The sequence below is a fragment of the Acanthochromis polyacanthus genome, chromosome 23 (assembly GCF_021347895.1).
Source record: "Acanthochromis polyacanthus isolate Apoly-LR-REF ecotype Palm Island chromosome 23, KAUST_Apoly_ChrSc, whole genome shotgun sequence".
Classification (NCBI taxonomy): Eukaryota; Metazoa; Chordata; class Actinopteri; family Pomacentridae; genus Acanthochromis; species Acanthochromis polyacanthus.
Genome location: NC_067135.1, coordinates 245,930 through 467,442, shown reverse-complemented (window position 1 = coordinate 467,442; position 221,513 = coordinate 245,930). Strand labels below are relative to the sequence as shown.

Below are 221,513 nucleotides of genomic sequence, written 5' to 3'. Positions count from 1 at the left end.
AAATCCAATTCATATGCTAAGTAGAGCTACAATTATAGGCTAAAAACAGTCATTACTTACCTCATGTACTTACCTGGACCACGGGAACCTGTAAAAAAGAGAAAAGCATTTTAATTACTTACGCCAGATTTAAAGGGTAGACCCAAGAAGCGTGTCCCCTATTGATAGGTAGACCCAAGAGGCGTGTCACCTGAAAGAGAATAAGCCAAGTCGGTTATTTGTGATGCCAAGTTGAGCACAACTACTAAGCAAGTCGGTTATTAATGAAGCTAAATTGAGCACAATAATTATATGCTTTTCTAAAATAAGCCAGGACCAGTGGGTCTTGTGAGCCCATTTGGTGGCGGCCTGGGTCCCTGGTGGTGGATCTCAAGCTGAGGATGGACAGTGCACCAAGGTTCCCCTCTTAGGAGGGGGCCTAATATCTAAACCTAACCCTAACCCTAACCCTAACCCTTCCCTCTACCTAACCCTAACCCTAACCCTTACCCATTCCTATTCCCTAACCTTAACCAGAGCCCCTTACCCTAACACCTAAGCCCTAATCTTAACCCCAATTACTGACCCTAACCCCAACCCACTACTTAGGCCCTAACCTTAAGGACCCTCCCCTGCAACCCAAATAATTGGAGATAAAAACATTTAAAATTAAAGGAAAAAACACCTAAAAACAAGAGGTCAAAGGTCAAGTATGATTGCAATTCATGGGTAATATAAAGGTCAAAGGTTAAAAATAATGGGAATTCATTGATATCAGGTTTTAAAATTCATATACTTAAAAAATAGTCACATTGGTGAAAGATGTTAAAAGATAATTTTATTTGGAGCCTAAATCGAGGGATGAATATTAACCACAACATGAGGAAAAATCTGACAGAAGGAAAAAGTTTGGAGTTGAGGCAAAAGCATTGGCCGGTCTTAAGCTAAATTAAGTTTAATAATACCCCTAAGATCGAATCTGAATCTAAATAAAGGGAAGTATGCCAAATCGGCGTAAGCTCAAGCAGAGCTAATTCAAGCCAATTGCCAATTGCTAACATGAAAAATAATTTCAAGAAGTTGGCTGATTCTTCTATGGGCAGGGAAGATGTCAAGCCTAAGATGGAAGCACAAAGAACAATTATGTTTAAACACAATTCACCAAAAGTTTGACAAAATTGGACACAAGAAAAGTGAAACCTGAAACCAATACTTACCTGAACACTTACCTTAATCCGGACCGGGGAAACCTGAAAAAAAGAAAAAAACAATGAGGAACAACAAACCAAATTAGGAACAATTAACTCAAAAGGGAAAAGTGTTTAGATTGTTTAATTAATAGTAGGTTGAAAGGGTAGACCCAAGGCGGGTCCCCTTTGGAACCAAAACTATGTAAAGGGTAGACCCAAGTACCGGATCCCCTGAAAGGGTCGAACCGGGAAGCGGGTCCCCTAAGGTGTCTAAAATATGTAAAGGGGAGACCCAAGTAGCGGATCCCCAAGGGTTGAACCGTGAAGCGCGTCCCCTAATTGGCTAAACTAAATTAAGTTAATTAAAACAATTTTTTCTAAACACTTACCTTAATCTGGACCGGGAAAACCTGCAAAAAGAAAAAACAATTAGTATAACCAAATTGGGAACAACCACAAAATACTTACCTTAATCTGGACCTGTACAAACCTGTAAAAAGAAGAAAAAACAATTAGTAAGAAAGCAAAATAGTAAAAAACCAAATTGGGAATACTCTTAAAACCTAAAACAAATTAGAAACTAAATTCAAAGGGGGCGGAGACAACAAGGCTATATAAAGCAGGACAGCACAGGGAGCTCATTTGGGGATAGAACTTTGAAGGGGAAACATCTCTCAGAGTAGCGGGTGACCCACGCCTGATGAAGGCCAAAATAGGGCCGAAACGTAGCGCTAAGGGCACCCAGCAAAGGCCTATTATGGGATGGCTACATGAATAGGGTAAATAATAGGGTTTTTGATTTTAATAAATATAAAGACAAATAGTAAATAGTAAATATAAAAAACATTATTAAATTATGAATACAAAGCCTAAGTGGGCAGTTGATGAGGGCAAGTAGAGCCAGGGTGGGGTGCCCTTCGGAGGGATGGACCGTGCATTCCGGCCCCTCAGGGAGCTTATGGCTTCCTGGGGGGCCAGGGCCCTCTGTAATGGAGGGCTTTCCCCTAACTCCTAACCTTAACCTCTCCCTAACCCCAAGCCCTAACCTTAACCTCTCCCTAACCCCAAGCCCTAACCTTAACCTCTCCCTAACCCCAAGCCCTAACCTTAAGTCAGATTTTGTAAGAGATTTGGCTTTAGCCCTAACCCTGTCCCTTACTTTAAATTCAACCCCAATGGGGGCCCTAACCCTAACCCCAACCCTTTCTCTAAAACTAATCCCAACCCTCATTCGGAACCTAACCCTAATTTCACTCTGGTAAAAACATTGGAAATTTATAAATTGGAGTTCATGTTAGATTTTATTAAAATGATTTAAAAAATTATATATTACATATGGGTTGGATAAAAATTACAGAATTATTTCATTGGCTAACAAAGGGTTAAAAATTATAAATTGAGTTAAAACTACACTAAAAATAATTTCATTGGGTGAGAAGAGGGTTAAAAATGGATGTACTTCTATTAATATGCTTAAAATTACAATAAATATTTCATTTGGCAGGACAAGGGTTAAAAAATTGGGTAGTAATATTTTAATTCATGTTAAAAGGTGATGGGAATTTTCTAGAGGTTAAAATGGGTTAAAAAGGCAATTCATAACAATAGGGATGAGTTTAAATGGTTAAATCTCTAAAAAACTAAAAAAGACGATTGAAAATATAAAAGACGATCGAAAATTAAAAAGACGATCGAAAATATAAAAAAGACGATTGAAAATATTAAAACGAAAAGCAGCCGTTGAAAGCTCATTCTGGAGCTGACCTCTGATGAGAGAGCATCTCTTCCACCACAGAGAGCCAACCTTCAGTTTTTAGTGTGCTATTACCTGAGGAAGACCCTGTGTAGGGTCGAAACGTCGTTTACAGCACACACTTCCTTTGTTTATTGTTTGTTTTATTCTAAATTAATTTTTCTTTTACAAAAAAACAAGTTTTTATTTTTTATGGTGTTTTATCCTTTCATATTTGAAAAGCGCCTTTAGTTGTTTGTTTTGTTTCATTTTTTATTTACAAAGACAAGTTTTGTTTCTCATTTTATCTGGGTTATCCTTATCATATTGATAAGCGCCCTTGGTTGTTTGGTTTTTCTTTTCTAAAAGATTTTTTACTTTGAAAAATCAAAACAAAAATAATATAAAAAAAACAATATGGATGATGGCTGGACGCTAGTGCGCCGTGGCAGAGGGCGCCGGCGCATCCGCCAGCCACAGTGGGGTCGAGGTGATGGGGATTACCGTGGTTGGGAGGACCGCGCACCATCCTTCTCCCCTGGAAGGGGGAGGGGGGCGTCCCTACATCCTAACCCTAACCCTATGCCCTATGCCCTATGCCCTATGCCCTATGCCCTAACCTTAACCAGGAGACCCCTAACCCAAATTTGGAAGTGATTTGGCCACCCAACCTTTATTAAGGACCCCCCAAAGCCTATGCCTAATCCTAATTTGAGACCCCCCAGCCCAGACCCCAAATCCTAACCCTAACCAGGGATCCCCTAGCCCATTTTGCCCCTCTAAAAGCTAAATTTGAAGCACTTAAATAACCCAAATAAGGAAATTTTCCCACCCCCTAAAAGCTAAAACTAAATTAGAAGCTATAAAACCTAATATAAAGGAGAAAAAGTGTTTTAATCATCTACTTAAGAAAAAGTTTGAAGGGCAAACCCAAGTAGCGGGACCCCTCTTAAACTAAAGAGTTTGGAGGGTAGACCCAAGTAGTAGGAGCCCTATATATGTAAAGGGTAGACCCAAGCGTGTCCCCTATTTAACCTAAACTATGTAAAGGGAAGACCCAAGTAGCGGATCCCCTGCAGGGTAGAACCGAGAAGCGTGTCCCCTATTCGGCTAAACTAAATTAAGGTAATTAATTAAAACACTTTTTTCATAAACTAAACTAGTATAAATAGAAGCCAAGTCAGGCACAGTTCATTTTATGATTTTCTTTTGACCGGGGTGGATGGGAAGCCCTCTCCTTCGGGAGAGCGCCACATGGGGCAAGCCACCTCCATAGGGAGGTCGCAGTATGGGGAGCCGTCAGTCAGACAGTGTGCTAGGCCTGAGGAAGACCCGAACAGAGGTCGAAACGTCGCCGGGTGCACACTTAGAAACAAAGGAAAAGGGTAGACCCAAAATGCGAGTCCCCAGTAGAATAATACAAATAGACAGAAGACAAAGACGGCACACAGGGACGGGTTGGTTTTTACATTTTATTTTTTATTACATATATAGCAAAGGCGAAACCAGCATAAAAACCCAAGTAAGGGATTAAAAATAGCTCATGTTAAAAAATCCGTATACGGGTAACATATTCGAAGGCTAAAAACAGTCATAGAAATCTCAAAACAGGTTTTAAAACAGATTAAAAAGCTAAAAAGAGTAAAAAGCTAATTACAGTTTAAAAACAATTTAAAGACAAGGTTAAAACTTACCTGTACTTACCTGGATCTAAAAAGCTAAAAACAGTTTAAAAAGCTAATTACAGTTACAAGGTTAAAACTTACCTGTACTTACCTGGATCCGGACGCAGCTGTAGAAAAACCTGTGGAGAAAAAGGAAAACACAATTAAGAATTGGAGAAGCAAAGTAATGCACATTTAGAACAAATACTTACCCGTGGATTCTTCGAGGCTGTGGTCCCTGGCGTTTGACCTTAAAGGCAGGATGGACAGTGCACCACGGTTCCCCTCTAACTTGAGGGGGCCTTATTCCTTCACCTAACCCTAACCCTAACCCTAACCCTAACCCTTAAGGTCCCCAACCCCAATTTGGACAACCCTCCCAGTATTTTATCCCTAACCTTAAGGCCCAGCCCTAAGGCCCATCCCTGATCCTAAGACCCCCTTTCTAAACCTAAGTAAGCCCCCTTAAAAAACTTAAACTAAATCAGAAGTTAAATAAACCCAAGAGATCCCCCCCTAAAAGCTAAAACTAAATCAGAAGCTTTAAACTACAACAAACGGAAACAGGAGCCCGAAACCTAAATTAAGTAAAACTATAACTAAAGGAATACCAATAGAAGCCAATTCTGGCATGGCTCATTTTATGTTTTTCTTTCGACCGGGGTGGATGGGAAGCCCTCTCCTTAGGGAGAGCGCCACATGGGGCAAGCCACCTTCATAGGGAGGTCGCAGTATGGGGAGCCGCAAGTCAGACAGTGTGCTAGGCCTGAGGAAGACCCAAATCGAGGTCGAAACGTCGCCGGTTGCACACTTTAAACTCAGTGGAGAAGGGTAGACCCAAATAGGAGTCCCCAATAGAAGAAGGGTAGACCAAATAGGAGTCCCCAGTAGAAGAGAGGGTAGACCAAATAGGAGTCCCCAGTAGAAGAGAGGGTAGACCCAAATAGGAGTCCCCAGTAGATTAAAGGGTAGACCCAAATAGGTGTCCCCAGAACAATAGAAATAATTCAAAGACAAAGCGGCACACAGGGATGGGTTGGTTTATATTTATGATTTTTTATTACATATATAACAAAGGCGAAACCAGCATAAAAACCCAAATAAGGGATAATAAATAGCTAAAATTGGGCCTAAAAACAGGTTGAAACACATTAAAAGAACTACAAACAGGTTAAAAGGTTTGAAACAATAAGATAAAGCTAAATACAGTTTAAAAACATAGTTAAAAAGGCTAAATACAGTCTAAAAACAGTTTAAAAAGCTAAATACAGTTTAAAAAGCTAAATACAGTTTAAAAACAAGTTCATACCTACCTGTACTTACCTGGATCCGGAACCTGTGGGAAAACCTGTGGAGAGAAAAAACAAAATCAACAATTGGAAAAGCAAAGTCATGCATCCACAAAATAAATACTTACCTGTAAAAGTCCCTGGCGGTGGTCCTCAACAGAGGATGGACAGTGCATTCCCGGTCCCCTTCTCAGAAGGGGGCTGACCTTTTCCCCTCACCCAACCCCAATTTGATAATTCTAACCCTAATCAAACAACCCAGCTAACAATAATATATTAAACACAAATTTATTAAGTGACAATTCACAAACATATATTTTAAAATTAAAACTACATCAACAATTCATAAACACTTATACAATTAAAATTCATAAGTACATTTATTTCATGACTAATAACAAGTTAAAATTCATAAATACATTTACATCATAATCAAATTTCATAAACACAAGTATAGTACAATTAATTATCTTTAAATTTATATTAGAAACACATATAACTATTAAAACATATTTAAAAAATTTACTTACATTCAAAATTCTATATTCATTACTTTCATTCATACTGGGCTTGTTAAATAAATTCTTTTTCCTTTTTCTTTTTCTTTTAATGGGTGTGGCTTGCTCCTGTATATAAGGAGCAACACAGAGTAGAGCTCATTCTTGCTCTGGCCTTCGACGAGTACTTATCTCTCCAGCCAGCCACAAGCAACAACATTTTTTCAGTGCCCTTTACCTGAAGAAGACCCTGACAGGGTCGAAACGTTGTAGCAGGGCACTTTTTCATTTGGTTTAAATTATTTTATAGGGAGTTTTTTCATTTTTGATTTTTACAACTGTCTTTTTAAAGACAATTTATTTTAATTCAAGACATTTCAGTTGTTTATTATTTTAATTCATTTTCATTTACTTTAAGTTAAAAAAAATTTAGATTCTGTCCACTCCCACTCCATGATGGAGGGAGAGTGGACTACTGTACGCCATGGAAGGGGACGACGACCCCAACCACGGCCCTATCAAGAACCCCAACCCCACTGGGGTCACTTTAATGGGGATGGGAATGGGAGAGGGACTGGAGGAATGGCCCGTGCATTCCCTGTACCCTACTTTGGAGGGAACAGGGCCAATCCCTTTGTCCCTTACAGTAGAATGATCTTATAGTATAAATGATGTGGATGTGATGGTGTTACAGCAGAATGATCTTGAAGTTTAAATGATGTGGATGTGATGGTGTTACAGCAGAATGATCTTAAAGTTTAAATGATGTGGATGTGTTTTTCTCTCCTGTAGATCGTCTGGAGCTGCCATGTGGACATCTGACTCCTGCTCAGTTCCTGCTCTGCTTCTTGCTGCTGGATATGGTGTCTTCAGCACCAGTAAGAAACAAAAAGTCTTGTGCCACAGCAGGGATCCAAAATAACTAAAAACTGTCTAAATTGACATGAAACCAATCAAAGGACAAAAAACTTCAAACTCCAAAATTTCTCTAAATAATCAGAAATGATTTACAAATGACCAAAGCTTCTCCAAATTGATTTAAAAATGTGTCTTGAAATGTTTCCTACTTCAGAAAAACATGTTTCAGTGACTCAACATTGTCCAGAAAGAATCCAACGTGTCCAAACCGGAATAAACATTGAAAATGGAAAGGGAATGTCCACAGTTGTCCTAAATTATAAGTACTTGTCTGATATGACTGAAAATGTGTCTAAAATGACATAGAAACTGTTAAAATGATTACAACTGGTCCAGGATGGTTTGAGAACTCTACAGCTGGATGAGCAGGTATCAGTAGGTTGGCTTTGACTCTAGTTCATAGAAATCTACTGCATGTTGGCCTCTCTATCTTCTGTCCAAAATGACTTGAAATTGCCACAAACTGTTAAAGATTTTAAGAAGATGGAACTGTGTAGGGTGACAGCTGATGTAAATAATCAAACACAGAGAGAAGATATTAACAAATAGCTTCCAGAGAGGATGAATAACTGAAGTAGTAAAGCATGAGGAACAGCAGCGTCAGCTCTGTGGGGAGTTCCAAGAACACATCGGGGTATTTTAAAGCTCTGTGGTTTCTAACAGGCACAAACATGGTTTCACTGATTTAGAAACAGTAAGCACAGAGCAGGGAGATGTTTTTAGAAACACTGATGACCACAAACAGTCTCTGCTACACATTTACTGTCCTCATGTTTCTTTGCTGTAAACTCTGGATGTAGTTAAACCTGAAGCTCTAAAACACTAAATACTCTGCAGAGCTGTCAGATGAGCTGCTCTAAAGCCAACAAACCAGCAGAGGAGATGAATTAGTGCCCTCAGACATTCTAAACTGAACACCCAAAGCAGCAGTGAAAGTGTCAGACGTATGAACTGTTTGGAAGTCACAGTGAAGGTGCTTCAGAATGAGATGTTTCTCTGTACATTTGCCTCAGTGAAGGCTTTGATCTCTCATATTTTTAAAGAAAAATGACAGCATGTGTTAAAAACTAAAACTGTATTTAGAAGCATGGAGTAGCATGATCTGGGATATCTGTCTGTATTTGAGCTCAGAGCAGTTCCAGTAAAACTCTTCACTGATGGAACAACTGCAGACCAGATGAGGCTCCTCAGAGTTAAATCTGTTTCTTCCTGAAGCTCCAGAAAGTAGGATCATGAAACCATTTTCAGTAACTTCACTCGCACCTCATTGTCCTTAGAGATCAGTGAAATGAACCAAAACCTTCAGAGTATCAGGTCAAGGGAAGTTGTTCTGAATTCAGTCTCACAGGAAGTGACAAGTTCCAGCTCAGAAGAAAGTGATGCAGGCAGCAAGAACAAGGTTTTCTACAGCAGAAGTAGAATTAGTGAAGATTTCAGGTGGGGATCCAGACTTCAGGAGGTGTTTCAGTCCATCCAGGAAGCTGTACATCTGCTTTCAGGCAGCCAGGGAGTGAATGGTGACCAACATGAGGTTCAGGATTCAGTAGTTTTGACTTCAGGGACAGACCTGATGAGCTCTGATGACACCGAGGAGAGTTCAGAAGCAATTCATCCTGATCCCAGAAAACAAACAGATGTTGGTTTAGATCCTGACAGTGATGAGAGTCTGGAGTCCACCATCACCAAAGTCCAGCGATGAGCCAGTAGAAATTCCACACAGAAGATTATTGATCCTACAACAAGACCCATTTAGACTTAATTAGTCCTGATCCAAACAGCAACAAGGTTAAAGACACTTCCAATAAGTGCACTCAAAAAGACATCAGTACAACCATCGACCCAGCTGTAACCATGGTGAAGGACACGGTGTCCATAAAGGGAGGCATGTCCTTCTCCCAGGTGGGTGTTAGTTTATGCTAAGCTCAGAGGAGATTCAGTGCTTTGTTGTTTCTCAGAATGTTGTGGGTTCAGAGATGACGTCTTCACCAGTTCCTGTCTCCAGAGACGGACATCCAGAATTCAGCTCCAGCAGTGAGGAGATCCTCATGGTTCATGTCTCCCCATCCTCCCCTCCTACCATTTCCTTCTATATCCCATCACCTCAAACTCCAGCTGAGTCTGGAAGCTCAGACACAGATTCTGGTTCTGATCTGGACTCTCAGACAACAGAACCTTTCCCTAGTCCTGTCCCGATGTTTGCTTCTTATTTTAGTCCAGAGGCGAGTTTTAATTCCAGTCACAGTCCTGAGGTCGGTCAGAAGGTCTCTGTGGATGATAGCTCTGAAGCTAGCAGAGAAGCTAACCCCACTCCAGACTATAGGACCAACACTGTTAGCATAGCTGTTAGCCCTGAAGTTAGCACTGATCCTCAACCTAAAAGTGGAGTGAAGGAGGCAGATTTAAAACTCATGATGTTAGCATTGAAGCAGACCCCACCCCTGCTACTGTGCCTAGCATTAGCCTTCCTAGCTTGCACATTAGCTCTGGCGCTAGCACAGAGGCTAGCAAAGAGTTGGGTTAAGAGAGTTGAAATCTCTGAGTCCAGCCCAAAGCCAGACTCCAGAGCTAGCACCAATGCTATCACTATCGCAGAAACACAGCAAACAGGTCCAGAAGGAAACACCGAACATAGCCCAGATGTTAACAGCCCAGGAGCAAAGCAAATTGATAGCAGTGAAGATAACATGGCGTCTCCTCTTCTTCTTCCTTGTCCACCTCCACCTCAGAGTAAGAAACCTTATTGCTTCGGCTCCCTGGGTCCCATCAGTCATTCCTTTAGCAACCAACCCAATGCTAAGAAAACAACATCTGAGGAATGATCTGCTTCAGATTACACCAGCATCAGGGAAGCATTAGCAGTACATTGACAGCTTCAAACACCACTAAATCAGAACCACCAAAACAGTTTCTTCAGCCGCCAGCTGGTGTTCAGTCGTCAAGCTAACAGGAAGCAAACTAGGGTTAGCGTAGCAGCAGTGAGGGAATCCGCAAGTCAAGAACCTGACGTGTCCTGAAGCCATCTGGTCTAACAGTGTTCTCAGTTATCAGACTTGTCTTTTATCCCTCCAGTTACCACTAAATATCTGAATGAAGTTCAGCTGAAAGCTTCATAGAGCTGTAGAAAAAAACTACCCTAACTTGAAGAAACTACAGAAATCAGTTTTTCAGCCAAACTACTGAGAAAGACTGTGACCCCTGACATACAGGGCTTTAACTTGGTTTTGTTTGGATTTAAACCTCTTTAATATTTAACTTTTTTTTTAAAATTTGAATTTAAAGATTGTCTAATGTCTGATTTAAAGGTGGTATAATGTCTGAATTAGAGATGATCTAATGTCTGCTTTAAAGGTGGTCTAATGTCTGATTTCAGGTGGTCTAATGTCTGATTTAAGGTGGTATAATGTCTGACTTAAGGAGGTATAATAACTGAATGTTGAGATCAGGGGGTTTTCACGCAGTCTGTTTGATGATTTGCTGATACTGAACATGATCAGACTTTTTTTGTTGTTGTTGTTTAAAGTGGTATTTACTGTAATTTTTCAGTAAGTCCTGCTGCTGACAGACTGTTCTGTGTCAATCCTTTGGTTATTAAAGTTTATTATTTCTCACCAAGAAGCTTCAGCAGAAAGTCATTGGACTGGTGTTTTAGGTTCTTGAAGATGTTTCTCCTTCATCCATGATTCTCTTTCAGTTCTAACTGGTGTTTCTAGTATCTCCAGCTTACACGGTTAAAGGCCCACTAATGACCAGAACTCACCTATCTCCAGGTAGAAATGACTGTGAAACCAGTAATGATGGTGGTGGAGAACAAATTAGTCTGTCGTGTCATGGTCGTGAAACGTTCTCAGGAGACCTGACTGCTGCTTTAGAGGTTAATGATAGGTGGCGCTGTAGATACTCCTCTGTTAGGAGAGGACGTTCCAGTTTCAAATGAATGGCTCTGTCCAGAGCCTGAACTTTACAGTCCTCAGAGCAGGGGAGCCACCAGGGAGTTTGGGCCCCATGAAAAGAAATTTTACTGGGCCCCTGTAGCGCCGGACATAAGGCCGGCGAAAATATTTTGTGCTGTTTACATAAAACTGTGCATTTTAATGATATTTTTGAATATTATTTCCCATATTTGTGAAAAGGACAATGTGACAGTTACTTGGTAGGGGAAGCATTGAACACTCCGAATACAATGTTTCATTTATTTACTGCAAGACTGATTCTCATTCTTCTGCATAAATTTCCCCCAAATTAAATTACATGCCTGAATAATACAAAACTTGAACATAAAATAACCTCTTCCATTAAATAAATTGCAATTATGATCTGTGAAGAAACAGAAAAATAAAATAAATAAATAAAATACAAAAAGCCAACTGCCTTTTGTGATTTCTCATCACCATCTATAGAATCATACAACAAGCACAATAATAAAATCAGCTGGAGATGTTAAACTAAGTAAACAAAGTAGGTCCATTCATAAAGAAAAACATAACAGGCCAGATAAAACCTGCTCAGCCAAGCTTCCTCTTGCACGCATATTCAATTCAATTCAATTTTATTTATATAGCGTCAATTACAGTCAAATCGTCTCAAGACGCTTTACAGAACCCATATGCCTGACCCCCAGAGCAAGCCCAAAGGCGACAGTGGCATATTTACAATACATATTTACAACTGGCCCTTGCTCAACCTTTCTAACAAAGAGCCCAACGCCGAGCCTTCTCAGTAGCAAAATCATTGATCAGGTCTTTGAAGTCTAGCTTTCTAGCCAACTGACTTTCGGTGGACAGCATGGCAAGACTGCAGAGCCTTTCCTGTGAAATTTTGGACCTAAAGTAGTTTTTTTTTTAAACATTTTTTGCTTGCTGAAAGCTCTCTCACCACCTGCAACACTAACTGTGCAAAATATACGCAAAGCAATACACACTTCTCCAAAGATGCTTTGCAGCTGCAGCTTACAAACAGCATTCAGGAGTTCAAGAGGGGACAAGTTAGGGAGGAAATTGGAAGCAAAGCATATACACTGTTAAGGTGTCTTACTTCATTTTCAAAATCAGGTGTAAGATCACCAGAATACTTTGTGATCAATGGTTGGCACAGAGAAGAGATTTTGTCCTCACTAATCTGCCCAACTAGCCTAGCTATGCTAGACCCATGTTTCTGAAGGCACAAGGGTCTAGGGAAGCTCGACAGAGAGGGAGGCGGGCTAAAAGGTTGTCTATCAAATCTCTCTGCAGCAATTGGGTAGGTATACAACCAATCAGCGCACCGGCGGATTGTGGCTAAGTCCCATTAGCTTCCCAACCAGCGAAGCCGCGGAGCCAACTGGTATATTAAGGATTTGCCATATCCCATCGGCGTAAGTCCAAATACGTCTTTCTTCTCAATGAAACACTTCAGTGCCGTCCTTTGTTTATCTTTCAAGTTGAATTTTAGCTTCAAATCTTTAAGGGCTGTGGCCAAAGCCGAGTCCAAAGATAACTGTTTATTGTGCGCCGGTTGTTTCTGTCAGAATCGTCACGCCTCTGTCGTCACTTCGTTACGCCCGCCTTCTGACTCTACACTTCATGGTGATTGGTCCGGCCAGTTTTAGGAGAATCCAGCCTCGAGCCTTATGGAGGGTAACTAGACCCACCCTGGCAGAGAATTAAATTCGTTGCCGTGGGTTGTCTAGTGCGGCTAGGCTACTGCCCAACTTTCAGAACAGCAGAAAATTCATTTACAATATTTGCTGTAGTTCCCAAGTCACTTATGATCCTGTCCATAGCAGTAAAAAACAGTGTTGCAAAACACAGTTTCTGCACTCTCCTGAGATCTCTCCTCTTCAGAGGTCTCATCATGGAATCTTCGCCTTTTCTTCTGGCGGCTGCAGTTGCTCACCTCCTTCCTCAGTTGTGGGTACTGGGGCTTGTTCAGGGGTGGGGGGCTCACAGGCCTCATAGACAGCAGCTGCTGCTGCTGCACTTGACGTGTCTGTTCAAACATGCATCATTTTGACAGGGGAGGCTGATTAAATATGGGCAGCTTGCTAAATGTGAACAGTGAAATATAAAATTCCAGAGTTTTTTTCTAAAATATGAGCTAATATGGGGAGAAAAGTGAGCTAGCTTAAAAATCACAAAGTTAAGATAGAGTAGAAACAACAACAGGCTAATGTTCCAGAACTTTCCACCACATGAACCAAACCCACCTTGTTTTTTGAAAACTGGGTAACATATTGCCGGCCCTTGGCCTCTCTCTCCTGCCTCATCTTTTTTTCTTTTCGTTTCTGACTACCTGACTTCTGAGGCATACTGTCGTCACCCTACTCAGTCTGACTGAAACACCGCGGCGCAGCAGTTCAGTGGATTCTGTAGGACTGAACCATTGTACGTAAAAAAAGGAGGGGGGCCCTTGAGAAATGTTTCCAAAACAAATAAACTTAGTGTTACCAGCACATTGTAAATAATATTTATTTGTGATTATAAATTAACAAGATAGTGCCATATTCATTTTGTCAGTATTATAATTTTGTCAGGGGCCTTTCTGGGCCCCTGTTAATGATGGGCCCCTAGAATCCTTCCCCTTTTTCCCCCCTTTTCGGTGCCCCTGCCTCAGAGTTTCTGATTCTGTTACAGTGGGAGGTTGGAGAACCCAGGAACAGACACAACAGACAGGCAAACTGGTGTTAAAGGAAAGGGGTTTTATTTAAGCAGAGTCTAACTACAATCTCACTGAAAACAGGACTGAGGTGGCAGAGCAAAAACCAAACAGCAGAAAACAACAGAGCTAAGGAGACATACTCACACAGCGGGGAAACTAACAACTGAGGGAGCAAACAGACCGAGGTCAAATCCAAAACAACAGTCCAAGAAGGGGAATCCACAAAAGAGGGGGAAGCAGAAGGGTCCATAAAACTGATGCAGTCCAGTGGTGGTTGGTTTTGGTGGGGAAACTGAATCAGTGACTACTTGTGAGTCTGGCAATGATCCAGCTGAGACTGAGGGAAAGAACAGAGCTTATCTAGCTGAGGAGGGGAACAGGTGAGTGGAGTTGAGCTGATTGACTGCAGCTGACACCCACAGCAGCAATCAGCTGGTAGAGTGCAGGCTGAGCTAGAGGGCGAGCGACCGGGAGAGAGAGACAGGAGGGAAAGACAACAGACAGAGGGAGCCAGAGGACCAAGACAAGTAGAGAGGTGACATGGATGAGAGATAATGGAAAAAAGGAGGAACAAGGGCAGGAACTGGAGCAGGCTCATAACAGATTCTTCAGATGTAGCTAGAACCTGGTCCTGATCAGCTGTTCTCCTATTTTATAGGAGAACTTTATACACAGGTCTGTGTTCTCCTGTAGTTTATTCTTCTATATAAAGGTTCTCCTGTAGTCTTGTACATAAAGTTCTTCAGATGGACTCCATAATAAATCCTGCTGGTTGTGAAATGTGTTTACTGTCAGATGGGTGTGTTTGTGTGTTGTTGTGTTGTGTTGGTGTGTTGTTGGTTTACCACAGCTCCATTAATCTGACTGAGGAACGCGTCTCAAACATCATGTGGTCTCCAGTATGTGGACACACCAGCATTGGCAATATCAGCCAGAGAACATAACTCAGTACTTTTACTGCTGAACTGAGAACATAAGAACATAAGAACCAGAGAACATAACAATGTACTTTTATGGCTGAACTAAGAACATAAGAACCAGAGAACATAACACAGTACTTTTACTGCTGAGCTGTACTTCAGTAAAATGAGGAGCTTGAGTATTTGTGTTCTGTGCTCATCTAAACTGTACTTTACTCTTAGTTTCCCATCATGACAGGCCTGTCTGATACCGTACAGTTCTCCAGGAGAAGGTCTGCTCCTCCAGATTTCTCTGAACAAATGAGCAGTGTTCTCCTCATGATGCTGATCATCCTGAGGTTTGGCTCTGCTTTACTCCTGTTTTTCAGTCTCATACTGTTGAAATAAGGTTCTGATAGACTCCAGATGTGACCAGATGTTCAGCAGCAAGTCCAGCGTTGCTCTACACGATGATGCACACCTGAGTGACCACAACCAGTGACTTTGAGAATGGCTCTCATTAACTGTGGCATCGTTTCCATAAGCTTCTGTAATGTCCCAGCATTTATTTCTGTCCACGGTTTTCTTCATGTTCCAAGATGACGATGTCAGGATTCATGGAGCTCACATTGAGAATGAGTGGATCAGGGAGCAGGAGATGGATTGTCCTCCACAGAGTCCAGACCTCACTGAGAACCTCTGGTATGTTCTGGAGAAGACTTTTGTCCAACGCTCCCATCATCAATAGAAGCTCTTGGTAGAAAATGAATGTATCCACTGATGTAAAGACCTGGTCATTCAGTATCTTCAGGTCGTTAGCTGACCTAATTCTTTGGGAACATAACGTTGGTGAACCTGACCAACCCCAGATCATAACGCTAACCCCCACTAGCAATGATGAGTTCATCACTTCATCCGCCTCTATTCTTACCCTGATCCCCCCATCACTCTGGAACAGGGTAGATCTAGACTCATCAGACCACATTTGTTCCTGAAGATGATGGTTCTCCACTATCCTTCAGGTTCTAATGATGTGTTGGACGGTTCTTAACCTGATTTTAGTTGTTTCATTTCCATAGTTGTTTTCTTTGCTTGATGCAGGCCAATAATTTGACCCTTCTGAGACAGAATAGCATCCTTTCCATGACCACAGGAGATGTCTATGGTTGTTTAGAAATGAGAAGCTCCAAGTGTTAGAGCCAGAATCCAGCAGCACCTTCACTTTCTCAGACGACTCAGGCTTTTTCCTGATCTTTTATTGAGGAACCATCAAGTCCAGACTTAGATAATCAAGTCCTGTTGGTTTGGGGTTCTGATAGTGTGCAGCTTGTTACTTTTTTAAATACAGATTTCTCCCAGGGTAGACACTAAAGTGAAGCTGAACAGCAGCAGCTCTGAATGTTTGCTGTCAGCTTGTTTTTCTTTTTGTTGTTGTTGTGCGGACAGTCAGTAGGAGGAGGGCGTAACCGAGGGCAACATGATGACACACACTTCCTGACAAACACACTATAAAAGACCAATCAGAGCAGGACGCAGTCAGAACCTGCAGGACCCCTGATACCCGGACCGACCCGCACAGACGAGGCCTTCAGGACCCTCAGAACTGACCTGGACATACGAGGCCTTCAGGACCCTCAGAACTGACCCACTGCACCCCGTTCAGCGTGTTTGTCCAGGATGTGGCTGTTTCTGATGACTGTTGTTCTGCTGGATCTCAGCCAGGCCACTCCGGTAAGAACGGGCCATATTGATCAGCTAATACATCAGTTTAAAGAGAACCACTCTGAGGCCAGACATAGGAGGACCACTGACATGCTTTGGTATGTTGAAGATAATTAAAGTAGAAAGACACATTAAACAAATAAAACATCTATTCATGAAGTTGTCCCAGCTTTACATCCAGTCCTCTCTTTGAGCATCTGCCCATTGGTTGATGATTCCACAGGTGTATCCCATTGAAATCACTCCTCCATTTGTTGGAAAGGTTCCAAGCATCAGTTTAGTATTTGCTTTATCTTTGAGTGGTGATTTCAGATCTGCTTTGGTATTTCTAGCAAGACGGCTGTTTAGCAAACATCTGGTTTACACTTTAACGGATAATTCCTCTGTAAAAGGACTCCTTGATTTGTATTTTTCCTTTGCTCTGATGAAACTTGACTTTACTCTTCCATATTTAACTGGAGCTGCATGTCTCTTTACAGTTCGTGGCTTTCTGAAGCCTCTGTTTCCTATCCACATCTCCACGCTGCTACTGGTGTCTGGTTGGAAATGACAACTTAAATTATTCTATTTCAAAACACACATATCGTCACAACAAAGAGACATGAGCTCTTCTCTTCATTCAATCTGTTGTTTACTCCAGCTTCAACTCTCCTGTCAGTGACATTCTGTGTCAGCTAACCGGCTAACCAGCTAACCGGCTAACTGCTAACCGACTAACTGGCTAACTTACAGTGAAGGCACATTGCTGTTTAATTAAGATGGGTAATTATATACAGTATTTACACTACATGCAGAACTTACAGTATACACAGGAGGTCCAATACAGGGTCCAACAGGAGGTACAGGGTCCAGTAGGAGGCCCAGTAGGGGTCCAGTTGTGATTAATAAGATATGTGAGTGATCAGTCATGTGATTGATTAATAACTGTGTCTGTGTTGTTGATACAGCTACCAGGAGAACGGAGCGACCTGCAGTTCCTCCTTCAGGATCAGGTCTACCTCACGGTGAGTCCATCAGGTATAGAGCATGAAGCTACAGTAGAAACACTACAAGTATCTGAGTATTCTCAGCTCCATGTATCAGAAATATTTCCTTGTAAAATACAGCCAAGTTGTTCTCTAAAATAACCCCTACCCCCACAACTGGTAGAACACCCCCATGGTCTCCTCACTCTGAACTAGACCACAGTCCAGCCTCAGTTCATGGACTGGAACACGAAACGCATCTAAACCCGTTCAGTCCATGGACTGGAACACAAAACGCATCTAAACCTGTTCCCTGCATCAGAACATCATCACCAGCATCAGTGAACTGAGAGAACAGCAGCTGAGAACCCACAATCAATGAAGGACGAGCTACAGAGAGACAGCTGTCTTCACCTGTACCTGACTCCACCTGTACCTAATCGCCTGTACCTGAACCACCTGTACCTGATCCACCTGTACCTGATCCACCTGTACCTGAACCACCTGTACCTGATCCACCTGTACCTGATCCACCTGTACCTGAACCACCTGTACCTGAACCACCTGTACCTCCACACAGACCTGTCTGTTCTATTCCAACCTGCTGAGTTCTATAATCACCTTGATGTGTTAATAATCATCTTTCAGAGTGGTTGCTTCCTAAGCTGTCTTCACCTTATGTTCACTAATATAGACGGCCATGTGAGAAGGAACTGAGTCGTTGAACTGCTCCAGGATCAGTAAATCACACAGAGGATCAAATGTATGAACATTTAGTGAAGAACTCCACCGACCGAAATGAGTCAGCAGCTCTCTGGTAAACTCCATCTGAGTCTGATGACCAGACTTCTTCCAGGATCTAAACCTATGTCTGTAGGCCTCAGGAACAAACTCATTTGTTTTTAGAACAGCAGCTTTGTCCGAAGCATAGACCTTACCGTCCTCCACACTGAGAGAACAATACACCTCCTGGTAATTACATGTTAGACTGCAGGAGGAACGTCCTCTCAGCATCTGACCGTCTGGTCTCAGACACTCATTCAGAGAGAAAAAAAACACATCAGGATCACGTTGACTAAACTGAGGAACCAAACACAGTCTAGTGGACACATCAAACGCCTGTGAAGGACCAAGATAACCCCCAGAGATCTGACCCACAACACCAGACGAACTCACATTTAATCTAACTCCTCCAGCTCAAGTCTTTTAATCTCAGCCTGTAACAGATGCAGTCTTTCAGCTGCTCAGAGGTTAAAACCAAACAGCTCAGAGCAGCTCCACTGTCAGCAGCACATTCACAGGAGTCTAAATAAATAACAATCAAATTAAAGGAGTCTAAACCGGCCTCAGCAGTCTGTACTTTAGGCTGGAGAACTCCTGTGTCTTTTTATTTAACCTTTATTTATCCAGGTAATCTCATTGAGACACTGGGTCTCATTCTCAAGAGAGACCTGTCCTCAAATAACAACAAAACAGCACTCAGGGACCTGAACCAGACAAGAGAACACCATAATATAACACTAAGGTACAGACAGGTTCGTGACTAAACACAACATAGACTTCAACATGGATGTGCAAAGCTCCAAGCTATAAAGTTATAAAGTCAAAACACTAAGAACAACTCCTAAAAGATGATGTTTCCGTGGTATTTAAGAGGCGTTTGAAGTCCTCCAGGGGACTCTAGTTGGACATCTTCAGACTCTGGTGTAGTGAGGTCCAGGTTGAAGAAACTGTTTAGCTTAGCTCTGTGAGAAGGCGGTGAAGGAATGAAGTCCTGGAACGTAGACTACGGCTGAACTCATCAATCATCAGGCATCTACCAGGTTGTCTTTCAGGATGTTCTTCATGTTGTTTTTAACCTTTGATCTTTGACATCCATCTAGTAATACTGCTTCAAGAACAGTTGTAGCTCCAGTAGCTGTTCTGATGGAGCTCTCAGAAACTCAGACCTGTCTGAATAAACAACCTGGTAAACCTGATGAACATTAGAATCACAGCTGCTGTCCAACAGACAGAACTCTGCAGCTCAAACAGCTCATCCATCTCCACGGCTCCATCCCTCTGACTGCCTCTCCAGAACCTGCCTGGACTTCAGGTGGTCCTGGTGGTGGGTATTTAATACTGAGATCCTGCAGGCCCGGCAAGCAGCTGAGGATCAGCGACCACTAGAAACTGCTCCAACCACTTCCTCACCACACTAGCAAACCCCCCAACGGACTCCAGGGTCTGGTCTGGAGCCTGACAGGGACAGAACCACAGGAACTCACTACCAGAACTCAGAGACACAACCACCACAGCAACAAACTTCCTGCTGAATACTCACCATAACAACCAGAGAACAAGTCTTCTCTAAACGCTGATTAAACATCAAGAACCAGGACCTCCAACGGCCATGATCCAGCAGAGCTACAGAAGTCTGGCTCTACTAAGGTGAGGAATCAAATCAAACTTTATTTATATAGCACTTTTCATCCATTTAAAATGCAACACAAAATAAAAGAATAAAACAGAGAGAATAATAATAAAAAAAAAAACATAGTATAACCAACAATATCCTGCTTCCAGATATATATACACATGCGCTCACACACACACACTCACAAAACACACACACACACACAACACGGTGCTGAGACACGGCAGGGCACTGAGGAACCATGTGGGGAAACACCTATGGGAGCCCTCCACACCGAGATGCTCCACAGCCCACAGAGAGCGCCGCCACAGATGTCACCCGCCGAGTGGTTTTTTTTTCTTCTGGATTTAAAAGGGAAAACGACCAGATTAATAATATTGCACGAGTTTTGTTCTAGGTTCTTTACGATCGGGTGGAGCACCTTGTCAGCAACGGTAATACACAGAGGGCGAGAAAACCAGATGCCGGTGGCAAAAAATCATTTAATCACCAGATGAATTCTTCTCAACACTACAGTTCAAGTTCCTACGTTACGCTCCTCGGGCCTGCAGCCAGCAGGGGAAACAGTCCAACACGACCTCAGGGTCTCGTTAAAAACTGCTAAAAGCTAAAATCCCTTGTTAAAATCCACCCTTTAAGGTCGTTCCAGGGGTGGTAGGGTACGGAGCACACGGTTCAGCAGTCCCGGGGTTCAGCCCTCGTCTTCCTCAGCCTGGCTCGTGTCCGGGGGAAACCACCTGCAAGACACAGACCCACTGCCAGTATGGAAGCCTCTTGCCATCAACCCGCTCCAGGGGATATAGCCACACCAGAACGTTACTGGAAAGCCCCAAAGGGATACTCACACCCGAGGCAGAGCTAACCGCCCTGCCGTTGTGAGTATGTTGCGTCGTAACGTTCTGGTTTCCTCTCGACTTTGTCTCGGCGTTACCCACTGCCTCCATCTTCAAACTCGTGCTCCGTCCACTTGTCCACATCTTCCAAGCTCACATTGTTAACTCACACCATTCCAGGTCTCCTTCAGGACACCTCTCTCGTTCCAGGCGTGCTGTCCTTCCCAACCCCTGCTATTGTTGTCCTCCGCAGCTCATATATAGTTCTCTCCACCACCTTGAAGCCTCTATCCTTGCCGCCCATTGGCTCCTGTAGGGAGGAAGGGAGAACCTGGCAGGTGCAATCTATTGCCTCGTCAGAGGCGTTCACGGGCAGTGGGACACTCAAAAATCAAAAAAACTCAAAACACAAATAATCAAGACATGCAATACAACTGAAAACACCCACACTTCAAATTACAAAAACATGCAACACATGCAAAAATAAATATCTAAACAAACAATAAAACCTGTCCCCACTGCCGTGTAACAGAGACCACCCAGACGCCGATGGGCAGGGGCAGACCCCACACTAAATGCAGAGCCGCCCCAGCCCCTCGGGCCCAGGAGGCCTCCAGGTCAACGCCCCCCGCGGGCAGACCGGGCATACATCCCAGTGTGGAGGCCTCCCATGAGGAAACACTGAAGCTAAGAACTAAAAGACTAATGAGAAAAAAAAAGCAGGTATAATGCATAAAAATTAAAAGCTTTAAGAAAGTTAAAAATGTAGAGATAAAATAGACAAATAAATAAGTAATAAATAGTAAATAATAAATAATAGTAATAAGGTTTTAAGATATAATACTGATAAAATGCAGAAGTAAGGACAAGTCATAAAAAATATAGGAAGTAAAAATAACATAATAGAAGAAGTAAAAGTTTAAAAGAAATCAGTTAAAAGCCAAACCAAAAAGATGAGTCTTGAGCCTCCTTTTAAAAACATCAACAGTCTCTGCAGTCCTGATGCTCTCCGGCAGGCTATTCCATAGTCGAGGGCCATAATGGCTGAAAGCAGCCTCCCCGTGGGTTTTTGTATTAACTCTAGGAATAATTAAAAGTCCAGTGCCGGAGGACCTCAGGACCCGCGAGGGTTGATATGATAAAAGCAGGTCAGATAAATAAGAGGGCCCAAGACCATTAAGACATTTAAAAACTACTAAAAGAACCTTAAAATCGATCCTGAAGCACACGGGGAGCCAATGCAGCGATTTTAAAATCGGTGTAATGTGAGCCCGCCCTCTGGTCTTCGTCAGCACGCGTGCGGCTGAGTTCTGTAGTAACTGCAGATTAGAGATGGTCTTTTTGGGGAGACCAGAGAGCAGGGCATTACAATAGTCTAAACGACAGGAGATAAAAGCATGCATCAGCACCTCCGTGTTAGCTTGAGAGAGAAATGGGCAGACTCTGGCTATGTTCTTAAGATGATAAAAACTTATTTTTGTTACATTTTTAATATGTGGAATAAAATTCAGCTCAGAGTCAAAAATGACGCCCAGGTTCTTTACACATTGTGTTGGTTTAAAATCTTGTAGTTTTGGTAAAAGTTTCTCTCTCTTGCCTTCAGGACCAGTGACTAAGACCTCTGTTTTGTCCTGGTTGAGCTGTAGGAAATTCTCTGCCATCCATGAATTAATATCTAAAACAGTTACAGTTAAAAAGAGCATCAATTGGCCCAGTGTCTTCAGGAGACACGGCAATATACAGCTGTGTATCATCTGCATAACTATGGAAGCTGATGCCGTGTCTCCTGATGACGTCTCCAAGGGGAAGCATATATAGATTAAAAAGAATTGGACCTAAAATTGACCCTTGGGGCACCCCACAATTTATTTTATGTGTTCTGGAGGAACATGTGTCCAAACTTACACGGAAATATCGGTCTGTGAGATAGGAGCTGAACCAGTTAAAAACAGTACCAGAGAGGCCGACAAGGTTTCTCAGTCTGTTTAATAAAATGTGGTGATCTACTGTATCAAAGGCAGCACTTAGATCCAGTAGTACCAAGACTGTAAGTTTTTGTGAATCTGTGTTATACCTAATGTCATTTAAGATCTTTAAAAGGGCTGTCTCTGTACTGTGGTTCATCCTAAAACCAGATTGGTATTTCTCTAAAATATTGATACTATTTAAAAAATCATTTACTTGATTAAAAACCAGCTTTTCTAAAATTTTACTTAAAAATGGTAAGTTGGACACAGGTCTGTAGTTATTAAAAATGTTGGGGTCTAAGTTACTCTTCTTCACCACTGATGTTTTAAAGGCGGCGGGCAAGACACCCGTCTGAAGAGAGTAATTTACAATATTTAAAATCTGTTCCTCAAAGAAGCCATAAAATGTTTTTAAAAGTGATGTGGGAATTGGGTCTAAAAGGCAGGTTGTTGGGTGTACTTGGGAGAAAACTGGACCAAGTGTCCTAGCGTCCACCAGGGCAAAACTCTCCAGTGTTTCCTCAGGTAAAAGTGGTGGTACAGGCATGTTAAAAAATGAATTCTGTTGGGGTAAAAGACTGGATCTGATATTATCGATTTTACTTCTGAAGTGGTCTGCAAAGTCCTCACAGAGGGCAGAGAACAGGAATTTGGTGTTATTTTTATGGTCTGTGATGAGTCTTGAGAAATGAGAGATTCGTGCCAATTTGACTGAGTTATTGTAGATTTTCAGTTGTTCATGTAATATTTCATCGTGAATTGTCAGTTTGTTTTTTCTCCACCTCCTCTCTGCACTCCTGCAATTTTTGAGTTTTTTGATTTCGTCATTATTTCTCCACGGTGGTGTAGGTTTTGTTTTTATGGTTTTGGTTAAAAGTGGGGCAACTGAGTCCAGTGTTGTTTTCAGTTTGCTGTTAAAATTGTCAACAATAAAATCACAAGATGCAGGTAAAATTTCGGCAGGAGTGCTCTTTAAAGTCTCCATAAAATTTGCAGCCACTTCAGAAGTAACATAGTGTTTCCTCACCGTTCCCACCGGGGCCACCTGGTGGTTAAAACTGGTGATGTTAAAATACACACAGTAGTGGTCAGACACAGCCAGGTCCACGACAGAGGACACACCAGTGGACAAGCCATAGGTTATGACCAGGTCCAGGGTGTGTCCTCTATTGTGAGTCGGCTGTGTGACGTGCTGTTTAAAATCCATGCAACTTAAAAGATTTAAAAATTCATTGGACATTGAGTCAGAGCTATTATCAACATGTAGATTAAAATCACCAGATATTAAAATTCTGTTATAGTTGGTGTGTATGATTAACAATAGTTCAGAAAATTCACTGATAAAAGAGGTAAAATGATGGTGGGGTGGTCTGTAAACTGTGATGCAAAGAATAGGAGGACTGCTAAAAACAAAGGCATGATGCTCAAACGATATGTAACTGTTAAAGGAGACTTCATTTGAGTTCAGTGTGTTTCTCGTGATAGAGGCAGTTCCACCCCCTCTTTTACCACCCCTGGTCGAAAATAAAAAATTAAAATTTGGTGGGCAAGCCTCGGTGAGAACAACTGATGCGTCAGTGCCAAGCCATGTCTCTGTTAAAAAGATGCTGTCTAACTTGTTATCTAAAATCAGGTCATTTATGATAAAAGTTTTATTTAAAAGGGAGCGCACGTTCAGCACGGCCAGCTGGATGTTCGTGGTGAACGTGCGCTCTTCATCACGGTGTGAGGAGGTTGAAGCAGGTGTGACAGGAACTAAGTTATTTCGCTTTTTTGATCTGTGATGGGTGGTGGGAAGGTGAGATTGTCCTTGTTTATAGTTCTGATGCTGCGACAACTGGGTCTGATACTATTTCTGTTTGTGATGATGACGGGAATTGATGAGTAGAGAATGTCACCGGCGAGACTGCAGGTGGAGCCATTTGTGTTGTGAGTGGTGGTGACAGTACCTGGATCGTGTGGCGTCAGGAGTCAGGAACGTGAAGAAGAAGGTGGTAATGACGTGAGTGATAATGATCCAAGCTGAACAGGTGGATGGTGATTGACCATGTGGTTATTGAGGGAGAAGTGAATGTTGGAGGAGAGCATCCAGGCGCCACGGGGATTCAAGTGGAGGCCATCCTGTCTAAAAGCGTCCCTGCGCTCCCATAAAAGATTAAAATTGTCAATAAAAAACACACCGTGCTGCCGACAGGCGGTGGAGAGCCAGGTGTGGAGGCTCAGGAGCCTGGAGAAGCGGCCGATCCCGCGGCCGACAGTCGGCACAGGACCAGAGATGAAAGTGAGTACATCAAATTGTTTTAGGGCCTGAAAGAGCTGGGTGAAATCATTTTTAAGGATTTCTGATTGTCGCTTCTTTGTATCGTTTGCACCCACGTGAACGACCACGGCTTTGACAGAAGGGTGTGCCTCCAGTACTTCGCGGACCTTGGTGGCGATGTCATTCACTGTGGCAGCAGGGTAGCACAGCGTGGTGGAGAGGCGAGACCTCACATATCTAACGGTGAAGTCTCCGATGATCACCCGACGATGTGGACTCCTGATGGCATCCGGTGGCCTTTCGGCGGTGGCCTTTACCGGAGCGGGCTGAGTGGCCGTCCAAAGGTCTGGTAAAGTTTCTCCTGGGCTCCTGCTCCTGGGAACCCGAGGGCAGGATGGACCAGATGCAGTCGGGTTTGGCCGCGGGGTGAACACAAAAGCTGCCGGTTTTCGGAGAGTAGAGTGAGCCACTGCCGAAACTGTGCTCCGGTGCAGCGCCAAGGGGGGAGCAGACCGTCTTCGCCCGGGTGGGCGCAGCGAGTCACGAGACAATGGTGGGAATTCCTCTTCATCCAGGACCGCAAACCTGTTTGACTGGCAGATATCCTGGGCTGGTGGAGGAGGACAGGGTGGTGAGAGCCTCAGTGATCTGCCGCGGCGGGAACTGGGCGCCATGGGGCCGGCTGCCCCAGAGTAGAGCACCGGAGAGATTTGGGCTTGGCTCCTAGAGGTGCCCACTGGTCCTCAGTGGGCGAGCCGGTCCATGGCACGGTGTCATCCAGGGGTCCCCCGGCGGCTCCAGCAGCGCTGGATCCCTGCACTAGCATGGAGTCAATGAGGCGCTCATCTTCTCCGATCTGATAGAGAAGGGAGACCCTGGTTTCCAGTTCGGCAACTTTTTGACTGAGCTGAAAACAGCCATCGCAGGGGCCTGGTGGAGAGGTGAGTGGTGGCATGCTCCGTTGTAAGTAGGAAGCTTGTTTTGCTTTTGCTAGCGAAAAGTAAGCTCCACGGCTAGTGCTAGCTGGGGCCAACGACGGCTAACGCTAGCCAAGTTGACAGGGCCAAATTGTTTACTTCACTCTCATACAAAGATGTTTGCAAGTCCTTCGTGTCTCGGCAATCCCTTTCCAGCAGGAAAGATGCAGATGGGATCCCAAGCTTGCTCTTGTTGTGCACATTCACTTGAATCAGACTCTCAATAGAGCAGCAGCAGATCAGCTACAACTGCCTCGACATCTGTTGTCACATGACATGGAATTATCTTCAATCATGGTGCGGAAGAACTCCAACTGTTCCAGCCTAGCACAGATCTAACAGACGGTGGTGACTACAACATTAGTTATTTCACAAAAATCAACTAAATGTGGGTTAAAAAACAGAATAAACAGAAACCCTGCTGCTGTCAGAGGGAGGTTAAGGCCCCTCATCTAACACCTGGTGGATCATCTCCTATGAAGGGACATTCTCCTGGAGCTCATTCTTCAACCTGAACCCTCTGATCTTCATGGAGACGCCATCAACCCAATAGATCTGTGGTGTAATGAAGTCATCTTAGAAAACCTGTGGCAGAGTTTATCACAATTAGAATCCAGAAGCAAGAGCTGACTTAATTTCTCTGCACCATCTGAACGTCAACATGAAGCTGAATAAATTAAATATTACATTTTAATTGTCAAATTTAGCTCAGCAGGTTTTGCACTTTGCTCTCCAGTCAGTCATGGAGTGTTTGTCTTTATAATAACCAGTTTCATCCTCACACTGAATGCAGATCAACACTTCCTGATTGCTGTCCTTGAATCTGTGTGTTGTGTGTCTGTAGATCTCCACCACTCCCGCTCCTCCTCCACAGAAACGATCATCCTTCTCTTCATCCTCCTCATCGTCAGCCTCCTCTGAGTCCAGCCAGAGTTCAGAGGTCAGAGTTAAACACAGATTCCTGAATTTGATCAAACTATGAAGTCCAGTCTTCAGATGAACATGAACCAGGTTCCTACATCACCCAAAAGCCTTAGATCTTCACTATATAGATCATACCTCAACACAGCCACCATAGCTTCTATGTGAGGTTTACAGGACTCTAACTTTACCATTACTGACAACTACCTGCCCACATCAGCACCTAGTGGACAGTAGAGGAACTGTAGACTAAACCAGACACTGCTGATTGGAGCTGTAGTTATTAAAGAACCCTGAGTGATAAACTGACTCTGACTGGTTCAATTCTACAGGGTCCTCAACAACTGAGAGAACGACAGAACCTGGAGAACACGGTAACAACACAACATTCATGTGAGAAGTTCCACTGATAGAGTATGGGGGTATTACTGTAGCAAAACTATTTGTCAATGTGAATCGAGAGTTGTCTGTCTGTATTTCAATCCATGTGTCTGAAGTGAGATTTGTCAATGTGTAAAAGAATTTGTCTATGTGAACTGAAATTTGTCAATGCGAACTGGAATCTTCAAAAGCCGTCTGAAAATTTAAAATTTCTACATGTAATAAGATTTGTCCATGCGTACAAAGACATTCGTAGTTGAAAAAATTACGTATCCCACTACACATCAGCAGAAAATACGAATCACCAGTTACGAGTCTTTCGGTTTCACAATTGGCTGTTTTATTTTCACGTGGCTTTTGCTACACTTCTGCCGTGAGTGAGATTTGTATCTGAAAAACGTCTGGGTTTTAGCTCCCTGAGTCCTAGGCTCACAGGCACGTCCACCATCTGCAAGCTTCAGGCGGTGCTATGCCTCAGGTGGCCGCCATCCGGGGGATAACCTCGAGCCGATCAAAAGAACCATAACTGATTTAATGAGCCATTCGCAGTTTCACTGTACCGGCCGTGTGTACTTAGACTTGCATGGCTTAATCTTTGAGAAGAGCATATGCTACTGGCAGGATCAACCAGGTAGCCCGAGCGTAGAGCTGAGTGGCGGCGCCTGGTCGGGACCGGGGCCATGAAGCGTGGCTGTGCTGGGGTGAACTGACAGAGGGTGTTTGGCTTGGACAAATGACCGTGTCGTCCGGAGAGTTCACCATCGCCTGAGCGGGACGTGGCCGCCGCCGCCACCCTGGGGTGGCGGGGGCCGGTGAACCCGGTGACGGGCTCTGGGTCGGGCAACTGGGGCAAGTGGGGCAGATGGGGCGTCTCGGCCTCGCGCTGAGAGCCACAGGGGCAGGGCAGGTATAGAGCAGCAGAGCGGAAGGCAGCCAGCATGGACGACCCCAAGAGCCTGAGATCAGGGAGCTAAAACCCAGACGTTTTTCAGATACGAATCTCACTCAAGGCAGAAGTGTAGCAAATGTCACGTGAAAATAAAACAGCCAAATGTGAAACCGAAGGACTCATAACTGGTGATTCGTCTGTATTTTCTGCTGATGTGTAGTGGGATACGTAAATTTTTCTACTACAAATGTCTTTGTTTGCATTGACAACTCCTTTTACACGTGGACAACTCTTTGTACGCATGGACAAATCTTTTTACATGTACAAATTTTAAATTTTCAGGTGATTTTTGAAGATTAGACAAATTATTTTACACATTGACAAATCTCAGTTCAGACAAAAGGATTGAAATGCGGACAGACAACTCTTGATTCGCATTGACAAATAGTTTTGCTACAATAATACTCCCATATAGAGCATTCACAGAATCCTGACGTGAACCAAGCATCCTCTAGTGTAGAAACATAAGCACAGTGTAGAAATGTCCCCACAGTGCAGAAATGTCCTCACAGTGTAGGAACGTCCCCACAGTGTAGGAACGTCCCCACAGTGTAGGAACGTCCCCACAGTGTAGAAGAGTGACGCGTGATGTTATGGTAAGCATGTGATGTCATCCTGCAGGCTGTGGAGCAGGTGGATTCCTCTCAGGAGGCGAGTCCTCTTTTCAAATTAAAGTTTATTTAAATTAATTAACGCTGAACATGACCTGACATGAAACAGTCTGTGTGTGTGTAGAGCACAGAGCGCCTCCAGCCTCCCAGTAACACCAGCAGTCTGTGGCTCAATGAACTGGTCCTACTGGGAGAGAGAGTTTCTAATAGAGATGGAGACGGCAGAAACGAAGATGGAGGAGACGACAGCGTGGAGAGCAGACACAGGGTGACATCATCATAATATCACATGACATGTCATTTCAAACACGTTAGCGTTCACAGGAAAGATGCGAACAGATGACCTCCTCTGACCACGCCCACAGGCTCTGATGCTGACCTATCACCACCTCCTGAGTCGACTTCGTCACAGAGACCCTGGTCTGATTACTGGAGTGGGCGGAGCAGCGGGAGATGTGGGCGGAGCCAGAGAAGAACACCTGGATGGGGAGTTTCCACACCTGTCAGACGACAGCATGGAGGGAGGAAACCGGCTGACCTTTGACCTGCCAGGTCTCAGTTCCCATGGCGACGAGGCGGCGCTGGAGCTGGGGCTGTAACGAGGCCATGCCCAATATACTGTGTGATTTCTAAGTAATGATCTTTTGATTAAATAGAATCCTGCAGCTGGAGTTTAACACCAAGTGTTCCAACATTTCACAGCTAGAAACTAGAAAAGTCAACAACCCTGCATGGAAACTGATTTACAAGCCCAACAGCACCCCCTACTGAAGAGGATGATCAATAAAGTGACTGACATACAGTTTAACAGTTCATACCACCTTAAATATTACCTACAGTTTAAAGGCTAATTCCACCTTAAATACTATGTACAGTTTAAAGGTTAATTCCACCTTAAATATGTGCAGTTTAAAGGTTAATTCCACCTTAAATACTATATAGTGTTGAAAAATTGATTTCACCTTAAATACTACTTACAGATTAAAGGTTAATTCCACCTTAAATACTACGTACAGTTTGAAAGTTGATTCCACCTTGAATACTACGTTTGGTTTAAAGGTTAATTCCACCTTAAATACGTGCAGTTTAAAGGCTAATTCCACCTTAACTACTACGTAGTGTTTAAAAATTGATTCCACCTTAAATACTACATACAGTTTAAAAGTTGATTCCACCTTAAATATGTGCAGTTTAAAGGATAATTCTACCTTAAATACCACATAGTGTTTAAAAATTGATTCCTCCTTAAATACTACATACAGTTTTAAAGTTGATTCCACCTTAAATATGTGCAGTTTAAAGGTTAATTCCACCTTAAATACTACGTACAGTTTGAAAGTTGATTCCACCTTGAATACTACGTTTGGTTTAAAGGTTAATTCCACCTTAAATACGTGCAGTTTAAAGGCTAATTCCACCTTAAATACTACGTAGTGTTTAAAATTCATTCCACCTTAAATACTATGTACAGTTTAAAGGTTAATTCCACCTTAAATATGTGCAGTTTAAAGGCCAATTCTACCTTAAATACCACATAGTGTTTAAAAATTGATTCCACCTTAAATACTACTTACAGATTAAAGGTTAATTCCCCCTTAAATACTTACAGTTTAAAGATTATTCAGTCTCAGGTTGGTTCCTGGATAAACTTCTTGAGACCAGCTGCAGCAGAACGGCGCCTCCATGTGGTCAAACACTGATTACAGCATCTGAAGTCTTCTGTGGGAATAAAAAGTCTGGAGTTCACGAAGAAGTCCGACCCCTAAAACATCTGGTTCATGTGTGGAGGATTTATCAAAGTTCTGATTTTAGATCCCGATAGAAAGAACCTGTCTGTCTGGAAGCGCCTTCTATCCACTGATTCACTGGACAACTTTCATTATTATCTAAAGTCTTCAAACAGCTGCTGGTCATTTTAATATGAATTTATCCACTTCTGAATATTTAACCACACTTCCAGCACTGAAATCTTCCTTGTTGTGTGAATTTCCAGCTGCAGTTTGAAAATGTAACTGAGTGTTGATGTGTATAAATATGAAAATCTCCTCTGTTCTCTTTAAAACTGACCACATTCACTAAACAAAGCTGTAAAACAAAACTAACGGCTGGACGGGTTCACTCATCCTGATGGTAAATAATCTGAACACAGCTTTAATGGAAGGAAAACAGAAATACATCAATAACTCACTTTGGTTATCTGTCACTGCCTGGTCTTTGAATAAACTTTATTTAGATTTCATTCACTCTACTTCTTGTCGTTTGGTTTTATTTCAGGTGTTCAGACTCTTTAGTGGAGTTTTCAGCTTCTTCTCATTGATTACTGATTTTCATCCTCTAAGTAAACTGGGGCCTCATTTATAAAACATTGCGTAGGATCCATACTAAAAGTTCGCGTACGCCGAAAATCTAAAATGGGCGTATGCCCTTCACCCCTGATTTATAAAACTGTGCGTAAGCACAGCTGCACGCAATTTCTTTATAAATCATACACCAGCTGGAAGATTGCACAGGTGGATCCACCTCACATCCCCCCCACAACACACCCACATTTTACCATGAATGGTCAATGCAAAGTAACTCATGAATGTATCTGTATATAAATAAGCTGCTGATCCACGGCATTTCACGCAGCGCCCCCTGCAGTCTGTTCACTGCTGTGCGTCAGGATGAATGAATCATGTGTTGATCCAGGCCACCCTGCCACTAAATTTGTTATGATCATGTCCGATGTACAAATAATTTGTACACTGATTGAATGTACATTTTTTCGGTTCACAGACAAATTCATTTTCACTCGGAGCCCTTACAGCAACATGAGTGCAGTCAGTTACGCCGATTACATTTGGGAAACCGGACATCGCTGCAAATTGCCGTTTAATGTTGGGCTGTTCACCCACAGTGTAAGGAAACCTGATGTATTGACTGGTCATGTTTATAATGTCATCCAAACAGCTGGCATTATTGCGCTGAGGGATGGTTGTGATATCCGGACCTAAAGGACATCATTTAACTGTATATCAGACCCAGATAGGATTTAGACAACAAATGTAACCTCATATATTCTTCATATAAAGCACAGACCTGTCGGCCACTTAACGCTGGAAGGAGTCGGTGTCAACAGAAACCCCCGAGTCATCAGCTCCTGTGTCTGTACCGGGATGGTTTGGGCGGGGGGGGTCTGTCTAAGACGGCCCAGTTCAGCACATAGATCCAAGAGTACTGCTCTAGGGAATCTGAATCGGCTTATTAGCCAGTCATCATCATGGACAAATCCCCGTTATCCCTAAAATCTCTCTCCAAATGCCAGCGCATCCATTGTGCCACATTACGCACGGCTGTCACCCGCTATTTATCCGCTTCATCAGTGATTGGACTGATTGTCGCATGACTTTTCCAAATCAGTAATCAATCAGTGCCACTCACCGCTCTATATCATTTGAAGATGGAAGTTTGATATATGAACATAGTTCTGCAAATACAGTCGTAGGCCGAATGACGCACTATATGAACATCTACAACAATGAGGGTTTATGATTATCCGGCTCTACAAGTCTAATATGTGATAACAATAAAGGTTTGAGATCAGTCTGGTTTCAATTCACCACTTCACCCTCCGGCACTGCCGTTCCCTCTGTCTCCAAAATGTGCTTAAGCAAGAATCAAAGTTGGTGCACCGGTGTGCACATTCTCACGCCAAGTTTGTTTTAGAAATCACAACGTACACAGCGTACGCCACTTTCTACGCAAAGGTTGTGATTTACGCCACTTTCTAGCTGTTTTGTGCATACGCAAGCATCAAGAATCAAGGTTGATGCACCAGTGCGCACATTCTCATGCCAAATTTGTTTTTATAAATCACAACCTTTGCGTACCCGTTGTGTGCGTACGCAAGCTTTATAAATGAGGCCCCTGGTCTGTAAATGTAAAAGATGCTAATGTCCATCAGACTGTTTGTCTCCAGGTTGAACATCTCCTTAATCTGAGCTTCTGGTTCAAGTGTGAACACATCTTCTTCTTCTGTGGTGTTTCTAAACCATCATTACCTTCAGATAATCAGCTCTGAGAATCATTCATGTTCATCCATGAATATTTTCATTTATCAGCTCAGAGCTTCAAACATTTCTGCTGTTTCCTTTAGAAAAGAGAAAAAACAAAACCTGACAAACCAACTGGTGAAGCACACACAAATTCTCTTTATTCTGAAAAACAAACAAACAGAAAGAATGAAACAATATCTAGAAAAGACAACAGACGCCCAGCCAGCAGCCAATCAGAGCGCAGTCACATGGTGTCTCTGGCCATCAATGATTGGCTTAATGACTGACAGGTCCTAACGAGGGTATCCTGCTTCTGCTTGATGTCCATCAGTCATGTGACCCATCGGCCAATAGAAACGCTGCTGGAGACACACTGATGCTCGGTTCAGTCTGATCAATTGATTACATCACCCACTGGGACTGCATTTCATTGGCCACAAGCAGCGGGAATACAAACACCCACAATCCTTTGCTTTGGCGTTACGGAGCTGTGTCAGCCAATCAGGTCCACAGGAGGAGCCCTGCTGTCCAATCAGATCCAGTCTGTCATCCTCTGGAGTGACATCATCAAAGAGTCTGTTCATCCACCAATCAGCTCCCTCCTCACCGTCACCTGGGCAATATGACTCTGCTGCCTGACAGGGCGGCGTGTCCACTGTAATCCTGTAGTGACCTCACTTCCTCTGGGTGGGGCCTTTGTGGAACAGGTAGATCGGCCGCTGGTTACCTGAAACAGTTCAGGGACAAAAACACATAAATTCAGCTTGGTGGTCTTATAGTCGAGGTGGTCTTACATTAGCAGTGTGCGCCAATGACGTCGGACCATCGGTCAAATCCGATTTGTGTACCAAAAGTCCGGTAAAACTTACTACATTACCGGTCTCATGTCTGGTGTATTTTTTTTCCTGTAAATCACCCTAAAGTTGCCGAGAATCACCAAGGGATAATGCAACATCGGGGGACAGCAATTTTGTATGATGACGTTATGTCACATGATCACGTCATGATTCCCGGCGCGCACAGAGTGATTTCCAGTTACAAGTACACAGGGATGGGATCAGCAAGTTCTGATTCCAGCGGAAAGTCGTTGACGGGGGTGGGTGGGTGATGTGATGTGTGCGGCGGCGGCGCAGCGACTTCTGGGCCGTTTACAATCGAACGACAGCTTGTTAACGTCGTTAGCAAGCTATAGTTAACGTCGTTACCATCTCGCGGGAGTATCAGCGACAATAAAGTGTTCAAACTTGAAAGGAAATCCGCGGATCCGCGGAAAATTCCCATCCCTGAGTACAAATTCAAGTTTCTGCAGGAGCGTGTGAAAGTAGCGCCAAAACAAAGCTGAGAGCTGTTTTTCTGGTCAAATTGGACGTGTATGGTGAGTAATTCAATGGTAAAAGTGGATGGTGGTATGGTAGCATGGTGTGGGAGGGTGTAGTGACGGTGACAGTGCATGTAGATGGTAATTTACCAGGTGTACAATGAGAGAGGGTGGATTCTGAGCAAGATTTGGCTGTTGCTATGAGAGTATGGTAGGTTATTTCATGGATTATGGTATGTAATACCATAATCCATGGTATGGTATGCATAAAATATTCGGTCCAGTAAAAACTGTTTCAGTCGAGTAAAAAATTACTGTTTACTGGTCCACGATCCAGTAATAAATTGTGCCCATTCGCGCAGACTGCATTAGAGGTGGTCTTCTATCCAGGCTGGTTCTATTTCAGGTTTAACACACTATGAAGTCCAGACAGTAAACATGGGGTAGTCTACGTCCTGTCTACCTGTACATGGGGCGGTCCACGTCCTGTCTACCTGTACATGGGGTGGTTTACTTCCTGTCTACCTGTACATGGGATGGCCTACGTCCTGTCTCCTTTTACATGGGGTGGTCTACTTCCTGTCTACCTGTACATGGGGTAGTCTACGTCCTGTCGACCTGTACATGGGGTGGTCTACTTCCTGTCTACCTGTACATGGGGTAGTCTACGTCCTGTCTACCTGTACATGGGGTGGTCTACTTCCTGTCTACCTGTACATGGGGTAGCCTACGTCCTGTCTACCTGTACATGGGGTGGTCTACTTCCTGTCTACCTGTACATGGGGTGGTCTACTTCCTGTCTACCTGTACACGGGGTAGTCTACTTCCTGTCTACCTGTACACGGGGTGGTCTACTTCCTGTCTACCTGTACACGGGGTGGTCTACTTCCTGTCTACCTGTGTGTTTGAGCATTCTGTAGGAGCTGAAGCCCACGCTGTCGGTCAGGAAGGAGGTGAACTGTTCAGGTCTGAGCCTCAAACTCCTGAAGTGACGAAACGTTGTGTCCTAAAAAGAACGTAACACACATTTAGAACGGACACAGAAATATACTGACAACCTAAGTATACATAAAATCAGGGTTTTCCTGTAGTTTATCCACCGATATAAAAGTTCTCCTGTAGTTTATTCTTCTATGTAAAGGTTCTCCTGTAGTTTATTCTCCTATGTAAAGGTTCTCCTGTAGTTTATTCTCCTATATAAAGGTTCTCCTGTAGTTTATTCTCCTATATAAAAGGTTGTCCTGTAGTTTATTCTCCTATATACTGTAAATGTTCTCCTGTAGTTTATTCTCCTATATAAAGGTTCTCCTGTAGTTTATTCTTCTATATAAAGGTTCTCCTGTAGTTTATTCTCCTATATAAAGGTTCTCCTGTAGTTTATTCTCCTATATAAAGGTTCTCCTGTAGTTTATTCTCCTGCATAATAATATAATAATATCTGAACGTTACCGAGGCCCTCTTGCTGCGGTAGTAGCTGCTCCATGCCTGCGGCTCCAGGATGAATAATCCGCCCGACGACAAGCTCTGATAGGCCCGTCTAAACAGTCTGACCACGCCCCCGTCACCTGATTGCAGCTGCACCCACTTGGTCACACTCAGACACATAATGACATCATAGCGACCCCGCCCAGGCCACGGCTCCAGCTCAGACACGTAGTCGCCCTGTGGGAGGAGCCACAGCGGGGATGAGGGGATACAGAGCAGGGGCTTACCATGGAGACGGCTGGATGACTCACCTGGATGAAGGTGACGTTGTCTGGAAACCTGGAGGAGGAGGAGCGTGGAGGCAGGAGAGGAGGAGCACAGAGAGGACCCCGACTCACCCTGAATGACAGGGGGAGGGACAGGAAGGCCTCCCGCATCACTTCCTGTTCCCTCCCTCCCTGCAGATCAGGAGGCAGCGCTACCTTTGCCCTCTTCCTCTCCTCCACCACCATGTCATGTGACATGAAGTGCCGGATGTTCTGCTTGGCGGCTTTAACCAGCCGCTGGTCGAGCTCCACCCCCAGGATGTGGGCGGGGTTGAACATCCGAGCTATGGTCAGGGTCATGTGACCCGCCCCGCAGCCCACGTCCAACACCGTCTTGTCTCTGAACCAATCAGCTTCCAGGAGTCCTATCCGAGGGTCCTTCTCCTCCCCAACTCGCCCCTCCAACCTGTCGCCATAGAAGCCGTGGTAACCATAGTAACGGCTATGGCTGCCATGCTGGTAGCGCTGTTTGTCTTTGATCCTTTCTGGTGGCCGAGCAGAGCGGGGCTGTGGTCCACACCTGCAGGGAAACAGAGCTCATGTGACCGGGCCGTCCAACCAGATCACAGCATTCTAACACAGTCAGGTACAGCGCTCACCTGCCAGCTTTAGCCCCTCCTACCAGCGGTGTCTGGAATTTGGTTGGCTGAGCCGTGGCTGCCATGGTGACAGCGCCTGCAGTGCCATCTGATGACCTCACTGAGGTGGTGCGCCGCCGTCTCCGATGACGACTGTCACCCTGGTTCCCAGGCTTGTGGGCGAGGCAAGGTGGAGGATGGGTGTGCCTTCTGGGTAGGATAGGGGGTGTGGCTACATCATCTCTGCAAGTGATGGCCGTGTTGAGTTCACAGGGGAGAGGAGACGCAGGAACACTGCCATCTCTGGCCAACAGGGGAACTACAGGACATTAGACACCATGTTAGTGTTTATTTAGATGTTACTGATGCTTCATAACTGGTTTATAGAACTACAGGACATTAGACATCATGTTAGTGGATCCAGGTGTTCCAGCCTCACCTGTGAGTCCAGCTGTGGGGGGGAACAGTCGGGCCGGTACCACGTCCCGGTCTGCTGGGACTCGATGGTGTCGGTTCCGGTGCCTCTTCCTGGACTTCAGGGGGGACAGCAGAACTCCCCCCGCTCCCTCCCTTTCCTCCCCACCTCCCTTCAGGTTCAGGGGATCGGTGATGTCACAGGGAACCAGGATCTCTACAGGGTCTCCGCCCCGCAAAGGCAGGGGCGAGCACTTTGGAGTCTCCTGATTGGTCGCTCTGAGAAGTGGGAGGAGCCAGAATGTGAGTTTATTCTGAGTTCAGTTAGTTTTAGTTCAACATGTCCAGTTTATTAAGAACCCCCATCCTGTTCTGTTTTTAACACGTTTAACCCTCTGAAACCAGAAGATGCAGAGAAGAACTGACACCATACATCAGAATAGTCAGTGCCTGCAGGCATCCTCCTTTTTTTATGATTGCCCTAGTGACCAATTGTTTTCCTGCCGTGTGTGTGTGTGCGCGTGCGTAAGGAGTGTGAATGTTTATGTTTATTTGTGGTTTCGTGTGCAGTCATTTGTTCTGTCTTGTGTTTTTGTCTGTTGCTTGTTTGTTTGTCAGTCCATTTGTTTGTCTGTCTGTGGCCCTTTCACTTTGATCATACACTTTCCACCCAGTGTCATGTTTCTGAGACAAAGTTATGCACAATTATGACAGTGACAATTCATCCTCATCTGAGGATTTGGACATGGATTTAGATGTTCCTGAGTATTCTGATTATAAAGCTCATAGGATGAACAATATTGATCCAGACTGTAATACTTTTCAAAATATGAAAAATAATTGTGCATACTATACAAATACATCATTTAATACTACGTTTGTATTTGATAATAAGATTTCACTTTTGCATTTTAATAGCAGAAGTTTATATCGTAATTTTGAAAATATTAAAGATTATTTGTCTCAATTTAAATTACCCTTTAATATAATAGCAGTCTCAGAGACATGGGTAAATGAAAAGAGAGGCTTTGACTTTAAAATGAATGGCTATGAAACGTTTTATAAAAACAGACAAGAGAAGACAGGAGGGGGTGTGGCTTTATATATTGATAAAAATATTAGTTGTAAAATCCTAGAAGATATGACGCTAGCGGTGGAAGATTTGTTCGAATGCATAACTGTGGAAATTGTGTTGCAAGCAAGGAAGACTATACTAGTAAGTTGTAAATACAGAACTCCAGGATCAGACATTAATATATTCAGAGAGTGGGTGGAGAGATTATTTGTTGGAAAAACAAAAAAAGACATTATACTGTGTGGCGACTATAATATAGATTTACTGAATACAAAGAAACATAAAGCTACCGAGGATTTTACTGATGCAGTGTACAGTATTAATTTGTATCCATTAATCACAAGACCAACTAGAATAACAAATCATAGTGCAACTTTAATCGACAACATATTTACTAATATTTTAGATGGTAATATGGTTAGTGGTATACTAATAAATGATACTAGTGATCATCTCCCTGTCTTTATGGTGTACAATGTGAACTGTAAAATAGTCAAACAAAATCCTACCTTTACTTGCTGCAGGCTGAAATCTGAGCGGGCACTAAAAGATTTAAAAAGGGATTTACTTTCTCATGACTGGGAGGCTATATGTGAAGAATTAGATGTTGATGTAGTCTATAATTCGTTTATGAATATATTCATTTCGCTTTATGACAAGCATTGTCCAGTGAGAAAACGTTGGGGGAAAAATGACCTCACTACACCATGGATTACAAAAGGATTAGCAAGCACTTGTAAAAAGAAAAATTATTTATATAAACAATTTCTTAAGTATAAGACCACAGAAACTGAACAAAAATATAAAAAATACAAGAATAAATTAACTAATATTCTAAGAGATAGTAAAAAAGACTATTTTACTAAATTACTCAACAGCAAGAAAAATAATATTCAGGGTATGTGGAAGGTGTTGAATACTGTTATGGGAGGCAGTTCTAACAGCTCAGGTTATCCAGAGTATTTCATTGATAACAGTAAGGTAATCAGTGACAAGAAAGAAATTGTGGATAGACTTAACCAATTTTTTGTGAATATTGGCCCAGAATTAGCCGAGAAAATTGAAATGGTAAATGAGCCACTTGAGAATTTTATAGAGACTAATCCCAAACCCATGTTTCTTACTCCCACGGATGAGAATGAGTTGTTGAAGATTATCAAAGCTTGTAGTAACAAAACATCACAAGATTATAATGGCATAGATATGAGGACCGTCAAATATGTAGGAGAGGCAATTACAAAACCACTTACATATATTTGCAACTTGTCTTTTCAGAGGGGTAAATTCTCATCTGAAATGAAAATAGCTAAAGTGATTCCTTTATTTAAATCTGGAGAAAAACATTCCTTTACAAACTACCGTCCAGTTTCCCTCCTACCACAATTTTCTAAAATCTTAGAAAAATTATTTAATTTACGACTACTCAATTTCATTGAAAAAATAACTTACTATCTAATAATCAATATGGTTTCAGGCAAAATCGATCAACATCGCTGGCTCTTATTGACTTGGTAGAAGAAATAACAAATTGTATTGAGAAAAAGAAATTTATTATAGGAATTTTTATTGATTTGCAAAAGGCCTTCGATACTATCGATCATGGAATTCTACTGAAGAAACTGCATAGCTATGGTATCAGAGGAACGCCACAATATTGGTTACAGAGTTATCTGTCGAATAGAAAGCAGTTTGTTCAGGTTGATCATCATAAATCTACTTGCAGAAATATTATGTGCGGTGTTCCGCAAGGATCAATTTTAGGGCCTTCTTTGTTTTTGCTTTATATTAATGACATCTGTAAAATCTCTAAAATCATAAAATTTATACTTTTTGCTGATTACACAAATTTGTTATTTTCAGGGATAGATTTGGGAAAACTTTTGAATGAAATAACTATAGAGCTGCATAACCTGAAAAAATGGTTTAATATGAACAAATTGTCACTAAACCTAAAAAAGACAAAACTTATGGCATTTGGAACTCGTAAAAACGATTTACCAATTCAAATAACCGTTGATGATACTATTATTGAAAGAGTACAACAAAATGTGTTTTTGGGCATAGTCATTGATGAAAAATTATGTTGGAAGCCTCACATAAGTTATGTACGTATGAAGGTTGCTAAGTGTATTGGTGTGATGAAAAGATGTAGCTTAGTACTAAATCCAAATGCATTATCCATCCTGTATGATTCTTTTATAATGGCCTATTTGAATTACGGTTTAGAAGTTTGGGGGAATTGTTATAAAACAAATTTATTACCTTTAGTCACTCTGCAAAAACGAGCTATTAGGGTTGTTCATAATGTCAGATACGATCATCACACCAATCCACTCTTTCTCAACTCATCTAATCTCAAATTATATGACTTGGTCGATTTGAAAATTGCACAGATTATGTTCAAGGCATCACAAAAATCCCTTCCTGGTAATATCCAGGCTCTATTTCAAGATAGAGATGCTCATCATAAATATAAACTGAGGGGAACGGATCAATTATATCAGCCGAAAGTAAGGACAACCCTAAAATCCTTGTGCATTTCAGTGAAAGGGGTGTTGTTATGGAACAGTCTTCCAGAAGAAATAAAAATGTGCAAAAATATTGTCCAGTTCAAAAAACTATTTAAAAGACAAGTGTTGAGTAATTACCAGGAGGGGATGGAAGACTGATGCCTCCATTGCTAGGCACAGGTACTTAAGAATGCATGGCTATGGCCGATACACCTACACTTGACATACACATATTACATTCATAAGAGGCACACTCACAATTAGGCCTGGGTTTGGGTGATCCATGATTACCACAGCTAGAAAATGCTTTGGTAACTAGAATATATTTATTCCTTTTTCTGTTCTCTCTCTTTTTTTTCCCAAAATGTGTTTGTATAACATTGTATGTTGTTGGTATGTATTAGCATAAGTAGATGCTCAAGGATCTGTGTGGATGTATTGTGTATCTACCTAATTGTGATGTTTAGTGTTCAAAGGGGGGAGTGGTGTGGGTTTGAAGTGTAATGGGTCTGTCTTTTGTCTCGTCTATATGTTGTGTGTGGCGGGAGAGTGTGGTCCTGTATGGGGGTCTGGTGGTGAGTGGGGGGTTGGAATTTATAAGCTTTGCTTCATCCATCCCCTTTTCAAATCACTTATGTAAATAGTCTGATTTTGGTGATGTCAGAAGCTGGTTTGAAATAAATGATTAATCAATCAATCAATCAATCAATCAGTATCTGTCCAGACAGAATCCATCGTCACATTTTTAACTTCAGACGGTCCCTGAAGGCATCATGTACCGTCCTGTCAGAAAAAAATGATCTAATTTAAGCTTCAAATCACTTTTCAGTCAAAGTCCCTTTATTCTTCACACCTCATTTAAGTTAAAACCACCAAAACAAAGCATCGTCAGCAGGTTCTAAAAACCAGAATCTTCTTCCTCCTGGTTCTGGTTCAGCAGGACCGGCTCACCTGAGACCAGCAGGGAAACATTCAGACGTGGTCAGGAACTGAAGGACGGTGCAGAGGAGCTACAGATGTCCTCAGACATCTCCAACATCTCCTGGAGTCAGGCTATTGTCTCCAGATGCTTCAAACCTCCACCATCATAGTTGTGGAGAAGAACCGTTCCCCTGAGTACCATCACTCTGACCTCCACCATCATAGCTGTGGAGAAGAACCGGTCCCCTGAGTACCGCCCCATCGCTCTGACCTCCACCATCATAGCTGTGGAGAAGAACCGGTCCCCTGAGTACCATCACTCTGACCTCCACCATCATAGCTGTGGAGAAGAACCGTTCCCCTGAGTACCATCACTCTGACCTCCACCATCATAGCTGTGGAGAAGAACCGTTCCCCTGAGTACCGCCCCATCGCTCTGACCTCCACCATCATAGCTGTGGAGAAGAACCGTTCCCCTGAGCACCGCTCTCCTGGATGAACTTCTCCAACAACAACAGCTTCACTGGCCAGGAAAGACCAGCAGAGCCTCTACTTCCTCCAGAAGCTGAGGAGAACTTTAGAATTTCTATTTAGCAGCTCTGGTAGCAAAGCAGATGGCAGAGCAGTAGTTTAAAGCCACAGACACATTTCCTTGTTACAGTGAACACATCTGCTGGCTCTACTGCACCCCCTATGGATGAAAGCTATCACACTGGACTGATTGATCGCTGCATACTGTGCACTGGTTTTACATTGTAAACATACAGTAGGGTCACCTGTAAACACCCACATACAGGCAGTACTATTCTATACTACTGCAGTGCTTTGCTTGTTTCTCTGTGTTCTAGTTTTCTTTCTGACATGTTAGTTGCAGAGGTGTAACAGAACCATCATTCAGTCCAGTCTGTGTCCGCTACGTACAGAACTGATCATAAAGTAGCCTTAGACTCACTGACATCACTGCACAGCCCTCTGATGTGAGTCTTCTGGTTTCAGGTTTTAATTTTTGTGTCTAAATGAATAATAATCATTTGTCTTGTCAGGAGGTCAGAGATTTTCTTTTTACAGCATTTTGATGCAAATACTTTATTTCTGGATAATTTAAATATAGAATAAAATGATTTAAATCAAATATCACATTTTAAGCTCATATTCTGTTAATTTTGTTGACAGTTCACTGACTGGAGGCTGAGAAGTTTAGGTGATTCCTTTATTTAGATTTAATATTTATTACTTTCTAACTCTGTTACCTTGTTGTCTGATGTTTATAGCGAGTACTTTAGCTACCTTATGAGTTCTGGTTCTGATCTTCAGACAGATACCTGCAGCTCAGGATGAGTCTCACCTGTTCACGTCTTCATCCAGCAGAGAGTTCAGGTTCAGGGGGTCGAAGATATTTCCTCCCAACAGGAAGTGACTTGGCAGAACGGGCTCTGATTGGCTGTCACTGTTGGCACGGCGACGGCGCTTTGCCGGGCCCTTGAAGCCGACGCCCGTCGAGTAACGCCTCTTCCCGATTCGCTGAGAGGGGAGGGGGGGCTGGCCACCTGCAGGCTGCTGGAGGCCGTTTTTAGGGCGGATGAAGGGGTGGGTCTTAGTCAGTGGCGGCTGCTCTGATAGGCTGACAGTGGAGGAGAAGGCGGGGCTGACTGTGATGGCCGCCTCGAGAGGAAGGAGGGTCTCTTTGTCCAGTGACATCCTGATCATCTTCCACCTGGGGATCAACCAGCCAATCACTGTAGAGGGAGAGGGAGGGGTCAGCCTGACTGACAGGAGGCAGAGCCAATCAGATTCATCAACAGAGAAATAAATGTATTAACATGTATTAACATCAATGACTCAACTGACTGGAAAATTAATTATCAACTTCTTTTAGCAGTCAATTACCTGAAAACAGATCCCTTAATGTGAAAAATAAAAATAATAAAGTCTGGTTTCAGTCTCAGGTTTTATAGAAATGATACAGATAATAAATTTACTTAAAGCACAGAGATAAAACATGTTTTATATCCTGTTAAAAAAAACATTTCTGCAGGAAATGCAGTCAGCATTTATTCACGTTTATGATAATCTGTGAATGATCTTTTTATCAAACCTCAAAAAATAGTAACTAAATGCAACGTTTTATTTATTGAAAATAATAATAATTTCTGAATACTGTGACAGGAATCAGATAAATATATACTGAGAAATCACAAACTTAATAACTTCCTCAAAATGAGACATTAGTTACCACAGCATGAAAACTGAACACGAGTTAAAGTGCTTTATTAATAAATGTATTCTGGTGTGTTTTAGTCTAGTATCTGCTATAAATACAGACCACACCTGAACAACATCTGGTTCTGAATAATCATCTGGTTTGTCTAAAACATCAGAAAACATTTAACCATCTGGATCCGATCATTTCTCAAACTTTAGAGCAGAACAAACTTCAGTAACACTAATTTCCAGCGTCATCTGCCAATCATCAATCACTGTTTAGGGTGCGTGTTTTTGTGTTTACCTTAAAAACGATCTAAGCCCCGCCCCTGCCTCGGTCCCCACCAATCTCGGCGCTTCGTCATGAATAAATCAAGCTGACAGGTAAACAGTTAGCTTCACTGCTAGCTCCGTCCAGCTAACACGCAGGAAGTAGCTAGCACTTAGCTAACACGCATCCCTCCACAAACACAGCCAAGAAAAAACCGCTCTGTGCAACGAGACCGCGCTGAGCTCTGCGTGCATGTGCCTGTACGTATCAGCGTGTGCGTATAACTTCGACAGTCGTAACTTCAGCTGCTAGCTGCTAGCTGCAACCCCGTAACCGTGATCTGCAACGGAGCCCGCGCTTTTATACAGCAGCCTGGGCCAACGTGACTGACAGCAGAACGGGCCAATCATATGCAGAGCTGAGCCCCCGCCTCTCTCGAGGTTTGACTAATGACAACACTGCAATGGATCTAGCAGTTTTGTGATTGGTCAGTGATGGGTGAGGGCGGGAGAATGGCCCGGGGAGAGAGGCGTCCTGAGCGGTGCCTGACTGGAAACACGAGCAGAGCTGAAAACAAGCGGTTTACTGGTAAAAAAAAAATTAACGGTTTACCGACAAATGTGCAGCAGCAGCAGGTCCTGAAACACATCGTTCGTGAGTTAAGTAAAGTTCTAGCGAAGCGAAGTTTAAGTTTAGAATCTTCTAGCGTCTCAGGGAGCAGGAGTTCGTCTTATGGTGGAGCGGGTTTTTTCGCCCTAAATTCAGGTTGGCAGGAAAAACTCGCCGCCTCCTAGTGGTTTCGTCCAACAAACTCTGTCAGTCACATAATGCAGAGTGGAGGTGGTTAAATGAACAAATAAGAAGACATTTGAATTCATTGTACAGACCTGATAGGAGTTCAAGCAAAAGTCACCTGACAGGAAAACTTAGGGATTATCCGAAATTTAAGTCCATAAACATAAGTGATGAGTTTTTATTTGAATGTTTGTGTTCACGGGTTTAACCCTTGTGTCATTCTGCAGGTCAAATTGACCCATTTTAAAGTTTGAAAATCCATCCATCCATTCTCTATACACCGCTTTATGCTCACTAAGGTCATGGGGGGTGCTGGAGTCTATCCCAGCTGACTCGGTTGAAGGCAGGGGACACCCTGGACAGGTCACCAGTCTGTCACAGGGCTACATATACAGACACACACTCACATGCACACCTACGGACAATTTAGAGTAACCAATTAACCTCAGCATGTTTTTGGACTGTGGGAGGAAGCCGGAGTACCCGGAGAAAACCCACGCATGCACAGGGAGAACATGCAAACTCCATGCAGAAAGATCCCAGGACCAGGCCGGGATTTGAACCGGGGATCTTCTTGCTGCAAGGCAAAAGTGCTAACCACTACACACTGTGCAGCCCCGCTCTGAAACAGGCGTAAACTAACCGTGACGTCACCCGTTGGTTTCAACGCCGAGAAAATGAAGCCCAGATTTTGCTACTTCCTGGTCGCCGTTTTGGATTTTTTGGAGCCAGTGACGTAAAAAGCGTCAAACAGACTGGACCAGAGAGCAACTAGGGGCAGGACCAGTCAGTGGGACTGTCAATCAAGTATAGCCACGCCCCCTGGCTCCACCAACTTTAACAATTTATTTAAAATTCAGTATTGATTTATTTTAAGATCGGCCACCTGATCTCTCATTTTGACCATGAAAACTAACGGGAAAAAAATCCTGAGCTGTAGAACATCAGTCTATCAAATTTTACTTTTTCCAAAAATGAATTGGGGTCTATGGAGAAAAAGCTTTTTGGAGCCAACCCTAGCGGACGGCGTGATATTGCAAGTTTTTGACACTTCCGGGTGGGCTTCATTTTTGGAGCCAGATGCTACGTCCATCTTTATATACAGTCTATGGTCTGAAATGGGTATTGAAAAACAAAAAAGGAGTGGTTATTTGACTTCCGTTTTAAAATACAAAAATTAAAATAGAAATACAAGGCGTTTTTCCTTTTCATGATCAAAAAGGGATATACGAAATTTTAAAAATGCTTTGATTTTCATTTATATTTACAATCGGTAAGAGACAGAAACGAAAAAAGACCCATTTTTCATTTTCTGAGACCGGATGTGGTCATCGGCAAGGGTGGAGCCAAACAGAGTACGATGCATAGACTGCATATAAATGTTTTTTTTTTCATTAATTTTCATGGTCAAAATGAGAGTTCAAGTGGCCGATCTTAAAATAAATCAATTTTGATCTTTTATTTATTAAGTTTTGCGACGCAAGGGGGCGTGGTTACTTGATTGACAGTTCGTCTGGAATGACTGACAGTCTGGAGGATGCAGCCCAGACTCTGCTCTCCTGGATTGGATTCATTCTGACCAGGGGCCTGTTTCATGAAGCAGGTTTTACAAACTCTGAGTTTCTTCCACAACTCTGAGTTGATCTACTCTGAGATAGAAACTCTGAGTTTTCGGTTTCACAACGGCTGATTTGAGTTGGTTTAATTAACTCGGAGTAGTTTGACCCGGAGTTACGCGCGTGCACCGCAACTCTGAAAAGACAGCATCGATGGAACCCCGATTCGACGAGTCACCATGGAAACGGGGAAGCGAAAGGCTGCGTTTTTGAACTGGAAGTTTTTAACGCGCTCATATGGCGAGTTTGAACACGTTTTTAGAAAGAAGTGCAACACCGCTGCAGCTGCAAAAGAGAGAGAGACGGCGTGGAGAACAGCCCGGATCAATGCGTAAGTTTAAATGTAGTCCTTTGTAATTGTAATAATATTACAGGAAATAACTGTCTGAATGGTAGAATATTAAGTTATTTCATTTAGGGGAAATCCTGCAGGGCAGCAGCTTAAGATGAAATATAAAAACATTGTTCAAACAGGTCAGACCTCGGCATTATCTCATGGAGGTACTTCATGTTGATCATGTTTTACATTGTAAAGTAGCCTAAATATTAAGTGGCTGTTTGACTGCAGTTGTTTTATCCACACACAGCCTAAATGTCTGCATCCATATCATGTCCTGTTAAATAATTAAGCCTATTTAAACTAACATAGACTTCTGCTCAGCCAACAGAAAGAAAGCAGATGCCTGTAAAACGGTGGAATAAAAGATGCATATATATATATATATATATATATATATATATATATATATATATATATATATATATACATATGATTATATAGTTCTCTATTGTGTCTTTTTTTGTCTTTTGTCCCCTTCACACCACAACAGACCTTGTAATTTTAAGCAGGCAACACTCCAAAGATTTATCCAAATGGTAGTTTAAGTTTTATACAAAGGTATGTTACTGATAGTTTTCTTCTCATTCACATTCTGGGTGGAATATAGAGAGTGACATTTAGCCTACACTGAAGTATTGCACATTCTCATCCTTTTAACAGAGCATGGCTGGACAGCAGCAGGATGGTTCCTCAGCTTCCACTGCACAGACTGACACAGTGAGATGGATGTTCAGGAAACACCAGAGCTTCATTCTGTGGAATTCATGTGCAACTGTATCATTGAATGTCCTCTATGTATTCCCAGTTATCAGTAAAACAGATTTACAAACTGCATTTGCTGAGAAAAATCCAAAAACAGATTAGGAGGACAGATCTGGAAATTGAAATACTGGAGCACAAGTTAGAGGTGGTGATGGTCACAGGTGAATTATGTTAACTACTGGAACATGAACTGAACCATCTTTTATTTACTGCGGTCAATCCAGCCGCTCCTACATTTTCAGTGCGCTCTTACCGTCAGCTTACGGTAAATGCACGACCGCGCATCAACTATTTCCGGTTTAAAAAATAAAGCGCTGCATTCGCAGATGTATTATACAGCGATGTTTTAAGTAACTGACTCAGCTTAACTGTTAACTATTGAATTGTACGGCTAATATTTACACTAAATAAATAGCTTGAAGTATAAGAAGCTGAAAACTTGTTTATCTGTCTGTCTGTCTGTCTTAAAAATGGTGAATTCAAATAAAAAGTGATGTGTGTCATCCCGGTGATCTATTAGTGTGATAATAAAATAAACCTCAGTCAAAGTCACATGATCTGGACCGTAATGAGAAGACATGCTGATATTTACATTAAAAAATGTTCAATTTTTAGCTTTAAAATCTTTTAAGCCAAACTATTTCTTCTTCTTTGGCGTATGCTGACCAGGTAAGGTAGGATTGTGATTCTGGATTAGTTTGGGGTCAATAGGTCACATGACCTGAGAGCTATTGAGCTAAAATGCTAATATTTACTGTAAAAAAACTGTTAAAAATCAATAATGACCTAAAATCAAATATAAATTGCCGTATGTTGACCATCCTTAGTAGCACTATCATTCTGCATTAGTTTGGGGGTCAATAGGTCACATGACCTGAGAGCTATTTAAAACATCGCTGTATAATACATCTGCGAATGCAGCACTTTATTTTTTAAACCGGAAATAGTTGATGCGCGGTCGTGCATTTACCGTAAGCTGACGATAAGAGCGCACTGAAAATGTAGGAGCGGCTGGCTTGACTACGGAGAAACGAGAGGCGGCTGGCTTGACCGCAGTTTTTAATTGTAGGAAATAAAGAAGAGCAAATGAAATGTGTATCATGTCTTTATTTGCTGTGGTGGTGATGATGGAGACTTAAACTCTAAAGTGATTCTTGCATACGGTGTCTCTGACTGCTCTGCTGTCCTGGATAGCTGCAGGTGGATGGGCTCATCATCTGGGTCTTCAGTTTGTAGGGCAGGGTGTTGCTCTCCTCTAATAGTGGTAATATTATGAAGAACAACACATGCCACAGTAATATCACAGGCCCTCTCAGGGGTCACCCTGAGGAGACGTAGGCTCTGGAAACGGGCTTTCAGCAGGCCTATGGTCATCTCCACCCGGGCTCTGGTCCTGCAGTGAGTCCGGTTGAAGTTCTGTTGGGGGCCTGGTTCAGGGTCAGGGTATGAGGTCATCAGCCTGGGTTGTCATGGTAACCCCTGTCACCCAGCAGAAGGCCATCAAACTCTCCTGTAATGTATAGTGGATACATCAGAGCATATTAAAGGAGGGAGACAAGAGAATTCTATTGTGAAAATCTTTATGCTGCTGACCACGCTGCAGTCTGTTGCTCAGGTTAGACTCTCCATAAATCCTGGAGTCATGAACAGACCCAGACCACGTGGCCTCCACATTAGAAATGATGTATGCAGCATCACATATGATCTGGACAGTGCAGAGAATGACAGATGTTGAACTATGATGCAGTCTTTAACATTTAGAAACAGTAGTCAGTCTACCTGTAGCCTACCTGCACATTTATGCTGTGAATGGACTTCCTGTTCATGATGTGAGGGAGCTGTGATGGGGATGTGTGTGCATCTATGCAGCCAATCACACTGGGAAATCCTAAAAGAAATTAAAATGACTAATCCCAGTCTGAGGCTGCAGCACAATGTCATTAACAGAATAAGATTTAAAATGAATTTAACAGATCTCTACATCATTCACCTGCAATCCTGTGGATCCTCCTTGATGTTCTGACAGGTTTATGTCCACAATGATGGTAAAAGTCGTTTCAGAGACAGGAAAACTTTTCTGACTGTCCTCCATACAGTTGTCTTACTCTGCATCTCTGACATCATATAAAAACTTCCATTTGCAAAGAACCGCAGCGCAACACACAATATCTGCTGGATGTGAGAGCATGACTGGTTGGTAATGTAAATGTAAGGACGGATTAGGTTGTTTATGTAGATGATGGACTTGAAACGATTACGAAACGGTACCGCTCAAACCGATAATTGTCCGGAAATGCGAGAACATTTATGCTCGGTCTGATAACAATCTACCGACGAATATTTAATGATCTGTGCAGTAATGCTGCTCCTTTATCCACTGGATCATTAATAAAAGCTGTTCTACGCCAAAACTCGCTCGCTTACTGACTGAATGAATGAGGAAATGAAACAGCGTGTGGCTGAAAGAGGGCGGAGACGGAGAGAAACTGGAGGTTTTCTCAGATAAACCTGCTGGTGACCAGGTTAGAGTCATAGAGTCTGTTACTGCGGTAACTGACCGAGAGTTGAAGTTACCCCTCTTTGTGAAACAGGCTAGAGTTACCCCTCTGTCTCAGGGTTAAGTTACCTCGCTTCGTGAAACGGAAAACTCTGAGTTTCCCTCATTTCAGGGTTAAGAAACTCAGAGTTTTCAGTGAACCTGCTTCGTGAAACAGACCCCTGGTCACTGGTGGTTTATTTATTGGTGAAGAAGCAGAATCTTTTCCACAGTTTTCCTGCCCGTTGTCTTATTACCACCCAGCAAAACATCGTTTTCCGCGAGGTATTGTTTTCAGCTGCATGGTCTTGCTTGCTTGTCTGTAACACTTTGGTTTCCACGCGATAACTCCACAAAATATTGATGTAGCCTCACCATATTTGGCACACAGGTGTACCATAATAAGATACAGGTCAAGTTTGAATTTGGTGACCGTGACCTAATTTTCAAGGTCACAGGGGTCATCTTTGTAAATGTGGTTGCCGTGACCTCGCCAGGCGGTCCAAGTTTGGCAAAACTTCTTGTTTTAACTAGTTTTCTTCCTTCAGCTGATTCTACCAGCAGACACTGAAAGTTCGGTAAGTAAATGTTTATTTTATTTTCTGAAATGTGTTGTGTTACTGTAATGTGGTACATTTAGTTAATAAAACCGTCAGTGGAGACGCTGGTTCACATTAATGTAATGTTTAGAAAACATTGAAAAATCCAATGAATTTCACTGCATTTTGGTTGATTTCTTGTGAATGTTCTTAAAGAAAATATTAGAAGTTCTACTGATATATATGGAATCACTATAGATTTTTTAAAGATTTTTTTGAAGGATTTTTACTAATTTTTACAAAATATTTACAAATGTATTTTTTTGCCAAATTTGGTGGATTTTTTTCAAAGATAAAACTTTTAAGGGAAACTTTTAAGAAATTATTGTAATTTTCTTCCTGAAGGTTTTGTGAATTTTCTGAAATTTGGGGATTTTTTTTGCTGAATTTTTGGACTTTTTCAGACAAGGAAACAATATTTTTGGTGCCTGTAAATGAGGACAACAGGAGGGTTAACATCACTTTCTCTTCTAACCCAACTGTTTTCACTCTTCTGACACACATGGTCTTAAAATCTAGATTATTTAGGCTGTTTTGATCTAGAATCCATGTGTTTTGACACTTTTTCACATCTCCTTAACTCAGATTTCAGCTGTTAAACTGAACACATGGAGGCTTTAAACTCCTCTCAGAGTTAATCCAGTTTCACAGGAAGTTCAGTTTCATCTCAAGCTTTTTGTCCTTCATGTCTGAGATTAACTCACGGCTGTTGTCCCTCTGGTCCACCAGAGGACGCTGTTCACCCTCAACTCTTTACTGCGCGTCTACACAACAGTTGGATTGGACAACATGACTTCACATTTAGAAACTTTGTTCTGGACAGCGCCACCTGCTGCAGTGGAGGATCACTACATTGAACACGTTTCAGTTCTAAAGGAGGATTTCGCTCAGAATGTACTTTAAAAGCTTTATTCAAGCAGTATTCCACACAAAGTACTACTTCCAGTCCAAGTACCTCTAGTTTAAAGGTTTATTCTATCCAAATCATACTTCTTCCAGCACTAATGATAACCTGTTTACCAAGAGCTGCATTTGGACCATCAGGTCAGATGTTAATGGAACCATCTGTGGCTCTTCTGTGGTCTCTGGATCTCCATCAGGATGGTTTGAAGACACCAGGACAACTCTGGAGGCAGAAATGAATTGACTGGATCCATTAATAGTGAATAAAAGCTGCAGAACAAAGCTGAGCAGCAGAGTGGACAGTGGAAGTCCTGCAGCAATATGAGGAAGGATCTACCTGTAGAAGTGTTCTGGACAACTTCAGAAACAGAGAGAGATCATTGTTCCAACAAAGATCAACCTAAAGTAGGTCTAATCCTGGAACTGGACCGAGGACATTCTGAAAGTGTCAGCATCACTGAACAAAGTCCTCATGAAAAGAGCAGCTATGAGGAACATCTAGTGTCACAGCAGACATCTGGACACTCACAGATGGAAGAACTGATGACTGAAGTCCATAAAGGTTCTTCTAAACTATGACAGAGAACCAGCAGAACAACAGCAGCAGCTCTAAGAAGAACCCAGCATGAAGACACCTCTGGTTTAGACTGGGACCAGTTCAGATATCTGCAGCTTTATTAGCATCCTTACAGCTGTAAAACTATGAGAGGCTCTGCTGCTAAACGTAGCAACAGACAGAGACCATCTGTCTGTCTTCTATCATCTGATGAAGCTGGAGGTAATTATCATCATCTGGAGCCAAATGAAACTAATCCAGCAGCTCAGAGTTGGTTTTACAGCAGCTTTCATCAGAAAACAACGGCTGTTTGCAGCTGGAATGATGACTTCAGTTCAGCAGCTGATGGAGACGTCAGGAATGTTTCAAACGTTAAACTAGATGTCTATCTGATCCAGAAATGCTGCTACTTCCTGCTACAGATGCAAATCACTTTTTACAAATTAATCCACATCCTACCTCCTACCTCCATCCATCGTCCTACCTCCTACCGGCGACGTCTGACGTTACGGTGAGCGTATTGCGTCATTTCCTGTTTCAGCACTGTGTCGTGTTGTTAGCATGGCTTCTGCTTCTGCCTCTTCCTCTCCCTCTCTCTCCCTCTCCTGCTCAGTGTGCCACATGTTTAGTTATTCCTCTGCCTCCTTTAGTGATAACGATATGTGTAATAAGTGCAGCCTTTTTGTAGTTCTGGAGGCGAGGCTCTCCGAATTGGAATCGCGGCTCTGCACCATGGAAAATAACCCGCTAGCAGCTAGCCAGGCCCCCTTAGCCGGTGCGGACCGCAATAGCTTAGCTAGTGTAGCATCTGTTAGCCGTCCCTTAGCAGCGCCCGAACAGCCGGGTGGATGGGTGACAGTTCGTAGGAAAAACAGTCCTAAACTCAAGCCTGCTGTCCCGGCTCACCACAAACCGCTTCATGTTTCTAATCGTTTTTCCCCGCTCAGCGACACACCCGCTGAGAAACCAACTCTGATCATTGGCAGCTCCATAGTCAGAAACGTGAAGCTAGCGACACCAGCGACCATAGTTAAATGCCTCCCAGGGGCCAGAGCGGGCGACATAGAAGCAAATTTGAAACTGCTGGCTAAAGATAATCGTAAATATAGTAAGATTGTTATTCACGTCGGCGGTAACGACACCCGGTTACGCCAATCGGAGGTCACCAAAATTAGCGTGGCATCGGTGTGTACTTTCGCCAAAACCATGTCGGACTCCGTAGTTTTCTCTGGACCCTTGCCTGATCTGACCAGCGATGACATGTTTAGCCGCATGTCGTCGTTTCGCCGCTGGTTGTCTATGTGGTGTCCATCAAACGACGTGGGCTTTATTGATAATTGGAGCTCTTTTTGGGGAAAACCTGGTCTGATTAGGAGAGACGGCATCCATCCCACTTTGGCTGGTGCAGCTCTCATTTCTAGGAATATGGCTGATTTTATTAGTACTCCTAAAGCATGACAACCCAGAGTTAAGACCAGGATGCAGAGTTGTAGTCTTACACACCTCTCTGCAGTTTCCTCACAGCTGTCACCCTCCAGTAATTCAGTTAACTTTATTGAGACTGTGTCTGTCCCCCGACCACCAAAATTCAATAAATTAAACAAATCAAAAATATACAAAAGAAATAGTAACCACAAAAATTTAATAAAAATTAATACCACTATTTCAACAGAACACAGAAACAGGAAAATTAAATGTGGTCTGTTAAATATTAGATCTCTCTGGTCTAAATCTCTGCTAGTAAATGAGTTGATAACTGATCACCAGATTGATTTGTTCTGTTTGACTGAAACCTGGTTGCAGCAGGAAGAATTTGTTAGCCTAAACGAATCAACTCCCCCTAGTCATATTAACTGTCATATTCCTCGAATCACAGGCCGAGGAGGAGGAGTAGCAGCAATCTACCATTCTAGTTTAAAATTGAACCAGAGGCCTAAACCTGATTACAGCTCATTTGAAAATCTCACTCTTAGTCTCTCTCATCCAAATTTGAAAGCTCAGAAACCAGTTTTATTTGTTGTTATATATCGTCCTCCTGCTCCTTATTCTGAGTTTTTATCTCAATTCTCAGACTTTTTATCTGAATTAGTGCTCAGTTCAGACAAAGTTATTATTGTGGGTGACTTTAACATTCATGTTGACGTAGACAGCGACAGCCTTACAACAGCTTTTAATTCATTATTAGACTCAATTGGGTTTTCTCAACATGTAAATAAACCAACTCATAGTTTTAATCACACTCTTGACCTTGTCCTGACTTATGGCATAGAAATTGAAGAGTTAACAGTATTTCCCCAGAACCCTCTTCTTTCTGACCATTTTATGATAACATTTCAATTTAAAGTAAAGGATTGTTTAGCAGCTGAGAACAAATATCATTACAGTAGGTGTTTGTCTGACAATTCAGTATCTAAATTTAAGGAAATAATACCCTCACTGTTTACTTCAGCAACATTTACTGATAAATCAGAAGGCAAATATTATTATTTTACCCCCACAGAAGTGGATTATTATGTTAATAATGCTTCAGCCTCACTGCGTACAACTCTTGATAGTGTTGCACCTGTAAAAAAGAAAGTTCTATCTCAGAGAAGACTTGCTCCTTGGTATAATTCCCAGCTGTGGACTTTAAAGCAGACATCCCGAAAGCTGGAAAGAAAGTGGTATTCCACTAATTCAGAGGAAGTGTATGTGGCTTGGAAAAATAGTCTAGTAATCTATAAAAAAGCTCTTCGTAATGCCAGGACAACTTATTATTCATCTTTAATAGAGGAGAACAAGAACAACCCGAGGTTTGTCTTTAGCACTGTAGCCAGGCTGACAAAGAGTCAGAGCTCTGTTGAACCTTGTATTCCTTTAGCTTTAACCAGTAACGACTTCATGAGCTTCTTTACACATAAAATAGTTCTGATTAGAGATAAAATTAATCTGGCCCTTCCTACAAATGTCACAGATGCTTTTGAATTGGCTGTTAGACCTGATGAATCTTTAGAATTCTTCACTCCTATATGTCTCTCTGAACTCATTTCAACAGTTTCTACATCCAAACCATCAACATGTCTTTTAGATCCTATCCCAACTAGACTCTTCAAGGAGATTTTACCTTTAATTAATTCTTCAATGTTAGATCTGATTAATCTCTCTCTAGTAACAGGCTATGTACCACAGGCTTTTAAGGTTGCTGTCATCAAACCTTTGCTTAAAAAGCCCACTTTAGATCCAGATGTGTTAGCTAACTATAGACCGATATCCAACCTACCATTTCTCTCTAAAATTCTGGAAAGAACAGTTGCAAATCAATTATGTGAACACTTACAAAGGAATAATTTGTTTGAAATGTTTCAGTCAGGCTTCAGAGTGCATCATAGCACAGAAACAGCTCTAGTGAAAGTTACTAATGACCTTCTCATAGCATCAGATAATGGACTAGTCTCTATACTTGTTTTGTTAGATCTTAGTGCAGCGTTTGACACAATCGACCACAACATTTTATTACAGCGTCTAGAACATTCAATTGGCATTAAAGGGACAGCACTGGACTGGTTTAAATCCTACTTATCAGATAGGTTCCAGTTTGTGCATGTCAACAATAACTCTTCTGAGCATACTAAAGTTAATCATGGAGTTCCTCAGGGTTCTGTCTTAGGACCGATACTTTTCACATTATACATGCTTCCTTCAGGCAATATTATTAGGAAGCATTGTATTAACTTCCATTGTTATGCAGATGACACACAATTGTATTTATCTATGAAGCCAGATGAAACTGATCAGTTAGCTAGACTGCAAGATTGTCTTAAGGACATTAAAACCTGGATGACTTTTAACTTCCTACTGCTAAATTCAGACAAAACTGAAGTCATTGTATTTGGCCCCAAACATCTTAGAAACTCGCTTTCAAAGCAAATAGTTACTCTGGATGGCATCACATTGGCCTCCAGTACTACTGTGAGGAATCTTGGAGTTATTTTTGACCAGGACATGTCCTTTAACTCACACATAAAGCAAGTCTGTAGGACTTCCTTTTTTCACCTGCGTAATATTGTAAAAATCAGGAACATTCTGTCTCAGAGTGATGCAGAAAAATTAGTTCATGCTTTTGTTACTTCCAGGCTTGACTATTGCAATTCCTTATTATCGGGTTGTCCAAATAGTTCTCTCAAACATCTACAGTTGATCCAAAACGCTGCTGCGAGAGTACTGACAGGAGTTAGCAAAAGAGATCATATTTCCCCTATACTTGCTTCTCTTCACTGGCTTCCTGTTAAATCCAGAATAGAATTTAAAATCCTTCTTCTGACATATAAAGCTCTTAATAACCAATCTCCATCATATCTTAAAGATCTGATAGTACCTTATTATCCTAGTAGAACTCTTCGCTCTCAAGCTGCAGGCTTACTTGTTGTTCCTAGAATTTCTAAAAGTAGAATGGGAGGCAGAGCCTTCAGTTATCAGCTCCTCTCCTGTGGAACCTGCTCCCAGTTTGGGTTCTGGAGGCAGACACCCTCTCTATTTTTAAGACCAGGCTTAAAACGTTCCTTTTTGACAAATCTTATAGTTGGGGCTGACTGGGTGACCCACAGGGGTTCGGCTTGTGTCTTCATTTGCACAGCTGACTCCTTCTTGGACGTCCCTTCGTTCTGCCTCTAGTCATGCTGCTATAGGCCTAGGCTGCTGGGGGACTTTTCTTGACGCACTGAGCCCTTCTCTATCTACCTTTACATTTAATATGTATACCGTTATTGCAGTACATTCACTCTGTTTCCCCCTGTGCTATTTCTCTGAGTGTCCCTGGTCCCAGAGCTGGATGCTTCAGATCTGTGGTTGATGTTCCACCAGCTGGTCCAGTCTCCACCATGTCCACTGTGGGATGCTGCTGCTGACCTTCCTCCAGCCCTCTGCTTCCAACTCCCTTTTTCCACCAGTCAACTCTGCATTGCCTTCACTGTACTGTTATGCTAACTTACATACTGTTTGAATTTTACAGCTACCTATATATGGAGTATGTTTAATGTCAGAGCCGTACATCATCAGAGTAAACTATGAGTCAGTTTTCAATGTTAGCTTATACTTTGTCTGTGTCACATATCCTGTCATGCATGTATCCAAATGTGTGTTGTGTTTTCCTTGCTTTCCCACCCCTCCCTCTCCTCCCATCCCTCCCCCTTGCCCTCCTCTGTCCTTCTCAACCCGCCCGGCCAGCAGGCAGATGGGTCCCCCCTATATAGAGCCGGGTTCTGCTCGAGGTTTCTTCCCTGTTAAAAGGGTGTTTTCCTGCCACTGTCTCCTTTGGGCTTGCTCTGGGGGTCAGGCATTTGGGTTCTGTAAAGCGCCTTGAGACGAGTTGACTGTAATTGACGCTATATAAATAAAATTGAATTGAATTGAATTGAATTGAATTGAATCCACTAAACAAATGCATCCATTAAAAAAGATGAATCAACAAAACACAAAAATCAATAAAACATGATTAAAGCAAAGACATGCATCAATAAACATCTGAACTGATCTGAAAATAGAAACATAAAATTATACAATTAAAATAACATAGTAAAGATATACATTTATAAAAATTCTAATCCTATGTAGAAATAAAATCAATAATAATATAGATCTGCAAAAATATAAATTCATGAACAGTGAGTGTCATAAAATCTAAACCACTTAAAGCTGATCTTTTGCAGGAATAACTGAAGGTGACATCGTCCAATCCTGAAGCCTGAACCCTGCAGGTGGGCGGGGCTTCTGTGCAGACTGACAGCAGTAGGACTCCATTACCCAGCATGCACTGCAGTCTTTGTAAAATCTCTAAAGAGGATTTGTGTGGATCAGAGACGACATGCCACTGAAGAGAGAAGGTGAGGTTCTGTCATCAGCCTGACACTTTGTTTGTTTGTTGTTGTTGTTGTTGTGTACCCATGTGTGTGTTTGATGTTGTGTGTTTGTCCTGTGCTCTCTTCTTCTTCACTTTCATTTCCTGCTGTTTGACTGTTTAAATCTGTCTGTGACCTCTGACCTCCAACTGTCATCGCTGTCATACGGAGATTTAACATGTTCATCCTGGTTTCTGATGGTATCTACTGGTCTCTACTAGTTTCTGAGGGGCTCTAATAGTTTCTACTAGTTTCTGATGGGCTCTACTGGTTTCTCCTGGTCTCTACTGGTTTCTGATGGTCTCTACTGGTTTCACCTGGTCTCTACTGGTTTCTCCTGGTCTCTACTGGTTTCTGATGGTCTCTACTGGTTTCTGATGGTCTCTACTGGTTTCTCCTGGTCTCTACTGGTTTCTGATGGTCTCTACTGGTTTCTCCTGGTCTCTACTGGTTTCTCCTGGTCTCTACTAGTTTCTGATGGTCTCTACTGGTTTCTCCTGGTCTCTACTGGTTTCTCCTGGTCTCTACTGGTTTCTGATGGTCTCTACTGGTTTCACCTGGTCTCTACTGGTTTCTCCTGGTCTCTACTAGTTTCTGATGGTCTCTACTGGTTTCTGATGGTCTCTACTGGTTTCTCCTGGTCTCCACTTGTTGCTCATGATCTATTCTGGTTTCTAATGGTCTCTACTGGTGTGTTTCTACCTGAGAGTGTTGACAGGACTTTAACTTCCTGTTTCATTGTGTATCTTTATTGTTAGCATGTTTTTCAACATTTGATGAGAACTGTGTGTTTTTCAGGTTCAGGGTAGAAATATTTTTCCCTCTTTAAATACTTTAATCCTTTGGGGATATTTTTTGTCGGTTTACTAAAATGTTTCCAATATTTTACTGACATTTGTTGAATGTTTTTACATACTTTTGGGACATTTTAAGGAGAATTTTATGGCATCTTCTTTTTCATTTGAACTTTAGAGATAGTTTATTCATTTGTCTTGGCATTTATTTCTGTATTCCATTTTTATCTCAGACTTTTAATCAACATAATGTAAATATTTTTCTTACATGTTATACTATTATTTTTCAGATATATTTAGGACATTCTAATGAGACTGTACTGAAAATTTATTGCATTTTCAGATTTTATAGGACTAGTAGAGATTAATGGGGTCACTGAAAAAAACAGGCCAGTGGAAACCAGTGGAGTTCAATAAAAAACAAATATAAAGTAACAGAAACCAACAGAAACCAGTGGAGTTAAAAAAAAACAAATATAAAGTAACAGAAACCAGTGGAGTTCAATAAAACACAAATACAAACTAACAGAAACCAACAGAAACAAGTGGAGTTCAATAAAAAACATACAAACTAACAGAAACCAACAGAAACCAGTGGAGTTCAATAAAAAACAAATATAAACTAAAAGAAACCAACAGAAACTAGTGGAGTTCAATAAAAAACATACAAACTAACAGAAACCAACAGAAACCAGTGGAGTTCAATAAAAAACATATAAACTAACAGAAACCAACAGAAACAAGTGGAGTTCAATAAAAAACATACAAACTAACAGAAACCAACAGAAACCAGTGGAGTTCAATAAAAAACATACAAACTAACAGAAACCAACAGAAACCAGTGGAGTTCAATAAAAAACAAATATAAACTAAAAGAAACCAACAGAAACCAGTGGAGTTCAATAAAAAAACAAATATAAACTAAAAGAAACCAACAGAAACCAGTGGAGTTCAATAAAAAACAAATACAAACTAACAGAAACCAACAGAAACTAGTGAAGTTTTGGAGGAAATATCAGAAGCCAGTTTAAACCAGTCGAATCCAGTAAAAACTGATTTAAAAAACTATAGCCACAAGCAGAGACCAGTGGAGTCCATCTGAAACTAGCAGAAACCACTGGATTCTAGGAGACACCAATAGAAACTAACAGAATGCAGTAAAAACTGATAGAAACCAGTAGACACTTGTTCAGTCCAGTCAGAACCAAGATGAACCAGTAGACACCGGTGGAAATCAGCAGAGTCCAGTCAAAACTAATAGAAATCAGTAGACTCTACTAAAAACTAGTAGAAACCAGTAGAAAACAGTAGATACTTATGCAGTCCAGTAAAAACTAGTAGAAACCAGTAGGGTCCAGTAAAAACTGATAGAACCCAGTATAAATCAGTAACACTACTCTGTTTGTCTCAGACACTGAACGCGCCCTGCAGGTGATGGAGGCCTGTCAGGCCGGAGGAGCTGAAGGAGTCAAAGGAAGAGCTGAGAAACTGCTCAACATCTTCCAGAGCGACTTATTTCAGGCTCTGCTGGGTAACACAATACAACAACACAATCCAACAGCACAACAACACAATACAACAACACAATACAACAATACAACATCGGGTTTGACAGGGGTCAGTGGGAGCTAACAGGAGCCAAGAGGGGTCAGCAAGCGTCAACAGGAGCCACCAACGGTCAATGGAAGCCAACGGGGGCCACCAATGGTCAACGGAAGCCAACATTAGCCAAAAGGGGTCCATAGGAGCCAACAGAAATCAACAGGACCCAACAACAGTTGTCACAAGCCAACAGGAGCCAAGAGGGGTCAACAGGACCTAACAACAGCCAACAGAAGCCAACAGGAGCTCAACAATTGTCAACAGGGAGCCAATAGGGGTGACAGGAGCCAACAATGGTCAATAGGAGTCAACAGCAGTCATCAGAAACCAACATGGGTCAACAGGACCTAATAATGATCAATGGAAGACAGCAGGAGTCAAGAGGGGTCAACAGGACCTAACAAAATGGTAATGATAAATGGTCTTTATTTATATAGCGCTTTACTATACCTGCAAGGTACCCAAAGCGCTTTACATGATACGTCACATTCACCCATTCACTCACTGATGGAGGAAGCTGCCATGCAAGGCACTACCCACGACCCATCAGGAGCAATTAGGGGTTCGGTGTCTTGCTCAGGGACACCTCGACATGAGCACGACGGAGGCTGTCCTCCTTGAAAAAACGACCACATAGGTCGTCTGTACACGCCCTTATTACGACCGAGTGTTACATTTTGAAGTTAAGCGACTTCTAGCGGTTGAGTAAATATCGACACTCCGGTGTCTCAGCTGAAACATCACCATGAACACGTAACACGTAACTTTGACCTAACACTAACACTAACCCTAACCCTAAACTCGTCTTGCGAAAGTGAGGGAAAAGCTGTTTCGCGAATTAAATCCCGTAATGCCTTCCTGTCACCCGTAGGGGCGCTAACCTAAATACACTCATGGGTCGTATTCAGGGGCACGTACATACGACCTGTGTGGTCGTATGAATTGGAGGGCTTGTTGGCACGACAGGCCGAGGATCGAACCGGCAACCCTTCGGTTGCAAGACGGCCACTCTACCCACTGAGCCATGCCATCCCATGGACAGTCAATGGAAGTCAACAGAAGCCAGCAATGGTCAACAGGAGCCAACAATGGCCTACAGGAACCAACAGGAGCCAACAACAGTCATCTGAAGCCAACAGGGGTCAACAAGGGTCAATGGAAGGCAACAGGAGCCAGAAGGGGTTCACAGGAGCCAGCAGGGATCAACAGGACCCAACAACAGTTGTCACAAGCCAACAGGAGCCAACAGGGATCAACAGGACCTAACAGCAGTCAACGGAAGCCAACAGGAGCCAACAATAGTCAACAGGACCCAACAATGTTCAACACAAGCCAACAATGGTCAACAGGAGCCAACAATGGTCAACAGGGGCCGACAGGAGGCATCAATGGTCAATAGGAGTCAACAATGGTCTACAGGACCCAACAGGAGCCAACAACAGTCATCTGAAGCCAACAGGGGTCAACAAGGGTCAATGGAAGGCAACAGGAGCCAGAAGGGGTTCACAGGAGCCAGCAGGGATCAACAGGACCCAACAACAGTTGTCACAAGCCAACAGGAGCCAACAGGGATCAACAGGACCTAACAGCAGTCAACGGAAGCCAACAGGAGCCAACAATAGTCAACAGGACCCAACAATGTTCAACACAAGCCAACAATGGTCAACAGGAGCCAACAATGGTCAACAGGGGCCGACAGGAGGCATCAATGGTCAATAGGAGTCAACAATGGTCTACAGGACCCAACAGGAGCCAACAACAATCATCAGAAGCCAACAGGGGTCAACAAGGGTCAATGGAAGGCAACAGGAGCCAGAAGGGGTTCACAGGAGCCAGCAGGGATCAACAGGACCCAACAACAGTTGTCACAAGCCAACAGGAGCCAACAGGGATCAACAGGACCTAACAGCAGTCAACGGAAGCCAACAGGAGCCAACAATAGTCAACAGGACCCAACAATGTTCAACACAAGCCAACAATGGTCAACAGGAGCCAACAATGGTCAACAGGGGCCGACAGGAGGCATCAATGGTCAATAGGAGTCAACAATGGTCTACAGGACCCAACAGGAGCCAACAACAGTCATCAGAAGCCAACAGGGGTCAACAAGGGTCAATGGAAGGCAACAGGAGCCAAAAGGGGTTCACAGGAGCCAACAGGGGTCAACAACAGGGAGGATAAGGGGCCTAACAACAATCAGTGAAAGCCAACAGGGGTCAACAGGAGCACAAGAAAAGTGACAGGATTGGACAAACACACATACACATACATGCACACACCACCAGACTGACTAATGTCTGTGTGTGTGTATGTGTGTGTGTGTGTGCGTGCAGACATACAGGAATTCTACGAGCTGACAGTGTGTGAGAACCAGCCGCCGAGCCGACCACACACACCTGGACAGGTACGTGCCCACACACACACACACACACACACACACACACACACACACACACACACACACACACACACACACAGTCTGTAGTCCACATGGCAACACCCATCGCTGTTACCTAGCAACAGCTGCAGCAGAGGCAGCTTTACCGGGGCAACAGCTGCATAACACCATGGCAACAGGAGCCCAACCCCCACCCCTCTCTCTCTCCGTCTGTCACTCGACCTTTTTCTGTGTTTTATCGAATGACTCAAGGAGGTGTACCCCCCATACACACACACGCACACACACACACACACACACACACACACACACAGTAACACACACGGTAACACACTCTCAGTCTCCTCCCCCCTCACTCGCTGCTGACAGACGGAGGATAGAAGAAGAGAGCGGGCGAGCGAGGGATAGACAGACAGACGAACAGAGAGGGGGGGAGGGCGACCGAGCATGAGTGTGTGTGTGTGTGTGGAAATGTGTGTGTGTGTGTGGAAATGTGTGTAAGTGTGTGTGTGTGTGTGTGGATATGGACTGCCTCTGCATTGTCACCACCAAGGTAAGAGCAGACCGCCGCATGCATCCACCACACACAGACACACGCACACGCACACACACACGCACACACACACACACACACACACACACACACACACACACACACACACACACACACACACACACACACGTGTCCACACAGTCATGTGTGTCCTCATAGAGCATCATAATGTGTGTTCATGTGTGTGTTGCTGCTTCCATCATGTTTTCATTCACTGCTCTCTCTGTCTTCACGTGTGTGTGTTATTGTGTGTGTGTGTGTTTGTGTGTGTTTGTGTGTGTTTGCATAGCCACATTAGCATCATGTTAGCTGCATCCTGTAGCTAGCTGTTAGCAGGGCCGTATCCTGGATGTTCCGGTGTGCAGCAGCGTGTTGACATGTTGCTGCAACAGGTCGCATGTTAAAATGCACCGTCACCATGATGTCGCCTTCAGCTGCTCTTCATTAAACTCTGACTGCAGCTTCCACCTCAACATCTCCTCTTCCTGTCGTCTGTCACAGCAAACTGAACATCTGTGGACCAAACCAGACATTCGAGGAAACTCCGATCCACGGTTTTAATATTCTGACATTTCTGACACCAAACAGCTGATTAATTCATGCAACCAATCATCATCTGTGGAGATCATGCACACGTGTGTTGTCATACTGCCCTAGACTGTGCTGTCATGTGTTTTGTGTGTCACTGCATTAGCACATATGTTAGCATAGCTCTTCATTAAAACCAGGAATCTCCATGTCTCCTCAGATGTTAAACTCTGAACCAGTGTTGTCTCCTCAGACTTCTGTGGAGGTTCTCAGTCATCAGGTCCTGGTGATGGTAGGAGCTTCAGGAGAAACCAGCTGGAGGTTCTGGAAGACATTTCTAGAGACGTCTTCCAGAACCTCCAGTTGGTTTCTAGAAACGTCTTTGAGAACCTCCAATTGGTTTCGAGAGACGTCTTCCAGAACCTCCCGTTGGTTTCTAGAAATGCCTTCCAGAACCTCCAGTTGGTTTCTACTAACGTGTTCCAGAACCTCCAGTTGGTTTCTAGAGACATCTTCCAGAACTTCCAGTTGGTTTCCAGTAACGTCTTCCAGAACCTCCAGTTGGTTTCTGGAGACATCTTCCAGAACCTCCAGTTGGTTTCTAGAGACGTCTTCCAGAACCTTCCATTGGTTTCTAGAAATGTCTTCAAGAACCTCCAGTTGGTTTCTACTAACGTCTTCCAGAACCTCCAGTTGGTTTCTAGAGACATCTTCCAGAACCTCCAGTTGGTTTCTAGAAACGTTTTTCAGAACCTCCAGTTGGTTGCTAGAAATGCCTTCCAGAACCTCCAGTTGGTTTCTGGAGACATCTTCCAGAACCTCCAGTTGGTTTCTAGTAATGTCTTTGAGAACCTCCAGTTGGTTTCTAGAAATGTCTTCCAGAACCTTCCATTGGTTTCTAGAAATGTCTTCCAGAACCTCCAGTTGGTTTCTAGAGACGTCTTCCAGAACCTCCAGTTGGTTTCTAGACGTCTTCCAGAACCTCCAATTGGTTTCTGGAGACCTCTTCCAGAACCTTCCGTTGGGTTTTAGTAACATCTTCGAGAACCTCCAGTTGGTTTCTAGAGACATCTTCCAGAACCTCCAGTTGGTTTCTAGAAACGTTTTTCAGAACCTCCAGTTGGTTGCTAGAAATGCCTTCCAGAACCTCCAGTTGGTTTCTGGAGACATCTTCCAGAACCTTCCATTGGTTTCTAGAAATGTCTTCGAGAACCTCCAGTTGCTTTCTACTAACGTCTTCCAGAACCTCCAGTTGGTTTCTAGTAATGTCTTTGAGAACCTCCAGTTGGTTTCTAGAAATGTCTTCCAGAACCTCCAGTTGGTTTCTAGTAATGTCTTTGAGAACCTCCAGTTGGTTTCTAGAAATGTCTTCCAGAACCTCCAGTTGGTTTCTAGTAACATCTTCAAGAACCGCCAGTTAGTTTCTAGAGACGTCTTCCAGAACCTCCAGTTGGTTTCTAGTAACATCTTCGAGAACCTCCAGTTGGTTTCTAGAAACATCTTCCAGAACCTCCAGTTGGTTTCTAGAAACGTCTTCCAGAACCTCCAGTTGGTTTCTAGAGACGTCTTCTGGAACCTCCAGTTGGTTTCTACTAACGTCTTCCAGAACCTCCAGTTGGTTTCTAGAGACATCTTCCAGAACCTCCAGTTGGTTTCTAGAAATGTTTTTCAGAACCTCAAGTTGGTTGCTAGAAATGCCTTCCAGAACCTCCAGTTGGTTTCTAGAGACATCTTCCAGAACCTCCAGTTGGTTTCTAGAGACGTCTTCCAGAACCTCCAATTGGTTTCTGGAGACTTCTTCCAGAACCTTCCGTTGGTTTCTAGTAACATCTTCAAGAACCTCCAGTTGGTTTCTAGAGACATCTTCCAGAACCTCCAGTTGGTTTCTAGAAACGTTTTTCAGAACCTCCAGTTGGTTGCTAGAAATGCCTTCCAGAACCTCCAGTTGGTTTCTGGAGACATCTTCCAGAACCTTCCATTGGTTTCTAGAAATGTCTTCCAGAACCTCCAGTTGGTTTCTAGAGACATCTTCCAGAACCTCCAGTTGGTTTCTAGAAACGTTTTTCAGAACCTCCAGTTGGTTGCTAGAAATGCCTTCCAGAACCTCCAGTTGGTTTCTGGAGACATCTTCCAGAACCTCCAGTTGGTTTCTAGTAATGTCTTTGAGAACCTCCAGTTGGTTTCTAGAAATGTCTTCCAGAACCTTCCATTGGTTTCTAGAAATGTCTTCCAGAACCTCCAGTTGGTTTCTAGTAACATCTTCGAGAACCTCCAGTTGGTTTCTAGAAACATCTTCCAGAACCTCCAGTTGGTTTCTAGAAACGTCTTCCAGAACCTCCAGTTCGTTTCTAGAAACGTCTTCCAGAACCTCAAGTTGGTTTCTAGAAACGTCTTCCAGAACCTCCAGTTGGTTTCTAGAGACATCTTCCAGAACCTCCAGTTGGTTTCTAGAAATGTTTTTCAGAACCTCAAGTTGGTTGCTAGAAATGCCTTCCAGAACCTCCAGTTGGTTTCTAGAGACATCTTCCAGAACCTCCAGTTGGTTTCTAGAGACGTCTTCCAGAACCTCCAATTGGTTTCTGGAGACTTCTTCCAGAACCTTCCGTTGGTTTCTAGTAACATCTTCAAGAACCTCCAGTTGGTTTCTAGAGACATCTTCCAGAACCTCCAGTTGGTTTCTAGAAACGTTTTTCAGAACCTCCAGTTGGTTGCTAGAAATGCCTTCCAGAACCTCCAGTTGGTTTCTGGAGACATCTTCCAGAACCTTCCATTGGTTTCTAGAAATGTCTTCCAGAACCTCCAGTTGGTTTCTGGAGACATCTTCCAGAACCTCCAGTTGGTTTCTAGTAATGTCTTTGAGAACCTCCAGTTGGTTTCTAGAAATGTCTTCCAGAACCTTCCATTGGTTTCTAGAAATGTCTTCCAGAACCTCCAGTTGGTTTCTAGTAACATCTTCGAGAACCTCCAGTTGGTTTCTAGAAACATCTTCCAGAACCTCCAGTTGGTTTCTAGAAACGTCTTCCAGAACCTCCAGTTCGTTTCTAGAAACGTCTTCCAGAACCTCAAGTTGGTTTCTAGAAACGTCTTCCAGAACCTCCAGTTGGTTTCTAGAGACATCTTCCAGAACCTCCAGTTGGTTTCTAGAAATGTTTTTCAGAACCTCAAGTTGGTTGCTAGAAATGCCTTCCAGAACCTCCAGTTGGTTTCTAGAGACATCTTCCAGAACCTCCAGTTGGTTTCTAGAGACGTCTTCCAGAACCTCCAATTGGTTTCTGGAGACTTCTTCCAGAACCTTCCGTTGGTTTCTAGTAACATCTTCAAGAACCTCCAGTTGGTTTCTAGAGACATCTTCCAGAACCTCCAGTTGGTTTCTAGAAACGTTTTTCAGAACCTCCAGTTGGTTGCTAGAAATGCCTTCCAGAACCTCCAGTTGGTTTCTGGAGACATCTTCCAGAACCTTCCATTGGTTTCTAGAAATGTCTTCCAGAACCTCCAGTTGGTTTCTAGAGACATCTTCCAGAACCTCCAGTTGGTTTCTAGAAACGTTTTTCAGAACCTCCAGTTGGTTTCTAGAGACATCTTCCAGAACCTCCAGTTGGTTTCTAGAAACGTTTTTCAGAACCTCCAGTTGGTTGCTAGAAATGCCTTCCAGAACCTCCAGTTGGTTTCTGGAGACATCTTCCAGAACCTCCAGTTGGTTTCTAGTAATGTCTTTGAGAACCTCCAGTTGGTTTCTAGAAATGTCTTCCAGAACCTTCCATTGGTTTCTAGAAATGTCTTCCAGAACCTCCAGTTGGTTTCTAGTAACATCTTCGAGAACCTCCAGTTGGTTTCTAGAAACATCTTCCAGAACCTCCAGTTGGTTTCTAGAAACGTCTTCCAGAACCTCCAGTTCGTTTCTAGAAACGTCTTCCAGAACCTCAAGTTGGTTTCTAGAAACGTCTTCCAGAACCTCCAATTGGTTTCTAGTAACATCTTCCAGAACCTTCCATTGGTTTCTCCTGAAGCTCCTATTTTATTTTATTTTATTTTATTTAACCTTTATTTAACCAGGTAAAAGACCCATTGAGATCGAGACCTCTTTCACAAGGGTGACCTGGCCAAGAGAGGCAGCAGCAAACGTCAAAGTAAACAAAACAGAGATATAACAATAGTAACAAGCATTAAAATACTAAATACAGGTAATTAGATACATAAAATACAGAAGTCATATTTACAATAACAATTTAAGGACACAGGCACTGTTCAAAGGATTTACATTGTTGATACCTTAAAATACAGTGGAAAGCCTCCAATGATACAAATTTTGAAAATTTCAGTTCGGATTGGAGGGCATTCCAAGCAGAGGGGGCAGAGTAACTGCAAGCTTTTTTACCCATTTCAGTTCGAACACGATGAACAGAGAGATGTAAAATGTCATAAGATCTCAGGGCATAACAGCTTCTAGTTCTCTGAAGAAGAGTGCATAAATAAGTGGGACCCACTCCAAGAAGTGCTTTGTAAACCAGAGTCATCCAGTGTGTATATCGTCTTACATCCAAGGAAGGCATGCCAGCTTTAGCGTACAATTCACAGTGATGGGTGAGGTGGCTACAGCCAGTGACAAACCTCAGAGCACAGTGGCAGACCGAAGTCAAGGACTGTCAGCAGCTGGTTGAAGCACACATATACATAACATCACCATAATCAAGTATCGGCAGAAAGGTAGCTGACATCAGAAGCTTCCGAGCTCCGAAGAAAAAACAAGAGTTGTTTATATAGTAGTAACCAAGCTTCACCTTTAATTTAGAGATCAAGTTTTTGATATGGACTTTAAGTTAAAGGTCCTCATCAATAGTTAATCCCAGGTACTTGTAGCTGGTGACCAACTCTAAAATTTTACCATGGGCAGTTCTAATTGAGGGGATATCCTCAGAGCTGAACAGAAGAATTTGAAAAAAAAAAGCATCAGTTTGGATTTTTCTGCACTTAAAACCGTTTTCAATTTCTCCAGATGAATCTGCATGATATCAAAGGCAGACTGCAAGAATTCAAATGCCTGTGCAATCGAATGTGAACAGCAGTAAATTACAGAATCATCCGCATATAAGTGATATGAGACATTTGGCAAATTTGCACACATCATTAAAGTAGACTGTAAACAGAATGGGTCCTAAGACTGAGCCTTGAGGTACACCTTTTTGTGACCTCAAGAAAGGTAGAACTAACTCCAGCCATTTGAACACACTGTGTCCTTCTTGCCAAATAATCATCAAACCAAGATGCGGCTTGTTTGGAGATGCCAATCTTGAGGAGAATTTCTAGTAGAAGACTGTGATCCACAGTATCAGATGCCTTAGATAGGTCAAGGAACAGAGCAACACAAAACCTTTTAGAGTCCAGTGCCTCAGACACATCTCAAAACTTTAAGAGCAGCAGTTGCAATGCTGTGCTGCTTCCTAAAACTCAGCTGAAGGGGGTCTAAAATGTTGTTGGATTCTAACAATTCCTTCAGTTGATCACAAACCAATTTTTTAAATACTTTGGCCAGAATGCATAATTTTGAAATAGGCCTATGATCTCCTCATCCTGGAGATGTTTTTCTATCTCCATGTTTCCTCTCCAGACTTTTCCTCTCTACTCTGCTCGTCAGTTTTTAGCGTTTTCTGGCTGATAGATTGTTGTTGTTTATAACGTTTTCTGGCTGATGGATTGTTGTTGTTTTAAACATTTTCTGACTGATAGATTGTTGTTTATAATGTTTTGTGACTGATGGATTGTTGTTGTTTATAACATTTTCTGGCTGAGGGATTGTTGTTGTGGCTGCACAGTGGGGTAGGTGGTTAGCACTTTCGCCTTGCAGCAAGAAGATCCCCGGTTCAAATCCCGGCCTGGGATCTTTCTGCATGGAGTTTGCATGTTCTCCCTGTGCATGCGTGGGTTTTCTCCAGGTACTCCGGCTTCCTCCCACAGTCCAGAAACATGCTGAGGTTAATTGGTTACTCTAAATTGTCTGTAGATATGAGTGTGATTGTGTGTCTGTATATGTAGCCCTGTGACAGACTGGTGACCTGTCCAGGGTGTCCCCTGCCTTCACCCGAGTCAGCTGGGATAGACTCCAGCACCCCCCATGACCCTAGTGAGGATAAAGCGGTGTATAGAGGATGGATGGATGGGATTGTTGTTGTTTATAATGTTTTCTGGCTGATGGATTGTTGTTGTTGTTTTTAACGTTTTCTGACTGATGGATTGTTGTTGTTTTTAACTTTTTCTGACTGATGGATTGTTGTTGTTTAGAATGTTTTCTGGCTGATGGATTATTGTTTTCAATGTACAGACTCAGTCTTCTGTCATTTCTGTTCAACATTTATTGGCTCCACTATGTTCCATTTCAGCCTCCATTGGCGAAAGAACATGAAGAACCTCAACAGTGTCACAGAACTAGCATGGAGCAGATTAAAACAGAGACACCGTCCTGGCACAGAAACATTTGACTTCAGGACTCTGATGTTTATCCTGGTTTAGTCCAGAGGGCTGAACTACCAAACAGGATTAGTGGGTTAGTGAGGTATGTTCAACCTGAAGTCAGAATTTTCAGTATCACAAAGGTGTCTGTCTTTATCACTGATAGATCTCCATGGTAACTGAGACTGGGGAGCTCCATCTCCATGGTAACTGATGCTGAGTCATTACAGCATCACACACTGGATGCATCCTGTTGCCATGGAGACCTACATGTATTCAGCTGCTGATGCAGACATCCCTTAAATCGGTTTTAATGTTTGGTCTGTTTAGTCTGCTGGTCCTGTAGCTGATCGATCTGGTCTGGTGTTTATCCTGGTTAGATCTGTTGTTTATCCTGGTTAGGTCTGGTGTTTATCCTGGTTAGATCTGTTGTTTATCCTGGTTAGGTCTGGTGTTTATCCTGGTTAGGTCTGGTGTTTATCCCGATTAGGTCTATTGTTTATCCCGGTTAGGTCTGGTGTTTATCCCGGTTAGGTCTGGTGTTTATCCCGGTTAGGTCTGGTGTTTATCCCGGTTAGGTCTGGTGTTTATCCCGGTTAGGTCTGGTGATTATCCCGGTTAGGTCTGGTGTTTATCCCGGTTAGGTCTGGTGATTATCCCGGTTAGGTCTGGTGTTTATCCTGGTTAGGTCTGGTGTCTATTCTGGCTCACTCTGGTGTTTATCCTGGTTCAGTCTGGTGTTTATCCTGGTTCAGTCTGGTGTTTAGCCTGGTTCAGTCTGGTGTTTATCCCGGTTAGGTCTGGTGTTTATCCCGGTTAGGTCTGGTGTTTATCCCAGTTAGGTCTGGTGTTTATCCTGGTTAGGTCTGGTGTTTATCCCGGTTAGGTCTGGTGTTTATCCCGGTTAGGTCTGGTGTTTATCCCGGTTAGGTCTGGTGATTACCCTGGTTAGGTCTGGTGATTATCCTGGTTAGGTCTGGTGATTATCCTGGTTAGGTCTGGTGATTACCCTGGTTAGGTCTGGTGATTATCCCGGTTAGGTCTGGTGATTTTCCTGGTTAGGTCTGGTGTTTATCCTGGTTAGGTCTGGTGTTTATCCCGGTTAGGTCTGGTGTTTATCCCGGTTAGGTCTGGTGTTTATCCTGGTTAGGTCTGGTGATTACCCTGGTTAGGTCTGGTGATTATCCTGGTTAGGTCTGGTGATTATCCTGGTTAGGTCTGGTGATTATCCTGGTTAGGTGTGGTGTTTATCCTGGTTCAGTCTGGTGTTTATCCTGGTTAGGTGTGGTGTTTATCCTGGTTCAGTCTGGTGTTTATCCTGGTTAGGTGTGGTGTTTATCCTGGTTCAGTCTGGTGATTATCCCGGTTAGGTCTGGTGATTATCCTGGTTAGGTCTGGTGTTTATCCTGGTTAGGTCTGATGTTTATCCTGGTTAGGTCTGGTGTTTATCCTGGTTAGGTCTGGTGTTTATCCTGGTTAGGTCTGGTGATTATCCTGGTTAGGTGTGGTGTTTATCCTGGTTCAGTCTGGTGTTTATCCTGGTTAGGTGTGGTGTTTATCCTGGTTCAGTCTGGTGTTTATCCTGGTTAGGTGTGGTGTTTATCCTGGTTCAGTCTGGTGTTTATCCTGGTTAGGTCTGGTGTCTATCCTGGTTAGGTCTGGTGTTTATCCCGATTAGGTCTATTGTTTATCCTGGTTAGGTCTGATGTTTATCCTGGATAGGTCTGGTGATTATCCCGGTTAGGTCTGGTGTTTATCCAGGTTAGGTTTGGTGATTATCCTGGTTAGATCTGTTGTTTATCCCGGTTAGGTCTGGTGTTTATCCTGGTTAGGTCTGGTGTTTATCCCGATTAGGTCTATTGTTTATCCCGGTTAGGTCTGGTGTTTATCCCGGTTAGGTCTGGTGTTTATCCCGGTTAGGTCTGGTGTTTATCCCGGTTAGGTCTGGTGTTTATCCCGGTTAGGTCTGGTGATTATCCCGGTTAGGTCTGGTGTTTATCCCGGTTAGGTCTGGTGTCTATTCTGGCTCACTCTGGTGTTTATCCTGGTTCAGTCTGGTGTTTATCCTGGTTCAGTCTGGTGTTTATCCTGGTTCAGTCTGGTGTTTAGCCTGGTTCAGTCTGGTGTTTATCCCGGTTAGGTCTGGTGTTTATCCCGGTTAGGTCTGGTGTTTATCCCAGTTAGGTCTGGTGTTTATCCTGGTTAGGTCTGGTGTTTATCCCGGTTAGGTCTGGTGTTTATCCTGGTTAGGTCTGGTGTTTATCCCGGTTAGGTCTGGTGTTTATCCCGGTTAGGTCTGGTGTTTATCCCGGTTAGGTCTGGTGATTACCCTGGTTAGGTGTGGTGTTTATCCTGGTTAGGTCTGGTGATTATCCCGGTTAGGTCTGGTGATTATCCCGGTTAGGTCTGGTGATTATCCTGGTTAGGTCTGGTGATTATCCTGGTTAGGTCTGGTGTTTATCCTGGTTAGGTCTGGTGATTATCCTGGTTAGGTCTGGTGATTATCCCGGTTAGGTCTGGTGATTACCCTGGTTAGGTCTGGTGATTATCCTGGTTAGGTCTGGTGATTATCCCGGTTAGGTCTGGTGATTATCCCGGTTAGGTCTGGTGATTATCCTGGTTAGGTCTGGTGATTATCCTGGTTAGGTCTGGTGATTATCCTGGTTAGGTCTGGTGATTACCCTGGTTAGGTCTGGTGATTATCCCGGTTAGGTCTGGTGATTTTCCTGGTTAGGTCTGGTGTTTATCCTGGTTAGGTCTGGTGTTTATCCCGGTTAGGTCTGGTGTTTATCCCGGTTAGGTCTGGTGTTTATCCTGGTTAGGTCTGGTGATTATCCTGGTTAGGTCTGGTGATTATCCTGGTTAGGTCTGGTGATTACCCTGGTTAGGTCTGGTGATTATCCTGGTTAGGTCTGGTGATTATCCTGGTTAGGTCTGGTGATTATCCCGGTTAGGTCTGGTGATTATCCTGGTTAGGTCTGATGTTTATCCTGGTTAGGTCTGGTGTCTATCCTGGTTAGGTCTGGTGTTTATCCCGATTAGGTCTATTGTTTATCCTGGTTAGGTCTGATGTTTATCCTGGATAGGTCTGGTGATTATCCCGGTTAGGTCTGGTGATTATCCTGGTTAGGTCTGATGTTTATCCTGGTTAGGTCTGGTGTTTATCCTGGTTAGGTCTGGTGATTATCCTGGTTAGGTGTGGTGTTTATCCTGGTTCAGTCTGGTGTTTATCCTGGTTAGGTGTGGTGTTTATCCTGGTTCAGTCTGGTGTTTATCCTGGTTAGGTGTGGTGTTTATCCTGGTTCAGTCTGGTGTTTATCCTGGTTAGGTCTGGTGTCTATCCTGGTTAGGTCTGGTGTTTATCCCGATTAGGTCTATTGTTTATCCTGGTTAGGTCTGATGTTTATCCTGGATAGGTCTGGTGATTATCCCGGTTAGGTCTGGTGTTTATCCTGGTTAGGTTTGGTGATTATCCTGGTTAGATCTGTTGTTTATCCCGGTTAGGTCTGGTGTTGATCCTGGTTAGGTCTGGTGTTTATCCCGATTAGGTCTATTGTTTATCCCGGTTAGGTCTGGTGTTTATCCCGGTTAGGTCTGGTGTTTATCCCGGTTAGGTCTGGTGTTTATCCCGGTTAGGTCTGGTGTTTATCCCGGTTAGGTCTGGTGATTATCCCGGTTAGGTCTGGTGTTTATCCCGGTTAGGTCTGGTGTCTATTCTGGCTCACTCTGGTGTTTATCCTGGTTCAGTCTGGTGTTTATCCTGGTTCAGTCTGGTGTTTAGCCTGGTTCAGTCTGGTGTTTATCCCGGTTAGGTCTGGTGTTTATCCCGGTTAGGTCTGGTGTTTATCCCAGTTAGGTCTGGTGTTTATCCTGGTTAGGTCTGGTGTTTATCCCGGTTAGGTCTGGTGTTTATCCCGGTTAGGTCTGGTGTTTATCCTGGTTAGGTCTGGTGTTTATCCCGGTTAGGTCTGGTGTTTATCCCGGTTAGGTCTGGTGTTTATCCCGGTTAGGTCTGGTGATTACCCTGGTTAGGTCTGGTGTTTATCCTGGTTAGGTCTGGTGATTATCCCGGTTAGGTCTGGTGATTATCCCGGTTAGGTCTGGTGATTATCCTGGTTAGGTCTGGTGTTTATCCTGGTTAGGTCTGGTGATTATCCCGGTTAGGTCTGGTGATTATCCCGGTTAGGTCTGGTGTTTATCCTGGTTAGGTCTGGTGATTATCCCGGTTAGGTCTGGTGATTATCCTGGTTAGGTCTGGTGTTTATCCCGGTTAGGTCTGGTGATTATCCTGGTTAGGTCTGGTGATTATCCCGGTTAGGTCTGGTGATTACCCTGGTTAGGTCTGGTGATTATCCTGGTTAGGTCTGGTGATTATCCTGGTTAGGTCTGGTGATTATCCCGGTTAGGTCTGGTGATTATCCTGGTTAGGTCTGGTGATTATCCTGGTTAGGTCTGGTGATTATCCTGGTTAGGTCTGGTGATTACCCTGGTTAGGTCTGGTGATTATCCCGGTTAGGTCTGGTGATTTTCCTGGTTAGGTCTGGTGTTTATCCTGGTTAGGTCTGGTGTTTATCCCGGTTAGGTCTGGTGTTTATCCCGGTTAGGTCTGGTGTTTATCCCGGTTAGGTCTGGTGATTACCCTGGTTAGGTCTGGTGTTTATCCTGGTTAGGTCTGGTGATTATCCTGGTTAGGTCTGGTGATTATCCTGGTTAGGTCTGGTGATTACCCTGGTTAGGTCTGGTGATTATCCTGGTTAGGTCTGGTGATTATCCTGGTTAGGTCTGGTGATTATCCCGGTTAGGTCTGGTGATTATCCTGGTTAGGTCTGATGTTTATCCTGGTTAGGTCTGGTGTCTATCCTGGTTAGGTCTGGTGTTTATCCCGATTAGGTCTATTGTTTATCCTGGTTAGGTCTGATGTTTATCCTGGATAGGTCTGGTGATTATCCCGGTTAGGTCTGGTGATTATCCTGGTTAGGTCTGATGTTTATCCTGGTTAGGTGTGGTGTTTATCCTGGTTCAGTCTGGTGTTTATCCTGGTTAGGTCTGGTGTCTGTCCTGGTTAGGTCTGGTGTTTATCCCGATTAGGTCTATTGTTTATCCTGGTTAGGTCTGATGTTTATCCTGGATAGGTCTGGTGATTATCCCGGTTAGGTCTGGTGTTTATCCTGGTTAGGTTTGGTGATTATCCTGGTTAGGTCTGGTGACATACAGTAACACACACTACTGTTATAGAACACACACACAGTAACACACACTACTGTTATAGAACACACACACAGTAACACACACTACTGTTAGGGTTAGGGTCAGTTTTTAGTTAGTTAGCTTTCTTCCCCTCACTGTGGATCTTAGTCGCAGGCTGGATGTTATGAGGTTGTTTTGGCGGCATCTCAAGTTAAATCGTAACTGGTTTCTGTAGTCTGCAATTTTCCTCGCTGTCCTTTCATACTCCTGCACTACGCTGAGGGTGTTCCTCCCACAGTGTTTAGCAAGATGTCTGTGTAGGTTCTCATTCATCCAAGTCATCATTATTTTTTTAGAGTGTGAAACCTCACAAAGGTTTAATAGCTGAGGCAACACCAACCACCACCAGAACTGAAGAAGCCTCTTGGATGAGAGGTGAAACGTCTACAAGGAACTTTCTTAACGTCCAGTGGATTGATTTAAACTACTTTGGATAACCATGACCTGGATGAATGAGAACCTACACAGACATCTTGCTAAACACTTTGATCCCATATGTGTCTGGTGCGTCTGAAAAACTGAGGAGGATTTTTAACAAACACCAGATCCCTGTCTTTTTTAAGCCAAATAAAACATCATCTTTCACCAATTTACAATCAGGTCCTTTCAAAACTCCCCAAAAGAACGACTCAACAGACTCATGCTAATGACCACCATTAGCACACGAGGGCTCAGTGACATCTGTGCATTTCAACGACTCCCACCGATACTCACAATGACCATCGTTGAGTAGTCAGACGAGTCTTGGTATCGGTCGTTGGAATAATAGCCCTGAACACACCTCACAGAGGTTTAAAAGCTGAGGCAACACCAACCACCACCAGAACTGAAGAAGCCTCTTGGATGAGAGGTGAAGCGTCTTCAAGGAACTTTCTTAAGTCCAGTGGATTGATTTAACAACTTTGGTTAACAGCTAATGCTACCAGCTAATGCTAACAGCGTGTCAATCTGTGTCTCTGCAGAAGTATCGTTACCAAGACGATGAGACTCCGCCTGTCGACCCCAGCCCCGGTCACATGACCCACGGACGCAGCACCGAGCTGAGCCACGCACACCTGGACGGATACACACATCCCGCCGCGCTCACCGTACGTACAAACACACACACTGCTCAGGGAACTGCACCTCCAAGAATGAACCTGTTTCCTAGGGAATGCCTTTAACAGACACTGGGAAGGTCTGAGGAGGTCTAAAGGGTCCTTATAAAGGTCTGAAGAGGTTTAAATGGTCCTGATAAAGGTCTGAGGAGATCTAAAGGGTCCTCATAAAGGTCTGTGGAGGTTTATGGAGGTTGTAAGGGTCCTTGAGAGCATCTAATTGGTCACTGTGGAGTTTGTAAACGTCCTTGAGAGCATCTGATTGGTCATGAGGGAGGTTCTAAGGGTCCTAGAGAAGGTTTTTAGGACTGGATGTGCTTCAGTTTGTTTTTCTGGTCTTAAAGTTGTGTTGAGCGGAAATATTTTAACTTCTATGAAACTGAATCTCAGTAACGGAGACATTTCTAAAGATTAAAAGAACCAGAATCCAGACACACTTCTTTATCTGACCAGCAGGAGGCAGCAGAACACAGTCTGAGATCATATATGTGTGTTTATATATTATATGTGTGTATTTTATATATGTATGTGTGCGTTTGTATTATATATATGTGCATGTTTATGTAATATATACATATGTGTGTGTTTACAGTGCCTAGCATAAGCATTCACCCCCTTTGATGGTTTACCCTTTTATTGCTTTCATAAATCAATCATGGTCAATAACATTTAGCTTTTTTAACAAAAAAATTATTGGAAAAAACTCTTTAATGTCAAAGTGAAAACAGATTTCTATAAAGTAATGTTAATGAAAGAAAATTATATAAATAAAAATAATTGTTTGCATAATTATTCACCCCCTTTTTAATTTAATGGTCTAATTCAATAGAGGTCCATCAAATTGTTGCCAATAGTCTCACAATCAGTGAAATGAAGATCACCTGAGTGGTGTGGGTGTGTTTCAAGTGATTGAGTTGTAAAACAGCTGTCTGAAGGGTCCAGAGAGTGGTTGATCAGTATTCCTGGCTACCATTACACCATGAAGACAGAAGAACACTCTAAGCAACTCAGGGAAAGGGTTACTGAGAAGTACAATTCAGGGGATGGTTACAAAAACATTTCCAAGGCACTGAACATCCCCCGGAGTTCAGTGAAATCAGTTATCAAGAAATGGAAGGAATATGGCACTTGTGTGAATCTGCCTAGATCAGGCCGCCCTCGTAAACTGAGTGACCTACAAGTAGGAGACTAGTGAGAGAAGCCACCGAGACCCTACAACTACTCTGAAGGAGTTACAAGCTTCAGCTGCTGAGATGGGAGAGACTGTGCATGTAGCAACTGCTGCCCGGGTTCTTCACCGGTCAAAGCTTTATGGTAGAGTGGCAATGAGAAAGCCACTGTTGAAGAAAAGTCATATTAGATCTGGACTAGAGTTTGACAAAAAGCATGTGGAAGACTCCACGGTCAAGTGGAAGAAGATTCTTTGGTCTGATGAGACCAAAATTGAGCTTTTTGGCCATCAGACAAGACGTCATGTTTGGCGGAAACCAAACACTGCACATCACCAAAAACACACCATCCCCACTGTGAAGCATGGTGGTGGCAGCATCATGCTGTGGGGATGTTTCTCAGCAACTGGACCTGGAAGGCTTGTAAAGATAGAGGGCAGAATGAATGCTGCAAAATACACTGAAATCCTGGGGGACAATCTTTTTCAGTCTGCAAGAGAACTACGTCTTGGGAGAAGATTTATTTTCCAGCAAGACAATGATCCAAAACATACTGCAAAAGCTACACAGGAATGGTTAAAAAAGAACCAGGTAAATGTTCTGGAGTGGCCGAGTCAAAGCCCAGACCTCAATCCTACAGAGAATTTGTGGCTGGACTTGAAAAGGGCTGTTCATGCCCGATACCCGCACAACCTGACAGAACTTGAGCAGTTTTACAAAGAAGAATGGAGCAAAATTGCAGTGGGCAGATGTTCAGACTGACTGAGACCTATCCACACAGACTCACTGCTGTGATTGCAGCCAAAGGTGCATCTACTAAATACTGACTTGAAGGGGGGCAATAATTATGCAAACAATTATTTATATAATTCTCTTTCATTAACATTACTTTATAGAAATCTGGTTTCACTTTGACATTAAAGAGTTTTTCCAATTTTTTTTTTATTAAAAAAGCTAAATTTTATTGACCATGATTGATTTATGAAAGCAATAAAAAGGTAAAACATCAAAGGGGGTGAATACTTATGATAGGCTCTGTATATATTATGTGTGTGTTTATTATATGTTACAGTAGAGATGGCAATTCAGTAGAATTGGCAATTCTCCTAGTAGAGATTGCGATTGGCATCTCTACTAGGAGAATTGCCAGTTCTACTGAATTGCTATCTCTACTGTGACATATATATTATATACATGTGTTCATATATTATATCTGTGTCTGTATGTTATATATGTGTGTTTTTATGTGAGTGTGTTTTTCTAGTTCTTGTGATCTCCAGCCTGTCTCTGTTTGCTGTCAGTTCTTCAGGGAGTGTTTGACGTCCATGAGAAAGTTCTAAGTTGAACATGTGAAGGTTCTGGTGGTCTGTCAGGTTGGATCTCTGGTCTGGTTCCAGCTCTGAGAGGTCTTCAGGGAGGTTCTGTAGGTTTAGAGGTACATGTTTGTAAAGAGGTCTGAGAAGATCCTAAAGAAGTTCTTTGTGTTCTTTAAGAAAAATGGAAAGGTTCATGAAGCATACATAGTTCTCAAGAAGATCTCAGAGCCCTTGATGTGGATCCAGCTTAGTTCTGTGAAGAGAAGAACTTTCTGATGCACTCTAATAAATAAAACACTGGGTCAACATAAAAACTTATGTTAACCGTTTCCACTCAAATTTTTAAGTTGAGCCAATAGCTGGCAGAATTACATTAAGTCAAAGCAATGTTTTGAGTATGTTGAATTACCTTTTAGTCCGAACAAAAATGCATTTCTGAGTAACAAGAACTTAATAATTGTCAACATGAATGCAAGTTTTTAAGTTGATCCAACATCATTTTTAAGTAAGGTGAAGAAGCTTTTTTAGCCACAATTAAACAAATTTCTTAGTAACAAGAACTTAATTAAGCTGATCTCTGCAAGAGTGAAGTTAAGTCCTGTCCTATATTAAGGTTATGTTCAGCAGCTAAGAAACTCTCTCCTGGTGTTCAAAATGAACAAAAATTCAGACAGAAATATTCAAATTAATAAGAACCATTTATTAAAATTATGAATAACACTAAATCCTGAACAGCAGCACTAAATCATTTAAAGTGCAAACAGCAGAAGTTGTAGGCTGCGTTCTCCTCACAAAGATCACTCTCATCAGCAAGGCACAGGATGTGGCAACATCAATCCCCTGCAGGATCTCGTTTCCCTCAACAATGATGGTTGCACACCCATCACCGATGAAGGCAATCTTCATCACTGCATGGCAGGGTCTGCATCGAGCCCCTCCACATCCTTGAAGAAGAAATTAAAAGGTGTTAGGATCAGGGTTTTACAGACAACTGTTTACAGCCTTGTCAGCCCCTGTGTGTGATCATGGAGGAATAAATGAAATCATGAGTCTCCCATTTTATACTGACAGGAGAAAACTGTGGTATTAGAACTCATCAAGTGTTACAGCCATCAATACAAACAAAGTAGTGGGCTTATAGCAATTTAAATGACTAGTGTTTGATTCTTTTCTTCCATAAAACTTAAGGGAAACACTTATCTGTGTAGTCATGGACAGTCAGACCTGTCCACACAGACCTGAAGGTGTGTGTGCGTTAGGACGCATGGCTGTGCCGTTACGGAGCGCCCCGCGGTGTCTGCTGGTTCGTTTATGAATCATAATGAACTCCTTTAGCTCCCCCATCCCTCTCTGTCGGTTTTATCATAGCCCTGTTTAACTGTTCTCATATTTTGGGAGCCCAGAGGGCCGTCATAATGTGCTCTTCCTCCGTAGGCGCGTAATATGTGTGCCTGTCGTCCTGGTCAGACGACAGCCTGATGAGCGGTTACATCGTGTTATCAATACATTTGTAAATGTAAGTGTAGCTGTCCATTTCATAAAATTGTATCGATATTATCCATTGATACATTTAATTTAATCCACAGGAAAAAACATATTACCACTGAATCCCAAGCAGGTGAGCTTCTCACAGGCTGTCACCTCCTTATGGATTCAATACCGACTGCGTATTTTAGTTTCAAATGCGGGACAATTCGGTATTTTAAGGGACGGCTGGTAACCCAGAATTAGACTGTGATTCAGATAAGACGAAATAATAAATACAACTCGCCAACACACAACCTATTTGTGCGCCGGTTTATTAGTCACATGCCGAAATTAACCCATTACTCCCGCATTGAAGCCAGTACAGGCATCACCTAGCTAACTTTACCTCAGCACAGACTGCCCTACCAACACTGCACGCATTTAAAAGTAAGGACTTCCAGATTTCGATATTCAGTTACAGTAGGCTATCATCAACAGAATCCTGAGCGAATGCAAATAAGCATAAAATTACTTACTGTTCACCAAAATGCTTCAATGAGCTTCGGCTGCTCACCATGTGCTCACTCTGGCCTTAAACATGGCCGCTCACGCATGCGGGAAAGAGAGACTGTGGGCCGTTTACACGTCATCAAATATTTTTTTACATTAGCAGAACTTAAAATCCAATTGTTTCATGATGAACTGAAATTTTTAAGCTCTGACAAGGTGATGGTAGTGTATTGAATCAAAAGGCATTATTTCTATGTCATCCAAGCTCAAAAAAATAACATTTACAAGTAAAAAGTCTAACTGGATCACAGAACTTGATTTTTTATTTCACAACAATATATTTATTTAAGTTATGACAAAAGGTCCACAGAATTACTTTTTAGAGTGTGGAAGGGGTTTGAATGTTCTGCAGAATTATGACTTCCTCTGGTTAATGGAATACTATAGAACATGAAGAAGTTTCTGTTGTTGTTGTGAAGAAGAGCTTCAGCAAGGTTCTAAACTGAATGTCGTTAATTAAAGCTCCATAGCTGGAACCTGTACGAGTTAGTGACTGAAATGAAGCAACACCATGGAGCAAAAAAAAAGATTTTTATCTAAATTTATTAAACTATTAAGCTAGTAACAGCAACTACTAACTAACAATAACACACTATGGCACACTGTAAGACACTATTACACACTATAACACACTATTACACACAATAACACACTGTTACACACTATAACACACTATGACACACTATTACACACTATGGCACACTGTAAGACACTATTACACACTATAACACACTATTGCACACAATAACACACTATTACACACTATAACACAGTGTGGGCTGAGCTCTATCTGAATGTGATGGATCCTCATTGCTGTTTTGGCTGGCTGTTGCCATAGCAACGGTGAGGAGGGTGATGAGATGGGGAGGGAGTGTAACCATAGCAACACTCTCTCCCTCTCTCTCTCTGTCTCCCTCCCTCTCTCTCTACCTCTCTCTTTCTACCTCTCTCCCCCTCCCCCCTCAGCAGTGACATCACAGGGGGGAGGGGATTCCTTCCTCGAGGAGTGGTTGAGCGACATAGACATGTATTGGAGAGAGAGAGCAGTGGAGCGTGTAGAGAGAGAGAGGGGTGTTTGGACGATCGAGCGGAGGAGGAAGGAGGGATGACGGACGTCCACATCTTTTCACATTTCTCTCCTTCATCAGGTCGTCCGTGTCGGTCCGTGTGTCTTCCAGCCATCCGTCATGCGTGTGCTGGTCGTTAGGTTGTTGTGGCAGCTAACGAGCTTAACGAGCAGCGTGTGTTGATGAATTATTCATGGTCGGGGCCTTTATGTAACGCTGCAGAGCTCCAGGGATGTTTGTGTCGGTGTGGTACGCCAAGAAGATGGGCCGCAGATTCATCAACAACGTGAGGAGAGCCAAGAGGCAGCGGCAGAGGATGATGGTAAGAGCTGCTTTACAGGGCTCATTAGGCTGGGATTGGTCCATGAGGAGGGGGCGGAGCCTGGGCTGTTGCTTTATAGGGCTCATTAGGCTGGGATTGGTCCATGAGGAGGGGGCGGAGCTTGGACTGCTGGTTTATAGGGCTCATTAGGCTGGGATTGGTCCATGAGGAGGGGGCGGAGCCTGGGCTGCTGGTTTATAGGGCTCATTAGGCTGGGATTGGTCCATGAGGAGGGGGCGGAGCTTGGACTGCTGGTTTATAGGGCTCATTAGGCTGGGATTGGTCCATGAGGAGGGGGCGGAGCTTGGACTGCTGGTTTATAGGACTCGTTAGGCTGCGATTGGTCCATGAGGAGGGGGTGGAGCCTGGGCTGCTGCTGCTGGGAAACCTGGGATGTTTCTGGGTTGTTTGTGGTCCGAGTGTTTCACATCTTCGTGTTGGAGGGTTTCTGTCTCTGGGTCTCTGTGTGACTCCGGCTTCCTCTCTGTCCTGCTGTTGCTATTTCTTGCTTCTGTCTTATTTTTCTTGTTTTTTTTCTTGTATTTCTTGTTTTCATTCCCTCTGCTGTTGTCTTTTGACTCCTTTTTCTTGTCTTCTGTGTTGTCTGTCCACGGGTCCAGGGGGATGGTAGAGACACTCTCATTGGCCTCGTCTTACTGCTCGTTAGCCTGTGATTGGCTCCTTGGAGGAGGGGGCGGAGCCTGAAGCAGGCTAAGGGTGGTGACCTCCCTGAGAAACCAGAACTTGGTTGTTAGTGATGTTTGAAAGGTGGAAACATCTGGTTCAGCTCCAGATGTTCCACAGAGATCAGAGACTGAGTAAAGCCTTCAATGAACTCCATCTCCCATCAGATCGGATCACTATAACACACTGTGGATCACTTTAACCCACTGTGGATCACTATAACCCACTGTGGATCACTATAGCCCACTGTGGATCAGTATAACCCACTGTGGATCACTATAACCCACTGTGGATCACTATAGCCCACTGTGGATCAGTATAACCCACCGTGGATCAGTATAACCCACCGTGGATCAGTATAACCCACCGTGGATCACTATAACCCACTGTGGATCATTATAACCCACTGTGGATCACTATAACCCACTGTGGATCATTATAACCCACTGTGGATCACTATAGCCCACTGTGGATCAGTATAACCCACTGTGGATCACTATAACCCACTGTGGATCAGTATAACCCACCGTGGATCAGTATAGCCCACCGTGGATCAGTATAACCCACTGTGGATCATTATAACCCACCGTGGATCACTATAGCCCACCGTGGATCATTATAACCCACTGTGGATCACTATAACCCACTGTGGATCAGTATAACCCACCGTGGATCACTATAACCCACCGTGGATCACTATAACCCACCGTGGATCACTATAACCCACCGTGGATCAGTATAACCCACTGTGGATCATTATAACCCACTGTGAATCACTATAACCCACTGTGGATCACTATAACCCACTGTGAATCACTATAACCCACCGTGGATCACTATAACCCACCGTGGATCACTATAACCCACCGTGGATCAGTATAACCCACCGTGGATCACTATAACCCACTGTGGATCACTATAACCCACCGTGGATCAGTATAACCCACCGTGGATCACTATAACCCACCGTGGATCACTATAACCCACCGTGGATCAGTATAACCCACCGTGGATCACTATAGCCCACCGTGGATCACTATAACCCACTGTGTATCACTATAACCCACTGTGGATCACTATAACCCACCGTGGATCAGTATAACCCACCGTGGATCACTATAACCCACCGTGGATCACTATAACCCACCGTGGATCAGTATAACCCACCGTGGATCACTATAGCCCACCGTGGATCACTATAACCCACTGTGTATCACTATAACCCACTGTGGATCACTATAACCCACCGTGGATCAGTATAACCCACCGTGGATCACTATAACCCACCGTGGATCAGTATAACCCACTGTGAATCACTATAACCCACTGTGGATCACTATAGCCCACCGTGGATCACTATAACCCACTGTGGATCACTATAACCCACCGTGGATCACTATAACCCACCGTGGATCACTATAACCCACTGTGGATCAGTATAGCCCACCGTGGATCAGTATAACCCACCGTGGATCACTATAACCCACTGTGGATCAGTATAACCCACTGTGGATCAGTATAACCCACCGTGGATCACTATAACCCACCGTGGATCAGTATAGCCCACTGTGAATCACTATAACCCACTGTGGATCACTATAACCCACTGTGGATCATTATAGCCCACTGTGGATCACTATAACCCACTGTGGATCAATATAGCCCACCGTGGATCATTATAGCCCACCGTGGATCAGTATAACCCACTGTGGATCAGTATAACCCACCGTGGATCACTATAGCCCACCGTGGATCATTATAGCCCACCGTGGATCACTATAACCCACTGTGGATCAGTATAACCCACCGTGGATCACTATAGCCCACTGTGGATCAGTATAACCCACCGTGGATCATTATAGCCCACCGTGGATCACTATAACCCACTGTGGATCACTGTAACCCACCGTGGATCATTATAGCCCACCGTGGATCACTATAACCCACTGTGGATCACTATAACCCACTGTGGATCAGTATAACCCACCGTGGATCACTATAACCCACCGTGGATCATTATAGCCCACCGTGGATCACTATAACCCACTGTGGATCAGTATAGCCCACCGTGGATCAGTATAACCCACTGTGGATCAGTATAACCCACTGTGGATCAGTATAGCCCACTGTGGATCAGTATAGCCCACTGTGTATCACTATAACCCACTGTGGATCATTATAACCCACCGTGGATCACTATAGCCCACCGTGGATCATTATAGCCGACCGTGGATCACTATAACCCACTGTGGATCACTATAACCCACTGTGGATCAGTATAACCCACCGTGGATCACTATAACCCACCGTGGATCATTATAGCCCACCGTGGATCACTATAACCCACTGTGGATCAGTATAGCCCACCGTGGATCAGTATAACCCACTGTGGATCAGTATAACCCACTGTGGATCAGTATAGCCCACTGTGGATCAGTATAGCCCACCGTGGATCAGTATCACCCACTGTGGATCAGTATAACCCACTGTGGATCAGTATAACCCACCGTGGATCACTATAACCCACCGTGGATCAGTATAGCCCACCGTGGATCACTATAACCCACTGTGGATCACTATAACCCACTGTGGATCAGTATAGCCCACCGTGGATCAGTATCACCCACTGTGGATCAGTATAACCCACCGTGGATCAGTATAACCCACTGTGGATCAGTATAACCCACCGTGGATCACTATAACCCACTGTGGATCACTATAACCCACTGTGGATCAGTATAGCCCACTGTGGATCAGTATAACCCACTGTGGATCAGTATAACCCACTGTGGATCAGTATAGCCCACTGTGGATCACTATAACCCACCGTGGATCAGTATAACCCACCGTGGATCAGTATAGCCCACCGTGGATCACTATAACCCACTGTGGATCACTATAACCCACCGTGGATCAGTGTAACCCACCGTGGATCACTATAACCCACTGTGGATCACTATAACCCACCGTGGATCAGTATAACCCACTGTGGATCAGTATAACCCACCGTGGATCACTATAACCCACCGTGGATCATTATAACCCACTGTGGATCACTATAACCCACCGTGGATCACTATAACCCACTGTGGATCACTATAACCCACTGTGGATCACTATAACCCACCGTGGATCAGTATAGCCCACCGTGGATCAGTATAGCCCACCGTGGATCACTATAACCCACTGTGGATCACTATAACCCACTGTGGATCACTATAACCCACCGTGGATCAGTATAGCCCACCGTGGATCAGTATAACCCACTGTGGATCACTATAACCCACCGTGGATCATTATAACCCACTGTGGATCAGTATAGCCCACCGTGGATCAGTATAGCCCACCGTGGATCACTATAACCCACTGTGTATCACTATAGCCCACTGTGGATCACTATAACCCACTGTGGATCACTATAACCCACCGTGGATCAGTATAGCCCACCGTGGATCAGTATAGCCCACCGTGGATCACTATAACCCACTGTGGATCACTATAACCCACTGTGGATCACTATAACCCACCGTGGATCAGTATAGCCCACCGTGGATCAGTATAACCCACTGTGGATCACTATAACCCACCGTGGATCATTATAACCCACTGTGGATCAGTATAGCCCACCGTGGATCAGTATAGCCCACCGTGGATCACTATAACCCACTGTGTATCACTATAGCCCACCGTGGATCAGTATAACCCACCGTGGATCACTATAACCCACCGTGGATCATTATAACCCACTGTGGATCAGTATAGCCCACCGTGGATCAGTATAGCCCACCGTGGATCACTATAACCCACTGTGGATCACTATAACCCACCGTGGATCACTATAACCCACCGTGGATCATTATAACCCACTGTGGATCACTATAACCCACCGTGGATCACTATAACCCACTGTGGATCACTATAACCCACCGTGGATCAGTATAGCCCACCGTGGATCACTATAACCCACTGTGTATCACTATAGCCCACCGTGGATCACTATAACCCACTGTGTATCACTATAGCCCACCGTGGATCAGTATAACCCACCGTGGATCACTATAGCCCACTGTGGATCAGTATAGCCCACCGTGGATCAGTATAACCCACTGTGGATCACTATAACCCACTGTGGATCAGTATAACCCACTGTGGATCACTATAACCCACTGTGGATCACTATAACCCACCGTGGATCAGTATAACACACTGTGAATCAGATTAACCCACTGTGGATCACTATAACCCACTGTGGATCAGATTAACCCACTGTGGATCATGGAGTCCTCCATTTCTGTGGAACCAGAACATCTTGAGGTGTTTCACTGGTTTCCCTCTCAGTCTTTCTGAGGAAACACTTCCTGCAGTTCAACCTGAAACTCTCTGAATTTGAGTCGGTCCTGGAGAACCAGAACCAGGAGGAAAGTTTTGGATTTTATAGAATCTCCAAACTTCTAACTCAGATTTGGTTCATTTTCTTGAGGGAACGTCATAAATGGTGTGTTCAAGGACTGTCAAAAAGTTGATAATTTTGTGTTCTTTTACAGTTTCTGATTATTTCTCATTTTTTGAAGATGACGTGTTTTAAACCTGGTTTTGGGTCAGACGGTTGATAATGACTTATGTTCATGTGGCGAAGCAGGAGAACATCTGCAGCTACAGGAACATGATGTAGAGGAGAACGTAGACCTCAGAGCAGCCTCCTGAACCTGTGGTGGGACTGAGGTGATCAGAGATTCCAGGTGTTGGTTCCTTTGTCTTCTTCCAGTCAGAGCTGGTGATGTATCTGGAGGTTCTGACTGTTGATGGAACCTTTATCATGGACATAAAGTCCAAAATAAACACAACTTATCCATAGATACTGACTTCACTGTGACCTGCTCAGGTGTAGAACATCCTTTACTTCAGCTGTAGAACATCCTTTACTTCAGCTGTAGAACATCTTTTAGTTCGGCTGTAGAACGTCCTTTAGTTCAGCTGTAGAACATCCTGTTGGACCTGTACCTCCAGCCTTTAACCCCCTACCATATGTCGTGTCTTCACAGACTAATGTCTAACTGATTATTTTTATGAAGAGGAAGATGTTCCTCAGAGACGTTCTTGTGGAGGAGATCTTAGAAGCTGCTGTCATTGAACCAAACATTCATCTTTTTCTGAACTTGAAACAGATTGTTTGTAGAGTAAACTGAAGAGAGAAGCAACTTATAGACAAGATGGTTTAAAAAGAGTTCAAAAATAAAACCAGAGTGAAGGTTCTGTGATTCCTATTTTAGAAGATTGTTCAATGTTCGTGTTATTTTACAGCCTTTAACCCTCTGAACTCAGTCAGAAGATAGATAGAATGATCAACTTTTCAACCTTCTGACTGTCCTTGAACACACCATCTGTGATGTTCCCTCAAGAAAAGAAACCAAACCTGAGTTTAAATGATAAAAATTCATGAAAAGCTTTTTATTCTATGTGTTTGGAGTTCAGGTTGACCTTCAGGCAGTGGTTCCTCAGAGAGACTGAGAAGAAAACCAATAAAAAAATGCAACAGAAATGGAGAACAGAGGAGCAGGGTGTTGGAGATCAGCATGGAAGAACATCTTCTAGTAGTTGGAGATCCATCCAGCATGGTGGAACATCTTCTAGTAGTTGGAGATCCATCCAGCATGGTGGAACATCTTCTAGTAGATGGAGATCCATCCAGCATGGTGGAACACCTTCTAGTAGTTGGAGATCCATTGAGCATGGTGGAACATCTTCTAGTAGTTGGAGATCCATCCAGCATGGTGGAACATCTTCCAGTAGATGGAGATCCATCCAGCATGGTGGAACACCTTCTAGTAGTTGGAGATCCATCGAGCATGGAGGAACATCTTCTAGTAGTTGGAGATCCATCCAGCATGGTGGAACATCTTCTAATAGATGGAGATCCATTCAGCATGGAGGAACATCTTCTAGTAGTTGGAGATCCATTCAGCATGGTGGAACATCTTCTAGTAGATAGAGATCCATCCAGCATGGTGGAACATCTTCTAGTAGTTGGAGATCCATCCAGCATGGTGGAACATCTTCTAGTAGTTGGAGATCCATCCAGCATGGTGGAACATCTTCTAGTAGATGGAGATCCATCCAGCATGGTGGAACATCTTCTAGTAATTGGAGATCCATCCAGCATGGTGGAACACCTTCTAGTAGTTGGAGATCCATCCAGCATGGTGGAACACCTTCTAGTAGTTGGAGATCCATCCAGCATGGTGGAACATCTTCTAGTAGTTGGAGATCCATCCAGCATGGTGGAACATCTTCTAGTAGTTGGAGATCCATCCAGCATGGTGGAACATATTCTACAGACGGTGAGCAGAGTAGAGAGGAAACATCTGGAGACAGAAAAACATCTACAGGATGAGGAGATGATAGGAACTTCAGGAGAAACCAACAGGAGATTCTGGAAGACGTTTCTAGAAATGTCATCCAGGTCCATCACCAGGATCTGGATGACTGAACCTCCACAGAAGTCTGAGGAGACACCGAGAGTTCAGGTTTAACATCTAAGGAGAAACATGGTGGTTCCATGTTTTAGTGTTTTAGTAAAATAAATAATCAAATAAATGGTTCTTTCTTCTGGTTTCCATCATTGTGAGTCCTCCTGACAGAAGATGTTCTGAGTTCTCTCTCCATCTTCATGGTGTTCCGATTCCACAGAGCTGCAGGACTTCAAAATGATCTACAGTGAGTTAAATGAGACCTTCTGAGGGTTGAACATTGGTCAGAGGATCCACTTCCTGTCTGGTCTCTGCGTGTATTTCAGTGTGGATATATTTCAATCAAATGTTCTGTTCCTGTCTGCTGCTGTGGAGAACATCACGTAGAACCCGGTGGTCCTGTTCTGTTCTCCAACAGTGCTGGAGACAGACTCAGAGTCCTGGGAGACAAAGAGCTTTAATTATTCTCCAACTCTCAGTAGACCTTCCTGCTATGTAATTACTGGAGCTGCTGCTCACATAGACAGAGAGAGAGAGAGACAGAGAGAGGTAGAGAGACAGACAGACAGACAGACAGACAGACAGACAGGTGATTAAAGAGACTCTCCAGATGTGTGGGATGACGGTGTACTAACGTTCTAAATGAATTCAAATGGACTCAAAGAGCAGAAAATGTCTGAAATGATAAAATACTGAAGATGTTAAAATACACTAAAACTACATGAAGAACAGAATGATTTCAAGAAAAGACTTGATGGATATCACAGATGACTGAATAAATTCTAACCAGAACATCAGAACATGGACTTGAAGAACCCAACGTCCCCTGAAGAACACATGGACCTGAAGAACACATGGACCTGAAGAACCGTGAACCAGAGAAGTGCTGACATGTGATCTCTAAAAGGTTGGTTTTTGTCCAGAAAGTTCTTCTGTCCCGTCAGTAGAACGTTCCTTAGAGAACATCAGCTCTGAGGAACATCAGCTATTAACCATTACAGCTGAGTTCCTGATCCACACCTTGACTTCTTCAGCTGCTCCTCAAAAATAGATGTGGTGTTTGTGACCGACCTCAGACCAGCTGTTGGAACTAAAACTTGGAGAAGATCTGCAGCTGGATTCCCAGACGGAGCCTTGAGGAACTCCATGAGTTAGAAGAGAACTCTCCCTGTTGAAGTTTCAGGATCCACAGCAGCAGAAACCTCTGAACCAGAGCTTCATAAACTACCTGTCAGAAGATCAAGAAGAACTCTTAGAAGAGCAGCTGGACAACTAGACTGAAGGTCTCCATGGAAACCTTGATTTATTTCATCTGTTTGGCGTCCACCTGGTTCAGTTCAGAAGGTGCTGAGCAGAACTTCTACCTTCATGGTTTGATGTTCTGAGCAGCTGCTGGTCCTTCAGACTGTGGGTTATGTTTTAAACTCAGATTTGGTTTATTTCTTGGACCTGCAGGTCAGACGATGTGTTCAAGGCCCGTAGGAGAATCTGAGGAGACTTTGTGTTGGACAGGTTCTGTCTGCTCAGTGGAGTCTGGAGGGTTTCAGAAACCAGAGCTGGTTTTAGGGTTAATGCAGAGTGTGGATGGGTTCAGACCATCTCCAGATGTTTTAGATTATTTATATTTTATTTCAATAAAAGTTGGCCAGATTCAAACTTTATACTCTCAGAGACTTTAACATGTTTTAATTTTATTTAGATTTAGATTCCAGGTTCTCCAGATTATAACTTATAAACTCTCAGACAAGTTAACGTCTCCAGATGTTTTATTTATATTTCTACTTTGAATCAAAGTTGTCCAGATTCCAGCTTTCTTCCCTTCAGTTCTAAAACCATCATCATCATCTTCTCCACAGGAAGTGACGTAATAGCTGTCCTGTAGCCCCGATGAATATGTGGAGGAGATGATGAGAGGTGGTCGCCATGGCTACGGCTGCAGTTGCCACGGCAACTGGCCCCTTGAGGGCTCAACAGCTGTTACCATGGAGTTTCCGTGGTGACGAGCAGAGAGATGCTGGGATGTGAGTTTAACCCTTCGTGTTTTTACAGATGAACGGATCCGAGGGAGAGCTGGAGTACGAAGAGATCACTCTGGAGAGGGTGAGACACACAACATACTCAAAATATACACAACAGACACACAAAATATACAATATATACACAAAACAGACACAAAATACACTCTGGAGAGGGTGAGAAAAATTTATTTAGCATTTATTGAACCAGGTTAGTCCCATTGAGATCAGAGATCTCCTTTACAAGGGAGACCTGGCCAAGAGGGCAGCAGCATGGTCACATTAAAAACAGTAAGCAACAGATAAAATTCATCAGGTGCAGAAAACCTAAATGCTTTCTGGTCCAGCTCAGATCTTACTTTGGGGACAACAAACTGCAGAATATCCATAGATGGGAGATTGTGACTTCTGTTTGTCCTTGTTAAAAGACAAGACAAACAGGAAGGAACAATACCCAGAATGGTTCTGTAAATAAACACATACCAGGGACTGAGACGTCGTGCACTTACAGACATCCAGTTAACTTTAGAATAGAGCTCACAATGTTGAGTAAGGGGACCATATCTGAATATAAATCTCAGCACCCCATGGTACACACTATCCAGCATGCTAAGGCAGCTAGCAGAAGCCTTCAGATACAACACATCTCCATAGTCAATAACAGGCAAAAAGGTTGTTTCTACCAATTTCTGTTTCACACAAAAAGAAAAGCAAGTATTGTTTCTGTAATAAAATCCTAATAAGAGTTTCAGTTTTTTTTTTGTTTTTTTTTTTACCATATACTGAATGTGCTCCTTAAAAGACAAACGGCCGTCAATTAAAAATCCTAGATATTTAAAAGTAGACACCAACTCTATTTGTTGACCATTTCTTGTAAAAATGTTTCCAGACAGTGCTGATCAGGCAGTTTTTGAATTAGTAAAGAACACACGTTTTGTTTTTTCTGCATTTAAAACAAGTTGCAGATGACAAAGTTGTTCCTGTAGACTATCAAACACAAGTTGTAAATCCTGAAAGGCCTCAGCAGGAGTGGGTGCTGCTCAGTATGACATAATATAAGACGGTGTCATCAGCATAGAAATGAAAAGCTGAGTTTGGAATATTCTGACTAGGATTATTTATGTAAATAGTGAATAATAATGGACCCAGCACAGAACCTTGAGGGACACCCTTTTTCACTTGCAATACTTGAGAGGAAGAACCTTCCATCTGAACAGCCTGGGTTCTGCTGGGAAGATAATTTACAATCCACCCAACTGCTTGTTGAGAAAGACCTATAGCTGAGAGACGTTTGATTAAAGGAACATGATCAACAGTGTCAAATGCGTCTGAAAAGTCCATAAAAGGAACAAACAGCAGTGCTTCTTGTCAAGAGCTTCAGCTATATCATTTATGACCTTCATGGCAGCAGTTACAGTACTGTGATTTTTGTGAACCCTGGCTGAACTAGTGACAAAACAGAGTTGGTGGCTAGAAATTCTTTTAGCTGTTCACTGACCAGGGATTCAAGCTCCTTTGCCAGAACAGAGAGTTTAGATATCGGTCTGTAATTGTTTAAAATACTAAGGTCACCTCCTTTTAGGATGAGGATAACAGGAGCAGACCTCCAGTCCAAACGGATTTCATTTGAAGTCAAAGTAAGGTTAAAAATGTGGCACAGTGGTCTAGCTATAATTTCAGCTGCCAGCTTTAGGAAGAGCGGTTCCATGTTATCAGAGCCAGCTGGTTTTCTAGGATTCAGTTCTTTTAGAGCCCTCATGACCTCTGTTGTGGTAAAGGGAGTAAAGTTAAAAACCTGAGTACTGTCATTGGCTATTTCAGGTGTAAGTGATACTTCAGTAGTACTGTCAGTATTATATCGAAAACCGGAGGAAAATAAAATGACTATTTATTCAACATTTCTCCTCTGTCACTCTGAGACCATAAACAGGGATACTAGGTGGAAGATTGACTGATTTACAGCGAGCAGACTAAGATCTAATGGTCTTCCAGAACTTCTTAAAGTTTTTGAGGCTTTCTGTTTTGGAAAAATAAAATTCTGATTTAGCTTTCCTAAGGACAGAAGTAAATTTATTTCTTAATTGTCTAAAATTCAGCCAGTCCACTTCTAGTCCTGTTTTATGTGTCCTGGCCCAAGCAGCTTTATGTTCATGCATTAAATCTGACAGGTCTGTTGTAAACCAAGGATTATCACACCCTTCAACTCTACATTTACGGAAAGAGGCATGTTTATTCACTATACGCAAAAGAAGCTTTTGTGGAAATATTTCCAGGCCAGTTGAACTTCATCAGTAAGAGCAGTTCTATCCTAATCAAAAAGGTAGAAGTCATGCAGAAAAGCAGGCATCTCAAATAGTTTTATATTATGTCTTTCAACAAAACGAGGCTTTCTTCTAGGAATATGGTGATTTCTAGACAATTTGATTTTAAGTGCTAATCGTTCAAGTTCTTTATTTTCTGACTCAGAGAGCACTAATTTAACATCAATGTTCTGCTGAATCAACCCAGTCTCACATCAAATTGTGACATAGTCACGTTTGTCCACAATGCAAAACGTTACAATCTCACAATTTTGGCCTGAAAATTGTGAGATGCTCACGTTTTTCCCCCCAATTCTTTTCTATGGGTCTGACGAAGGGTCACGTGACTGCTTGCTGCAGGCTTCTCAAAATGAAAACATGGCGGCTATTCCTTTTATTTTCCGTGGAAAATGCATTATTTTAAGATAGTTTGGACAGAAAAAAACATTTTGATGACATTTTTAGCGAGAAATATATATAACACTTTCACATTATCCATTCAGTTATTGGAAATGATCTGTGGTTTGGTTTGTTTTTACGCTGAATTTCACTTCACGGCATTAAATTGTGACAGTGTCACATTTTGTACGTTATGCTGACTGCGGTCAAGCCAGCCGCCTCTCGTTTCTCCGTAGTCAATCCAGCCGCTCCTACATTTTCAGTGCGCTCTTACCGTCAGCTTACGGTAAATGCACGACCGCGCATCAACTATTTCCGGTTTAAAAAATAAAGCGCTGCATTCACAGATGTATTATACAGCGATGTTTTAAGTAACTGACTCAGCTTACCTGTTAACTATTGAATTGTACGGCCAATATTTACACTAAATAAATAGCTTGAAGTATAAGAAGCTGAAAACTTGTTTATCTGTCTGTCTGTCTGTCTTAAAAAGGTGAATTCAAATAAAAAGTGATGTGTGTCATCCCGGTGATCTATTAGTGTGATAATAAAATAAACCTCAGTCAAAGTCACATGATCTGGACCGTAATGAGAAGACATGCTGATATTTACATTAAAAAATGTTCAATTTTTAGCTTTAAAATCTTTTAAGCCAAACTATTTCTTCTTCTTTGGCGTATGCTGACCAGGTAAGGTAGGATTGTGATTCTGCATTAGTTTGGGGTCAATAGGTCACATGACCTGAGAGCTATTGAGCTAAAATGCTAATATTTACTGTAAACAATTAATAATAAATTCATTAAGTTTCCAAATGGAATAAAAAGTGGTGTGTCTTGATCAGTCTGTTTCATACTATAATCCCAAATAGATTTGGAGTCTTTGGGTCACATGACTCATGTAAGTTAACCGTTAATTATCAATGAAATAAGTATCCAATGGACTGAGCCCGTAACACACGTGCTGCTCAATATCCAGAACACCGTTTGGAGTCAGAGTTGTGCGACGGGTCGTTTGAAAAAAGGCAGAAAAAGGAAGAGCAAAGACCTGACGTGACGTTATGTTACATTATGTTATGATACGTTACGGATTTGTAGTTCATAGATTCTTTGTCACACTTAGAAACATTGAATGAACATTTGGACACAATTAATATGTTTTGTGAATTTTTCATGTATTTTATACTGTAATTATGAGCATTACAGCTCTATAAGTCCCAGGTCATGTGATCTTTTGGCTAAATAGTGTGTAAAACAATGTCCAACATGCAAACAGCACACCTAGCGCCATGAAGCACAAAATGCAGGTGTAAATCAATGACATCTTACAATTACAATGTCCTGTCTTTTAACTAATAAAGACACATATATAAAGAACTTTACATAAGTTTGTTTGTTTGTTTTATTAAGATCCCCTATCAGCTTTTGCAAAGCAGCAGCTGTTCTTCCTGGAGTCTTCATAATTTCATTTGTGACAACACCAAAAAGCAACATGTACACAAAATGCATACAAATCACATTACAAAATACATAAACAATGCATACAAAAATACACGTATACAATACAAATAACATACATATACAAAACCTGTACTAACCAAAAGCATACAACACATAATACTCCCACCTTGAATTATAAAAATAAACTTTTCTTCTTCAAAGATACCATGACCTAACAGTAATAATTAAAGAATAATCTACCTCAGAAACCAACCATAACATAAATCACATAAACAGTGACATTACAGTCACTACATTTAAGTTTAAGATTTAATTTAATGAATTATTGTATTTTACAAATTTCTATTCCCAAGCAACCCAGTAAACTAATAACTAAAATTTTGTGCTACGTAATGCTCTTTTAGTTTTATTTTAAAGTTTTCAATATTCCCCATTTTTGAGAAAATCCGGATGTTATCGCTCGCTCCCGACAAAAGCATCATTTTTTAAAAATATTTTGGATTTCGATTAATTAGACAATGAACAAATTGACGTAATTTCCTGGTGGGTGTGTTTATGCAGCCTATTAAACACTTTTTTCCCCATGAAATAAAGTACAATCCATACATCATGGTCCGGTGTTCATTGTTTGTTTTGTTCACTGACATAGTGCAATAAAGTTTTGTTTTTTAAACCATCCAGTACCGTAATGAATATTGAACGAATATGGCATCTCGTTTACATCTCTAATTAAGGAGCAAGAAATTTACTGACGTTGATTTATGATTCAAGACAAGCAGAGGACACACTGTGTGCCCCTTTAATGTCCAAAAGGCCAATTAAGGTCAAAATCTCACAGATTCTTTGACCAATTTGGACCAATCTGCACATGTTTGATATTAGGTCCTAAAGCAATACTGGTGTACGTTTTCAGACCACCAGGACCTACAACGGCAAAATAGGAGCAAAAAAGACTGCTGTAAACTTGGACATTTTAACGCAGGGATCCATAGAGATTAACTCGTTTTTGAAGCAGCTTCAAGCAGACGTTTGACAAACTGTAATTTTCTGCATTTCCATGTTGCCTTTATTGTTCATTCAAAGAGTTTGCTGTTTGGTTGCAGCACAATTTCCTTGCAGTCATCTCATCTCAGCATTTAGTCATCATTTTATCATTCATTTTCTTTGGTGCACCTCACTGTGCTGCGCTGACCGACTCTGAAAAGAACACTTTGCCCACACACACAAAACTTATGTCTGTTTGTGTGAAACTTTATTCATTACCTTTTTTTGGCTACTTTATTGTGTCTTTAGCGTGTTTATGGTTCCTCATATATAAAGAGTATGTATATTTCGTAATAATGAGGAGAGCAATAATGATATTTTTCTCTGTAGATGTTGTGGTATTTGTTGTTGCTGTAGTTGTGTTGTTATGCTGCTGTGTCATTAACTCCCTGAAGTAGTTTCTAGTTGCTCCAGTCGTATTTTAAATCCCCCTGGGCTCATTGTTTTTACTGCAATATAAAGTTGTGTGCCTCTATGAAAACAGCACAACCATGGATAGAAGTATAGAGAACTGAAAAAATGCACTTTGTTTTTTTTTGGCCCTCATTCCTTCTTCAGGGCCCCTGGAGGTCTGAAACGTGCATGAGCGTTCACATTAGCCTCTGTATATAGAACCTGTGCAGTTTGGTCCAAATTGATTAAGGAATGTGTGAGATTTGGACCTTTTTAGCCCGTTTTGAAGCATTTGGACATTAAAGGGTTAACCGCAGAGTCAGAAACAGGGCCGTGCTCGGGCCCCTTTTGAGCTAACTCTCTGAAAAAAAATATGCAAGGTCAGGAGGTGGTCTACTAGGAGTGTGTCCGATTTGGTGTCACTAGACCCAAAAATGACCGAGCAGGAATGATTTTTACATGTTTGAAGGCCTCAGGCTTCATCACTACTAGCAGGCCTCACTGCTGAAAAACGCGGGTTCCCGTGGGCCTAGACCCTTGAAAACAGATACAGTGCTTCATGTGACTGCTCTGAATAGTCCCACACAATATCAGACTTGAATTCCACTGGGAATGACTTTTATGATACTTGATATGTTGCACAAAATGTCTCCTTCATTTGAAGTCTTCAGATTTAGTGACCCTTGACCCCTTCAAAGGTGTTTTCACTGCAGACTTGCTCCCAGAGCATTCAGCACACCCTGTTCTATGACTTTATGCACTTTGGTGCACTTTGATTGATGTTCTCACACTGTTTCTCATTCATTTTAACAAAGGCCCCTGTTCCAGTGTCTTCTTTGCTCCTATTTTGCCGTTGTAGGTCCTGGTGGTCTGAAAACGTACACCAGTATTGCTTTAGGACCCAATATCAAACATGTGCAGGTTGGTCCAAATCGGTCAAAGAATTTGTGAGATTTTGACCTTAATTGGCCTTTTGGACATTAAAGGGGCACACAGTGTGTCCTCTGCTTGTCTTGAATCATAAATCAACGTCAGTAAATTTCTTGCTCCTTAATTAGAGATGTAAACGAGATGCCATATTCGTTCAATATTCATTACGGTACTGGATGGTTTAAAAAACAAAACTTTATTGCACTATGTCAGTGAACAAAACAAACAATGTACACTGAACCATGATGTATGGATTGTACTTTATTTCATGGGGAAAAAAGTATTTAATAGGCTGCATAAACACACCCACCAGGAAATTACGTCAATTTGTTCATTGTCTAATTAATCGAAATCCAAAATATTTTTAAAAAATGATGCTTTTGTCGGGAGCGAGCGATAACATCTGGATTTTCTCAAAAACGGGGAATATTGAAAACTTTAAAATAAAACTAAAAGAGCATTATGTAGCACAAAATTTTAGTTATTAGTTTAGTGGGTTGCTTGGGAATAGAAATTTGTAAAATACAATAATTCATTAAATTAAATCTTAAACTTAAATGTAGTGACTGTAATGTCACTGTTTATGTGATTCATGTTATGGTTGGTTTCTGAGGTAGATTATTCTTTAATTATTACTGTTAGGTCATGGTATCTTTGAAGAAGAACATTTTATTTTTATAATTCAAGGTGGGAGTATTATGTGTTGTATGCTTTTGGTTAGTACAGGTTTTGTATATGTATGTTATTTGTATTGTATACGTGTATTTTTGTATGCATTGTTTATGTATTTTGTAATTTGATTTGTATGTATTTTGTGTACATGTTGCTTTTTGGTGTTGTCACAAATGAAATTATGAAGACCCCAGGAAGAACAGCTGCTGCTTTGCAAAAGCTGATAGGGGATCTTAATAAAACAAACAAACAAACTGATGTAAAGTTCTTTATATATGTGTCTTTATTAGTTAAAAGACAGGACATTGTAATTGTAAGATGTCATTGATTTACACCTGCATTTTGTGCTTCATGGCGCTAGGTGTGCTGTTTGCATGTTGGACATTGTTTTACACAGACACCACCGAAGAAGAAAGGTGCAGCAGGTTCTGCACGTCGTTCTCCCCTGTATTTTGCCGACCACGGTCAGAAAGCGGACAGCAGCAAAGCCTCAGGCATTACAGCGACACCAAAAAATATACATTTTAATTTCACAATATTCGTTCAGTTCTTGTGTATGATCTCTGGTTTGTTATGACGATGAATCTTTCACGTCTCGGAGTGGAATTGTTACGTTTCCCACCGTTGCTATGGTGGTTGCTATGGACGCTTCCACGGGCTAAAGAAAGACAGGGGGATCTTGTTGTGGGCAGGAATAAAGTTTTTAGATCGCTGTGCGCTGACTGGTGCATGGATGAGCTCAACAAATGAACAAAAGCACGTTCATGGAAATAAATACGGTTGTTTGCATTGACAACGAGCGACTTGTGGATCATTGAAATGCAACTTGTTAACAAGGGAGCGAAGCGCGTCAACTAATGAACGGCCGGGGAAGACATCTCAGTAACGAGCAGTAATCACCAAGAGTTACATAAATGATTTAACAACTCAAAAAATTACACAATGCAACAATACAAAAATAAACACACCGCTTGTTTTCGTTTTTGGCAGCGTCCTAATCAACCAGCATAACGTACAAAATGTGACACTGTCACAATTTAATGCCGTGAAGTGAAATTCAGCGTAAAAACAAACCAAACCACAGATCATTTCCAATAACTGAATGGATAATGTGAAAGTGTTATATATATTTCTCGCTAAAAATGTCATCAAAATGTTTTTATCTGTCCAAACTATCTTAAAATAATGCATTTTCCACGGAAAATAAAAGGAATAGCCGCCATGTTTTCATTTTGAGAAGCCTGCAGCAAGCAGTCACATGACCCTTTGTCAGACCCATAGAAAAGAATTGGGGGGAAAAACGTGAGCATCTCACAATTTTCAGGGCCAAATTGTGAGATTGTAACGTTTTGCATTGTGGACAAACGTGACTATGTCACAATTTGATGTGAGACTGGGTTGGCTGAATATATATATGGCCACTCCACCACCTTTTCTTTGTCGATCAGTTCGAAAGACATTATATCCTTTAATGTAAATATCTTTATCATGGACAGATTGTTTAAGCCACGTTTCAGAAAAGACTTCAATATCAGCATTTGTTGAGTCTATCCAGGGGTCTGTTTCATGAAGCAGGTTTTACAAACTCTGAGTTTATTCCTCAACTCTGAGTCGATCTACTCTGAGATAGAAAACTCTGAGTTTTCGGTTTCACAACGGCTGATTTGAGTTGGTTTAATTAACTCGGAGTAGTTTGACCCGGAGTTACGCGCGTGCACCGCAAGTCTGAAAAGACAGCATCAATGGAACCCCGATTCGACGAGTCACCATGGAAACGGGGAAGCGAAAGGCTGCGTTTTTGAACGGGAAGTTTTTAACGCGCTCATATGGCGAGTTTGAACACGTTTTTAGAAAGAAGTGCAACACCGCTGCAGCTGTAAAAGAGAGAGAGACGGCGTGGAGAACAGCCCGGATCAATGCGTAAGTTTAAATGTAGTCCTTTGTAATCGTAATAATATTACAGGAAATAACTGTCTGAATGGCAGAATATTAAGTTATTTCATTTTGGTGGAATCTCACGGGGCAGCAGCTTAAGATGAATTACAGGTGAATTATGTTAACTACTGGAACATGAACTGAACTATCTTTTATTTGTAGGAAATAAAGAAGAGCAAATGAAATGTGTATCATGTCTTTATTTGCTGTGGTGGTGATGATGGAGACTTAAACTCTAAAGTGATTATTGCATACGGTGTCTCTGACTGCTCTGCTGTCCTGGATAGCTGCAGGTGGATGGGCTCATCATCTGGGTCTTCAGTTTGTAGGGCAGGGTGTTGCTCTCCTCTAATAGTGGTAATATTATGAAGAACAACACATGCCACAGTAATATCACAGGCCCTCTCAGGGGTCACCCTGAGGAGACGTAGGCTCTGGAAACGGGCTTTCAGCAGGCCTATGGTCATCTCCACCCGGGCTCTGGTCCTGCAGTGAGTCCGGTTGAAGTTCTGTTGGGGGCTTGGTTCAGGGTCAGGGTATGAGGTCATCAGCCTGGGTTGTCATGGTAACCCCTGTCACCCAGCAGAAGGCCATCAAACTCTCCTGTAATGTATAGTGGATACATCAGAGTATATTAAAGGAGGGAGACAAGAGAATTCTATTGTGAAAATCTTTATGCTGCTGACCACGCTGCAGTCTGTTGCTCAGGTTAGACTCTCCATAAATCCTGGAGTCATGAACAGACCCAGACCACGTGGCCTCCACATTAGAAATGATGTATGCAGCATCACATCTGATCTGGACAGTGCAGAGAATGACAGATGTTGAACTATGATGCAGTCTTTAACATTTAGAAACAGTAGTCAGTCTACCTGTAGCCTACCTGCACATTTATGCTGTGAATGGACTTCCTGTTCATGATGTGAGGGAGCTGTGATGGGGATGTGTGTGCATCTATGCAGCCAATCACACTGGGAAATCCTAAAAGAAATTAAAATGACTGATCCCAGTCTGAGGCTGCAGCACAATGTCATTAACAGAATATGATTTAAAATGAATGTAACAGATCTCTGCATCATTCACCTGTAATCCTGTGGATCCTCCTTGATGTTCTGACAGGTTTATGTCCACAATGACGAGTAAAAGTCATTTCAGAGCCAGGAAAACTTTTCTGACTGTCCTCCATACAGTTGTCTTACTCTGCATCTCTGACATCATATAAAAACTTCCATTTGCAAAGAACCGCAGCGCAACACACAATATCTGCTGGATGTGAGAGCATGACTGGTTGGTAATGTAAATGTAAGGACGGATTAGGTTGTTTATGTAGATTATGGACTTGAAACGATTACGAAACGGTACCGCTCAAACCGATAATTGTCCGGAAATGCGAGAACATTTATGCTCGGTCTGATAACAATCTACCGACGAATATTTAATGATCTGTGCAGTAATGCTGCTCCTTTATCCACTGGATCGTTAATAAAAGCTGTTCTACGCCAAAACTCGCTCGCTTACTGACTGAATGAATGAGGAAATGAAACAGCGTGTGGCTGAAAGAGGGCGGAGACGGAGAGAAACTGGAGGTTTTCTCAGATAAACCTGCTGGTGACCAGGTTAGAGTCATAGAGTCTGTTACTGCGGTAACTGACCCAGAGTTGAAGTTACCCCTCTTTGTGAAACAGGCTAGAGTTACCCCTCTGTCTCTGGGTTAAGTTACCTCGCTTCGTGAAACGGAAAACTCTGAGTTTCCCTCATTTCAGGGTTAAGAAACTCAGAGTTTTCACTAAACCTGCTTCATGAAACAGGCCCCTGGTCTTTATCATGTCCAATTTAGAGACTAAACTCTGAACACTGACATGAATAATCCTAAGACCAGATCTAGCTTTAAAATCTGTAGGTACAAATGTACACAAGAGACACACAACACAGACACACAACACACACAAAATACACTCTGGAGAGGGTGAGACACACAACATACACAACACATAAAATACACTCTGGAGAGGGTGAGACACACAAATTACACAATATATACACAACACAGACACACAATATATACACAACACACAAAATATACACAAAATACACTTTGGAGAGGGTGAGAATGCACACAGATGCACTCTGCTACACTCTGCTGCTGTTTTTAGAACGTGTCACTCTGTGTTCTGAAGCTGACGTCTCCTAAAATAAGCTCCACCCGGCTGACATCAGCAGCTTATTTTTAGCTCCTCACTGCTGCTTTTAGAAACCAAACCTGCCCAGCCTAAAGTTTATCACATCTGCTGACACTCTCCACAAAAACACCTGCAGGACTTAGATCTTTATTTACCAAAGACAGACCATGGATGGAGAACGAGTGGACAACCTCCAGATGTTCTCAACACATCCACACAAAACACCAGCAGTCTGATGCAGTCCATCCATCCATCTGAATCAGATGTCCAAACCACCTCCACTGGTTCCTTCAGAGGTGAAGGATCAGCAGCTCTACTCTGAGCTCCCTCCAGATGTCTGATCTTCTCCTCCTATCTCTAAGGCTGAGCCCAGACACCCTACAGAGGAAGCTCATTTCAGACGCTTGTATCCACGATGTCATTCTTTGGGTCACTACCCAGAGCTCATGACCATAGGTGAGGGTTGGAACGTAGATGGATGGTAAACTGAGATCTTCTCCTTGAGGCTCAGCTCCCTCTTCACCACGACGGTTTGATACAACGCCTTCATTACTGCTGACGCTGCAACAATCCACCTGTCCATCTCTAGTTCCATTTTCCATCACTCATGAACAAGATCCTGAGATACTTGAACTCATTTGTTTGGGGAATCAACCCCCCCCCCCCCCACCCCCCCACCCCCAACCCAGAGGGAACAACCCACCAGTTTCCATCAGAGAACCATGACCTCAGACTTAGAGGTTCTGATCCTCATCCCCACCGCTTCACACTCGGCTGCAAACTGCTCCAGTGCTGCTGAAAGTCTGAGGAACCAACGGAACCACATCATCTACAAAAAGCAGAGATGTGATCCTGAGGTCCCCAAACCAGACACCCTCCTCACCCCGGCTGATCTTTGAGATCCATAAAGACCACAAACAGGATCAGAGACCAGGGAAAGCCCTGGAGGAGTCCAACACCCACTGGAAACCAGTCTGACTTTGTCCTGAGTACGTGGACACAGCTCTCAATTTGATTCTACAGGGACCGAATGGTTTGTATCAGAGAGTCTGGTACCCCATACTCCCTCAGTACCCCCACAGAGGTCCTCAGGGGACACAGTCATAGACCTTCTCCAGATCCACAAACCATATGTAGACTGACAGGTTGAATTCACATGACCCCCTCAGCAGGTCCTCAAGAGTAAAGATCTGATCCATTGTTTCACAACCAGGATGGAATCCACATTGCTCCTCCTGAATCCGAGGTTCTACAATCGGTCAGAGCCTCCCTTTCACCATCCTAGAGTAAACTGAGGCTGAGAAGTGTGATACCCCGGTAGTTGGAACTCACTCTCTGGTCCCCCTTTTTGAAAATGGGAACCACCACCCGGTCTGCCACTCCGCAGGTATTGTACCTGATTCCCACGCCACATTGTAGAGATTCAATTCAATTCAATTCAATTCAATTTTATTTATATAGCGTCAATTACAGTCAACTCGTCTCAAGACGCTTTACAGAACCCATATGCCTGACCCCCAGAGCAAGCCCAAAGGCGACAGTGGCAGGAAAACACCCTTTTAACAGGGAAGAAACCTCGAGCAGAACCCGGCTCTATATAGGGGGGACCCATCTGCCTGCTGGCCGGGGGGGTTGAGAGGGACAGAGGAGGGCAAGGGGGAGGGATGGGAGAAGAGGGAGGGGTGGGAAAGCAAGGAAAACACAACACACATTTGGATACATGTATGACAGGATATGTGACACAGACAAAGTATAAGCTAACATTGAAAACTGACTCATAGTTTACTCTGATGATGTACGGCTCTGACATTAAACATACTCCATATATAGCTAGCAGTAAAATTCAAACAGTATGTAAGTTAGCATAACAGTATAGTGAAGGCGATGCAGAGTTGACTGGTGGAAAAAGGGAGTTGGAAGCAGAGGGCTGGAGGAAGGTCAGCAGCAGCATCCCACAGTGGACATGATGGAGACTGGACCAGCTGGTGGAACATCAACCACAGATCTGAAGCATCCAGCTCTGGGACCAGGGACACTCGGAGAAATAGCACAGGGGGAAACAGAGTGAATGTACTGCAATAACGGTATACATATTAAATGTAAAGGTAGATAGAGAAGGGCTCAGTGCGTCAAGAAAAGTCCCCCAGCAGCCTATAGGCCTATAGCAGCATGACTAGAGGCAGAACGAAGGGACGTCCAAGAGGGAGTCAGCTGTGCAATGAAGACACAAGCCGAACCCCTGTGGGTCACCCAGTCAGCCCCAACTATAAGATTTGTCAAAAAGGAACGTTTTAAGCCTGGTCTTAAAAATAGAGAGGGTATCTGCCTCCAGAACCCAAACTGGGAGCAGGTTCCACAGGAGAGGAGCTGATAACTGAAGGCTCTGCCTCCCATTCTACTTTTAGAAATTCTAGGAACAACAAGTAAGCCTGCAGCTTGAGAGCGAAGAGTTCTACTAGGATAATAAGGTACTATCAGATCTTTAAGATATGATGGAGATTGGTTATTAAGAGCTTTATATGTCAGAAGAAGGATTTTAAATTCTATTCTGGATTTAACAGGAAGCCAGTGAAGAGAAGCAAGTATAGGGGAAATATGATCTCTTTTGCTAACTCCTGTCAGTACTCTCGCAGCAGCGTTTTGGATCAACTGTAGATGTTTGAGAGAACTATTTGGACAACCCAATAATAAGGAATTGCAATAGTCAAGCCTGGAAGTAACAAAAGCATGAACTAATTTTTCTGCATCACTCTGAGACAGAATGTTCCTGATTTTTACAATATTACGCAGGTGAAAAAAGGAAGTCCTACAGACTTGCTTTATGTGTGAGTTAAAGGACATGTCCTGGTCAAAAATAACTCCAAGATTCCTCACAGTAGTACTGGAGGCCAACGTGATGCCATCCAGAGTAACTATTTGCTTTGAAAGCGAGTTTCTAAGATGTTTGGGGCCAAATACAATGACTTCAGTTTTGTCTGAATTTAGCAGTAGGAAGTTAAAAGTCATCCAGGTTTTAATGTCCTTAAGACAATCTTGCAGTCTAGCTAACTGATCAGTTTCATCTGGCTTCATAGATAAATACAATTGTGTGTCATCTGCATAACAATGGAAGTTAATACAATGCTTCCTAATAATATTGCCTGAAGGAAGCATGTATAATGTGAAAAGTATCGGTCCTAAGACAGAACCCTGAGGAACTCCATGATTAACTTTAGTATGCTCAGAAGAGTTATTGTTGACATGCACAAACTGGAGCCTATCTGATAAGTAGGATTTAAACCAGTCCAGTGCTGTCCCTTTAATGCCAATTGAATTTTCTAGACGCTGTAATAAAATGTTGTGGTCGATTGTGTCAAACGCTGCACTAAGATCTAACAAAACAAGTATAGAGACTAGTCCATTATCTGATGCTATGAGAAGGTCATTAGTAACTTTCACTAGAGCTGTTTCTGTGCTATGATGCACTCTGAAGCCTGACTGAAACATTTCAAACTAATTATTCCTTTGTAAGTGTTCACATAATTGATTTGCAACTGTTCTTTCCAGAATTTTAGAGAGAAATGGTAGGTTGGATATCGGTCTATAGTTAGCTAACACATCTGGATCTAAAGTGGGCTTTTTAAGCAAAGGTTTGATGACAGCAACCTTAAAAGCCTGTGGTACATAGCCTGTTACTAGAGAGAGATTAATCAGATCTAACATTGAAGAATTAATTAAAGGTAAAATCTCCTTGAAGAGTCTAGTTGGGATAGGATCTAAAAGACATGTTGATGGTTTGGATGTAGAAACTGTTGAAATGAGTTCAGAGAGACATATAGGAGTGAAGAATTCTAAAGATTCATCAGGTCTAACAGCCAATTCAAAAGCATCTGTGACATTTGTAGGAAGGGCCAGATTAATTTTATCTCTAATCATAACTATTTTATGTGTAAAGAAGCTCATGAAGTCGTTACTGGTTAAAGCTAAAGGAATACAAGGTTCAACAGAGCTCTGACTCTTTGTCAGCCTGGCTACAGTGCTAAAGAGAAACCTAGGGTTGTTCTTGTTCTCATCTATTAAAGATGAATAATAAGTTGTCCTGGCATTACGAAGAGCTTTTTTATAGATTACTAGACTATTTTTCCAAGCCACATACACTTCCTCTGAATTAGTGGAATACCACTTTCTTTCCTGCTTTAAAGTCCGCAGCTGGAATTATACCAAGGAGCAAGTCTTCTCTGAGATAGAACTTTCTTTTTTACAGGTGCAACACTATCAAGAGTTGTACGCAGTGAGGCTGAAGCATTATTAACATAATAATCCACTTCTGTGGGGGTAAAATAATAATATCTGCCTTCTGATTTATCAGTAAATGTTGCTGAAGTAAACAGAGAGGGTATTATTTCCTTAAATTTAGATACTGAATTGTCAGACAAACACCTACTGTAATGATATTTGTTCTGAGCTGCTAAACAATCCTTTACTTTAAATTGAAATGTTATCATAAAATGGTCAGAAAGAAGAGGGTTCTGGGGAAATACTGTTAACTCTTCAATTTCTATGCCATAATGTGTCAACCAAGACAGTCCAACAATATCCAGAGCCTTCAGCATCTCAAGAGAGGCTTTGAATATGGACCACTCAGACTCCATGTCCCCAACCTCCCCCAGGATGCAGGAGAAACTCTTCTGGAGGTTGGAATTGAAAATCCCACAGACAGGGTCCTCCACCAGATGTTCCCTGTTCATCCTCACTACAGGTTTGGGTTTACCAGGTCTGTCCAGCAGTCTTCCATCAGAACAAACTCATCACCAGGTGGAGATCAGTTGACAGCTCTATCCTCTCTTCACCCGAGTGTCTGAGACATACGGCTGCAGGTCTGATGATACGACTACGAAGTCCATCATGGACCTTTGACCTAAGGTGCTCTGGTACCAGGTACTCTTATGAGAACCTTCTGCTCCAACATGATGTTTGTTATGGACAATCTATGACTAGAACAGAAGTCTAATAACAAAACACCATTCGGGTTCAGATGAGGCCGTTCCTCCCAATCACCTCCTCCAGGTTTCTCCATCATTGCCCATGTGAGCATTGAAGTTCCCCAGGAGAACTATGGAGTCCCCAGGTGGTGCCCCTTCCAGGAACCACCCAGAGACTCCAAGAAGGTTGAATACTCTGAACTGCTGTTGGTGCATCACAACAGACAACAGTCAGAGTTTTCCCCTCTGCAGCATGAAGTCTCAGAGAAGTGACCCTCTGGTTCTCCAGGGAGAACTCGAACAAAACGGTTCTCGGCTGGGGGTTCTGAGTTTCCCCACACTCACCCTGGGCAACTCCAGAAAAGGAGAGAGTCCAACCCCTCTCCAGGATTCTGGTTCCAGAACCCTTGCTGTGCGTGGAAGTGAGTCCAACTATATCCAGCCGGTACCACTCCACCTCCACCAGCTCAGGTTCCTTCTCTGCCAGTGAGGTGATGTTCCACATCCCCAGGGATAGTCTAGCTCCTGCCTGTTGGACATAGCACATGACCCTGATTTCCGGCCCTGCAGATGGTGGGTCTACTGGGCAGTGGCTCCGTGTTTCTTCTTTGGGCTGTACCTGACAGAGCCCCACAGGATCTCAAGGCTTGGCTACTAGATATACTCTGATGAGCTCCCCCCACTCCACATTCCTGGCTCCAGAGAAGGCCCTGGTATCCCCAACCTGGTTGAGCTAGCAGCTTCTCCCTTTTATGCTTTCATTGGGGTCTTCTGAATCACTGTTAGTCTGGTCCCTCCCTCAGGACCAGGTAGCCTTGGGAAACCCTACCAGGGACTAATGCCCCAGACAACACCAGGATCACAGAGACACTCAAACCCTCCACCGTGATAAGGTGACGATTAGACTGGGGGAGAGATTTATGTGGTCTTTATAAGTACGTCAAGACAATCCACTGACTCCAGTAAATACACCTGTACAGTCCATTAATACACCTGTATGATCCATTAATACACCTGTATGGGCCATCAATACACCTGTATGATCCATTAATACACCTGTATGGTCCATTAATACACCTGTATGGTCCATTAATACACCTGTATGGTCCAGTAATACACCTGTACAGTCCATTAATACACCTGTATGGGCCATCAATACACCTGTATGGGCCATCAATACACCTGTATGGTCCATTAATACACCTGTATGGTTCATTAATACACCTGTATGGTCCATTAATACACCTGTATGGTCCAGTAATACACCTGTACAGTCCATTAATACACCTGTATGATCCATTAATACACCTGCATGGTTCATTAATACACCTGTATGATCCATTAATACACCTGTATGGTCCATTAATACACCTGTATGGTCCATTAATACACCTGTATGGTTCATTAATACACCTGTATGGTCCATTAATACACCTGTATGGTCCAGTAATACACCTGTACAGTCCATTAATACACCTGTATGATCCATTAATACACCTGCATGGTTCATTAATACACCTGTATGATCCATTAATACACCTGTATGGTCCATTAATATACCTGTATGGTTCATTAATACACCTGTATGGTCCATTAATACACCTGTATGGTCCATTAATACACCTGTATGGTCCATTAATATACCTGTATGGTCCATTAATATACCTGTATGGTCCATTAATACACCTGTATGGTCCATTAATATACCTGTATGGTTCATTAATATACCTGTATGGTTCATTAATACACCTGTATGATCCATTAATACACCTGTATGGTCCATTAATATACCTGTATGGTTCATTAATATACCTGTATGGTCCATTAATACACCTGTATGGTCCATTAATATACCTGTATGGTTCATTAATATACCTGTATGGTTCATTAATACACCTGTATGGTCCATTAATACACCTGTATGGTCCATTAATACACCTGTATGGTCCATTAATACACCTGTATGGTCTAGTAATACACCTGTACAGTCCATTAATACACCTGTATGATCCATTAATACACCTGCATGGTTCATTAATACACCTGTATGATCCATTAATACACCTGTATGGTCCATTAATACACCTGTATGGTCCATTAATATACCTGTATGGTTCATTAATATACCTGTATGGTTCATTAATACACCTGTATGGTCCATTAATACACCTGTATGGTCCATTAATACACCTGTATGGTCCATTAATATACCTGTATGGTTCATTAATATACCTGTATGGTCCATTAATACACCTGTATGGTCCATTAATATACCTGTATGGTTCATTAATATACCTGTATGGTTCATTAATACACCTGTATGGTCCATTAATACACCTGTATGGTCCATTAATACACCTGTATGGTCTAGTAATACACCTGTACAGTCCATTAATACACCTGTATGATCCATTAATACACCTGTATGGTCCATTAATACACCTGTATGATCCATTAATACACCTGCATGGTTCATTAATACACCTGTATGATCCATTAATACACCTGTATGGTCCATTATTACACCTGTATGGTTCATTAATACACCTGTATGGTCCATTAATACACCTGTATGGTCCAGTAATACACCTGCATGGTTCATTAATACACCTGTATGGTCCATTAATACACCTGTATGATCCATTAATACACCTGTATGATCCATTAATACACCTGTATGATCCATTAATACACCTGCATGGTTCATTAATACACCTGTATGATCCATTAATACACCTGCATGGTTCATTAATACACCTGTATGATCCATTAATACACCTGTATGGTTCATTAATACACCTGTATGATCCATTAATACACCTGCATGGTTCATTAATACACCTATATGATCCATTAATACACCTGTATGGTCCATTAATACACTTGTACAGTCCACTAATACACCTGTGTGGTCCTTCCACTGACTCCAGTTAATACAACTGTGCGGTGGAGTGTTAGTATGTATTAGTGTGTGTTAGTGTGTATTAATGTGTGTTAATGTGTGTATTAATGTGTTAGTATGTGTTACTGTGTATTAATGTGTATTTATGTGTGTTAATGTGTGTGTTTCAGGGAAACTCTGGTCTGGGCTTCAGCATTGCAGGAGGAACTGATAATCCTCATATTGGAGACGACCCGTCCATCTTCATCACCAAGATCATCCCTGGAGGAGCCGCTGCTCAGGATGGACGCCTCAGGTACATCAGAACCTTCAACTACAAAATCAGAACCCTCAACTTAGCCATTAGAACAGGGGTCGGCAACCTTTAACACTCAAAGAGCCATTTCGACCCGTTTCCCACAGAAAAGAAAACACCGGGAGCCACAAAATCCTTTTGGCATTTAAAATGAAGACAACACTGCATATATCGCTTTTTTACCTCTATGTCCTTGTTAATCAGTCGTGATTAATTAATTACTGTCAGAGCGGATTCTTTGGTACTGTTAATGAGGAAAAAACACTCGGAGACAAGGATGACTCAGAGTCAAAATATTCATTTAAGAATATTTAGTAAAAACGCATTGGATAGCACAGAAATGCATGCATGCAGACTCCATGTTGATCTAGCTGGCATCAGATCTGACTTAAACTAAGACAATATTCCTCTGCATGCAGCTGTTCACAACAAAGAGCGAATTCTAAACTATTACATGAGTTTTTAACTAAGAAGCTGTTGTCTTCTGATTGGTTCACACTGCCGGATGTCTTCAGTCTTCGTCCAACCACAGCCGTCTTCACCCTGTATTGAGAGTACTTTGCATGTGTGTGTATGTGTCTGCCTGAGGTGTGACTTCCTGTGAGCTTTACACAGACTACAACTCAGCTTTCTGCAGACAACAGGTCTGAGCTTCTTGCTCAATTTATGCTGAGCTTTGAGTTTTATTAATTCAGCTTATTAAATTTATATTTAATAACAGTACAACAATATCAATAATTTAATTATTTGTATAAGGCAGATTAATCTGATTTTATCCCTATTTTACTCTAGGATCCTCATAGGTTAATATAAGATTTCTATGCCTGTCCCCAATTTACTGTTAATTTAAGACATTGTTGATTACATTTTCTTTTAAGTGTTTTTCTTATGAACATTATATTTTAATCTTAATTCCCCAATATTGTTTTATGGTTTAATACTTTAACTTTTATTCTTGTTTAAACATCTAGCTGTTGTTTGAACCTTTTGCCCTGTCTCTGTCCTCTGTGAGTACGTGACAAGTTGCACATCTCTGTAACCGCAGACCCCCCTCTTTCTTCCAGGTATTGCATAGTTTTAACGGATGTTCTTTACTTTTATTTTAAAACTGTCACCTGTCCACACTAAACTGCCATCCTAGATGCTATTCTTATTTCAGTTTGTTAGTTTGAAGCGAGGGGGAGAGTTTTCCCCTCAGCTCTTTGAAAGGTCAGTTGTAACCACAAGCCTTTAGTCAAGTGGAGCATCAAGCATTTACCTTAAACACACTTTCCTTTAAGTTAGATGTTGAAACCTGCACAACCTGCTTAGATCAACACTTTTCCAGGTTATGAGCTAGAACTCAAACATGCATTCATAAGCACTTTATTACATTTGATTATAGGGTTAATACAAGTTGCAAGCACACATAATATGATCAACGAAGGTTAATGATGAATGTAAGTAATAAGTAAAAGAGTAATTAAATGATGATTGTAAGTAATGAATAAAAGTAATAACATGATGATCATGAGTAATAAGCAAAAGTAATTAATATGATGATTGTAAGTAAAAGTGATAAAATGATGATCATAAGCAATAAGTAAAAAGTGATAAAATGATGATTATAAGTGATAAGTAAAAAGTAATAAAATGATGACTGTAATTGATAAGCAAAAGAGTAATTAAATGATTATAAGTAATAAGCAGAAAGCAATAAAAACATGATAGTTTAATATATATGTAAAATGAATATTCCCCACATTACAAACCCTCTAATTAGATTCATTTTTTAAATTGTGTCCTTCCACTAATATTTATCTTACTTGGTTAATGTCATTTTTGCTCCTGGACCTCATATGTCACGTAATGTTAGCTAGAAATCAATATTTTGCGAATGTCTATTTAACTTGTAAAATCTATTTATCTTAAGCTAATAACTTTTCTCCGGTAAGTCGCTGCCCTATTTTCCAAGACGACACTCCTCTGACTGTCTGACCTGCTGCCGTGTTCTTGCAGTAACGTGTATTACCCTATCATGAGTACTTTTGACTCAAAGACGTGTCTTTCTTGGAGTGGAGCTTTAATATACAGGCTTGTCATTCTTGAGTACAAAACGATGTGAAACTACAGGCGTTGCTTCTCCATCTCCTCTGCATCAACCTTGCGCTCTCATGTCCCAGCCAGGGGAAAACCCCAGCAGCACATCCGGTGGAGTGACACGTCAAAATAAGAGCGGTAATTTCACAATAAAACTCTATATTAAAATACATTGAAACGCGCCTGAAAGGCAGAACAATTTATTTTCCGAAGTTACAGGGAGCCACAACAGAGGGCTGAAAGAGCCGCATGCGGCTCCGGAGCCGCGGGTTGCCGACCCCTGCATTAGAAGAACCCATAAGCACAGCATCACAACCCTTAACTACACCATCAGAACCCTTCACTACAACACCAGAATCCTTAACTACACTATCAGAACCCTTCACTACACTACTAGAACCCTTCATTACAACACCAGAACCCTTAACTACACTATCAGAACCCTTCACTACAACATCAGAACCCTTAACCTAAACTATCAGAACCCTTAACTCAACCTAAACCATCAGAACCCTTCACTACATCATCTATGACATCACTACAACAGTGTGTCTGGTTCCATCTGCAGGGTGAACGACAGCATCGTTTTCGTTAATGACGTTGATGTCCGTGAGGTCACTCACTCCATCGCCGTGGAGGCGCTGAAGGAGGCGGGGCCTGTGGTCAGGCTTTACGTCCTGAGGCGACGCCCACCGAGTGAACGTATCACACAGATCAAACTAATGAAGGGACCTAAAGGTAAAACAGTTCAGTTATTAACAGAATGTTCCTGGTTTATATGTTTGTTCTGTTTCATTTTAAGTCAAATCTAAAAGAAATAACAAACAACCTGTTTAGGAGATATTATATAAATCATTTAAATATGTTCCAAATTTAAAAGTCTAAGCTTGAGAAACATTTTCTTGAGGTTCTAGATGGTGTAGAACCTTGAGAACGCTCATTAAACACGCCTTTTAGAAGGTAAACAGACACGATACATACAGAACTGTAACTCTGGAGAACCCTATAAATCTGAAGAACAACGGGGAACCTGAGAAAAGTCCGAATCTGTATGTTCCTTTAACGTTCCTTCTGCCTAGTTTTTATTCCTGATGAACTTCTTTGGTGCCTAAAAGGCTAAAACTCCTCCACAGATCTCAGAATATTGATGTCAGTGTCCTTGTAGATCTCCAGGTATCTACAAAGTCTTGGTTTCTGCTGCTCTCCTTAATAGAACCTATGGGGATGTTCTACAGAAGATGTTTGAACCTGTCTATATGTCTTAGAGGTTGTCTAATTACTGTAGATGCTTCTGAACCTTGATGCTGCTGTAAAGAACCCATCAATTGTTCCAGCACACTCTCACTGCTGGATGTTCAGAACCAGTGACGATCAGTATTCCAGTGCTTACCAGTTCTGTCCCGGTTCTGGTCCAGGTCTGGGTTTTAGTATAGCTGGTGGTGTGGGAAACCAACATGTTCCTGGAGACAACAGCATCTACGTCACCAAGATCATCGAGGGTGGAGCGGCGCACCGCGACGGACGACTGCAGATCGGAGATAAAATCCTGGCGGTAGGTGACCTTCTGGTCCGCTGACTGGAACAGAACCTTCAGGATGATGTTCTAACCCCAGCTCTCACCTGCAGGTCAACCACGTCTCTCTGGAGGACGTCCTGCACGAAGACGCCGTGGCAGCCCTGAAGAACACCGGGGAGGTGGTCTACCTGAAGGTGGCCACACCCACCTCGCAGTACATCCACTCTGTGGACCGATACAGCCCCCCCGACCTGACCAGCTGTACGTACACCTGAGATGGTTTGGTTTCTCATTGAGGTTCTGATCACAGGACCAGCAGAACAGCAGGTTCTGATACTAACTGCTCTGACCTCCAAACTTTAAGTCTACTCAATCTGCAGTCCTCATGGGTCTGACTGTACCTCGTTAACATTAATAATGATCTGACTGTACCTTGTTAACATTAATAATGGTCTAATTGTACCTCGTTAACATTAATAATGATCTGACTGTACCTTGTTAACATTAATAATGGTCTGACTGTACCTTGTTAACATTAATAATGGTCTAATTGTACCTCGTTAACATTAATAATGATCTGACTGTACCTCGTTACATGTTAACATTAATAATGGTTTGACTGCACCTCGTTAACATTAATAATGATCTAATTGCACCTCATTAACATTAATAATGGTTTGACTGTACAGATTAATAGCAGTCTAATTGCACCTCGTTAACAGATTAACCTCGTTAACAGGTTAATTACAGTCTAATTGTACCTCTTTCACCAAATAACAGGTGACCCGGTCCTGGTCTGTGGGTCAGAGGTCTAGAACCTTGGTTGTGGTGTTGACCCGTGTTCTGGTCTCTGCAGCCTACATGGAACCGGACTACATGTGTGATTACCCACAAGCCCTGCCTCCTCCGTCTCCACGGCGATACTCTCCCATCCCCCGCGGCATGCTGGGAGAGGACGACTACTCCAGGGAGCCTCGGAGGGTCTGCGTCCAGAGAGGGACCACCGGCCTGGGCTTCAACATCGTAGGAGGAGAGGATGGAGAAGGCATCTTCATCTCCTTCATCCTGGCTGGAGGACCAGCAGACCTGAGCGGGGAGCTCCGCAAGGGGGACCAGATCCTCAGTGTGAGTACCAGAACCTTTAGAACCTTTAGGACCAGAACAGATCCTCAGTGTGAGTACCAGAACCTTTAGAACCTTTAGGACCAGAACAGATCCTCAGTGTGAGTACCAGAACCTTTAGAACCTTTAGAACCTTTAGAACCAGACCAGATCCTCAGTGTGAGTACCAGAACCTTTAGAACCAGACCAGATCCTCAGTGTGAGTACCAGAACCTTTAGAACCAGACCAGATCCTCAGTGTGAGTACCAGAACCTTTAGGACCAGATCCTCAGTGTGAGTACCAGAACCTTTAGAACCTTTAGGACCAGAACAGATCCTCAGTGTGAGTACCAGAACCTTTAGAACCTTTAGAACCAGACCAGATCCTCAGTGTGAGTACCAGAACCTTTAGAACCAGACCAGATCCTCAGTGTGAGTACCAGAGCCTTTAGAACCAGAACAGAACCTTTAGAAGCAGACCAGATGTTTAGTCTGAGTACCAGGTGTAATAACACTATATAGCTGTAGAGCGACACCTGGTGGTCAAACACAGGAACTGAAACCAGGTTCATAAATGTGTGTGTGTGTGTGTGTGTGTGTGTGTGTGTGTGTGTGTGTGTGTGTGTGTGTGTGTGTGTGTGTGTGTGCAGGTGAACGGTGTGGACCTCAGGTATGCTACTCATGAACAGGCAGCAGCAGCTCTGAAAAACGCTGGACAGACGGTGACTATAGTGGCTCAGTACAGACCTGAGGGTGAGAACACAACAAAAACACAATAATATACACAATGACACACAATATTACACAATAATATACAATAATACACACTACCACACAGTAACAGACTGAACCAGATGTCCATTGGATGGATCTGTTTCTGTTTGTACATGAAGTTTAACTGGACTGAGATTCTGAAAAAATATACACATGAAAATGTGTGTGTGTGTGTGTGTGTGTGTGTGTGTGTGTGTGTGTGTGTGTCCAGAGTACAGCCGTTTTGAAGCTAAGATCCATGACCTGAGGGAGCAGATGATGAACAGCTCTTCTGGAAGTCTGAGGACCAACCGTACCTTCTACATCAGGTAAACCAGGACTAGGTAAACCAGGACCAGGTAGACCAGGACCAGGTAAACCAGGACCAGGTAGACCATTAGGTAAACCAGGACCAGGTAGACCAGGACTAGGTAAACCAGGACCAGGTAGACCAGGACCAGGTAAACCAGGACCAGGTAAACCAGGACTAGGTAGACCATTAGGTAAACCAGGACCAGGTAGAACAGGACCAGGTAGACCAGGTTTAGGTTGACCAGTTCCAACTAAACCAGGTCCATGTAAACCAGGTTCAGGTAGACCAGGTCTCATCAGACCAGGTCCAGGTAGACCAGGTCCAATTAGACCAAGTCCAGGTAGACCAGGACCATGTAGACCAGAACCAGGTAGACTAGGTCCAGGTCCACTAATGGTTCTCGTTCCAGGGCTCTGTTCGACTACGATAAGCAGTGGGACTGTGGCGTCCTATCACAGGCTCTGGACTTTAACTTTGGGGAGGTTCTTCACGTGATTGACAGCTCTGATGACGAATGGTGGCAGGCGAGACGAGTCAACCAGCAGGGGGAGCTGGAGGAGCTGGGATACATCCCCTCTAAACACAGGTAGTGTACTCAATGTAACACCCACTGTAACACACTGTAACACACTGTAACTCACTGTAGCACACTGTAACACACTCTAACACACTGTAACTCACTGTATCTCACTGTAACACACTGTCATACAGTGTAACTCACTGTAGTTCACTGTAACACACAGTGTAACTCACTGTAACACACTGTAACTTATTGTAGCACAATGTAACTCACTGTAGCTCACTGAAACTTACTGTAGCACACTGTAGCACACTGTAACTTACTGTAACACACTGTAACACACTGTAACGCACTGTAAGACGCTATAACACAATGTAACACACTGTAACACCACACTGTAACTCACTGTAACACACTGTACATCATTGTAACACACTGTAGCTCACTGTAACACACTAACTCACTGTAACACACTGTAACTCACTGTAGCTCACTGGAACACACTGTAACAACACACTGTAAATCACTGTAACTCACTGGGTCGTTGTGTGGTTGTGTGTGTCCACTAACAGTGTGTTGTTGTGTGTGTTGTGTTATTGTGTTCTTGTTTTGTTGTGTGTGTTATTGTGTGTCCATTAACAGTGTGTTGTTGTGTGGTTGTTGTGTGTCCACTAACAATGTGTTATTGTGTTGTTGTGTGTCCACTAACAGTGTGCTGTTGTGTTATGTGTTGTTCTTATTGTGTTGTTGTGTGTCCACTAACAGTGTGCTATTGTGTTATTGTGTTGTTGTGTGTCCACTAACAGTGCGCTGTTGTGTTATCGTGTTGTTTTGTTATTGTGTTATTGTGTGTCCACTAACTGTGGTTGTGTTTCAGAGTGGAGAGGAAGGAGTGGTCTCGGATGAAGAATAAAGGTAAAACCATTGTTCTAACATGTTGAGTTTTTAGATGTTTTCATATTTTGAGATGAATTTTTAATACATTCTTGTTGTGTGTAGTTTGGTGTTTACTGAACGTTCCTGATCGTCATGTTGGTGATCTCTGGGTTCACCTGATTAGGTTCAGTGAAAGGGTCCATCAGGGATCAACTGATCCCATCAATCAAAGAGTGGAGGTAACAGAGGTCTAAGGGTTGGAGAACCCAGAGAAGATGATTGAGTCTGGATGAGGTCAGGACTTACTCAGAGTGGAAGAAGAACCAAGATGAGGTCCTGACTTTAATGTTTCTGGAACAGATTTCAAACAAACTTTCTGAGTTTTCTCTGTTTTGTCTGTCGTGAACTGGAGATTAGTAAGGTCTGAAGACCACAAGGGGCTGTAGATTCAGAGGAAGGTTAGATCCTGGAGACAGTAGGATGGCTAGCTGACCGTTACTCCACCTGTTGGTCCATGTTGGTCCATGTCAAAATAAACTCTGTGCATCACCAGAACCAAGGAAGGTCAACAGAAACGTGGATTCCAGAAGTTTGGAATGTAGGAACGTGTTGAGGCCTTCAGATAGGAGGACAGGTGTCCGTAATTATGATCATCATGCTGTAGAAGAATGGTAGATGTTTCTAGTCCCAGATGGAGGTGAGTGGTCTGAGAAGGAGCTGGACAATGTAGCTTCACTGACTGATAGAAGGAGGACCAGAATCTATTATGGACAGACTGAAGGGGGTCAGTGATGTCAGAGTAGACAGGAAGTGTTGGACATGGAGGAGGAACCGATTGGAAACTGACCACCATGTGAAGTTCTCCATGAAAGGAATGGCTGCAGGAGAACATCTTCAGCTTGTGTTAATAAAGACGACGAGGATATCAAAGGGAACAAGGACTGATCTCCTCTGAACCATTCATGTCTCAGTGAGAGGATGGAGATGATGGGTAGATGATAAACACTGCTGAAGACGAGAACTCTGGAGGCTTTAATGTGGAGAACATCACTGACCCAGAAATACCTAAAACTTCCTCTGAAAGTTTTCTGAGTACATCTGGCTGGGAGGAGACACCAGGGCAGTCCAGAACTCAGTGGGGGGATTCTACATCTAATCTGGCCTGGGATTTAAACTCCTGTACTTCTTTGGTTGGCAGTCCGTCCACCACTTCAAATCCAAAGAACAAACAAGTCCTAGTGGTAGACTAGTTATGGACAGAAGGACAGGAAGGACAATGACTGAAGTTTGATTCTACTCCTGAATTTCAGATCAACATCTTATCTCCATTTGAGGTTTTTCATTTCCCTTCTGTTCTCTTCCAAAATTATTGAAAAGAGATGAACAGGTGTGTTTTCTTCTGGCAGGTAGAGAAGGATTCGTCCACAGCTACGAGCTCGTCACTCAGATCGAAGGTCAGTGTTTCTCTCAGCTGAATCTCCTTTAGAATTAATTTAGGACTCAGAACGATGGAAACCAGATGAAAGAACCGTTTATTTGACTATTTATTTTACGAAAACATGATTTCTCAAATTTAAACTCTGAACTAATGCTGTCTCCTCATAACTCTGTGGAGGTTCTCAGTCATCTAGGTCCTGGTGATGGTAGGAGCTCCAGGAGAAACCAGCTGGAGCTCTTATGATCTCCTCATCCTGTAGATGTTTTTCTATCTCCATGTTTTGTCTCTCCTCTGCTCACCATCTGTAGAAGATGTTAAATAAAGTTAATTAAATAAAGTCTCCTCTGTCTCCAGTGGACTACGCTCGTCCCGTCATCATCCTGGGTCCGACCAAAGACCGAGTCAACGACGACCTGCTGTCAGAGTTCCCCGATAAGTTCGGCTCCTGTGTTCCTCGTACGTTCCTGCTCACAACAGAAACACGTGGAAACAGAGACAGGAAGTGATGTAACGCTGCCTTCCTTCTTCCTGCAGATACGACCCGCCCCCGCAGGGACTACGAGGTGGACGGGCGGGACTACCACTTTGTGTCGTCACGGGAACAGATGGAGCGGGACATCCAGTCACATCGCTTCATCGAGGCGGGACAGTACAACAACCACCTGTATGGGACGTCAGTGCAGAGCGTTCGGCAGGTGGCTGAGCAGGTGAGCGGTTACCGTGGAGACGGCCTGAAACTATGGTGAAGCAGAGGTGCTGTGGTTACCATGGTGATGGGTGTTCTGATTTTAAGTGCTTTAAGAAAGATTCCATAGAAAGGAGATTAAAAGTGTTTTTGTAAATTAGAACCTGAATGCCTTCATCCAAAAAATGTATTAAAATATTTCGGGTTGTAAAATTAAAAATGATCAGAATTGTGCATTTTATAGGGATGGTCTGAGGATAGGGAGGGGCTGTATGTAAATATAAGGTGAATAGTGGATCATTAGCATAAGGTTGCTGATCAGTAACAGAGGATGAGACAACAAAGAACCAAAGATGGTTGAATCAAGAGATCTGACAGACAACAGAAGGTAAGAGGAAGTCTGACAGACAGTAATAAATACCAACAGATTAAAGACTAGTGGATAACCATGTTAGATGGAATGAAACAGAGACACCAAAAGGTCTCTGTAGCTACAGGATTCCTTCATCATGCTCCTCTGCTGTCCTTCAGGGGAAACACTGCATCCTGGACGTGTCGGCCAACGCTGTCAGGAGGCTGCAGGCGGCGCTGCTGCATCCAGTCGCCATCTTCATCAGACCTCGATCTCTGGAGAACATCCTGTGAGTTACTGCTGCAGAACTCTGGAGAACTTTAGGAATGAATGTGTTTGTGGATGAGGACAGATGTGAATGAGGACAGGTGTGTTAATGAGGTCAGGTGTGTTAATGAGGACAGGTGTGTTAATGAGGACAGGTGAGTGGATGAGGACAGGTGAGTCTTCAGGTTTCAGACTGTCTCGTGTCTTCAGGGACCTGAACAAGCGTCTGTCGGAAGACCAGGCCAGGAAAGCTCTGGATCGAGCCATCAAACTGGAGCAGGACTTCCTGGAGTGTTTCACAGGTGAGCTGGTTACAGGTAGCTCTCTAGGTAGTTTACAGGTAGATGTCCAGGTAGGTTACAGGTACACACGTGGACAAAATTGTTGGTACCCCTCAGTTAAAGAAGGAAAAACCCACAATTCTCACTGAAATCACTTGAAACTCACAAAAGTAACAATAAATAAAAATTTATTGAAAATTAAATAATCAAAATCAGCCATCACTTTTGAATTGTTGATTAACATAATTATTTAAAAAACAAACTAATGAAATAGGGCTGGACAAAAATGATGGTACCCATAACTTAATATTTTGTTGCACAACCTTTTGAGGCAATCACTGCAATTAAACGATTTCTGTATTTGTCAATGAGCGTTCTGCAGCTGTCAACAGGTATTTTGGCCCACTCCTCATGAGCAAACAGCTCCAGTTGTCTCAGGTTTGATGGGTGTCTTCTCCAAATGGCATGTTTCAGCTCCTTCCACATATGTTCAATGGGATTCAGATCTGGGCTCATAGAAGGTCACTTTAGAATAGTCCAACGCTTTTCTCTCAGCCATTCTTGGGTGTTTTTGGCTGTGTGTTTTGGATCGTTGTCCTGTTGGAAGACCCATGACCTGCGACTGAGACCAAGCTTTCTGACACTAGGCAGCACATTTCTCTCCAGAATGCCTTGATAGTCTTCAGATTTCATCGTACCTTGCACACTTTCAAGACACCCTGTGCCAGATGCAGCAAAGCAGCCCCAAAACATTACTGAGCCTCCTCCATGTTTCACCGTAGGGACAGTGTTCTTTTCTTCGTATGCTTGGTTTTTGAGTCTATGAACATAGAGTTGATGTGCCTTACCAAAAAGCTCCAGTTTGGTCTCATCTGTCCAAAGGACATTCTCCCAGAAGCTTTGTGGCTTGTCAACATGCATTTTTGCAAATTCCAGTCTGGCTTTTTTATGAGTTTTTTTTCAGCAGTGGTGTCCTCCTTGGTCGTCTCCCATGAAGTCCACTTTGGCTCAAACAACGACGAATGGTGCGATCTGACACTGATGTACCTTGGCCTTGGAGTTCACCTTTAATTTCTTTGGAGGTTGCTCTGGGCTCTTTGGATACAATTCCAACGATCCGTCTCTTCAATTTGTCATCAATTTTCCTCTTGCGGCCACGTCCAGGGAGGTTGGCTACTGTCCCGTGGGTCTTGAACTTCTGAATAATATGAGCCACTGTTGTCACAGGAACTTCAAGCTGTTTAGAGATGGTCTTATAGCCTTTACCTTTAAGATGTTTGTCTATCATTTTTTTTCGGATGTCCTGGGACAATTCTCTCCTTCGCTTTCTGTTGTCCATGTTCAGTGTGGTACACACCTTTTCACCAAACAGCAGGGTGACTACTTGTCTCCCTTTAAATAGGCAGACTGACTGATTATGAGTTTGGAAACACCTGTGATGTCAATTAAATGACACACCTGAGTTAATCATGTCACTCTGGTCAAATAGTTTTCAATCTTTTATAGAGGTACCATCATTTTTGTCCAGGCCTGTTTCATTAGTTTGTTTTTTTAAATAATTATGTTAATCAACAATTCAAAAGTAATGGCTGTTTTTGATTATTTAATTTTCAATAAATTTTTATTTATTGTTACTTTTGTGAGTTTCAAGTGATTTCAGTGAGAATTGTGGGTTTTTCCTTCTTTAACTGAGGGGTACCAACAATTTTGTCCACAAGTGTAGATGTCCAAGTAGGTTCTAGGTAGATCTCAGGAAGGTTACAGGTAGATCTCCAGGTAGGTTCTAGGTAGATCTCAGGAAGGTTACAGGTAGATCTCCAGGTAGGTTCTAGGTAGATCTCAGGAAGGTTACAGGTAGATCTCAGGTAGGTTACAGGTAGATGTCCAGGTAGGTTACAGGTAGATGTCCAAGTAGGTTCTAGGTAGATCTCAGGAAGGTTACAGGTAGATCTCCAGGTAGGTTCTAGGTAGATCTCAGGAAGGTTACAGGTAGATCTCAGGTAGGTTACAGGTAGATCTCAGGTAGGTTACAGGTAGATGTCCAGGTAGGTTACAGGTAGATGTCCAAGTAGGTTCTAGGTAGATCTCAGGAAGGTTACAGGTAGATCTCCAGGTAGGTTCTAGGTAGATCTCAGGAAGGTTACAGGTAGATCTCAGGTAGGTTCTAGGTAGATCTCAGGTAGGTTCCAGGTAAAACTCAGGTAGGTTCCAGGTAGATCTCAGGTAGGTTCCAGGTAGATCTCAGGTAGGTTACAGGTAGATCTCAGGTAGGTTACAGGTAGATCTCCAGGTAGGTTCTAGGTAGATCTCAGGTAGGTTACAGGTAGATCTCAGGTAGGTTACAGGTAGATCTCCAGGTAGGTTACAGGTAGATCTCAGGTAGGTTCTAGGTAGATCTCAGGTAGGTTACAGGTAGATCTCCAGGTAGGTTCCAGGTAAAACTCAGGTAGGTTACAGGTAGATCTCAGGTAGGTTACAGGTAGATCTCAGGTAGGTTACAGGTAGATCTCAGGTAGGTTACAGGTAGATCTCCAGGTAGGTTACAGGTAGATCTCCAGGTAGGTTACAGGTAGATCTCAGGTAGGTTACAGGTAGATCTCCAGGTAGGTTCCAGGTAAAACTCAGGTAGGTTCCAGGTAGATCTCAGGTAGGTTACAGGTAGATCTCAGGTAGGTTACAGGTAGATCTCCAGGTAGGTTACAGGTAGATCTCCAGGTAGGTTACAGGTAGATCTCAGGTAGGTTCTAGGTAGATCTCAGGTAGGTTACAGGTAGATCTCCAGGTAGGTTCCAGGTGAAACTCAGGTAGGTTACAGGTAGATCTCCAGGTAGGTTCCAGGTAGATCTCAGGTAGGTTACAGGTAGATCTCCAGGTAGGTTACAGGTAGATCTCAGGTAGGTTCTAGGTAGATCTCAGGTAGGTTACAGGTAGATCTCAGGTAGGTTACAGGTAGATGTCCAGGTAGGTTACAGGTAGATCTCAGGTAGGTTCTAGGTAGATCTCAGGTAGGTTACAGGTAGATCTCCAGGTAGGTTCCAGGTAAAACTCAGGTTGGTTCCAGGTAGATCTCAGGTAGGTTCCAGGTAGATCTCAGGTAGGTTACAGGTAGATCTCCAGGTAGGTTACAGGTAGATCTCAGGTAGGTTCTAGGTAGATCTCAGGTAGGTTCTAGGTAGATCTCAGGTAGGTTCTAGGTAGATCTCCAGGTAGGTTACAGGTAGATCTCAGGTAGGTTACAGGTAGATATCCAGGTAGGTTACAGGTAGATCTCCAGGTAGGTTCTAGGTAGATCTCAGGTAGGTTCTAGGTAGATCTCAGGTAGGTTACAGGTAGATCTCAGGTAGGTTCTAGGTAGATCTCAGGTAGGCTACAGGTAGATCTCCAGGTAGGTTCCAGGTAAAACTCAGGTAGGTTCCAGGTAGATCTCAGGTAGGTTCCAGGTAGATCTCAGGTAGGTTACTGGTAGATCTCCAGGTAGGTTACAGGTAGATCTCCAGGTAGGTTACAGGTAGATCTCAGGTAGGTTCTAGGTAGATCTCAGGTAGGTTACAGGTAGATCTCCAGGTAGGTTCCAGGTAAAACTCAGGTAGGTTCCAGGTAGATCTCCAGGTAGGTTCCAGGTAGATCTCAGGTAGGTTACAGGTAGATCTCAGGTAGGTTACAGGTAGATCTCAGGTAGGTTCCAGGTAGATCTCAGGTAGGGTCAGCAGCCACAGCTCCCTGCTGATATTATGGTTTGTCTGTTCCAGCCATCGTCCACGGCGACAGCTTCGAGGAGGTGTACCACCAGGTGAAAGGTGTCATCGAGGAACAGAGCGGTCCCTACATCTGGGTCCCTGCCCGCGACAGACTCTGATTGGCCCCTGCCAGCCCTGGACGCCATCTCCATTAAAACCGCCATCCCTCCAGCGGGGCCTGACAGAGCGGCGTCCATCTTTTTATCCTTTTCTTTCTTTCTACGGGACAATAAAGATTAAGCTCAGCGATTGGATGGGCTCTGTTGCCATGGTGACCAGGAGAAGAGGACAGACCTGTCATCTGATTGGCTGCGTGTTGGTTCAATAATCATGTATTATCAGTAAATAACCAATCAGAGACTGTAGAGTTCAGTTGGTATTCAAGTATTTATATTATCCTATTTATTTATTGATTATCTATTTATTTATTTATTGATTTATTTCTGTGATGTGAAAATGGTGTGTGTGTGTGTGTGTGTGTGTGTGTGTGTGTGTGTGTGTGTGTGTATGTGTAGTGTACATAAAGACTTGTGTGACTGTAAATACAACGATGGGGCTCAAACACACAGTCTATTCAGGGCTTAAAGTATCAACCACTGGACTACAACTCCCACAATCCTCCACTGCTTGAATATCCCAAACCTCCCTCTGTCTGGACTACAACTCCCACAATCCTCCACTGCTTGAATATCCCAAACCTCCCTTTCTCTGGACTACAACTCCCACAATGCTCCTGATTTGAACTACAAAACTCTAATTTGCCATCATCTGTTTTGACTACAGCACCCACAATCCTCCTTGGTCAGGACTACAACAGACTTCATGCTGGACTACATGACCCACAATCCCCCTCTGCACAAAACCACTCACAGCTGGGATGAAAATCTAAATTCCCCTCATGGTGACTAAACTCTCACTGTCTATGGCTCCTCTAGTGGGACTACAACTCCCTGAACCCCTCAGTGCCAGGACGAATATGGACTACAACACCCACAACCCTCCTCTGTTGCAGTTTGGACTGTGTTCAGCGCTGCCATCTTTCTGGTTGCTTAGCAACAACATGGAGGTAAAACAAACTGAAGCACTTCCATTTTGAAGCAAAAAGCTCTGGACTACATTACCCAAAGTTTCTAGCAGCTGACAAGGACGACATAACCCACAAATACCTACAGCACAGAAGGACTATAGTACCCACAATCCCCCTGACCTCCCAGTCCTCATCGGAGTCTGGGTCTGGACTACAGTACCCATGATCCTTGGCTCCTAGCAACAGGTTGGAGATCAACATTACCTGAATAAATAAACCTCTGAGGGCGGAGCTAAAGCTTCAGCTGGTAACACACCTGTACATCGTGGGCGGAGCCTCCTGTGACCCCAGGACTCTGTTACCCAGAGTGCCGTAGGTGCAGCTGCTGGTCCAATGGGCTCCTCAGACTGACATCAGGTTGTGTGAATATGCTAATGATGATGATGATGTAATCCTAAGTGATGATGTGATGTCATCTCACAGGTCACCTGACGTGTTTTGTTTGAGCACCAACACTTTCTGTTGATGATCCTGTGATTCAGACGCTGCTGGTCTGAAGAGCAGCTTGTTGTAAAATGAAATAATTAGTTCTAAATACGGAAATATTGAAATAAATTGCTTATAAAAGCTGAATGTCTGGTTCCTGTGGAGACAAACACTGAAGCTACAGCTGGATGGTGCTGTTCATTAGCCATTTAAATTCATAAAACACTGATTATTGGTGGTGAAATAAATCACTTTTATTAATTAAACCCTTATAGACTTCTATTTTAACACATCTGAAACATGCAGCTTTAAGAAATGTGAAAGTATTTCAGTACATCAGACTTAGAGTTCATTATTGATACAACATGGAGAGAACCACTGCACGGTGAACAACAAATGTTTACTGCCTGGTCAAACTAATTCACAATCCTGTTCAAGCACAAACGACACCAAAACCCACTGAGGCTGGAGCTCCATAGATACAACTCCCGTCAGCGAGGACCCTTTGGCTGAAAAGGGAGAGCAATAAATGATTGCAGATGTGCTCAGTCAGGTGGTGACCCTCAGTCCTGATCAGGCACAGCTGGTGTTGAGATGGAAGGTCATCACAAAAGACACAGACAGACACATCCAGCTTTCACCTATAAAGGACTGATAAACTCATGTGTTTCCATATAGAACCTGTTCTTTCCAGAGGACAAGATAACCACCACGTTCTGTAAAGCTCTGATTCCTGGGGTTCCTCCAGATGTTTTCTAAGGACGATCAAAGCAGAGGTAAAGCAGGTGTTCCTGGGGATAGAACCAGGAAACTAACAACCAGACAGGTTTACCTTTTATTACCTCTATCTCCTAGAACCTGGAGAGACTCGACACCAAAACCAAAAATCACTTTCAGGAGGTCCAAGAAGCCAACAGAGATCTAGAAGGTTTTAAATAACATCAGGCTACAGAAGAAATAGAAACCTGAAGGATTCCTGCTATGCTGGGTTTAACTCAGGATAAGGAATCATCACTGACATTTAACTAATATTTATTAAATATAATTCATTTTAAAGCAGATTTCAGGCTCCAGTAAAGAAGGACATGAAACCGCAAACAGCTGATGTGGTTTATAGTATCAGGTGAAGATGATAGCAGAAGATCTGTGAGGGAAACAAAGAAGCTCCTCATTAAAAGACTGAACAACAGCTGAACCACAGACAGACCAACAGAACCTCTGATGTCTTCACTGCCAGGAACACAGAGGACAGTTTATAATGTTTGGGTAGAAACAGAGAACAGAACGATGCTGGACCTACAGTCTGAACTGGTTTCTATCAGGAAGAAAGGAAAAGTTTAGAAAAAGGAGGAATATTGTCTCCATCTGGTGGTCAGATTAAAGAACTGCAGCTGAAGTCCTGATAGAATCCTGGACCTGGAGGAGGAAACATCCATGATGATAGCAGTACACTACATGTGTGGTTCGCTGATCCGTTTTTCTGTTAAACAGCGTTGGTTGTTTTCCAGTTTTTAAAACCTAAACACAGTGTTGGATTTTTGCTCGAGCATTTTAACCTAAAATACAAAATACGGCTGTTTTATTCTGTTCCAACACCGGAAGTCGCTGATTAAGAAAAGTTTAAAGCTGGTCTGGCTCATGAACACATCTGGAACGGCTGTAATGGAGCGCCTTTCCTATTTCATTCTGTTTGAGAGTGGAAAAACCGACACAGAAATAATGGAGCTCCACATTGTTCTATAACGGATGTCAGGAGGTTCTGCATGGAGAACGATTAAAGACGCAGTCATGTGAAGATGCTGATTTGTAGAGAGCTGTAATTTGTTCTGTTAACCACAGATGTTATTTTCAGTGCCATACTTTATTAACTGTAAAATTTTATGTTTCACTTTGGTGTGTTTTACAGACAGGTCCGACGTATGGACGAAAGTTTATGACGGGATACTCATGTATTGGTGCCACTGTTCCACTTTAACTGGTGATAGTTTCCGTCTCCAGATGTTTGGTCACAGATTTGTCCCGACCAAACCTGGCTGTGTGTGCAATACAGAGGCCAGATAAAGAAAACCTCTGCGAAAAATGTCAGCATCACTCCTGAATAAAGTCTATATCCATGTAAATATCACCTACACAGGGTAAAAAGAAATGTGCTGTTGAAATACAAGCACGTATTTTTAGGAATGGTGAGAGGAAACGATGGAATCCAGAAATAAAATCAGAGACCACAGTCTGACTCATCACTGATCACTCCATAAACGTCCCTCTTCATCCACAGAGATCTTTGACATCCTGTCAGGTGTTTAACATCTGGTGATGGTTCAGGGGGTATTCCACAAAGCTGGCTTAGGTCTAAGCCTGGCTTATTTCGGTCAGCTTCGCTAACTTTAGTGAGAGTTTTGTTCCACCAACAAGGCTTAGGGCTAGCCTGGCTTGGTAACCATGGTAACTCAGCCAGAGCGACAAGCCTGGTCCGGGACAGGCTAACAGTCAAGCTTACTTTAGCTCCATGTCAGAGAAGGTTCTGACGAGCTTCAGAAAGACGCCTGTGAACCGCATGTTACACATTAAATTCATCTTGATCTGTAATCAATGATGTTCTTGTTCGGTGACATACATTGAGACCTTTTTTAAATAACGCCGGAATAACCGTGAATCAAACTCTATCATATTACACATTTTGTCACAGTGTGTAACTGTGGCTCAGTGGTTAGAGCGTAGTTAAGTAGATTAAATGTGGTTTTACTTTTCATTGCGCCGTGGGTTCGAATCCACCAGCGGTAAATACTTGGAAATATCTGATTTTCTTTCTTCTTTCACCCTCAAAGTTCAGTCAACACGTAACAGGAACAGGCACAGATTGTGTTAAAATAAGCAGGACACAACAGCCACAGTTTTCCATAAAGAATACCTTCCTTTGACCAGCGGTCCAATCTGATCATGATGAGAATCCAAAGGTGAGGCCAAATGATGAGAGAACTATTTAGTGTACAGCTCATTTGTGTCTTCTCCCTTATTTAAATGTAGGCCACAGTAGCACTATCATCTCTGATAAACATGACATCTCCTCTGTAGGCCTACATGTTTTTTTCTGCTTTTTCATTCAAAGTTTGAGTGTTTGATGAAACATCTCCACATGAAGTTGCCCCTTTTTTCCAAAGTATTCCTCCTTTGGTTTTAGGTGTTACCTGCTGCTTTATTCATCTATGGTGGATAGATATTTGTCACATCAAGAACATGGATTAGGCCTACCAGAGTAAAAAGTGAAAACCTCCATCACATTACACAAAACCAGGCTGTAGCCTCTTTCTCTCATAAATATAAATATGTTTATACACACATAAAAAATGTCTTCAATGGGTTTTAAAAGCTTTATTTCATCAGATTGATCTCCTCTGGGCCACAGTAGTGTGACAAACTTCAGGGTGAGGAAACAAAAGTCATCAACCACTGCAGAAATTCAATCAGTGTTGATTTGACACAGGTCTATATAAGCACAGTATTCTTGAACCACAACCTTTTCCACAACCATGACATGCCCTTTCATTGATGAGGAACCTGTGGATGTTGTGTTGTGTCAAATAAAGCATAAAACCTTCAGGTATAAGGTTAGAAGTGTCAAAGGCCGCACACACATGAGAAGAGCAGTATGTGTGTACAGAGCAGAATACTGACTGCATTATGTGTGTATTAATAGGCAGTCTGGGCACACGACCAACAGCTGTGGCGGCCACAGGGAAGCCTGGCTTGAATAAGCGTCTCTGAAAAACAGCTGAGCCTCGTTTGTGGAACTACTTGCAGCTGAGATTAAAGTTGCCGCTTATTTAAGCCACGCTTACCGGCGTAAGCCCAGCCTGTTTTAGCCAGCTTCATGGAATACCCCCCAGGTTAGCTGTGGATAATCACAACTAAATACAGGCTGCCTGGTTCATAACGAGCCAGAAAACTAATTAATGTCTCACCAAGAAAACCCACAACATGAAAGCACGTCCACTGCTGTGTTAGTCTGAGTTCAGAGGAAGAGATCCAGAACATCACAACACACAACAGAACATCACAACAACACAACAACACACAGCAGAACATGACAACAACACACAACACAACAACACACAAGAGAACATCAGAACAACACAACAACACACAACAGAACATCAGAACAACACACAACACAACATCACAACAACACACAACACAACAACACAACAACACACAACAGTACATGACAACAACACACAACACAACATCACAACAACACACAACACAACAACACACAACAGTACATGACAACAACACACAACACAACAAAACACAAGAGAACATCACAACATCACAACAACACACAACAGAACATCAGAACAACACAACAACACACAACAGAGCATGACAACAACACACAACACAACAACACAACAACACACAAGAGAACATCAGAACATGACAACAACACACAACAGAACATGACAACACACAACACAACATCACAACAACACACAACACAACATCACAACAACACACAACACAACATCACAACAACACACAACAGAACATCACAACAACACACAACAGAACATCAGAACAACACAACAACACACAACAGAACATCACAACAACACACAACACAACATCACAACAACACACAAGAGAACATCAGAACAACACAACAACACACAACACAACATCACAACAACACACAACACAACATCACAACAACACACAACAGAACATTACAACAACACACAACAGAACATCACAACAACACACAACAAAACATGACAACACACAACACAACATCACAACAACACACAACACAACATCACAACAACACACAACAGAACATGACAACACACAACACAACATCACAACAACACACAACACAACATCACAACAACACACAACACAACATCACAACAACACACAACAGAACATAACAACAACACAACAACACACAAGAGAACATCAGAACAACACACAACAGAACATCACAACAACACACAACAGAACATCACAACAACACACAACAGAACATCACAACAACACACAACAGAACATCAGAACAACACAACAACACACAACAGAACATCACAACAACACACAACAGAACATCACAACAACACACAACAGAACATCACAACAACACACAACAGAACATCACAACAACACACAACAGAACATCAGAACAACACAACAACACACAACAGAACATCACAACAACACACAACACAACATCACAACAACACACAAGAGAACATCAGAACAACACAACAACACACAACACAACATCACAACAACACACAACACAACATCACAACAACACACAACAGAACATCAGAACAACACAACAACACACAACAGAACATCACAACAACACACAACACAACATCACAACAACACACAAGAGAACATCAGAACAACACAACAACACACAACAGAACATCACAACAACACACAACACAACATCACAACAACACACAAGAGAACATCAGAACAACACAACAACACACAACAAAACATCACAACAACACACAACAGAACATCACAACAACACACAACAGAACATAACAACAACACACAACAGAACATCACAACACACAACAGAACATGACAACAACACACAACACATCACAACAACACACAACAAAACATCACAACAACACACAACAGAACATAACAACACACAACAGAACATCACAACAACACACAACACAACATCACAACAACACACAACAGAACATAACAACAACACACAACAGAACATCACAACAACACACAACAGAACATAACAACACACAACAGAACATGACAACAACACACAACACAACATCACAACAACACACAACAAAACATCACAACAACACACAACAGAACATAACAACACACAACAGAACATCACAACAACACACAACACAACATCACAACAACACACAACAGAACATAACAACAACACACAACAGAACATCACAACAACACACAACAGAACATAACAACACACAACAGAACATGACAACAACACACAACACAACATCACAACAACACACAACAAAACATCACAACAACACACAACAGAACATAACAACACACAACAGAACATCACAACAACACACAACAGAACATCAGAACAGCACAACAACACACAACAGAACATGACAACAACACACAACACAACATCACAACAACACACAACACAACAACACAACAACACACAACAGTACATGACAACAACACACAACACAACAACACACAACACAACATCACAACAACACACAACAGAACATCACAACAACACACAACAGAACATCACAACAACACACAACAGAACATCAGAACAACACACAACACAACATCACAACAACACACAACACAACAACACAACAACACACAACAGTACATGACAACAACACACAACACAACATCACAACAACACACAACACAACATCACAACAACACACAACAGAACATCACAACAACACACAACAGAACATCACAACAACACACAACAGAACATCACAACAACACACAACAGAACATCACAACAACACACAACAGAACATCAGAACAACACACAACAGAACATCACAACAACACAACAACACACAACAGAACATAACAACAACACACAACAGAACATCACAACAGCACACAACAGAACATCACAACAACACAACAGAACATGACAACAACACACAACAGAACATCAGAACAACACAACAACACACAACAGAACATGACAACAACACACAACACAACATCACAACAACACACAACACAACAACACAACAACACACAACAGTACATGACAACAACACACAACACAACAACACACAAGAGAACATCAGAACAACACAACAACACACAACAGAACATGACAACAACACACAACACAACATCACAACAACACACAACAGAACATCACAACAACACACAACAGAACATCAGAACAACACACAACAGAACATCACAACAACACAACAACACACAACAGAACATCAGAACAACACACAACAGAACATCACAACAACACAACAACACACAACAGAACATCACAACAACACACAACAGAACATCACAATAATGTAGCAGGATAAGACCTGTCTAAGGGCAGTTTTGTGTCCTCCCAGGCAGTGCTGGGCTGTAAGCCAATCAGAGCACACCCACCAGCTGTAAGAGCTGGGGGTGTCTACCTGTTCTCTCTCTCTCTCTCTCACTGAGGCTGAAGCCACGCCCCTCCCGGTTACTCGCCCCGGTCCCCTGCTGAAAAATCTAGAAGAATACCATTTGGAAAAACCATTAGGAACCATTAGGATTCTACTGGACTAATGGGAATTGGAACACCATTGGAGGAAAACATTAGAAACGTACTGGTCCCATTAGGATGTAAAACCATTAGGAACGTACTGGTCCCATCAGGATGTAAAACCATTAGGAACGTACTGGTCCCATCAGGATGTAAAACCATTAGGAACGTAATGGTCCCATCAGGATGTAAAACCATTAGGAATGTACTGGTCCCATCAGGATGTAAAACCATTAGGAATGTACTGGTCCCATCAGGATGTAAAACCATTAGGAACGTACTGGTCCCATTAGGATGTAAAACCATTAGGAACGTACTGGTCCCATTAGGATGTCAAACCATTAGGAACGTAATGGTTCCATTAGGATGTAAAACCATTAGGAACCTACTGGTCCAATTAGGATGTAAAACCATTAGGAACGTACTGGTCCCATTAGGATGTCAAACCATTAGGAACGTAATGGTGCCATTAGGATGTAAAACCATCAGGAATGTACTGGTCCCATTAGGATGTAAAACCATTAGGAACGTACTGGTGCCATTAGGATGTAAAACCATCAGGAATGTACTGGTCCCATTAGGATGTAAAACCATTAGGAATGTACTGGTGCCTTCAGGATGTAAAACTATTAGGAATGTACTGGTCCCATTAGGATGTAAAACCATTAGGAATGTACTGGTCCCATTAGGATGTAAAACCATTAGGAACGTACTGGTGCCATTAGGATGTAAAACCATCAGGAATATACTGGTCCCATTAGGATGTAAAACCATTAGGAATGTACTGGTGCCTTCAGGATGTAAAACTATTAGGAATGTACTGGTCCCATTAGGATGTAAAACCATTAGGAATGTACTGGTCCCATTAGGATGTAAAACCATTAGGAACGTAATGGTGCCATTAGGATCTAAAACCATTAGGAATGTACTGGTGCCATCAGGATGTAAAACCATTAGGAATGTACTGGTCCCATTAGGATGTAAAACCATTAGGAATTTACTGGTCCCATTAGGATGTAAAACCATTAGGAACGTACTGGTGCCATTAGGATGTAAAACCATTAGGAATGTACTGGTGCCATCAGGATGTAAAACCATTAGGAATGTACTGGTCCCATTAGGATGTAAAACCATTAGGAATGTACTGGTCCCATTAGGATGTAAAACCATTAGGAATGTACTGGTGCCATCAGGATGTAAAACCACTAGGAATGTACTGGTGCCATTAGGATGTAAAACTATTCGGAACGTAGTGGTCCAATTAGGATGTAAACCATTAGGAACCTACTGGTCCAATTAGAATGTAAAACCATTAGGAATGTACTGGTCCCATTAGGATGTAAAACCATTAGGAATGTACTGGTCCCATTAGGATGTAAAACCATTAGGAACGTAATGGTCCCATTAGGATGTCAAACCATTAGGAATGTACTGGTCCCATTAGGATGTAAAACCATGAGGAATGTACTGGTCCAATTAGGATGTAAAACCATTAGGACCCTACTGGTCCTATTGGGATGTAAAACCTACTGGTCCCATTAGGATGTAAAACCATTAGGAACGTAATGGTCCCATTAGGATGTGAAACCATTAGGAACGTAATGGTCCCATTAGGATGTAAAACCATTAGAAAATTGGTCCCATTAGGATGTGAAACCATTAGGAATGTACTGGTCCCATTAGGATGTAAAACCATTAGGAACGTACTGGTCCCATTAGGATGTAAAACAATTAGAAATCTGGTCCCATTAGGATGTAAAACCATTTGGAACGTACTGGTCCCATTAAGATGTAAAACCATTAGGAATGTACTGGTCCCATTAGGATGTAAAACCATTAGGAACGTAATGGTCCCATTAGGATGTAAAACCATTAGGAATATACTGGTCCAATTAGGATGTAAAACCATTAGGAACGTACTGGTCCCATTAGGATGTAAAACCATTAGGAATGTACTGGTCCCATTAGGATGTAAAACCATTAGAAACCTACTGGTCCAATTAGAATGTAAAACCTACTGGTCCCATTACGATGTGAAACCATTAGTAAACTGGTCCCATTAGGATGTGAAACCATTAGGAACGTAATGGTCCCAATAGGATGTCAAAACCATTAGGAATGTACTGGTCCAATTAGGATGTAAAACCATTAGGAACCTACTGGCCCAATTAGGATGTAAAACCAATTGGTCCCATTAGGATATAAAACCATTAGGAACGTAATGGTCCCATTAGGATGTAAAACCATTAGGAATGTACTGGTCCCATTAGGATGTGAAACCATTAGGAATGTAATGGTCCCATTAGGATGTAAAACCATTAGAAAACTGGTCCCATTAGGATTTAAAACCATTAGGAACGTAATAGTCCCATTAGGATGTCAAACCATTAGGAATGTACTGGTCCCATTAGGATGTAAATCCATTAGGAACGTAATGGTCCCATTAGGATGTAAAACAATTAGGAATATACTGGTCCAATTAGGATGTAAAACCATTAGGAACGTACTGGTCCCAGTAGGATGTAAAACCATTAGGAACCTACTGGTCCAATTAGGATGTAAAACTATTAGAAATCTGGTCCCATCAGGATGTAAAACCATTAGGAACGTACTGGTGCCATTAGGATGTAAAACCATTAGGAACCTACTGGCCCAATTAGGATGTAAAACCAATTGGTCCCATTAGGATATAAAACCATTAGGAACGTAATGGTCCCATTAGGATGTAAAACCATTAGGAATGTACTGGTCCCATTAGGATGTAAAACCATGAGGAATGTACTGGTCCAATTAGGATGTAAAACCATTAGGAACCTACTGGTCCTATTGGGATGTAAAACCTACTGGTCCCATTAGGATGTCAAACCATTAGGAACGTAATGGTCCCATTAGGATGTCAAACCATTAGGAACGTAATGGTCCCATTAGGATGTGAAACCATTAGGAATGTAATGGTCCCATTAGGATGTAAAACCATTAGAAAACTGGTCCTATTAGGATGTAAAACCATTAGGAATGTACTGGTCCCATTAGGATGTAAAACCATTCGGAACGTAATGGTCCCATTAGGATGTAAAACCATTAGGAATATACTGGTCCCATTAGGATGTAAAACCATTAGGAACGTACTGGTGCCATTAGGATGTAAAACCATTAGGAATGTACTGGTCCCATTAGGATGTAAAACCATTAGGAACGTACTGGTGCCAATAGGATGTAAAACCATTAGGAATGTACTGGTCCCATTAGGATGTAAAACCATTAGGAACGTAATGGTCCCATTAGGATGTAAAACCATTAGGAATGTACTGGTCCCATTAGGATGTAAAACCATTAGGAACGTACTGGTGCCATTAGGATGTAAAACCATTAGGAACGTACTGGTGCCATTAGGATGTAAAACCATTAGGAACGTAATGGTCCCATTAGGATGTAAAACCATTAGGAACGTACTGGTGCCAATAGGATGTAAAACCATTAGGAATGTACTGGTCCCATTAGGATGTAAAACCATTAGGAACGTACTGGTGCCAATAGGATGTAAAACCATTAGGAATGTACTGGTCCCATTAGGATGTAAAACCATTAGGAACGTACTGGTCCCATTAGGATGTAAAACCATTAGGAACGTACTGGTCCCATTAGGATGTAAAACCATTAGGAACGTACTGGTGCCAATAGGATGTAAAACCATTAGGAATGTACTGGTCCCATTAGGATGTAAAACCATTAGGAACGTAATGGTCCCATTAGGATGTAAAACCATTAGGAATGTACTGGTCCCATCAGGATGTAAAACCATTAGGAATGTACTGGTCCCATTAGGATGTGAAACCATTAGAAAACTGGTCCCATTAGGATGTGAAACCATTAGGAACGTAATGGTCCCAATAGGATGTCAAACCATTAGGAATGTACTGGTCCAATTAGGATGTAAAACCATTAGGAACCTACTGGCCCAATTAGGATGTAAAACCTACTGGTCCCATTAGGATATAAAACCATTAGGAATGTACTGGTCCCATTAGGATGTGAAACCATTAGGAATGTACTGGTCCCATTAGGATGTAAAACCATTAGAAAACTGGTCCCATTAGGATGTAAAACCATTAGGAACGTAATGGTCCCATTAGGATGTAAAACCATTAGGAACGTAATGGTCCCAATAGGATGTCAAACCATTAGGAATGTACTGGTCCCATTAGGATATAAAACCATTAGGAACGTAATGGTCCCATTAGGATGTAAAACCATTAGGAATGTACTGGTCCCATTAGGATGTGAAACCATTAGGAACATAATGGTCCCATTAGGATGTAAAACCATTAGGAATGTACTGGTCCCATTAGGATGTAAAACCATTAGGAATGTACTGGTCCCATTAGGATGTGAAACCATTAGGAACATAATGGTCCCATTAGGATGTAAAACCATTAGAAAACTGGTCCCATTAGGATTTAAAACCATTAGGAATATACTGGTCCCATTAGGATGTAAAACCATTAGGAATGTACTGGTCCCATTAGGATGTAAAACCATTAGGAATGTACTGGTCCCATTAGGATGTGAAACCATTAGGAACATAATGGTCCCATTAGGATGTAAAACCATTAGAAAACTGGTCCCATTAGGATTTAAAACCATTAGGAATATACTGGTCCCATTAGGATGTAAAACCATTAGGAATGTACTGGTCCCATTAGGATATAAAACCATTAGGAACGTAATGGTCCCATTAGGATGTAAAACCATTAGGAATGTACTGGTCCCATTAGGATGTAAAACCATTAGGAATGTACTGGTCCCATTAGGATGTGAAACCATTAGGAACATAATGGTCCCATTAGGATGTAAAACCATTAGAAAACTGGTCCCATTAGGATTTAAAACCATTAGGAATATACTGGTCCCATTAGGATGTAAAACCTACTGGTCCCATTAGGATGTCAAACCATTAGGAATGTACTGCACTTGAAAAATGCACTGTACTTGAATGCTTACATTTATTATGTTTAATATATAATAGTTAATTAGAGGGGACGTCCATTTAGTAAACTATCACAACTTAGTTGACTGTTTCAGACTAACATGGCAAAGATGCAAAATTTGTAAGGCCATAATGAATTTTTAGAATAGAATAGAATAGTCCTTTATTGTCATTGTAGCCAGTACAACGAAATTTAAAAGTGCCAGACAGTCAGCGCATCATTAAAAACAAGAAAACACAAGTTAATAAATAGAAAAAATAAATAAATAAATAAATACTCAATCAGACATGACATTCCTTAAGGCATTGAGGGTAGTTATTGCTGTGGGGTAGAAACTGTTTTTCAGTCTATTTGTTCTTGATTTGAGTGTCCTGTAACGTCTGCCTGATGGTAAAAGTTCAAACAATGAGTGACCAGGATGGAAAATGTCTTTAACAATGCGCTGAGCTTTTTTAGCAGAGCGAGCACTGTGAAGGTCATCCAGCAGACCTGTTTACCCCTCCAGAAACCAATGTGTAGCCTTTAAGTCAAAATGTGTCATCTTGAGAAGGGAATGTGTAATAACATGTGTAATGTATCGCTGACCAATTTCTTCACAAACCACACAATACCTAACATTTTCAAACATAAAAGGAATCAGACATTCAAATCACATAACTTGAATGCAGGTGAAGTAAAGTTTGAAAATGTTTAAAGCTGCATCGGCCCGAATATGAGCTGCTGAAGTTTATCTGCATCAGTATTTTTAGCTGCAAATGTGATGATACAAACACTATACACCCATAGAAAGCTTAGATTCTCATGAATCCGCCGGTATAAACCACTTTCAGATGTGATTACCACAGCGGGTAATATAAACACATTTCTCCAACAAACAACAAAACATTTAAAGGGCAGAACTCACATTTGGACGGTCTATTACTGGTCAAAGATGAAAATAATCCACAAAAACCATCCAGAATCCAAGCTTAAGCATCCAGACAAAACTACCACGTGTAATATTTTTTCAAAACATGTCTTGAAACAAGTAAATAATCCACAAATAGCTTGGCTCCGTGCGCGCGCACGCGGCCCATGGTGGCGCTGCTCGTTTCATATTCACTGTATTTATGTCCATATTTTTATGAAGCATAGAGAAATCCGCTGTTTTGGAGTCAAAATGGCGGCTGAACTGCATCCTCTTGGTTTACGCCGCATTTCAACCAATCAACTGACTCTGGCCTGCCTCCGAGGCCTAAACAGTCAACCGTCGCAGAGACTGACAGATCTGGACCTACCTCAATTTCATCAGTAAATTCTGAGCAAATCACGTCGGAGAAAGCTTTTGACTGACAGGCCTGGTAGCCAATCAGCTGCTGGATAGCAGAATATAAATAGAGCCTCTGTGAGCGCGGTTGTGTGACTTTTCACACGTCGGCTCCGGCTGCAGCTGCAGCCTGTCTCTCCCCCTCCGTGTCTGATCCACACTGGAGCTGCTCTGAAGCGCTTTTTTTGAGTTCTAGTTTTTGGAGTGAAAATAATGTGAAAAAGGGATGAAAAACTAACAGAATTACAAAATTAACTCTTTATGACACCGAGTCCGAAATGCGTACTTTATCTGCTTTAAAAAGCGTAATTAGTTACAGATATGCGTAATTGCGTAATAAGACACTGAATTGCAGAATTTATTACGCCGAATGCGGGAGGTAAACAGGTCTGATCCAGTGAGGGAAGGGGGCAACCGATTATCTTCTGGGCTGTGTTGACGACCTGTTGGAGAGCCTTTTTCTGGGCCACAGTACAGCTGCTAAACCATGCACACATACAGTATGTTAGAATGGCTTCTATGGAGCACCTGTAAAAGGACACCAACAGACTTCGTGTGATGTTAGGGTTAGGGTTTGGGTTAGGGTTAGGGTCTCCCACAGTGTACTCAGGTACACTGAGTTTATAATATGTGTGTGTGTGTGTGTGTGTGTGTGTGTGTGTGTGTGTGTGTGTGTGTGTGTGTGTGTGTGTGTGTGTGTGTGTGTGTGTTCCAGGACAGGAAGTGTGTACTGCAGGTTTCTACCTGTCAGCTCGATAACCGTCGTCTCTCAGGGAGACACCAGGTAATTATGGATCAATAAGTCTCATTGATTATTGATTTCTGATCTATTGACCAGTGTGTTTATTGATGTATTGGTCAGTTTGTTTATGACTTATTGACATATTGATCAGTGTGTTTGTTTCTCTCAGTGTGGCCCCCCCCCTTCTCCTGCTCCCATCATGCATCTGGGTCCGTGGGCTCTGAGCTCAGAGCAGAGGTGCATTGTGGGTCAGGTCAAAGGTCATGTGGTGTGTTTGCTGTTCCTGCAGCTGCAGTGGAGCTGCTCACTGTGTGGCAGTGTGTACACACAGGTACTGCAAAAAGTACTCACTGTACACACAAGTACTGCAAAAAGTACACACTGTACACACAGGTACTGCAAACAGTACTCACTGTACACACAAGTACTGCAAAAAGTACACACTGTATACACAGGTACTGCAAACAATACTCACTGTACACACAAGTACTGCAAACAATACTCACTGTACACACAAGTACTGCAAAAAGTACACACTGTACACACAGATATTACAAAAAGTACACACTGTATACACAGGTACTGCAAACAATACTCACTGTACACATGGTATCTATTGTAGTATTACTCACAGTTGCATTTATTTTTCATTAATTAATTTCCTCGTTTGGTAGGGACAGTGCACACTGAACGCCCGTCTGTTCAGAAATTGGAGTCAATATGCTGAATTATAGCACAATGCTAATTTGCATCTGCAGTCCCGAAAGGAAAAAATGGACATAGCAGTGATAAGGAATATAAAACAGAGTAACATAAGATAAAACATAGAACAATAAGTTGTAATAAAAAGACAATAAGTCACAATAAGACATTACAAAGTGTACACAAAGGTACATGGTATATATTGTAGTATTACTCAGTAGTACTGTTAGGGAATTTCTGCGATGTCAGGTGAGGAAACACCGGAGGTGAACTCAGGAACACTCAGATGACTGATGTAGAGAAAAATGCTTTACTGAATTCAGGAGAATTGACATAACAAGTGCATTGTCAGTATCAACTCTGAGGAGTCTCTCTGTCCTTGCAGGGTTTATACTGTCTGAAAGAGAAAAGAGGCAGGATCTAACCTTGTTGTTGTTGCTATATCAGCAAATAGTTGTCTGTCTGAGCAGTTGGTGTGCTTCTGTGTGTCTCCAATTGGAGTCAAGGGATGATCTTCTGTATGTTGGTTCAAAATGACCTATTACCTACAATTTTTCCTTAACAAATCCCTCCTTTTTGATCGTAAGATCAAACCTAAATGAAAGGAAAAATTTAAGTGTGTGGAAACTATGGCCAGAGAGCTCCACAAAATTAATTGTGTAATATTCAACATGTAAAAAATTCATTTTAAAATCATAGTAATGTACAATGAAATACACAAATACACAATAAAAATGAACTCAATTGCTGTGGTAAATTTAAATCCTGTAGAAAATTAAATACATTGAAATTGAAGTAATTAATCACATCTGCTATAACTGTAATTACACATGGTTCAATTAGATGAAATTTCAATATTCTAAACTAACCCAAAATTTAACTTTATTCATTTATTAATACTAAGTTAATAGTTATACACTCTTGATTTGTTCAACATTAATTCATACATTCAAATAAGAAAACTGCTCTGAAAAAAAACTCTTATACAATCAATTCTTACAAATTCTTTTACCTTCGACTAACCAAGTCTTCTACACTACTGCAATTATGTAATTCACTGAATGTGTGTTATACATAAAATCATTCCACGATAAGTTTTCTATAGAGACATTATTACATGACAGTGATTGTTGTGTTATTCATGATCATCAAAATTACAAACAACACACTATATCGAAAAATACTGCCATTTAATTAAACACACGTGTAAATGTAGTGCAGTGAAGATGCAATTAAGTGAGGTGTATAAGTGAGGTGTGTGTATGTTGTGGCATTTGTGTGTGTAGCTGTTGCATCCCTCTTACTGACCTGGTCTAAATCATCTTTTATTCGTTCAATTCAACCAGTGTGAACGATGTTCCAGACCCTCCCATTTCTCAGATCAACTCAAAAGAGCACAATAATGCAACGTGTGAATCAGTGTGAAATCAGCACTTTTAGGAAACAAACTTAATGAGAAAATTATCTGAAATCAATGAGTATATGATCATATTATGTGATTATAAAACGATTCCCTTGTAATGTTAAATCAGCTCCGGCTGTCTAATACAACACTATCACACTCCGCATTATATGCAACTCAATCAATCTATGATTTATGTTGAACTAATGAAATGTTTTATTTGTGGTTGATTCTAGCTTTTACCTGATTTCAAATCCATCCCGCCCTTTGAAATGAAAGAATAATGATACCAAAAATCTGAATAACTTTTAAAAATGTGAATTATACTCAAAATGCATTTGATCAGAATAACCAAACAAGTGAGAACAAGCAATAGTGAAATTACCAGTACAATGATCATTGTCAGGAGTCTGAGTAGTCCATCACCCCAAGTTCCAAACAGACTAGAAAAGTTCCCAAAATCAAACGTTACATCATGCTGCTCTTTTATTCCCTGCGCTGTGTCGTGCACCATGTCTTGTACCTCAGATGTTGCATCAGATATGTATGAACAGGACTCAGGTCCTATGACCTTAGAAGTACCTCCTTGTGCTGCTTGGAGCAGATCCAGGGCCATTCTATCCTGCAGAGCCACAGTTTTAACCTCCTGTAACTATTTGTGTTCTGCCATCATAGCACGGCTATACTCATTCAGATGACTTTTAGTACTCCAGATAGAGTGTTTGTTTCTTTGTGTGATATGAAAACACCATATGAGGGGAGAATTACACCCCACACCCGCTGGCTCATGGTGATTTTCCTCTTGGTCCTACTTTGGGGATTATGAAATAAGGCCATTTCAGGAGTTTGTACTGCTCTAATTAACGGGACGAGATAAGCTAAGTAACAGACGCCATTTAGCTGCGAGTAAGGCATACAGCTATACGCTTTCTACCACAAACTAAATACTCTGTGGCAGTGGAGCTCGTTTTAACGCAACAGGTATGTCAGTGATGCAGCTGCTTTCACCTAGTAACTCCTTTGGTTGGGGACCCACACCTTTAAAACACAGGGACACATTCTGTAATCCTTGAACCTGAATAGGAGGCATACACTGATCACAATTCCTCAATGGTGTATCAGTATTTGAGATGGCAACAGAACAATTGTGAATATTAACATTTAACACTCAGACATCATGTGTTCTGAACTAGGGTTGTACTATTACCAGGGCATCAACTAATATGGAAACTCTGTAGGGCTGTGGATCATAAGAAGAGATATCAACTTGAGAGCGAGAGCAATTAGTTTGGACTAGTGCACTTCAAGACTAGGGGGCCGTTTATACGAGGACCATCTTAACAGAAAATGCAAAAGTGGTGTCCTGTCATTTCACGTTTAGACGAGCGGTTTTGAAGGAAATCTGCGTATATACGGTGACTCTATAGTGTGTGGAATTCGATTGGATATGCATGCCAGGCAGCTGGGTGGCGCTGTGATAAAACTCTGCCATGTCTACACGCATGCGTACTGTCTCCCTTTTCGGATCTCCGCCGCGGTAAATGTTCATGAATGGAATCTGTACAGATTCTGTACGTTTGTTGGTACGACTCCTGTAGTGTACATAGAGCTGCCAGAGTTGCTTGAAGGTACGAAGGATGGAAATAATCACATCTTTGTTTACGTCCTTGTACCGGCCGGCAAACCAAAGCACGTATGTGACGTAATCGCGTACGCGACGTGGTCAGATCTCGGCAAAGTTTTGCGTTTTGCTGTTTAGACGGAAACGTAACGGAGGAGCGTTTTCTACTTTTCCACTCTGGAGGCCGGTTTCAAATTTTTGCGTTTTCAAGCCCCCAAAACGCCGTCCTCGTATAAACGGTAGGGTGGTTTGTTGAAATATTTTGACGTTTTCACCTGCAAGCGTCCTCGTGTAAACGGCCCCTCAGTCAGTGTACATTTTCACAGATTGGGTTATGATCACATTGCCTCTATTGAATTCAGCAGGTAAGTGTTGTGTGCTGACCTCAGTTACCACCCATTCTGCCATTTCTTGGAACCTAGAAAACTCATTATTTTTAACAGGAAAAGTTGGGATGTAGAAGTTCTCTGAACCGTTCTCCATCCTTAAACCTATATCATTCACAGAATTATGCATGTGTTGACACACCCAGATTAAACCTATATTATGTTCATGAGCATAACCTAGGAGAAGCTTTACTGCAGAATTCTCCTTAGGTTTGCTTGGTAACTGGTCAGGTAATGACACAGAACGCATTACTTTACCGATACGGGCATTTAGAGGAGGTTTTTTTTTTTACCTTTGCTGGCAGACACCTTTGATCATTAAAAGGAAACAACCTGTAGTTTGGTGCAAATTCATAACACATAGGTTTGCTATTGAGAATTTTCGCAGTGAAACACTTTCATCATATTCACCTTGTGAGGTAAAAAAGAGGACATTTTAGATACCTTTACCAGATCCAGGTCTACGATGTTCCAGTTTCATCCTCCTTCCGAATCATAACCTGGATAGACAATAAAACAATCATTTTACTTACACCTTGTTTTGGAACAGAAAAAGGATATTTTTGTCTTTCCAGTCGTTGTAGGCTGATAACCAGAATCCGAGTCCATAGAGTCACTTTCTCCTTTCTCGAGTCTCTGCAAGTTATCAGTGTGTATGTGAGAGGAGCAGTCCAAACAGTCTGTTGTCTCTGTGTTCTGCTCCAGTCTTCATGTATCAGTGTACGTGTACGGTGCTGGGGCTGCACCGGTCAGTGTGTCAGGTACAGGGGGTTTATGGGGACGTCGTTCCACAGGTACAGGGGGTTTATGGGGACGTCGTTCCACAGGTACAGGGGGTTTATGGGGACGTCGTTCCACAGGTACAGGGGGTTTATGGGGACGTCATTCCACAGGTACAGGGGGTTTATGGGGACCTCGTTCCGCAGGCCCAGGGAGTGAGACGCCCTCTCCAGCAGGAGATGCTCCAGGTGCACCTCTCAACTCTCTGCTGTGGGAATAGTGGTGGACCACTAGGAGTAGAATCAGCCTCCACATCACTTTTGCTGGGAACCCTCCTTTTGACCGTGGCTGGTCGTCGTGTCGTGTGGACCTACTCCGATCGGCCCTTGACCTTTACAGCCGTCCGTGTCACCAACAGCACTTGGTAGGGACCTTTCCACCTGGCAGACAAAGATTCTTTTCCAAAAATTTAATTAGTACATAATCACCACGCTGAAAAGGATGAATAAGTTCCTCCGATATTTTAAGGAGCCTGTCAGCCACCTGCAAATGAAAATGTTTTGTGGTATTAGTCAATTAGTATATTAGTTATTATTATATTAGTATATTTCACACACTCAGTCATACATTCTTCAGTCCACAATAGAGTGATCTTGTGTGGGGTCACAGCTCCTGTGGACATCGGCCGTCCCATGAGAACCTCATGAGGGCTCAGTCCTGTGGTCGAATTCGCTGTTGAATTAAATAGAGCACAATAGGAAAAGCATCAGACCATTTTAACTCTGTCATTAGCATTGTTTGAAAACAGAAAATAGTTGTAAAGATGTTCTTAAATCTAAGATTGTAAATAATCTGTCATTCTTATTTGCTGTAATACCAGAAATCACATCAACCAGATGTTTACTTTTTTGGTGCATCATGAAAGTTTCCTTAAAACTGTAGTGGATAATCTATTAAAGGAAAAACTTTTGCTTCTTCCAAAAATTATATTTGTTTCTTTTCCTCCAATTCTCAGTTGTTGTTTTTATTATTATTATTAAAGGAATATAGAACGGAATACTAGAGTTTTTAATTTTCTTCTTTTCTCGTAGGGTAAGCCTCTACCCATTTGGAAAACATGTCGGTTTTGTAACGCCGGCAAATTGGCATGTGCATGAAAATCAATTTTAAAATGTACATTCTGGTTCTTTTTTTTCCTTTTTTTTTGAACAAGTAAAACTGGAGAAACATGAACACCCGTAGTTAGATCACCTTTCTTTTTACAGTAGTTTGCTTCTTCCTGTGTTGTTAAATCATTTATAATCTATGTAGTTTACTGATTTATTGCAGGATCAAAGTGATGTTTTTCTTCCTTACTGTTGAGACGGGAAAAAACTCTTGTCCTGTCAATCATTGATCCCCTCCATCTCCCCGAGTTGGGTGGTGAGGAAGAACAAGTATTCAAAAATTAGTCAGTTGTTTGATTGAGTAAATACACTTTATTGGATACAGAAGTCAGAACATCAGCAAAACATCATTTCTTGCAAGGGTACTCACACAATATAATCTGCTCTATCTGTCAGGAGCCCACAGCCTCCTTCGCGTCTGTCTGTGTCGAAGTACAAAGAAAGAACTACGTAGCCGGGGACTTATACTCCTCTCCTGGGTGTCGTAACCTTTCTATCTGACTCTCTAGTTGTCTTGCATATTGAGAGCACATAGTGTACTAGTAGAAGAGCTGCATGTTCCTGTTCTTGCAACATTGTCTATATATCTTGTACAAAATAACCCTGTTGCTATAACCGTAAATATGCGTCACACTGAATAATAATCATTCTCAGAACACTCTCTGCAACCTTCAAGCCTCGAGTTACCTGAGTTTTACACACACATCTGCTAATTATTAGAACACACTCTGTTAATGGTTCCTAATCTATGTCTAAAATGAGTAGTTCATAATTGAATACCATGTATGTACATTCCGAGCATATTGCTCTCACATTACTCAAACTTTGTCAGTCAAAGTGATCAGTCTCAAATTGAAATGTGGGCTTTTTAAAACGTAACATGCCTCTATTCAGATTTTCTTTAAAACAGGACTTATCTGATGGTTTGTTATTTCTGTGGCTCTAAGTGAGAAATTAACGTCAGCATCCGCTCGCGCGTCTCCCAGAGAAACAGGATCAGAACCAGAAATCAGTGTCTTGCATTTAACAATCGCCACCTGTTCTGGCAGAAAAAAGGCATTAATTAAGTTATTAATCAGCTCATGATGTCTTAATGGCTTTCCACATGAAGTTAAAAATTCTCTCTATTTCTAAAAATGAGCAAAATCCTATGCAATCTAGAGTCTGTGTAGATGGTAGAGACCTTGTCCTTGGAGATAACACAGGCCCTGACTAATGCAAACAACTCTGTTGTTTGTGCTGAGGTGTCTGAGGGGAGAGCTCCACCATCTCCCACAGTTATTGACTACAGCATAACCTGTATGACATGTGACATCAGTGGGTCTGCTGTTTGGCCCCTCTGTGTACAGAATGAGGTCAGAATTAGCTATTGGTGTCTGCATCAAATCTGGACGAGGCGGCGAACCACAGCTGATAACCACTTTACATTCATGATAGTCATCTGAATCTGCAATTGGAAGGAACAACATTTAGAACAGTGACTGGCTTTAGAATGATGTGAGGACTGGACCAAATGATGGACTTGTAGCCTGATTTACGTGCAGCGGTTTATGTGTTGTGTGGCAGCTACATTTAGGATATGTATCACTGAGTGTGGTGCATATAGGAAAAAAAAGTTATGTGTCAAGATTATAGGTGCAGATTTCTCCATCCTTTCTGCAATGGCAGCCACAGATCTTAATCAGGCAGGCATACCACATACCACTGTACAGAGCCCAGAAGAGTAATATGTGACTGGGCGATAACGCGACCCATGCTTTTGCACTATCTCTCCTGAAGCAAATCCCTCTCGTTCAGTGACGTACAGATGAAATGGTTGCGTGTAGTCTTTGCAAACCCAGGGTTAGAGCTGAAATCAGAGCAGTCATTTATTCTCCAAAGGCCTTATGCATGCTTTCAGTCCACTGTACCACAGCAGGAGCATCCTGCAGTGTGGCAGCTTGTCCACAGCAGCGTAATCAGAGATCCAGTGACGACAGCAATTCATCATTCATCTCTTTCTTAGTCTTTGGGGGAGCCATATTGCTCAACAGAGTCAGTCTTTCTGGAGACAGCATGCGTTGGTCTTCATACAACACATGACCCAGCTGCTTGACCTTTTACTGCAAAACTGCAACTTCACCAGCGAGGCGCGGTGACCTCTCTCAGCCAACCTTTGTAACAGGAGCACAGAGTCCTGCTGGCAAGCCTCACGTGATGGGGACGCAACCAACAGAACATCAACGTAGGACAGCAGCGTAGTTCCACCTGGCAGGTGCAAATCAACTAGATCACGTCCCACCACGGCCACACACACTGTAGGACTCTCACCATAGCCTTGTGGCAGCCTGGTCCACGTCAACTGACGCTCTTTGTACGTAAATGTAAACAGATAATAACTACCTAGATGCTATTGGATAGAGAAAAATGCAGAACTCAAATCATTTACTATTGTAAAACTTAGAATCTGGTGGTAAAGATGCCCATGTTGAATTTGTATCTGGAACAATCGGAGCTGTTGGGACCACAATATTATTAATTGCTTGCAGGTCCTGAACAAACCTTCATTCATCTGCACGGTTTGCTTTCAGAATTGGTAATGTAGGTGTATTACAGGGGCTGTATGTTTCCACTAACACCCCTTGGTCTAAGAAGGACTGAATTACACCCTCTATGCCTGTAATTGCTCTTTGTGGTAAATTGTACTGCCTGAAAAAGGCAGAACTGCATTGGATTCCAGTGTAACCACATGAGGTGGAGCAGTGGTCACACGTCCCACATGATTCTTGTGTTTGACCCAGAGGTCACTGGGTACCTCAGATAATTCAGAGGAAGGTCCCTATGACTCAGTGAAAGGCACTTGCTGTAATACAAACAAACTCTCAGGGAGAGTGATAGGCTGTGGTAGCCTAAACAAAAACACATCATCTCCCAAGGATTTTACACCAGCTGTCAGAGGACTGACGACAGTCTGCGTCTGAACGTTGTATCTACTTATCAATGCTGTTAGTTGTTTTTCATCTGCCCCTGTCCACACAGCGACCTTGATGTGGGGCAGAGTGTCTTCACCTTTGTACAGAATTTTCTGAGCTTCTGTCAATTTTAGCTATTTTACAGGCAATGCGCCTAAGCACCGATAATCATACAATTTTCACAAATTACTTGATCAGTCTGTTTTAGAAGACCTGACACTGCATTTACTGCATTTTGATAGTCATCAGGTGGGTTAACAGCAGCAACGCAACAACACTGCAAAACAGGTCTCATACAGCCCGGTCTCACGGGGATTCGTGAAACTGTCACGTCAGTTTTTGTTTCGGTTTCGTGCGCACCAACACGATGTCGTCATGTTTTTCGTGCCGCTCACCACGAGCGAAACCCGCTGTGGTAATCACATCTGAAAGTGGTTTATACCGGCGGATTCATGACGATCTAAGCTGACCATCGGCGTTTGCGGCCGCCGCTGCGGCCGCCGCTGCGGCCGCCGCTGCGGCCGCCGCTGCGGCCGCCGCTGTGGCCGCCGGACATTCTTTAAATTCCTATGCAAATTCGGCGGATTCATGACGATCTAAGCTGTCCATCGGCGTTTGCGGCCGCTGCCGCGGCCGCCATTGCGGCTGCCAGACATCTGGCCGCGGTAGCGGCCGCAAACGCCAATGGACAGCTTAGATCGTCATGAATCCGCCGGTATAAACCACTTTCAGATGTGATTACCACAGCGGGTTTCGCTCGTGGTGAGCGGCACGAAAAACATGACGACATCGTGTTGGTGCGCACGAAACCGAAACAAAAACTGACGTGACAGTTTCACGAATCCCCGTGAGACCGTGTTGTCTCATAGCAGACACCAATGAAGCACAGCTTGTGGAAAATTTTACAATGGAACTATGGAAAAGTTCACCCTGTTGACATTTTTGTAAGTCCAACAAAGCAATGAAACTATAAAGTTAGTGTCTCCTACATAAAATCATGATTTATTAAAATAATAATAAGAGAACACCTGACACAATATGAAAAGACAATTTTAAGTTCAGCTGTTTTTTTATTGTTACTGTGACTTTTATCACAGTTTCTGTTCCTAAACGGCAGGACTGTTTATAATAAATCTGCTGCCATTTACAGCAAGCAGACAAACAACAGAACACAGATTGCTGGAATGTTTTTGAAATCATATTGTTGCTTGTTAGATGTTATTTCCCAAAGTCCAGCAATAAAGAAAATCACTATATTTGAAGTACAGAGAATACTAGCATGTAATTTACAGAGAAGGTCTCTGCCTATCAACCCAGAGGTGTTCCTGCAGAAATCAGAAAGGAATGTTGAACATCTGTTCTTGCTACTGAAACTGAAATTTGTTCAGAAAATGGTTCTGTGTGAGTTGTGGGAATACAAGCATTATCTGCTGACACAGCAGAAAGTGTTGCACCACTGTTAATCAATACTTCAATTTTAGTACCATCTACTTCAACTAGCATAGTAGGACTTTCAGATGGAGAATTAGAGATCCTGATGTTTACAGATTGGAGAGTAGGTTCTGAAACTGTTTCTGCCTCCTGTGGCCTTCCTAGCCACTGGGGAGGAGCCGGCCAAGGTCTCTGCTGCAAACTTTTTACAGGTTGAAAACGGCAAAAACAAAAACAACACTAATTTATTTCTTGGACAACAAAATTATGAAAGCATTATTATATTTCTCCCAACAGACGTGTATAACACTCACGTATGATACAACGCGCATTTTAAAGAGAGAAAACTACAATTTTTACATACTTTTTTACATCAAAACACACGCAAACCACATTCTCTCTTTTTTTTTTATCATGACTGACTTCCAAAGCTTAGAAAAAGGAAAATATAATGTGACTTAAACCACTATATGAGCCAATATTTAAAAGGTAAACTACATTTTTAAAAGAAATAGAGTCAAACAGAAACCATAGGTTAAAATGTCATCCACTAATATATGTAGTTATATAAATATATGAATGTATGTTTTACCCCAAATTAGAATATTATCAAAACTTAAACTAAAAATTTGTAAACACAGCTATATTCTTGGCCAGGGTTTTTTATTCGTGTAACTAAGTCAGAAATAAAAACGAGATTTATCTGTGACACTTATTTTGGGTTCTCAGCAGATTACTCTCTGTGAGCAATACTGTGACAGTAATAAGGAAGATGATACCTCAACAAATTTAACATGAAGTTCAGACATTAAAACCAGCATCCAAAGTACCCTCACCCCTAAATTCCACATAACGCGAAACGGCCGCGCCGCGCAGCGCCGCGCTCTTGAATCGTACTGCGCAGCACTTACAACCCATTCTCTTCTATCAAACAAATTCCACTGCACAGCTGCGGAATGCCAGCACCACGTCTCTGAAGCGCCACAGCGCTGGAGATTCGCTTCAGTTCTATTTTCTGCGCCGCCGCTTCAAAACCTCGTAAATTCAATGTCGTTGAGAAAGCACCACACAGGAACTTAAACCGGAACTTCCAAAATAAAACACAATGCACGACCTCACGGACGTAATTTTTTTCCTATATGTTGTTATTACACCTCCGGAGGCACGAGCATCAGGTCAACAGGGTCCCAGATACAACACGACACCATGGACAAGAGAAATTACCGTTTTTTATATAGAATAAACCATACAAAATTAACTATTGGATAAAGAAAAGCACTCATTTGAGATCAAAACATAAATCATGTACTCAACCATGCTAGAAGTATAAATCACAGAGCAATGTGGCTGGGTCAAGCAGAGCGACCTTGTAGAAGCGAAATGAGGTGTGGTTTATTTATTTTCTGTTTATATCATGTGTTTTATCGCGTGATATCGCTGTTCACACGAGCGCCTCTCTGAGGAGCAGCCCTCCCCATCCGGACGGCGTGCCGCTGCGCAGCGCTTGCTGTGTGCTTTGACTTTTGGAGCAAGACGGCTGCGCTCCGTTCCGCTGCGCGGCGCAGCGCTTTCGCGTTATGTGGAATTTAGGGGTCAAAGTTTGATTGAATTCTGACTTTTCTATTTTGAGGAAAAGCACCAGTATTGATATTGACAAACCTGTCTTGGCTAAACCAGAACCTGGTCACTCGTCTCTGAAGTGATGAGCCATTAATCTGCAGTAATTTGATGGCATTTAAATCATTCGATTGTATTCACACCGCTTGTCACTGCCCTTCTCAGCATCTCTTTCATCTGCGTAGTCAATCCAGATCTTCACACATTCACTCAAGTTATGCATGATCCCACTGTGGATCACCAAAGTGCTTTGATGCGGCAAAATCAAGCTTCTCTGAATCAAAAGAACCAACATATGGCCATTCCTCTTTAGTCCATTTACACATCTGACAACTAAAAGGTACAACATAACGCCAGCCTTTCACCCTTCCTATTTCTCCAGCCGGAGTTTCCATAGGAAAGCACACTCGGTATGTTTCAGATTGAGGATCGTTTACAGGACCACTATGTGTGGATGCATCTGTTTTACTTTTAGATGTAGAAATGGATTTTTCCTGTGTGTGTGGTTTTTTTTTTTTTGAGCTTTGAGTGTCATCTATCTTGGACTGTGAAGCACCCATGGTTATCAGCACTCACACACACACACCAGCAAGAATGGAAACAAACAATAGACGGATACACATTCCTCTCAACTGCAGCTGAGCTCCTGTGAGTGTGATCATAAATGGAGTTTCCTCAAACTTAACGTGGATTTTCAAGTTTTGGATCTGAGTATCATCCTTCAACGTATTGAATTTGTAGGTCTGCGCACGACCTAGCTCAGGTACAATATTCCTCTGAGTCTTAAAACCCCACTGAACCAAAGGCTGGACACCCCCTCAACCTAATGCATTACACTGCATTACACTGCGTCTTTACGCTTATAGGGTGTGCCCTAAGGTTGAGTCTACCCTTCCCCGAAAGGCGACCCAGGTATCCCACTCGATCCTAACGCTTTGTAGAATTTAGCACTGGTCAAATGACCCCAAGTCCGAATCAGAAATTTAGCACTGGTCTGAGACCCCTAAAATCCGAAAAGACATCTAACTGAAATCCACATGCGTACTGCGCCGGACTTGCCTCGTGAGCCGACTAACATTTAATGTCCAAATTGCCTATCTGACGATCGCAGGTCTAATATTACTTCTAAATTTGGTTAGAAAGTTTTAACAGGTACATAATCTCGCCAAACTCAGACATGGTAGGTTGCAAAATTTTTAAAAATTTGCACACTTACCAGTCTTTGTTGTGTGGAGATCCTGTTCGTGACGGCAATTTGTTAGGGAATTTCTGCGATGTCAGGTGAGGAAACACAGAAGGTGAACTCAGGAACACTCAGATGACTGATGTAGAGAAAAATGCTTTACTGAATTCAGGAGAATTGACATAACAAGTGCATTGTCAGTATCAACTCTGAGGAGTCTCTCTGTCCTTGCAGGGTTTATACTGTCTGAAAGGGAAAAGAGACAGGATCTAACCTTGTTGTTGTTTTTATATCAGCAAATAGTTGTCTGTCTGAGCAGTTGGTGTGCTTCTGTGTGTCTCCAATTGGAGTCAAGGGATGACCTTCTGTATGTTGGTTCGAAATGACCTATTACCTACAATTTTTCCTTAAAACAGGCCTTTTGGCAGGTGTGATGTGATGTGGCCCCGGACCAGCTTCTCAAAGCATTTCATCACCACCGGGGTGAGAGCGACTGGCCGGTAGTCGTTGGGGCTGGAGATATGAGGTTTCTTGGGCAGGGGGACAATGATGGAGGATTTCAGGCACGGTGGGACAATGGACTCAGCCAAGGACTGGTTGAAGATCCTTGTGAAGACTCCAGCGAGCTGATCAGCACAGTCCTTTAACACACGCCCGGGCACTCCATCGGGCCCAGCAGCCTTCCTTGGGTCCACGGTACACAGAGTACGCCTCACCTCATATTCTGTGAGGGAGAAGTTACTGAGGACCATGGAGTGTGGTGTGGCTGAATTGGGTGATACCACCTCAAAACGGGCAAAGAAGTTGTTAAGCTCCTCTGCCAGCGAGGCCTCACCCTCAGCTGCTCCCAAGGTGGATTTGTAATTGGTGAGCTGTTGGACTCACTGCCACGCCTGCCTGCTGCTGTTACTTTCCAGGTATACCTCAATCCTCCTCCGATAATCCGACTTGGCCCCTTTAATGCTTCTCTTCAGGTCAGCTCGAGCTGCAGAGTAGAGGACCTGGTCACCAGACCTGAAGGCGGTGTTCCTCGCTCTCAGCAGCCGCTGGACTTCCCGGGTCATCCAGGGCTTCTAGTTGGGATAGACCCGGATCTGTTTTTCCACTGTAACAGTGGCTGTGCAGTGGCTTATGTATCGCACTACACTGCTTGTAAACATCTCCAGATCGTGATGGAAAAACACCTCCCAGTTCGTCCTCTCGAGGCAGTCCTGCAGCTGTTGAGAGGCTCCATCAGGCCAAGTCGTTACAGTCTTCATGATGGTGGGTGTACTTTTCCTGAGGGGGGCATATGCGGATATTAACAGTAGAGACAAATGGTCAGACTGGCCCAGGTGAGGTAGTGGTTTTGCCCTGTAGCCAAGGTTGATGTTAGAGTAGACCTTGTCTCGAGTTTTATCTCCGCGGGTTGTGCATTTGACATGTTGGTAAAATTTAGGAAGTACTGTTTTCAAGTCGGCATGATTGAAGTCCCCAGCTACTATGTGTACAGCGTCAGGATATTTACTCTGCTGGGAGCCAATGCTGCTATACAAATGGCTGCTAGCCACCTTAGCATTAGCGTCCGGTGGGATGTAAACAGCCGTTATCATTACCACAGAGAACTCTCTCGGGAGGTAAATAGGTCTGCATTTCACAGATACATACTCCAAGTTCGGGGAGCAGTGGTTGTCCACAGTCACTGTGTTCGTACACCAGCTGTTATTCACGTACACACACAGCCCCCCTCCTCTGTTTTTACCGGAGCTCCATGTCCTGTCTTGTCGCTGTGCGGTGTAGCCTGTTAGCTCCTTCGCCGAGTCCGGGATGAGTGGATGAAGCCAGGTCTCCGTGAAGAGTAGAATGCAGCTATCCTTCACGACATTGTTGGTTGCAATCTGTAGTCTCAGTTCATCCATTTTGTTGGGAAGAGACCAAGCATTGGCGAGAAATATGCTGGGAAGCAGAGGTTGAAGTGGCTGCCTCTGTAGCCTGGTTAGCGGGCCGGCCCTGCAGCCCCGTTTTTGCCTCCTCCCTCTGCGCCGCCTTCGCCTCTTCCCAGCGGGGATGATAATCCACAGGGAGCCGGGGTGCCGTGCTATGTCCACCGGTATCTTGTGTGTGTGGAGAAACTTGGCAGTTATACTCCGTTCGCAACCGACCCCTATGTTAAGGAGATCATGCCAGCTATAGATATTGTTCGTGCGACAGAAACACTGAACAGACAAAAAGAACATGAGACAAAAAAACAATCGCCGACTGAGAGAGAGCACCGAGCCGCAGCAACTGTGTGCGCCGCCATCTTTTGATCATTTTACCTGCCAATTTTAAAATTTGCCCATAATATATAATATCAGCCGCTGTCCTCTGGGGTCCTTCTCCAGAGGATTTTATATCGCTTCTTGGCATTGAAGTCATCCAGATTTCGGGGATGGAAATTTTCGATTTTTTTTGTGGACACAGTCTTGCGGACATTGTCAGCAATGTCAGCTCTCTACATCATCCTGTGTATTACACAGCTGCTTACCGGTGAAATAACTAATCTGAGACAATTTTTTGTTTAAAATTCGATGTTATGAATCTAGCGTTCCTAGCAACAGCCTGTTACAAAGAAAAAAACAGACTTACTGCAGTAATTGGTGGCTTAGAATACAGCATCTGATAGATCTAATAATAGCCCTGATTTATGATGGAACTATTTTCCAATGCAATGTAAAGCCGTAAATGTAAAGTTAATAAAAACCTGAGCACATCTGAACATTTTCTGTTTGTTTGTTTTGTTTTTTTAAATTTATTTATATCTATCTATCTATCTATCTATCTATCTAGCATGTCTGGCGTTTGCTACAAGCAAACTCTGTCAAAATTGCTTGAGAATTGAGCGATTTATGACAACTTTAATTGTATAAGCACATCATTCCTCTATGGAAGTAATGCATTGTAGGAGCGAGTGGCCCCGATCCAAGATAGAGGCACTGCAGGCACACCGCTGGAGTGGGCGGCCGCAGTCAATGAGACGTCTACGTATATATGTCTATGGCTGAGCAGCTCAGCTAGCAGCTCAGCTAGTGAAAAGTATGGGGCAACTTGCCCCCCCCCCCGCGTCAAAGTTCGCCCTAATGTGCTTTTTTCCCCACACTGACCGACTCAGATAGTCTCAAAGAGTGTCCCACAACATACTAGAGATGAGAAGTGAACGAAAACCTCCACATTACCTGGCGATCGCTCTTTGTTGTGGTCTGTATCCAAATCTCAGGACGCTGGAAAGCAAATCTCATTCCAAAATCGCACGATTTCGTAACGAGATTTGCTTTCCAGCGATACTATGATACTATGAAATGATACAATGAATAATAATACATACTAATAAAATTAAATGAAAGTGTTGTTGTGTGTGTATGTTTGTCAATAAAAGACCTGCATTTCTCTTGTAGTTAGTGCCTCTATCGTGTTCTTTTCTTTTTCCTCCTCTTGGATGAGTCATGAACAAAGATTTTATTACAAGAGACCAAATATGATTTAATCACAAATTCAATTGCAAAAAGCCAAAGGTGATCATGGAATATATATTATATTTGATAAATATTAAAGCTAAGACGTGATCGCTAAAGAAGGGTATAACATCTGTGTTCCCCCATCACAATAGGAACCATTAGAGAACACACCCTGTAGTGACCACTAGACCATTGTATAGTGACCATTAGACTGGTATAAAAACACCTGTAGGAACCATTAAGACTTCTGTGGGAACCATTAGACTCCTGTAGGAACAATTAGACTCCTGTAGGGACTATTATTAAAAGTCCTGTAGATTTGTGTAGGACAAAATATAATCCCATTAAAAAAACAACCCAACCATTAGGAAAGCATAAATACCCATTAGAAACCATTACAAACCATCAGGAATCATTAGAAACCAATAGAATATGCTTAATGGTTTCTCTGACTTTTTTCAGCAGGGAGGCCTACGGCTAACTGCACCTAGCTCTGCTTCACCTCCGTTTCATCTGCCTGGTCTGCTTCTCCCAGCGAGGCGGGCTGGACCAAGCAGCTGATTGGGAATCAAGTTGCATTTAAACATTGTATTTATCCTCATGTTTTTAATATTATTTTACCTGTGTTTTATCTGTGTTCACAGTGGGGACATCGCTTTATTTGTAGATTATTTGGGTTTGTTTTCTTTTGTTGATCCAGTGACTGTGGTGTAATGAATGTTTTCAATTCAATTCAATTCAATTCAATTTTATTTATATAGCGTCAATTACAGTCAACTCGTCTCAAGACGCTTTACAGAACCCAAATGCCTGACCCCCAGAGCAAGCCCAAAGGCGACAGTGGCAGGAAAACACCCTTTTAACAGGGAAGAAACCTCGAGCAGAACCCGGCTCTATATAGGGGGGACCCATCTGCCTGCTGGCCGGGCGGGTTGAGAAGGACAGAAGAGGGCAAGGGGGAGGGATGGGAGAAGAGGGAGGGGTGGGAAAGCAAGGAAAACACAACACACATTTGGATACATGCATGACAGGATATGTGACACAGACAAAGTATAAGCTAACATTGAAAACTGACTCATAGTTTACTCTGATGATGTACGGCTCTGACATTAAACATACTCCATATATAGCTAGCAGTAAAATTCAAACAGTATGTAAGTTAGCATAACAGTATAGTGAAGGCAATGCAGAGTTGACTGGTGGAAAAAGGGAGCTGGAAGCAGAGGGCTGGAGGAAGGTCAGCAGCAGCATCCCACAGTGGACATGATGGAGACTGGACCAGCTGGTGGAACATCAACCACAGATCTGAAGCATCCAGCTCTGGGACCAGGGACACTCGGAGAAATAGCACAGGGGGAAACAGAGTGAATGTACTGCAATAACGGTATACATATTAAATGTAAAGGTAGATAGAGAAGGGCTCAGTGCGTCAAGAAAAGTCCCCCAGCAGCCTATAGGCCTATAGCAGCATGACTAGAGGCAGAACGAAGGGACGTCCAAGAGGGAGTCAGCTGTACAATGAAGACACAAGCCGAACCCCTGTGGGTCACCCAGTCAGCCCCAACTATAAGATTTGTCAAAAAGGAACGTTTTAAGCCTGGTCTTAAAAATAGAGAGGGTGTCTGCCTCCAGAACCCAAACTGGGAGCAGGTTCCACAGGAGAGGAGCTGATAACTGAAGGCTCTGCCTCCCATTCTACTTTTAGAAATTCTAGGAACAACAAGTAAGCCTGCAGCTTGAGAGCGAAGAGTTCTACTAGGATAATAAGGTACTATCAGATCTTTAAGATATGATGGAGATTGGTTATTAAGAGCTTTATATGTCAGAAGAAGGATTTTAAATTCTATTCTGGATTTAACAGGAAGCCAGTGAAGAGAAGCAAGTATAGGGGAAATATGATCTCTTTTGCTAACTCCTGTCAGTACTCTCGCAGCAGCGTTTTGGATCAACTGTAGATGTTTGAGAGAGCTATTTAGACAACCCGATAATAAGGAATTGCAATAGTCAAGCCTGGAAGTAACAAAAGCATGAACTAATTTTTCTGCATCACTCTGAGACAGAATGTTCCTGATTTTTACAATATTACGCAGGTGAAAAAAGGAAGTCCTACAGACTTGCTTTATGTGTGAGTTAAAGGACATGTCCTGGTCAAAAATAACTCCAAGATTCCTCACAGTAGTACTGGAGGCCAATGTGATGCCATCCAGAGTAACTATTTGCTTTGAAAGCGAGTTTCTAAGATGTTTGGGGCCAAATACAATGACTTCAGTTTTGTCTGAATTTAGCAGTAGGAAGTTAAAAGTCATCCAGGTTTTAATGTCCTTAAGACAATCTTGCAGTCTAGCTAACTGATCAGTTTCATCTGGCTTCATAGATAAATACAATTGTGTGTCATCTGCATAACAATGGAAGTTAATACAATGCTTCCTAATAATATTGCCTAAAGGAAGCATGTATAATGTGAAAAGTATCGGTCCTAAGACAGAACCCTGAGGAACTCCATGATTAACTTTAGTATGCTCAGAAGAGTTATTGTTGACATGCACAAACTGGAACCTATCTGATAAGTAGGATTTAAACCAGTCCAGTGCTGTCCCTTTAATGCCAATTGAATGTTCTAGACGCTGTAATAAAATGTTGTGGTCGATTGTGTCAAACGCTGCACTAAGATCTAACAAAACAAGTATAGAGACTAGTCCATTATCTGATGCTATGAGAAGGTCATTAGTAACTTTCACTAGAGCTGTTTATGTGCTATGATGCACTCTGAAGCCTGACTGAAACATTTCAAACTAATTATTCCTTTGTAAGTGTTCACATAATTGATTTGCAACTGTTCTTTCCAGAATTTTAGAGAGAAATGGTAGGTTGGATATCGGTCTATAGTTAGCTAACACATCTGGATCTAAAGTGGGCTTTTTAAGCAAAGGTTTGATGACAGCAACCTTAAAAGCCTGTGGTACATAGCCTGTTACTAGAGAGAGATTAATCAGATCTAACATTGAAGAATTAATTAAAGGTAAAATCTCCTTGAAGAGTCTAGTTGGGATAGGATCTAAAAGACATGTTGATGGTTTGGATGTAGAAACTGTTGAAATGAGTTCAGAGAGACATATAGGAGTGAAGAATTCTAAAGATTCATCAGGTCTAACAGCCAATTCAAAAGCATCTGTGACATTTGTAGGAAGGGCCAGATTAATTTTATCTCTAATCATAACTATTTTATGTGTAAAGAAGCTCATGAAGTCGTTACTGGTTAAAGCTAAAGGAATACAAGGTTCAACAGAGCTCTGACTCTTTGTCAGTCTGGCTACAGTGCTAAAGAGAAACCTAGGGTTGTTCTTGTTCTCATCTATTAAAGATGAATAATAAGTTGTCCTGGCATTACGAAGAGCTTTTTTATAGATTACTAGACTATTTTTCCAAGCCACATACACTTCCTCTGAATTAGTGGAATACCACTTTCTTTCCAGCTTTCGGGATGCCTGCTTTAAAGTCCGCAGCTGGAATTATACCAAGGAGCAAGTCTTCTCTGAGATAGAACTTTCTTTTTTACAGGTGCAACACTATCAAGAGTTGTATGCAGTGAGGCTGAAGCATTATTAACATAATAATCCACTTCTGTGGGGGTAAAATAATAATAATTGCCTTCTGATTTATCAGTAAATGTTGCTGAAGTAAACAGTGAGGGTATTATTTCCTTAAATTTAGATACTGAATTGTCAGACAAACACCTACTGTAATGATATTTGTTCTCAGCTGCTAAACAATCCTTTACTTTAAATTGAAATGTTATCATAAAATGGTCAGAAAGAAGAGGGTTCTGGGGAAATACTGTTAACTCTTCAATTTCTAAGCCATAAGTCAGGACAAGGTCAAGAGTGTGATTAAAACTATGAGTTGGTTTATTTACATGTTGAGTCTAATAATGAATTAAAAGCTGTTGTAAGGCTGTCGCTGTCTACGTCAACATGAATGTTAAAGTCACCCACAATAATAACTTTGTCTGAACTGAGCACTAATTCAGATAAAAAGTCTGAGAATTGAGATAAAAACTCAGAATAAGGAGCAGGAGGACGATATAGAACAACAAATAAAACTGGTTTCTGAGCTTTCAAATTTGGATGAGAGAGACTAAGAGTGAGATTTTCAAATGAGCTGTAATCAGGTTTAGGCCTCTGGTTCAGTTTTAAACTAGAATGGTAGATTGCTGCTACTCCTCCTCCTCGGCCTGTGATTCCAGGAATATGACAGTTAATATGACTAGGGGGAGTTGTGTAGAAGAACTCCATAACCCAGCATGCCACGGGGGCAGAATCATGAAGTGACCTGACATAGTGTCACGTGTAGTAAGGCTGGATGTGAGAGACACGAGTATATATGTGGATTGTTGTGGTCATAATAAAAGTTAAAAGACCAGCTAGCACGCCTCGTCTGCTGATTATAGACAAGCAAGACAACACATGGTGTCAGAAGTGTTCGTGAACAACGACAGATAGAAGGTTTGTCACGGGGAACATCGCATGTATAAAATGGAACAAGTTAGCGACATGCAAATGGGGCTAGCCACGGCATGTGATGGCTACGAGCGGCAGCACGAGTGAGGCAGAAGAGGAGGGACGGATCGAACAAACAGAAGAGGATCTTGTGCCTGAAGAGGAGGACATTGAGCAACAGCAGGGAGCTGTGGATGTCCCGGTGCCTCGACCTGCAGCCATGGATAAGCTAAGTCCACCCAGTTCCATGCAATTGACTGGCAATCTTGCTGAAAATTGGAAACGTTTCAAGCAAAGATTTAACATATATTTAGCTGCAAGTGGAGCTGCTGGTAATGATGAAAAGTTGAAAGCTCACATCCTTTTACATGTCATAGGAGAAGATGCTTTGGACATTTACAATAGCTTTCAGTTGGATGAAGCTAATATGACTCTGGCAGAACTCATGACAAAGTTTGAAGAATACTTTGTGCCCAGTCAGAACGTGACCTTTGAAAGATACAAGTTTTTCACTCATGACCAAAAACAAGGAATGCCATTTGATCAGTACTTAGCAGAGTTTCACACATTAAGTAAAACGTGTGAATTTGGCACTTTAGGAGACTCGTTAGTGAGGGATAGGATTGTGTGTGGCACAGTGGATAATGCACTCAGAGAACGACTGCTCAGAGAGACTGGACTTACACTTGACAAGTATGTGAGCATGTGCAGAGCAGCAGAAACCACTCGAGCCCAAGCAAGAGAGCTTCGTCGTGGTGAAACAACAGTGCACACACTTCATAAAGAAGATCAGAAAAAGAAGACATTCACTAAACAAAAAGACCAGAAACTGATCAAATGCAGCAAGTGTGGGAGCAGCCACAAGCCGAGGTCTTGTCCTGCATATGGAAAGTCATGTAACAATTGTGGAAAAAGTAATCACTATGCTAAATGTTGCAAAGCACCCTTAAAACAGAAAGTTCACACAGTCGATGAGGAAGAAGAGGATGATGAGTTCATCGTGGATGTACTGCGTGCATGTACAACAGAAAAAGAGGAATGGATTGCAGCCGTTGAAGTGAATGGGACATTAACACCATTCAAGATAGACACAGGCGCCCATGTTAGCCTGCTGCCACTGGAAGAATACAAAATGCTGGATGTAAAAAGCGAAATCTATCCTGTAAAAACAAAAGTAACGGGATACACAGGAGAACGTGCTCCTGTTATAGGCGGATGCATCGCAACCTTCAAACACAAAAGTCGTCAGATAAGAGCACAGCTACTGATAGTAGATATGAAAGTTCAACCAATCCTTGGACTCAGTGCATGCATAAAGCTCAACCTGGTCAAAAGAGTGTTTGTAGTTTCATCATCAGAGACCGCAAATGATCAAGACTCTCTAATGGAGGAGTATAAAGACTGCTTTGAAGGACTTGGATGTTTACCTGGCAAACACAAAATATGTGTTGACAAGAACGTACCTCCTGTTGTGCATCCCTGCAGGAAAGTTCCCTTTGTGCTGCGGAAAAAACTGAAAGAAGAATTAGCACGCATGGAAAAGCTGAAGGTCATCAAGAAAATAGATGAACCAACTGAATGGGTCAGCTCGCTTGTGATCCTGCAAAAGAAAACAGGTGCTCTGAGAACATGTTTTGATCCACGGGATCTGAATAAAGCAATCAAGAGAGAACATTTCAAGTTACCAACCAGAGAAGAAATCATGGCACAGTTTGCTGGAGCTAAATGGTTCAGTAAACTTGACGCTTTGTCAGGTTTCTGGCAGCTGAGACTGGACGAGGAGAGTTCAAAGTTGTGCACATTTAACACACCAGAGGGCCGTTACAGGTTTCTTCGTTTACCGTATGGGATACTGTCAGCACCAGAAGTCTATCATAAGACTATTCATATGATCTTTGAGCACATTCCTGGAGTCGAGACAATGATGGATGACATCATAGTGTGGGGGACCACACGAGAAGAACATGACAAGAGACTGAGGCAGGTGTTGGACAAGACAAGGGAAGTGAATCTAAAACTTAACAAGGACAAATGTGAGTTTGGAGTAAAAACACTTACCTTCGTTGGAGATGTTGTCAGTGAGGAGGGCGTGAAACCAGACCCAAGAAAAACGTCAGCAATCAATAACATGGAAAGACCAAAGAACAAAGATGAGGTCAGACGGTTCTTAGGGATGGTCACCTACCTTGCCAAGTTTGTGCCACAGCTGTCAACACAGTCTGCACCACTCAGGAGTCTTCTAGAACAAAAGTCTGAATGGATATGGTCCCATGAGCAAGAGAAATGCTTTAAAAAACTGAAGGAGATCCTCACACAAGAGCCTGTGCTGAAGTTCTATGACCCAGAGAAGCACACCAGGATTTCAGCAGATGCATCACAGTATGGCCTGGGAGCAGTGCTGTTGCAGCAGCATGAGGAGCAGTGGCAGCCGGTCGCCTACGTTTCCAGAGCCTTGACAAGTGCTGAGTCCAGGTACGCACAAATAGAAAAGGAGCTGTTAGCAAGTCTGTATGCATGTGAGCGGTTTCATCAATATGTCTATGGTCGAACCTTTGAGGTGGAGACTGACCATAAACCTTTGGTGTCCATCATGTCCAAACCACTGAATGACTGTCCTATATGGATCCAACGGATGTTGATCAGGCTGCAAAAATATGATGTGCACATGATTTACACCCAAGGAAAATACATCTACACAGCCGATACCTTGTCGAGAGCAGTGGACAAGGAGGAAAAGGAGGACAGTGAGAAAAATGCAGAAATACAGGCATACGTGGTCATGGTTGTGTCATCACTCCCAGTAACTGCTGATAGAACAGAACAGATACGGACTGAGACGCAGGCAGATGAAACCATGAGAGAACTGAAGAGCACAGTTCTAAAAGGATGGCCTGAAAACAAAAAGGACTGCCCAGTAATAATACAAGATTACTGGAATTGCAGAGCAGAGCTCACAGTGGTGGATGACTTGGTGATGTATGGAGCCCCAAAAGGTTCATAATTAAATAAATAAAAACAACATTTTGAAATAAATACTATTACGATAAATAACAGACAAATATATAATATGGCCATTAAATTGTGAAATAAGGCAATGTTATTATGAAATATGTTTTATTATTCTTTAATATTGAATTATTATGATTAAATATTTCATAATGATTATTTTAACAATTTCATACTTTTTAAAATAATTACGTTTTATTCATTTTCCAAGCTTTTATTTAAAAAAAAACGTTTTTTACAAAGTCCATTTTTATTTCATAATGTCCTTTTCCACAATGGCCTTTTTATTTCATAATGTCGTTTTTCATCAGAATGACTTGGTCTGTCAATCAAAGCTAGAGGGTGGGACCTCTGCTTGATCCTTTAAGATCGATTAGTTTTCCTAGACACCGGTCATAGCCGTTCTTTAGGCGGCTAACGTAAACATGCAGGAAGAGCAATCAGAAGAAGAGATGACAGACTTCAGCGGTGTATCTGCAGCTCTGCTGGCTCTAGCAGATCAAATCGAGCGTGAGAACTTGTCAGGAGATGCTGTTTTGACTCGTCTGGATGATATTTTTGAAATACTTGGGATGGTAGTCGGTGTTCTGGATGCTAAAATCGATGACAACATTTTCGAAAGTTTGAGAGCGATTGAGCACCGGGTGCATATGGAATATGTACATGAGGAACTGTCTTTACGTGCTGGTCGTCCACGTCTTGAAACTCCGCGTGAGGCACTCAGGACTTTAGTGCTCTCAGGTATAACCATCCGGACTATTGCCAAGATGTTTGGTGTGTCACCCAGCACTGTTTGGAGGAGAATGGTGGAAGAAGGTTTACGGTAAGTTACTTTTAATATTTAATGGAAATGAAATGAGATTTTGCTCAAAGCTTTATTTTCACAGCAGTCTGTGTGGTTGTAGCTGCTAGTATAAGAAGTAATAAGAAAAAAAACTTAACGGCAGTTGCTGTAAGTGTTTTCTCAGATGGCACGCCTAAAGATGCCTTCACACGCACAAAGCTCATTTAAACTCAAACTCTGGGTAAAATGAGAGCTGTGAGAATTCTTTAGATAAATAAATTGTGCATACTCAAAGTGCCCCAAAATTATCATCTTATATATTGCATCAGTATTGTATGGTTGGCTGTCTGCTAAGTGTGTTACCATTTATAAATCGCGTCATCACCACAACAGTCATGGCAAACAGGCAATTCAGGTCACTACTAGCTGAAAAAAAACACTTTCATTAGGCTCTTTCAGAATATTGTGTTAGACAGTTTGTACTAAAGTTGCAACATTATAATGTGTTTTCCTTTGCAGGAAATCTGATAGTTATTCTTCTGTTGGAGATGAAGAACTTGATGCCATAGTGCTGGATATTCAGCATTGTCACCCAAATGCTGGCTGCAGAATGATGTTGGGACATCTGAAGGCCAGAAGATTACACATTCAAAGTAAGATGATACTGTGTGTATATCCGAGCACTTTAACCGAGTTGAACCAGTCAGTACTAGAGTGTACATTTTCATTACTTCTGTAAATCATCTATAAAGTCACGTCAGCATGTCAGTGGAAGTAACTGTTAAAATTGTCTCATCAGGATCTCGACTGGTAGATTCCATGAGATGTGTCAATCCAGAAGGGGTCATGATGCGACAGTTATCGCTTCAGACTGCAAGGCGCCGTCAATACAATGTGCCAGCACCAAATTTCCTCTGGCATATAGATGGAAATCACAAGCTGATTCGGTCAATATTTTTTATTACTTTTACAAATGCACAGATGTTTTACTTGTACTATTTGTACTAATGTACTATCTCCCATATGTCTAAATTTTGGCACTGTCTCATGTAGCCTACAACATGGAGAATATGATACCCATCCTATGTACTTACAACATCATCAATTTCTGTACTGCTCATTCCAATTCAGGATCACAGGGAAGCTGGAGCCTATCCTACCATTTAGAAGGCAAGAGGCAGGAACTGGTCGTCAGTCACAGAGAGACAAAGAACCATTCTTTACAACATACAGATCTTGATGATTTGATCCCTTGCATTAATTTATAAACATTACATTCAAATACTTGTTGCAGAAGCATTCTTACTATGTAATACGCTTCCACCACTTTTCTATGCACATTTGAACTTGTAACTTTTTGTCATTGAAGTCCTTTCTTTAATATAATTCTTTACTAATATGAAAAAATAACTCGATGACAGGGATCCTTCTCTTCTTTAAACTAGATGGAGATTCGTTGTCCACGGAGGTATAGATGGTTTTTCCAGGTTGATTGTCTACCTCAATGCTGCCACTAATAACAAAGCCACAACTGTGTTTGATGGGTTCTGGTCAGCTGTCAGACAGTATGGCATACCATCACGAGTTAGGTAGGGAGTGAAATTTGCTTAACATTCCTCTAATGTGTTCTTCCAGACAGCAAAATTTCACTGTCAGATTTTACTGATTACAGTCATATCAGACCTCATCTCGCCTTAACCTCAGGTCAGACAAAGGAGGTGAAAATGTAAAGGTGGCTCATTTCATGGTCCAGGTGATGGGGGAGAACAGGAACTCCCACATTACAGGCAGAAGTGTGCACAACCAGAGGTATGGGATCTGGATCATTTAAATTGGCCTATGAATAACTTGTTGAAATAAACATTTTCTTTCATTGTGTGTATTTTTACAGAATCGAACGCCTGTGGAGGGATGTGTATGAAAACGTTCTTGACCTTTTCTACACGATGTTCACTCAGCTGGAGATTCAAGGACTACTCAATCCTGCTGAAGAAATTCACCTGTTTGCACTACACAGATGCTTTTTGCATCACATTCAGGATCATCTTCAGGCATTCAAAGGAGCTTGGAATCTGCACGGACTCAGAACGGAAAACAACTCTTCACCCCTTCAACTCTGGTCACTCTACAGAAAGGATGGCCATGACTTTTCACAGGTACGCAAGTATCTAATCAAAAGGTGTTGTATACAAAATTTTACTCTGTAGATGGCACAAAGGTTTACTCCTGCTGGGTCAAACACTAGATAAAGTTGTTTTTACCTGAGAAGAGCTGATTGTGGATTTGGATAACCCTGAAGAACGTGCACCTGCTGGCTCAGCAGGAGAGGACGGTTCTACAGCCAATGTGTAAAACACTTTGAATTCTTTTTCAGGTTCATGACGACTATGGTGTGGACTGGATGGGACCACACAGTCCCCGTCCATTAACTGAGGTTACCATTCCAGTGATACAGCTCCCTAGGGTGACCACCCGTACAGCGTTTTAGGCTCAATTCACGCGTCCCGCAATTTGAAGCTTTGTCCCGCAAAATCAACATGCCAAAAAAAAGTCCTCACAATCCCAGAGTGAGCGAGCCCCCAGGCAGCCAAAAGAACAACTGGATAGGACACTGTTGCTCTGAGTGGGTGGGGTCAGAGGTGGCCGTTGTCATGACACCTGCCCGCAGTGACCGCACGCAGCACTATGCGCAGCGACAACGCCACGGACAAGACACCTGCAGCCGCCAAATGAAAAATGGAGAAAGACGCTGAGAGTGAGGGACCGCCACCGAGTAAAAAAAGAAGGTGTGTATGTAGGAAAGAGTGGGAAAGTGAATATTTGTGGGTGACAGGGGTTAAGGGTGATAGTGAGGGCTTTTTGTGAGCTTTGCCGGACGTCATTTTCAGTTGGATATGGAGGGGAATATGATGTCAAATGACACAGGCTCACGGAGATGACAGATGTTCGGTGGACCTGAATAAGTCTGAAATCCATGTGAAGAGCAACTTCTCATTGAGCTGCAAGGTCTTCTACACTTATGTAGTGAAAGAAAAGGCCCTCCTCAATGCTGCACGCTCAAACAAAAAATACCAGTTCAAGAAAAATATATGTATGTGTATTCACTTTGAATAAATATTCAGTGAAAGTGCATCTGTCAATTCATTGATTTTTTTAAGAATATTATGAATCTTTATTTAGAAAAAATACACATTGAAAGCTAAAGGTTTATTAACAATGGTTGCCTATTCATGACCATACATTAGCAAATTACAAATGTTTAGGGGAATAATACGTTATTAATATACCATGTAAAGAGGTATGTGATAGAAATGGCTTCACTACTATTAGTGAGTCTGCCTGCAAAGTGAGGTCACTGTCACACCGAGTGGTGTCCCACATTGTCCCTCAGAAACATACCTCTTGTCCCCCCTTGGGCTTATTGGCAGGTGGTCACCCTACAGCTCCCCCGATCATTGAATGAACAGGGACTTGCAGAATTGCCACACATTAACGTTCCACTCAGCCAAGCTCTGCAAGTTTACATTCAAACTGTTAATGCACTCAAACAGATGCTTAACCTTTGAACTGAGTACAAGATGTCACTCATTTTTAAGCCATTGCTTGTGTAGTTTCTGTATAAAAAATATGCTCATTAACTGATAAAGATCATCCTTCCACTAAAAGTCTGATTGCTGATTTGTGGTAACTGGAGTTTCAATAAGATGTGTCACAGTAATAAAGACACTGCATATGACTTTGTTGCCTTTCTCCTTTATTGATTTCTGAGTGTGATACAGTGGTTGTTGATTTCACACACAATGTTCACTTATAACAAATTTTCAGAGTTAAATCCCTTTTATCCACTGGAACAACTGTGGTGATCCAGAAAACACTTTCACTTACAGACTTCTGTACTAGCTCTGTTTGTAAATTTGAACAGATGTAACCAAGACGTTCTTAAAACATTAATTTTTCCACAACAAGTCTGTTGCCTGAAGCAAATATTAAGACATGCAATAGGTCCAAACATGTAATGTCCTTTTTGATGTGTTCAATTCTAGAATTAACCGTAAATAAGGAAAATAATTATGAAGAAAAACAGAAAATGTGTAAAATTAAATTAAGGAGAAATATTTCTCGTTTGCTAATGAATTAGCAAAGTTCTTAAATCAAGGTTTATATGACAATCTGTCAGATCTATCAGAACTGTGTTAGATGATTCCTGGACCCCATTGTATATAGAAATGACCTCATGTCACTTGGCATTACTGAAACTTTCATGTTTACTTATTCTTGTATTTTTCTCTGTGATTTGTCTGGTTAACTGGAATGCACACGTAATGCTTTAAAGGAACAACAAACGGAGAACTTGATTGCAGTTTATATCAGTCCTAAACCAAACCAAAACCAGAGTCAGATGATTTGAGGCAAGCTTGCATGTCCACACAAAATGACTCGTAGTTCTGGTGGTGTGCAGGAAGACGCAGGACCTCGAAACAGGTGGAAGACTTTGGAAGACCATCGCTTTTCTGTCAGGCCAGCGGCAGCTGGTGCTAGTTAAGCAGTGTTCTGTGGTTTTGTTTTGTTTTGTATGTGTTCTTTCTCTCCCTCCTAATTAGGCTTGGCTCGGCAGGCAGGAGTGGCAACAGGTGTGCTCGATCCGCAATCATGATCAGTGGGTGTGGGGTGCAGCTGGAGATGTTCATCAGATCTTCACCACCTCCTTTATAAGCAGACGCTGCTCGCTTCTCTGTGTTGGATCGTAGCTAAGCGATAGCCACTGCAATTCCTTCTCCGGATCAGCCGCTCCCATCTCCGTTGCACTACGGATCATCTGTTTCATTCCGTTCGTTGTTTGATTGAGGAGGCTCAGCTGAAGCGTTCCAGTACCGGCGTCCTGTCTACACACTGATGGCTACCAGCACCGGCTACCACACGGACCGCCGGCCGACTGCAGTTTTCCAGCATGCCCTGGAACCCAGTCTGAGCATCCAGATCCTCCTGTTGTTAAGTACTGAGAAAGATACTACATTCAGCAGTAATGAAAATAATTGTAACATTCAGATTTGAAAAGGAGTAAGTCACTTTACCTCACAGGAGGGAGCAGTCTCTGATTCCCTTGGTAAGAACAGGGGAATAATGTCAGGTCTGTCTGTGAGTAGCGGCCACACCATGGTCTCCTTGAGCCCTTTCCTCAGCTGCTTTACTTGGCGGCTTGTTCGTGTTATGACCTGCAATGGTGAGATAAAAAAGCTCATTTTTAATCTACAGTACTCTATAACTAATACCCAAACATCTATTACATACAAGAAGCGACTTTTCTCTTTTTGGAATTTTGGTTTTGCTTTTAAATTGAACAACCAAACCTTCTGGTGAAAAGAACCTTTAACTTACAGCGTGGAACAAAAGACGTTCATACAGCCACTGTCGGTTGGTTTGTGTGACACCTGGCAGGTCCCAGGACAGTGCCAGCTCAAGAACACTTCTTTTGTTCTGTTCTGTTAGTTTAGCACTGTTGTTAAGCTATACAATGCATGAAAAAAGATAATGATGGGTCATAAGCAGTAATACCATTCTACAGAACAAACCATTATAAATTTGGTATTAAAGAAATTTAATTAATTTAATACAAATAAAGAAACCAAATTCCAAACCAGCTGAATAGTGCTGCGGATATCAATATCCGGGCAATCCTCAATCTGAATCGTAGCTGTTTCAGATGAGCCACCGAAAAGGACGTGAATGATTGCAGGACTCAGCCCAGACACACATGGTCCACCATGAAGGAATGAATGGCCCATCATTCTTCCTAAATTCAAACACCAAAAATTCACTAAGATGTCATAACAATGGTAATGACAAAGCTTGCAAAGTTTAGGAAACATCTTACAGAATTCTCACTCACATGATTATCTACAGTAGATTGATGCATAGCATCAACTTTGTCTTTACAATTTTTTTCTTAAAATGTAACAGTTATGGTGCCGTTTCTTCTCTGCTTCTCCCAGTGTCTTACCTGCCACTAGGAACATGTCACTCTCCAGCAAGATTTGAGAGGTAGATGGAGTCAAGTGATCAGGCTCACCATCAAAGAGTCTTGTAATATCTGTGTTTCCTGAATGGAATGTGGCTAGGTTATCATCTTGCAGCAAAAACTCCATTGTTTCAAACATTTGTGTCAAAACTCAAACAAGATTTTCTTTTAAATTGTTCTCTGCTCCACTGAACCATGCTTCCTTTCATTATTGTAAATGACATACCAAAGTTCAGATGAAAACCAATCTGTACAAGAGAAACTGTCTTTGAGAAGAAGAATCTCTTCACGCCCTCCCCAACAGCGGCATCTCCTGGAAGAAAAAAAAAGGAATACTGATCAATACTACCAAGCTAACTTTGCATACATATCTTTAACTTGTGTTCCTCACTACAGTGGCAATACCTTCCAGTTTGCAGGAGACAGGGTTTGCCCACTCGACCTTTGGCTCTTTGTAAAAGGAGAGAAGTGATCTCTCTTGATCGCTTATACTTTCCCTCAAATCCATTCGCAGGACAAGAGCCTTTCTGGTCTCATGCTGTGCAAGTAATTAGGACTTGTAGAGCCAGGCAGCTCTGGTTGCATCAGCTTCACATTTCCACTCTGAAAGACAAACTTATTAGATGTGATAGATTAACAAGTACAGTAACTTCATCCTAACTTATGTAATTCCAATCTACCATGTATATCCTTAACTTTATACCGGTGCTTTGACTACCTGGTGTTTCCCCTACACTTGACTTTTCTTCATCTGGAAGAGATGCTGCATCTTCAGGCACTACTGTGTTGCCAGAAGAATGCTCAGCATTTGTTGAGATTGTGGCAAGTTCCAGGATAACAACATCCTGTTCCTCAACAGTGCTGCAGAGATTCCAGACACTGCTGTTGCTACAGGATGGGACCTCTATCCCTACTGTGGAATTATCATCCTGCCTAGCCTGAGCTTCAGTTTCGTGGAGTGCGGTCACCTGTGCTAGCATTTGGTAGCGTCGATGCTGGGCTGTTGTTTTGTGACCTTCCATACACCACCTTATTAAAAACACGCTGCTGCTGAAATCCTCTCTCAGGCTCAGGTCTTCCGTTGCTATCCAACCGATTTGCAACTTCCCTGAGCAACTTGGAAACTGTCTTCTGTCCTGCGGCCATTCTTTCTGAAGGGTAGCATGCACTCCCGATTTTTAAGCTTTTCCAGACTTAGCATCTTCGCGTTTGAATCGATGTTGCAAGTGCTGCTGCAATGTCTGTGTAAAGGATCAACCAATTACTGAACTGGCTCCGCCTTTAAGCTTTGATTGACAGACCAAGATATTATGCTGAAAAACGGCATTATGAAATAAAAAGGCCATTGTGAAAAAGAACATTTTGAAATAAAATTGACTTTGTAAAAAACGTTTTTTTATTTTATAAAAGCTTGGAAAATGAATAAAAAGTAATTATTTAAGAATGAAATTGTTGATTCTGGATTCTGCAGGCGACGTCTGACGTTACGGTGAGCGTATTGCGTCATTTCCTGTTTCAGCACTGTGTCGTGTTGTTAGCATGGCTTCTGCTTCTGCCTCTTCCTCTCCCTCTCTCTCCCTCTCCTGCTCAGTGTGCCACATGTTTAGTTATTCCTCTGCCTCCTTTAGTGATAACGATATGTGTAATAAGTGCAGCCTTTTTGTAGTTCTGGAGGCGAGGCTCTCCGAATTGGAATCGCGGCTCCGCACCATGGAAAATAACCCGCTAGCAGCTAGCCAGGCCCCCTTAGCCGGTGCGGACTGCAATATCTTAGCTGCTAGTGTAGCATCTGTTAGCCGTCCCTTAGCAGTGCCCGAACAGCCGGGTGGATGGGTGACAGTTCGTAGGAAAAACAGTCCTAAACTCAAGCCTGCTGTCCCGGCTCACCACAAACCGCTTCATGTTTCTAATCGTTTTTCCCCGCTCAGCGACACACCCGCTGAGAAACCAACTCTGATCATTGGCAGCTCCATAGTCAGAAACGTGAAGCTAGCGACACCAGCGACCATAGTTAAATGCCTCCCAGGGGCCAGAGCGGGCGACATAGAAGCAAATTTGAAACTGCTGGCTAAAGATAATCGTAAATATAGTAAGATTGTTATTCACGTCGGCGGTAACGACACCCGGTTACGCCAATCGGAGGTCACCAAAATTAGCGTGGCATCGGTGTGTACTTTCGCCAAAACCATGTCGGACTCCGTAGTTTTCTCTGGACCCTTGCCTGATCTGACCAGCGATGACATGTTTAGCCGCATGTCGTCGTTTCGCCGCTGGTTGTCTATGTGGTGTCCATCAAACGACGTGGGCTTTATTGATAATTGGAGCTCTTTTTGGGGAAAACCTGGTCTGATTAGGAGAGACGGCATCCATCCCACTTTGGCTGGTGCAGCTCTCATTTCTAGGAATATGGCTGATTTTATTAGTACTCCTAAAGCATGACAACCCAGAGTTAAGACCAGGATGCAGAGCTGTAGTCTTACACACCTCTCTGCAGTTTCCTCACAGCTGTCACCCTCCAGTAATTCAGTTAACTTTATTGAGACTGTGTCTGTCCCCCGACCACCAAAATTCAATAAATTACACAAATCAAAAATATACAAAAGAAATAGTAACCACAAAAATGTAATAAAAATTAATACCACTATTTCAACAGAACACAGAGACAGGAAAATTAAATGTGGTCTGTTAAATATTAGATCTCTCTGGTCTAAATCTCTGCTAGTAAATGAGTTGATAACTGATCACCAGATTGATTTGTTCTGTTTGACTGAAACCTGGTTGCAGCAGGAAGAATTTGTTAGCCTAAACGAATCAACTCCCCCCAGTCATATTAACTGTCATATTCCTGGAATCACAGGCCGAGGAGGAGGAGTAGCAGCAATCTACCATTCTAGTTTAAAACTGAACCAGAGGCCTAAACCTGATTACAGCTCATTGGAAAATCTCACTCTTAGTCTCTCTCATCCAAATTTGAAAGCTCAGAAACCAGTTTTATTTGTTGTTATATATCGTCCTCCTGCTCCTTATTCTGAGTTTTTATCTCAATTCTCAGACTTTTTATCTGAATTAGTGCTCAGTTCAGACAAAGTTATTATTGTGGGTGACTTTAACATTCATGTTGACGTAGACAGCGACAGCCTTACAACAGCTTTTAATTCATTATTAGACTCAACATGTAAATAAACCAACTCATAGTTTTAATCACACTCTTGACCTTGTCCTGACTTATGGCATAGAAATTGAAGAGTTAACAGTATTTCCCCAGAACCCTCTTCTTTCTGACCATTTTATGATAACATTTCAATTTAAAGTAAAGGATTGTTTAGCAGCTGAGAACAAATATCATTACAGTAGGTGTTTGTCTGACAATTCAGTATCTAAATTTAAGGAAATAATACCCTCTCTGTTTACTTCAGCAACATTTACTGATAAATCAGAAGGCAGATATTATAATTTTACCCCCACAGAAGTGGATTATTATGTTAACAATGCTTCAGCCTCACTGCGTACAACTCTTGATAGTGTTGCACCTGTAAAAAAGAAAGTTCTATCTCAGAGAAGACTTGCTCCTTGGTATAATTCCAGCTGTGGACTTTAAAGCAGGCATCCCGAAAGCTGGAAAGAAAGTGGTATTCCACTAATTCAGAGGAAGTGTATGTGGCTTGGAAAAATAGTCTAGTAATCTATAAAAAAGCTCTTCGTAATGCCAGGACAACTTATTATTCATCTTTAATAGAGGAGAACAAGAACAACCCCAGGTTTCTCTTTAGCACTGTAGCCAGGCTGACAAAGAGTCAGAGCTCTGTTGAACCTTGTATTCCTTTAGCTTTAACCAGTAACGACTTCATGAGCTTCTTTACACATAAAATAGTTCTGATTAGAGATAAAATTAATCTGGCCCTTCCTACAAATGTCACAGATGCTTTTGAATTGGCTGTTAGACCTGATGAATCTTTAGAATTCTTCACTCCTATATGTCTCTCTGAACTAATTTCAACAGTTTCTACATCCAAACCATCAACATGTCTTTTAGATCCTATCCCAACTAGACTCTTCAAGGAGATTTTACCTTTAATTAATTCTTCAATGTTCGATCTGATTAATCTCTCTCTAGTAACAGGCTATGTACCACAGGCTTTTAAGGTTGCTGTCATCAAACCTTTGCTTAAAAAGCCCACTTTAGATCCAGATGTGTTAGCTAACTATAGACCGATATCCAACCTACCATTTCTCTCTAAAATTCTGGAAAGAACAGTTGCAAATCAATTATGTGAACACTTACAAAGGAATAATTAGTTTGAAATGTTTCAGTCAGGCTTCAGAGTGCATCATAGCACAGAAACAGCTCTAGTGAAAGTTACTAATGACCTTCTCATAGCATCAGATAATGGACTAGTCTCTATACTTGTTTTGTTAGATCTTAGTGCAGCGTTTGACACAATCGACCACAACATTTTATTACAGCGTCTAGAACATTCAATTGGCATTAAAGGGACAGCACTGGACTGGTTTAAATCCTACTTATCAGATAGGTTCCAGTTTGTGCATGTCAACAATAACTCTTCTGAGCATACTAAAGTTAATCATGGAGTTCCTCAGGGTTCTGTCTTAGGACCGATACTTTTCACATTATACATGCTTCCTTTAGGCAATATTATTAGGAAGCATTGTATTAACTTCCATTGTTATGCAGATGACACACAATTGTATTTATCTATGAAGCCAGATGAAACTGATCAGTTAGCTAGACTGCAAGATTGTCTTAAGGACATTAAAACCTGGATGACTTTTAACTTCCTACTGCTAAATTCAGACAAAACTGAAGTCATTGTATTTGGCCCCAAACATCTTAGAAACTCGCTTTCAAAGCAAATAGTTACTCTGGATGGCATCACGTTGGTCTCCAGTACTACTGTGAGGAATCTTGGAGTTATTTTTGACCAGGACATGTCCTTTAACTCACACATAAAGCAAGTCTGTAGGACTTCCTTTTTTCACCTGCGTAATATTGTAAAAATCAGGAACATTCTGTCTCAGAGTGATGCAGAAAAATTAGTTCATGCTTTTGTTACTTCCAGGCTTGACTATTGCAATTCCTTATTATCGGGTTGTCCAAATAGTTCTCTCAAACATCTACAGTTGATCCAACATGCTGCTGCGAGAGTACTGACAGGAGTTAGCAAAAGAGATCATATTTCCCCTATACTTGCTTCTCTTCACTGGCTTCCTGTTAAATCCAGAATAGAATTTAAAATCCTTCTTCTGACATATAAAGCTCTTAATAACCAATCTCCATCATATCTTAAAGATCTGATAGTACCTTATTATCCTAGTAGAACTCTTGGCTCTCAAGCTGCAGGCTTACTTGTTGTTCCTAGAATTTCTAAAAGTAGAATGGGAGGCAGAGCCTTCAGTTATCAGCTCCTCTCCTGTGGAACCTGCTCCCAGTTTGGGTTCTGGAGGCAGATACCCTCTCTATTTTTAAGACCAGGCTTAAGACGTTCCTTTTTGACAAATCTTATAGTTGGGGCTGACTGGGTGACCCACAGGGGTTCGGCTTGTGTCTTCATTTGCACAGCTGACTCCTTCTTGGACGTCCCTTCGTTCTGCCTCTAGTCATGCTGCTATAGGCCTATAGGCTGCTGGAGGACTTTTCTTGATGCACTGAGCCCTTCTCTATCTACCTTTACATTTAATATGTATACCGTTATTGCAGTACATTCACTCTGTTTCCCCCTGTGCTATTTCTCCGAGTGTCCCTGGTCCCAGAGCTGGATGCTTCAGATCTGTGGTTGATGTTCCACCAGCTGGTCCAGTCTCCATCATGTCCACTGTGGGATGCTGCTGCTGACCTTCCTCCAGCCCTCTGCTTCCAACTCCCTTTTTCCACCAGTCAACTCTGCATCGCCTTCACTATACTGTTATGCTAACTTACATACTGTTTGAATTTTACTGCTAGCTATATATGGAGTATGTTTAATGTCAGAGCCGTACATCATCAGAGTAAACTATGAGTCAGTTTTCAATGTTAGCTTATACTTTGTCTGTGTCACATATCCTGTCATGCATGTATCCAAATGTGTGTTGTGTTTTCCTTGCTTTCCCACCCCTCCCTCTTCTCCCATCCCTCCCCCTTGCCCTCTTCTGTCCTTCTCAACCCCCCCGGCCAGCAGGCAGATGGGTCCCCCCTATATAGAGCCGGGTTCTGCTCGAGGTTTCTTCCCTGTTAAAAGGGTGTTTTCCTGCCACTGTCTCCTTTGGGCTGCTCTGGGGGTCAGGCATTTGGGTTCTGTAAAGTGTCTTGAGACAATTTGACTGTAATTGACGCTATATAAATAAAATTGAATTGAACTGAATTGAATTGAATTGAATTGAATTATGAAATTGTTAAAATAATCATTATGAAATATTTAATTATAATAATTCGGTATTAAAGAATAATAAAACATATTTCATAATAACATTGCCTTATTTCACAATTTAATGGCCATATTATATATTTGTCTGTTATTTATCGTAATAGTATTTATTTCAAAATGTTGTTTTTATTTATTTAATTATGAATCTTTTGGGGCTCCATAGTGATGAAGGGGAGCAAGTTTGTTATTCCATCTTCACTAAGTAAACAAATGCTCCAAAAGATACACGAGGGACACCTTGGAGAAGTTAAGTGTAAACGTAGGGCGAGAGAGGTAATGTACTGGCCAAGAATTAATCAAGACATCAGCCAGACAACAGCGTCTTGTGAACTTTGCCGTACCTACAGACCAAAGCAACAGGCTGAGCCGCTGATGACTCATCCAGTGCCCCATCAACCATACTACAAGGTTGGGACTGATCTGTTTGACTGTGATGGAAAGAGCTACATTGTGGTCACAGACTACTTCTCTAATTATCCTGAAGTAGGAGCGCTACAGTCTACATCAAGCAAAGCGGTCATCAGCTACTTCAAAACCGTCTTCGCCAGACATGGAGTTCCATGTGAACTTTTCTCAGACAACGGACCCCAATTTTCCAGCTGTGAGTTTGCTGCCTTTGCAAAAGAATGGGGTTTTCAACACTTCACCTCAAGCCCAAACTATCCAAAATCCAATGGGCTGGCAGAAAGCTCTGTGAAAACAGTAAAGAGTCTGATGAAGAAAGCGCAAGACAGAGATGATTTCCAGAAAAGCTTGCTGATTTACAGGAGTGCACGTCTGCAAAATGGACTGTCTCCAGCCCAAATGCTGATGGGAAGGCGTATTCGCTCCAATCTGCCAGTAAATGAAGATCTGCTTACACCTAAAGGTGCACACAAAGTCAGAAAGGCAAAGGAGGGAAAAAAGCAGAAACAAAAGCAGCTGCATGATCGATCGACAAAACACCTGCCTATTTTGAAGCCTGGAGATGTAGTACGTTTTAGAGACGCTTCCACAGGTTCCTGGAGACAGAAGGAACACGTGGAAGAGGAAGTTGCGCCGCGTTCCTACAGGATCCAGACAGAAAATGGTTCGACCCTGAGGAGGAATCGTACGGATCTTCAACTACAGTCAGCTGATGAAGACCCAGCTAAGGAGACTGTTGAAAAGGACTCAATGGAGGCTACAGAGAACACTGAGAGTGGGCCTGAACCCACTGATTGCAGTTCGACAGCAGCATCTGCATCCCCAGCTGCTGTAAAACTTTCCAAGCAGGTGAAGTCACCAGCTGTTGAAGTACTGTCAAGACCGAGGAGACATGTTCACCCTCCTAAAAGACTGATAGAGAGTTGTTAAAGACTTGATAGAATGTTAGGTTAATAAGCAAATAGCAATAGCTACAAGTTCAAAAAAATAAAAGAAGAAAAAAATATCAAGTGTTGGTGTAAAGAGAAGAAAAAGTTCAGTTCTAATGTCAGAGATTGTTTTTTCTTCTAATATATTGTGTTTTAAGGGATGAGAGTTAAGTTACAAGGCATCGGCATCGCTTTGAGTTTGGTTGATATTGTTTTTCTTTAAAAGGGGGAAGATGTGGTGTAATGAATGTTTTGTGTAGAAGAACTCCATAACCCAGCATGCCACAGGGGCAGAATCATGAAATGACCTGACATCGAGTCACTTGTAGTTCGGCTGGATGTAAGAGACACGCGAGTATATATGTAGATTGTTGTGGTCATAATAAAAGTTAAAAGACCAGCAAGCACGCCTCGTCTGCGGTCCAACAAAACAAGGATAGAGACTAGTCCATTATCTGATGCTATGAGAAGGTCATTAGTAACTTTCACCAGAGCTGTTTCTGTGCTATGATGCACATTCATTTCTGAGAACAATGAGACATTAACATGCAGAATTTATCATAAAAAAATGCAAAAACTGGGGTGTTCTAAAACTTTTTACTGTAGTGTATATGAAGTTTAAAGTTTCATAGCTCTAATAGTGATCAATAATTAGCTGTATTGATCAGTAAATCAAGATATTACCATGATTACCATTTTACCAGCATTCTTGTCCTGGGTCATTCACAGCAAGCAAAACTTTAAAATCCTCATTTTATTTTTCTCCTAACGCTACATTAAAACTACCTGCTGACTGAAGGAGGAACCTGATTGGTCTGTTTACTGCAGAAGAGTCACATGACTCCTTTACCTGCTTTAATGTGAACAGAGTGAAGCAGAACACCTGAAAACCTTGTATGTATTATTTCACCACTATATGTCAGAACTTTATTGTACATGTTTGGTAATGTAGGTTCCAGATGTGCAACATCAATGTTTTAGAATTATTAATGCACAAAATAAACTACTTTTAAAGCATAAATTTCCAAATGTTTTCATAGATACACTATATATATCTTTTTTCTTCTGCATTTTTATATTTTAAATTTGTACAGTACCAGTCAGAACCCCCACACTGTCCCTTCTATACATGTATATCTATAGATCTGTATGTTAGTGACACAGCAGTGTAGAATGGTCTGACTGCACCTCACTAACATTCTGCTACATGAAAAACTCTTTAATTAATCCTCTGTTAATCATCTTTAAACCAATCACAGTCGCCATGGGAGGAGCTGAGAAGGAAATTAAAGGGTTAAATGTTAAATGACTGGGCCTGGGATCTTTCTGCATGGAGTTTGCATGTTCTCCCTGTGCATGCGTGGGTTTTCTCCGGGTACTCCGGCTTCCTCCCACAGTCCAAAAACATGCTGAGGTTAATTGGTTACTCTAAACTGTCCGTAGGTGTGAATGTGAGTGTGATTGTGTGTCTGTATATGTAGCCCTGTGACAGACTGGTGACCTGTCCAGGGTGTCCCCTGCCTTCACCAGAGTCAGCTGGGATAGACTCCAGCACCCCCCATGACCCTAGAGAGGATAAAGCGGTGTATAGAGGATGGATGGATGGATGAAATGTTAAATGAGAACCCAACAGAACGATCCAGAGTATTCCTTGAACAGTTATGGAGTAAATTAAAGGGTTAAATGTCTAAACCAGTCAACTTTTCAGTAAAAACTTTCAAAGCCAAACCTTTTGGTTTACTTTTCCTCTTCTTGCAGATAAATGGGGTCTAAATTTTGTTTTTACCTTCACTGGTCCTTCAGCTGAAGATCTCTGGTGGTTCCAGGTGGAGTTTACATTAGAGAGAATTAAATCAGATGCAGAGTTCAGTTTTCTCCTTTATGTGTTTGGCTCCCAGAAACAGGTATGAATGTGTTTAAACTGGTTTCAACCAAAGATAAACTGGTATGGACTGCTTAAGACTTGTAAAAACTGGTATAGATTGATTTCAAACTGGTGTAAACTGGTCTGTAAAGCGTTGCTGGGTGTAGGGTCAGTGACCTGAACACACCTGTCCGTGTCCGTCCAGGTAAAAAGCAGCTGACTGACAGATCAGAGTTGGTGATGGTTTATTAAACATCCAGTAAAAATGTAGAATGTGAATCAGACGAGCTGCAGCAGAATCAAAGTCCTGATTACATGATTTAGAAGCAGATACAAGAAGCAGCAGAACCAGGACCAGAACCAGGACCAGGACCAGCAGAACCAGGACCAGAACCAGGACCAGTAGAACTAGGACCAGAACCCTGGTCCAAGACCAAAGCAGCAGGACCAGGTCCAGCTGATGATCTGGGGTCCAGTCCTGGATCAGGTCTAGAACAGTCTAGACCCTCTCTTAATCTTTCTGTGTGGATTCTACTGGAAATGATTAATAAAATCTCTATCTAATCTAATCATCGTCTGTTGAGCTGAAAACAGAAATCAGGTTGAAGCAGAAACTCATTAATATCCCATCTGTCAAACAGAATCAGAACCAGGACCAGGACCAGGACCAGGATCCGTCCTCAGTTAGTGGTTGGAACCAGAGTACGTCCTGGAAACAGAAGAAATAAAGAGAAGGTCAACAACAAACACTGACATTAATAAACTGTATTAAACTGACTTTAACTGGTGTAAACTGGTCTGAACTGGTTTAGATTAGACTGGATCAAACATCAGCAGCATCACTGAGTTCATTGTTTCAGTAAAACATCAGACTTCAGGTTTCAGAGAACAAACTGGTCTGACACCGAAACCAGTATAAGTATTTACAAACACTAAAACTGGTGTAAACTGGTCTGAAAAGAGGACTGAAATAGTTTGAACGGGTTTGTAACTGAAAACAAACCTGAAAACACCAAACCAGTCGACAATCATAACAAAACTGGTTTTAAACTGGTTTGAACAAACTGAAGTTCATGTAAAGTGCTTTGAGGTTGATGTAAACTGATATTAAATTGGCTTTGACTGGTATAAACTTGCAATAGATTGGTGCAAAATGGTGCAAATTAGTATAAACTGGTATAAATTAGAATAAACTTGATTAAACTGGTATAAACTGGTATGAACTAATATAAACTGGTGTAAACTGGTGTTAAATTGGTATAAACTGATATAAAGTGGTATAAACAGATATAAACTGTACAAACTAATATAAACTGTTCTAAACTGTTCTAAACTGGTATAAACAGGTATAAACTGTTTTAAACTGGTATAAACTGGTGTAAACCGGTGTAAACTGGTATAAACTGGTCTGACCTCGGGCCTTCCTCTTGTAGTAGATGAATCCAGCCAGAGATAAGACCAGACCCAGAACCAATCCTGAGGCTCCGATAGCGATCTTGTTCCTCTCAGACTCAGGCATGGACGGATCTGAGGACAGACAGACAGACAGAGAGACAGGTGAAAGACAGACAGACAGACTGAGAGACAGACAGACACAGACAGACAGACTGAGAGACAGACAGACAGACAGACAGACAGACAGGTCTTTACCCCAGTCGGTTCTCAGAGGTTCTTTCAGGCTGGCGTGTTCCACCACACAGGAGATCTTCTCTCCAGACCTGCAGCAACACAAACACCATCACTGATCCATAAACCTGGACCTGGACCTGATTATTGATTTAATCACTGATCATCTATTGATTATTAATGTCTGTCATTAGACACCCAGGTCTATTGATCTATGGAACCAGATGGAACCAATCAGCTGGTGGAACTCCAACATGTCTGAAGGACATAATGGTCTGGATGACCTGGAACCTTCTCCATTTAAATCCACACAAACTGAGGTTCTTGTGTTTGAAACTTTCCATCTAACCAGATAGTTCCTCTAGATGGCGCTGCCTCCATTTCTCCTGTAGAGAACCTTGGAGTTCTCTCTGACCAGGATCTGTCCTTCAACATATAAACCAATCTGTAGGGCGGCTTTCTACCATCTAATGTAGTAAAATCAGGAACATCTGGAACATCTCAGAGTGATGCTGAGGAACTAGTCCATGCATTTAGAACTTCTAGGCTGGACTACTGTGGTTCCTGATGAGCAGGGGGTCCCAATAATTCTCCTAGAAACCTCCAGCCAGAGTTCTGACAGGAACCAGGAACAGAGATCAGAGTTGTCCTGTTAGCTTCTCTTCATGGTTCCCTGTAAAATCCAGGATAGAATCTAAAATCCTTCTTCTAACATCTAAACTCTTAATGAGCAGCTCCATCGTAACTGAAAAACCTGATTGGTCCAGATGATCCTATCAGAACCTGGACTTCTCAGACTGCAGCTTTACTGCTGGTTCCAGAGGTTCCAGAAGCAGAATCTTCAGTTATCAGCTCCTCTGTGGTGGAACCAGCTCCCAGTTTGGGTTCTGGAGGCAGACAGCCTCTCTAAGATCAGGACTAGAACGTTCCTCTGAGCTGATAGTTAGAGCTCCTCAGGATCAGAAGATCTGTTCCTTAGTTCTCCTGCTGTAGATTCCCATGATGCACCATAGGCGGAAATCCCGTAGGGGACACAGGGTACATGTCCCCTCCTTCCATAAAGTTGTCCCCCCAAAAATCGTTGTAAGCACACAAAAACAATTGAATAATAATATAGTAATGTTTAATAAAAGCACAACACAATCGCTGCAAATAATAAACGTAAAAGTTTTTATTTTTTAATTGTTGAAAGATTATGACCCCCCCATTCCTCAAGTGGTTTAGTCCACACGTCATTTCCAGCGTGCTGGGCTACTGGCAGCTTTGTGTGTCAACAGCGCGCGATGATCTTTCAACGAATGAGAAATTATGCTAATGTGTAAATGTTTTTTTTTTTTAAATCAGTACGTCAGTAAGAAAATAGCCTAGCTTATGATCGCTAACAGGCTCAAAGGAGTACGTAGAATAGTAGCAGTGACAGAGGTGACACAGAGAGAGACAGGGGAGGACAGAGAGGAAAACAGACGAGGGAGAAGAGGGGAGGAAATATAGACGACAGGATTTTAAAAAGGTCTGTCAGGATATTAATGTCAGATATAAGCCCAGTTTATATTTTACTGACATTACATTTGTTTCTGTAGAGATATCCAGATTTTGAAGGTTTTTATTATTTTCTGTAGGCTCGTAGTCAGTCCAGTAGTTATGGATTGTTCTTGATGGTATTTCCTCTGTTGGAACTTATTTTGAGCTTCACTTTCTTGTGAAGCTACTTTGATGGACTAAAGTGGAAGTTAGAGCAGGGTGCAAAGAAATTCTGTTAGATGTGATCATAAAAGTGCATCATTTCCACCTATTAACATTGTTGATTTAGCTGGTTGAACATAGAAAAACCTGTATGTAGGTAGAACATGCACTAAGACAGAACAATGCTAGAACTGCTATTATTACTTTTAATATGATGCTGAGGGCTCAACCCTGCAAGGCAAGTTCTAAAGCAGCAGGAGAGAGAGAGGATTTTTTGGTAACACTTCATAATAAGTGCACACTATAAAGCATTAGTAAATCATTAATAAAGTATTTGTAAATGATCAACTCACTATTAATGAAACATTTACAAAGCATTCTTTGACATTAGTTCAGCATTTATAAATACATAAGTAGATGTCTTTCTAAATATGTGTAGGCACAGATCTAGTCTCTTTATAAACATTAGTTAAGGCTTTTTAATCCTTAATAAATTATTTAAAATCATTCATAATTGATGATAAACTATTTATAAGCGCAGAATAACAAATGTTGTTCATTATTTATAATACTTTTGCAAACCATATTGAGCCGAAAATAAGTTTTAATAAATCATTAGTTAATAGTTAAATTATGATTTAAGGATTTACAGCTGACTTATAAACACTTCATTCATGTTAACAGCATGTGTAACCTGCTCAAACACAATAAGCATTAACTAAGCCTTAATTAGCAAATGTCAATACTTTTAAATACATTTTGTAAACACTTTACTAATCGCTACTTTGTAGTTAGTAACTGAATAAACCCCTTACGAAGTATTTGTCCATGGTTAGCTATCTCAAATATAAGGTGTTTGGACATCAACTAAGCCTTCACTAAGCATTAATTCAACATTTCTTAATACTTATAAGATGCTATATTTTCACTAGAACTCATTTGTAGATGCATATGACATATTTAGATAACAGCTGACCAACTCACTTTTTAAAAGGCAATTTATAACTACTTATGAACCCATTAAAAAATAAAATAATTAGTTATAAAGCCTGCATTAGTGCTTAGTAAAGTATTTCAAAGAGCTATCTAAAGTGATGGTGACATTTCCATTGGAACTCATTAGTAGACGGATATCATATTGTCATTGTTGCACTGTTTCCCATTGAACTACATTGGCAGAATCCCAGAATCAGGCAGCCACCCACTTCAACACATGGCCAGTTAGTTACCAGTTTTGTCAAATATTTTATTTTGTATGTATTTTAAATAATGATCAATATTCGATATTAACAAGTGTTTGTTTCTACCTCTGTTGTGTGTGTGCGTTCTTACATTTTCCCTTAAACTCCATTCCCATGCCTGTAATTCTGGATCATTTACTTTAATAAATCAGTTAGAACGTATACTATGCCATCACTTCAGAAACGCTCACTTGAAATTCTTTACAAATGATTAGTAGATGCAACCCTTTAAGCTTCAGTGTCCCGCCGGCGGTACACCTACTAATTTGCATAGGAATTTCAAGAATGTCCGACGGCTGCAAACCCGATTATACAAACACTATACACCGATGGAAAGCTTAGATTCTCATGAATCTGCCGGTATAAACCACTTTCAGATGCGATTACCACAGCGGGTGAGAAAAACACATTTGTCCGACAAAAACAAATATTCATCCATCCGTTCTCTATACACGGCTTCAACGCACACAGCGCGACTCACATTTCCGGGTTTATTATTACACACAAAAAAAAAGATTCCACAAAAAACGGCCATAATCCAACCTTTTACATCCAGATGACACAAGTCAGTAAACTATTTTGTCCAAAACATGTCCTGAAGTCGGTATAAAATCCCCGAATCGGTCGTTTTCAAGGAAATGCACCTCGTGATGCGCGTCCAATATTCCCTGTATTTTTTGTAATTTTTTTAATTTACAAATAGAATATTAGCGATTTTTTGTACTGAAAACGGCTGGAATTGACTGAAGCTTAAAGGGTTAAAACGACTATTTTAAGGTTGTTAGGCATTTCTAGAGTATGATATTAAAATAATGTTTTGGTTAATGACAATATGATATCCGTCTACTAATGAGTTCCAATGGAAATGTCACCATCACTTTAGATAAGCTCTTTGAAGTACTTTACTAAGCACTAATGCAGGCTTTATAACTAATTATTTTATTTTTTAATGGGTTCATAAGTAGTTATAAATTGCCTTTTAAAAAGTGAGTTGGTCAGCTGTTATCTAAATATGTCATATGCATCTACAAATGAGTTCTAGTGAAAATATAGCATCTTATAAGTATTAAGAAATGTTGAATTAATGCTTAGTGAAGGCTTAGTTGATGTCCAAACACCTTATATTTGAGATAGCTAACCATGGACAAATACTTTGTAAGGGGTTTATTCAGTTACTAACTACAAAGTAGCAATTAGTAAAGTGTTTACAAAATGTATTTAAAAGTATTGACATTTGCTAATTAAGGCTTAGTTAATGCTTATTGTGTTGAGCAGGTTACACATGCTGTTAACATGAATGAAGTGTTTATAAGTCAGCTGTAAATCCTTAAATCATAATTTAACTATTAACTAATGATTTATTAAAACTTATTTTCGGCTCAATATGGTTTGCAAAAGTATTATAAATAATGAACAACATTTGTTATTCTGCGCTTATAAATAGTTTATCATCAATTATGAATGATTTTAAATAATTTATTAAGGATTAAAAAGCCTTAACTAATGTTTATAAAGAGACTAGATCTGTGCCTACACATATTTAGAAAGACATCTACTTCTGTACTTATAAATGCTGAACTAATGTCAAAGAATGCTTTGTAAATGTTTCATTAATAGTGAGTTGATCATTTACAAATACTTTATTAATGATTTACTAATGCTTTATAGTGTGCACTTATTATGAAGTGTTACCAGTTTTTTTCATGTCCCCCCAGGAATTACTCTCTGAAATTTTACTGTTTATTGTCCCCCCAAAAATTAAAATGGGATTTTCGCCCCTGGGTAGATCTCATCTTTACATTCCATGGTTCTGGTTCTGCAAGAGTTTTTTGTTTGTTTGTTATATTTCTTTGTCCCATTTGTTAAAGACTTAATTTTTCTTTCCTCTGTTTCCAGGTGCTGCTCAAAGGAATTCAAGGAGACTGAGATTTTTTGTTTTCTCTGTTTACTGTTCAAAGGTCAATGGGAGGGAACCTGAGATAGCATACACTGTGAACTGGCACTACATAAATAAACCTGAAGTGAACTAAATTGAATTGAACTGAACCTGGACCGAGCCAAGGACCTTGAATCTGAATCAGACCCTTGATCTGAACCTGAACCTGGACTTAGATTCAGATTCAGAAAACTTTATTTGTCCCCAGGTGGCAATTAAAATGGTGTGTACTCCAGGTGTGAGTGGATCTGGTCCTGGACTTACCTGGGTGTGTACTCCAGGTGTGAGTGGATCTGGTCCTGGTCTTACCTGGGTGTGTACTCCAGGTGTGAGTGGATCTGGTAGTACCAGTCCCCGTTCTCCATCTCCTCTGTGGAGGTAACGTCTGAGGTGACCTCCTTCCCGTCTCTGAACCAGCTCACTTTGATGGTTTTGGGGTAGAAGTCGTAGACGCTGCAGACCAGCATGGATGGATGACGACCAGAGGGGGGCGTTGTGGAGTACAGAAGAACGTAGGGTTCAGCTGGAACACAGAGAACAGTTAGACCTGGTAGATCCTGAAGCTGATATTACATCTGAAAACACGACTTCTAATAGAGCTAAATTCACATTTAAACACAACACAAACATAAATCCATCCATCGTCAAAAAACCTAAATAGCACCTAAACATAATCATGAATCAGACTAACAATAATAATAATAATAACAATAATAATAATAATAATAATAATAATGATAATAATAATAATCAGATCAGTGATGTAGTACCAGAGTCTGACCACCAGATGGAGACTCTAACCTCCATTAAAGTTCAGATTCAGTCTGTTTATTCTGATGGATAACATTATTGATCATTGATTATTGATGATGAACTGATCAGTTTGATTCACAGTCAGGATCAACTCACCTGATTTAGACAGAACGTTGCTGTACCAGATTGGGATGTTGTGTTGGCAGACCGTCTCCTTCTGAGCTCTCAGCTGGTTTATATATGCAGTATCATTGTTCCAGTATTCTGCATTATGAATTCCATACTTCGTGTATCCAACAAACTTCCCCAAACTGCTGGTGAACCGAGCGTACTCCACTTGGTTGTAGTAAACAGACCTGCTGTACTCGATGTCCTTCAGCTCAGTGGAGTTAAACTGACAAAGATCGATCAAATATTGCATGAAACCATCTGAAGAAAGAAACACAGAATTAAACCTCAGAGAGCATTGATCAGAGTATTGCTCAGACTATTGATCAGAGCAGTGATCAGACTATTGATCAGAGTATTGATCAGAGTATTGATCAGGCTATTGATCAGAGCATTGATCAGACTATTGATCAGAGTATTGATCAGACTATTGATCAGAGCATTGATCAGAGCATTGATCAGACTATTGATCAGACTATTGATCATTTATTGATCATTTATTGATCAGAGTGTGGGTCCTACCTGTGCTGCAGACGGTGATGAGGAGCATCCAGAAGCTGACAGAGGATGAAGCCATGTTCCTGAGTTCACTCTTTGACCAACACTGACTCAGTGGGACTGAAAGCTGCTGTAAAAACCAGAACAGGGTCATGTGATGCAGCATCAGCTGTTACCAGGCAGAGAGTCTGACTGGAGTCTGCTCAGCACAACAAGACCTGATCAGTACCCTGATACATCAATAATCAATACCCTGATACCATCAATAATCAATACACTGATACCATCAATGATGAATACACTGATACATAGATAAAGGATAAAGCGGTGTATAGAGGATGGATGGATGGATGATACCATCAATAATCTATACACTGATACCATCAATAATCAATACTCTGATATCATTAATGATCAATACCTGATACCATTAATAATCAATACAATGATACCATCAATAAACAATACCCTGATACATCAATAATTCAATTCAATTCAATTCAATTTTATTTATATAGCGTCAATTACAGTCAACTCGTCTCAAGACGCTTTACAGAACCCAAATGCCTGACCCCCAGAGCAAGCCCAAAGGAGACAGTGGCAGGAAAACACCCTTTTAACAGGGAAGAAACCTCGAGCAGAACCCGGCTCTATATAGGGGGGACCCATCTGCCTGCTGGCCGGGGGGTTGAGAAGGACAGAGGAGGGCAAGGGGGAGGGATGGGAGAAGAGGGAGGGGTGGGAAAGCAAGGAAAACACAACACACATTTGGATACATGCATGACAGGATATGTGACACAGACAAAGTATAAGCTAACATTGAAAACTGACTCATAATTTACTCTGATGATGTACGGCTCTGACATTAAACATACTCCATATATAGCTAGCAGTAAAATTCAAACAGTATGTAAGTTAGCATAACAGTATAGTGAAGGCGATGCAGAGTTGACTGGTGGAAAAAGGGAGTTGGAAGCAGAGGGCTGGAGGAAGGTCAGCAGCAGCATCCCACAGTGGACATGATGGAGACTGGACCAGCTGGTGGAACATCAACCACAGATCTGAAGCATCCAGCTCTGGGACCAGGGACACTCGGAGAAATAGCACAGGGGGAAACAGAGTGAATGTACTGCAATAACGGTATACATATTAAATGTAAAGGTAGATAGAGAAGGGCTCAGTGCGTCAAGAAAAGTCCCCCAGCAGCCTATAGGCCTATAGCAGCATGACTAGAGGCAGAACGAAGGGACGTCCAAGAGGGAGTCAGCTGTACAATGAAGACACAAGCCGAACCCCTGTGGGTCACCCAGTCAGCCCCAACTATAAGATTTGTCAAAAAGGAACGTCTTAAGCCTGGTCTTAAAAATAGAGAGGGTATCTGCCTCCAGAACCCAAACTGGGAGCAGGTTCCACAGGAGAGGAGCTGATAACTGAAGGCTCTGCCTCCCATTCTACTTTTAGAAATTCTAGGAACAACAAGTAAGCCTGCAGCTTGAGAGCAAAGAGTTCTACTAGGATAATAAGGTACTATCAGATCTTTAAGATATGATGGAGATTGGTTATTAAGAGCTTTATATGTCAGAAGAAGGATTTTAAATTCTATTCTGGATTTAACAGGAAGCCAGTGAAGAGAAGCAAGTATAGGGGAAATATGATCTCTTTTGCTAACTCCTGTCAGTACTCTCGCAGCAGCGTTTTGGATCAACTGCAGATGTTTGAGAGAACTATTTGGACAACCCGATAATAAGGAATTGCAATAGTCAAGCCTGGAAGTAACAAAAGCATGAACTAATTTTTCTGCATCACTCTGAGACAGAATGTTCCTGATTTTTACAATATTACGCAGGTGAAAAAAGGAAGTCCTACAGACTTGCTTTATGTGTGAGTTAAAGGACATGTCCTGGTCAAAAATAACTCCAAGATTCCTCACAGTAGTACTGGAGGCCAATGTGATGCCATCCAGAGTAACTATTTGCTTTGAAAGCGAGTTTCTAAGATGTTTGGGGCCAAATACAATGACTTCAGTTTTGTCTGAATTTAGCAGTAGGAAGTTAAAAGTCATCCAGGTTTTAATGTCCTTAAGACAATCTTGCAGTCTAGCTAACTGATCAGTTTCATCTGGCTTCATAGATAAATACAATTGTGTCATCTGCATAACAATGGAAGTTAATACAATGCTTCCTAATAATATTGCCTAAAGGAAGCATGTATAATGTGAAAAGTATCGGTCCTAAGACAGAACCCTGAGGAACTCCATGATTAACTTTAGTATGCTCAGAAGAGTTATTGTTGACATGCACAAACTGGAACCTATCTGATAAGTAGTATTTAAACCAGTCCAGTGCTGTCCCTTTAATGCCAATTGAATGTTCTAGACGCTGTAATAAAATGTTGTGGTCGATTGTGTCAAACGCTGCACTAAGATCTAACAAAACAAGTATAGAGACTAGTCCATTATCTGATGCTATGAGAAGGTCATTAGTAACTTTCACTAGAGCTGTTTCTGTGCTATGATGCACTCTGAAGCCTGACTGAAACATTTCAAACAAATTATTCCTTTGTAAGTGTTCACATAATTGATTTGCAACTGTTCTTTCCAGAATTTTAGAGAGAAATGGTAGGTTGGATATCGGTCTATAGTTAGCTAACACATCTGGATCTAAAGTGGGCTTTTTAAGCAAAGGTTTGATGACAGCAACCTTAAAAGCCTGTGGTACATAGCCTGTTACTAGAGAGAGATTAATCAGATCTAACATTGAAGAATTAATTAAAGGTAAAATCTCCTTGAAGAGTCTAGTTGGGATAGGATCTAAAAGACATGTTGATGGTTTGGATGTAGAAACTGTTGAAATGAGTTCAGAGAGACATATAGGAGTGAAGAATTCTAAAGATTCATCAGGTCTAACAGCCAATTCAAAAGCATCTGTGACATTTGTAAGAAGGGCCAGATTAATTTTATCTCTAATCAGAACTATTTTATGTGTAAAGAAGCTCATGAAGTTGTTACTGGTTAAAGCTAAAGGAATACAAGGTTCAACAGAGCTCTGACTCTTTGTCAGCCTGGCTACAGTGCTAAAGAGCAACCTAGGGTTGTTCTTGTTCTCATCTATTAAAGATGAATAATAAGTTGTCCTGGCATTACGAAGAGCTTTTTTATAGATTACTAGACTATTTTTCCAAGCCACATACACTTCCTCTGAATTAGTGGAATACCACTTTCTTTCCAGCTTTCGGGATGCCTGCTTTAAAGTCCGCAGCTGGAATTATACCAAGGAGCAAGTCTTCTCTGAGATATAACTTTCTTTTTTACAGGAGCAACACTATCAAGAGTTGTACGCAGTGAGGCTGAAGCATTGTTAACATGATAATCCACTTCTGTGGGGGTAAAATAATAATATTTGCCTTCTGATTTATCAGTAAATGTTGCTGAAGTAAACAGTGAGGGTATTATTTCCTTAAATTTAGTTACTGAATTGTCAGACAAACACCTACTGTAATGATATTTGTTCTCAGCTGCTAAACAATCCTTTACTTTAAATTGAAATGTTATCATAAAATGGTCAGAAAGAAGAGGGTTCTGGGGAAATACTGTTAACTCTTCAATTTCTATGCCATAAGTCAGGACAAGGTCAAGAGTGTGATTAAAACTATGAGTTGGTTTATTTACATGTTGAGTCTAATAATGAATTAAAAGCTGTTGTAAGGCTGTCGCTGTCTACGTCAACATGAATGTTAAAGTCACCCACAATAATAACTTTGTCTGAACTGAGCACTAATTCAGATAAAAAGTCTGAGAATTGAGATAAAAACTCAGAATAAGGAGCAGGAGGACGATATATAACAACAAATAAAACTGGTTTCTGAGCTTTCAAATTTGGATGAGAGAGACTAAGAGTGAGATTTTCAAATGAGCTGTAATCAGGTTTAGGCCTCTGGTTCAGTTTTAAACTAGAATGGTAGATTGCTGCTACTCCTCCTCCTCGGCCTGTGATTCCAGGAATATGACAGTTAATATGACTGGGGGGAGTTGATTCGTTTAGGCTAACAAATTCTTCCTGCTGCAACCAGGTTTCAGTCAAACAGAACAAATCAATCTGGTGATCAGTTATCAACTCATTTACTAGCAGAGATTTAGACCAGAGAGATCTAATATTTAACAGACCACATTTAATTTTCCTGTCTCTGTGTTCTGTTGAAATAGTGGTATTAATTTTTATTAAATTTTTGTGGTTACTATTTCTTTTGTATATTTTTGATTTGTGTAATTTATTGAATTTTGGTGGTCGGGGGACAGACACAGTCTCAATAAAGTTAACTGAATTACTGGAGGGTGACAGCTGTGAGGAAACTGCAGAGAGGTGTGTAAGACTACAGCTCTGCATCCTGGTCTTAACTCTGGGTTGTCATGCTTTAGGAGTACTAATAAAATCAGCCATATTCCTAGAAATGAGAGCTGCACCAGCCAGAGTGGGATGGATGCCGTCTCTCCTAATCAGACCAGGTTTTCCCCAAAAAGAGCTCCAATTATCTATAAAGCCCACGTCGTTTGATGGACACCACATAGACAACCAGCGGCGAAACGACGACATGCGGCTAAACATGTCATCGCTGGTCAGATCAGGCAAGGGTCCAGAGAAAACTACGGAGTCCGACATGGTTTTGGCGAAAGTACACACCGATGCCACGCTAATTTTGGTGACCTCCGATTGGCGTAACCGGGTGTCGTTACCGCCGACGTGAATAACAATCTTACTATATTTACGATTATCTTTAGCCAGCAGTTTCAAATTTGCTTCTATGTCGCCCGCTCTGGCCCCTGGGAGGCATTTAACTATGGTCGCTGGTGTCGCTAGCTTCACGTTTCTGACTATGGAGCTGCCAATGATCAGAGTTGGTTTCTCAGCGGGTGTGTCGCTGAGCGGGGAAAAACGATTAGAAACATGAAGCGGTTTGTGGTGAGCCGGGACAGCAGGCTTGAGTTTAGGACTGTTTTTCCTACGAACTGTCACCCATCCACCCGGCTGTTCGGGCACTGCTAAGGGACGGCTAACAGATGCTACACGAGCTAAGCAATACACTGATACTGTTGTGTAAAATTAATCCACTGCTGTAATAAATCTATGTCTGTGTGTGCATCTGACAGCAGGCCCTGTGCCCTCTGACTGAACTGCTAACATTTAGCCTGTTTGCTGTTTTAGGATAAGGAGCAGGTGTTCGTGTGAGAAGCCCAGGGGAGGCTGTCTCCCACTGGGGAGGTGCCGGCTAGTTACGAGTTTTTAATAAAAAATTATTAGGGAGGAAGATTCGCTTAAACACCATCTCTTTGACTTAATTGTGCAATACTGACAGCTGGCAGTGGCAAAAAGAGGGATGGGTTAAGGGCATGAACTGACCCCAGCTCAGAGGGTATAAAAGATCGTATTATCTGACAGTAAGGTCAGAGGGCTTCCGGAACCTCTCTCAGTGTTTTGACCTGTTTTTAACAGAATAAACACTTTATCTGCTTGGCATCTGAAGACTCGACTCCTGGACTCCTTTGATGATTCTATGGTGAGACTTAGATATTTTCAGACCTAGAACTTAGAATTAAATTATAAGTGTTATTACACTGAGTGATCAGGTTAGACATAAATCATACGTAGAGGGGCAACTGGCCCCCCCACTACAATACCATCAATAATCAATGCCCTGATACCATCAATAATCAGGACTATTGAGACATTAATAGCACTCTCATGGTGTCTATGTGATTCTATAAAATCAATCTTTAACACTAGAGATGTTTATCTATATATTTTTAGAACCTTCCTATCAGATGAACATGAACAGCATTAAAACTGGTTTTAATCAGTTCAGCTTTATTTTGCCAACATTCACATTTATGATGCCTTGACGCCTGAATTTATTACAACAAAAATTTTTTAAAAAAAAACCTGTTTGTGTGTTTTTGCTTTCCAGCTGATGCTAAAATAAGTGGAGATTGTTAATTTATCTGTTACATGTCAGTGTTTCCTCTACATTCATTTGGCAATGGAGGGCCTACGGGCAATTTAGAGTAATCAATTAACCTCAGCATATTTTTGGAGAATGGGAGGAAGCCGGTGTATTGTTCAAATATTTATTTATTTATTTATTTATACATTCAAGCTTTCAAAAGCTATTTTCAACTGGCCATTCAATAAATAGGTTGTTCAAGTTTAATCTACAGTGAAGTGTCATTTGTTTACGAGTCACGGCTCCTGGAGAGCCTGCTGCCGTTGCTGAAAAAAATCCTGGAGGAAACACTGCACATAGAACATAGACACATAGATATATAATAATAATAACAGATATATAATAATTAGATATCATTCCGACTGGTCCGACCAGAAACCAGCACTTTAAAAGGTTTCCGTGGTTCGTATTGAATATGAACAAACTGGCATTGGAGGAACAGATACACTATCTGGTCTGCAGTCTGAATGAACGTGGGATGATGAGAATTCACGACAATAAGTGTGAAGGGGTTAATTAAGGTACAGTTTTGTCAATGTTTTAAACAAACACAATCAAAATTACTCATTAAAATTTAATCTTCAAATACGCTTTAATAGTTCACAAAACAATCCATCTATTTCTGCTGGTTGTTCTTTCATTCCTGTGACAGACTGGTGACCTGTCCAGGGTGTCCCCTGCCTTCACCAGAGTCAGCTGGGATAGACTCCAGCACCCCCCATGACCCTAATGAGGATAAAGCGGTGGATAGAGGATGGATGGATGGATGGATGGATGGATGGATGGATGGATGGATGGATGGATGGATAGATCGATGGATTTTCTTCATTCTGTGATTAGGGTTAGGGTAGAGTTAACAGGGTTAGGGTTTGCTGTTCTCAGATTCAGGCCTCAACAGCTTATCTCACATCTGAGAGTAGAATAACCACATCAAGGATCTATCAGGAGAAAAATACCTGGAGAAAAGCCATGGAACTAGTTCTAGTGAGATAACATGACCATGCTGTCTACTCCATTATACTAGATGATCTACTGACTGTGACCTGCAGTAGCATTCATAATAATGTTATTTAATGTTACATACTTAAAGTCAGGACTGGATGGACAAGAATGAAAATAATTGGTTCATTATGAGTCTTTATTGATCTTTAAACTTATTTTAACCATCCTTCACAGATTCTGTTTTTATCACTTCCTGTCAATTGATCCAAGAGGACACAAGGAATATATTTGGTTTGTTACATAATGGTGGTTTTCTTACAGCATTTACTCAGATCAGTTCATTTTTAATTATATAACGGTTAGAAGAATTACACTTATATTAGAATGATTATACTTATGAGGTTATCATTGAGTGACTATGAAGAAATAAGGACTACCATCAGCATTTTAAGTTGTGACCTGCATGTTCTCTGAAGTAACAACAAGAACAAAGCTGACTTGTTCCTATAGTGAGCTGACTCGCTTTTATGATAAGATCATGCAAGTAACACATGTTCTGTCTTTGTACTGTTCTGAAATCTTATGACTGACGTATGATGACTCCTCTGTGTGAGAAGGAAATAAAGAGACAAGGAGAGAGGCAGGCTCTTTAGAGTTTGTGAGGCTGTAGCGATCAGAGCTGTAGTCTCCATCTCTCCTTCTGCAAGTAAAAGACCGGAGCTCGTGAGTGCTGTCCTTTCTTCCTGAGCTGTTTGTGTATTCTTCAGGTTTGAACATAACATAACTTGGTCCTTCGAGCCGGATGCCAATACACCCAGAACCCTAAGGAGCTGTTCAAGGGAGACCGAAGTCTGTGCACAGCCCCCTGGAACTAGGTTCGGGGACGAAAGTCCTCCGTGGTTGAATTCCACATCGGCCGGTTAAACCCTGTCCGGGTTCCGCGGGGTTCCAGGTTGACGGCATCTGAACAAAGAAAACAGCACCAGGAACGAACGACAGATACTGCACAAATGCATTGACACTCAAAGAGTGAGTGTGGAAAGCGCGTTAGGAAAGTGAAGTCCTGAGCTAGGGAAAGCTGAAAACTTACAAAACGTGTGCATGTGTAAAACTGTGAGTGTAAAAGGACTGGTCAGTGATTGAAGCAGCAGACAGCCTGAAACCTATCGGTGTGAATGTACGGCTGTTGTCAGTTGAAGTAAATTACTGAGTGTGAACAGTCATTAAGATTTAGGAGGATTTTGTGAAAACTCTAAAACGACTTTCAGTCCTGGGATAGGACCCCCAGTGGAAAACCGGACTAGCTAATAGAGCTGGCCTAGAAGTTTGTTTTCCAAGGGCTGAATTTTGGCTCATGAAGCATTGTTTTTCACAAATTCTCAATAAAATAATTTTGAACAGCACCACAAATTCTAAATAATAATAATAAAAAAAATTCGAACAAAACAAACCAAAATGGGAACTAATCAAGGAAAAATTTCACTATAAGGCGATGCAAAAAAACATGGAACAAAAACATCCAGGTTCCACACAATTCTTGCCAAATTGGGAAAAGAAATATGAAATGAATGGCAAAATAATAGTAGGATTTACAAAATTAACTGTAAAACAACAAACAGGTAAAAAGAAATTAGAAGAAACTGAAAAACAGCTTCATTATGCAGAAATATGGCTGAAAGAAGCACAAAAGAGAAATACAGCAACAAACAAAAAAGAAGCTGAAGCCTGTGCAGCCAGAGCAGAAGATGATAAGATAGTGTACAAACGGAACACACAAAGACAACAATGACGATGGCCTGGTGCGTCGGCAGCTGAAGCACCAGATAACGGACCCCCTCCCTATAACGAGGGTGACAGACCACAACCACAAGGAGTGAATTTACACATTTACACTGTAATTATAAATAAAAAGGAACAGAAGAAGACACCCAGCATTTTCTATCAAGATGATAATGATCCAAACTGTGAGGTGGACTTCAGAGGAGCACCAGGAGGACAGAGAGCCAGAGGGAGTTTTAGAGGAAGACACAGAGAGAGGAGAGGACTCATGCTGGACTTATGGGGAAAAGGACATTGGTCCAAAGACTGTCCAATCAACAAAAGAAAGAGACAAATGATGTCATTTTTAGGGTCAATCAACTACTGTAGAAGTTGGATTCCAGATTATGTTTAGAAAACAAACCTGCTTCATATACAGGCAGTTATAGCAGCAGTACATGTATCCACTGATGTAGAATTATATCTGCCCTTCCAGTTTAAAAAAAAAAGATACACAAAGGATTTATCATTTCTTCAGGGCCTCATGAAGAAATGCTCTTCTGTGTTGCAGAGATGAAATATCAGTAGAGGTCTGACCTACTAGATCAACTGTAAAAAATGTATTACAGTTTATTTATTACAACATTGTCTTCCTTTGGTTAAATTAACTCAGCTTTTATACTGAATACGAGCTGCAATAACTTGATAAGGTAACTCCTATTATGTGTGGGCAGCTTCAGATCTAAAACCTAGATATTAGTTTGTCTTCTGACACAATTGCACTTAATATAAGGTATGGTTTTAGATGCTAAAAATGATGTTATTTTGTTTTTTTTTTCATTTAGGTTTTTATTGGAGGATATGAGACATTAACAATGCTTATTTGACACTCTTACAGTTACAGAGTTGTTTCAATATTGACAATAAAAAACAAAAACAAAACAAGAAGCAGGTGTGATTATACATGTCACGAACGAGCGGGTTGGACCCGAGCAGAGAGCCACACTACCAAGGCTGGCTGGAATGAAAGTGCTTTATTGTTGGGGGGTGAATAGTGGCTCGGTGGGGGGGAAACCAGAGTGCAGGAGCGGCTGGTGTAGTGGGGGGTTTTGACCAGGAACGGGGGGGTCCAGGTAGGGACAGAAGGGGTCCAGGCAGGAACGGGGGGGTCCAGGAGGGGGAAACCGGTGATGACTGGGTTGGTAAGAGCCGGAGGGGAAGGAGGATGGTGGGGATCCCGGACAGCTGTACTGTGGGCGAGGAGCAGGAGAAAACAACGTAAGAGAAGGCAAACTCAAACAGATCTTTACAGAAGGCTAGAGAGCAAACTGACTGTGGGGTCTTTGTTCAACAATCTGGCAGGGAGTGGAAGGATGAGCCGGTTCTTATTGCTGAGGTGTGTAATCAGGTCGATGTCTGTCAGCTGTCCGGGAGCCGTGGAGGTGGTTGATTACCTGAGTGGAGTCAGCTGGAAGCTAGACTCCACTCAGGCACCGAGCTGTAGGGGGAGAGACAGGAACATGAGAGGGAGAGGAACAGGAACAGATGGGAAAAGGGGGCACTGGGGATGTCAGGTGGCAAGGACGGGGGTGAGGAGAGAGCCCTGACAATACAACTTCTTCTGTCTCTACCCCCTTGTTTTTATGTATATATATTTTTGATTACGAACCATAGAACAAATGAAATTCCAGAGAGTTACATTATATTGTCTCAAGTTGAAAGAACCTTCTCTATATAATCTCAGGCATGTACTGTTTTGCATATTTCTCCCATTTTTCCCAATGTGCATAAAAGAAGTCCATCTTTAAATTGACTGCAGACGTGATCTTTTCCATTTTGTAAATGTCAGTCATTATTTGGGCCCAGTCCTGGATCGTTGGGGGTCTTTGTTCCGTCCATTTCTTTGTTATGGCCTTTTTTCCTGCTGCTAGTGATATATTCCAAAGATATCCATCAATCCTTTGCATTGTTTTAGTTTTACAACCTAAAAACATAGTTTTAAAGTTGAAAGGTATAGTCATTTGAAAAATATGTTTTAAAGCACTGTTAATTTCCAACCAATATTTTTGTAGAATCTGACAGTCCCAGAACACATGGTAATGATGCGCTCTCTGGTAACCACATTTTCTCCAACACTGACTGTTTCCTTGTGAGAAATGTGCACTTTGACATGGTGTTATAAAATAGCGAGTTACACTTTTCTAACAGAATTCTTTCCAAATGTGAGAACTTGAGCTTTTCCATTGCATTACACATATATTTTCCCATTCATCATCTGTTATAACTAGGTTGGCTTCCTTTTCCCATCTTACCTTAATATAATTTGTTGAGAGACTGTTGAGATTATTAATAGCTTTGTACAGTTGGGAAATTATTGCTCTTGTAAGTTCTGATTTATATACTTTTATAAAAAGGTCAATTAGTGGTTTATATTTAATGTTTTCCTTGATTTCTTTATCATAATAGTTCCTAATTTGCAAGTACCTGTAAAAGTCCACTCTCTTGTTTCTTACCTGTAATTTGAGTTCAGGATGTCAGATGCAAGCAGGATCACAGAAATGACTTTATGGTCCGGTATGCTTTGTAAGAATGATTATAGGAACCTGCAATGGACTCAGTTGAACCGGAATCTAATTTTCAGTTGTTCACACGTTTAGAGATTTGGGATTTTTCAATGACGAGCTTTTATGAAGTGTGTCAGGAAATTATTTCTGTAAGACAAAGACTGTATTTTTGCTGTTAGTTTGTACCACAAAGTTTCCCAACACAAGATGAGAACTCAGTGTCTCTAACGGTTTGCTTGCATCCACTTTTACTTCAAGGTCCTTTTTATCTCTGGAATGCAGCTCAGCTCGGTACATTTCAAACACTTCAGTCTGTATGCAGTATTAAGACCACAATAACAATTACCACACAGTTCAACAGATCAAGCTAAAATAACATTTCATGTTGATAAAGCACAGATATAATAAAGTATAAATGTATTGTTATATAAATATATTAATATATAAATGTACCTGCATATTTCTTAACGTGTTAATTTATGCAAACAACAGTGGAGCACATGTTGGCAGTGTGGGAAGCAAGGTCATCAGGTGAGAGATTTCCCAAACAAAAACAAAGAGAGAATGAATAGATGATAGCAATAAGGCTGAACAGACCAGAACAGGCTCATTCCAAAAGCACATCAGATGTCCCTAAAGAACAGCATGTTCATGAAAATGACGACCAAGACACAGAGATTCTGAATCTAGAAGAAATTTTTTATGCAGGAGGATTTGAAAAACCAGAAATAACCCTCCTCGTAAATGGCACACCTGTTGTTTTTCTGTGTGGCACTGGAGCTTGTAAAACGGTGCTAAAACTCATGTACCAGGCTTAACACCATCTAAAAGAACAATTTTCGTCAGATCTGCAGACGGAAACACAGAAAAACAATACATGTCAGAGTCTTTATCAATCATAGACCCACAAACCAACAGAATTGCCAGACAATCTGTGGTAATATCAGAAAACTGTCTATTTAACTTTTTGGGAAGAGATTTAATGCCCAAACTGGATCTCTGTGTCATGCCCACATCAAACGGTGGCATGATAGTTGGACGAATTGAGACACATGTGGATGCGTAGGTCGCAGAGGCTGATGGAGCTCCCAGATACTGGTGGTCACTTGCTCTTATCCCACCAGAGGCCTCCAAACTCCACTGCGACTACGCACCACCCCATGTGTCACTGACAAAACCCAAAGGCGAAGACTGGAAAAAAACTTGGTTTTATGCTGAGGGAGGGTAAAGAGGCCACAGACTGGCTCCTTGAGGGCCAGTATCAATACAGTCTATTGTGCGAACTCTACAGGACTAAATTAAACTGGGTGGTCCAAACAAAGCCAGCCACACATCTAGAAGATTCTGAACAGTTGTGATCTGTCATGCTAACCACAGAAGAGGAGAAACTACTAAAAGATCTTCCTTCTGATCTTTGGACATCTCCAGACTCAGGTGTAGGGTTATTGAAAGAGTGTCCACCTGTTAAAATCAGACCAAAAATGGAATACAGGCCATGTCAGAGACAATATCCACTAAAACCTGAGGCTGAAAACGGCATCACACCTATCCTTCACAAGTTGTTGACCCAAGGGATCTTGGTGGAGTGTACAGACTCACCCTTCCTGGGATTATCAGAAGTGATAATGGAACTCACTTTGTAAATCAAGTGATAGACAAAATGGCGCAAAACTTAGGCATCTCTTTGAAGAATCACTGTGCCTATCATCCACAGAATGCAGGACTGGTAGAGAGAACAAATGGAACAATAAAAAAACAGAATTAAGAAATGCATGGAAGAGACAGGAAGAAAATGACCTGATTGTTTAGACCTAGTGCAGCTGTATATGTGCATCACACCAAACCAAACAGGTCTAACACCACTTGAAGTAATACATGGCAGACAGTTTGTGTTTCTGCAGTTTAAACAAACCTGAAATCAGTATAGATGAGAAGTGCACATTAGCAGAGTATATGAGGAAAACATTACAAGCAAGAGGAATAAAACATGCTAATAAGATGCTATGCCAGATGCACCTATTTCTCAACAGGAGGGTGTCCCACCGGTTCGAGTGGGTAACTGGGTGTTCATGAAGTCCATTAAGAGGAAATATTGGTCCTCACCAAGGTGGGAAGGACCGTACCAGGTTATTACGTCCTGCCGGTGGCGCTAAGGGGTATGGGGCAGGAAACAATACAAGAAACCAAGATGTAAAATGGAAAACTAAAATTGTGAATTTAATAATCAATGAAGTAAGAAATACAACAAAAGGTGTCCCAAAAGGGTAAATACAAATGATACAAATGATGTTTAACAAACAATAAAAGTAATTAAATAACAAAAATAAGAGTTTAACTAAGTCAACTAATTTAACTCAAGTTTAGCTTCTTTAACGGTAACAACAAAGGCTAAAGAAAACTAACCATAACGAGTGTCTCAACTAAATACAAGTAACAAAATAACAAGGCTAGCCAGGGTGATAGAATGAGGAGACACAGCACAAAGGAGGGACTGGGCCAAATGAGCCCAGCCGGCGAGCAGCTGGAAACAGTTCATATTTAAAGGGGCGCCAGAACCAGGTGGCCACAGATGATTGGCTGAGGGCACAGGTGGAGAGCCAATCCACAGGACTGAACCAAGGCGGGAACTCAGGAACCAACCAGGACCGGAGGGAGGAGCCACAGCGCTTCACGGGGTCCACAGCGTCACCAATCACACACACGAGTCTCCAAGCAGCATATTTGCACACAAAATTGGACAGAGTAAAGCAGAGGAGCACGAGAGGCAGCGTGACTAAACAAGGGCCAAGCTGAGCCCGTAACACAGGTGCTGCTGACGACACCTACTGCTATAAAGATAGCAGAAAGGGCATCGTGGATCCACCTGTCGCACTGCAAGAAACAGAGGTTCTTGGAGGAGAACTCCGGTGATGGTAAGGGGAAGTCTGACTACAAAGGGGATTAAACCTTTTAGTGGTTAATCGTCTCAATGTCAGTGAAGAAACTAGCAGACCTTTACTGTTTTTAGGGAGCAGAGCATAAGCGTCAGTTTAGGGGGGGATGGTGGGGATGTCCCCCCCACACACTTTTTGTCAGGGGTCATTTTGTCTCCAACACATTCAAATTCTTCACATGTAAGCCGTTGTAAACCCAGTTATTTTCAGTAGTATAGAAAATTCCGACGCTCCTGAACGCACCATCCGCACTCGGCCGAGAGTTTCACAGACATGCAGCACACCTTCGTGAGGTTAAAAAAATGTGCAGATGCTAAATTTGCGCCTGTGCCAAGTGGAAGCTCCGACTCAGGGTGTGTATTTCCATCTGACAATGGCTGTGGTGAGTTTGAAAACTTGTTTGCTTGTTTAACCCTGTGATTATCATATTTAATAAATATATGCAAGGGGGGGGGGCGGTTGTTTTGTTTTGAGGAGTGGATGACTTTGAATAACTGCACTGAACACACTATCATACCAAATGTACTAATGGTACAATTTGCCGTGAGTAAAACGCTCTGTCAGGAAAATGTGCATTATTCCTGATGTAATAAGACCAAATCCAGTTAGAATATGGGATGCCAGATGAATTTCTGCATTTTGAAGCTGTTCGGCCTTATCTTAGCAATACCTCAGTCGGGATGGAGCAGAGCTGATGTTAATTATCACTAATAATGATCGTCCCTGGGTTAGCACCACGTACTGAAACTAAAGAAGCTACTCTTTGTATAAAGATGTACACAGGGCTCTCATGTTTTGATCTCAGGTCACAGTGAGATTTTGCTGGCTTGCAACTGGGGGGTGGTGGTGCTGGGGTAGGGGGGTCCTCACCCATCCTTAAGCACTTATAATATTTTAAAACAAAACCCAGTTAATTAGTACTCGTGCTTTTTTTGCTGCCACTATTACCTAATGGGTCATAATGTTACTTTGTGGTGTTAGCATATTATATCAGGTAATGATGCAACATATACTGCAAATGTTACTCTGTTTTTTAGTATTTACCTCTAACATTTCTACAATGCTCTTTCAATCTGAAAATGTGCAGTTTTTATTTTAATTATAGATGAACACTTCTCATGTTCAAAGTATAACTACCTAACTTAACATTGATTATTGGTTTCAGTGTGGTACCTGGGGACCAGAGTTTGTATGTTAATGTGATTAGACTTTGCTTTTCCATGTAATTGTAGATGTGGAGGAAGAATAAGGTTAAGCTCTCGTTTAAACATTTTTTCTTTTGGTTTTTTTCTAGTCATGGTACTTTTCAGGGTTTGTATGATCAGTGGCTCTGTGTATGTAATTAATGGTCTATGTTTTGTGTCTAAGGTTTTCAACATACAGTTTCCTCTCCCCTGTACATCTGTACGTCCTTCGTGTTCTTGAACACTACCAGCTGCAGTCTGGAATTCCACTTGCTGTGAAGGTATGTCAGAATTGGAGAACTGAACGGACGGGGGGAGGAGAACGGACGTGACGTAGGATGTGGTGAGTGACGCACTTTCTGTGAGATGGATAATTCAAACAAAGCGCGCTCACACATTTGCTTGTGGATTTACTTCCCCTAATCTTTCAACTTTAAAATAATAATAATAATAATAGTTGGTCGAAAGTGGAAGTAAGTGTCTTTCAGATCCACTCTGGAGCACAGCGAGGAAGATTTGGCCAGCCTGACGGAGTTCATAGATCGCTGCTACGACACGCTCGTCATGGGGAAGCCAAACCAAACCTCAACTCCTGCCGGAGCTAAAGCTAAGAGGCTCCGGGATGATAATTCATCTGAAGTTATTTCTCCACCTGGGAACGACTCGACGGATGTTCTTCTCTCTATAGATAAGAAATTGTCCAGTCTCGACGTCCGTCTGAGCCTGCTGGAAGTGCTCCATCAGGAATTCCAGGCTATACGCCAGTCCCTGGAATTCAGCCAGCAGCAGGTGGAGAAGCTGACGACGGAGAACACGAGCCTCAGAGAGTCGGTAAAATCCCTCACCGAGGGGTTCATCCGACTATCAGAGGAAAATAAAAAAGTTAAAGAAACTGTGATTGATCTCCAGTCTCAGAGCATGAGAGACAACCTGGTGTTCTCTGGAATCCCGGAACAGACGGAGGAAGACCCCGAGTCGACGGTGAAGAATTTCATCCAGACTCACCTGAAGCTCCCGGAGGAAACCGTTAAAAACATCGCTTTCCTCAGAGCGCACCGTCTCGGAGGGAAACGACCCGGAGAGCACAGGCCGAGACCCATCATAGCAAAGTTTGCTAACTACAAGCAGAAGGAGCAGGTGAAGCGTCAGGGCCGGGAGCTGAAGGGAACCAACTTCAGCGTTAACGATCAGTTCCCTAAAGAGATCCTGGATCGGCGCAGAGCCCTGTTTCCCATCAGGAAGAAAGCTATAGCCGAAGGCTCTCGTGCTGTCATCGCGGTGGACAAACTATTTATCAACGGTCAACTGTACCGCGACCGGAACACCGGAACGCTCTTCTGATGTCTGGTGATGTGCTTGATCTCACTCACAATGTCATTATACACAACACTGCCATAAAATAATTAATACTAAAGTTAATTCCCGTCTTCACTGCACTGCTCACAGCACCAATGTCCTTTTTAAATCAGATTTTATTTTTTTCACTGTTACTCGTTTCACTTTTCACTCTTTTTCTTTCTCACCTTTTCACAGTTCACCATTATTTCACCTGTTATAATCACTTAAACCTCACACACAGACATGAGAATAGGAATCTGTTGACACACATCAGCACTATGCACAGCTCACATAAACACATTTACCTAAAGCTTGTTGGAACAGCACAACCATGTTTGAAAATATTAAACAGGGTGATTGAGAATGCACACTTAATTCAATTCAATTCAATTCAATTTTATTTATATAGCGTCAATTACAGTCAAATTGTCTCAAGATGCTTTACAGAACCCATATGCCTGACCCCCAGAGCAAGCCCAAAGGAGACAGTGGCAGGAAAACACCCTTTTAACAGGGAAGAAACCTCGAGCAGAACCCGGCTCTATATAGGGGGGACCCATCTGCCTGCTGGCCGGGGGGGTTGAGAGGGACAGAGGAGGGCAAGGGGGAGGGATGGGAGAAGAGGGAGGGGTGGGAAAGCAAGGAAAACACAACACACATTTGGATACATGCATGACAGGATATGTGACACAGACAAAGTATAAGCTAACATTGAAAACTGACTCATAGTTTACTCTGATGATGTACGGCTCTGACATTAAACATACTCCATATATAGCTAGCAGTAAAATTCAAACAGTATGTAAGTTAGCATAACAGTATAGTGAAGGCGATGCAGAGTTGACTGGTGGAAAAGGGGAGTTGGAAGCAGAGGGCTGGAGGAAGGTCAGCAGCAGCATCCCACAGTGGACATGATGGAGACTGGACCAGCTGGTGGAACATCAACCACAGATCTGAAGCATCCAGCTCTGGGACCAGGGACACTCGGAGAAATAGCACAGGGGGAAACAGAGTGAATGTACTGCAATAACGGTATACATATTAAATGTAAAGGTAGATAGAGAAGGGCTCAGTGCGTCAAGAGAAGTCCCCCAGCAGCCTATAGGCCTATAGCAGCATGACTAGAGGCAGAACGAAGGGACGTCCAAGAGGGAGTCAGCTGTGCAATGAAGACACAAGCCGAACCCCTGTGGGTCACCCTTAGCTGGCATGTATGCACGTCTGTGGCCCCTTTCAGATATACGCTCTGCTAATATGCATGTAGCACTTACTTTAGTTGTTCAGTCATGAACGCACTAAGGTTTGTCACTTGGAATGTGCGTGGAGCTGGTACAGGGGAGAAGAGACTGAAAATCAATCAGCAGCTGCAGAATTTACAAGCAGACTTTGTTTTATTGCAGGAAACTCATTTATCAAATTCCTCATTGGATCTTCTTCCATCAGCACAGTTTCCACATGTGTACTCAGCCTGTTATAATTCCAGGCAAAGAGGAGTAGCAATCCTTATATAAAATACTAACCTTTGGTATTGATAGCACAATTGCAGACCCACAGGGCAGATTTATTATAGTGGTAATATCCATCCAAAATGTTAAACTGTGCATTGTGAATATATATGGACCAAATGTTGATGACCCCTCCTTTTTTCACTCTCTTCACTTCACTTGATGGTTACTCAAATAACGCACTGATTATAGGAGGGGACTTCAACATGGTGTGTGACCCGGGAATGGACAGGCTCAGTACCACAGGAAACCAGCGAGTGTGGCGATCCTCAGAAACAGTTCAACAATATATGAAGGATTCTGGTCTTTGTGATGCGTGGCGTTCTCATCACCCTACTGTAAGAGAATATACATTCTTCTCTTCAGCTCATCGTTCTTACTCTAGATTATTTCTTAATTAGCAACACGCTGATGAATGACATTTCACAAATCAAAATCCATCCCATTACCATCAGCGATCATGCACCTGTATTATTTACCCTTAAAAATAAGAATAATAAACCCCCAGCTACAAACTGGAGATTTAACACATTACTTAAAGATCCCGAATTTATCAGCGATGTTAAAAGAGAATGGTCTATATATCTAGAAGATAACGACTTGCCAGAAACATCAGCGTGTGTTCTGTGGGAAGCAGGAAAAGCAGTTTTGAGAGGAAAAATAATATCTTTCTCTTCACATAAGAAAAAGGAAGAGGTCTCAAGAATCTCAGAGTTAGAACTTCGAATTCAATCCCTGGAGGAAGCTTATCGTGTTTCTCCAGAGGAGCACACGCTGAAGGATATAAGACAAGCTAAACTTGAACTTAATGAAATTATAGATAAAAAAACTAAATTCATGGTGCAAAGACTTCGCTTAGAGAACTTTGAACACAGCAATAAATCTGGTAAATTTCTGGCCAATCAATTAAAAGTAAACAAAGAGAAAACAACAATCTCTGCTGTCAAAGACCGAGATGGAAACATCAGCCATGACCCAGATAAGATAAATGATACCTTTAGAGATTTCTATAAAGGATTATACAAATCACATATAAAGACAACAGAAGAGGACATTAATCAGTTCTTTAGTTCAATTACTCTACCAAAACTACAACATGAAAATAGATTGGTGTTGGATTCTCCTCTGTCAGTCGAAGAACTTCAGAGATCTCTGCAGCATATGCTGAACAATAAAGCACCCAGATGGCTATCCAGCTGAATTCTATAAAGAACTTTGGACAACGTTGGCTCCCACCTTTCATAAAATGGTAACAGAAATTAAAAACTAACAAATAATACCTTCAAATATGAACTTAGCCAGAATTATTTTGTTATTAAAACCAGAAAAAGACCCCACACTTCCATCTAGCTACCGTCCAATTTCATTAATAAATGTAGATCTCAAAATTATCAGCAAAGCTCTCGCCAGTAGAATAGAAAAAGTAACCCCCCTTATAATACATCCTGATCAAACAGGTTTTATTAAAGGGAGACATTCCTCTACTACTATGCGCAGATTAACATAATAGATGATTCCACAATACATCATTTAGAATCCACAATCATCTCGTTAGACGCAGAAAAAGCATTTGATCGAGTAAACTGGAAATTTCTGTTTGCAACATTAAACAGATTTGGTTTGGGGCCATCTTTTATAGACTGGATAAAAATATTTTATAATAACCCGGCTGCTTGTGTTAAGACCAATGACCAGACTTCTCCAAGTTTCTGTTTGCAGAGAGGCACGAGGCAGGGCTGCCCACTTTCTCCATCACTTTTCGCCATCTTTATTGAACCTCTTGCAGCTGCCATAAGACAAAACACAGACATCAGAGGAATCCAAGCCAACAATATAGAACATAAAATAAGTCTTTATGCAGATGATGTATTACTTTTCCTAAATAACTCCAAATCATCTATCTCCCAGACAATTACGCTTATTAATACATTTTCATTGATATCTGATTATTCTATCAACTGGTCAAAGACTACAGCCATGCCTATTAATTGTGACATACCAAGAATATCTAACATCACAATACAGTCTGGAAACCTCAGATATTTAGGCATAAATATCTCTCCCAGGATATCAGAACTTACAAAACTAAATTATGTTCAGTTATTGAAAACAATAGAGGTGTGTGTGTGTGTGTGTGTGTGTGTGTGTGTGTGTGTGTGTGTGTGTGTGTGTGTGTGTGTGTGTGTGTGTGTGTGTGTGTGTGTGGTCCTGTGCCCTCGTGGGGCGGCCGCGGTGGGCCTGGGGATGGTGGGCCCTCGGTTGGGCTCTTCTGCTGCCCTCTGTCCTCCCTCGCCTTTCCGCCTTTTGATGTGTGCCGGCTGTGTGCCTCTTTGGTCGGCGGGTCTCTGGCTGCGGTTACTGTGGGCCCCGGTCTTGGTGGCGGCTGCTCCTGGTTCGCCCTGCGCTGGGGGGCGCCTGGGAAATGGGGGTGCCTATCGCCCTTAGTGACTCGCCCTCTGGGGGGAAGTTTTCTTCCCTACAGACCTCATCCCAGGACCCCTCACTTCCTCTGCTCACATTCACACACATGTAGGGTTATGGGAGGTGTGGGGAGGGGGGTGGGGAGGGGGTGGGGGGTAGTGTGCCCTGGATCCTTGGCTGCAGCGGGGGCGCTGGCCCATGCCGGGTGGCCGTCTGGGGTGGCTGGTTCCCCTGGCGATGTTGACCCTCTGCCTGGGGGGGCGGGGGTTGCCTCTTGGATGCCTGGGGCCCGGGGTCCTGTGCTGGGTCCGCCCTGGGCCTCCGGCCCCTGGCGGGGTCGGCGGCCGCCGATCTTGGTCGCCTGGGGCCCGGCCCTGCTGGGCGCTGGAGGTCCTGGCCGGGTTCTCCCTCTGCCCCCTTCCGGGCCGGTCCGTGGTCGTCCTCGTGGTTTGGTGGCTCGGGTCTCTGCTCTGGGATCGCTGCCGGCTCGCCTGGGTCTTGTGGGCTCTCAGGCCCGCTTCTGGCCTTCACGGAGGTCAGAGGTCATAGTTGCATGATCACAGTCACAATTGCACCGTACTCTGCATGTGGACATAGCAACCATGTTGTCTTGGGGGGTGTTAAGATTGTCCTGGTGCCAGAATATCAAAAGACATGTTTCCTCAGTTTGTTTGCTTCACATAGATGATCTGAATAATTACTAGCTGTGTTTCCTAACAAAACCCGTAGGATGTGTTCCGGTGTGTTTATTAAGGTGTACTAGCTTGTTGTCTGTTGTGTCGGTTTCAATTGAAAGATAATTGTGTTCTTGCACTTTTCCTTTTCTCTTCACTATCCTCTCTTGTTGTTTTTTTCTCCTTTTCTCGTTTCTTTCTTCCTGCCTTTCCCCTGTCAGGTCCGGCAAATTTATGTATATTTAACTAATCAACAAGTATTCAAACTAAATAAATTACTGTACAGTATCAAGGGGAGTCTTATACTTACGAACTCCCCTTGGAAAAGCAAACTTGTGTGGCACAATGCAGCAGCCAGATCCTCATTCTGTCTGCTCTGTTGCCGGACAGGACAAAAAACAAAAACAAAACAAAAAAAGAATTGGAGAACTGAATGGGTTCTTTGTAAAATTGTCACTGGTTAAATTTTTTTTTGAGATTGTACTTTCTGTGAATTTTATTGTTTGTGTTACAGAGTAACTAGTTACTGTAGTGAAATTACAAAGTATACGTATTTGTAATCAGGTTCAGTCACTGGCAAAATATGTAATTAATTTAGTAAAAAATCACAATTTTGGGCAATACAAATGAATGTCAACTGATTGTGTTCAGCAAAAATCCCATGTTTAAAATTTGACATTTTTTTCTATTGCTTGTCATCATTTCTCTGTGCAGTAAAGCTTCTTTTTATCAGATATCTGTACAACTTTGGTGGGTCTGGGATCTTTCTGCATGGAGTTTGCATGTTCTCCTTGTGCATGCGTGGGTTTTCTCCGGGTACTCCGGCTTCCTCCCACAGTCCAAAAACATGCTGAGGTTAATTGGTTACTCTAAATTGTCCGTAGGTGTGAATGTGAGTGTGATTGTGTGTCTGTATATGTAGCCCTGTGACAGACTGGTGACCTGTCCAGGGTGTCCCCTGCCTTCACCAGAGTCAGCTGGGATAGACTCCAGCACCCCCCATGACCCTAGTGAGGATAAAGCGGTGGATAGAGGATGGATGGATGGATGGACAACTTTGTTTGTCCAAGCTGAGTTGGCAAATGAGATCAATATTCAACATCAATGGTAATGTCTTTTAACCAAAGACTGTATAATAATTTATTAGAAAAATAATTAAGACACTTTGATGTGATCAAATAAGTACATATTACGCTTACGTTGTAACTAGTAATCTGTAACCTACAGGATAACCTCACTAACTCTGATTTTCTTTATTTGTTTGGGTAGATCTCACCTCTTCATTCTCAGTCACCTGCTCTGGCAGCTCTTTGTTTATTTCTGTTGAACTCTGCTCCTAGACAAATAAAATAATGGAAAAACACACCTGAGATTGATGGTTTTCTGTTTTCACGTACCTTGAATGTTCAATAATGTCTGTACTTGTGTCAAAGGTAAGGTTACCCTTTTAATATATTTCTTTAATGGTGCCAGAAAATTTTAACCATGGCAAAAAATGTAAATGTTTATATTTGGTATGTTAGCGTGTTGAGTCTAAAGATATTTGAGGACATCTAGTGGTGATTATTAAGGATTACCAGATTGTTTTAATTTGCCTCAGTGAAAGCCAGAACGTGGCTGTATGGATGGACAGAGTTTTGATAAAATGGCTCATAAGGCCAAAATGTTTCAGTTGTCATTTATTAACTAAAGTTGTTGACGACAGTAATGGTAGTCAAATTGGTCCTGCTCGCTAAACCAGAAGGTATACTCCGTTATATTCATGGAGTTATTGTACAGTAACTGTACAAACATCAGTGCTATTGCTTACGTTGCATTTCTGCGTTGTGAAAAAAGCTCTGATGTCGGTTGCTTTTCTTTTTGACATGTTCATTGGGTATTTGCTGAGATTTTATTAATGAAAGAAGGCAAAAGAATGAATGGCTGCATACTGGTTGTTTAGGAGGCGGTAAACACAACGTAGCAAAATGGAACTCTTCCAAGAAACACCACAGAAGAAGAGGAGGTCATGACCCGGATTATCCATCCATGGCGGAATTTCACTTGAATTAATAAAGAAAATAATGATAATTATAATGATAATAAATGTTTCCAGTCTACAAACAAGAAAGGTAATAAAAGAAGGCTTCATATTGTGATATTTTCTTATTTACTGGGTTTTTGCTAGAGTTTGAGTTGAGTTTGAGTCATGAGACAGATTTATCGTGGTGGCTTTTTTGGAGACCTGCCTATCTGTGTTTTTGTAACTTTTCCTTTTACTCCTTGAGTTGCTTTGTGCTAAAACTGTTTGATTTGAGTGGGAATGGCTGGTTAGGCTTAAAGTCAATATTCTCCCGGTCACAGATATACGATGCGGTTTGGATGGGTTGTCATGGTAACAGCTTGTGCTCCGATGTAACTCCAGCTATGGTCCTCAGTGACCCCTGGTTTATTCTTTTGTATTCAAAATGACTTAACCTTTATCTTATTTGCGATGAAGAGAGTTGAGTGGTTGGTTTCTGTGCTGTCCCTGAGCTGTAAATCCTGTTCAGATGTAGGTGGTCTATTTGACACGCTGATTTCAACATGAAGTTCGTTAGGGGTTCATAATTCATGTAAAAGTGTCGGCACAGCTCTCAAGCGGGTTTTATTCAATACATGACAATTACTTTAAACATGAAATAACTCTTAAGCATTTTATAGTAGCATATCAAAAGCAACATCAGTTACAGTCATCATCCCAAGCACTTCTCAAAAGTCACTTTTGCCAGTCTCCATCCCCCCCACTTTTAAAAACAAACTGACGCCCTTGATTTTCATTCAATATATTCTGACTTTCATTCAGTATATTCGTACTTTCATTCAATATATTCAGATGTTCATTAAATATATTCGTATTTTCATTCAATATATATTCAGACTTTTTTTCCTACCGAGCCCCGGAATGGACATGTCCGTATGGCGAAATGACAATGGAGGACACTCACCCGGACGAGAGTTTTATTGAGTTTTATTTTGAAATCGGCCTGAAACACACTGACATTCAAGCAGTGCGGTGCACTATGAGTCTGCCATACAGACCAGCGATCCTGATAATGGTAAGTTTTATTTCTCCAACATCCTGCTGTTATCCTGCTATGAATACGCTAGCTGCAACAGTCCCACATCAGTATTATGGACGTTCCACCAGCTAGCGTGGTCCGGTGTTCAAGATTAACTGGTGTTCCGATCAACTGGTGATAGCAGCGTTTCTGAGACAGATGTTTCATAGGTGTGGCTTTTCAGGATCCCTTGGGCCTGTTTCACGAAGCAGGTTTATTGAAAACTCTGAGTTTGTTAACCCTGAAATGAGGGAAACTCAGAGTTTTCCGTAGAGAGGTAACTCTAACCAGAGACAGAGGGGTAACTCTAGCCTGTTTCACAAAGAGGGGTAACTTAAACTCTTGGTCAGTTACCCCAGTAACAGACTCTATGACTCTAACCTGGTTACCAGCTGGTTTGTCTGAGAAAACCTCGAGTTTCTCTCCGTCTCCGCCCTCTTTCAGCCACACGCTGTTTCATTTCCTCATTCATTCAGTTAGTAAAATGTAGCCACAAGGGGACACAAGCCAGTGTCTTATTGTGCCGGTCCCAAGCCCGGATAAATACAGAGGGTTGTGGCAGGAAGGGCATCCCACGTAAAACTTTGGCCAAATCAAACATGCAAATCAAATGTATGACTTCCATACCGGATCAGTCGAGGCCCGGGTTAACAACGACCTACAGGATGTCGGTGGAAAATGGACGACTGTTGGTCGAAGAAGGAGGGAAGGAAGGTGTGTTCATAGGAAGAGAGAGAAGAGGAACACCAAGAGTGTAGGACTGAGAGTAGGGACTTTGAATGTTGGAACTATGACAGGAAAAGGTAGAGAGCTGGTTGACATGATGCAGAGGAAGAAGGTGGACATACTGTGTGTCCAGGAGACCAGGTGGAAAGGTAGTAAAGCTAGAAGTTTAGGAGCAGGGTTCAAGTTGTTCTATCATGGTGTAGATAGGAAGAGAAATGGAGGAGGAGTTATCTTGAAGGAGGAGTTTGTTAGGAAAGTCCTGGAGGTAAAAAGAGTGTCAGATCGAGTGATGAGCCTGAAGCTAGAAATCGAAGGTGTGATGTTCAGTGTTGTTAGTGGGTATGCTCCACAGGTAGGATGTGAGCTGGAGGAGAAGCAGAAATTCTGGTTGGACCTTGATGAAGTGATGCAGAGCATCCCTAGAAGTGAGAGAGTTGTCATTGGTGCAGACTTCAATGGACATGTTGGTGCAGGAAACAGAGATGATGAGGAGGTCATGGGCAGGTTTGGTATCCAGGAGAGGAACGCAGAAGGACAGATGGTGGTTGACTTTGCAAAAAGGATGGAAATGGCTGTAGTGAATACTTTCTTCCAGAAGAGGCAGGAACATAGGGTGACCTATAAGAGTGGAGGTAGGAGCACACAGGTAGACTACATCTTGTGTAGACGGTGTAATCTGAAGGAGATCAGTGACTGCAAAGTAGTGGCAGGTGAGAGTGTAGCCAGACAGCATAGGATGGTGGTGTGTAGGATGACCCTGGTGGTGAAGAAGATGAAGAGGGCAAAGGCAGAGCAGAGGACCAAATGGTGGAAGCTGAAAAAGGAAGAGTGTTGTATGACTTTCAGGAAAGAGTTGAGACAGGCTTTGGATGGTCAGGAGGTGCTTCCAGATGACTGGACAACTACAGCAAATGTGATCAGGGAGACAGGTCGGAGAGTACTTGGTGTGTCACCTGGAAGGAAAGGAGATAAGGAGACTTGGTGGTGGAATGAGGAGGTGCAGGAGTGGATCCAGAGAAAGAGGTTAGCTAAGAAGAAGTGGGACACTGAGAGGACTGAAGAGAGTAGACAGGAGTACAGGGAGATGCAGCGTAAGGTGAAAGTAGAGGTGGCAAAGGCCAAACAAGGGGCTTACGATGACTTGTATGCTAGGTTGGACAGTAAGGAGGGAGAGACTGACCTGTACAGGTTGGCAAGGGAGAGAGACAGAGATGGGAAGGATGTGCAGCAGGTTAGGGTGATAAAGGATAAGGATGGAAGTGTGTTGACAGGTGCCAATAGTGTGATGGAAGATGGAAAGAGTACTTTGAAGAGTTGATGAACGAGGAAAATGAGAGAGAACAAAGAGTAGAAGAGGTGACTGTTGTGGACCAGGAAGTAGCAAAGATTAGTAAGGATGAAGTGAGGAGGGCATTGAAGAGGATGAAGAGTGGAAAGGCACTTGGTCCTGATGATATACCTGTGGAGGTATGGAAGTGTCTCTGAGAGGTAGCAGTAGAGTTTCTGACTGGGTTGTTCAACAGGATCTTAGATAGTGAGAAGATGCCCGAGGAATGGAGGAGAAGTGTGCTGGTGCCCATCTTTAAGAACAAGGGAGATGTGCAGAGTTGTGGCAACTACAGAGGAATAAAGCTGATGAGCCACACGATGAAGCTATGGGAAAGAGTAGTTGAAGCTAGGCTAAGGGCAGAGGAGAACATCTGTGAGCAGCAGTATGGTTTCATGCCAAGAAAGAGTACAACAGATGCAATATTTGCTTTGAGGATGTTGACAGAGAAGTACAGAGAAGGTCAGAAGGAGCTGCATTGTGTCTTTGTAGATCTGGAGAAAGCTTCTGACAGGGTGCCCAGAGAGGAACTGTGGTTTTGTATGAGGAAGTCTGGAGTGGCAGAGAAGTATGTTAGAGTGGTGCAGGACATGTATGAGGACTGTAAGACAGTGGTGAGGTGTGCTGTAGGAGTAACAGAGGAGTTCAAGGTGGAGGTGGGAGTACATCAGGGATCAGCTCTGAGCCCCTTCTTGTTTGCTATGGTGATGGACAGGATGACAGACGAGGTTAGACAGGAGTCTCCATGGACTATGATGTTTGCAGATGACATTGTGATCTGTAGTGAGAGCAGGGAACAGGTGGAGGAGAAGCTGGAGGCGTGGAGGTTTGCCCTGGAAAGGAGAGGAATGAAGGTTAGCCGCAGCAAGACGGAGTATCTGTGTGTGAATGAGAGGGACCCAAGTGGAAGAGTGAGGTTACAGGGAGAAGAGATCAAGAAGGTGGAGGATTTTAAGTACTTAGGGTCAACAGTCCAGAGCAATGGAGAGTGTGGAAAAGAGGTGGAGAAGCGTGTACAGGCAGGCTGGAACGGCTGGAGAAAAGTGTCAGGTGTGATGTGTGATAGAAGAGTTTCAGCTAAAATGAAAGGAAAGGTTTACAAAACTGTGGTGAGACCAGCCATGTTGTTTGGTCTGGAGACAGTGTCCCTGAGGAAAAGACAGGAGGCAGAGCTGGAGGTAGCAGAACTGAAGATGCTGAGGTTCTCTTTGGGAGTGACCAGGATGGATAGGATCAGGAATGAGTCCATCAGAGGGACAGCACATGTTAGAGGCTTTGGAGATAAAGTCAGAGAGGCCAGACTGAGATGGTTCAGACATGTCCAGAGGAGAGAGAGTGAATATATTGGTAGAAGGATGCTGAGTTTCCCACTGCCAGGCAGGAGGCCTAGAGGAAGACCAAAGAGGAGGTTTATGGATGTGGTTAAAGAGGACATGAAGGTAGTTGGTGTGAGAGAAGAGGATGCAGCAGACAGGGTTAGATGGAGGCAACTGATTCACTGTGGCGACCCCTGAAGGGAAAAGCTGAAAGGAAAAGAAGATTCATTCAGTCAGTAAGCGAGCGAGTTTTGGCGTAGAACAGCTTTTATTAACGATCCAGTGGATAAAGGAGCAGCATTACTGCACAGATAATTAAATATTCGCCGGTAGATTGTTATCAGACCGAGCATAAATGTTCTCGCATTTCCGGACAATTATCTGTCCACAGCACAACACACAATATCTGCTGGATGTGAGAGCATGACTGGTTGGTAATGTAAATGTAAGGACGGATTAGGTTGTTTATGTAGATTATGGACCTGAAATGATTACGAAACGGTACCCAAGCAGAGAACACACAGCAAAGGCAGAGGCAGAGGCAGGATTGAACGAATTTAATGGGGAAACAGAGGGAAGGTGAGGGAGCGGTAATTGGGTCCAGGAGGGGCAGACGGGTTTTGGTCAGAGAGGTAGGCAGCGGAGCCGGGGAACGATGGTGTGCAGCCACCTTGGGAGGGTGAGAGTGTGGCGGCAGGAACTTGATGGATGCTCCGCGGCGGTGAGCGGAGCGGCGGCTTGGTTGCAGGCAAGGAGAAGCCAGACACAGGCTGTGCAGAGTAGCAGGAGGGTCCGACGGAGCAGGCAGAGAACAGAGCAGGTAATCTGGAGGAACACACAGAAGAATCCGACAGAGCAGGGAGGGGTCTGGGCAACTGGGTCGAGCTGAACAGGGGAGAAGACACTCAGGAATTAGTAACACGAATTACTTTCAATAAACTATAGAGTGGCGAGAGGGAAAATGACTGCTCAAGCAGAGTTTACGATTTGACAGGGTGTGAATGCAAGCCTAGCCGTGCTAGACAACCCACGGCAACGAATTTAATTCTCTGCCAGGGTCGATAACAGTTGTTGAGCTCCATTAGCACCGACTCTGAATAATCTTTCTGTTAACATGTCTGTAATATACTTGAGCTTCACCCATTGACTGTATAAATAAGGCTTCACCGAACTACCGCATCCTCTGATTTCCGGTGCTCCAGGAACTACGTCAGCCTATTCGTTGCACTGATTGGTTGTATACCTACCCAATTGCTGCAGAGTGATTTGATAGACAACCTTTTAGCCCGCCTCCCTCCCTGTAGAGCGTCCCTAGACCCTTGTGCCTTCAGAAACATGGGTCTAGCGCGGCTAGGGTATGTGGATGCAGGAACCAGTCTATTATTGCAGGAGTGGCAATCAGCTGATGACGCTCAGCTGCCCGGAATCTGGAGAGAACGCTAATTACTGAGTGGAGACAGCTGTGAGGCTGTCTCCACTCAGTAATTAGTGGAGGAGAGAGAGAGAGAGAGAGAGAGAGGGAAAAGGTACTGGGCTGTCAGGTGGGGCAGACAGAGAGCAGGGGGGCCCTGACATTACCTGTCAAATAAAGCTAATAAAAAGAAAAAAAAACATTTATTCACAGCTATTGGTAGTCATAAGTATCTATAAGTGTAAAGGTGTTCAGTGAAGAGGCAGTTTTTAGTCTGAGAGGGAATCTGCAGATGGAACTTAGTGCGGAACAATTCAGCAAGATGATCTTATTTGGTCTGTTTTTATTCATACTTATTTTATTGTTTCACATCTTGAGTTGTGAGATCAGGTTTGAAACAGCAGCTAGCTATATAGTTCAAAGGTTTGGTAGAATAAATATAATCGTCTATGTTATTGTTCTACGTCTTCAGAAATAAAAAACCTTTAATTTGTGTTGTGTAAAGTCAGTCCATTTAATTTACAATGCATTGATTCTATAGAATACAATGTTGATTATAACTTGCAATGCCCCAGTAAAATAAATAAATCCTGAATAACGGGGGGGGAAATTAGATGAAGCATATCGACGTTCTGAAGGCTGGGATGTGAAACCTCTGGTTAGAATGTGGTCAGATGGTTTATATGATGTCATTGTTTCACTTAAAATCTGTTTAAAAGTAGAACAACTCAGGTCTGACTGGTTTATCGCAGTAAGCTTTGAAATCGGTATTAGAACTTCTCTTGCCGTTTCTGTCTGAGGCCACAGACTGTCACCAGTTAATCTGATGGAGATCGTCACACTGCCACAGTGAAGCGATATTTCCACTCCGTTAGGTGGAAGTCCTCATTAAACCGAGTATTTTACTGGTAGACTGAACACCAAACAGAGCAATAACGACAACGTTAAAGCTGCAACAAGAACATTTCAGAACAGTTCATTGACATCTGTGTGTTTTGAGCAGGCATCGGTACAGTCACCTATGCAATCTGTTTCCGTTGTAACAGCTGTCTCGCTCACTGAATATCACCAGTTGATCGGATCACCAGTTAATCTTGAACACTGGGCACCCTAACCCTGACCAAGACGTGACCTCTGCCATGCTCCGGAATATCCAGAGGATGAATGAAAACCTTGGTTGGACTGATGGGACGCATGGTGTCGGTGCTGGAGCAACTGTCCCAGAATTAAACTGCACTGTCCAGTACTGCCTTTTCTAGAAAATAAATCATTTTTTGTAAATTCCTTTACTTTTTAGTTATTTAACTTCACCTGTTTTGTATTTTACTCATGCACTTTGGGTGAATAAACAGAAATTTGTGATGAGAGATGCAAATTTTGTCTATAATCTACAGAGACTTTATTCAGTGTTCAGTGCACACTTTTGTTACACACATTTTGACAGATAAGCAGTTGTGCTTTTCAAGCAGATTTTAGTCAAACATCAGTAGCATATATTGTTGTTTTTTTACTGTTACACCAATCTAGGTAGATAAACTGCACTACTGCAGCAGACATATTATTGAAATGTGCTTCTATTATGTGTCTACATACACTGCTCACAAATAGTTATTCAACTTTTGGGTGAAATTGATGGAAAATATAAAAAGTGCATGCTGTAGTGATATATCATAAAAGTAGGGTATTTAACGAGAAACATGAAATAGTGATTTCCTCATCTCAAAAAAATTTATTGAATCAAAAGCTAACAACAGTGGAGGGTATGTCACAATAAAAATGTCTCAGTTTGGACAGAACAGCAGCCTTCAGCTGAAATCCAGTACAATTGTGTCCCACCAGTGGCGTGATCATGGATGTGTCCAGGCAGCAGCTGACCTCTGCCTCGTAATTAGCCTTAAGACCAGCTATAAAGATAAACATAGATATTATCATTATCATCAACATATGGTGCACGTGTTTAACCTTTAAGCTATGTGGGGATGCAAATGTAGTCGAAGCTAAGTAGCTAAGCTAATGCTAACACGTTCAGTGTTCAGAATCAAAACATCTCTAAAAATTACCTGTTTTCTCAAACGTAGTCGCCGTTGCCCGTGACAACGATGAAGACAGATAGATAATCACAGAAGAGCTCATCTGATGTCAAATAAGGTTCCTGTTTTTGTTTGCCATGTCTCTTCCGGGACTCCGTTGGAAAAAGTTTGACTATATGGAATGAAAGTCTGAACATTATATATATACGGACTTTCATTCAATATATTTGTACTTTCATTATATACATAATTTCCTAAACAGCATACCACATATACACACACACACACACACACACATATATATATATATATATATATATATATATATATGTGTGTGTGTGTATATATATATATATGTATATATATATACATATATATATATGTGTGTGTATATATATATATATGTATATACATATATATATATATATATATATATATATGTATATACATATATATATATATATATACATATATATATATATATATATATATGCATATATATATATATATATATGTATATACATATATACATATATATATATATATATATATATATACATATACATATATACATATATATATATATATATATATATATATATATATATATGTATATACATATGTATATATATGTATATACATATATATATACATATATATATATATATATATATGCATATATATATATATATATATACATATATATATATATATATATATATGCATATATATATATATATATATATATATATATATATGCATATATATATATATATATATATATATGTATATATATATATATATGTATATGTATATGCAGTTGGCTGAGCAGAAGTCTGTGTTAGTTTAGTCTTAATTATTTAACAGGACATGATATGGATGCAGACATTTAGGCTATGTGTGGATAAAACAACTGCACAGTCAAACAGTCACTTAATATTTAGGCTACTTTACAATGTAAAACATGATCAACATGAAGTACCTCCATGAGATAATGCCGAGGTCTG

At 42.0% G+C, this 221,513-nt stretch overlaps 4 protein-coding genes and 8 long non-coding RNA genes across 35 annotated transcripts; 4 read left to right on the top strand and 8 right to left on the bottom strand.

Moving 5' to 3' along the window:
• The first annotated feature begins 16,174 nt into the window (after positions 1-16,174).
• LOC127532392 (centrosomal protein 224-like) lies at positions 16,175-31,051 on the top strand. 2 transcript variants are annotated; one of them, XR_007939785.1, is made up of 5 exons: positions 17,413-17,527; positions 26,786-26,881; positions 27,195-27,236; positions 28,814-29,071; positions 29,169-31,051. XR_007939785.1 is itself a non-coding variant. In XM_051944014.1 (4 exons), the coding sequence occupies exons 1-4, from the start codon at positions 16,479-16,481 to the stop codon at positions 27,270-27,272; spliced, it is 285 nt and encodes a 94-aa protein (XP_051799974.1). In that variant the 5' UTR covers positions 16,175-16,478; the 3' UTR covers positions 27,273-27,282. The 2 variants fall into 2 exon arrangements, 1 of the variants encoding a protein (XP_051799974.1); XM_051944014.1 differs by lacking the exons at positions 28,814-29,071; positions 29,169-31,051 and adding an exon at positions 16,175-16,532 and having other exon boundaries at positions 17,471-17,527; positions 27,195-27,282.
• A 1,922-nt stretch (positions 31,052-32,973) lies between these two features.
• On the bottom strand, positions 32,974-44,610 carry LOC110971377 (7SK snRNA methylphosphate capping enzyme-like). 12 transcript variants are annotated; one of them, XR_007939781.1, is made up of 10 exons: positions 44,493-44,610; positions 42,753-43,143; positions 36,927-37,180; positions 36,509-36,806; positions 35,895-36,429; positions 35,608-35,820; positions 35,056-35,164; positions 34,839-35,024; positions 34,777-34,807; positions 33,575-34,745 (listed from the first exon to the last, which is right to left on the bottom strand). XR_007939781.1 is itself a non-coding variant. In XM_051944007.1 (8 exons), the coding sequence occupies exons 1-8, from the start codon at positions 44,527-44,529 to the stop codon at positions 33,515-33,517; spliced, it is 1,890 nt and encodes a 629-aa protein (XP_051799967.1). In that variant the 5' UTR covers positions 44,530-44,608; the 3' UTR covers positions 32,974-33,514. The 12 variants fall into 12 exon arrangements, 3 of the variants coding, with proteins under 3 accessions (XP_051799967.1, XP_051799968.1, XP_051799969.1); XR_007939776.1 differs by having other exon boundaries at positions 33,575-34,652; positions 34,684-35,024; XR_007939777.1 differs by having other exon boundaries at positions 34,777-35,024.
• A 3,870-nt stretch (positions 44,611-48,480) lies between these two features.
• LOC127532396 (uncharacterized) lies at positions 48,481-50,511 on the bottom strand. Its single transcript, XR_007939837.1, has 3 exons — positions 49,384-50,511; positions 49,184-49,281; positions 48,481-49,098 (listed from the first exon to the last, which is right to left on the bottom strand). It is a non-coding gene; the product is annotated as an uncharacterized LOC127532396 (long non-coding RNA).
• Positions 50,512-70,653: 20,142 nt separating this feature from the next.
• Positions 70,654-75,151, top strand: LOC127532394 (uncharacterized). Its single transcript, XR_007939836.1, has 9 exons — positions 70,654-70,823; positions 70,868-71,131; positions 71,220-71,351; positions 71,616-71,901; positions 71,946-72,517; positions 72,804-73,683; positions 74,036-74,233; positions 74,586-74,959; positions 75,004-75,151. It is a non-coding gene; the product is annotated as an uncharacterized LOC127532394 (long non-coding RNA).
• Positions 75,152-76,253: 1,102 nt separating this feature from the next.
• LOC127532391 (disks large homolog 4-like) lies at positions 76,254-126,647 on the top strand. Of its 4 annotated transcripts, XM_051944005.1 has the most exons (18): positions 76,254-76,276; positions 76,389-76,514; positions 91,635-91,685; positions 110,944-111,068; positions 113,716-113,885; positions 114,563-114,699; positions 114,774-114,924; positions 115,520-115,788; positions 116,416-116,518; positions 116,751-116,847; positions 117,241-117,417; positions 118,229-118,266; positions 119,634-119,681; positions 120,020-120,121; positions 120,200-120,372; positions 120,882-120,991; positions 121,180-121,271; positions 125,000-126,647. In XM_051944005.1, the coding sequence occupies exons 2-18, from the start codon at positions 76,443-76,445 to the stop codon at positions 125,104-125,106; spliced, it is 2,022 nt and encodes a 673-aa protein (XP_051799965.1). In that variant the 5' UTR covers positions 76,254-76,276; positions 76,389-76,442; the 3' UTR covers positions 125,107-126,647. The 4 variants fall into 4 exon arrangements, 3 of the variants coding, with proteins under 3 accessions (XP_051799965.1, XP_051799966.1, XP_051799964.1); XM_051944006.1 differs by lacking the exons at positions 76,254-76,276; positions 76,389-76,514; positions 125,000-126,647 and adding exons at positions 82,089-82,434; positions 124,893-124,933 and having other exon boundaries at positions 121,180-121,286; XM_051944004.1 differs by lacking the exons at positions 76,254-76,276; positions 76,389-76,514 and adding an exon at positions 82,090-82,434.
• LOC127532400 (uncharacterized) lies at positions 87,897-90,058 on the bottom strand. Of its 2 annotated transcripts, none has more exons than XR_007939849.1 (3): positions 89,289-90,058; positions 88,938-89,093; positions 87,897-88,781 (listed from the first exon to the last, which is right to left on the bottom strand). It is a non-coding gene; the product is annotated as an uncharacterized LOC127532400 (long non-coding RNA). The 2 variants fall into 2 exon arrangements; XR_007939850.1 differs by having other exon boundaries at positions 89,328-90,058.
• On the bottom strand, positions 100,913-103,524 carry LOC127532398 (uncharacterized). The gene is made up of 2 exons (XR_007939847.1): positions 101,814-103,524; positions 100,913-101,711 (listed from the first exon to the last, which is right to left on the bottom strand). It is a non-coding gene; the product is annotated as an uncharacterized LOC127532398 (long non-coding RNA).
• Positions 108,723-110,484, bottom strand: LOC127532399 (uncharacterized). Its single transcript, XR_007939848.1, has 4 exons — positions 110,398-110,484; positions 109,768-109,830; positions 109,054-109,326; positions 108,723-108,969 (listed from the first exon to the last, which is right to left on the bottom strand). It is a non-coding gene; the product is annotated as an uncharacterized LOC127532399 (long non-coding RNA).
• On the bottom strand, positions 115,743-116,409 carry LOC127532397 (uncharacterized). 8 transcript variants are annotated; one of them, XR_007939843.1, is made up of 3 exons: positions 116,123-116,409; positions 115,919-116,038; positions 115,743-115,860 (listed from the first exon to the last, which is right to left on the bottom strand). It is a non-coding gene; the product is annotated as an uncharacterized LOC127532397 (long non-coding RNA). The 8 variants fall into 8 exon arrangements; XR_007939840.1 differs by having other exon boundaries at positions 115,919-115,998; XR_007939842.1 differs by having other exon boundaries at positions 116,132-116,409.
• A 38,310-nt stretch (positions 126,648-164,957) lies between the features above and the next one.
• LOC127532376 (uncharacterized) lies at positions 164,958-168,855 on the top strand. The gene is made up of 6 exons (XR_007939756.1): positions 164,958-166,418; positions 166,565-166,712; positions 167,211-167,354; positions 167,470-167,574; positions 167,657-167,921; positions 168,140-168,855. It is a non-coding gene; the product is annotated as an uncharacterized LOC127532376 (long non-coding RNA).
• Positions 168,856-170,843: 1,988 nt separating this feature from the next.
• Positions 170,844-172,705, bottom strand: LOC127532377 (uncharacterized). Its single transcript, XR_007939757.1, has 5 exons — positions 172,187-172,705; positions 172,008-172,094; positions 171,764-171,862; positions 171,142-171,556; positions 170,844-170,978 (listed from the first exon to the last, which is right to left on the bottom strand). It is a non-coding gene; the product is annotated as an uncharacterized LOC127532377 (long non-coding RNA).
• An 8,921-nt stretch (positions 172,706-181,626) lies between these two features.
• LOC127532375 (H-2 class II histocompatibility antigen, E-S beta chain-like) lies at positions 181,627-189,453 on the bottom strand. The gene is made up of 6 exons (XM_051943961.1): positions 189,328-189,453; positions 188,794-189,066; positions 188,194-188,407; positions 183,049-183,116; positions 182,812-182,925; positions 181,627-182,107 (listed from the first exon to the last, which is right to left on the bottom strand). Exons 1-6 carry the CDS (start codon positions 189,380-189,382, stop codon positions 182,079-182,081), a joined length of 753 nt encoding a protein of 250 aa, XP_051799921.1. The 5' UTR covers positions 189,383-189,453; the 3' UTR covers positions 181,627-182,078.
• Between the last annotated feature and the right edge of the window lie 32,060 nt (positions 189,454-221,513).

What these genes read in the sequence shown, in the direction of transcription:
- LOC127532391 (XM_051944004.1), top strand. Translation starts at nt 82,345, where the DNA reads ATGTTTGTGTCGGTGTGGTACGCCAAGAAGATGGGCCGCAGATTCATC. An exon ending in CGATCTCTGGAGAACATCCT is followed by an intron (nt 120,992 to 121,179) that starts GTGAGTTACTGC and finishes TCGTGTCTTCAG; the next exon opens with GGACCTGAACAAGCGTCTGT. An exon ending in CTTCCTGGAGTGTTTCACAG is followed by an intron (nt 121,272 to 124,999) that starts GTGAGCTGGTTA and finishes TGTCTGTTCCAG; the next exon opens with CCATCGTCCACGGCGACAGC.
- LOC127532392 (XM_051944014.1), top strand. Translation starts at nt 16,479, where the DNA reads ATGTGGCTGTTTCTGATGACTGTTGTTCTGCTGGATCTCAGCCAGGCC. An exon ending in AGGATCAGGTCTACCTCACG is followed by an intron (nt 17,528 to 26,785) that starts GTGAGTCCATCA and finishes GTGTGTCTGTAG; the next exon opens with ATCTCCACCACTCCCGCTCC. An exon ending in AGTCCAGCCAGAGTTCAGAG is followed by an intron (nt 26,882 to 27,194) that starts GTCAGAGTTAAA and finishes TCAATTCTACAG; the next exon opens with GGTCCTCAACAACTGAGAGA.
- LOC127532375 (XM_051943961.1), bottom strand. Translation starts at nt 189,382, where the DNA reads ATGGCTTCATCCTCTGTCAGCTTCTGGATGCTCCTCATCACCGTCTGC. An exon ending in CAACGTTCTGTCTAAATCAG is followed by an intron (nt 188,408 to 188,793) that starts GTGAGTTGATCC and finishes TCTGTGTTCCAG; the next exon opens with CTGAACCCTACGTTCTTCTG. An exon ending in ACCTCTGAGAACCGACTGGG is followed by an intron (nt 182,926 to 183,048) that starts GTAAAGACCTGT and finishes GTCTGTCCTCAG; the next exon opens with ATCCGTCCATGCCTGAGTCT.
- LOC110971377 (XM_051944007.1), bottom strand. Translation starts at nt 44,529, where the DNA reads ATGTGTTTCAGGACCTGCTGCTGCTGCACATTTGTCG. An exon ending in CTGCTGCTGCACATTTGTCG is followed by an intron (nt 43,144 to 44,492) that starts GTAAACCGTTAA and finishes CTCCCTCTACAG; the next exon opens with TGATTGGCTGGTTGATCCCC. An exon ending in CAGAATGCTCAAACACACAG is followed by an intron (nt 33,568 to 35,055) that starts GTAGACAGGAAG and finishes GAACTGTTTCAG; the next exon opens with GTAACCAGCGGCCGATCTAC.